The following is a 272562-nucleotide window of genomic DNA, read 5'->3' on the forward strand; positions in this document are numbered from 1 at the left end:
CCACTGTGACATATTTTGGGGTGAAATCAAAAATTATTCAGAGGACATGTGACTCAGGTAATTGAACAACTTCAGGATTAAAAGGGAATCTAAATATAAAGTGATTCCTTCTCTGCTTCTGTGGCACAGATTGCTGAATACAACAGCAGCAGAGAAGTTGGCAGCTACTAAAAAATGACCGACCAATATCGGCTGATATCTGCCGATATCTATCACATGTAAATCGGTATCCTTACTCACTGACCTGATGTATGCCGATATGAAATTATAAATAATTATTTTTTGGGAAATGAAGTCTTCTGTCAGTGCACCTGTGTCATTTTAGACGATGAGGTTACTGTTAAACATTAAAATATCCTGCGTCCATCACATATTGTTGTCACAAGGGTTTGATTATCTCATTTGGGGGATCAGTGGAAAGAACTGGCTGATATATCAATATTGAAATGTTTTACTTTCTATCATCGGTATTAGCATCAGCCCCAAAAATTAAGTCTCTAGTCAGGCTCTATTAACAGGGCTCTGTGGAACTTCTGTGTTGCACTTGATGCCGGCCGTTAGCAGACTCCGATGCTCTCTGTTAGCAGAGTGGAAGGAGCTCAATGATGAGGCACTCGAGAACCTGCATGAAGTCACATCCTCTGGACTGTCGCGGAAAATCCAATCCTCCCTCTCATGAAGAGCCCTTCACAGGAGGTGCAGAGTCCAGCAGCATTAAACATCCTAAACAAATGGTCCACAGGCTTCTATAGGCGACCATGGGAGACGGGGAAGATGTCATTTTTCACATCACGTTACAATCCGCTCACATATGGCCGATAAAAAAGTGATTGATAGATGTAAGAGCATGGCAAGGAGGCGGAGTGGAGTGACGGTTGACCTCAGTGTGCTACAAATGGTTCTTCTGGGATTTCCTTGTCACTAGTAAACTATTTCCTACTTTTTCCACTCTCGTGCTCCAAAGCTCCACTGCACTGTGCTCCTGCACCCTGCTGAAACTTTACAAGTCAGTTCTTCCAGTGAAACACAAGTTTCTCCTGACCAGCTCTTCTCTGTGCGAGCGCTCTGCAGGCTGCATTGGCCTAAAGGTGGCAGTCAGCAGTGAAGTGTACATGCTGCTGTGTCTTGACTTAGGATGTATCTTGTGCGTGTAGCACAGGTCCGATGAAATAAGTCCACATTTTTACATCATATAGCCCAGGTGATGTGTTTGAGTCCACCCGGCCTCAGTCCATACTGAGGTTAAGTAGAGCACAGTTAGCTCTGTTGTCTCCGAGCTTCATGTGACACCGTTTTCTCCACTCTGCCCCAAGGTGTGCACACACACACACACACACACACACACACACACACACACACACACACACACACCTCATGGGATCGGTACACCAGAATTCAGTCTCTCCAACTCACCCACACCCCGAACACAAACACACATCAACACACGTGAGTCCTCACACACGGAGAACGATGCTACGACTGATGGATCTCCTAACACATTCTCACATTGCTCTCTAATACGCACACATCCTCTGACACATACACAGATTCAGACACTCCATCTCCGTCACGTACACGCACGCACGCACACACACACACACACACACACACACACACACACAGGCAAGCAAACACACACACGTGCGCGTGGTGCAGGGCCGTGGAGCAGTGGGGCGGCTGTCAGGTGATGTGCGTCAGTCCTTGGATCCTCCGGCTCCCTGGTGAGGGGAAGGAAACTAGGACAGGCCTCCGCAGAGCGCACACACACACACTCTCTCTCTCTCCCTCTCTCACATGCACACACACACACATAAGCCCTTGTCCCTCAGGCCATGGCATTGCTAGATATCACACACAGCTACAGACAGACACACAAAAACAGCCTCTGAAAGCATGTATGTAATGGACAGACATATGTTCGCATGTTTTCTCACTGAACACAAACCTCTCCTCCTACACACACACCTCAGCTGCCTCCACTTGGCATACGAACCCCCAAAATTAAAGACTATCACTTAGACAGCATCAACACAAACACACCAGGGCACACACACACACACACACCCCGACACACACTCTTAGGGCCAGAGCAGCACACTCATTAATATCGTTCTGACAACAACTGGCTCCCTGGCAACCTCGCTTCCATCGCTCACCCAGCAGCAACCCCCGCCTGTGAGCGTGCACGCGGGTGTGCACGGGGATTTAACCTGGGCGGAGCCGGGGGAGGGGAACGAGGGGTGCTAATAGGCTGAAATTAATCAACGCCGGCTGATTCGCTGTCTGGGGAATGAGTGGCGGGCAGCAAGCAGGCAGGCAACACATCCTGAATACTAATGGACTAATGGAGAGGGGAGGCAGAGAGAAGACCCCTCTACCTCTCTGCTGTTTGTCAGGTAATGAGGAAATAGTGGGAGGGACTGAAGCATGTTGAAATCCACACAGTGTCACTACATACAAACAGATTTTGGCTGCACTAGCAAGCAAACAAAAGATTCAAATCCAGATTCAAACGCAAGCAAATGCACAAGAAAATGGGCAAAAATCATCCCAGGGCCAAATCGTTAGACATTCATTTACCACATATCAGCACTGTGGTCTATTCTGAGAAGATCCACGGCCACGTTTTGACACATTAATCAACCACTGTGAGACAGCGCCGGTGACACCTCTCATCACAAACACCACTCTTTAACAGTCCACGCCGCTGTGGACAGAACCTGCAGCGGTACAATAACACAGAGAAGAAAGAGTCGCCCTGTGATGACAGGGTCAGGACTTCAGCACGCTAAGCCGGCTAAATTTGAGACCACATCTGTTCCCTCCTCTCTGTTCTCGGCCTTTCATCCGCAAAAAAAAAACTGGAGCAAGAACAGATTTAAGTGTTTTCTTACATTTTAGGGTGCTTCAAGTGGATCTGGATCTATGGAGGATGTTGTCAACAGATCGGAGCTCATTAAGTTCACGGGGAAAGCAGAAGAGGCAACACAGGCTCTGATGCTTTGTGTAAGCCGCACAACAGATGGCCAATCAGGAGCGCGTTTGACAAAGAGCCATTGATTTGCTGTTTTTCTGATTGGTCCACGATCAGAGAGGGTGTGCGGTGGTGAGTGGAACAAAAGTTGAGAACAGATCAACAGATTTCTTTTTGTGGATAGTTTAAATTAGTGTTGAGTGTTTTGAGTTTCAGTACCGTCTAACTTAGTTTCACTGTATCAGAAAGTTACTGGCCATCATCGTCAGTGATTACAGGCCACAAGAAGATGACAGTTATTAAAAGTAGACCCTATCACATCTAAAATGTAGGATTAGGCATGGCACATAAGATGCTCATGTATCTGTAATCTATCCACATTAACTAGGTGGCGGCTATGTTCATGACTCAGGTAGTTCTAGCTTTTACATGTGTGTGTGTGTTTTGTTTTTGTTTTTTTTGTATTGTTAAGTGTTTTGTCTTCATTTTAGTGTTTTCACGCTTCACAGTGGTAGGCAGTTTGATTGCAGACAAACTGATTCCTAAATCAAAGATACGCCCACCCCCAACTCTACTCTCATCTAAGTCATGATGGATTTATTATAGACTATAATTACCTGCAGACCTGCCTTTCAGTATTCATTTGGAAAATGTTGATTGTTTCCATCAAAGTAATTGCTGCCGTGAGTGCCTGTGCTTTATCTTGTTTGTCTCGAGCGCTGCACCTCTGAGCACATACATCTTAATACAGCACACCTGGAGCACAGCATCTGTTGATAACAGTCCGCTGAAATGAGTCTGCATTAATATGAACTGTAATGTTTTGGTAACAGTCATTATAGCTGTCTATTATATTTGCTTAAACTATAAAAGTCATATCACTTATACTCAAATTGCAACGAATTAAAAGCAAATTAAAGAAAATTCATTATCTAAAACTTGCAACTGTCAATTTTCTGTTCTGTTCTTTATTAAATAATGAAGTTTGGCTTAATGAGTTTTCATGTATTACTGCTGGGATCTCTGTTTCTGAGCTGTAAGATGTCATTAGAGCATTCTTTATATTGACGCTGCATCTTAATGTGCTGACAACAGGCTCAACTTCAGCTCTTGTGAACATGCACGCCTGACTGGCAGAGTATCATTAGGATTCACACAAACCACCTCATGACAACCTGTATAGACACTCTGACTTGTGGGAGAAATGGAAATGATGCAGAATAAAATGTGAAACTCAGTACTGTCAGTAACAATGCAGGAAAACTTGTAGAATTAGGAGACAGTGCTGCTATACAGTGTACGCTTCACAGTTAATGGTACTTTTCACCTGCACAGTTGAACAACTGAAGTCAACAGAAGTCTACTTATTTTTATTCGACCGTATACTACTTGTTTCATTTATAAGCGCTAATCAGATAACAACAGAGACTAAAATGAATTGTCATGGCCAGTCTTGTCCACCTTGCTCTCAAACTTGCGCTACACTGCACACTTCAGGGTAACTGACATGTTTGCCTGTAGTGCAGCTCATTGACATCTTACCCACCTCCATTTCTCAGAAGAGTCTGAGGATTGGCACTGTGCATGTGGAATTCTCAGCTAAGCACTGGATGAAATTAGGATTTTATGTTACGATTGTCCTGACCAAAGTCGTGGCAATGCACGATACTATCCTGATTATCGTCGTATAATGCTTGAAAGGCTCAAAATGGCTGGAATCACTTCACATCTTTTTAGAAACACATATTTGTATTGCATCACAGAAATGATATGCAGCATTCAGATATGGAGAAGCTGAGCCTTCAGCCACTGGGATTCAATGAGTGTTTTAAAATGGCAGGAAAGATGCAGGCACACCTTTGTGACAATTCAACATCAATCAGGACTGTATATCAGCGAGATCTACAGCTTGTTTTGAGACACTGATTATTCCGATAAAAGACTAAACAGACTAACTCATCCTCAGTGTTTTTAATGTGATCTACTATAAAATCTTCCATTGTCCCACCCCTACTCTCCACTGACATGAGAAGGAAGCGAGATGTCTCACTCCTCAGCTACTTCCATCATCCACGTCTAGAAGAAAAGATGATGTGTTTCATCCTTTTTTACCACCTGCCCAATCAGGCAAGTTAGCTGTGTGACGATCTATCTTGGCACCCGCAGGTGATCGGGCAGTCCTTATTGTTGAACCCTGCTATATGAATGCATGATTTGCATTATTGTCTGTGTGTACATATGTCCTTAATAAAGCAAACCCTGATGCATGCAGAACCATGGATAATGGGGTAAACTGACTGTAGGACATGACCTGTGGCCCTGTCCTATGCTGTGTCACCACGCACACTGTAACCACCGTCCTCTACCAAGGACATATCCAACCGTCAGAGTGTGGGAAAACATTCTTTTTTATTCTGTTACGGCCAGGGAGGGACAACACTAAAGGCGAGAGCACAAAGACACGAAACACCAAGTGAGCGGGCCGCGCTCGCGCGCTGAAACACCACCTACAGAGCCTCGCGCACTCCGAGCAGCAAAGCCTGACAGCTGCTCAAAGGCCGAGGCAGAGCTGCGAACACACCTCCGGCCTCCACAGCTTTTGGTGTCTCCGAAATAAACTGCATTTACAAACACTTATTCGCACTGATGTACGTACTGCGAACACATTAGGCACTAAATCACAGAGGGTGTTACTGTATGTACGAGCAGAGCGACTCTTTTTATTCTCCCTCTCTCTCTCTCTCTCTCTCTCTCTCTCTCTCTCTGTCCCCTGGTTTACTCTCAGTAGACTGTCTTCAGATGGGACTTGGGGAGACTGAGAGGGAGAGAGATGTGGGTGGTAAAAGTGGGTCACATGCTCAGAGAGAAAGAGAATGAAAGAGGGGGGGACAGGGAGAGAGACGAGGGAGAGTGAGGCGCTCAGAGAGAATTACAGTAACAGGGTGGGATGGGGTGAGGGAGAGGGGGAGAGAGACACAAAGAGGGTGAGGGAGAGAGACGAGGGGGAGGAGGAGGAGGGGAGGTCGAATTCCCTTGTAGAGAAGGAGTGGATCAGTCACAGGCCTCGTTCCTTTCATCTGATCTCAGCGGACCACAGAACCTGGGACACACACACACACACACACACACAATAATGGGACACAACACAGGGATGCAGGCGAACATACACACACTCACCCACACACTCGCTGGCACACACATACACACAAAACCAACATCGACACAAAGCACACATACCACAGATGAAGAAACGACACACACACATACATACACAAGCACAAACACAATATGTATGTCTTTATGTGATGTGCAGACTCACACACACACACACACACACACACACGCCTGCCAGACAAACTTAATAAATCCATTACCCTGTAGATTCAACAGCAACAAAGAGAGGAATGTGGCAAATGAGATTCAATAACTGCATACCGACACAATGGCACAAACAGACACACACACACAAACAGATGCATATATCTAGGCACAATAACGCGCGCGCACACACACACACACACACACACACACATTTGAACCCACATGAGAGCCAGTGTAAGTAGGCCCTGCTCCAGCCTCGCTCCCCTGTGGAGACAAAAAAAGGATGGACAGATCCCATCATGTGTGTGTTCCTTTGTGCGCGAGTGTGTGTGTGCTGTATGCCATCCTCGCATCTCCTGGGCTTTCTGCAACCACCATATTCATCTGCGGCCCTCATAAGGATAATTACACACACACACACACACACACACACACACACAGAGCTCATCTCTGAAAATGCACAGTGTTCCCAGCTCCCCTCTCGCGTTGGTCAAGGTCAATAGTAAAATCCTGCCTAGAAGGCTCGCCTGGAGCCATAGACACACTGTGTAGGTGTGCAGTGTGTATACCACGTGTGTGTGTGTGTGTGTGTGTGTGTGTGTGTGTGTGTGTGTGTGTGTGTGTGTGTGTGTGTGTGTGTCTGTGTCTGAATATGTGCGCACATCATTCATGTATGTGTGTGCTGTGCCTTATGTTTGGACACTAATCCATGAGGTCCAACAACTATAAAAATTGTTGTACTACAAACCTACATTATACATGTCTTCATCTGTTTATCTTCCAGTGTTAAATGTGGTCCTCGCTAGTTACTTATTATTGTAGAAAGTTCATGTTCTATAATGATAAAGCACAACCAAACTAATCAATCTGCAACAGCTCCATTTCAATAAATATTTGATAGCGACGAGGTGACCCATTAATGAGATTAGCTTTAAGTAACCGGATAATATAAAAGGAGGAAGATGACGCAGGTGTTCGAAGGCTGTTCTAAATCAATCTGTCAGTGTTTGACTGTGGGTGAAGACAGGAGGAGGAAGGAGACGACATCAGAGTAACTTTAGCCGAAATAAGGCATCAGCCTGCGGGTCTGAGGGACAGCTGCAGGGGAGAAGACAGACAGGGATAATGAAGACATGTGGACAGGCTGCAAGTGAGAGAGCGTGAGGGGAAGTGAGACGACGGCGGAGAGCTTACATGTCTTGGGTGTGTGTGTGTATGTGTGTGTGTGTGTGTGTGACAGCTAGCCAAATGGGAGAACAGCAAAGTAACCCGTGTGTGTGTGTGTGTGAGGGAACGGTAATTCGAAACTGAAAACAGAAAAGCGAGGTTGAAGTCAACCACATAAGCAAATGAACAAATGGTGTTTTCATGTTGTTGACACGAGGCATCTTGTATGCAAGAGGCCGTGGTTTAAGCAGGACAATATCCACCATGTTGTACGTCTCCTGACTGCAGGGTTGTAGAATTGCCAGCGTGGTTTGACACAACTCAAATGAGAGCCGTTACAGAAACGGCCTCCAGGATAAGCTGCATCAGCACCAGAGACTTTTAGGACCTTTGCTGGAAGGGAGACGTTTTCTTTGCAATCACACAAATCACCACGCAATTTTAAAGAAAAGCTGATTCAATCCTCTGCGGATGGGTCACACTTTTTCTATACTCAATAATCGTTAAATAGGAATATCTTAATAGTTCGTGTGACTACACTTTTATCTGCTTATCTTTATGGGTGCCTGGAAACCACACTACCACACATCGTGTTATTACAGGCCTGGGTAGAATCACGTTATCATCACCAGGCTTCAGCAAAACATGAGTAGCGGGGCCTTTTCCATTAGAGGTCAGTGTAAAGCTGTGCTGCTGTATAAAAACGAATAGCAGATCTTTGAATAATCCAATAATCATCGAATAGCATCTTGAACAGAAACAATCGTCTTGGTTCTTCTTCAGGAACATAAATCCAGCAAGAAGTCAAGCGAGGAAACTTTTTCTAAGGCAGATAATTGGACAAACTGATTGAGGGTATGTGGCCTGAACAATCATCTCTCAGACACCTGACAAGTGTTCCCACTTGTTATTTAAACATTTGTACATAGTGAGGTTCCATTAAATGACGACAGAATGCTAAATGAAAGTGCTAAACCTACATATTCTTCCTAAAGCTGAGACACGTGCTACTTTTGTTCTTTTTGGTTAATTCCAATTATTTCACACTGGAAAATGGAAACACACACACACACACACACACACACACACACAGTATACAGTAACAGATCCTGCTGACTCTGCAGTGGTACTCTCAGGTCCACACTGGTCTTACACACACACTGAGGTCACAGGAACACACACAGAGGTCAAACCCAAGCACAGCCCATGTGACTCTGAGGGCCTAACACACATCCTCTCATGGATTCTGACCTTTGACCTTCATCACCCCGGGGTCAAAAGTTCAAGTTGATGCCACTGGGGTGTGTGTGTGTGTGTGTACGTGTGTCAACTGTCACATGCGAGGAGTGCGTGTTGTCACAGCAGCATGACTTCAACAGACAAATTCAGGTCAGTGAGATTTGAGGGTTGAATGGTGTCACAGCGGCACACAGACGTCTCTGTGAGGGGAGACATTCATCTCTGCACATCCACTCGCTGCTGTGGTCTGATGCATACCATGTAACAATACAGTTCAGGAGCAATTTGACTGAAAAGGCTTTGACTTTAGGACATGAGATGAGATGAGACAGCACAGTGCATGATGCTACCTTTATCCACATGTTTAAATTCAACCTACCTCAATGACCTCTCGCCTGTATTGTTATAAACAGTCACCGCTCTAGTAGAGGAAAAATCGAAACATTTCAGCCAAATTCAGCTGGAACTGCCTGACAGTATGAATTTTGTGAAAGTACTTAAGTGACATCATCCTGTCGATCTAGCTCACTCTGATACAAACTGATCACCTTGCATTGCCCAGGTAGAATCAGCTGATATCTGAGTCTGTCAGCGCTCTTGTCTCGGATAAAAATGCCTTCTTGTTCAGTCCAGCAATCAAAGTAAGAAAATGACTCAACAAAAAAAGGTTTACCACCTTGCCAAAGACAGAGGCAGCTGCAGGTGTACTTTTGGACCTCACTGCTTCCCAGAGATCCAGTGTCGCCTGGGTGACGTCAGTCTGTTGTCAGTTGGCAGCTCTGCCGTGCCTCCATAACAACACAACATGAAAGTGATCTGCACCTTTTCTTTCAAGCATCATCATCCGCAGTTCTCGTTTTTTTTGTTGTTGTTTTTTTTCATTTGTTCGGCCACGACCGTTAATAGTAACATCAACATCAACACAAACAGATGTCACATAGGAACTACCTGCTCTCTCTGGCTGATCGACCACTGCAGGGTGACAGGTCACTAACTGTTTTCCAGGAAAGTGCCAATTGCAAGGGCTTTCATCAGTGGGCCAGTCATCACTGTGTTACCTCATTCTGCATTAGATTGTGACTTAACAGGTATACATGCTTTAATACATGAAAATCTTTGAGATCATCACTTTAAGCTCCCGTGACTGGGTAACCACAAAATAGGAACGTACATTGTTGCCATGGGTGTGCCACATCTGGTCGACTTCAGTGAAAGACGTTATATTATTATGCGAACGCCCAACAGAGAGCTTCCAGAGACGCTCCTGTGCTGCAGACGTCTTTATGTGTGTTTAATGGGAGCAGGTCGACATGCGAGCAGTCAGACCGAGACGAGCTGAACTAAGACGAAGATCAGTATCGCTCTTTAGATCACTTACAGCCGCTGACGACAGATCCTCCAGGGTAACTGCAGATCACACAGGCAGACACACCCCACAGCCTTCAAACAGACACACGTACGTAAAGAGATAAATGTACATTCTAATAGGCCGACACAAACATACATGCTGATCTTGTGACTAGACTCAGACGTCCTGCAAAACGCGGGAAGCGGAGAGGAGAGGAGAGGAGAGGAGAGGAGAGGAGAGGAGAGGAGAGGAGAGGAGAGGAGAGGAGAGGAGAGGAAGTCAGCAGACCGTGACACTTCAGACATATGGGAGGACCGAAGAGAGACGAGGGGATGAATAGAGAGCTGGTGAGAGAAACGGAGAGACGCAGAAACAGAGGGAGAGGGAGAAGCATCCAGCTGTTTGTCCGTCCTAGCTTTGCCGTAATGAGCCCATGTTTGGCTCTATGGAGCATCGCCAACGCCTCATCTAACTTCTCCAAAGTCTAACAAGCCAAACTGCTATTTAGATTTACCACCTACCAGTGCTGAACCGGACCCAAACAACTAAGCACATCGCAGCGTGGCGCTGCCTTAAATGGACACTTTGACATTTTGAATTTGGGCTGTTTATTTTTCTTTAACAGACACTTGTCAGCATGTGGGAAACATTTTTGCTTTTAAGTTATCATAAAATGGCTCGGCTGCATTGTTAGCGTCACTGAGCATTTCTTCCACTTGCAGCCCGCTGTGCCCATCGGCCGGAATGGGGGAAAACTTATAAGTCATTGTGAGTTTCACCTGGTAAAAGTACAAAAATGTACACACGCTTCTTCATGTTCTCCTCTATGATTACAGCCGGCAAACCTCCCGGGGGTGATCTCAGGCACAAAGCAGCGTGTCCCCCTGCCGGGACGCACGGCTGTTACGGTGCACTGGAGAAAGCTGATCACATGTGACTTTTGACTGTATTGTAGTTGGCAGCTGCCACCGTCCTTCATACACAGAACAAAACAAAGACAGACCGAAAATAAGCTCTTATTGACGATTCACCAGTGCAGTACCACCACCAACACACCGTCAGTGGTTTCTCTGTTGACACTATTTCAAATGATTGGAAAACTGAATAAAGATTAAATATTAAATGTTGACATTTTATCCTATCAAGCAAAAAAAAAATCTTTTGACTGTCTATACAGTAGCGATAAACCAATAGCCAGAATTTGTTTGTCTTTAGAAATGCGCCATGTTGCAGCATTGCAGAATTTCCATCATTACATTAAAAAAAAATTGAATTCTTTATTAAATTCATTAAACATATTTATAAGTCCAGCGACACAGATTGACAGAGACCTGACTCAAAATCAGTCAATCATCATACGACATCTGCGTGTCCTTACATCAAGAGAGTGAATGCCATGGAACTGTCTTCTCTAGTCTGACAGTCAAACAGTCAAAACTGAGGAAGAACACAAACATCATCAATCACATATCACCATTTATGTATATGGTCTACTTGTGCAGTAAAAACAAAAATTCTAAGTGTCACACAGGTGCACGGGACGCTGTTAGGAGGCGGCTGGGTTCTATTACCAATGCTTCTTTTTATTGGAATTTGTTGTCACTGAAGTCATAATTCTCTTCATGAAAGCCCAAATGTGAAACGTAAACACTTGTACCACCCTCAATAATTGATTAAAAGCCGGGGACACACTGCCTACTTCTACCTCTGGGTGATGACGAGGGTGTCCACTGTTTCCGGGGTCTTTGGACTTTGTCTTTAATAAGGACAACGACAATAAACCTTATTTTATTCAAAGAGAGTGGTCGAGAGGTCAACGGAAAAACCCTGCCCGTCACATGATGTTAAAGCTGTTCATGCCTGTGACATACTCGCAGACGCTGAAATGCTGAAACAACCAACCGATCATGTCTATTTTTGAGAAGCGGTGCGTAAAAAAAAAAAAAAAAAATGTAAAAAAGCCTGCGAAAAAAGCATGCTGAACCTCCAGACGACACGCCGCTGCAGCCGTGTGTGTGTGAGACATGTGTGAGACATGTGTTAGCCGCGCTGCTCACACACACACAGCTGTGCAGCTGCTGTAACCTGCTGACACAGGAACGGAAATGAAAAAGCAAACGGTTCTGCGACACACGCTCTGCTCACGCCTGTGTCCCAGTGCTCACACTTAGCATATTCTTTGCTGAGAATTAATTCCACCACATCTTTTCACAGTGAAGTCTGCACATTGTTAGAATAACTAGGAAACTGTTACTGTTTGGCCCAATCTTTAAGTTTCTGCTGTTCATTTTCAATGCACTGTGTTACTTTGCCAGCATCTAATCCATCCAGAAGCAACACACCGACACTGGCCGGGCTAACTGCTCCTGCTAGCTTAAACTCAAGCTGTCATTTTCTTCTGTGGCCCGACAGGCAAACAAGATCTCCAAGCTAACCTGAGTGAAGGTGTTCGAATTTGAACATATCAAACATGCAGCTGAGGTGAAGGAAAGGGAATGCACTTTGAAACTATATTAAGAAAAAGATTTAAATTGTCAGTACGCTGCGTGAGGTGGAGGTTTGCTACCAGGACTGTGCTATTTTTTTTCCAGGTTTGACGACTGTGTACAAACTCCAAACAGCTGTTCTGAGCGGAGCAGTCAGGGAGTGAGCGCTGCGTCAGAAATGCTCCCCGCAGCCTCGTCTGGGTTATTTTTACCCAGAGTCGGCACCGCTAACTAAGCTCTGCGGCCTGCTAAGTGAGAGAGGATAAAGTGTCGGGACCCCAAATGCATGTGTGATCCTCTTAACCATCAATCAGCACTACACTCGACAACAGGCTGGCAGGGCAAACATGACCCAGGCTGTCGTCAGCATCCCTCTCTTATAGCTCGTTCACCATGAGTGTGGACCAGCAAGGCCTCCCTACAAAATACAACACAACAACAACAACAATAATAATAATAATAATAACAATAATAATAATAATAATAATAATAATAATAATAATAATAATAAAAATAATAATAATAATTTGTTTTAAAAAGTGATTATTTGCATATAAATGTGTTGTTAGGTCACCAAAGTGTACCACTGAATGTCTTAATTCAAGACAACTCAGCTGGTTGATGCTCCACCCTCACCACTCTCATCAGCCTTTCATCCAGCAGGCAGCTGTTTACAGCAAATCAAGTCCTAACAGTCCTACAAGCCAGGCACCCGATGACAAACACACACAGCCTGGAACATATTGAAGAATTAAGCAGCTGAGAGGGACCGTAGGTAAAAGCTTCAAGGTGTCATTCATCATGTCGACAATCGAAAGGGATTCTTTTCTATTCATTCAGTTTAAAGACACAGAATGCCTCAGCCTAACCAAATAACTTCATCCCAACCGAGAAGATTCGGTTATGTTTAGAAGTTGTATTCACGTTAACTTTATGTCACGTTATGCTCAGCCGTGTTTGCCGACTTCCCTCCCCTGCCTCTCACTGTTTCCCAGAAGTTACAGCATCAGGCGACCAAATGAAACGCCTCACTGCCTTGGATAGAATAAGGACATCTCTGGGTTTGAACAATGTTGGAAGTATTTGTGCTGAAGTAAGAAAGACAACCCGACAATACACAGCGAAGGTCTAGTATTTTCAGACATTAAAATGCAGAAACAACACGTATACTGTCTCTAAACCCTGTATGTTGTGCACCAGCGCCTCAACGTGATCTCTGGCTGTGAGCCGTCCTCCTTCACAGCAGCAGGTGTCTGCTCTTAATGTGTTACAGCATAGTGCTAATACTGCCACCAAACTAAAGAGCAGCACGACACATTTTAACTTACAGCAGACTTTGTTGTCTCTCTGGTGGAAATGTTCTCGCGCTGAGCGTCATTAGTGCGCCTCGCTCCAACCTCAGGTGCGCCTGTACGAACATTCCCGGCTGTTAGGTGGCGTCGCCTGTTGACATCCCTCGCTTTAGTAGTATTACAGAGCAACACTTAATCCGTCCCAGAAAATATCACATGTGTCTGCATTCACTCGGCGCTCCATTTGAGCTGACGGACCCAAAATGGAGCTCAACAGAGAGTGAATATTTGACTTACAATCTTAAATCGGTCAGAAGTGCCAATAATTCCCAACGTCTGCTGAATGTGTAAATCACCATGTCGGCGCTATAAAGACAGCAGCCAACAAATCAACCAGTGGCACTTTAAAGCTCTGTTCACACATCGTTCATCCAGTTTTTCAATTTCTCGTCGCAGTTGGATTAGGTAGATGCGTTGCGAATTTCCAACGTTGTAAATTGCTTCCAAATCAATGAGCCGGTTGTTAAAATGTTTACGTCTCTGATACAGTTATTAATAATGCTGATTAGTTGCTGCTGTTATCGCTGCTGTGATCCATGAATAAAAGAAAGCGCTCAACAAAACAAACAGAAACCTGTTGTTCCCGGTCCAACATGTCTCCCGCTCCCCGTCACCAGCCCGTATCCAACTTTAATTAAACTAATTAATCGATGGCGTGGATGCGTGTTGTTGCACGTACGCAGGCACGCCTCGTCTCCGCTCACATGAATATGTAATGTTTGCGTTGCTCGGCAGTAGAACGAACCAAATGCCAGAGCGGAGATGCTTATCTCGCTCTAATGTGATGGCACTGAATCAACCAATTCCATTAAGGCGAAGGTGACTCCTTTAGTCACAGCGTCCTAAAAAACAAAAAACAGGACGACAGGTCTCACCAGCTTCCGCCGAGGTGAACGGTTTGTTGTGTGGCGGCTTGCACGCAGGCCGAGGTTAAACGAGAATAAAGTTTTTTCCGGAGTCTGAAGTCACCAGTCGGGTCAGGAGTTCCTTTCCAGCTCAGTGAGTCGAGGCAGGCAGCGCTTGGGTCACTGCTCGGTGAGCATGAACACACTCACAGTGCTGTGAGGGCTTTGGATCAAGTGCCAACCTAGTGACACACGTGCCCTCGTACCAACTCCACGATAATGTGGTTGTAGTGGCGCAAACATTTTCTCTTCCCTGATCATCAGTCCTATTTTGGGGAGTGTTAACAAGTGTCTAACGTGGTCCGACCACAGGCAATTAAAATGCTCAGTGAAGTGAGAAGCGGGGCAGATGGTCGGGCAAAGCATGGCACGGTCCAGCTTGATGCACAACTGGTAAGACAGGTTTTCTTCGCTAAGGTCTGAGGCGCAGTGTGCCTTCCATCACCGCGCTGAAATCAATGTGCACTGTGAGGAAAAACAAAAAAAAAAAATCTGCTCAATTCATCCAGTTGGTTACGTTTTCCTCTCCCCCTCACCACTCTGGGCCCCACATTTGATTGTGGAGCAGGTAAAGGAGCCCGGTGACTGAGAAAAGCCCAGAGTAAATTTGGACAAAAAGATAGCAAACACACACACACACACACAGAGCAGGGAGTGGTGTGGCTGATGTTAAACAAACGTAGCTTCCAGAGAGTATTTTCCCTAAAACCACGGTGCTCGCAATTACACCAGGCCTCGGGGTCGTGACACAGACGCAACACTTTGTTGTGATGGAGGCGTGCGGGCAATCCTGCAGACAATAACAGCCACTGTCGTTTTATCTAAGCATCTGTAGCCTGCGCACCAGTGGCCACAAAATTTCGCCTCCTGGGTCCAGACTGCTGCTTATTTTTTATTCTACCAGGCAGTTTTCATTCTAGACGCCTAATCAGAGACTTATTTGGACTGAGACGCCAGGTGAATTTAAACTAGCAGGGAAAAAAGGAAAGGACTCTGGACCCCGAGGACCGGATTTGAGCATTACTGCTGTAGACTGTGTCATAGACATTGATTTTGTCCGAGGACTAAACATCTGTCCGAGCTGAAGGCAACAACTTCACTTACATCTGAGAGTTTCTCGTTAATCCTGTGGGAGTGAGGGACTGTACCTGAGCTATCTGACTGTAAATACTCAGGACATTTGAAACATATGGACAAATGACAGGTGCTGACCTTTAAGTCCCAATCTGTTTTCACAGGAATTCATAGTTCACTTCAGCTCTTCTGCACTTACTTCCGTAAGGTCAAGAAACTTGCCAGAAACATAGTCAAAAAAGATTCATCAAAATCGGTGTGTCGAAGGCTGAGATATCCTGACGATGCAACTCAATAGCATGTTATGTCAAAATGTCCCTGCCTAGAAAATGCTCACTTAGCAAGCCTCTGCAGACCTAAATTTAACACAGGCCTCCTGTCAAAAACATTCTGTCTCCAAGCCCTTAAAACTAAACGTTCACCCCCCCAGCAAAACTGAAGTCCAGGATCCAAACCTGCTTTCACCCACATGCCTCACTAATACAAATATATACTGTAACATGCACTTCTATTGTGCAGTAGCTACTTTCAAAGGGGCAATATGTAAGAAATTTGATAGAAATTTTTCGAATTTTGACTATTAAAATTTTCAAATATTGACTCAAGTTACCAACAGAGTGTGAATAAATACCAGTTTTGACATCATGATATTTATGCATTGTGAAGTTAGCATGCTAAGTAGCTAGCCCCGGCCCATCCCGGTCCAAAGCCCTTGTGATAGTTCCTGTAAACAGGAACACTCTGCTCATCTCAGAGCTTCAAGTCCGAACCGCTAGCTGCACTGCTAACTGTGCTAAACTAGCTGCTGCAGCTACTGTTAGCAACGGTTACTCTGGTGATAGGCAGCCCTCTATTTGTTTTACGTATTGCACCTTTAGGTTAATATTTTCTGCTGGTGTTAATTATTTGTAATTTTACATTAAGGTCTGCATCTGCTTTGGGTGTTTGCGTCACCATGGGGCTGCAGTAGCTAATGTTGAACTGACACATTTGGACAAAACAGACACAAAGAAAAGTAAAAGTGCTCGATTACAGATAAAAGCATCCTTAAAATGTCCATTTTGAGCATTAATTAGATAGAGACGACAGGAAACTGGGTGAGAAATGGAGATGACATGCAGCTAAAGATTGTGATAGTCAGCATCCTGATACGTACATCACAAGGGGGAGTCATAAACATGGATACAAACTAGGTTTTGACCAATACGGCTTTTTCAGGGCTGATACCGATTATTGGAAATCAAGGAGACTGGAAACCCATAGCTGGGATCAATACTCATTTGCAGTAACAATGACACTCTGACAAACTATTTTCCCATTCTTAACTTTGTATTATATGTGGGCTGTTAATTGTGACATGTTACCAATCATTGAGTGAGTGGATGCTGCATCAGAGCCAAAATGGCCCATTTCAAAATAAGTTTATATTATCTGCAATCTGACAGAAGAATCACAGATATGAGTCTGCCCCAATACAAACACTCAGTCAGTGTGAAGTCCCACACGGATCATGAACATCGCACTAATGTACAGTGGTGTTTCTGGGTAGGTCAATGGGTGCAGGCCTCAGGATGAACCCCAACACACAGTGTAACCCCACCAGGTTCAGAGTGGAGCCCACCTATCAGACACACCTACACTGACACGTCCTGTGCTCCTCCCTCAGCAGACAGCAGGCCTGCACACTGTGCAGAGCAGCAACTCACAGCACATCACACACTGTCTCCACAACAAGGACAGCACATGCGTTGACACACTGATTCGTCATAAATGACATATCACTGCTAAGTGAGCCTATAGCCAGCAGCAGTGTAAACAGGGGTGTCTCCATCATCATCATCATCATCCTTCTGATCATCCTCTCTGCGTCCATCACCACTGATGTTACACTGTGGCTGCAGGCCTCCACTGTTGCCATCCAGCCTCCTGCTCAGCTCCGTGCTCGACACAGCGAGTGACAACACCGACACAGACAGCGACAACACACACGCCCTCACCGGGAGAGTAGAGCCGCGCCAGCTGCCGGGCCCCGGCGTGCTGCGGTCCCCAGCGAGGCGCCGCGCTGCGTGCGGCCGCCCCGTGCTCATTCCCGTTCGGATCCTCCTCCGCCATGGACCGGTGCCTGATGTCGGTCTCGGAGAGAAGCGACGCCGCCATAGCTCCTGCCCGCTGCCCCCCTCCCGCGTTGGCTTTCAGCTATGAGACATAAATTATAGATGTGTCTCGGTCGGTAAACGTGCCGGTTCGGTTCGTGGCTGGACGGAGGAGGGAGGCTGAGCAGACTGATGCTAGCTGGGTGTACCGGAGGAGACTCGTGCCACCCGGAAATGCACGGAGCTGCGCTGACACACAGACCTACTTCACACGCTCCGTCCGCTGCGGCTCGTGACCAGGAGCCGCCGTCAGTTCACGGCACACCGAGACGTCTCGTCTGACAGGCCGCGGCTGATCTCCGAGCGGCTGATCTCTCACCGCTTCACTTAAACTAACTTTAGTTCCGCATCCAGTTCAGCCGTCGCGTCAGCGTCAGGGAGCGTCTGCATGTTACAGCTCCGATCTGAAGTGGAAGCGGTACCCCGACTTCAGTCTCTGATGAGTTCAACGGCAGAGACACATGTGCTCAAAGTCACACCATGAAATGTCTTGATGTGAAAAAGTCAAATTCTGTTATGAAGTGGAAAGTGACACGTGTACATTAAAGGAGCACTATGTAGTTTTAGTTCTTTATTGGCTGAGATTTTTTCTATCTTCAGACAAACTTAATAAACAAACTCTCTTTGTTTTTTAGTAAAGAAAAGTATGTACAGTGGATTTCCACCCGCCCCCCATCACCCTTTGTGTCTGTATAGTTGACATTGTGGAGTCCTTCAGCTTCCTGGTCCTCATCATCACACAAGAGCATGACCGGGAGCTGAACATCAACTCAGTCACCACCGAAGCTCCACGGAGGATGCACCTCCTGCAGCAGCCAAATATAATGATGGACCAAAACCTCACACCAGGAGAACGGGCATGAACCAGAAGCCTTCACACCCAATGTGATATATTAACACACGACTTTTGACTGTTACATCAGTACATTGCAAATGTTCTTTATACTTCAGACTATCAGCGCTTTTATTATACATGATACTGATGATGATCACATTTATGTTTCTTGACTCATTCTGTATGTATTACTTTCTTATTTTCTCTGTTTATTGTTTCTTTAAAATATTTTCTTTGGCCTTTGTATGGCTTTATTGGTAGAACAGCTTCAGAGATGACATGAGACAGGGTGAGGTGGGGTGGGGGGTGGAATCGAACCCCGGGCCGCTGAAATGAGGGCAAAGCCTCTGTACATGGGACACCCACTCTACCAGCTGAACTAATGGACGCCCCATTCTCTGTTTAATGTTGAGCACAAATAAGCCACTCCAAATTCCTCCTACGCGATGACTGAAGCTCTGTGCAGCTGTTATCCTCCACAACACTGTGACTGTGCTGCTGTGTGTTGTTGCTCAGTCACACCAGTTCTGAACATCTGTCTGATCCACCAAACCTTTGCATTCATCAAGTGGCACATCTTACACGGGATGTTTGTGATAGTCTGCGTGTGTGTTTGATGTGCAGTTAGCCAGTTGTTAGCTGGGGCGCACCAATTTGCAGAACTGATGGCAGATCGAGGCTGTGTTGAGGAGAATTCTGGACATCTTACTTCACCCACACATAAACTGACAGAGACCGACCTCAAGCTTTGAGTGGAATTTTCCAATTTTGTAATTTGGTTTTATCTACATTATAATTCTATTTGTTTATTACATTTTCCATACAACTGTTTCCATATTTTTATATGCACATATGCATGTTATTTGTAAATATTATTATTTATGGGAATCTTTCTTCATATTTAATCTTGTTTTTGTTTTTTTAGTATCTAAATGCAATTATCAATATATATTATAGAATTTAGATATCATTTAAATCATAGTTATTTGCAGGATTGGCTGTCAGCTTTTTTGGACATCGGGAGTGAAAGTGGAGATGCAAACACACTGTACACAAAAGATTACAACACACACCGTGTGTCTTTTTCTCCGGCAGACGCATTCTGAGATGATTGTTGCAAAATGTGATCAACCCCACAGTTACCTTGTGAAATAAGTCCCTGGGTATAATGACAGGCTGCGGGCTGACAGAACAGTGACACAGCCTGTCCTCTGTGTTGTGGCAGTGCAGACGGAAGAATTGCAGACAATTGTTAGAATCAGTATTTCTGTGTAACATTGCCATCTTCCTCAGATTAACCTTGAACCGGTTACTAAATCCTGTGTTTTAAAGTGTCACCTCAACAGTAATTGTTTCCACAAAAATGACCCATTGCATGTTATTTCATTTTACCAGACAATCTATGATTTCTCTTGCGCACCAGTTTTCTTGACTCCAGCACAGCTTGGAGTGAGCTACCTCACATTACAGGATGGAGCATGTGTGTTAGTCTTACTTGCAGAGGTAGTATTACAGATCCTTAATCATGTAGATGTACAGAAGGCTTTACACTCAAGTGAAATCAACACTGATGAGGGAGATTCAAAGAGGACCTCCGTTGCCCTTTGTCAGCTGGGCTAAAGTTCAAAGAAGGTCAACGCCAATATGATGGCATACCTGCCATGATATACTGAACAATTTAATGAGGTTTCTTTTTTCTCTTGGCTGATTATTCAATTTGAATATGTTTCCAGAAGTCTGAAGAAATGCAAATATATAAATAAATGTAGCAGAAGTGTGTTTTCTCCTCTCCCATTTGCCTCTCACCCCCACAGAAGAGTCTTAACACCCAAGTTGAGCACATAGCTAGAATATATTTGAATGTTTTTACACATTATGTGATGCTCTCTGAACTGACTTTATAAATAAAGTGTGCAATGTATTAAAACCCTGCTCTTCCCTTTAAAATGTGAACTGAACTTGTGAATGTTCAGTCTTGATTTTGACCATCACTTGGAGCTCTGAATGAGCCTCAAGAGGATTTTGAGGATTATTGCTGTTGAATATAACAGATGTGTAATAATGCAGATGTTATGGCACTTCATTATATACAAGCTCACAGATTCACATCTTTTGAACAAATTCACATCACACAGAAATTCTTTATTTGTCATTTATTTATTTGTTTTATCTTTTTTTGTCTGTACTAGATTATTGCAATCTGGTTAATTCACATTTAAAAAGCAGTCATTGACCAGACGCACTGAAATCGATGATATTCATTTTTACAATAACCATTATAGGCCCCATAGAGACTGGAAAACCCAATCCAAAAAAAGAAACATCTGTATGTTTTTCTGCACTTTATTTTGTTTGATGTCTTTTTTCATAGTAATTACAAAAAGGAAAAAATATATAACAATAATCATAAAAAGGAGAGTTGGGGGGAGAAAAAAAACTCAGGAATATTACGACTCGCAAACAAACAATCACAACACAGCACAAGTACCTACTTACGGCGAGAAATGAAAGGTACAAAAATGAAAATCAAGAAAATAAGCGCATATGGCAGAAAAAGAAAAATCAAAGAAATTGGCACCTATGAAGTTAAATACAATAAGCAACTGAGGGGACGAGAAAGTGAAGCTTTTTTACTACAGTCTATTTAAAAAATCCCAAAACAAAGGGTGTTTTCTTGCTTTTTTTTCTTTTCTATTTGTTAAAAAAAATAAAATGCCTGACCTGGGGGAGTGATGGGTGGGAGGAGAGGGAAGGAGGAGGGAAGGGGGGAGAAGCTGGCGGGGACGTTGGCAGGGACAATAAAAAATACTGCACGTACAATACCTTTTTTCACTCCTCTCTTTCCTTCATCTAGCTCTTACCGTTTCTCTCACCCACTTTTTCCTTTCTTTATTTAATAGCATATCCCATTAATATTCCTTTCCCCCGCTGCTCCTAATAGCCGCGCCCAGTGGCGCGATCGTTAGAGTTTTACATGTGAGTAGCAAATGACACTTTGATTGGCTGTGATGTGGAGATGGGAGTCCCCTGCCGGCTCCGGGTCGGGGGCCCCGGCTGAGCCGAGAGATCCTGCCGGGCCTCGGTCTCACTGCGCGTGCTGACTCAGTGTGTGGTTCTGCAGGGAGAGAGGGAGAGGGAAAGATAGAGAGAAAAAGTGAGAACACATGATGAGAGAAATAATGGGCTACGTGAGCATAGTGCTTTCCACTTGCACCCCCACCCAATAAAAGAACAGAAGAGTACAGAAACACAACTGCCTCCCACAGTACAGACAGCAAGGCCTCCTCGCTTTATACATAGTCTGATGAAAGGAGAGGAAGAACAAGAGAAGAGAATAGAAAGATGGGAGACAAAACACGAGGAGCAGACAAGACAACCACAATGTTAACTACTAGGTGCAGTACTGCACACACTAAACACTTTGAGGGTAAGGAAAACATATTTGGCCTTTTGCGTGTTGTTATTTATGACATGAATCATACATACATGTACACATGTTGGAGCAAATTTGAACATTTTACATCTAACAATGCATTTTAGCACAGAGATGAAATGCCTATGTTATACGTGTGAGATTCATGCACATATTTCTGGCAACATTTTGGCACACACTGGTCATCCAGTAAAAGCACAACCTGGTTTTAGTCGGAGCCAAATATGACGGATCATAAAGTATTTGTTCTGTTATTGTTGTATTCCTTAGCTGTGGGAATCCAGAGCCTCGATTTGTTTATTCAGATCTGTGAAACCCTTGTGTCTTTTGATATTGTGATTAATATTTTACAGAGACCGTCTCCATACCTCGGAGACGCCTACACTCACATCTCTCCAAAGGCATGAGTGCACTACACATCAATACATAATCACAATGTATAAAAAAAACACCTTTTTTTCAGAATTAAAATTCACAGCAGCAGTGAGAGCACAAAGGGAGACGGATGCAGCGATCTCTAGGTAAAAACTAGAGAGGAGGAAGTGAGATCCAGAGACGGATTTGTATGCGTAAATGGCGGAGGTGGGCACACAGGAAAAGCATACAGTACACTGGGCATGCACACTGTGTTGCGCACACACACACACACACACACACACACACACACACAGGCCATTAATAACATGTTGAACTTTTGGAGTGGGAAATGTTTTCTTCAGCACACATGATCTTGCACACACACACACACACACACACACACACACACACACACACACACACACACACACACACACACACACACACACACACACACACACACACACAAACAGGCACACACACTTGTACAATCAGTCCTTGCTGGCTGTTCCATATCAGCTGCAAAGGGGAACTGAACTCATGATAATCTGTACTTGCTGGTTTGGAACTCAGCAGGCATCACATCCAAAGCTGTGGGGATACAGTGTCTATGTGTGCGTGTGCGTGTGGAAGATGGAGAGATGATTGGAAAGATTTCTCTGGGAATTTGTGTGTGTGTGTATGAGAGAAATTTCCACTCGGATGTTTTCCTCTCTCCTCATTTTCCCCAGACTGTACAGCTCTCTCTCTCTCTCTCTCTCTCTCTCTCTCTCTCTCTCTCTCTCACACACAGACACACACACACATTCCCCCTGAAACCTCTCCCTATCATCCTTGCTACTTCTTCGCACACACACACTCACTTATAGACACACAACACACACACAATTCCCAGTGAGATCTTCCCAATCAACGCCCCCCCAACCCTTCCCCTTCACTAAAAGCAGCTTTCTCAGATTAATCTCTCTCTCTCGCTCTCTCTTGCTCTCTCATAGATAGACCCCACTACAGAAAGAAGAAGAAAAAAAAGGACAAAAAAGAACAGCGGATGGGAGAATGAAAAAAAACAACAACAACCAAAAAAAAAAAAAGAAAAAGACGAGGAGGGGATTGGGGGAAGAACAGAAGAGATGGAATGGTGGATGGGGACAGAAATGTGAAGGATTATATGTGGTTTGGGGTTGATAAACACTTATTTGTCATTCTATGGGCCTTATCTTGCTGTGCATGTTTTGTTGAGCCCCTTGGTGTGCAAGTATGTGTGTGTTTGTGTGTGTGAGAGAGAGAGCGCATGTATGCTGTAGGACTGTGTATGAGAGTGTCTGTCACTCGGCTTTAGAGGCCAAGCTAGCCTGTCCGGGGGAAAGCAAAGGGTTTTAATGTCTCTCTCACACACACCCACACACAAACACACTGGCTCAGACAAATGGGTGAGCAAATAACGAACGGGACAGTGAAAAATAAGTCTGTCTGTTTCTGTATGTTGGTGTGTGTTTGTGTGGAGGCCTCTCCAGTGAGGAAGCAGATCTCTTTGGGAGCCACTGACCCCATTATGATAGAAAAACCCTAGTCTCCCTCTGTTTTTCTCTCTTTCTTTCTGTCTGCTGCCCCTCACTCCATCGCTTCCTCTTATCCTCTCCACTCAATCGGCAAGCTAACTGGTTGCATTTCCTCTCGTCGCCAGAAGAGGTCAGGCTCATTCCTCTTTATGTGAGGAGAGGAGAGGAGAGGAATTTGCCTCCTACATGACCTCATATATGACCTCTAAGAGGGAGGTCATTAGAAATGTGAATGGAGAGAAAAGCAGAAGAAAAGCACAAAAGCTAAGTTGTAAACAGACTGCAGGAAGGAAAAAGGGAAGTAGGGAAGAAGAAGGGAAGAGAGAGAGTGTGTGTCTGTGTGTGTTTTCCCTCAGGTTCTTTGGGTCCTGCTGCTGCTGTATTGATTTGTAGACAGAGTGAGGGATAGAGAAGGAAGGACAGAGGAAGAGGAGGGAGGGTTAGAGGGAGGGAGGCTGCGGTCACTCCCTGGAGAAGCTTGTGGCGCTGCAGCGGACTGCTGGAAATAGCCCAAAGGAGAAGAGAGGGGAGAGAGGGAGAGAGATGAGAGAAGGATGTAATGGACGGGTGGATGACAGCCTGCCATGCTACACAAATCATATGACACACTGAGACACAAACACACACTTCCCAGTTACTTCTCTTCATTTACGTTGTTGTTGGGAGCTTGTTATTGATTATGCAGCAGTGCAATCGATCAGAGGCCTGTGTGTGTGGGTGTGTGTGTATGTGTGTGTGTCACAGTGTGACATCTGCTCTACAGAAGACTAATTGATATATTCTACAGGAAAAAAAATGTATGACAGAGGCAGGAGAAGGAGACTGTTCAGTGTTTACTGTGGTCCTCAGCCGGAGATGAGTGTGGGCAGTTCTCAGACAAAGTTGCCTTTTATCAATCTCTGCTGATGTCTCACAATAAAAGCCTTCCAGTAAAAGACAGGAATATTTTGTTAAAACTTCTGGAAATCTTTAAATGTGGAACAGACAAGGCAAATGTGCAGCATAAATAGAAACAGGAAGGCTTCTTATGAGTGAAAATGAAAATTGTGACGCAAAAAAACAAACATTCCCAGTTCTCATTAATCACTTTGCAATTGTAATATCTGTTTAAAAAATAATCACAAAACAATTTTATTTTTTACATTTAATATTGTTAAATATTATATATAATATTGTATAATTTTACATTTAACCCTGTGTATGCAGACAGTGTTACAGCATAGATGACACAGGTTAGTTTGAATATGAGGCAGCTGCCTTTTGATTGTCGTTATTATGCCATTCTTATTTATTAGTTCTTTACTGTCAGACAGGAACAGCCTCAGTCAGCTCCATACGGATTTTGTTCGGTAAAGCCCACTTCCTGGATGACTTGAACTGGAATGAAAATGAACAACAACCCTTGTCCGACTTTATTTTACTATGTTTCCACTGTTCTTTTCACAACAGAGGGTGTGTGTGCAGTAGTGAGAACAGCCCATCTTCCAGGCCAGGCCAGACCAGTCAATACAGAGGCCTGTCATTGTTTTTCCTAAACTGCTTAGAGAGAGCGAGGCTAAAGCCTGCAGAGCCCTGGGCCCAGGGGAAATATGGCCCTGTCGCATTACCCACGCACAAACTGCCAGACACACACACACGCACACATTCACTGACGTGCACTTGCAACTAAGAGCACATGCATGCACAGACAATCACACAATGGCAAGAAAAGATGCAATGAAAACACAATAGCACACACACACACACACACAGTCTCATGGCCTAGGGGAGAGGGGTAGGACAGAGGAAACCAAGAGATAGAGATAGGAGAAAATCTAATCTGCCTTGTCCTGCTCCACTCTGCTATCTACTGCATTACACACAACATATGAGTGTGTGTGTGTGTGTGTGTGTGTTTGTGTGTGTGTGTGTGTGTGTGTGTGTGTGATGAGTGGACAAGCATTGCTGTCACCTTTAATATGCATGCAAATGTTATGCCTGGTGAGTTTCCACTATATAGCAGAAACATGTACAGTAGCTGTGTGGTTGCATTTGCCACCTGGCCTGAACTTAAAATGTCAGATTGAAAACTTTCTCACAGTTACTTGAACACACAAACACACACACACACAAACACACACACACACACACACTGATCTGTGATGATAACAACTACACCTTGAGAACTAGGTGCCAAGTCTCTAATAGACACAGGAAGAGGAAGCACTGCTTGGAACAATGCCGTGTGTGTGTGTGTGTGTGTGTGTGTGTGTGTGTGTGTGCTACCTACATGTATCAGCGAGCGTCTGTCAGTACATGAATTTGTGTCAAATGTGTGTGTGTGTGGGGGTAATTGGAGGCAGTCCAAATGCTGTGTGTGTATGTGTGTGTGTGTGTGCCCCATCTCCACTGCTGTTTTTAACACCAAATGAAAAATCACCTTAGTCGCCTTGTGGTCTTCTTTGGGTTCAGTGTATTTATAGCTCAGAGTTGACACTCTTCCAACAGAGTGAGCGTGTGTATGTCTGTGTCTATGTCCGTGTGTGCGTTTGTGTGTGTGTGTATGTGTGTCTGGGACTAGCAGATGGGCTGTCTTAGCCCTCTTCCTCTGCTCCCTGGCTTGTCTTTAGCCCCACCCGTCCAGGACAGGATGCTGCCTCGGGAGCAGATCGAAAATAAACGCACCCCCTGCCCTTAACATCCCGCCGACACGTATTCCCTGCTCCCCTCCTACGCCTCCATTTCTCTCTGTCTGTCTCTGTCCCTGTATCTCCTCATCACCCCTCGGTCTCTCTTCCGCCTTTTGTAAACCCATCTCTATACATGACATTTAAATCATCTGTCCAAAACGTCCTTTATCCCCTTTGTTTTCCAGCTGACCCCCACTTCTCTCCTCTGCCATCCCACCCAGGGTGACCTCTCTGACCATGTCCTGTTTCGAGTACTCCCTCCCTTTCTTTCTCCTAGGGGACTTCCCCTCGCCTGTTGCTTCTCGCCCATACAGCCAGGTTTGGACCAGTAAACACAACCCAAAATACACTCACAGCATGAAGGGTGCGCACACACACACACGCAATCACACAGAATGGCAAAAGGCAAACACGCATGGATCTAAACCAGATTCACAGCAAAGGTGAGGGCTCCCTGCTGGAAGCTGTTACACAAAATAGGAAGTGACTTCACCTCCGACACAAACAACCGATCACTCCTGAGTACAACAACACTCGTTTGAGTCATGGCATTGGAAAGAAAAATCTGGGCATGTTAAAAAATACAAAATAATTCTCTTTCTCTCACACACACACAAACACACACACAGACTACTCTCAGGGCCGAGGGTCCTTGTAGACTGTGAAGCTGAGTGCCAGATGAGGACTGGAGCCTGCAGACATGGGTGACAAGACAGACAAACACAAGCATCCAAAAGCACACTTGTACATTCAGTGTCCTGCCAGTATGCGTGCAGGGAAGAAGGAAAACAAACACACACACACACACACAGAATGGCAGGCAGACATAAATGAAAAATGTGTTTAAAGGTTACAGATATATAAATAAATGCACAGACATGATCCGTCCAACACATGAGCTCACGATTCAGCCGAGCGTGTTGGCTTTCCGTGTCACTATCATATTACTGCACACGCCCAAACCCCATGACTCCCTAGGGGGCCCGCTTTTGTTTTATTATCATGCACCCTAAACTGGCAGGAATGCAGAACGAAAATCAGAGAGAGCACGGACATAAAGATAGATGAGTGAAAGAGACAAAGTGAGTTGTGTTGATACATGAAGGGAGGGAGGAAGGGTAAGTGTGAGGACACATTACAGTATGTGTACACAGGAGAATATTTATATTTGTCATTCAGTTTATTAGAATCTTCAGTGTAGTACAACAAATAAGACACATTTTTCTTAGATGGTCCTCTAATCTCTGATTTAAAAGGCCTCTGAAATAAGTGAAGAACGACTTTTTTTTAAATTTAACTTTGTCAAAATCCCATTCATGTTAATAAAGCTCAGACAACTAGTTAAGTCATCACTTAGCTGATGGAAAACTAATCGGCAAGTACTTTGATTATCAAATGATTCTTTATATTGTCTTTGTAAATATTAAGTTGTTTCCTTCCTATTGTATGATAGTCAACTTTTTCATTTACGTGCATGTTTACATCCACCTGGACTAGAAGTATATTCTAACATTTCACAAACAAATGATAAAACGTTGAGCAAATGTATTTGCAATAAAATATTTACAGTTCTATACATATGCACTTTTTGAAGATGGATTTGCATGTTGACATTTTGTTCATTTTGAGGGATCACACGCCTCAAAACCTATTAAGTCACTGGGAGATAACCCTCAGTAACCCACCAGTTTCTATCTATTTGTTTGCTCCTGTCACATTTTAACTCAGTATAACACAGTTATAATTCCATATAAAATAATCTAAAAAAGAAAATCACATTTTCTATATAATGTATTGTGTGATATTGTTCAAATATCCCTATTTTCAGCTGCAAATTAGTTATTTTCCTGACTGAAGTGTTTGTCCTACATGGTTTGTACAAGGACTGTCAGAAATCCGATATGTCTCTTTGTGTCTATTATAAATTATGTCAATTTGTTGATATCTGCATGCCTTTCAAACCTGCCACCAGTTTTGGTGTTCTGAGGGTTAACAAGTATAACATACAATAAGCCCATTCTTACAATTTGCTCTATTTCTAATGAGATGCTTCAAATGAAACAAAGCCCCAGAGCAAGAATGCTAAAAATCTGACTGATTAAACTAAAAAAACTGAGACAAGGATAGGATAGAAGTATTATTTTACATAGCCAAACAAAAAAGTGATATGCATTTGATGTGAGATGTGGTGTGTTTGTGTGTGCTGCGCTCATATCGGTATGAGTGTATTTTGGCAGGGCTGATAGAACACTACGCCATGCAGCGTCTGTCCTGTTCTGTGACACATCTCCTCTGTTCACCTGTCACACACGCACACACACACACAGACCAAATGACAGGAACATGGTCCAAGCTGTTAGGAACCCTCCAGGTGCTGGCTCACATAGTGCAATTCCTTTATATCTGTCCCCAATTCTGTTTCTCTCTGTCTGTCTCTTTATCTCACTCTGTCTGTCTTTGTCTCTCTGCATCAGCCTATTTGTTCCTCCGCTTTACATCAAAGCAACAAGTTTCTTCTTTGGACTCATTTGTTTCTCTGCCTCCCCCCTCACAGAGACCCACTGAGTATTGTTTTTTATCATTTTCAGGTGGTAAGTTCCTAAAGGCATGAATGCAAACACGCACGTGGACACATGCATATAAATATTGTATTTTCTTTCTTCTTACCAAGTCCAGCATGAGGAGACTACGCGTTGCATTCACAGTGTGGGCCAATGAACACTGAAAAATTTCTAACAGTGTTAAGAGCCACAGAAACCATTTGTATGCAATTTTTCCTCAGGTGGTCAGAGGGGTAAAAAAAAGTCTGCAATGACTAAAGACAGTTAGGTCCAACAGCAGAATTACCTTTTGCATCTCACGAAACACGTTGATTTGTTTCTTTTGCTCTGCAGAATCTTTTAACCTTTGCTTCCAAAATTCAGTTTTTCTCTGCTGTGTAAGCATTACTTTCACAAATACTTGAAATCTTAGTAATTGTTGTATCAGTTAAAGCTGACTGGCTTACAGTCTCTGTCTCACTATCCTCTCTTTTGTTTTGAATCTCTTTTTGTTGCTGTCTCTCCTTCCCCTGCTGCAAATAACTTCAAGTCCGGGGATTCAGGGAGGCAAGAGTATGTGTATGTGTAAGTGTGTGTGTGTGTATGTGTCCCAGGTCCCCATTCTAATAACAGAGAGTCTCCCAGTGAGTGGTGGGGCAGCTGAGTGTGCTCCCCTGGAACGCCACAGGGATCTACGGATCAAATTTATACGCACACGCACATACACACACAGCGCCATGGGAGACATGGATCATAGAGTACACACTATGACTTGACACAACACTCACAACTAACTGAAACACCCAGACAATAGTGAACACACACACACACACACACACACACACACACACACACACACACACAAATAAATCCTATTGCCAGTTCAACCACATCCACACCTTTCCATAATTCAGTTAGAGGGAGACAGTGAGGCTCTTAGATTCAGACAAAGACAAAGACAACATTATTCACAGACAGACTACTAAATACAGCTAGTTTCTCACACATGCGCGCGCACGCACACACGTTATTCATTACTTTAGCTGTGGGGGGAACATTTTAAATATTTCTTTCAGTTTCCAGGTGTGGACAACATTCAGTAACTGCTTCATACTGACTGCACAGAAATGAATAACATGTTACTGATATAATTGCTTGTTGCCGGGGACCAGTCTCACAATGTTTAAAAGTTTAAGGGAGTACTATGTAGTTTTAGGCAAGACATTCTAACTAGCATAGAAAGATCTTTACTGATTGAACTTTACTGATAATATTAGGAATCTGATGTTGAACGGCTTCTCCAAACCTTTCAGTGTAAATTGTAAATCTAAGTTAGACTTAGTTTGTACATGATACTGTATATGTCTGACTTTCTGTCTGGCTAGATTTCTCCACTCTTCTCTATATGTCTGTTGCTTTATTTACTGGTTTTCCATCTCTCTGTCTACCCCTCCATCCATCCATCCATCCATCCATCCATGTGTGTAAACTATGTTCTTTTAATTGTGTCTATGAGGGAACAGATCCTTATTGTGTGCAAGCACAACTCTCAAATATTCAACACCGCCGGGGCAAGAGGAAAGGAGGAAGATGCAAACAAATGAAAGGAACCCCCGCATCCATCCATCCACACATGCATCCATTTATTCATCTGACCAGCAATCCACCCATCTAGTAGTGTTTAAATATTTAGTAGTGCTAAAGGAAATTGTGTAGCACAAGACGCAAAGGTAGAAAAAAGGGAGTGATTGGGGAGGAGTGTAAGAGTGATGGATCCAACAAGGGATATGAGGAAGCATTGAGGGCAGATGCAGCAGTATAGCACCCACTAGAGGCTTGAAGAGAATGTGAGAATCAAGATGCCTGTCAGGGAATGTTTGACGGGAGAGAGTTGGAGCTGCCATAGAGCTCCAGGACGGTTTCAAACTAGATACGCTTTTAGAGGAGGGAAACACAGTCTCCAAAGACAACAAAACAGTACATGTTGTAATTTTGTATGAATGTCAATGTTGCTGAAAAACTGACATTATAAAAACAATAAGTAAACTGTTGTGCTAAATGCTACAGAAAAGAAAGAAACTAAAACAGAGAGACTGAGGAAAGTCTTATGTGAAGTCTGGGAGTAAAGGCAGAGAGAGATCCAGAAGGACCTCACTGATCAGGGCCACAGCATTTCTTATTTACACACACACACATACACACACATATACACACACAACTTGCAGACACACACCAAAACATCTCTTATTTACCAGCTTACGTCTGCACTATTTATGGGGCACTGGGGAGAGGCACAGAAGAGAGGAAGAGAGGAGAGGGGCTAAAATATGCATAGGGGCTGGTTCTTCTGGGACAGAGGGGGGGAGTCGGAGAAAGGGAGGAAGACAGTGTAAGAGGTGGGAGAGAGACGGGAAGAGAGAGAGTGAAATTTGTGGTCTGCATGTGTAAGGGATGGATAGAGAGATGAAAGCCAGTGATTGAAAAAAGTAAAAGTCTTTGTATTTAGAGAGAAGGAAAGCATGCAGTCAGGAGGGAGAGAGGATGATGCAGAGACGTGTCTATGCGGCAGTGACCCTTGGGTCTGTGTGAGGGAGAGGAAGAGGGAGTGAGCCGGACATCATATGGCCCCTCCGAGGGGTTGAAAGAGGCCAAAGCCTTTTCTAGCTGGCCAACCAGCCTTCTTCATCCATCCGTACCTCATTAAAACACACACAAATTACCCTATTCCACTTCTCTGGCAGACGCACGCATGCCCAAAGACACAAAGACACACACACACACACACACACACACACACACACACACACACACACGATAACAGCTAGCAGTGACATTAACCTCCACGGTTGTAGCTCTCCATCTCCCCCGGTCAGCCTTTCTGTCTAGCCCACTTAGAGAGCCCTCCCATGGGGCGATGGAGCTGTGGCAGGTCGGGCTCGGGCTGCAAGTTTTTACACACACACACGCACACCCACGCACACCCACACACACACACACACACACACACACACACACACACCCACACCCACACACACACACACACACACACCCACACCCACACACACACACATACACAGACACACTTGGGCCAGGACCAAAGAGTAACAAGATGGATATAGCCACAGCACAGCAGCCAAAGAGAAAGAAGTGCAAGGAGCTGAGGGAGGGGAAAAAAGTTGCACTGAGCTCAACTTGAGAGTGAAACTCATCTGAACTCAGCTCAGTTTACTGTATACTGTCAAGACAAGCTTTGTGTTTTGAGTCAAGTCAAGCTATCTAAACTTCTTCCCTGCAGATATCCCACTCAGATTTTATAATCAGCTTGATATGAGATAGAATGAGACTTAGCCAGTAGTATGAAGAAAACCAAGCAAGATCTTTGAGATCCAAACACTGATCTATCCATTAATTTTTATAGTTCCACAATTCATCAGTCTATAAAAGTGTTGGGACGTGGTCAGACAACAGCAGAGGTGTCATCTAGGATGGAGTAGAAGATGAAATAGGGGTGAGGGTGTTTTTGTGTGAGCATGCAGCGGTGTGTGGAGGTGAGTGGGAGTGTGTGAGGTGTGAGTGGTGCCTGTGTGTGGACATTAACCGACAGGGTCCAGCAGTCACCCTGCTGTTAAATGGACTGGCCGGCCATATGCCCACCACCTCCGGCCCTTCATCACTGCCACTTTGTGTGTATATGTGCACGTGCGTGTGTGTGGTGGCTGCTGCAGACCTTAGTAAATGTACATAATCTCTGGTAGAATTGAAACTTAAATAGGATTAGAACTATGCAATAATCGAATACAGCTCTTGTTATGGAGTAAACACCTTTTGCCAATAACAACCAGTGATGGAATGTAACTAAGTACATTTACTTAAGTATTATACAATTTTTAGGTATTTATACTTTAATTGTGTATTTTCATTTTGGGATATGTTATACTTCCACTCAACTATGATTTTTGAGGCTAACATTGGCCTATTTACTCCACTAGATTTGTTTGATATCTTTAGTTACTTTTCGGATTACATACAGCATCAGAGCCAAAGCAGCACATTTTTATATCCATTTCATTGGCAATCTGATAAAAAAAACACTGATTCTAATAGTGAACATGGACAATCAGTGAACCACTAGTATACAGTATATCTATATGTAAAAATGTATCATGTACATATACTTTTGATACTTAAGTTTCACTTTTACCAAACTAATATTTTTACACAATATCTTTACTTTTACCCAAGAGTGCCTTTGGGTACAACACTCATTAAAAGGCATTAATATCACTAGCTGCAAACTTAACTGTATCCTTTTCTAAGGTGGACCTTGTAGTGTTGAAGAATGCAAGGCCATGGCCAAAGAAAATCTACTGGACAAAACATAGGGTTGAAATTAGGATAGTTCAACTTCTAGAGAACTTATATGAAACACAAATCGGGAATATTCCAGCATGCTAACCTTGGTTCATCTGGTGAAAGTAATGCATGAAAAAACATAGGATGTACTGTGAGCACGGTGATGGGCTGTGGTGCTTTTGCAGACTCCACTTAAAGATAGACTGCAGATTGTATTTGTCCAGATTGTATTCTTTTTTGTTCTTCTAGTAAAATATTATTCACATTTTCATCTGTGTAGTTGAACTGTAAAATACACAACCCAGAGAATGTATTTCAGATGAAGATATTCTCTCACTACTTCATTAATGAGGCATGTCGATCAGCTCGCTATGGCTTGCAGGAGGGCACCTGTCCTGGTTGACTGTGTCAATAAGTCACCCTCAAAACAAAGACACATATTGGAAGCAATACATTAAACCCATGTTTGTATTTCTAAGCATCAAAATTAATCCTAAACCCAGATGTATCATTCCTCAAGAGCTGCTGAATTTTTCTATTGAAGTTTTGTTGTAAATTCAAATAAGCTGCAGGCATACAATCTTCCACAACAATTATGCCATCTTTAACATACATCTCTGGCAGCAGCAGAGCAAAGCTACAGATTTCACCTTTAACAGGTGATATTTGACCTGCAGATTTTGCAGGGCGCTAGTCTGGTTCCAAAGAGCTACAAGAGACAAGGAATGGAGGAGGACATGAGGGTTTACTGTACATCATCAGAGATCTGGCCACAGCTGGCCAAGGACCTGCTCTTGGGTGACTTATATCCTCTCTTTCATATGCACATCCATGCACACACACATACACACAAATGTGTCTGGAACCTAATGACATGATGCTTGCCAGAACCCTGCTCCGGCCTCATGAGGAGAGATGGAAAGAGAGGGACAGAGGCAAGGAAAGAGGGAGACATACAACCATGAATAGAGGAATTGTGTGGAATGATGTACAGTAGCTGGGAGGGACTTTGGAAGCAGGTAGTGGGAAGGTTACTGTATACTGACGGATGGGTGAAAACCGAGGATGAAGGGAGGGTGCAATGACTGAGAGAGTGAGGGTGTAGAGGAAATCAGGAGCTCTGCTAAGGAAGTTGCCAGAAACTGTTTGTCCTATGTGGGTTTAGAGTTAACTTTCTCCTCTGCTGCACACAGTGATTTACCAATTAAATGCAGACAAAAGACTGTACACAGACACACAGTCAGGTGAAGGTCAGTACAGAGATAGAGTCAAAGAGACCGACCTGTAGCTCTGTCTGAAAGAAGAACTTCTGCGGACACTGGGAACAGTCGTAGATCTTGTCTTCTTGACCGTGGACGGCAAAAATGTGCTGCTGGAGCTTGTTGGCCTGCACAAACACTGGAGAAAAAAAAGATACAGCAAAAGTTAAACAGTGTTTCAGTCAGCAATGCTCATCAAGACATTTAAGATATTTCCACCAACCAACAACTTAGCAATCAGCTCAAGTGGACCTTCTAGATTTTCCTATTAGGCAAAAAGCTCAATTATCTTTAAACAAAAATCTAAAATTCTATACCCTCAATGTGTCATTTTCTTCTCATAGTATTGATCACGGTTTCAACCATTCTCTGATTTATGTTGAATTGCCACAGGGTGAGCCTCAGGGGTGCTGAATCATTCCAAAATCCTAAATCTGTGACCATGGCTGAATAGTCACTTGTTGCCCCTAGAAAAAACGTTAAATTGAATGTGTGTAGAAACTATGGATTCCAAATTAATGAGCGACAGGGAGATGAGTTGCCCACTTATCCTTTTCCAAGAGGATCTGTGATGCAACACAAATATTTGTTTCTTAATAAAAATGTAAGGGAAAGTGATTTCAGTATGTTTCAGAGCCATTTTAAGAGTTCAATGCAGATAGTGATGATTATCAGGATAATATTGTGAGTATCAGTATAAGTTCGGATAGGATAATAGTACACCATATGTAGCTTTGTTTATGGAACTGCAGATTCAGAATTCATTGGAGCATTGCCTTATTTACTGTTAGCAACCACACAGTTACAGTGAAAACATCAATATATGTAATAAACTATATAGTGTATACTGTACTGTTTGAACCAACCAATCAACCACATGGCAACTCAGTTTTCATTACAAGTAACCCAGCAAACACGCACACACACACACACACAAAGCAAATTAAGGGTTGACGTTAAATGAGGGAGCATATGGGTGAGAAAGAAAAGACAAAAGGGAGCGAGAGAGACAATGAGAGACAACAGGAAGAGCTGTCCTCAGGAGACCTTGTGATATTTATCAATAAATTATCGCTTCTTTTTTTAACTTCCGTTCCAGGGTTGTCTCATACACTTTTTCTCCTTCTTTCACTCCCCTTTGTTTCAGTAAACTTTTGGTTTTCGCTGTGTATGTGTATGTGTTGAATTATTAAGCCTCCCCATAGGAGTGGTGCCCATCTTACTAATTCATAAGCCACCAAGGAATAGAGTTAAAGTTTAAAGCGTTGCTGTGTACCTGGGGGGAAGGGGGAGGGCTACACAACACAACACAAACTCAACAACTGAGCGAGGGAAAGAGAGCGATGAAGTGACAGCAAGGGAGAGAAGGAGGGCAGAGAGAGAGAGAGAGAGAGAGAAAGAGAGAGAGAGTATGGGGAGGGAGAAAGCCAAGGTGCAGGCTTAGTTTCTTATAAACTCTGAACACCACAGGTCTAATTTGGTCATTCACCATTCTGTTTGGGGCCTCCAGTGGATTTCACAGATATGAAATACTTCATGAACTTCTGCACACACAGAATTTTGTCAGTGCTTCTTTAGCAGCAGCACCCTGCTGGAGTGTAACTCCCGTGGTTAGACATGTTAAAAAAATGAATATTCTGAATGCGATCTTAGTGTTTAGCCAAAAACAAAAATGGCACAGCCATTAGAGCATATTGACTCTATGTATCAAGGTGCAGGTAACCCAGAGAGAGCCATTTCTGCACCCTAAAATGTACTGGAGCCGGAGCTGCAGGGAAGATTTAAGAGCTGGAGCATGGCATTTTTACCGAGATACGACAGTGTTTCCCACATGTAGACTTTACCTGTACAGACTGTCCAGGTATATGTGGCAAACTATTTCAGTATTTATTTTTTTTACTTGTATTTTTTTCTATACGTTTTTGAGATGGTATTCCGAAATCTATTAAGTAGCTGACAATCTCCGCCTACTATACACCTCCTGTTTACTAACAATCACACATGTTCTGCAGAAAAAGAGAGAGAGAGATATCCTTTGGTATTTTGTCCTTCCTGTAAACACATTGGTTGTGAAATTTAATGTAATTTGGTACCACACTGGTTTCAATAGTTATGACAGTCTACGTCACTGACAACAAGCCTCCAAACGTGGCTCAACTGCTGTTGTCCAATCCATCAGGGATGGAAAAACCCAAAACACAAGGTGTGTTCTTGGCCAACATCATAGAGCATAGACAACAGACTTACTGAGCAGTTAAAGCACAAAGCAAACAGTCCTTGGTCAGATTATTAGTGATACTGCACGTAGTGATGCAAAATACACACAGAATAGTTTAGTTTAAAGTGAGTCCATCAGATCGTTCAGGCTAATTTGACATCCCTATTGTTTAGCAATAGTATGTTTATGTTCTTATGCTTTGGTGTAAAGTATGTATCATCATGTCCCTTTGTCCATTTAAAATGCAAAGCAGATTAGACATCAGTGAGTGGGAGTTATCTGTGCTCCTGTCCTTGAAGGTGAATGTGTGTTTTTGTGTTTGTGCGGGAATGTGTGTGTCTGTCTCTCACCTGTGAAGCAGACGGGACACTTGAAGGTACCTCCCATGCCTTCAAAGCTGTGCTCTATCAGGTGGCAGAGCAGCTTGGCAGGTGAATCAAACATCTGGTTACACAGCTTGCACTCGTGATTGATGCCCTCCTCTGCAAATAGGAGACAGACACGCATGTGTAGGCCGGGTTAAGCAACACGAAAAACAGGAACATATGACATCATTTTAGAACATTAATACAGCACTCATGGCAGATGTCTTGCACACTATACACACACACAGACACACACATACATTATACTGATATGTCAAAAAACTATTTATAGATAAAACAGAGGAGTAGCAGACAAAGGTAATAGGAAATGTGCTTATGATCATGCAGCAATGACAGGAGAATCAATAGAGGCGACGTGTAGTCAGTATCCAGTATCAACTCTGTCAAATGACAGTAATTCCCAAACTTTTTCTATGATGCCTCTCTTTGGAAACTGAAAATCCTTTAACCCAAAAGTTTATTGGAATATATTTTCATTTAATTTGACCAACATTGATTTTAAGGCTCTGCTACAAATCAGCTCCCCTTCCCCTGCTGCATGCTCTCCTTTCATTTTTCCTTCTCTGTTGAACTCTCCCCCAAACACTTACACACACCAATCCCAGTGCCACGTCTGCCCCAACTGGTAATTGCCTGTCCTCCCCACCGGGGCTGTGGATGATCTTCCCTTCCTATAGCCATCCTTCTTTCCCTCCCTCTGTCCTCGTTATCCCCCCCCCCCAACTGCAGTCACTCATCCATCCCTCACGTTGCCCCTTCCTCCCTCCATGTCCCCTTATCATCCCTCTTGGGTCATCACTGATTAATTTGTGTGGGCTCGGATTCAGGTCCCGCACCCCTTGTTACCTCTCTCCATATACTTCCTGCTCTTCTTTAGTCTGTGAATGTCTCTTTACCACCACAAGTGTCTATTCTCTATAAGACATTGTCAAACTTAGAGAGCATTTTTGAAATTCCAAGTGGAAACTCCTATAATCAATTTCTCTGATCATTTTTTTGATTTCAGTAGCTAAATGATTTTACACACCACATTTTGTCATCATATCATAAGTCACACTATTATACAAGCACTGCTTCAACATAAGAGACCAATGGGAGGCTAAGAGGGCTGAAACACACAAGAGACTGTCTGCAAAGCCATCCGTCCTCCTCATTCTCACTTGGGATAATACCAATGTTTATGTGTGTTTGTGTGTGTATATGTGTCTATTTTCAGAAGGTGTGAGTGACATCACAGCGCCCACGGTGGAAGGCCAGATGAAAGGTGGGCGTCATAAACACACACATGTACAAACACACACACGCACCCCTTGGCGATCAGGTCTCCCGCCTGTTGTCCTTATCACCATTGTACCATACAGGACCAATGCCCCAGTCGCCCACACACACACACACACACACACACGCACACCATAGGAGTGTACAGCCCGGAGAGATCAGATGGTGTCTTCTGCGGGCCAATCTGTAACCCCTTGTGGAGTTGCGCACACACACGCACACACATTAACACACACAAGCATGCATACACATACTGACTCAGAGATAGACACAGTCTGTGTCTTCTTCCCTTTTTGTCACTTATCTCATGCCCTGTAAGTGCGTATGTACACACACACACATTTAAACAGTCTGCACAACTTCAGCTGCAGGGCTGCGGGGGACCGTGGGGTTAATAACGTCTTCAATCATACATCCATGACACCCATACTGACTAACACACACACACAAACACACATACACAAAGATTCCTATCTCTCTTTGCCTCAAAGGCCGACACAAGGGTGCCCTAATCCCGTCTCAATAGCTGTGAGGGAGTGTGTGTGTGGTGGGTGCCACATGGGCTTATATGGATGAGATGGTATGCCCCATGGTCCTGGTCCCCAAAAATCCCTTGTTCACACACACAGACACACACACAAACCTCAAAGGCTGCTAGGTTGTGTGGGGCGCCAGTGTGTCCGAGACACACTGAGACAGATAGAGGTTCATTATCATTTACTAGGAGATTGAAACAGCAGGAGAGAGTCACATGGAGCGAGACACACTGAGAGAAAGAGGGAGACAGAGACGAGGGGGTGTACAGCACTACCAGCTTAATCAATCATATTTCATATTTCAATTATCACAAAAGCATTCCTTGTTTTGTTTCCTTGTTAACTGTTTCCCCTGGAAAAAAAATCGTACAGGAAAGAGAGAAATACTGAAATAGAGACAGAGAGTGAAGTGAATAAGTAATGCCTGAGTTTCAGTGTTCTCAGTGTTTGTATGAATGTTTGTGTGCATGTGTGTGTTTGGGGTCTCTGTAGAAAGTACCTTAATAGCTCATGCCCTCAATAAGGGCAACACTGTCTTTAGAAGTTGGCTTGCACTCTCCCACGCAGCCAGGATCAGAGAATGTGGTCAAACATTGGCTACCTTTATATGTACACAATGATGTGCCTATTAACCATAGCCCATGATCTTAGACATCCACACTGCCATGGAATATGATGTATGTGACAGAGTTACTGCAGGGTTGTTGCTGTAATTAGGAACAGAAAAATCACCAAGTGTATACATACTAGTTTATGGCATTTATATACTGTAAATGGTTTGAGTGGCTTCTATTGAAGTAAGTGAAACTAAAGCCCATAATGTCACTGTCATAATCATTGATTGATGTCTTTCTCATACTTGACTCATAAGGGAACTATCAACAGTCTACTCTTCTATTGTACTCCTCTATTGTTGTCAATTATAAATCCATATTGTGCTCTGTTTTTTTTCATAGACAAGCCATGTCAAAGAGGGCTGCAACTAATGATTAGTGTCATTATTTCATCAAATGTTTGGTCATTAAAATGTCAGAGATGCCACCCCAAATTCTTGAGCACAACAACTGATTTTGTTGAAGAGCCAACAGTTTAAAACTCGAATTATTAAAATATTATATAACAATTATCATTATCATAATATTTTTATGAATATAAAACTTAAAAGTCATAAAAAAAAACTCACATTTGACACTCTGGGATTTTTACTGAGAAAGTACTTTTATCAATAATCAGAACTGTTCTTGATTAATCAAGTGTTCATGACTTTTAATCAGCACCAACAAAATGTGGCTTTCTTTGTGTGCATCTGTATATAATCAGTCAGTGCAAGCATTTGTCATACAAACAGATGATGTCAGTGAACGCATCGGCCTTACAAAATGAATTTAGAAGCTAATTAACAGTCAATCAAATAGTGAAAGAGTAAAATAGAGTGAGAAAAATGAGAAAAGACAAAACTATAGTGTGAGAGTGAAAGAGAAAGAAAGACAGAGAGTGAATAAAAGGGAAAACAGTGAGGTGCAGAGAGATAATTGGGCTGTCCGGAACAAGGGCATGGAGAGAGGCCTCCAACGCCTGTGTGTGTGTGTGTGTGTGTGTGTGTGTGTCCCATGAAAGAGTTCTCTTTTCTGACAAATACATTGTTTTGATCAGTGTGTGTGGGGACCACAGTCTCTGTATGCTGTCCCTCTGAGACCCGGGCCGTGTGTGACCATGTGTGTGTGTGTGCATGTGACCCATAGTGAGATGACAGAGTCATAGAGCATCCTGCCGTTACGCTTTGTCTCACAGAGTGCATTTGATCCACCAGCGCACGCATGCACAAGCGTGCGCACACACGCATGCACACATACGCACGCACACACACACATACACACACCAGGAAGGCCTATGCTGGGACAGAGAACACAGGGGAGAGAGAGAGATGAGAAGAGGGAGAGAGGTAGGGTGAAGGTTAGGACTCAGAGTTTATTACCACACAACAGAAAATGAACTTTTTTTGTTTTTTTTAAGCACGTATAAGCACTTTTAGAGATTATAATGCATCTCTGTGGAAAATTGCTTAAAATTGTGTTTTATGGAGAAATCGTGGTCATTCACTGTAAAGGAGCATGCACACTTTGCGAACCCTTGCCCTCTCTTTTTCACACTGCAATCTTTACAAAATAAAAACAAGTTGAATCGATATTTCCTTATGACAAAGTTAGCATGAGACTATGAGCATTTTAAGCTGACCTTTCTTGACTGGTTGCTTTGCCAAAACTTGTGCTAACCAGTGCCCTAGTTGAGACATTTTGCTGATTCTCCACAGGGAATATAACAGCCTTGCATGGCATTTCTGCATAGAGCTCATGTACCCACTTTAAAGTGTTCACCATTGTCGGGGGCCTGTCTGTAATTGTCAACATGACATTTCATGTAGTGTTATTATTTTCACAGTGGGCAGCAGACAAAAAAGTAACACCATTCAACAGCACATCAGAGAGGGAGGCAGACGGAGACAGAGAGCAAGATGGAGAAAAGCAGCCTTTAAATATGACTGAGAGGGAGAGAAAGCTTGGCCCAACTCCAAAGCTATGTTCCCTCTTAACTGAGCAGCGGACGAAGCCACACATACAGGTAATTGGTGGGTGGCTGCTGCGCATCTGTAGAATTACTGATGAGGTTTTACCTCAGAGGGAACAGAGAAAATACAGGAGGAAAAGAGGAAACAAACAATGTGAGGACAGAATGCAATGTAATGTGTGTGGACGGACAGGGAGCGAGGGAGGACACAGACAGAGGAGTCCATACTGCAGTTAGACTTACCATTACAATTCTACTATCAACACTGTTACACTGACACACACCCTTCATTGCACATGCTCTCAGTCTCATTCTCTCTCGTTACCCTCCTCTCTCTCTCTCTGCTAATTGACCAGCGGAGAGGGACCAGGTGGCATCATCCCCATCTCACACACACACACACACACACACACGCACACACCTCTTAACCCTTTCTTAGTCTTGGCTAGGACTCTCCTTTGGGTGCCTAGCCTCCACAAGCCTCAACCTCTCACCCTCCCTTCCCCTTTCTGTCTCTGTACAGGATGCTGGAGGTCCCTCGGGTGTCTACCCCCTATTACGGCCCGTCCCTGCTCCTGTCAACCCCCTCCATCCCCAAACTCTGTGAGGCTGCTTGCGTGTTAATGTGAATGAGCAGTAGAAAGTGTGTGTGTGTGTGTGTGTGTGTGTGTGCGTGTGTGTGTGTGTGTGTGTGTGTGTGTGTGTGTGTGTGTGTGTGTGTGTGTGTGTGTGTGTGTGTGTGAGGTCCCATGCGGCATTGAGGCCGTAAACCAAGCCAGGCGATTGATGGCGAGGACAGCAAGGGAGAGAGAGAGAGAGAGAGAGAGAGGACTGAGGGCTGATGGGATGGATGGAGGCAGAGTAACAGAGGCGTTGGGTGAAGGAACGAGTGCAGCAAAGAAGAGAGCAGTGGACGGAAGGAGGAGGAGTAAGCACCTCTCTGGGGGGCTCGCTCAAGGTGTGTTTCCATGGCAACCAGGGGTGGGGGGGTGGGGGGGCTCTGATGCGGGGGGAGTGAGCTTGACCCATTGGTAGTGTGGGGGCTGGAGAATACACACACACACACATACAACCTGCTGCAGTGCTGGAGGGGTCCCAAGAGTGCCCCCACCTTTACTCACCCTCTCCCTCTCCCTCTCTCTCTCTCTCTCTCTCTCTCTCTCACACACACACACACACACACACACACACACAGAAAGAATGCTGCAGTGCTGAGGTCCCGCGAGTCCCCAACACCCACACACACTCTCCCTCCCTCCTCTTATCTTCCATTTTCCCTCTCTGTTTCCATCACACTCTGTGTGAGGTAATTGTTAATATTTTCATCATTTGTTTACTCCTTATCTACTGTGTGGATTTTTACATTCAGCTGAATCAAGATGGGAGGTAAAGCTACCCCCCTTTCAAAACAGAACAATCTCATATGATGCACTCTACTGAAACAGCCTGCTTTTGAGTCAGTCGTTTTGGTCTACAGTCAGAGGTTCGTCTGTGGTCATCACCTTGGACGAAAATTCCAATCTATAACTTTAACTCCATCTTTGCTTTACGACAGAATTAAAGACAAATGACAAATTGCAAGATTGTGACAGGTCAGACAACACACATATAACCCATTTATGTTGACTCTATATTGCACTGCTCTGAAAGCTAAGGAAAAAATGGACGACAGACAATCAAGTTGACAACTATTGGTCAAAAAATATTACTGACTACCTACGCTCCTTTAACCCCTCAAGAGGGTTAGTGATAAAAATATCCAGCTAATCTACAAGATGACATCACTCCTATCATCTGATCCTTCAACCCTGGCCACATTCCTCATTAACACATCTGACATTATCCTATAATAAATATTTCCGGTCGAAACACAAACGCGCACGCATGCACATACACACACTTACAGTGTTGGCAGACACAGGCAGCATATGGTGATAACCAGTTTGTGTTTGTGTGTATAATGAAAGGAAGCACAAATTGAGCATATTTGTGTGGCACACAAGTGCATGTGTATCTTGGAAAGAGATTGTGTGTGTGTGTGTGTGTGTGTGTGTGTGTGTGTGTGTGTGTGTGTGTGTGTGTGTGTGTGTGTGTGTAGCAGCTTGGATTTTCCCTATCAGATTACATAACAGTAGGAAGCTGGAGCGCTCTGTCCTGTAGTAGCCAAATGCCTTCTCACTTACACACATGCACATGTGCACACACAAAAACGACACACACATATACACATCTTACAATATCATCATGTCTCTATGTCTCTGGTTATTGGTTATCTATGGCATATATTTACATTATAAATAAAATGTTCACAAATCAAAACATTACTTTCAAGCCTTTGGTGAGGTGTAATAATAGATTCGGAGTAACACACACATACAATGTCTTATTTATTTTTGGGTTTAAATGACTTCCTGTTTACAACATACTGTATGTCAATGAATGAATAAAAAAAACAGACAAAGAAGAGGTGTGCAGATAGATGGATGGTGTGGTGGAAATTTCTGTCAATAAAAGAGTAAAGTCAGATCTGTCTTTTCAGTAAGTTTAATCCAACCATCTGCAGATGGACTCACCACACAGTCAAATTCATGAGCTGAGTGAATGAGCCCCGAGTAAAGGAGTGTTCACAATTTATACACAGATATCAACAAGGTCAGGGGAAGTGACAAGCACTCTCAGTGCCAGCAGTGATTAAGCTACACACATACGTGCATACGGCTATCCCAATCAGACAGGCTTCTCATCGACACAAGACATAAAGTTAAAACTTCATGACGCATGACCTGGGACTCTGTGCGAAGCATAAAATTATCAGACATAAAACATAAGACAAGAGGGCGACTTTCTATCTGAGTTTTGGCTGGTTCGTGACTCTATTACAATCATATAGGGCAGAGGTTAGGTGTTCATACATTTGATTCAACAAAATAGTTCAAAATTCATCAACCCATAATGAAAAGGAATTTTTCCATCACAATGGGAAGCTGCATGTACTTTTTTTTAATCATCTTTTGTTTTTAAAGGTGCACTGTATAGTTTTGGGATGAAATTTGAACCAGTGGAGAAAATTCGTTATTGATTGATTTTTTTTCTTTATAACTAAATAAACTAAATAAACAAAGTCCCTTCATTTAATGACTTGAAAAAACTGAATAAACAAGCTGACCTTAAAAGGCAACACAGTTTCATACTGTTTGACTTTGTTTAATTATGTGGCAGACCCTTCCAACTTTCTAGCTTTAAACAGTGTTCTGGGTACATTATTTCCTCTGAGAACAGCTTGTTTATTCAGTTTTGGAAAAAAGTAATATTTCTGAGATTGTATTATTACCTTGTCCATATTGTAAATATTAAAGTTCTGAGTTGTGTTCTCCAAAATTACACAGGGTCTCTGTGTTCAAAGCTGTGATTTTGTGAAGTCTGAATCTAACTTTACAGCAGATCAGATAGAATATACAGGAAACCTATAACCAATATAGCCGTACATACTGTCATTGGTCAGTGGTACTTAGGGATGGATGGACACTTTCAGCTATTAACTTTTGATATTCTATTAACAAATAAATGGCTAATTATCATGGTTCAACTTGAGGTTTGTTAAAAACCTTTGTCATCATCTGAGAGCTTGTGTTGCTGTCTGATTTGAGTTTGGGATGACTACTTGTGAAACTGTGCCTAGTGGCATCTCCGAACCCCCAAATCAGAGCAATTACATTTGCCAATAAAATTTTATTACAACTGAAATGATTGATATTGAAAACTACAAAGAGCAAGACCTTGATGGGAGGGTAACTGAGAACGCAAAGAAACCACTAGAATAACTACAGCATATGAAACATTTCAAAATGTCACCCTAACCCTAACACCCCCTCCACTGTTTTTATGACAGGATCATTAAGCCACTGAACCTTTGTCATCAATAAGACTATTGTGCTCTGAACTGCAAGAAAACAAAGAATGGGTCTCCAACTGCAGGGAGCAAGTAGATGCTGAAACATCACATGAAAGTGCATTTAGACACACACACACATCCTTTTGTTCATAAAAATGAAAAAACACACCAGCACAATAACTTCAGTGTCACCTAGAGAGCACTTGAACCTAACAATGAGCAGCTGACATGTACGTCTTGTATTATCGTACGTAATGAGACTTTAATTAATATTCAAACAGGAGAGGTGCACACATCATCGCTCTGGCCTTGGAATCATCGCTCAGGACTTTCACAGGAAAACAGGGAATTACTGTTTCCACCAATAAGTGTGTGGAAAGCCGTTAACACGCACGCGTGTACTCAAACACACACCTCTTTTTAGCTCGTTAGCAGGGATGAGAGTAATAAATGCAGAGTATATTTGTGTTTAGAATCTTAATTGAAAGCTTGAAAGTGGCCAGGAGGGAATAAGCCTAATCACTGTGTGTGAATAAACCATCAACACACAAACCCACGTGAGAGGACAGACAGACAGCCTCGCACACACACATGCTTGCCACTCCCTAGGATAACATTTAAAACTGAAGTACCTCTCTTTCTCTACTCATCTGTTCCGTCCTTCTCTCTCTCCGTTGTCTGTTTCAACTCCTCCTTCCTCCACACTCACTCCATCCTCCCATCTGTTTACATATGTAAAACACAACTACAGCCCCCTGGATGCACATCAGCAGTATGTGTATGCGTATAAATCAGTTTGTGTGTTTGTGCTGGTTAAAGCTATAGTAGATATCCATGAGGAGTTATAAAGGTGTTTATGGTGGGTCAGGGTATGCCCTAATTAATTGCAAGTATTTTTCTTTTTACTAGAGGTGTTTTTCATTCAGTAACTGGTGTTGCTGGGAATTTATCTTGTGCGTTGCACAGGATAGCAGATATCAACAATTTCAAGATTTCAGTTTTAACCAAAGGTTTGTTTGTAAGCCTGCAATAGCCAACCTCTAGAGAAAAATCTACATGGAAATAATGAGACACACACCCCACTTGAATCACTTGTGCAACTTTTTTTCAGTAGACTGGATAATCTAGTTGCAACTTGCATTTAAAGGTTACTCTATACTGAAGAGACACAGACAAAGACACATACACAAAAACACACACTTGAAGAAGAATGAGGGAGATAGAGGGAGATTTGAATGCCAGATTTAGGTGTAAGGTGGATCAGCCCACCGTGGTGCAATAGATTACAACACAAACAGACACACACGCGCACACAATCAGCCGCTCAGCCAGGTTAGCAAGCATGTCTGTATCCAGGGCTAATCACCACGGCAACCATAATCAAGGCTCTGATCTAGTTGTCAAGGTGATGCAGAGAGGGTCACCCCTGACTTTCTTTCCTTTTCTCTGAATGATTAAATCATTTTGTTTTGGAAACAAGTTCAATTTTTTCAAACACTAAAGTTTGTAATACTGTGTGTGTGTGTGTGTGTGTGTGTGTGTGTGTGTGTGTGTGTGTGTGTGTGTGTGTGTGTGTGTGTGTGTGTGTGTGCATGTGTGCATGTGAGTGATGTGCAGAGAGAGTAAGGAAAAGGTTGGGAGCAAGAGAGAGCAGAGATGTGATGTGTTGATTAACGATTCAATACTCGTTCCTTTTTTGGTGCTAAATCTAACCACTGTGTTCATTCGTGAGTGTATTTACCTACCTCTATCTAATCCTATCCTGCTGTTTACTACTGGTGTGTGTGTGTGTGTGTGTGTGTGTGTGTGTGTGTGTGTGTGTGTGTGTGTGTGTGTGTGTGTTTCTTTAATCTGCTCTCCCAGGGGGACTCAGAGGGAGCTAGCAGGCTTATCCCCGCTGCATCTCCCAAATACCACTAAAAAGCCAATCTCCATTCCACAACAACAACATCAACACACACACACACACACACACACACACACACACACACACACACACACACACACACACACACACACACACACACAGAAAACACACAAAAACAGGAGAGAAAGGCTGGAGAGACATGATTAATTTTACTCTAAAACTCATGCACAAACGTGTCATATTGCAATCACATATAATAAAGCAGCTAGGTTTCAATGCTCTCTGAGTGATATTTAGGCATGTTGCAAAATAAACCACTCTGTTATTCACTTTACAGTTCATGCTTTACAATTTAAAAAGAATAAAATCAAACACAGACTGTAGCAACACGATTTAAAGTAATTAACTGATGATAATTTGCCCCAAATTTAAATTCAAGTGAAATAAATCAATCAATTAAATGTAAAATTCTAGACAGTGTTGTTTTACACTGCAACACTGGAATAGAAGCTGCACTAAAAATATTCAAACTTCAAAACTGGAATACTGGATTAGCAAAGGATTACTTTACATATACATAAAAGCCGCACTTTGTAATATATTGGGGCTTTCGTGCTTGTCCACATCTCATTCTGCGAGACGATAAAACACAACTTGTAAACCTGACAGAGGAAGAAGAGGGAAGAAGGGAGCAAGAAAGAGGAGAAGAGCAGAGCCAATAAGAGCTCACAGCAGGATGCTAATAATGCAGCTCCAGCTGTACCAGTTAACCTGCAAACTGCCCATCTGGACCCAGAGAGGGACAGACAGGGAGATATATATGGAGAGACAGACAGAGATAGAGGGGAGGAGAGAGTGATACAGAAAAGGGAGAGAGTAGAGAAAGGTCTCAACCTTCAGTTTATTAAATATTTAAAAATATTAATAGGTTGTTGAACAGACCAATACCCCAAAATATTCTATATATTCATGATGAAACACAGAAAAGAAGCAAATCTGCACATGTAAAAAGCTGAAAACTGTAGTTTGGAGTGGCTTTTTGGTTGCACATTTCACAAGAGATTGATGAAATAAACAAAATTGTATTGATCGATTAACTGTTTCACTACAAATACAGGAGTTACACTGGGTGCCTGTCTTTATTTCATCTTCCTCTTGTTTGTCTCTAGTTGAATGTGATGAATTACAATAAATTCATTCATTATCTTGTCGAATTAAAACAAATATTCAAGTAAAGGAACACAAAAAGAGCTAAACAGAAAGAGAAAGACAGAGTGAGAGGAAGCGCACCACATCCTCAGCTGTACTGGGGTGGACAAGTGGACTTGTACATACTCACATACACACACACAGTAGGAGTGACCTTGGTCCAGCCTGTCTGTCCTCGCCCCCTGCCCTGGCCAGCTACATCCCCCACCGAGCCACCCTGCCTGTCTCTCTCTCTCACATGCGCACACAAACACACACCACAGTGCCATACCAGGCCGTGCCAAACCGAACCACGCTGTGGTCATAGAAACAATACAACAAACAGACTAGGAGAGACCAGAATAGCAGGGTACAGAGCAGAAAAGAATAGAAAAGTAAGGGGAGGGTAAAACTAGAGGGGTTTTTTTTTCCATTCCAAAAAACGCACACTTCCAAAACACACTCAACTTCAACACAAAAGAGACACACAGCTAGCCAACTCTAACCCTCCCTAAAGCACAAATGCATCGCCTACACACACACACACACACAGAAACACACAAAGCGGTAGCATGCTAATGAAGACAGTAAATCACTACTAGGTCATGTGTGGAAAAGCCTGCCAGATACCTGCAACCATGGCTAGAGACCTCCCTCAGCCACACACTGTGTATGTGTGAGTGTGTGTGTGGGTGTGTGGGTGGGTGAGCAAGAGAGATGGAGGATGCCTGTTGGCTGTAAACATGACTGCTACGAGAAAACAGAGCAAGCACTGAAGAGGCACAAAACGGTAAAACACACAGTATCTATCAACAGTGAACGATTGTACATAGTTCACTGTGAAAATTCTGTCTTCATGGTGCCAAAGACGAGCTGCAAAAACACCAGGAAGAACAAATGTAGAGGAAGTCAACAAAGTCAGCAGGACGTTGTAAGAAACGGCTCTTTTTAAACAGTTTGAAGATGGGAAAAGATGCTTAATATGCCACATGTGTTCCTCTTTTCCTCTCAGCATTTGTCTTACTTTGTGGCAAAATGAACAAACCCCAGTAACTGATCTCAGCAGGTTAGTTATTTTTACATCGCTGATTCACAGAACTGAAGACAATTCATTCCAAAACAAGGGGCAGACACACCTCAAACTCTTAAGAATTATATGGGGGCACTGAGTCAAAGCCCTTATCCTGCAAGACTTACACAAGGGATTATTTCTTCCAATGTAGGTATCTGTGTGTATGTGTGTGTGCATCCAATCTGTCCTAAGAACAGCTAATCAAGCTTATAGTGAAAAGACATCTCCAGCTGCGTGGACCAGGTAATGATCAAGCTCACAAGGAGCACAATCACCCCTGAATCACCCAGGCCGACATGGTGACTCTTGTAAAGAACCACACCGCTGAGATGACCTGGTCTGAACAGAGATCAGTGGCACAGTTTCAAAGGTTGAGCATCCTATAAACTGATTATATTACCCATGAATTACTAAACATTGATAATTTGGTGTGTAAAGTGGTGTGTGGTGGCTTATTTCCTGTCACAGACTTCACGACAGGCAAATGGCAGAGAGCACAGTAAACTTTGACCAACTGTAGCATAAGCTTCATATTTACAGTGATGGATTACCTAGAGAAAAAGTGCTGGTGTGTTTCATCTTATTCAAACTGGATGAAACACAGACAATGAGATATGGCGTTGAGACATTTCCAGCACAGCTACAATTGAGTTTACCTGGAGAAAAATTACACCTGTCAACAACACTAACTGTAAATGTCAGGGTGTAATGGCAACCCCTAAAAATCTAAGAGCAAGGGGTTTCTTTCTACACTCACCACTTTGCACCTTCAACAGTCACAGTGAGACATGAGAGAGAAAAGAGACGCCGTAGACACACTAAAACTGCTTTTGCTTACTGTTCCTACTGCCACCATCAGTGATCTCTCGATCTGTAAGGAATGTCTTTATTCAGCTTTAACATATAATGGAATAAACTCATCCATTTTGAGATATGTATTACAATGCATATGACGTGCATATATAATCTACAATTGACTTTTAGCTTTCAAACATGGCATGCATGAACATCATCAAGTGGCAAGTTTAATTAACAAACATTCAAATGTTTACTGTATGCTAAAGAGACAGAATGTACAGTCACTGCAAAAATAATATTTTTCAACGCACTGCATTTGAGTAATAATATAATAGCACCTTTGTGCTCTCACACACACCCATCTCACACAAAAACACAAGTACACACACTTCTCACTTCTGTCAGCCTCAAATACAAACAAATAAATAAATGAACACAAAGTTATTAATTATTCTGAGGCAGGAATCAAATATACATGTGTCTAGAGATTTGTTTGTGTGTGTGTGTGTGTGTGTGTGTGTGTGTGTGTGTGTGTGTGTGTGTGTGTGTGTGTGTGTAAGTGCATGTGTGGGAGTGTGTAGACTTATAAAAAAGAATCCCCAAAGATAGATGGAGAGGCAGACCAGCACAGCAACTGACGGATAAGACAGACAGACAAAAACAATGCAGAAAAAGATCTCAAGGCGGACCAACCGTCACATTCAGGTACATATAATCACTTATGTTGATTACATGTTTGACATGTAAGGGAATTCAATATAAAAGTTACTATGATCAGTATTTTTAGATGTGTAATGTGAAAGCAACAGAAAACTATTACCCACCTCTAGAGTTCCCCTCAGCTCTGTGGTGCATTTTACAGTCTTTTAGCTCACCGTTTTGGACTTACAGCCCAAGATGTTACTGATTTGATTCTCTGTCACCGCTCACATTGACACCCGTGTGTCACTGGAAAAAGCTATAACAACTTCAATGTTCAGTAGCTGTGACACATTTAGTAAGTAGAAGGTAGACAAAGTGAAACACTAAGCACTTTAGGGGGCTCCTCAATGGAGCTGAAAAGAGAGCGAAAGGCAATGTTGTTGTAAAAATGTTCACCATATACAGTGGTAATATGTCAACGTTGGGATTTGCTATGTCCAAGTGACTTCAGATAATACCATAAACAAATTATTGCAATTTTAAGAAAAAGAAGGGAAATATAGTATACAATAATTTGAAATGTTTAAAAGTTTTATATTCATCTTAACTGTGTCTCCTTTTTATTCCAGAAAAGACAGACTTTGTAGAAATTCTCTGAGAGAATTGCTGAAGAATTTGTTCACCTGTTCCCTTTCTCACATGCTACAAAAACGGAAACTGCACAACTGGCTAACAAAGGAATTCTTAACCTTGCATTATAACCACGACTGCTATTTAAAATCCATCTCTTTAAGAATTTGTGTCAGCATGACCACCTGTTTGAGGTTATCCTGTGTTGTTGTAAATGTTTATATGATACTGATGCTGTTCTGGCTGAAGGAATTTGTAACAAAAAAACGATATATTTGCCATAAAACCAGTGAATCATGACATCAATGGCAGACCTCCTGTTAACTGGAAGCTCAAACCTCCTTGTTGCTAATAAGCATGAAAAAGCAGATAAAGGCTACATGACAGCAGCGTATGGATTAAATATTCAGCTTGACATGCACACTAAAATGCACATCCACGCACATGCATAGACAAGTGCTCAGTTAAACAGTCCTCCAGAGTTCACATGCAGAGCAGAGCCACTACTGGGAATCACAGTTTATCCCTCTTCTTTCACTCACCGGCTCAGTCTCACAAACAGACAGACATGCACGAATATGTGTTTATATTCACCAAACCCTCCGACAGTCACACATATTTCATACGTGGCCAATCTGTCACCCTGTCAAGGCTTCAGGTTGTATCATTAATTACATCTGACACCGCTTCTTGTGAGTTTATGTGTGTGTATCTACGGTATGTCCCGAGGGGCTTGAGTAGGGAAAGTGAGGTTCAAAGACCCCCCGCCAGAATGCTAAATCAATATTAATACATGCTCAAACACACACGCGCTTACACAGACACACACACTTCCAACAAAGAGATGTCAGTGCAGTGGTTAGAGGGCATTCTTTCATTGTCTCTGTGGTCCTCTCCTTCCTCTCCATCACCGTCTCTCTTCTTTCTCCACAGATACTCTGCCTGTCTCGCTATCTCTCGCCGCTTTTCGGTTACAGTTACACCCAAATCACACAATAGATACCCCTTAAAGCTCACTCAGGCAGTCACATCAGCTGTGTGGGGTTGTCATCTCTTGTTGACAAGACAAGTATAAAAAATAAGACATTTAGACACAGTAATTTTATGTTTGAATAAGAAATCCATTGTGACTTTTTTTTCAGGCGTGAAATACTTGGCAGGAACTTGTTGCCTAGGATGATTTTACAGAATCTATTGGACACTGTGGATGTGTGGAGTAATGCACAGTGTTTCCTCTGTGATTCTCTGTCTGTTTGTTCCCTGATATTAGCCATGATTTCTTATTTTGCTATATAGTTACAATCTAGACGTCTCTGACATTCTTATTAATGAGGATTACATCTGATCATTGGGGTGGGTCAAAGACGCTTTAACTGTTTTCAACAAGATCTTTATCATTACCTGTTGCTTGTTTCTCTATAGTCACTGTTACATGTCCACCTTCAGAGCCATGTAATAGTCTGTCTGTTGTTAGTGTGACAGTCTCAAATCTGTAGACTAGCGTTGAGCAGGTTTGAAATTGAATTAAATGTTAATTAAATTATGTCTGTGAAACTTTTTTTAATTACAACTATTTAACATTTAAAGGGAGAACCTAAACATTCGTCCTTTTACAAAAAGAAACATTGAACTGATAATGCACCGTTGCTAAACTCATTAGACTGATTACATATAAATATGGTCGGCCAGGGAAAGTGTTTGGGAATCCTCTTAGATTGTGTATTTATATATGAGCTATGAGTTTTAACTGTAAGCTAATTACATTTTTTTCTTTAGATAATACACCCCAGCTTTGTGGTTTAAGTCATCAGTTACTGAGTAGACCTTCCATCTGTATCCCATAATAATCCAACAGTTTCAGATGCAGCCCACAATCAGGTCTTTTGTTTAATGCATTGGTGTTAACAATCACGGGTTGACGTGAACCCTAACACTTGTTTGCATTAACTGGAGTGCATGCAGACAGACACATATGCAAGTGAAAATAATTGACTAATTTGTAGGTACACAACAGCTGGAGTTGGAGGCACACCGTCTATCCCAGCCGTGTTCACGTACAGAGCTTTTACTAATTGCCTCTCCACCCAACCATGCTTGACCAAACATTGTCTCATGGCTGACTTCATTGCAGTGTGTGTGTGTGTGTGTGTATGTGTGTGTGTCTGTGTCTGTGTGTCTGTGTGCACTTTATTGTCATTTCATTGTTGTCTATTCTCTTAGTCCTCTGTCACTCTCAACATTCATTAACATCAAAATAACATCTGTCAACTTCTGTACAAATACACCTGACAGACACAGCTGATGTCTGGACACACAGACACACACACGAAAAAAACACTCTGCCCCTCTTATCAGAAACAGAGGAAAAGCCCATGATTTCACCAAATGGTTTGTGTGTGTGTGTTGTGTGTCTCTCACTTCAGCACATCTGGGTACAGAATGCGCTCTCTGCTCCAGATGTGTGTTTTTAACTACCGCAGGCCATATCACACCTGGACACCGCAGGGACACACACACGCAGAAAAACAAAAACAAATCTATGTCACCAATAAACAACCAAAATTAGACTATTTCACAGAATTCAGGCAATAGACTGTTTTTTGATACAAGCATATGTTTGATGTCTGTGAGCGTGTGTGTGTGTGTGTGTGCGCACACATGCGGTGTGTGTGTGTGTGTGTGTGTGTGTGTGTGTAGGGGGTGTTCGGATGCCTGGATATTACATAGAAAGATAAAATTTAAAAAAAAAACTATTTCCTGTCAAATATATACACTGCTTAGGAAATGACTTGATTTCTAAATCTAACTAGCCTCCCCTTCGCTCTTTCTCTTTCCTTTTCTTTCTGTACTCACATTTGAGTGCACAAGGGGAGGGCGCACTACCTGTGTGGCTCCAGGAAACGGGGCTGAGGACCCTCCTAATGACTTAATTGAGCTAATTAACAATGATAAGACATCCAATCAGCGTGCTGGCTTCCTGAAGGCTCTTGTTAGGTGCTAATTAAGGAACCAATCACAGCAGGAGCGGTGATGGCACTGCGTCACAGTCACAGGGCAAAGGATTAAACACAATGCGATAGTTCTCTGCGACACCTCCACTGAAGCTTGGATCAAAAGGCATTTTTGCAGGGACACAAGCAGTTATATGGTACAATGATGTACAACAGGTAACATGATCATAAAAAGCTATTTAACACTTTTAAAATATAAATGTGATACCAAAGGTCTTCAGTAACAATCTATGTCTTTTACTGTGAAGAGGTACGATTGTCCATATATTTTTAGCGCTGTTGTTATGATTGGTACAAATGCACCTACTTTATTTACGCTAGTATTTCTGCAGTTATATTTTTATAGTATCTGCTGTAACAACTACGACATGTACTCGTACATTTTCCCTGAGTTTTCTCCATCATTACCCCCATCATCACACCACTTTACCTCTGTCCTCTCTCTACACCCCCCCCTCCCCACACACACTTCCTTCATCTCTCCCTCCTCATCTCTGTCTTCCAGGGGTAGTGTTCATGCGGCGTAGAGTCCTCTCTCCCTCTCTCTGTCTCTCTCTCAATCTGGGCTCCATGCTGTGCCGGTTTAATTGCAACAGCACCCTCGTGAGCCAGTCGGGCACTGTGTGTGTGTGTGTGTGTGTGTGTGTGTGTGTGTGTGTGTGTGTGTGTGTGTGTGTGTGTGTGTGTGTGTGTGTGTGTGTGTGTGTGTGTGTGTGTGTGTGTGAAGCAGAAAATGAAAGAGGGAAGAGATGGAAAGAGAGACCTCCTCAGAGTGTTCAAGGATAAGCAGCAGGGTGCCGGGCCACCTTCCTCTCTCCTCTTCCACTTTGTTTTCCATTTCCTCTCCTCATCCTCATCTTCCATTGCTCCATCTTCACTCTTCTAGTAATCCTCACTGCTCCCTCTTGCTTACGCTCTCCTTCCTGTAGGAAAGGCCCCTCTCATCATTCTGCACCTACTCCTCCCGATCCATCTCAATCACCTTTTGCACTCACCCACGCACCACCGCTGTATCTTCTCCTACAGGCCCCCTTGTCTGTCTCACCCTTCACTCTTCCACCCGTTGCCTATTGCCCCCTTGCAGCCCCCACCCCTCTCCTGGTCGTACCTCCCATGATGCCCGTGGAGACTTCCTGTCAGAGCCCCCTGCTCCTCACTCCTCTCCTTAATCAGCTGTCAAATATCAAACACTCACTACACTCCTCTTCCCCTCTATTTCCCCCCCATGGGTCCCCAAAGAGGCACGAGCGCACACACGCGCATGCACACACACACACACACATCTGAGTGCATGTGCCAATGACCACACACATAACAGACGCAGTAACTGGAGGTAGATACGTGTGTGTCTTAGTCCGTCTGTTGGTGTTTAACTGCATGCTAACAAGTTGATCAAAGGTAGCCTGTTCATATCACTCACTATCACACACACACACACATCAAGGTGTTACAGGATCATTTTGGGGAGACATTTGGTAAACATCGGAGGCACCTGCACACACACACACACACACACACACACACACACACACACACACACACACACACACACACACACACACACACACACACACACACACACACACAGCCAACAGCTACAGATATCTCTCCATAGCTCACACACAGTTCATGATGATGGAGAGCTGGTGTTCCCCACTTAATGACAGCAAAATACTCGCCCACTCTGTCTATCTGTCAGCACTGCCATGTGTGTGTGCGGTCATGTCGGTGTGTGTACATGCAGTTTATTAATTCATTCATCTCCTAATGTCGTGCAGCTGGGGAGAGGGAGAGAAAGAGGGATGAGGGGGGTAGAGAGTGTTTGGATGAGAGGAAGAAAAGGGAGGAGAGATATAATGAGCGAAAAAGGGAGTCGAGGAAAAAAAATGGAGACAAAGGAGAAGACGGAGAGATGAACGGGTGGTCCGAAGTGGATGAAAGGTTGAGGGAACATTGTTTAATCACCTCGGCTTCTGCTGCTGTTTCCAGACACACAACACACACTTGTCTAAATGATTAGTCATTAGCCAATGAACCCACTGGCAGACAGACAGGCAGCAATAAATCTAACAAAGCTGTCATCAGTGTCTTGCAGGAACCTGTGAAAACAAACAGTATTGACCAAACGCTTGATTTATAATTTCAGTCAACAGCAGGAGGATTCAACAGCAGCTACTCTACAGTGAAGCTGGTGTAAGACTCCATAGACAATGCTCTCAAGACAATCTCTGTAACTTTTTCTCCATCATCCTATTAGGAGGCACAGGTTGTTAGACATACTTGATGTGAGAATGTTTGAGAACACACCATGCTGCACAATACACTGGCTGTCCAGCACCACTTTCTAACTTGGTTGGAAAAAGACTTCTGCCTCTGATAAAATGGGCTCCTCACTAAGGGATTATTACAATGTAAACTTCCCATTTGTTTTAGCACCGAAACAGGAATTCAAATTAATATCTCACAAGGCTACAAAATACTCTATCCCAAAAATATGATTTTGAAAATGATTATAAACCAGATGAAGCAAAATCAATGTTTTACTCTGGCTGTGGTTTGTTAAAACACTTCCTCTATCACTCTACTCTGAAATCTAGACAAAAGAATCAATATTGTTAAAATACTCTCCACTCAATGTTAACCATGTTAACCACTCAGTGAAACTATGAATGTGCTTCTTTGAGCATACGGCCAGCCTCCAAAAACACATCCATGGGCCCTAGTTTGACACCACTGCTTGAGGCTGTTTAGACATCTCGCTCACTCTATTGTCCTGTCTGACTAGACAGGGTTTCCAAGCCAGCAAAGCAGGGGCATGGTCCCTATGGCCCAGCCCCACAGAGCTGCTGTGAAGCCAACACACTTACACATAATGTATAATGTAGAGGATGAACCCAGGAGCTCAGTATCCTGCAGTGAAACAGGGGAAATGGCAACCAGACGGCAAACACACACACATGCACACACATACAGGCGCACACACACACACATACACGTGTGCCAGCACAGAGTGCCCACGCCACCTGTAACCTGATCTCTGTCCACAGCTGTCCAAACATGTGAAAAAAATATACAGTCAGAAGAGGAAAAGTGACACATAAAGGATGTATGGATACACTGAGTGGGAGTGAATAAAACATGAAAGCAGACAGAGAGACAAGAGCAAAACAAGAAATTAAATGGGATACAGAGAGAAACAGTGGAAGGGGGAGAGAGACAGAGGGGTGGAGGAGCAATGAAGGGGCCCCTTGGGACTGGTGGTGTGGGCTGGTCCATTCAAAACATAGTAGGGGGTGCATTCTTCCTTCTCTCTGTGTCTGGCATTTGCCTCTAACTCTTCACTCACACACCTTCCCCACCAGGAGATCAGGACCAATAAATTGGGGAATGTGATGTGTGTGTGTGTGTGTGTGTGTGTGTGTGTGTGTGTGTGTGTGTGTGTGTGTGTGTGTGTGTGCACGTGCATGTGCATGTGTGTGTGTGCACGCGCTGTATATGAGCATGAGAGCACATTCATGTTATACTGTGGGTGTGTGTCTTTCTGTTTTTTGGCTGCAGGTGAGCTGTGCTTCACATTGTGTATGTGTTTGCTAGGCCCCATGTGAGCTAGCTTATTTCTTATATGGGTTTTCCACTGGGCATGTGCCCTTTTGTATGTACAGTACGGCTGTGTGGGTGTGTTTCCGAGGCAGGAGACAGAAAAGTCTGTTTAATCCACAGCAGCCCTGGACACACCAGCACAGCATGCTAACACAACGGTAACATTAACACACACGCACACACACCAGTGGTGTGTTTGTGCGTGTGTGTAGCTTAGGGAGCTGCCTCGATACCACACATGGGTAATCCATCCACAACCTCACACAGAGCAGGATCTAGCAAAAGAGAAAAGGTAGGAAAGATGGATAAATGTTAGGCAAGAGGGATGGATGCTCAAAAAGATGGTAGAAAAAGGAAGAGGAAGTCACTATCCACCCACAAACCTTAAGTCAGTGACAAGTCACTGACACACCGTTACACCACTTCTATGTTCCGGAGAGAGCAGACCTGCCTCCGACACATGATGTGAGGTGGGAATGAAAACCAGTCTGTCAGAATTCACATAGTCATTACTTTACACTTTCCCCTTCCCTGCCTCCTCCTCACCATGTTGCTGCAGCACACACTGTTCAACACAAACTATATCATTGTAACATCTACCCGTTAAAGACCACTCATTTGTAATGTTTATCTCCTTTCTCCTACAGCAAACACTGCTCCTTAAACATCTCGTCGGTAGTCCCACCGTTAATTCTTTGACTTTGTGACATCACACTACATCACTGTCATATATTTGCATAGTTTATGCAAGTTTATTATGCAATAATTTATTCTAAACAGCTGCTCTGTGGTTGTTGGCTCAGTCATGTTTGAGCTGGCCAATAAGAGGGCACTAGGTATTCAGGAGGCGGTGCCTTAATGAGACAGGGGCTAAAAGAGTGTTTCACACAGAGGGGGAATTCAGTGCTACAGTAGTGAAAAGTATGAGAAAACTGATGTGTTTTTGAGCACTATATCATGTAAACTTTTTCTATTAGTAAACCATGAAAAAAAATGTTGGAAATTGAAAATGAGCATAACTTGTTCTTGACAAACATTTAAACCTCTATGATATGACATTCAAAAGTATTGTGTGAGGATGGGGTATATGGGTTAATGTAATTGCTTGTCTCTACATTTGCCGCTATCAGACATGTGAAGGTCATATTTTAACAACATGCTTGCATCACACCATTACACTGTTGTTATTATTTAATTATTGCCCAGCCTTCAGGGATGTCGACTGAATTTTAAGTGAAGGCTCGTTTGAAAAGCATTTTAACACATCTCTGCGCTGACATCTCACTACAGAGTTACACAAAACAGTGTGAAAAGAGACAGTACGAAGCAAAAGGTTGGGAGCCAGATTCTAACTTATAATGGTGTGAGTACACAGTATGCCCCACAACTCCCCGAGGACCCCCTCTGCATGCTTTCTCTCCTGATCTCTTCCTCTCTCCCCACATCCGCCCCCCTCCATCTCTGCTCTTTCCCTTTCATTTGAACACTCTTTCCTCAAACAAGGCCTTCATCTGGGAAGGGACATCCCTTTAACAGTGGCAGGTAAAAGCGCCAGAGAGACGGCCCGCGAATGGAGGAATGAAAAGCATGACTGAAAGAACAGAGGAAAGACATCCTAATGACTGGCCGACCCCCTGCTCCCTGAAAACAAAAAAGTGCAGAAATGGAAGGATGTGGGCAGAGGTACGGCACTGAGTCTGCCGAGGGAGAGCAGAGAGCAGAGGAGGACGGGTGAGGAGGTGGAGGGGCTGGAGGTACAGACATGATGGTTGATCTGTGTAACAATAACTGGGGAGGAGAAAGCAGAGAGAGGAAAAGAGGAGCTGACACAGAGAGGGGAGGGACTGAACAGGGTTGTAAATGAGGGAGATGGAAAAGGAGAAAGAGACACTGTCTTTCAGTGGCAACAAGGCAAATGAAAAGCAAGAGCAAGACACTAAATGGGAGTGATGCTAAGACTCAGTAAAGAGGAAAAAGTGAGGGAGAATAAGCCTGGCACTTCTCTCTTGATATGTTACTTAGTATAATGATAACGATTTTTCAGTTCTATATATCAGTTGCTTGTGTGACAGGTGATGCAGGATTTAAAGATTATTTGAGTGAGTCATCTTGGATAAGCACATCTGCTCAATGCAAAAATATAAATGTAAATGTGAACGTAATAAGAAAAGAGCGCGCAAAGGAGAAGAAGAAGCAGAAAACCATAATTTAACAAGAGAATAGATAGAGGTGGGATAGAGGGATGGAGCGAGGGAGGGAGGGAGGACCAGAGGGGGGCCTGATGAAGGGACCATGCGGGGGGCCGAGATCTAAGCCGCACCACTCCTCCCTACACTCCTACCTAGGAAAAGAGGGATTTGCTCACCCTGGGAGGGATGGAGAGATGGAGGGAGGCTGGGGAGGGGAGATGAGGAGAACAGGAGGACCACTGAGAGGGAGGAGGGAGGGGGGTGAGTTATGGAGGGAGGACTGGGAATAAAGACAAAACAGATCAAGAGGGAAAACGAGGAAGATTTATCATAAAAATCGTTGGGTGAAAAAAAAATGCTCACCCAGTAACTGATGCTCAGGAGACTTTTAATGTAGAGACGAAGTGAAACAACATTTTCAACATACACAATGCAACATTTTGTCTCTCAGAATAATGATAACCTCCTATAATATGTTCCTGTGCTCCACTTGCTAAAAAAATATTGAAGAAAAATATTATAATCAATGAACATGCAGGGAAAGTGCGGATAAATCCTTTAAACAGCTATACTAAAATATTTATCCACCTGCCTTTGTTGTCATTCCTATCGCCATATTTGTGTCAATTTACAAAAAAATACTACAGCACACAAGCAGAACTAAGTGAATCTGACAGCACAAAACAATGTACTGTTTATGATGCATCACGTTGCTTGCCTCTATGTTGTCTGATGTCTTTACTGCCATGTGTGTCAATGTGTGCGTTTGTGCTGAATGGTTTCCAAAGATCTCCAAAACAAACACCAGCAAGCTGTAGCTCACTGCACTCTGCATGCAAATATGGGAAATGCAGACAATTCGATCCTTTCTGTAAAATGAAATGTCTTTTTATGAAGTCCAGCCTTTCAAATATTGAAGATATTGAGCCTTTGCCCTTCCCCTAGCAAACTTCTCCCCATCTCTCTGTTTCCTTCTCCCCTTCCACGTCCATTTCCATTAACTTCTGCTATCCCTTTTCTGCTCCTGATAACACTGATGCTTCTTTTTCCTCTCTGTCCACACATTTTTCTGTACTTTCAACAGTTTCAGTACTTTTGGTCATTAGAGTAATGCTTGTTCTATGTTTTCTGTGCATTGAAAAAACATTAGATGAGTTAGAGTCTAGGCTTCTTTGATCTTTACAGATCATTTGCTGTAGGTCACTTTGTGTCTGTTGGTTGTCTTTCTAGATAGAAAGGTAAATAAAAAAAACAACCCTAAAAAGTGTCAATGTTAACCAGCTGCAGCATGTAGTTGCACCTTTAAAACTGCACAATAAAAAGCCTGTTATTCTTTATTCTTTTCTCCTCCATGCCTGCTCTGACTGCTCACCCCCTCCACCTTCTTTACAGGGAACTGCGGTTGAAGTGCATTCTGGGAGATGCCAGGCTCCTTTATAATCTACCAGCAGGCTTTCACAGCTGCCTGTCAGCTACCCAACAGACATGTACACACATACATACAGTGGATGCCAAGTGACTTTCTGTGTGTGTTTGAGGGAGAGAGAAAGAGCAGAGCAGAGCCACACCACACCGACACATAACTCATAAAACTTCAAAAACAAAATCTATCTCTCTCCATCCATCGTCCTCCCTCGACTTTTCTCCAGAAACATAGAATAGTTCTTCAGGAGCCCTCAGCGTATCTCTCCATCCCTCTCTCCCTCTTGTCTCTCCCTCTCTTTCGCTGTCTTTTCTTCCCAACTCAAAACTCAATTAGTAAATTAGTTCCAGCTCGCTAAGCGTTAAACAGCGGCCTGGGAGCACGTAAACACACACTCCACACTCCATTAGGGCTCCGCAAGCACCATACAACTGAAAAACTCTCGGTACACAGGTACACACACTCCCAGAGTAATTAATTTATCCATTCACAAAGGAGTGTGCACATAAACACAAACCTGCACACAAATACACCCACAGAAGTATGGTACCTGATCATTGTCCTGCTCCCATACATGACAGACATGCACACACATATGTTTTCTTTTGCCTTCAAGAGAGGCAATAATGACACAGTACAGGAGGAGAATTTTAAATGATGGACTAAAAAACAAAACACCCGAAACTGAGCATCAAGTGCCGAAAAAACAAAAAACAAAACTCCCACAGACAAGTGAAGTGTTTACAAATGTGTGAGCACATGCACACATGCACACACACACAGCACAGAACTGAGCACAGACTGAGCTGGTTAAAGGCAAGCCTTCATGGTCTTTAAGAATTAAAACACACACACGCTCAAGCGCTCAGTGGTGTATTTTGACAGTGTGTGATGACCGTGGGTAAAGCACTTAAGCTGCTGTAATTAGCCTGATCGCCGTGGCGACAGAAGATGCTTTCTTTCATCCCCTCACTTCAGAAACCGGCATGACACGCTAAGACACACTGACACAAGGAAAATATACACACACGACTGATATGTCTGTAATGTCTGAGCATAGACCCTGAGGGACAGATACATTACACACTAACATACAAGCGTACGAGACAAGATAACTGCAAAACACACACACACACAAAGCATGTGGGAGAGTCACAACAGTGACAAGTAGACAAAAAGCAGCTTGCTCTCTGTAATGTACCACACTTTGATGATATAAAACACATACACATACCACTGTCTGTCTTTATATTTCACCTGTCTCTTTTTTCTCTTTTTTGGACATTCATGTATAAACACTGAAAGAAGAAAATGAAAGAAGGCAGACATTTTGGTACACGCAATATTCCTCACAACAATTTCTTTAATGGATTGGATATCTTAAAAAGGTATTTTATTTGTCTATTAGGGCTTTTATTATGAGCAGTCATTGCACTGTGCGGTTTTGCAATGTAGACACCAGACACCGCATTTCAATCCAACAGAGATGTTTGAGTGTCTGTAGGTGGCGCTCTTTTCTTCAGAGTTTCAACTTTCATAACTCACATTAACTTCCCAGTTCTTCTTCTCACCTGGCACTGGGTGTTAACCAAAAAAAGCTTTCATGAAGCAAGACAGAATGCTGAATCAGCACCAAAAAGCATAATATAGGAAATTATAACTACATTTCCATATCGTCTAAAATTGTAAACACTTTTTGCCGACACCCTGAGATGGACACATAAAACTTGGGAAGACAAACAATAATAGAGCCAAAAATGGTGAAGGACAAAAAAGATTAAGAGTCAAAGACTTATAGAAATACGACTGGAGAGAAAAATGAAAGAATAACAGAGGGAGAAAGAGGGAGAGAGAGGCACAGTGGAGCTGAGCCAGGGTTAAACAAAGAACTACAGTAACAGTCCACTGGCCTTACAGCTGCTCTCTGCACATACACTCCCTGGGCTCTGGCTCTGGGTATGATGGTGTGTGTGTGTGTGTGTGTGTGTGTGTGTGTGTGTGTGTGTGTGTGTGTGTGTGTGTGTGTGTGTGTGTGTGTGTGTGTGTGTGTGTATCTGTCTATGTGTCAGTGTGCTGCTGTGAGGGTCCCCATAGGTGTCCACCCTTTCAGCAGTTGGACTGCCAACTCATAAACCCCCCAACCTCCAGCTCCTCCTGCAGAGAGGAGAAGGGGAGGGTAGGGGAGGGTCTGAAAGGATGAGCTCAGAGGAGGAGGGAGGTGGAGGCAAATAAAAGGAGCGGGTTAAGGATAGACTGACAGAGTGAGTGGAAACATTTAGTCTAACAATAGTTAACAAAAAAAATGGATTAACTTGTTCAAGGTGTGTACTTGTAAGGTGTCGATTATGATGTAGGAACTTGTGATTCACAGCAGAGTTTGTACAACAGCTGGAGCATTCAGCTGGAATGGTTTTATCATTTGCAACACAACAGGAATCAGTACAACAGTTTTCTAATTAGGCCTAAAGTAGCAGACAGTCCACTTCAAGTCTCTGCTGTTTGGTTCTTTCTCCATTTTCTGCTCTGCTGCCATATTTCTCCTGTTTAATCTCTGCCACTTTGTGCCCATGTGTGTTCAACTACCTTATGGTGTGAGGAAATACTTAATCTTTCAGTTTCAGCTCAGTTTAACATTCCACCACCACTGACAACAACAACAACAACATATTGTTGTCTGGTAAATGCTTTTGACATTGATTATTAACATCTTGAAATGCTGCTCTGCCACTTTCTCTAGTGTACTAGCTGGGTGAAATATTACAGTGAGGCCAAATACACTATTTTTTTTTCTCCACAGTCAGAAACAGTCTATACTTTTCACTTTGTTGGTAGTCAATTTGACAAGAAGATAAAAGGAACCTCTGCCATGGGCGTCTTAAAAGACCAGACAAAACAAAAAGTTATGAGCAATGAGTGTGTTGTTGTTATAACCTCCTGTAAGTAAGGAAATGTGGGATTAAAGATCCTCCACGCCTTCTTTACATGTGTGTTCTTTACATAAATTCCTGCCTTTACACTTGACAAGAAAAAAACCTTACTGATGCTTTGATTTGTCTATGGCAGAAAGCACCAACACTAAAACTGGGAGTTCTTTCAACATTTTTTTTTTTAATCAAATTAGTTCATAGTGAACCTGAGCTCCTAACTGAAAATTACAGTACAACACTTGTACCGTTGCAAAAGGCTGATCGTCTTATCAACAAATGCCTTTCATTAGCAGCAGCTACCGTCACACACACACATGCACACATACAGAGGACCCCCTGCTGTTGTAATTAAAGGTGTCCTTGACAATGAGATAGACCGCTTTCACACTCTTGGACCCTTGAACATCAGTAGTCGTATTTAAACATACACATGCGCACGACACACACACAGACACACACACACACACACACACACACACACACACACACACACACACACACACACACACACACACACACACACACACACACACACAAACTCTTTCTTGTTCCAACATTACTTTTCCACATCAACAGTTTCATGGTCCATCTGGTAGATCGACACACACACACACACAGACACACACACACACACAATTTTACACTAAAACATCTCAGTTTTAAACTTTCTCACTGTTTCTCTCCAACTGTTTCTCCACGATTTGAGATGAATCTCTTTTTCATATTTTCCACAGTGAAAACCCCTGGAAGCATTGTTTTCCGCAGTGAGTGTGTTCGTGTTACAGGCCATGTCTGTACATTGAGTTTAGTGCTACTGCAGCGAACTGGGACTGCTGTGTGTGCGCAATCTGTATGCATGGTGTGTGTGTCAGGCAGAAAGTGTGTGACTGTTTACGTCTTGAATGTCCATCTGCATCTTTGTGAGTGTGTGTGTGTGTGTGTGTGTGTGTGTGCGTGTGTACACATGTATGTTTGGTCCAGGTGCTGGGACCTGTGTGTGTCCCTGGGCAGGGAATGCAGGGATCCCTGGACTCTCCTCTGCTTCCTGCTAACGAGGCAAGCACACACCTCCACACACACGCACACTCACATACATACCAAATCGATCAGGGTAAGGATGAGGGTCGCTCTGCGCCAAGCTAGCCAACCGCTAAGGACTAAGCGCCTAAGGGCACATTGCCCCCTGCTTATGCACACACACACACACACACACACACACACAAATACATACATGCAAACACACAACTATTGCATCTAAATTCAGCCCCAGAGTAGGACTGCGACACTGCCACACATACTAAAATGCCAAAACTTGCAAAGCTGAATGATGAACTGTTGACCATAGCAACAACAGATGATGAACTGTTGACCATAGCAACAACAGATGATGAACAGTTTACCATAGCAACAACAGATGATGAACAGTTTACCATAGCAACAACAGATGGCGAACAGTTTACCATACCAATGACAGATGAAGAACAGTTTCCCATAGCAACAACAGATGATGAACAGTTTACCGTAGCAACAACAGATGACGAACAGTTTACCATAGCAACAACAGATGATGAACAGTTTACCATAGCAACAACAGATGACGAACAGTTTACCATACCAATGACAGATGAAGAACAGTTTATCATAGCAACAACAGATGAAGAACAGTTTATCATAGCAACAACCGATGAGGAACAGTTAACCAGGGTTCTCCCCAGACAGTGGAATAACGGCGCTGCCTCGCTATACTGCTAGCTCAGCACCACTATACTCATTTTCAATGTTAGCTGCTTCATAGCGGGTGTTTGTGGGCTGCCGTGGTCTTCTCGTAGTGAACAAGTGTCCGACGAGGTCCGACGCCACAAAACCAAGCTACTCACGAGACAGTGCCGTTTTAGGAACGAACTCTTGGCTCGCTGCATGTTGTTGTGTTTGTTTCTCTGTGGAAAGTCAATGCAGGGGCGGAGCCCACTATGAACTACAGGAGCCCATGAGGAGCGCCGGAGGAGCAAGTTAAAGGAACAAAAGGGAGACTGCATTGTCAAGATATTGGAAATATGCATTTTTTATTTCTGTTGTTTTTCTGAGCTGCATATATTAAGATATATGGTTAAAAAAAATGGTCTGACCCGTCTGACTTGGCTGTGCTCATTTCATGCACTCTGTTGCTTTTCTTTAGTCTTTTCTCAAGGCATTTTCACACTTGGTGCTTCATCACAAAAAAAGGAAATTAAACCGCATACAAGCTACTGCTGATGCAGTGTTTTTCAAAACTGGAAGTTATTGGAAACAAACAAATTGGATATGAACACGAAATGTATCATTTTTAATTCCCTTCAATATATCCTTTCTCATCGTAGTACACTGAATATTCAGCTGAATTCTGGGATATAAAATTCAGACACACAAAACACACATAAATGTGTGGGATAGTGATATGCTTTATTACAGCTGGAACACTCTTAACATGTGATTCTGAAATCAACCATGTGTAGGGTTGTACAGTGTGCCGCCAATGTGACTCTTTTTTTTTTTAACCCACCAATGAAGTAAAATCAAAATACATATGTTCAGAAATGTTGTGTGTTCAGGATATTGATTCCAACTAGAAAATAATTGAAATGCTACCACTAGCATGGCAACCCATCCTTCTGTCCTCCTCTGTGTGCGCGTGTGTTAACAGGTGCAGTGAAAGGTCTGGGCCGAGTCTGAGTTACACCAGTTTTTATGTATTCTGTAATTAACACTGATCCCACATTTATTTATTGTTGCACAGCAACAGACGTGATTGGACTACAGGGACCGTACATACACACATACATACACACACACACACAGAAGTGGTGTCATTAGAAACCATTAGCAGACAACATTAAGTGGCTAACAGCTACAACAACACCAGGCTGTTAAACTTTATGATCATTATTATGGAGACGACGATTACTGCTGCTATGATAGCACTGTTAGGCACAGACAAGGTGGAGAACAGGTCATTTCTGTTTGATTACAGCAAAGGAAGGATAAATGACGGACAGGAAGGGAGGAGAGATGGACGGAGAAGTAAATATTGATCTGTCATGAATACTCCTCCTGTCTACTCAGAGAGTACCCAGAATTACCCAGAATGTATGTGGATCTCTGACTGTACACCATACACAGGGCCAGCTATTGGCATAAGCCAAATAGGTGCAGGCGCCCTTCCGTCATGTTCTGCCTTGAAAATAAGAAAGAAAGGAAAAAAAGAAAGAAAAGAAAGAAACAAAGAAAGAAACAAAGAAACAAAGTAGAATGACACACTTTGCATCCCTGTTGCTCCTCATCATTTGACCTGGCCATGACCCTGGCCTATATTTGGGGTGCCGTAAGTACTGACTGTAGAGAGAGAGAGAGCGAAGCAGACCTTACTGACAGATGTCAAGAGGCAGGTTATAAGATACTCTACTTTCACATTTAAAGGCCTTCAGGTTCACAATTGTGAAAATGAATGAGGAGGAAAAAAAATCCCTATAAAGATGTATGCCATCTTTTATATCATTATAAACAATACCGTGTTGTATAAAGGTTAAACATTTCATTTGTACTAGCTAGTTTAAATTAAAATAGAGCAAAACTAGCCACTACTAACTATTGCTGTTCAGTGGTTCTCCTACTACCTACTGTACCTACTTTGACATTGTGTTCAAATTCTCTGACCACTATGGACAAATAATTACCCATATTGTTGAGCATGTGTAGCTACTTAATTGTAGTGCAACCTCTTTTATTTTACTAATGCATAATCAAAAGTTGTTAACAATGTGTTATGTTGAACCACTGGTTCCAGTAGCAGTGTGCAGGCTGTACAGACAAAAACATGTAGATGAAACAGACAGAAAAGGACAAACAACTGCTACAGCTGCATGTGTTTGCTTGTACATTAATAATCAGGCTCATCAACTCTATAACTGTGCAGACGCACTCAGGACATTTTTTTAGTTGATAGTGGTTCCAAATCCTAATCTCACCTCATGCACCAGAATAGCTAGAGACCATCAGACTGTAAAAAATGCAATTTAGCTTGTAATAAATCATGAATGTAATGTTTCATTCATTCTCCCAGTGTACAATGGTGTGATGACCAAACAACCCAATCAAAAGTGCAGTGAAAAACTGCTACCCCCTTTTTTTGTTGGGGACAAAAAAGTTATACAAAGAAGCATTTTAATACATCACTTTTAAAAAATAATGCTGTGGCCTAAGTGTTATTATTAGAAACTGTGATAAAAAAAAAAAAAAAGACAGCACCCAGGCAGGAGGATGTGCTGAGCGAGGCAAGTATCCATGAGTAAGCATCTGGGTGAAAGAGAGGTTAAAAAATGAGATGAGAGAGAGAGAGACACACAGGGAGGGAGAGAGAGGGAGGTGGTGCTGGTCTACTCCTCTTCTGCCCTGAGCTGAAGTGAACCAAAGAAAGACAGAAGAGAAGAAATGAAACAGAGAGAGGGAGGAAGGAAGGAAGGGTTGGAGGCAGAGAGAGAAAGCAAAAGGCCAGCTTCTCCTCTGATGCAGTATTCTGTGTGTATATGTGTGTGTGCGCAGCTGAATATTTGTGCCTGTTTGTGTGTATGAATAATTCAGGTCCATGGAGAGGGCAGCCTGCTGCGGTAATGAGGAGGACATGCATTGATAGCAAATATTGCTGGTGGGAAGCTATCGATCCGTCAGCCATTTGTCCAAACTTTAGTCAGGAAGCGAGCGCTGTCTGCAGCCTTTACAGTGGCTGATGGACAGACAGACAGACAGACAGACAGACAGACAGACAGACAGACAGACAGACAGACAGACAGACAGACGGCTGCAACAGTGCTCAAGCTGATTAGCTGAAGTTAAGCACACAAAGTTAAGTTCATGTAGTGTCTGTCATTTTCTATAGGAAGTCAGAATCACCATAGTGAGATGACTAATTCTGACATTCAAACATAGCTCTTGCTTGGGATTCAATTTCCCTTGTGGAGAACTTTCTTCAATAAGTACTAAAAGATTTAAAAGTCCACTGACTTTTACTTACTTTACTGACAGTCCCAGTCTTCTCTCCATGACTGAAAATGAAACTCTTTTAGGCCAATTTCAAATCAAACCCTCTGGTCCAAAGACAACAGAGACCCTCGAGAATGCATCATAACACCATACCAATGCCTCAGTTTTTTTTCTCTAAACCTGCACTGCTTCAGTTATCACCACAATAATTTAAAGGGTAACTCCAACAACTTTAGGCATTAAAGTGTGTTTACAGGTCTTTGGGAACACTGCTGCAAATGTATAAAGTATTTTGTGGCTCCACATAAAGCTGCATATGATCTGATAAATAATCCTCACTGATGTCACTTAGTGGCTAAGTTCCATTGTGGGTAATGTAGGCATCAGGTTGTGAAAAGTAGTCAAGTATTATAATCACTATTAACAGTATTGGACTTATTATTGACAGTTTAAAAACAAAGGATTAAAATCAATACAGTAAACCCAATATAATATATATGGTATATACCAATATAAACTGTATATAATACATTTTTATTCCACATATTTTTCCTTATTTCCAAAACCTAGCACCTACATTACCCACAATGCAACTGAGGCACTGAGGGAAATGAGCGCAATTTATCAGCTTACTTGCATTTTATCTGAAACCACATAAGGCTTTATTTGACTTTTTTCCTTATTTAGTTGTAGTGCCTTATACAAGTGGAAACTGCATATGGATATTCAGCATTTTTCCAATTGTCACTAACTCTGTTTATTGTGCAGTTGCTTATAAAATAAATGTATTTAACTAATAATTGGTATCAGCCATGAAAAACAAATAACAGTTGACCCCTACTGCCCAAGACTTTTAAAAACCCTTTCATGTGTAAAATTGGTAAAGTTGCCCTTGAATCCATACATGCATGTTTTCACTCATTACATGTGCACTGGAATGGAAGGTAGGCTAAAGCTAGTCCTGTTCGACCTTGTAGTGAACCCTATTATTTGTGATTTACCCCTAAGCCTATGTTAGTCCTGTCAGACCCCGTTGTGGAAACAGGGCAGTTCCTGGTAGAGCTCAAAGAGAAAAGAAATAACAGACATCCCCCCCACTCCCCCTCTCGCAAAATTTCACATCTCCCCATCCACACATGCACACATAGAGAAACTCCCTTTCTTCTCTGGTGTCACCGTGTCAGATATTCCAGGTTAGGGAGAACACTGGGGAAATTACACTTCTACCCAGGCCCCTAGCACTGTGTGTCTCTGTGTGTGTATGTGTGTGTGAGAGAGTCCAGTGAATCTCACGGGTAAACCTGTTACCGTAGGGGAAGTGGACAGACAATGAAAAGCAGGAGAAACTGGTGGTGGTGAGGATGTGGTAGGGATAGGATGATGGAGTGCAGGAGAGAGCAGCAGGGATTAAAGGAGGAGAGGACAGAGGGGCTGAAGCCAACTAGACCAGGCCATTTACCCAGTCCCATAGCTTCTCATTATGTGAGTAGGGAATTCACATAACTGTGTCCAAGATAATAACATTTGAATAATTCACAAATAGGAGAACATACAATTGGATTGCTTTATTTAATGGTAATGAGACAGAAGAGAACTGAGGCAAATAGAGGGGAGAGGAACTTTCTCTACTGACTGACTCAGATTTCTTAGAGAAAGTTTAACTATAAATAATGAACATTTCTTGCTTAAACAATTGTAAAAACCTTGTCACTCAAGCACAAAAAAATTACAAACTTGAAACTTGGTGATGAAATTAATTGACTCCAATGGAACTGAAGTGATAATCGGATCTGCTCACAGAGACAATTTAAATGGTGTAGATTGTGTTGAGTACATTTTTGGCAAATTCTGATATGAATTTGCACTGCTACCTTTTACAGAGTATACTTTAACAGAATGGAAAGCAGGATAGTCCAAAATGGAGCAAGCTATCACAGGTCTATTTTGTGAAGAAATGCAAATACATTTTTTGTGAGACCTAGACATTTGGAATTTCTTTCCAGGATATTCAACTAATTTTATTTAAGGAGAACATTCTCAGTAACAATAGACAGACGTACTGTATGAGTGTTCCATATAATGACATAAAACCACAAATGCTGTTTCATTTCTGAACAAGTAAAAAAGAACAGGTAGCTTAGGTAGCTTGTCCAGAAAAAACTAAAAACAACAGGCTCAAGTGGCTTGTTGCATCAGTGACGTACAGACAGTCAAAGCTTGTCACCTGATTGGTCTTTAACACTCACCCATGTGATTGATGCAGGTGCTATATTCCATGCTTCCTGTGGCACTATGGATGGATTTAAAATAGAACCACATTGTCACACTCTTTTCACAAAGCTCAATTGCTTTTGGCTCTGTGGTAAGTCTGACACAAGTGGAGCTGGGAATCAAACCTGAGCTGCCACAGCGGGCACTATCCCGCACACTTTTACACCGAATGTCAGTCATATTATGACGACATACACATACACAATTACAGCACACACAATTACTGCCAATCACACCGCACTCAATCATTCACATTCTGCTTTTTCCTGTCACACACACACACACACACACACACACACACACACTGACAAACCCACCTACCCCAGGCAGCAGCACTCCGACCTCAGCCTCTCCTTCACCTGTACAAGCCAGTAATTACAATGTGACACAAGACAGACTAAAAACACCCGTGCAATTACTACTGCAGACAGAGAAAATGTGAGTGGGGAATGTGTCCATTTCTTATTTTAAGATGTATCTATATTAAAATGAGGCAAGCCTTTTATCCTCTCTATTTATAGTGTCTTCATTTCTGGAAACTCATACCGATAAACAACTATAATAAATAAATTATTCTCATATTCAAAGTAGGGATACATTATATTGGATATTAGCCATTATATAATAAGCCGATACTTTCCACCACTTGCCGATGGAGATACCAATATATAAACATGTTTGTTTTTTTCTTTTCATTGTAGAGAATATCAAGTCTCTCATGAGGTGTAATCAAGGAGATGGTTAACTGTTATTATGATTTTCAGAAAAAAACAAAACTCTCTGTGTCAAAGTTCAGTACTTAAGTACAAATATGAAGTGCTTGAGCATTTCCATTTTCTTCTATCTTTTACTCTCACTACACTAAATTTAACTGATCACTTTAGTTACTTTAGTTACAGAAATGAGTGATAAGGTGTAAGGCTAGCATCCTGTCCAGCCAGGTCCTAGTTCCATCCCAGACTGACATGCAATTGTACTCTCTGCTGCCCACTTGCTGTCTTCTACATGATGGCTAAATTAGACTGGACACTGATGTGAACAATGGGAGAAGGGGAGAAAGAAACTAGATTATATGTGAGTCAGCCACAATCCAAACTCAAAACACTGAGCATACAAGAGCAGGGCAGTTGCATCTAGGACACACCCGACTCCTCAACTATAAAGAAAAAACATCTGGATAGCATCCAAAAGCACCATGCATCAACACACGTACACGCACACACTCTAATGAAGCCCCGGTAGTGACGAAGAGCAGCAGGGAGCGGCGCGGATCGCCGAAGACAAGTGTGTGTGAGCTTTTCGTCGCACAGTGTGTGTATGCGTACGCAAGTGTGTGCGTCTCCGGCGGGATAATTATGGCGCTCCTCGGCAGCTGAGCGTGCCAGATGTACTGGGAGAAGGAGAAGGAGGTGGTGGGGGTGGAGGACGAAGAGGAGGAGGAGGAGGAGGAGGAGGCACGGTGCAGAGCAGAGAGAGAGCCCAGCACCAGGAGCAATGCAGCAGGGAGCAGACAGAGTGTTATGTGAATACATCAGTGTGAATGTGTTGTGTATCTATGCGATGGTGTGCGTCCGTGTGTGTGCCTATACCTGAGACTGTTAGCTGTATGTGTGTGCATGGCTGCATGACAGAATGTTTCAGTATGACTATTTCCAGACGGATGTCCATGTCAGTACGCATGTGCATGTGTGCGTGTGTGCGTGCGTGCGTGCGTGCGTGTGTGTGTGTCTGGCATGGCCAATTTTGTTTCTTGCCATCCACCATTAGCAGGTTGGCTCATTTACAAATGAGTGTCTCTCATCCAGGAGAGACTCAAGGATGAAGAGGGACAGAGAACATGAGATGAGGATGTGGGGGTGTGTTGGTTCCGAAGGAGAGAGCAGGTAGAGGAGGAGAGACTGAGGGGTCACAGGAAGTGGAAGGAGTAATGTAACAAAGAGAAAAAGGTGGACAAACTTCTGAAAATGACTAATCCTACCTAAACTAAACAGCACATCACGAGACAATACAAAATTAGCATAATGATTGTAATTATCATTATGCTGTGGGTGGGTGGGGGGCTCACATGGTGTTTCCGGCCACACTCGGTTTTTAATTCTACAAACCTGCAGTGTACCACCAGATTACAGAGCCTTTAAACAGAACATATCCCCACATGGTGGAGTGCTGCAGGTGAGTCATTTTATGTTTATTAGGACTTTTGAGCAAGCACAGTCTGTCAGTGAATGAAGCCCCAGATTATTACTCCTATTGCCAAGACTGCTAATGCACAAAAACAGTGCTTTCAGAGGTTATTTATTGCATCATGTAAAATGCCTCGGATGGCAGTTTTAGTGTTTCAAAAAATATCCTGGTGTCTGATCTTTTTGCTTCCCATGACTGAGAATATTTTTCAGCTTTTAAAACACTATAGCAGTGACACTTATAATAATTTACAACTGTTTCCCGGGCTGCAGAATCAACAAAATCAATCCTCACAGCTCTACAGGTTTTTGTAAGTCGACTTTCAGAGATAACTACTCTTAAATGGGCACGTTTATTCAACATTAGAAACATTAGAAGAGATATTGCATGCTCTTGTGTTTTTTTTTTTTCCTTCAGTGTTTTATATAGGTTCTTGTGAATGTAAAAGGCCTTTCAAGTTAAAAAGTTTGCACCAGCAGAAGCTCCTCTATCTCACAGAATACTACATACTGCTCCTAAAACTTTTTGACGTGAGACTGCATCACCATGTGAAACATATACAGAATTTATGTCTAGCGGCTAGTTTGGCATATAGAGTTGATCAGGCACAGTGGCTCTGTTGTTAGCGGTGCTGGCTCAGGCATGTGCAAACTGACCAATCCGAGATGACTTGGTATTCAGGAGGGAGGTTTTAAAGAGACAGGAGGTAAAACAGAGCATTTCAGACAGAGGGGGGAATACAGTGCTGCAACACTGTACACAATGAGAAAACTATTTTTGAGCATTAAACATGAACATATTCCAGTAGTAACCCATAATAAAATCATGAACCTGGAAAAAATTATAATATCTCTCTTTTAAGAACCTTCCCGGTACCTGTCCATCGATGGGATGGATATATCCATACAAACATAACATGACCTCCCAAACATGAACACAGTGTTGGACTAAATAATAATGATAATGAAAGGTGTAATTCAGTCAGATGATACAACTACAAAAAGAATATCTATCAGCCATAAATTCAGTCTGACATGGAATAAGCTTGGGATAAAACTGTACCAGAACTACATTTCAAACAAAAACAATCTATGGCCAAAAAGCATAATGATCTCCAAAATTATTACTAGCTGTAGGTCTGAGTGAAAATGTAAAAAGAAAGGTCTGGATAAATTGCAAAATCTCAGCTGCAATTAGTTAATTACTTTTATTATATTTTGTTCTGTAAATGTTGATTAAAGTAGAGTTGATGCATTACTCTGACAAAAGCAATATCTCCTGCAATATATGTAAATCTATAAGTCAGCAGAAAATTACACATTGTGTGATGGTCCACACAGTCTAGAGACAAGCAAATATGCTGAAAGCAATAAAGGGAGGATAGAAAAGAAAGAAAGCAAACAAGTGCCATAAAAAGGAGGGCAGAAAGTAAGAGATTCTCTCCTCCGTGGCTGGCTTTGTCACCTTGCTCACCCAAGGGGGCCACAGCAAAGCACCTTGGGAAATTACAGAAACCAGAATGCATTGATTTGCCCGGGATGATGTGTGTGCATGCCTGTGTGTGTGTGTTTCTGTCAGAAGGCCTTTGTACTGCAATAAAGAGAACAGCCTGGTCGACATCTGTTTAGAGACGAAAGATAAGAGCGACAGTGTATACCGTTGTTTCAACCTTTCTCTCTGTCTCGCTCTCACTCCTGCCTTCTCCTGTCTTCTGCCGTGTAATTAAGAGCCAAAGAAAACCCTTCAACCTCTCCCAGCTTGGCTTTGCATCCCACCTCATGCTGTGCTGTTGCCTGTCTTTAAACCATCTTCCCTAGCTCTCCAGGAACTGTATTTTACAGAGTGATTGAAAGATGATTTTAGAGTCCGTTGCTGAATCAAGTGGTGGTTAGTGGTGGTGTTACTCAACATGATAAATCAGGATTTGTTATTCAGGACTTACCAAGGCTGCCAAACTAAAACACACATGGGCTTTTTTTTTTGTTTCCTGGCCAAAATTAATAATTATTTGCTTATATTTTTTAAGTCTAGCGTTCTCCCCCTCTTTCACCCCAGCTGCTCTATTAATTAACTCACATTTGTAAAACCTTGTCTGACAAAATTCACTTGATCGGTAATGAACCACCACTGGCAGCAGGCCCAAATATACAGCATGTATGCCAAGCACATGGTATGTGTATTCAAAGCCAGATTACAGTGGAGCAGAACCCAGAAAATGATCATCACTATGCGGTTTAGAGAAACTCTTGGTCAATGAAAGAATTTTTTTTCAGCATACAGAGCTGCAACTTACATGATGGTTTTTGAATTTGTACATATTTGAAACTTTGCAACAATACAGTCACATTTGGAGGCTGCCCAGTACCTCTAAAAGTCAACATTAAAACAGTGTAATATGCAAGAATTGGCCACCTGTCGAATTCATAATCAGCATATCACCAGAGTAATTGCTGCTATGCAGACATTAGGTAATTGTTGTTGGGGCTAGTTTGTTGCATGCTCAGTTCAGCAGATACCTCTGCAAGACCATACAAAAGACGTCATAACATTTTGTAACATTTCTGCATTTCTTCAGAATTTTTTAATGTTATGTTTTCAACTAAGCTCTTATAGACTAGAAAGATTTTAATAGCAGAAACTCTCACTCGCATATGGTACTTCTGAGTGGTCCCATCTCAGGAATACAACCTTTGGTTTAAAACTCTTCTTTGTTACCCTAAGAATCCTACCAGCCCTTGATCTATAGATTGAGTCTGCACTTTCCACATTGTCCTGTAACCCTAACAAGCCATTGATGAATCCAACCTGGTTAAAGAAGACAGTAATCATCAATGATAGATTACCAGCCAATCCCAAGTGAGAAGACATGAGAAGTATTCAAAATCAATAGTCAATCTGTGGCTCAGCATCCAAACAAGTCTCTCTATCCAGAGTCCATTCTAAATGTTTGCTGTGGCTCAAACTCTGCTTCTCTGTGATGAAGTCATTACAGGGCTTTGTGTAAAGATGTTGTTATTAAGAGGGAAGTGACTCATTTCATTGACCATTTAAAATCTGTATCAGTACACCCACATGAATTTATAGATTCCCTCTCTTATGAGAAGAATGTGGATCCTTTCAAAGCTGCATATCACAATCTGAAACCCAAAGTTGAGTTTGTTCTGTGCATGTTAACTTCTAAGGATGATATGGCCTTTACATTTTGCATGGTTTAAGATCATTATGCTGCTTATGGCATACCTCTACTCTACACTGTGAAAAGTTTTTTTTGCAAATTCATTTCTCAAAACATCACCTTGATAATGTGTCTACTTAGCTGCAAAAACACAACGAGTTAGCTCCTGTCTTTATGGTGTAATGATCTCAGGAAAACTATGAATTTACTCATATTACATACATCGCATCAACACTGACCACCACCTGTCATTAAATAAAGAATTTACATGTTTTTTTTAAAAAAAAGAAAGAAAGAAAAGCATTGTAGCTTTTAGAATTCAAAGCATAAATGAGTAATGAGTTCACTGGAGCTGCCTCATGAATGTTGCAGGTGAGAAGGTGTTAACTATTCGCTGCCACAAAGTAATGGTTCTATTTTACGTCAGACCTTACGTCAGGTTTTGCTGTTTGCTGCAAAATCTTTAAAAACTAATAATTATCAACAAATTATTATAATAATGAATAAGAAAAATCCAAAAGCAACCACGTCTGTCTTCTCCACAATCCGCTCTCTGTCGCGATCTCTTCTTTATTCATTGGCAATTATGCTCTCCAGACCGTATACACAAGTTCAATCATTGACCGAGTGAACAGTATCACTTGTCCCTCTACCAGCTGCTACTAATACCATTAATAACATAGAAAACTCCCACAGTGGACTGACACTTGTGTGCGAGCTCTCTACATTTCTGTTTTTCTGTCTGTCTGGCACCATCTCCCCCGCTCTCTGCTGGTTCAAACAAGGCTCGCAAGGTGACCCTGAATCACAGGCTGTGTGAGTGTGTGTGTGTCCATGAGTGTGTGTTCATGTGCCTGTGTGCACGCACTGATCTGCATGTGTGTGTGTACAGTCCCAGTAATTAACACCAGCCACTAATGAAGTCCAGCTGCTCGGCAAGAGGACTGAGCACGAGCCAAAATCTGCCAGAAATCGCTCTCATCCTCTCTGTCTCACCCTCCTCTGACACACTCTCCTTCCGTCTCTCGCTTTATTCATGTTGATCCACCAAGCCGCACACCTACTCTCTCTTCATTTCACCCTATTGATCTGCATTCAGTTGTCTCCTTCTCCCTCGCCTGTTCCCTCCATGTCCTCTGCAGATTCTGTCTCTGCGTTAGTCTGTTTCCTCTCCTGCTGTCATCAGTATGAATTTACTCAACTGATCTGTAATCGCCTATTTTTCTGTCGACATTTTGTTTTCTTGATGTCTCAATTCCTCACTTGCTTTAACGTCATTGTGGCCATTTACAATATCACTTTTTTTATCACTTGTTTTTCACTCTCAGAGACCAGTGTCTTCTTCAGTTTCCAATAATACTTTTATTCCATATGGCTAAAACGTCCATCATGACAGTTAAGTTTCATATTGGCCATTTTTATTGACCTGTCCTATTTTTATCATTTCAAACACCAGGCAAAAAAAGTCGAATTTAACTTTGTACTACTGATTTCTACTAAACAAGGCACACAGATTATAATTATGTTAACACAACAGGGAAAAACCCACAAATAAAACCACATAAATAAATAAAAATGCTGCATTACATGCAAACTGACCCACTCTTTTTCATTTGCAATTTCCTCTCATTTCTACTGACTTGTAGTTGACCCAGTGGTCACAATGACCATTTTGGCTGTAACAGCTGCAGTGTCTCTGGGCTCGTAGGTAGAGTGAATAGGCCGGTGGTGGAGGGCAGAGTGAGTCTGCTGCTCCAACACACTCCAACAGCGAAGGCACCAAGAGCAACAGCAGAGGACTGATAAAGACTGACGGGGCTGGCGTGTTTGCCGGCAAGGCTACAACTCTTAATCCATTGTAAAAGAATGCAAAAAAGCATTAATTACTTCTGTGTGAGTTAACAGTTTTACAGGCAGGGCAGGGCTGAACTTGTGAGAACTGGTCCATAGTCACACCTCTGACATGCTTTTCTGTTGTCATCACATGGCAATGGTGCAACCAAACTATATACCTGTCATATGATTTGCTGTTCCCGTGTCACTTGTAGCACACTCCATCATCTAGAGGTACGATAGGCTGTTGTATTTACTATGTGCTTTCCAGTTGGTTTGCATTTAATGCATACACTTGAAACTACCCCACTACAGATTCTATTTTCTTATTGCTATTGACAACGTGTCTGTCTATGTTTTTGGATGAACCAATGGGGTTGGTGCATCATAATGAAAAAGTAAGGAGCACCAGTTCAACCAGTGTAAAAAGTGAGTCTTTATGAGTTTAAACACAAAAGATGCAAGGTCAAGTGTTACTGCAGTCAATCACACTTCTTTTTAGGTATTCTCATATATTTTTTTATTCTGATGGATGAAGACCTGCCTCTACTTCTCATCTCTGACAAAGAGGAAACGGTCTGACAATCTGTAGTTTAGTCTCTTTCACATTTGTACATATGAGTATGAATTATTTCAATAGTCTGAACAACTACTTATGCTGAAGTTGTCCTACATTGCTTATGCTATCTTCATTTGACGCTCTCTATGAAATAAAATGCAGATAAACCTACCCTGCTGTGTTACATCATGATGCTTTGAAAGGTGCTGCTGCCTTGTCCCACACATAACTGGAAAAGCAAACACATCTGCCTACCATACGAAAGGACACACACAGAAATCAAACACACAAACCTATGTTCCACATTCTATTTGTTCACGTACTTGAAACAATGTCTCACACATATCATCAAGGTGTCACCTTTGGCATTTTATCATCCAAACATCACAGAACTAATCAGACTCAATGTATTCCGTTTAAAGCCACAGCTTAATTGCATTACTATACAGGCCCAAACTCTGTCTCCCACACACAAACACACATACACTCACTTGCTACCAGCTGTGACAGATGTGCCTGTCACAGGAGAAAATGAATTCAGAATAGTTAGTGAATTAAGCAGGGAGTTAATTGTTGCTTGGCCCCTGTTTATGAAGCGCATAAAGGCAAAGCGCCTTGTTTGTCTTGTGACAATTAGCCAGCAGAGATAGAGCGGAAGGCTGTGTGTATGTTAGTGAGTGTGTGTGTGTGTGTGTGTGTGTGTGTGTGTGTGTGTGTGTGTGTGTGTGTGTGTGTGTGTGTGTGTGTGTGTGTGTGTGTGTGTGTAATTGTCCCGTTCTCTTTAGCAGCTGTTGCAGCCACACCTGGACGGGTTGAGAGAGAAAAACAGAGAGAGAAGAGAGGAATGCAAAGGGAAGGGGGGGTTGCATGAACAGTATGGTATATAGCCCTCCATCATTGGCCATACTCGTAAACACATATACGCACACCTTCCTACATTGAGAAGGCTAACAAAGACATCACTCAGACAAGGCAGGCAACTTCTATACATGAGTTAAGACAGCTGATGTTGCATGTACGAATATTCTCACCGGCAAACATGAAACATAACAAATAATCTCTCTCTCTCTCTCTCCCCCTCCCCCTCCCTCCCTCCCTCCCTCCCTCCCTCTCTCTCTCCCTCTCTCCTTCTCTGCCTCCCACACACACAAACACTGAGTTATTTTGTGTCCTGATGCCTATCCTTGTTGGGTCTCTCCCAGTCTATTTGTCAGTGTGTCCTATTAGGTTTCCAAACAGCTTGTAATGACTAGTAATAAACAGCAGAAGAAGACGAAGGTAAATCAAGCGAGAAGACGACAAAATGAGCTCTCCAGGGGACCCCCATGCTTCTAGCCTTCAAAACACACACACAAAGACAAATTCACGCACAGTCGATAAAACAGACAATGGTAGGTTATGAGGACTAACAGATTGCAAACCGTTTCTTTTAACAGTGCCAGAGGAGGTTAGAGAGATATATGAAACAGGATGATGAAGAAGGAATGAAAATGTACACAAACAAGCTATATGGGGAGACTAAATATGCTGCTGATGGATGTTATTGTTTTGTAGGAATGTTACACCGGATCACAGGAGACATGGAGGTTTCTGGAGGTCAGAAATGTATGTACTAGTTTTTCAACACTGATTTACACTTGGGCTTGTGGCCAAGAAGAAGGCAGACACAGAGGACTAGGGTTATACTGGACAGGCTTCAGTCGAGATTGTATGTAAATGTAAAACAGAGCAAAGGTGAAAAAGAGCAAATGTATTCAAATTCCCTGGATGTATGAAGGTTAAATATTTGTGAATAATTACAATAATCTCCACAACAATCTTTTTTTCTTTTTATTTGGTATGCACTAGGACCAACAGCGGAGCACACTACACTGAAGAAGCTCTAATGGGGCTATGGACTGTGTTATGTTTGGCTGGTAACAATATGTTACATATAGTGTATTACAATTAATTTGTAGGCACAGAGACACAAATGTAGAGCACCATTTTCTGCACTTCTTTAATATTTGTAGATTTAAGGCCTGCTCTCTGCACACTTAGGAAAATTTCCCTTCATCAATTTTATACTATTAATGTAAAAATTAAACTTGAAGTAAAAATGTATGAAACTGTGTGGTTCTTTAAAGTCAGTTTGTCTATTCAGTCATGAAAAGGAAGAATTTTTTTTTTTTTTTTTTAAACAGTCAATTAAGCCTAAAATCCTTCTGATTGATATTTCTTCTCTGAAACTACATAGTGCACCTTTAATGTAAATCTATGATCAAATTAATTTTATTATAACATCTTTTTCAATTCATATATACCTGCATAATGCTCCATCTCATCCTTCATTCTCCCATCCTCCTCTTCCTTCTCCTCTCCTTCATCTAGCCCTCTGTGGCCCTCTCTCTCTTTCTCCTCCAGTCCCTTGTCCCTTCATCATCGCTCCCTCCCTCCCTCTGGTGTCACGGCTCGCTGGCTCCAGGTGGCGAGGGAGGGAGGGAGGAAGGGATGTAGGGAAGGATGGATGGAGGGAGGGATGGAAGACAGGAGGGGGTTGTGTGTGTGCTGTCATCTGTTCCTATGTTCATACCATCACAGTGCAGACCAAGATCTTGCTCAGTCCTTCACACAGTCAAACTGTCCTTTTTGCCCATTCCCTTCACTTAACTGTTACATTAAACCAATTGATGGTTTCTGAGGTTAACACGACTGAATGAGTTACTCTTGGGGGTGTGTTGCCTTGGAAATTACATTAGGAGATAACATGTAAACTTCAAAGTAACACTATCAAAGTCAGGTATGGCATCCTTTATTCTAAGCAATTGGCTATTCAAATTAATGCATTTTATAGCTCAAACTCTGATATTCAACATGAAAAAAAATAAATGTAGTTATACAAGTTGATTTCAATTCTCAATATGCTCATTATGACTATAATATGCAGTATACGTATCTCTTAAACCTCAACATTGCCATAAACATTTAATCAAACTAGAAGATGAATTCTAAAAAAATAATATTACTCATAATACAAATAAACGTGGTGGCAACAATATAACGAAATAATTAATCTATTTCTTGTAGCAGTAGCATATATAGTTTATTATGCCATTGTTTTCTTGTTGTCATACATGCACTGGTCACATGTATTTCAGTGTTAGCAGCAGTAATAGTTGAGGTGATAATCATAACAGGCCAGTAATAGTACATTAAAATTAAAACATGTAACACAACATAGAAATTAGTGTCAGTTTTAGTAATATTATAAGGACCTTGGCACGTAAAAGTATTAGTAGTGACATTACCTGTGAGTGAAGCGTTTTAGGAGAAGTGCAAGGTGAGTGAAGAATGTGTAAACAGCTTTTGGTACTTTTTTTCTGTTTCTTATTTTTCTTAAGAAACACAAGCCGATCATTGTGTTGAGAGTTAAGCACACTCCTCTGAGAAGACATGGCATCGCCTGTGGCGCTAAAAACTCTCTCAGACAGGACACTTGTGCCTGTGACAGGATTAGCAGTACTTCATGGCAGTTTTCAACGTTTTTTTCAGACTGTTTGACAAGCTGTCCACCTACTTCAGCATACTTTCAGTTCAGGGGAACATAGAAACTCTCCTGCTCACTCTCTGTGAAATGCTGCCCTATGACATCAGTTTCCTGTATGACAAGTGACCCCCAGAAAAATTGCCTGCATTGAGTGAAGTGCTTTTCTCAGTGAGAATCATTGCGACAGGCACACACCAACAACACAGAGGGCAGAGTAGTCTGTAGCTTATTAGTTCAGATGCAGCAGGGCAGAAGAGAACAGCAATGTTGCTAGCCGGTGGCAAGGACTCACACACACACACACACACACACACACACACACACACACACACACAAACACACACATACATGAGTGAACCCTACACCACATTATCCACCTCCATTGACTCTAAAAGCTTCTTATTCGCCTCATTAAGTCTTCAGTGACACAAAGTAACCACACCAGACCCTGCCTACTACCACACATACATACAGATAGGTGTGTGTGTGTGCATGCATGTGTAAAAGGAAATAAGGGGGAAGAAAGAGAGGGGGTGGGGGGGACACTAGGAAGCGCAGAAAGATGTGTGCACAGACACAGTGGCTCAGCCACAGCCCTCGGGACGGCTGCTTAGACAGCAGACCGACATTACTAGTCAAGCGCATCACAGATTTGACTGCAGGCTAACAGACGGGCTTAATGCAGGTTGAATGTTCTGAACTGGCAGATAAATGCAACCTCAAGGAAGATAATAAAAGCGAGCCAAGATTATATATTGACTTACCTCCACACAGAGGATTTTAGAAACAGTTTTTGGTCTGTTTGGTGAAATTAAAAAGTCAAAGTGCTACTGGAGTGATTCCAGTGAAAGATACCCAACCTCATTCAGGGGTTGTTAGAAAAAAAAAAAAGTTCAGCTCCAGCTTTTTGAAAGGGGGTGAACTGATGCGAGCTCTGACCAGTTGATGTGTCTACAAGAGCCCATTTTAAAAGTATGTCCCTGAACAACTGATCATCAAACCTTTGAAGAATGTGATAGGGATGGCTACCTAACACTATTAGAGTGCATTGATGTAAATAAGTAAGTAAAGCTCATGCTGAGGACACATCATTAGCCACCACACTCCACAGGGAGCACTTAGATCCAGGTGAGTGGCCACTCAATACCTCCAAGGCATCTGTGTGTGCACGTGTGCGTGTGTGTTTGTGAGTGAATGTGTGGTGTATGAGGTGGGAAGGACAATGAAGCATGCAACTAGCAGCAGGGATTGAGGTGAATGAGGAGCTGAGGTGAGGGTTAATTGTGCAAGGATTTGGCTGTAATGTGTCACACTTTCAAATACAGCTGAAACTGATTTTTATTTCGCGTATTGAATTCTGCTACTGAGGATATAGTGAACAATTTTTAGCCTAAGTTAAGCTCAATTTCTGCTTCCTAGTTCCTCCACATCATGCAATGTGGCTTTTACGCATGGTTTCTAACAACATGTCATTTGAGATCTTGTGTTCAAGCTAAACATACTGAACACTAATCTGTATATATCAAAAAGCAAGGGGATGAAATGCTGATGGGCAGGCAGTGAGACAGCACAATGCTGCCTTGCTCATAGTGCGAGCTAAGGAGACAGAAAGGGGACAAACCTTGCCGACAGGTGGGCTCTTCTACAGGCCATCCAATAGGCAGGTGGGGATGGGGGAGAACGAAGGAGAGAATGGGCACGGTTAGTAATAGGAAGTGTGAAGGTGGTGTGTATGTAGGGGAGGCAAAAAGTTGATTTATACCTTGATAGTGAACACAACAAGAGGCAGCCATTTCTCCTCAATTGTATAGGGGAGAAATCAGCCTGAGAGGCTTGTGAACAACCTCTATTTGCAACCTTTATTAGCGCCTCACAAAAAACAACAACTTCAGTATATCACTAGAGTGACAGCTATTACACAGACATATGATTAATGATTATAGCTGATGGAATAAAGTGTCAAGAAAGTGCTGCTGTGTCTCTACAGCAGTATTGCCACTTTTTCTGTCCTGACAGGGGTGTGACGTTTTTATGACGTTTTATGTGTTTGACTCATCACAAGGAGATTTCAAGAGTAGCTAGCAGCAACCACCTGAAGAAAGAGGGTCAGCAAATGTCTTAAAATTGGAGAGACAACAACAGCCAGGAGATGCTTACCCTCTGAGTAGAGGGTGAAATCAACCGCCAAATATAAACAAGGACAACAAATGTACACACTGCCCAACACATTTTTTTATAAGTGACTAGACGTTGACGCAGTTGTGTTATGCATTATGCCATTTTTTTACTTGGGGAATGCCAGAATGCTTTCTTAAAGTCACACACTGGGGCAAGAGAGAGAGAAAGAGGACATTGTGTTATTGGCAGATCAAAGTAATGGCTGGAGTCAATATGTTAATTGGAGATTGGGCCCTGATTAGGACCAATGGGAAGGGGAGAGAACATGCTGTGTGTGGCTCTTTGTGCGCACACACAGTGCATGTTTGATGCAGACACACATTTTATGGTAAGTATGTTGTGTGTGTGTGAGAGTGAAAGTGAGAGAGAGAGGGTGTGTGTCTACGAGTGAGAAGTGAGGTCTCATGCTGTGAAATCTAGACTGAGGTGATTAGTAAAGCATTAGTGGCTGCATGCAACACTCAGAACATGCTGTCAAGGATATTTGTGTCTGTGTGTGTGTCGGCCTGGGGGGGGGGGTTTCCCTAAACCATTGGTTTTGGTAGTTTGCTTTAAAATCAGTGGCTGGAGGTCACAGTTTACCTGCTTTTTATTTATTGTTTTAGAGATGGGTGGAAATATCTGTGGAGGAAAACAAACTGCAAGACGCACTGTATTAACACACAAACACACTCTCATGTTTAGTTGCACACAGGGCCACATCTTCGCTTCGCACTACCACACAGGGAGCAAAGTTCTTCATGACGTGCAGCTGCACAGCAGAAAACAATAAAGCCTGCCAAAAATCAGTGCGATGTAATCCAAGGAGACACACGCATACACAAACAAACAAATGCACATGTACATACAATAAAAGGAGTGGGGTGAAGGGATACAATGACAAAACAAATCGAGTCATGGAAAAACACACAAGCCATGCATTACAAAATAGGGAACTATTGCATTCCTTCAGGAACATGCCACTTCACCTCAGAGACAATGAAACTGAGCATCTAAAAGCAAAGAAAATTCTGAATCTGGATGGTACATGTGATGTAAACTCACCCAAACGGAAAGATGACATATTTAGTGTGGCTGCAGCGACACAGACATGAGCGTGCTGCTGTTTTCTGTCAGATTTAGCTGATCTGACTGGGCAGCTCTACATGCAGAGATAAAAACCCTGAAGTTTACTGTCATCCCTCTTTTTCAGTGCCGCCCTCCACCACCCTCTGCTCTGCCTCTTTCTCTTCGTTTTTCTGTCGTCTCTCATCCCTCCGCTAACCCCCCACACATCTTCTCCCCCTGTGAAGTCTCCCCTCCCAGTGTGCCCAGCCGACAACACAAACACTTTCTACATTCTCTTCTCATCTCCACTTCTCCGAGCCCTCCCCTCCTCTTCCCACCTGCTCAGCAGAGTTGGGGGCAAGAAAAACCGAACACACACAGCTCTGTGATTACACTCACACACACACACACACACACACACCTACACAGGTGGGATATGCCCCCCACCCACGCACATACATCAGAAATGATACAAAAACCTGGATAGAGGGAACTGGTCTTTGTATAATAGAAACTAATTCATTTTTAAGTACACAACAACACACACTCACCACAGAGTAGAGAGACAATTCACTGAATTGAAGAAAAGCATGTATAGCTATTCATCTAGTCTCTTTCATGTAATATAAAAGTCAAGATATAAATGAATCTGAATGTAAATGCAGGATGTGTACGGTTTGTGTACTTGCACTTAGCCTTTTGTCTCAAACTCAAGGAAAGAAATCCTCAAATGGCAAGCTGGTACCTGAGGCAAAAATGGATAACTTCATTTCTCTCTGCCTTCCTCTCCTCAGTGTGTGGGAGATGGACTGAAGCTGTGAGTGGATGAGTGCATGTTTGCATGTGTGTTCTCACAATGTGAAGTGTTGGCACTATTGCATTCAGAGCCAGTTTAAGCATTACAAATGTTTGGGTGGTTCTGACTTATCACTTAGTGAGAGTTTGGCTTTCTAAAAGATTTTGTTGTCGTGCATTCAGGGTATTTCAGGGTTAATCCTGACATAACCTTAACTGACCTAAATGCTACGGGTGCCATTTGTGGGTAATTTTGTGGCTAGTGCTATGAGATAAAAAATAAATAAATTCAATCACTTTTGACAGTCACATTAAAATAAGACATGTGTACTGGTTGAAGCTGCAACCACAAAACTCAACACTGGATATTAATCAACACAAGCCAGCTCAGCCAAGTCACATGACTGTAAACTAACCACAAATACAACGCTGTTTGACAGATAAGTGCTGCCTGACATGACAGCATCTTGTAAAGCTCTATAATAGATTCAGAGCCAGTTTGTGCAAAATCTGCCAAAACTGAGTGCAAACCAAGAGGGAAAGAAATTCAACTGTTCATTTCCTTGTGCCCAAGCCTTCAATCTTTCTGCATGATGTCCCTTTCCCTCCGATCTTGCCTTTCTCTTCTCGATCTCTTCCTCTGTCCTCCTGTCTGTGCCTCTAGAGCAGGGCATTGACCACATGGTGTTTTAATTAACTTGTGTGCTGTGTTGGAGCCAAGGCTAGCAGGAACACACACAGGATGTGACTATACCATCACAGGAAAGCACAAACTGGGGATGGGAACACGTAGCATTTAACGGGTTAAGTCATTAATGTGCCAGTGTATGCGTCACTGATCTTATTTCTACATCAATAGAAGGGATTACCATGTTATATTTTCAATTTTCAGGCAATGTGCAAACAACAGTATTTGTTATGTATTTACTGTCACCTTATGGACAAGTACTGACTTTCTCTCAACAACCATAATAAAATATTCCTTATTCAGTCCATATTTGCAATGACAGTTGACATCCACTGTTACCATTATTAGTTGTCTCAAAAAAAAAAGTTAATATTTCTCTCTCAATCTTGTCTCAACAAAATGCATGCTGGTTGAACCTTGAATACAGTTATGGTTCAGTCATACTTGTGATGATTCCACCACAGCGCTACAAGTATTCCTCTCCAGACTTCTCACTCTGACCCTCTCTTCCTCTATCTGCCAGAATCTAGTCTCTCTTTCTCTTTCTGACAGCGTAATTAACAGGACCGTGGGGTGCACCATGTATTACCCATGGAGCAATGTGACAATACCATTAATGGACTTGATGAGTAAATGTGAAACACCCTCCCCTCTGCTCCCTCGACCAGTCAAAACTGTGGACATGATGGTAGCATGTTTGTGTGACTAACGTCATAGTCACTGACTGGATGGCAGGCAGTAACATAATATTTATTTTAGATTCTCTTCCTCATGCACATTTCAGTGACACACAGACAGGCTGAGAGGTAGTCTAATGCCTTAGGGTGTTTCACTGATCCATGTGAGAGTATCAAAAGTGACACAAGCACTCCTACCAGTGGCAGAGTCATTGAATGGGAGGACTGAGGCTGGTAGACAGGCATGGACAATTTCCTGAAGATGATCATAGGGGATGTTGCAATTGATGAAAACGGTAATTAAGGAGAAGAAGAGAACAGAATAAGAAGAAAGAAAGGATGGTAAGAGCGGAAACACCTTCACATATTGTATCTGCTGGTGTCAGGGTGTATGCACGCGTGTGTGTGTGTGTGTGTGTGTGTGTGTGTGTGTGTGTGTGTGTGTGTGTGTGTGCGCGTGTGTGTGTGTGTGTGTGTGTGCGCAGACACAGCATAGGTGCCTGTAACAAAAATTATTGGGTTTTGTGATGAATGCATGGCACCAAAATCTCACTCTGATTCGACAGTGAAATTGTTGGAGCCCACAATGAATTATAAATCACCCTACCACCTACACCATAGCCGTCATAAAACCCTAACACAGTATAATTAAGGCTTCAGAATTTTAACTGACTGGGCATAGGGAGATAACAGGGTTTCTAATGTGGGGGTGGAATAATTTTGTTAATTTGCAGCTCAATTAAAATATGAAACCAGCACAATCGGCTGAGTTGAAATGAGCTGAGATTCAGAGAGAGAAAATGAAAAGACACCAAGAGAGGCTAGGTGACAGAGAGAAAAGCTCTGTCAGGAGCTTGTGTTGTAACATATACACTGCCTCGACATTTGGTCTACCGGTTGAAACTAATTGTACTATAGTTTGCATCTGACTTAATCAATGTGCAAACTGAACACTGCTGTAACACATTACAAAATTGCTGCTGTTATGAGGGACCTCACCTTACAGGTAAATCATTGGCCATATTCAGACAGATTCAGGCGTTGCAACAATTGGCTGCAGAGTGATGTGACAGTGTGTGAATGTCATTTAATGTGATGAAACATTAATTTTAATCTCCCCCATCCAGAACTGGTGGTAATGCACCTAAAAGCAGTTTGCCAATCATCATACATGAAAGGACAAGATAAAAGGTAATTTTGCTACGCTACCAGAATGCTGATACAAGTGATTGTTTGTCCACATATAGACAGATTAAAAAAAAAACAAGTTTACTTTCAATAAATAACCAGGATGATCATTATTGTGGATTTAAACTGGTGCACACTTCACATGAAACATTCACCCCTTTGTTTTTTGGTCATTAACACTGCCTGCTAGCAATTGCTTGCTTATGTGATTGGCCACTACAATGTGACACTGGCTTGCAAACTCAACAACATTAGCCCTCAATGAAGCCAGATATGATTTTGTTCTGGGTCCAATCAAACCTTTTATTCATGACTGTGCACTTGATGTGATAACACACTACACATGTTAAGGCAGAAGATAAAAGAGAGCTCAAGAAAGATAAAGGGAAAAAAGAGGGAAGTGAAAAGGGAGAATATGACAGAGAAATTACTATGTTTTTTATTTCGTAATATTCTCACCACAAATGTTTTTAGACCAAATAATCTTTCAATTTAGTATTTGCTTGGGGTGAGGATGAACTGTGTTGTAGGAAATGTAATAATAGGAACTGGGCAGGCTCTTAAAAATAATCTGCCTCAATTTCATAATTAATCGGCACTGGGTTTTCACACAATTAGCACGTTAATTAACCCAAAACTGCCACCACTGTGTGGGGATGCGCGTGTGCGTGTGTGCGTGTGTGCGTGTGTGCGTGTGTGCGTGTGCGTGCATGGAGAGGGGGAGGGTCATCCAGGAAAAGAGCGAGAGATAGACAGAAGCAGAGAAGAATGAGTTTCATCAGACAATGAAGAGAAACATGGTGAAACTGGGAGCAATGGCAAAATGACAGGCAGGATTCTCAGGGTGGAGGGGAGATGACGGCTGATGGGTGGGCATCAAAGACGGTGAGAAGCAGGGAGGGGAGAAGGTCTGAGGAAGACAAGAGGAAGAGGAGGACAGAAACAGAGAGATTCAGTAATGCAGTGAAAAGTTAAAAAGAAGGCCAGAAAAACAGTTGGTTAAAGATGGTGGAAACTATAATAAATAGTGTGCGTTCTTTCATGTGTGCATGATGCGGAGAGATTCTATGACTGTGTGAGAGAAAGAGTGTGTATGTATGCGGGGTTCATGGGGGAATGAAGTATAAGTTACTCCAGCTGTACTTCTGTTTCAACTCTCTCCTCTTATGTCTCCAGACATTACTAGACAACTCAAAGCGATGTCAGCATTCACACATGCAAGCACTCACACACAGCCACACACACACACACACACACACACCTCAGAGTACATCAGCGACTGTGGGATTGCCTGTCAGGTCTGGCAAGGGGCTGAGGGTGGGGGATGCAGAGCATTTGTTCCCCAGAACAACTCGCAGGTCCACCTCGTTAATCTCCATGACGACAGAGATGCTAAGGCAGCAAATTAGTAGCGAGCGGAAAAAACTGTCACAGGGGAAGCTCATAAAAGAATATAGAAGCCAAACTACAGAGGTAGTTTGGAGAGAACTCAAGTTTTTAGGAAAGCACACACACTTAGAAGAGATGCTCTTACAAACAATTTTATATAATCTGTTCTCAGCACTTAAAAGGCGATAATGGGACCAAAATGATGAAGCTTATCTTCCTACAGGGGCTCTGGATGTCTCTTGCTGATTTTACTTTATGCAAAAGCATCTTGCCAGACAAATTTAAGTGTCTTGGTCTTAGTTACACACATTACAAAATACATTACAATGCATTAGTTTTTGATCATGCATTACATTGTTCCAGGAGAGTGACAGTATAATAGGGGTGTCAATGTTTTTGTTGTCCTTTTCAACCTCACAAAAAAGTCTATTTAAACTAAGATTGTTGGCTTGGGAACGAACTTTAAAAACTTTTAAAAAACTCTTCAGTACCTAGTGCTTTGGTTCTGTTGCTTTCTCTCCCTATATGGGCAATTCCAGCACAAAGTATTATATACATATACCTGTAATTCATTAGCAACAGAGATCACATTCTTTATGCTGACAGAACCAATATAAATACTGAATTAAACTTTCAGTACATGCAGTCTTCAATCTAATTCTTGCCAAGCTATAAACATTCACATTATGTGATGACTAGCCAGATGTTTCATGCTAGAGTGATTATATGTCACTGCAACTCCTGAAAGATGTCTCTTTACACTCAGTGGATGCATTTATGTATCCTTTCAGCTGTTTTACAAGTCATGTTTTCCAACCCTCAAAACTGCAGACAAGTGGTACATTGCACGACAGACAAGTCAGAAAGACCTCTCTTCACTTCACCTGTCTGTCTCACACTTCTCTGCCTTTGTGTTTGTGTGTCTTCACATGTGTGTGATGCTCTGGTTATCTGCTGTGTGTGCTAGTGCTATTGAATGTGTGCAGGAGGAACACAACTGTCATAGCTTTGCTGTTAAATCAGGAGACACAACCACACACTCACTCAAAGAAACACAAACAAAATGAAAGAGCTGCGTTTCACTCACCGATCATGTGATTGGCGACATGAATCTGGATCTCCCTTTCTGTCTCAAACGTCATTTGGCATTTAATACACTGGTAGGTCTTTTTCTGTAAGATAAAAGACACAAAAATATCTGTCACAGAGCTGTTCATTCTGCTGAGTAAAACTTAAAAACACAAACATTCTCTTGTGAAATCAAAAACACAAATATCTTCCTGTATTTCCATATTCCACTGTTGATCAGAAAAACACATGCACTCATACTGTAAACACAAAAAACAGACCCTTACACTTATTGATAACTGTATTAGAGCATTTAAACAAAATAAAAATGATTTATTTTGTGTTTTGCTCTCATTTCTCAATGTAAGAGACATGTGAACACTACGTCGTCTCACCCCAATCAAATAAGACTGAAAGTCAAAGTCTTTGGAGATTTGGTGGAGGGAAGTAGAGGTAAGCGCGCGCACACACACACACACACACATTCACACACAGACACACAGACACAGGGTGCAAGACCTCTGCAGAGAATCAGAGAAAGACACAGAGAAATTAATATGGAGGGCATGACGAGGAAAAAAGATTAAGGGAAGAAGCAATGAAACAGAAACAGGAGGAATGAGTGTAGAAGAAAGGAGGACAAGAGAGAAAGAAAGAGACACAGAAAGAGCCAGAGAAACAAGGGTGAGAGACACTGAAACAATGAGAGAGAGAAGCAGAGGCTCTGCTTATCCATTCACAGCACACAGCGATCACTCATGCACAAACACATACAAAATACACAAAGGCCCCACTTCCACTATCTCTCTGCTGCTTCAGCCTGCAAGACTGAGTACACACACACACACACACACACACACACACGCGCACACACACACACACACACACACACACACACACACACACACGGAATCCTACTTTGTCTGCTTTGTGCTGTTAGACTAAGCAGAAACAAAGGTGCAGGTAAGACAGAACGTCCCTGGGAACTGTCTCTAACACACACACACACACACACACACACACACACACACACACACACACGCACACACACCGCTTCCTTGCAAGTACACACTCTCTCGCACATAGACACGCGGCAAGTCCCGGGGAGCCTGACTGTCAATATCAAGTAGAGCGAACAGCTCCCACAATGCCTCAGCACGCCCCAGCCGCAGGACCCAGTGGGGCTCAGCTGACACACACCGACATACACACAAGCACACGTATGCGAGCTACAGACACAAAGGCACTAGAACGCACCAACACTTCAAACACACACTACTCATGCAAACATACAGTTCAGCATGATTTGTGAGATTCCTGCACTCCGGAAAATGTCTCCATCCGTTAAACGCTGTTTTCTTATCAACGTGAAATTTAGGACAGACCATAATTATACTGTGAAATGTTTCAACTACCTCACTGCACTCTTACTGCTGTTCACTTTATGTCATGGTTTTGTTAAGAAGCACAACAGATACCTTTACATTTAAGATACAATCCTGATTCAGTGACTCTCAGCAGAACCAGACCAACTTCAATAACAGGGTTTATCTCCCAGTTTGTGCTACCTCACCTTAGGCGCAGGTGAAGCTTCAGACTTCTTTCCTGCTGCACTGGTTTCAGGGCTGACCTCAGGGTGATCTGTCTGGACGTGACTCTCCAAGTCCTCCAGGCTTTCAAACTTCACCCCGCACTCTGGACACCTCAGCCCTGCCATGGCCTTCTCTCCCTGCATGTCACCAGGCGTGGCGACGCCTCCGTGGCTGGGACTCTGACCGTTTGTGCCCCTGATTTGATTGAATTTTTACATCAAAATTTTACAACAAAAACTCGAGTCAATTTCATGTTGCTATACTGTGTGTTTAAGAAAGAGGGTTTCCTTTCTCACATGCACTTTTGAAATACTAGAACATTTTTGTTGGAAAAGGTAAAAAAAAAAAAAAAAAAAAAAAAAAAATCTTTCAACTTACAGGGTATATCAAGAGACCATAATAGTTATCAACTGTTAGTATGTCTATGTTAGCCCACACAATTATCCACAGGCTCTATAAGATGGCTACCTACCGGCTCATGCAGCCAGCACAGAGGCCATAAGGCAGGCCATTGACATCCAGTTTCACCATCTCCCCCTTGTTTTTGAACTCCTTTAGGCAGAAGGCGCATTTATACAGCTTATGCTGCTGCAGCTGCCCGTTTGGGGATGAAGAGGCTGAGCCGTTCCCTCCTCCTCCTCCCACTCCATTTCCACCTCCCGCCACAGCTCCTCCAAGCCCAGAGCCAGTGGAGAGCTTCTGCATGTGGAAAGTGCCATGGATCTTCAGCTCCAGGGTGGAGGTGACAGTCTGCATGCAGACGACACAGCGGAAGCCGGTGAGGGAGTTGCGGAGGTCAGGGTGCATCTGGCAATGCTCTATAAACTCCTCCTCACTCTGCAGGGGCATCTTGCAGATTCTACAGGTCCCTGTGTCCAGGCTCTTACTGTGGGTCACCTGCAGACAGGTAAAATATAGAAAGTAATAAGTAATACTACCACAGTCTTTTATCAAAACTAAAACAATGCACAAAATTAACAGCATTTTTATGAAATAGCAAGACTGCACCCTGAAGCATCAAGAATCATAGTCTATTATAGGAACACATAAAAACATTTTTGTTCTAACAACTGCAGTGTAACAGCTATGGTGGCATTTCACAATACATCTTTGAATATGCAAAGGTTTTTTGTATGGCGTGGCACAGCACAAATTGCCTCTCAGAGGACAATTTAACATGTTTTTAAGTCTAAATTCAAAGCAAGAAGTTTCAGGATCAAAAGACACAAGCTACAAAAACAGTCACACAAGATAAAAACACACAGATGGCTGTTTTGATATACATGTGAGGAAATCCACTGACTAAATTTGTTCTCTGCCTATAAACCTCTGAATGACATGCTGAAACAGATACCACTAAAGTACACTACCTTGTGTTCAGTGAGGGTTAGCAGAGAGGGGAAGCGCTCTCCACATATTGGACACATGTAGTGTTTGGCGGGGCCACGATGGGTCTGAGCGTGCTCACGAAGACCATTCTCAGAGAAGAATGTTCTGGAGCAAACATTGCACTTGTGGTTCCCCTTGATGAAGTCTGCCTTCTTCTTTCGAGTACCTGGTGTACAAAATCACTCGCATCATTATAGATATATTATCTATATTTATACTTAGATTTATAGGACTTAAAATTCATGATTAACCACTGATGTAAAAATGTACTTTAAAAAAAGACTATTTCTACATATCGTATTAAGAAATAAATCAACAGAAATCCTACCAGCATCATCTTCTCCCGGTCGGATGTTGTGGTCACGCAGCCGGTGGTTCTGCAGAAGTGACTCCATGGTATAGGCCGCCCCGCAGATATCGCAGGCATACATGGGCTCTGCATTGTCCAGCTCCTCCTCACCCCCGCTCGCCTCATGACTGTTGGCCGTATCTCCTCCCTGACCTGCTCCTCCTCCGCTCTTCAGCAACATGTTCTGCAGGTCGGCTTGTTCAGCAGCCGCCACTGTTGCTCTTTCAACGCCTCCTGCACCTCCATTGCCACCACTTCCTCCTCCTCCTCGCTTGGAGGTTTGCGCCAGCCCATTGGGCGTCCCGTTCTGACTCCCACTACTCCCTGTGCCGCCTCCATTGCCAGTGATGTTACCGCCATCGAAGACACAGTGCTTCTCCCTCAGGTGTCTCTCAAGCAGGGATATGGCGTGGAAAGCTTTGCCGCAGAAGCGACATGTGAACTTCTTGCTGTGTGTGGTGATGTGGCACTGCAGTTCCACCTCTGTTCCAAACGTCTCTCCACAGAAGATGCACTTCCGGGGCTTCAGTGCTGTGAGACATGCAAATATAACATTAATTTACCCTAAAAGACCACTGTCAAGTCTCCACATTTTCTTTCAGTAGTCTGTACTTTCTTTCTTTGGTCAATGTTTATTTTCACACGTCTGTATTATATTCTCTTCTATTTTGTTTTCAACAACATGATCAATCATAGCCCATGACCCAAGGAATGGTGTGCTGTACCTCCTCCAAGTCCCCCTGGAAGGCCTGACCTCTGGCCCAGGTGGTTATGTTTAACATGGACCTGAAGATCTGTCTCCTTCCTGAAGTCCCAGGCACAGGCTGTGCAGCGAAAGAGCTTCTTCTCATTGCTGTGCTTCACTGCCAAATGCACCTGAATGGCAGAGGTGGAATAAAGAAACAATCCAAGGTGGTTTATTTCACCATTTCTTTTTTTATTTTACAGCCCAAATTTTCTTGTGCATGCACTGATGTTAGTATCTTTTGTAAAAAGAAAAAAGAAAACTATATTACCCAAATGAAGATGACGTCTCACTCACCTGTATGGAGACTTTAGAGTCAAACACCTCCTGACAGAGTGTGCAGTGGTAAAGGACAAAAGTGTGCATATCCAGCAAGTGCTTCTGCAGGTCATCTACTGAGGAGAACTGCTTATCACAGCTCTCACACACGTACTGCGTCGACGTGGTGGTGTAGTGCACTGTCAGGTGTTGAAGCAATGCCTCCTGCGATTCAAAGTCCTCCTTGTTGCACTGCGGGCAGGACTGGCGCCTCAGCAGCATCTCGAGGTGTGACTTGAGGTGGGCCTGGAAACCCTCGAAGCTGGCGAACCGCAGGTCGCACTGGTTGCACGGGTAGTCACCATTGCTCCCCATGGAGGGGGTGGAATCACCTCCCAGTCTGTGGCGTTTTGGGGAAGAGATCTCTACATCAGAGGAGGCGGGGCTTAGGTCGGCAACCTTCGCCTGGCGTTTGTTGTTAGCCAGTGGGATGTTCTTGTGGTTCTCCTTTATGTGCTTGGTGAGCTTGAGGAGCGAGCCGAAGATAGGAGAGTTGGTGCAGTAAGGGCAGGAGTAAACCTGGACATGGACAATAATTCTTTACTTATCTAAGATAGTTATTCATTGACAAACACCTCTTATTTCATATCATTTGGTTTTTGGAAGAACAGAGAAGATGAGATGGGAGATGAGTCATAAACTTTAAAGTTATCACTGAAGATAAACCAATGGATTAACTCATCAATTATTAGGAAACAGAAACATAAAAAAGCCAAGTCTCTTTTAAAGTTTTAATACAATAAATAAGAACATATAAGAATCAAGGAATCTGTCCACATCAAATGTTGGTTGTGAACTAGAAAGCTGTTGGCCAGAATCTGTGACCAAGAAACCAGAAATTAAAAATCTTTAATGCAGCCTCCATGAATTAATGTAGCCAGCAGTAACCTGCAGTAACTGCAGATTGATCAATTTAATACAGTAAAATTATCAAGGATCTTTAATCTGAATTTACCTTAGCAATAAGCTTAATTTAACACTTCACTGGGCTTATGACAAAGTACAGCAAACCACCTAATGAACTAGCAACCAGCTTACTGCTCATTAGCTCAACTGCTGATTAGTATTACCTTTGACACATGCACGACAGGCAAGCTACAGCTAATTCTTATCAACTCTGATAAGAGGTTTTTTTCTTGACTAATCCTTGGATCTCACCTCCATGAAGGACTGCGATCCAGCCTGTAGTACAGGAGACTCCAGTTTGGCCACGGCTCCCCCGGATGCACCTCCACCCCCTCCAGCAGAGGCGCAGTGCGTCTGCTGGATGTGCTCTGTCAACGAAGACTCCGTCAAGAATCCCATGGAGCACTGGTTGCAGAAGAAGGCATGATTCCCTTCTAGAATTGGGAAATTAAATTACATTGTTAGTGTTCCTTAAATTACATAACTAAATACTAATCAAAAGACAACCATGTTTTACTACTTCAACATCGCACCTAATGTGGTGGACCCTGCCACAATGCCACCGGGCAAGCAATGCGATACTCTGATGTGTTCCTGCAGAGAGTTGATGTCTCCAAACATGTCTGGGCAGTAGTTACAGTGGAAAGCTGTAACATTAGTGAACTGCAAGAGGGGGAAAGCTGCTGATGCAGCACCCACGGTTCCTCCACTGCCACGGTGAGCTTTGCGCACATGTTCATTAAGGTTGTAGAGCGTTGGCAGGGTGTCCAAGCAGATATGACATGTATGGCTCTGCTGCGGCTTATCTGCATGGATGGTCTTCAAATGGATCTCCAACACCGCAAGGCTATGGAAGTCTCTCTTAGAGCAGTAAGGGCAGGAATATGTCACTTTAGCCCAGTTCCCTACACCTATAGGAAAAGACAAACTGCTAAATTAGAAACACACAGAGGTAATCTAAGCTTTCAAACTAAGTGTTGGCTATCATTACTGTACCATACCTCCACCTTGATGACCCAGGCTTATCCCAATCTCCTCCACACTGTCAGTGCCTCTTCTGCGGCCTCGTTCAATGCCCTGGCTTGGCTTTAGGGTAGAGTCTGGCGTGGAGCCTCTCTCCAGGCTAGCACTAGAGTCTGGTGTGGCTGAGCTCATTGAAGCAATACTACCCAGTGCAGGGTCAGGACTGGCAGCGCTGTGATTGGAGGAGTCAGGCTGACGATGGCTGTCTAGGTGGCAGTAGACATCCTCCACGGATGGGAACTGTTCTGAGCAGACAGGACATCTGGGGATACAGCAAAAGAACAGTTTAAATGCCAAGTTCCATCGCTGTGGTCCAAATTGAGTAAAATCAGTGGTTTGAAAACTTTAAAGAAGCAAAGCTCTGCAGTACTTGTGTTTGCGGTTGGCATGCTGTGTTTCAATATGCGTGAGGAGTGAGGGCTCGTCTAGAAAGATCTCAGGACAGTGGATGCATTGCAAGTCGGCTCTGTCGGACAGCTGGGGGTGTCTGGTCAGGACGTGTTTCTCAAGCTCATCCGTCTGGCTGAACGTCTCCTCGCAGTAATCACACATATACAGGTCCTGCTCCAGGTCACCATCTCCTCCTGCTCCTTTCTTCCCACCATCCCTCTCACTCCTCAGTGCAAGGTGCTCTCGGTTCTTGCGGTGAGCCTGTCGGAGTCAGAGAGAAGCCAGGATTTAAGGATGCAAAAAAGGTTTCATATGATCACAACAAAGTAGGGCTTCCTCCTTTTATGAAAATATATCAACTGTTTACCTGCATGTGGCTCTGCAGAGATGAGGTGGAAGAGAAGCCCCGCTTACACACACTGCATTTAAACGGTTTGCTGGAGCTGGAAGTGAATACAATGAGACAGTCATGAGGCACAAAAAAATCGCTTACAGATCAAAATTACATTGAAAGATCAAGTCATCAAGTACAGATTTCATGATAATAGTATCAGAAGCAGTTACCTGTGTGTCTTCAGATGGATCTTGAGGTGATCAGAGCGGGAGAATGCAGCTTCACACTCCTGACAACTATACTTCTTATCCCCTATAACCAATAATAGATTTAAGAAAAAATATACACAAATTATATTGTGGCACTGACAGTAAATCTCAAACTCCAGTCTGATGCTGGTGAACTTATTCTTGAATTTCTTTCTCCAAAAAAAAAAAAAAAAAGAAGTTCTGAATTACTGTGAATCTCCTACCCATCAGGTCTTAATATATCTATGCATACTAGTGATGTCAAAAGTATTGAAATATCAATACACATGGTTTCTGTACTCATTTTTGGCAGTATAGACACTCTAGTAGTGCCCTGCTTTTTCACTCTCCTCTCCAACAGCAAGTTGATACATGTTGCTGTAGTGCTTATACAGACCCACCTCTAGAAGTTAATTAACATGTTGTTTGCTAAACACACAGCACAAGAGCCTAATTATATACATTTTTCAATAAAAATCTGATATTTTGTGCCCCAAAATTGTGTCTATTTTCCCCTATGGTTTCAAATAAAGTCAATTTTGAAACTTCTTTAAGGTATTCTATCCAAGTCAGAAATTCCAGTATTGTGACAACCCTAACATATATTTAACAGGCCTGACAGAAATTAGGATCCATTTATCATGTACCTGTGTGGAGTTTGACATGGCGGTCTCTGCTCCTCTTGTGTTTAAACAGACGGCTGCAGAAGGTACATTTGAAAGGCAGCTTGTCGCTGTGGATCTGCTCATGGCGCTTCAGGTAGCTCAGACGGCTGAGGAGGACCATGAGGAGGAAGATGATGAACAGTCATTCACACAGTCACATAACAAAAATGATGAACCTTTTATTTCAGCTTGACAAAATAGAACATCATTGCCAAAATATGCAGACAGTAACCTGGTGACCTTTAGTTTCAAAGGAGAGTTCAACAGTGACTTTGCTTTATCGTTTAATGCATTTTTCAGCCAAAAGCAATGAACAGAAGAATAGAGAGGACAGCGAAGCAACATGAGTAATATAGAGGACTATGATGATGACTTTATGGTGTGTGTGACAGCTGTTCTTAAAGTGGGTCTTGAGATATTCCCTGGAGATGTAAGTGAGAAATGTATTCACCTCGCTCCTTTCTCTGTTTGCCTTAGTGGTCCGTGTTACCATGGTAATATTGAGAATACTGTTTATTCATGTACACACTGATATTCATGAGTGGAATATAGGGATGCAGCAAAATATGACATTAGTCTCATTGTCTACAATACACCAGTTGTGTCAGTGCACCGAGATGTCACCACAGGAAACCACACGTGTGATATTTATACCTGAAGGATTTGTCGCAGAACTGGCAGGGGTACGGCAGACCAGCACCTCCTTCCTCCTCACCGCCGGTTGCCATGCCGAGGTCGCAGCAGCCATCGGGCATCTGTGAAGGCGATGCCACGTCTTTACTGGAGGGCGAGGAAGGCACCCAGGACAGCCCTGCGGGGTCATCATCACCATCTGACAGAGCGGGAAACAGACACAGGAAATTAAAAAAAGGAAAAGAATCATCTGCAGCAAGAAAACACAAATACATTTTTTGTACACAGCTGCAGGATTTACAAAAAATAGAGACAGGCGAGCAGACAGAAAAAAGTGGGGGTGAAACAGGGAGCATTAGAATGATTAAGAAGAAGTAACATCTTTCTTGGAAGGCAGAAGGCAGGAGAGGCAGCCTGTGGGAGTTCAAATGAGAAAAAGAGGATATAAACAAAAAAAATAAACACATTTATCCTGGTTACACACACACACACATACAGAGGGAAATGAGGATGGCAGAGATAAAGAGAGAGAGAGAGAGAATGAAAAAGAAGAGAGAGACACACTCCGGCAGCAGCAACATCTAAATAGAAAGCTCCAAGAACTATGTATCCCCGACGGAGCCCAGAAATAAGGACAGAGTGTATTTTCTCTCCCTTCATCCTCCCTCTGCAGCCATCCCTCGTTCCATCCCTCCCCTCACCTCCCCTCCCCTCCCATCCCTCCATCCGTCCCCAAGGACCATAGATCCGCCTCATCATATTTTCATTAGGGCCTTGGCAGATTGAAACGTCGGAAAAGCGATTAGGAGATGTGGAGAGCAGAGCGGAAAGATGGCGATATTCACTCCCTTTATCTGTCATACATAGGAGATTATGCATTGCTATTTTCCCTTTTTTCCTCCCCCTTTCTCTCTCCCTCTCTCTCTTTTCACCCTCCTGTGTAGTCTGGCACAGAGGCGACAAAAAGGCCACGACTCCTTTAATAGACACTTCAGAATGAATTCCAGGCGACAAAAGAGGGGGCTGAATAATGCTTGATATTGTTCTGTTCCTCTTTGTGCGCTCTGTGAAGCAGCACAGTACGACTATTTAGCATTTGCCTGAAAAATGTAAAGAAGAGAGCAGATGAAGCGAGAGGGAAGGCTGTTTTCTTTGCTTTTATCTGATAGCTACATCAACTAGGCCAGCAACAAATCAAAGAGGGAAAATAAGGAAACTAGAGTGATAGGACTGAGAGAAGGTCTGAAGTGATTTGAGCCAATATTTCTGCAATGCAAACAGACACATGTGAAGAGGAGAAGCTTCTCCTGATAATTTTAGAAACCTCTCCAAAGCACACACCTCAACCAACTCCTACCCCAATCTTGTGTGTCTTCTGTGTGTCTAGTCTACTGTGTATTGCGCCTTGCAGAGAGGGGGTGGAAAACAGATTCTTGTGATGAATCGATCGGCGAGAAAATGTAGGCACTGCGATGAGCAAATAGAACTCTGCAGGGGGGTCCAGGTTAAAAAAATTGTAAAAAGCATGACTTATAAATTTGACTGGAAGCAAGAATGAAAATAAAAAAAAGGCTTTAGAAAATTTAAGGAATAGAGTTATCAACATGAAGCCTAACAGCAAGGGTGAGATAGAGACTAGAGAGGAAGATGCTAAAAAAAAATGGAAGAAAAAATAATTATTTTTGGTCAACTCTGAAAAATATTTGTTTTATGAATACAATACTGTAATTTCTTTATTCTTACCATTTCTCTTAGAAAACTTCACAATCACATGAGGCATTACACTGGACAGACAGAGACAATATTCATTGACTTATTGAGCTGTAATCTTCACATCAAAACACAGGCGATAATACCAGCAGACACAGAGCTGTAAATAAAACAGACTACCATGCAATTATAGATGCTCTGATGACTTGGAGATCTAAATAACAGCACTGAAACTATTTGGAAGTTAATCCCTAATCAATCTAGGATAGATCAACAAAAGTAATTGTCAACAATTTTGATAATTAACATTCAGGAGGGAGGCGTTGCAAATTTTTTTGTTTAACATAATTGTAAATTGAATATTTATGAATAGATATAATTAAATTAAAAGTAAATCTAGAATCTATCTATCTAGAAACATAAAAGAAAACTGAAAACTTGAGCAGAAAAGGGATTTATCCAAATTCCTCCTGAATACAGAACAATTCAGTCAAATGTAATCTCAGCTGACATTTGGCCTTGTTATCGTATACAATAGCAGTGTATATGTAGTAGGAAGTAGTATCATACCAGGACCCTGAAACTGATGGAAACTAAATGGAATTCAGCCATCAATTATTTTACTATTTTCACCGTGTCGCATGAGATGTGACAATAGGTGACCAACTGATTGATAATACAATTAATAATTAGTTGCAATCCTACTTTATTTGTCCTGTAAGTTTTTTTGTTTTTTCATATGTTAATCAGTGTACATGTGGCATCATACATTATCACTGCTGCATTGACCTTGCTACAGTTGTTCACATGTAGTTTCTCATGCTATTGAGCCATCCATCCTCACAAAACCTGTTTTAAATTCACAGGTGGCTACGAGGCAGAACAGACAATTCTGTTCCTCTTTCTGAATAAATAAATGTACTATCTACATGGTGAAAGGCTGGTGTCTATGAAATGCCAAACCAGACAGCCCCTGCTGCCTGCTCAACAGTAGTCTGAGAAAGATTAGTGATACTGTCTCAAATACATGTATTGTACACTCTCACCTTCTATCTCTCTCTCAGCTGTGCTAAACAGGACTTAACAACAGCCAGAGAGAGAGACACCAGATACAAAGAAATACTCAAACCCAAAATGGTAAACTGTTGAAAATTTGGAACAAAAAACTGAATCTCAAAGACATCTTAGAAAAAGCCATGTAGAGAAGATGAGGGAGTAAATAAACCTCTGAAAAAACAGCGCAAGTGTCTCCTCACAGTGCTGGTCTGGACTCATGTGGACCAATAAATGCACACCAGTATGAGTCATTTAGACGGTGAAGTTTGTGGGGTGGGAAAGTAGGAGGACGACAGACAAGAGAGAACAGGAGAGATCGAACAAGAGAGAGATTCAGACCGAGCAAGAGGGAGAAATCTCTTTTTGAGGGGGGGGATGGAGGGGTGTTGAGAAAGAAGGGGAGGAGAGATTAGCGTCATTAAAGAGCCCTAATCCTCTGACTAGCGTGGCTGGCGCTAAAATGGAGGATCACACGGCTTTTTAACGGCGCCTTTGTCAGCCGGCCGCGAGGGGACCTGGCAAGACAAGGCCGAACGGCAACTGGGAGAAACTGGAGGATGGGGAGGGGGGAGCGGAGAAAATTTCAATGAAAAGTTAAATTAGAGAAGAATCCTCAAGAGGAGATGAAGAGGATGGATGGTTGAGGGAGGGGGATTGGAGAGAAAAAAAGAGGGGAGAAAAAGTAGTTTGAAAAAAAAAGAGAAAACAGGCAGGAGCAGGCGGACGCCGACACACGCTGTTCCTACCCCCGTCTCCTCCTCCTCCTTTCTGTTCTTCTCTGGCGAATGAAAACGAACGAGAGGAGCGGAGTGGAGGACCACAGGGCCCCAACAGCTCCGCTCCCGCTTTATCTCTCACTCTGCAGTCCTCTCCTTTTCCATCCATTCCCTCTATCCTTCATCCCTCCCTCTGTCCCCAGCAGTCCCTCTACTCTTCTGTCTTCATCTCTCTTCCACTACCTCCTTCCATCGCTCCCTCCCTCCGTCAGCTTTCATGTTGTTACTCATTATAGCGCTGACATCTCTCCCTCCGTCCCTCCATTTCTCCAACAGTCTCTCCCCTACTGGTGTTGGCCTTCACCCCTGTGTCTCAGCCTGGACGGGGCCGAGGGAGAGAGGGGGGAGACGTTCCAGATGGACAGACTCTGAACTCCAGAGGAGCAGGAAGAGATGGCGCTATGAAAGGGGAGACGAGAAAAAAGAGGAGGAAAGGAGAGAGGAGAACCTAGGGGTCTGTAATAAACAATGGAAAAGAGCCGAAAAGAACTAAACGGACCGCCTGAGTCTACCTGAAACGACAGACGCACACAAACACATGCATGCAAACAACACACACACTCCCCGCGTGTGTCTCTAATAGGCCAGACAGTGTGGCAACGTGTGGAGGACACAGCCTTGGTGAAACACTCTAATGAAGAGACACACACGCTGATCAATCTCTCTTTATGTTTCTGCCTCCCCCGTCTATTTCCCCCATATCTAAACTCAGTAACTTTGTCATGACTGTTACACAGAGGGAAAATACATCAAAGCCTCAGAGTTTAGAAGATGGAACTCTTATTAAAAGAAACTTTAGAGACTAATGTAATCTTCAAATGTAATGATTATTAAATCAATCAACCATTCTAAAAAGTTTATCGGGATAATTTGAAATATTGCACAGTGTTTCCAGATTTTTGCTGGCTTTAGCCATGAGGCTGTAAACTGACAAACTGATGAAATAAGCAACTGGATGGGCTGACATGAAACCAGCACTCAAGAACATTAGTTCAATTAGTTCGCTCTGGATAACAGCGTCTGCTAAATGCCTGAAATGGAAATATAATCCATGTATGTCGCGCTTTCTGTCTTTGCTATTGCTTTGATGTGCGAATCAAAGGAGCTCAGCTGGTAGCAACAACAATGTTTCAGCTCCCAGTGCTGCTACTCCAAGTGCTCAGACTGCCTACTACCTGCAGTTGCATTCAGAGAGATTCAGAATAAACATTTTACTTGAACAATACGCGGTGATCTGCAAAGTGAAGCTTGCCATTTCGGACGGAATAATGATTAAATAAAATGAAATTCATTAATTAAATACGCTTGAAGCAATAACGTTTTCTTGAGATTCAAAAGAAAATGTATTCCAACAAAAACCAGTTCATGGCTTGAATGTTTAAACATTCTCATTATCAAAGGAATTGAATGTTTAACCAATACTTTCATCCAACACCTCAATTCAGATTAAGCAAGGAATGTCCTTCTGATAGATTGAAAATAATGATGCTTACTGGGCTGTTACTCCAAGTATCATTCTATCTGACATTGTCCCAAGTTAAATGAACGTAATGTTCACCTTGGGTTCAGCTGTCTACCTGCTCATATTTTGATCCTCCTATCAGCCTGTCTTCCCCTCCCTTCCTTCATCCTCCCTCCACTCCATCTGACCATCTAACTCTCCTTTCCACCTTTCTGTTTGGCCACCAGCCCAGACCTGCACCTTTCCCAGGGAGACTCCCACTGACCTCCTCTCCCTCCATCCCTCTCTCCCTCCATCCCTCCTTCCATGGCTCCCCAGGCCCCCTCCGATGGCCCCAGGCTGCCCCAGGCGTGCACGCACACACACACAGCCCCAGACTCACCATAGGGGGCAGAAAAACAACTTCCACCCTTGGCTCACTCTGGGCAGCCCAGCACACACTCGCTCTTATTTTTGCTCTCGCACACACACAAACACAATTAGAGTTGAATTCACTATCTAATACTTTGTCTAGTTTTACGCAAAAAAGGGTTATTTCTATAAATCTCTAAATCTATAAAGAACATCACGCAAATCAAAAATAATAGTGGCTGCTTTCTTTTTGTGCATCACTGCAAATCATTTAGATGACTGGATAAAACTTTAATTTTACCAAACACATTTTATGATGTGTGTTTCTGCTTGTTAAGAGGTCAGGCTGCAGAAATGACCCACTCCCTGGCTTTAGAAGTGTGCTCCAAGTTTTATCAAAATGCTATACATGGAACATTTTGACATGAAAATACAGGAATAAGATCCCTTTATAGCTCTCTGATTATCATATGAGTTTACCGGTTGCCATGTATTAGGGGAACTGCACAGCAGGAAGTTTTTTTTTGACCAGTCAAAACAGTTTGCCTATGTGCAGTCTGTCTGGTGTACCTGTGGAAAAATGTAGGAGCAGAAACCTACACTAATAACATCTTGATTCCACCAGGCGCATGTCCATGACTATATGTTTTTTCTGTGGAATTGGTGGGTTACAGAGAATACACACATTTCTTTTAACTCAGCTCCACAGAAAGTCATCACAATTGACTAAAATATTTTCTGTTCCTGTAGGGATAATTTGATTTCAAAAGATGGTAAAAATGGTTCGATGGTTCGGTGTTAACTGGGTGCAGCAGTTCATACTTAAGCGCGCGGCTGCAACCCTGGCCTGTGCTCAGAGGACCCACAGTCCTCTGCTGCTGTCCTTGTAGCTCACAGGGGACGCAGTCTGTCGGGACAAACACACACACAACCACACATGCCGCAGCGAGGACAGATAGAAAGGACGATATGGCAGTCTGTCCGGGGCTTGAGCCCTTGAGGACACGATGGATGGACACACACACACACACACACAACACATGCATTCACACACACACCAAGCAGGCTGTGGGGACCCTCACCTTCTGCCCTGGGAATGGGTCCGGCTGCTTTGGTCGCTTTTGGGCGCCAACTGCTCCATATGGGCAGTGTGTGTTTGTGTGTGTGTGCAAGTGTGTTTGAGGGCAGAAGGTTAGGGGCAGGGGGCTAAGGATGGGGGTGGGTGGACAGTGAGCTGGCAGATGACAAGTTTGTTGCTACCACACAGGAAACAGTAATACACTGTCTGCAAACATCAAACAGTGGCTAACACATCAACATACAGAGAGCAGCTCAGCATGTAAAGACAAGGTCAGTATGGGGTAGAAAAAGAAAAAAGTTAACCTGGGCTCCAAAATAACTTTTTAGTAGCTGAGGCATGCAGCTATCAAACATAGTCAAGTAGGAGGAGTACAATACTGAGATGTTGTTGAAGAGGCTTTCAACTAAGATATAGAACTCTTTTTCCAGTGTTATTGGGGGGTGGATCCATTTTTCAGAAGAAAACAGATATCTAAGGCAGTACTGCACTCTGCTGTGGTATCAAGGTTTAGTTAATGATGGCAAAGGAGACGAAAGTATGAGGCAGCGATGAGTCACTGCTATAAAGACAGATGACAGGAGATGACAGTAAGTGAGGGGAGAGAGAGATTTGAGCAACATACAATCAATCCCTCGCTGAATACGATACAAGGGCGTTCCAGATGGGGATCCATTGGCCAAGGTATACACCTTATTCTTGCCCCTATAATGCCTTGGGCAAATTAAGGGTGAATATTCCAGAGCACCCAGTCACCTAACTTCAGATGGCATTTTACCTGATAACAGGACACTGACACTTCAAAGTGCTGCCAATGCATCACCAATTAGCGAAGTATTAGTCATAATTGTTTCCACAAGTGTCCTCCACAGAAAACTGGTGGAGAGACAAATATTGCCGGTAAAAAATATGAATTAATATCTAATATCTACAGTAATAATCACAACATTCTCGATCCACTTCTGGTGAACATCTTGGTCTGCCATGTACTCACTGTCTCTATATAAAGTTGAAATATCAGCCAGGGGCACGCTTTATCAAGTAAATGCTTGTCAATTCTAAGTGCACCTGCTTTTCCTGATTTTTAGATGCCCTTTTCAAATGTAAAAAAAAGGGCTTATTAGGAAGCTGTTTCATTATTAGGGCAGTATAATTCAAATGTGTCACTGAAGCAATGGGGACTTGTCCACTTCCAGACTTGATATATTAGTGTCATAGTATTTACCAATAAGGTGTATGACAACATGCTTCCACAGAAACAGAAAGGGCCAGAAGACATGAACAGACACATAGATGCAACAACAAACACATTCTGTCTCCCTCACACACATACACCATGTGGCAGAGGAGGGCTGGCATCTGCTTCCTCTTACCACATTCCCCTTTTTCTCCCATTTTGAACTCTTTCTCAACAAGCCTTTTATCTCCATGTGCCCTGATTTCCTCTGATTCTATTCACTCTGTTCCTTCATAAACTCTAGTCAACACATACTATAGAGCAAGGCACTAAGCATGAGGGTTACTGGTTCCATTGCCTATGTAAGAAATTCCTCATCTCTCTCTCCTCCATCCTGTTCTCTGTCCATCTTGTCTGCTGTTTGTTCACTCAGAAATGAGAACCAGCTGTCAGGCAGAACGTTAGATAAACAACAACACCATGCCAACGCACACATACAGTACACCTCATATGCACACATGCTGGCATGAGGGCTCACACACAAACACACACACACGTACACACACACACACACACAGTGGTGTGGTCCCATTGTGTGCATGCCAGCGGCGATACCATCTATTTATAAGAATGAGGTTTGGTGGACTGACAGACCGCTAACTAACCTAGAAACACATTCACCTGAGTCACACACACACACACACACACACACACACACACACACACACAAACTTGACTGACTTTTTACACCTTCACACACTTTCTCATAAAAGTACACACTCACGCACATAAGGAGACCCTTGGAAATTAACGGAAATACCCTCAGAACTGTAATAATACACGTACAGCTATGAATAACAGCCGCTGAGCTATATTTTAAAAGCATTATTGGTGGTACCTTGTGAATGATGATGGATAATTAGTGTATAGCGAGAGCTTCATATGGCTATATGTGTGCAGTCATCACTTCAAACAAATGGCTTCAACTAAAAATGAATGTTATTGATCCGAGGATGTATCAACAATATTACTCACACAGAAGCAAGTCCTCCTACGTTCAACTAGGCGTATGTGGGACCTATAAATAAGTGATGTAGGCAGCTGGAGCTCGCTGTTCAAAACACAAACACACTGATACACACATACACACCGGTAAACAAACAAACAAACAGACAGCAGAAACACACACAGTTTTTAACCATCTAGAGCAAAGTAACTGAAGCGGTGCAGGTAAATAAGCTGCCAAGAGATGGATTTGAGAGGAGAGGAAGTGAGAGAGAGAGGAAGTGTGACAGAGAGAGAGAGAGAGAGAGAGAGAGAGAGAGAGAGAGAGAGAGAGAGAGAGAGGCTCCTGAAGTCCCAGGAGAGGATGGTAGAGGGGGGTCCTGTGCCCAAGGGAAGCCCAAGAGCAAGCTGCGAGAGGCGGGTACCTCCTACCCCACCGCTCCCCTTCCCTCCCTTCCCTTCTGGAGGATAGGATCCTGGACAGCCCCCTTCTCACAGATCCTAAACCCCCCATGAGAGGAGTATGTGCACATGCACATACACACATGCGCACATGCGAGCGCACACACTGAAGAGGGGTCCCCAGGGGAGGAGCAGAGCAGAGCAGAACACCTGGACCTGCCATTAGTGACACACTCAGGGATTAGAGGCACAGACGGCAAGAGAGATGGAGAGAGAGAATGCACACTGGGATCGACGCACACACACTATCTCCATCCAGGAAGTAATATGCATAAACATACACAAACACATGCAAGCGCTTACAAATGGCAACTCCAAAAAACCATGGAGGTACATTCAGACTGACTGCTAGATAATATTTAATCTCACTTTTATCACTTCAACACTCTACTTCTGTGTTTCTAAGTACTACCCACAAATACTTTATTGCCTAGCAAAATGCACATTAAGCTGTCAAATACTGTGAATCAATTTGGAAAACAGTGTGACAACAAGGAGTGCTGCATTAAAGCTTTTTGTGATTCCATCTGGCACCAAGATCAAGTGAGTACAGACTCTCCGGGCCACTTCATCTGAAGGTATTTAATCACATGCATGTTGACTGGCTATGATCTTTATAAGAGGCCTGACAGCATTCAAAAAGAACATGAATTATATATGATGTTGTCAATGTACGGGTTTTAATTATGTTGTTATGTCTGAGATTCTCCTCAGCACCGTATGTGTGCTGGGTTTAAGACATGCCTTGGATATATACAGGTATATAAAGTCATTCCTCACTTTCATGCCACCTGGTGTGTGTGTGTGTGTGTGTGTGTGTGTTGTATAATAATTACTCATGTGTTAAACCTTCAGCTCCCCCGAGGAAGACAATGTTACCAGCTGAGGGTCAGGGACAGAGAGAGAGACAGAGGGTAGAAAAAGGAGGTGAATGGAAGAAAGGTGAAGGAGCTACAATGTGACAAGAAAGGAGATATGCACAAAAAAAGATAGAAAATGAAGTAAAGGAGGAAAAAAGCCAAAGATGGTGGCAAAGGCTTTAAAGGAAGCAGCTGAATTCTTCTGTTTGTCACTATCACAAACTTCATAAACAGTTTTTCTCCTTTTCTTACAGGCAAGTAGCTGCCTGCTTGTATTTATCCTACACATAGAGAAGGAGAAATACGTATGCCAACACGAGGTCGGTGAGAAAGGGAATAATCCTCAAGTATCAAGTTCAATGTGATGAGGAGAAGGGACGGTTTCAAAACAAACCGTCCAGAAAAGAGGCTCCTGTGTGAATTAGAGACCACACACTGGCTGCAACAAAGAGCAGCGCTCAGACACACACAGGGAGGGATGCAGAGACAGAAAAAAGGTGGATTTGCTCCAGAAAAAAAGAGAAGTGTGTGTGTGCGTGTGTGCGTGTGTGCGTGTGTGTGTGCGTGCGTGTGTGCGTGCACGCATTTATGTGTGTGAGCTGGTGACATGAAACAGATCAAAGGGGGGAGATGCCGGCAGGGCAGAGAAGGAGAAAGACAGAGAGAGAGAGGCCAGGGGGTCCCGTAATTACAACCTACATCCGCCAAGCTGAGCCATGTGTGACTCTGTGTGTGTGTGTGTGTGTGTGTGTGTGTGTGTGTGTGTGTGTGTGTGTGTGTGCGTGCGTGCGTGCATGCGTGCACTAAAAAATTTCTTCTTCCCACTGTGACTGCCCAACAGGAAAAAAACAAAAAATAAGACACACGCACACATAAATACACACAGTTAGAGCTCCAGACAAAGACACACAAAACTGGGATATGCAAACACCTTGAAACATGCACACGAATGGTTTCAGAACATGCAGAGGGTAAAACAGAACAATGTCTCATAATGCAAAGGTAAAGGACCTGAAAGAAGGAGTCATAAAAACAGACGGTACGGAACACGAGCATGTGTGTGTATGCAGAAAATGTGACACACAGACAGCGACACACACACAGTGGGGTTGGGAATATCTGTGATGGAGGGGTGCAGATCAATGGAGACCACTGGCTGGTTGGTCTCTGCAGCAGAAAAGCGGATTGCTCTGGGACCCAAACTATTGTACAGCACCACACTGACTTCAAACACACACACACACACACACACACACACACACACACACACAAAGTCAGAACATATGAGCAACACAAGCAAACTCACTCCTGTCTCTGCGGCTCACACACACACATCAGTGTTAGAGGACACAAACAGTCTAATAGAGCGGTGAGAGCAGAGAAATGGAAATGCCTCTTTGACTGACTGGGGTCCATTGTGCTTTCATGCCTTTAGAGGAGACCCCCTAGCATCAGCATGGCTAATCTCTTTCTCTTTCTCCCCGTCCGTTTGTCCCTCTCCCCATGTATCCCTCCATCCTTCTACAATCTCTCGCTCTGCACTTACTAAATCCCTCAGCCAAACCTCCCGTTTTCAAAAACTTTATGTGGTTGCATGTGTGAGATTCAATGACCCAGACAAGAACATCACTTTTTCTGTTTATCCTGATCACCTCAGCATACTTACAAGCATCCTTGGACTCAGTTGTTATTGTGTATGATAATGACAGTAGACAGTAGATGTTGTCTTATTAGAGGAGTATACTGGATTACATTTCTTCGCTACAAACACCTGTATGGCTGTTCTTCCGCCTGCATCTCCCTTAGCAAGCCCTCATTCCTCCATCTCTCCCTCCTTTCCTTCCAACTCTCCTCTATCTCTTTCCCTACCCCCTCCCCTCAGCAGAAGAGCAAGCTAAAAGCACAAGCATGCCCCAAAATTAATTTAAACGGAGGAATTAAATTAAAAGCGAAGCCTCAGGAGTTTTATTATGTACTAATGTTTGAACCGTTAACTTGGATTGTATTACTAAAATATGAATAATTAAGGGCTGGTGGGGGCTTTTTATTACATCAGGAAAGAGGAAGGAAAACACATGATGGTACTGGAATGGATTTAGTGGTAATTTAGGCTGTTAGAAGAGATGGGTCTGTGGGATGTTGGTAAATCATTGTGTATTTTCAGATGGTGATTACACTGGGAAGCTACCTATCCATGCTCTGACCTGATTTTTTAAGTAGGTTTGACTGTATCCAACACAGAAACAACTATAAAAGTCTTTTTCTTGATAGATACTGATACAGGCCACTCTCAAGGCAAACTTGACAAACAAATTTAACAGGTACTTAGCAACAGTGATATCAGCTGCATTATATTTAATTGTGGTTCCCCCTTCTGGTTCCCCTGCGTCTGCATGCTGGCTTTGAGGAACACAGTTGATGTTACGATGGCATACCACAGTATTAAATCTTTATACCTAGCCCTAATCTCTGCATATGAATGTCATGATATCTCAGCTAATCGCAAGAAGAGACTGAAGTTTTAATCATAGTCTGTCATATGTGCACAAAAAAGAACATCAAACCACTACTTATACTGAGTTATGAGTTCAGACCCCTTTCATTTTTCTCAATGTTTTAGGCCTGGGTGATGTCATTTTGGTGAAGTAAGCAGAAAAATGTTGAATTTAACCACTTTATCAAGGCATAGAGTTAATACTTTCTATGTTAACACATAAATTATGCAAATACATTTTTAAAAAATACTACAATACCAGTGAGATGACCTGTCCTTTTTTATTCATCATTTTCTCTCCATGAGCACTCATTATCTCAGTTTGGTGTTAATTTGTTGTGTTTGTGTTTTTCTCACAGTAGGTTTGTGAAACATCAACCAGCGGCAGAGCTCATACAGCAGATTGTGACTCGTGGTTGCCCTGGTAATCACACAAACCACTTTGTCTGACGCACCTGCAGTGTTTCTGGGCTCCACGGTAGAGCAAACAGGCCAGGTTGCAGAGCAGTAACAGGGAAGGTTGATGGCAGGGGGTTTAAAGCAAAGGCTGAACAAAAGCCTATTTTACAAAGTGAGCCCAATGCTACATAACACAACACACATGACTCACTGCCTCGCACATGACACACAATGGGCATGCAACGGCGCAGCACATGAACATGACCACAGAACATGAAACATAATATAAAGAGAAACTCAAGTTCTCTCCTGAACAGTCTTTTGTGTGTAATGTCACTTTCTTCACTTTCCTCACCTGAAGAGCCAATCCTTTCAACAATGGCTCAGCAGGAAATGTCTTTTGGAGCACTAAAGCCTGCCTGTGGGTTGTATAGGTCACATTTAAAAACTCTGCTTGAGTGGAAAATGGGACAGCAGTGGACAGTAGACAGAGCACAGGTACAATAGCACTTCACAAGTGTGCAGGTTTACATTGTTTATTTTTAATTTTAAGGATGCTTTGGACTTAAAGATGAATCTCCGAGGCTGCCTTTCTATGATTATGTGTCAGCCGAGTCACATACATTACAAATGCACTTATTCTCTCTCCACTCTCTCAACACTGTGAATCCATTTCCATCAACACACACACTCATAATCTAAATCTCCTGTCCCATAGCCCTATCTAGCTTTCCTTAACTTTTTCCTCACACTGCCTCTCTTCTATGAGCTTCTCTGTGTTTGTGTGTATATGTGTGTCTAAGTGTGCGTGTTGCACTGCTGAATTATTAGTCTTCTCGTCATGTCTCTAATGTGAAGCCCCCCTTATCAGCCAGCAAACAGTCAGCCCCCCCGGCCCCCCCTCTGCAGCTGTCACTGCACCCCCCACCACACACATTATTCTCTGAGGACAAACTCCCCAACACACACACCAAATACCCACATACACTCAAAACGCAGGCACATACAAATCTCTGTACACAGGCCTTAGCAGTTTTGACTCACACGCACACAATTTTATCTGCTCATTCGCAGGCCGCATGGCTTGGCAGCCAACAAGGGGGAGAAATATCCACTCACCCCAACACCCAAAACCCCCAAACACCCTCTACCCGCCACCCATTCCCCCACCAAAAATCAGCCCCAGCCCCGACTCTATCTGGGAACAGAGAGAGAGGAGCACAGGATGGAGGCAGGCCACGCAGCAAGGCCTCTTCCTGGGGGAGTTCATTACTCAAGCAGGGCGCTCCCTCCGGCTACGAGCTTGCAGCACTGTTGAGGTAAAGTCAGTCAGCCACGGATAGCCCCCAACCTTTACTTTAAATCCCACAACACACACACACACACAAACCCAAACACACACAGTGTAGTCTAATAGAGCTGCTCTCATTAGAGTGGAGAAAAGGTGGAAAGAAAAACATTGAGAGGAAAAAGACAAAAGATAAGAAAATAGAAATATGAAGAGAAGACATGAAATTGAGTGAAAGAGAGCATGACATCAGACCTGGATGGAGGTTAGACAGCTGTAGCACTGCAGTGACCCAAGCTGGCTAATACAAGACGTTCTCCTCCTCCCCCTGCTCTAACCATCTCCATCTTTTTCTTTCTTCATTGTTGTTTGTTTGCGTTGTTTTGTTGTTTATTTGAGTGCCCCCTTCTTGCTGCGCTCCCCAGCAGGCCTCGTTCTTGACTTATTTAGTAGTGTGTTTTCGATCATATTTGAAAAATGAAGAGCAGATTGGTTAATATTTCAAGACATCCCACTTGTACGGGTGAGAGGGAGAGCGAGAGACATGAAGACAGGAGAGAGTGAGAGACGAGAGGAGAGGAAAGGAGGGAATACGAGGGAAGAATTCTCTTGTTCCTTAACCCCAATTCTAGGATGCATGCTGAGAGCAGAAGCACGCATGAACACACACACATACACATAAAAGGCACATGCATTCCCCCACCACCCAGAAAACACACTGAAGAAAAGCCTACATACAAAATGTTCACTTAGAAATACTGTACACACACACACACACACACACACACACACACAAGCCACCATGCACACTGAAAAAAATCATCAAAGAATAATCATGGGCTGAGGGTGGACAAACTTTATTGGCCTCTCTAGCTGAAGAATACTGTTAAAGTCAGGGCACTGGGATATGGGACTCTGGCATATTACAGGTTAAAGAAAGGAATTAATGCAAAAACTGCATGTTATCAATCCATTATGAAAATAATAGTTTCTACTGTAATTATAACTGCATGACATTGCCACAAGCAGACTGCTACTGACTTAGTTCATTAATACAACCTAAGAAACTGAGGCCTAAAATGTTCTCTCCTTTTGGAAATAAATGATAAAGACGGGGTCATCATCACTGTGGTCCTGCATTTAGCCTTGTATCATCAAGCAATCACATTTGAAGGGACAAAACAATCAATACTTTGTGTAGTAAATTAAACATTTTCTCTAAAAACATGGCACACACTTTATTTGCTTCTCGACGTACAGTAGTGCCACCACATGTCTTATTGCTACGCACCCGAAGACATGCTAAAACAACACTCTCACAAGAATTATGCATACAATTATGACCAGTGAACAAAAAAAACACAAATACATGTGCACACACAAACACACACTTGACAATAGACCTCCCCTGTGACTTCCCATAGTGCAGTGAATTCCAATCAGGCAGTAAGAAGGACAGCTATTTCTAGGGACAAAGGACAGGGAGAGGAGTGAGGAGGGGTGGAAGGAGAGATGGAGAGATGGAGAGGAGGGAGGCAGGAATGGAACGGGCGGGGGGGGGAAACAAAGGGTTCTGGTAGCACCCAGGGGAGAAGGCCCAGAGCAGCTGACGTCAGTGTGTGTGTGTGTGTGTGTGTGTGTGTGTGTGTGTGTGTGTGTGTGTGTGTGTGTGTGTGTGTGTGTGTGTGTGTGTGTGTGTGTGTACAGCATTGAGTTGGGGGTAAATGGGAGTGTGAGAGAGGCTGGCAGAGTTGGTTCTACTGCCCCCCTAGGGAGCTCTTGAGGCGGGGAGAGAACAGAACAGATCAGGGCTCCCAGCCCCCACATAACCAGGGGCCCAGACAGACAGGCTGGCGAAAATGGCTGCTCATTCGCTGGACGTAACAATCAGTCGGTCAGCTGGCTAGCAAAAAACTCTGGAATTTATTTAGATATGAAGTAAGCGAGTGTATATTTTTGAGAAAAGTCAGACTGGCAGTTGTCTATCTGTATGATTGGCTGAAGAGTCAACCGGATCAGTCAGCCAGGTCTATTGAGTGGAGTGTCTTGGTCTACATTGGTCGACACAAACCCCTCCTGCCTCCCTCTCATTGCATTTCCATCGTTCACCCCCATATATGTACAGTACATGAGTCCCTCTTTGTCTACTGTGCATCTCACTCCCCATTTTTGCATTTCCACTCTCTCTGACTCACTGTCCCTTGATCTTCCTCTCCACTCTGCTTCGTCCTTCCCTCCACCCTCCCTCTTCCCTCCCTTTCTCCCTGGAGTTGTGCTTTTCTCTGACATTTGGCTGGACAAAGGCGAGTCACACCTGAGCGCTGGGTTAAAACTATTATAGGCCCTCTCCCTGTGGTACACTGCCCTTTGCCACGACTGTCTGTGACTGAAACCTTGTGTGTGTGTGTGTGTGTGTGTGCGTCTGTGTGTGTGTGTGTGTGTGTGTGTGTGTGTGTGTGTGTGTGTGTGTGTGTGTGTGTGTGTGTGTGTGTGCCTGTACACCTGGGTGCATTTTTGTATTAAACTTAGTATGTTGCTGGACAGGTGTTAAAAGTAACAAAATACGTGACGGTCATTGCAGTAATTCTGATGCAGCGAAGCATGCTTATTCGTGCCATTTCCCTGTGTGAATTGCATATTGTTGATCTTGAGCCTTAAATTGACACAAGCAAAATGAAAAGGGAATACATATGCACTCTGAGCAAAGGAGTGACATATACAACATTTAAAATCAATAACCAAATGTCACATAAACAAAAAAAACAGAAATTCAGTCCAGAGAAAAGTGGATTAAAAACATTACATCTTTTGCCATATTCTCACAATCTAGTGGGAAGTTTTTTTTGCCCCAGTTCAGCTGCTCAGATTTACCGCACATGGTCTGTTGATGATGGCTGGACAGATGCAACACAAATAAACAATTGCTCCAGCAGTAGCATAAATAATTATCATGAAAAAATACCCATATGTACTTTGCAGGGCACATTCAGTTAACATGCAAGAAGTCATGGCGCACAAGGAAAAGGAACTACTCATCCATGCAGATACAGTGCAGAAATGCACAATGCAACAAATTGCTCCATTGAAGATACTGGCTGGAGGAAAAACAGCTTAAGTGAAGTGCAAAACAAATCTAAAGCATCAAACAGGGTGTGGGAGACAGAGGTGGAGAAAGAGAAAAAGAAAGAGTGGAAAAACAGAGGGAGGGAGACAAACAGGGGCTGCTTTGGGGCCAGTCGCCACAGGGTGTGTGTGTGTGTATGTGTGTCTTGGGAGGGCACAGTGGGGGAGTTTGGGGGCATGGAGGAAGGGATCAGAGCTTTGGGGCCAGCTCCACAGGGAACACAGAAGATGGGGAGAGAATGGAGGGAGGGTATGGGGGAAGGGAGACGAAGGGTGAAAGGAAGGGATGTGGTCAGTTCTGAGTTTGAGAACTCAGCAGGGAGGGACAACGAGGAGGGAGGGAGGAAAAGGAGGCAGAGGAGAGGAGAGGAGAGGAGAGGAGAGGAGGAAGTGACAAAGAATAGAAAAGAGAGGTAGAATGGAAAAGATGAAGAGACGGGGGGTGTATCGAATGAAGGGAGGTTGTACGTTCCACTTGGGAAGAGAGAAGGAAGACAGAGAGAGTGAGAAACAGGGAGGGAAAAAGGAAAAAAGTCCCAGGTGTCAGCAGGAGGACAGGGGAGAAAAAAGAAAAGGGGGGTAGAGGTTCTGGGGGTCCTGGTTGTTGGCAGGGGTGCAGGAATCCAAGGGAATGGCCTGTTCCTCATTATCCAGACCCCCCCCGCCATACACACACACACACACACACACACACACGGAAGAGGCCCCCACATGGCCCCATGACAACTCTATCCTGGCCCATCCACATGTACACACACTGATAGAGACATAAAACACACACATACACACATAGACAAGGGAAAACAAACTGTACATGTATGTTAAAGCACAGACAAACAAAGCTACACTCCCCAAACAAAAACATAAGTATAGACAAACATATGTAAATACACACAGACAGACATCTACTTGGGATTAAGCAAAATTCAGGAGATTTTGGAGCAAAAAATGATTACATATAATTAGATGCTAACTGAGTTTACAAAAACTTATGTATGTCAGACAGAGAAATTATCTTCCTGATAAGAAAATATAGCCGATAAAAGAGCTATGGTATATTTAATCATTCATCTTTGCTTAGTCTTTCTTACATTCAGGTGTGCATGATCTATAGATAAGGAACACCTTTGTAAAATGGAAAAATGGAAAAATGGAAAATTATAGGTTATTTTATAGGTATCAGCCATGAGAAGTAGGTTAATATCAATTATCTGTAACAGCTGAAAAAAATCCATATAGTGCATACCCACAGTATAGATCTAATCAGCACCCCTCAGCATTAACACACATGCAATGGAATCTTTGAGCAAAAAAAAATCAAAAACTGTAAACTGGCTTTAGCAGTGGCTAAACTTAATGCTGTCCTCTAAATGTGTTAGCTGAGCATGATATCACTAACTGGGCTGGCTAACTAAGCTGTTAAACTTACTGCTCATTCTCGCTACTGTTTCTATCTGTACAGGTCACACCGGAAGCACAGCATTTACCTACAGCCGTTCCCCAAGGAGTTTACACCTAGTCTTTATCTGTTCTCATTCAGCTGCCTTTGAGCTTTGTGATACCGAAACCTGTTTTTTGTCTGTTTGTTGAAAAAATCTCATATTCGAGACTCTAGCTATGTAGCTAACAGAATCAGTTAAATCATTCAATTATTTGTTATATGATTGCCAATTAAGCGAGGTTAGCTAAATGAGATTCTCACAATTACAAGGTTCTCAATATCATGTGTCAACATATCAAGCAGCTTGATGCTCTGGAGGGAGTTCATTAATCACAGTCCTTCAACTTGTGTGTTTGTTTATCCAATAGATAACCAGTAGGATGCCCTGACAGTGCTGCTGACAAGATGTTGAAATGAACACCCAGAAGAGAAAATGCCTCTGAACTCCATGAGGTAGATCATTTGACAAGTTGATCAGAGGGAGAAATACGAGGCATTCAAAAGGTGGGGAGGAACAGTGTTGGGTCTGAGGAGGAAAATAATTAGACCCTGCCAGATTTCAGGAGTGTATTCAGGGTATGTCTTCTTGAATTGTGAACAGCCAGTGCTTCCTTAGACACATTCCAATTCCACATTAGAAATGGGATTAAAAGAGTCGGATTATCTTAAAGTCTGCCATGATATAATTTCTATTTGATTCAATTCAGGGGCCCAAAATCGATATGAAGCGGTATCGTATGCCAATGTAACACAATCAGTTACATAAAAACCTGCCACCCTTTTCTGCCTTTTGCCATTAAAGAAAAAGCAAAACAACAAATTAATAACTGTAGCTGGTTAAGTACAGCAAAACTGACTCTACTAACACACAAATCATGGCTAAAGAATTTTGCCAAGAGTATAACAATTCAGCTCAATATTAAGTTCGAATTTTCTTTTTTGCTATTCTCCATTATTAGTTTAAGTGTATGGCATTTTAGATGGCAAAAGAGGCAATGTGCAACATTGCAAGTGATATATTGCAGTATTTTTTTTGGCCTTTTGGCCTTTTGGCTTTATTGATAGCCTCTGCACATGGGACAGCTGCTCTACCCACTGAGCTAAACAGCACCCCAATATCTTGCAGTATTTACAGATTCCAAATAACAAGCATGCTGAGATCTTAAGCCTTAAAAGGACTCCATTTATAAATGCACTGTGGCTTCCTATTTACTCAAAAGTGGTCATGTTTTACAAGTCCATTGAAGAGATCAGGCTGCAGCTGACACTTATTTTCATTAGCCATAATCTAGACAACGCTATCCATTACAATTCAGTAGAGCACAACGTTATGTATAACAATTCCTTAATTTGTCAAACAGTAGAAAGAACACATATTCGAGTGGCACTTATATACAAAAAGAAAATGTTTTACATTAAGATTTCTAATACTCTGCATTACTTTAGTGTTTTATTGATATTCTGCTTTCAGTAGGTGAGTTTATATGCAACTGGTAGGCATTATTTACAAGTGTTCCAGATGTCACAGTTAAATAATCTAAAGTAAAACAAAGCAGTGTAAAAAAGGTTCTGTAAAAACATCTTTACACCAATCATTATAATAAGTGTGACTTGTTTTACGAGTGCCTGTAAAGTTTAATTGGCCACAGTCACAGGATCTTTTGTCATGGATGAAATACAATGACCAGTCATGACTGAAGCTGACTTACAGTCAGAGTGCAACATCTGAATCTGAAATCCAAATAGTCTGACTGGGGAGATCAGACGAGTTTTTATTTATTCAAAGATATGTAAATGTATATTTCTTTAATCCAACTCTGTAAATATTTGATCAATAAACACAAACACTGACATGCAGAAAGAAGCTGCAAACCCTTTGGCTGAAGAATTCTAATGAATGTAATGAGATAGAGGCAGTTGTCTCTGTCTGTTCCTTACACAGCTACCGAAATTAAAAACTGGACTGGACCATAGATGCAGCTTTTTTTCTACATGCACACACACACGTATGAATACACGCAAACGGAGACACAGACAAATATTTACTCTCTGCAAGATCTACACACAGGCACACAAGGACAGAGAGAGGGAGATATGAGAGAGAAAGAAAAGGGGAAGAGGGAAGTTACATTTTTAATCGAGTGTTTCTTTTCCTCTGAGCAAAGTAGGGCTGAATACAAGAGGGTTAGCTGGTGCCAACACACACACACACACACACACACACACACACACACACACACACACACACACACACACACACACACACACACACACACACACACACACACAAAACACACTTTCTTGTGTCCTTTGGCAAATTCTTCTTTTTCACTCTTGCATTAAGTAAGAAAAAAGGGAAGAGAGTCAAAGTAGGAGGAGAGGGAGAAGGGGGGGGGGATGAGGAGGAGGGGGAAAGAGGGGGGAAAAAGAAGGGAAGAGAAGAGAGAGGAGAAGAGAGAATACGTCCCTGCAGAGTCTTTCTCCCTTCCTGGAGCGAGTGCGGGCCCCTGCAGCGCCGCCTGTGTAATTTCCAGTGGCAGTGAATACAGGTATTAATAAAAGCCCCATGGGGAAGAGCACACAATATAACCCTACATTTTCAGGCATTATGAAAGGACGCCCCCAGGGGTCCTCGGGCTCAAATTTCTGAGATGCAGGCATTGTAAAAAGATGCCCCCGGGGGAGGACCCCGCAATAGAAATCTGCTGAATTCAAAGCATTTCCAGAGCCCTGGTGGGAGCCATTACTCCCACTGGAGGAGGAGAGAGTTTTTTTCTCCCTCTCCTCTCTCCTTCCAACCGCTCTCTCTCTTTTTTTTTACCAAACATGTGTTGCTGACATGTTGACAGATTGCTCAGTGAGGTGTTTAGGTGCATGCACAAGGCACGTCTGCTGAGACACGAGCTCCCTCCCTCTTCTCCCCTCTCTCTTTCTCTCTCTCCCTCTCTGTCTCTCCCCCTCCTTCCCTTGCCAGTTCCCAAGTTCCATCCCTCCCTCCCTCTAACTGCAAACCTCTCAGCGCGCCCAAAACTGCTCCCATCCATATTTCATAAAGGAGAAACTAGGCTGAAAGAGAGAGAGACAGAGACAGAGACAGAGAGAGGGTGGAAAGGGTGTAGGCAAGAGGGAGAGTAAGAGAGAGTAAGAGAGAGAAAGAGAGAGGTGGGGGGGGGCAGAAAGGACGACAGGAAAAAAAGAGGAAAAAGGCAAGATAAAGAGAGACAAAGCGGGATCAAGGGAGGGGAACAGGAGGAGGAGAGGACAGATAAAGAGAAATAGAGCGATGTACAGAGTGGGAGAACTCTGCAGTGAAAAATGAACCCTGTGATGAAAAATGACTTCACAACAACCCTTCTCCGTCTCACCCCCTCCATCCCTGCATGTTGTACCCCCCCCCCCCCCGCTCTCCTCTCTCCATCCCCCTCTCCTCTGGTGCCGGGCTCCTGCTCTCTCCCTGGAAAACCTGAGCGGCAGCCAGCTGTGTCTGTGTGTGCGCTGTGCACTTGTATGTATGCCAAGGGCTTAGCACAGGAATCTTCGGGCCACCCCCGGGTACAGAGACACAGAGGGAAGGAAAGGGAGGGAGGGGGAGTGGAGGGAGGCAAAAGGAGGGAAGCGGGGCACATGGTGATGAAGAGGGCAAAGGGGGCGGGGGGGGCTCAGACAGGAGCTAAGAGGATGGGATCTAATGGAGGAAAAAAAACAAAAAAAGGAGGGAACATAAAGGAAAAAACTGAAGCATGATATTTATTTTGTCAATCAACAATAGCTACCGGACTAGAAACACACACACACACACACACACACACACACACACACACAGAGTCATTGGCAGGCCAGAGTGTAGTAGGCTGTCTGTAATTTTGTTTCAGATTACACCCCTCCTACCTCTCCTTCTCTCCCTCTCATGTAGAAAGTGATCTGTGGTTTTAATAAGAGTCTTGGCCTCACAGGACTCAGCTGCTATCCTGACGACAGACGCAGTGAGGTGTGTGTGTTTCTCTGTGCACAAGAGGAGGGTGTTTCACTGCATGTGTGTTCTTGTATGTGTGTGTGACAGCGGGTTGCGACAGACGGTAAGAGCTTAGCAGTGGGGAGATGTCCCGCGGGAGGCAAACCAGTCACCCAAGGGACCCTGCACTAACAGACGCTCTCTCCTGCCCCATGTTTTTCCTCTTCCCTCACCCCCCGTATCTCACTTCCTCTTGGCACATTTTAAGTCTTACCTCCCCTTTCCCGCCTTCCTCCTCCTCACCTGTCTTCATCCTGCCCTCCCTTCATCCCTTTCCAGTCCTCTTCTTTTAGCCCCTCATTTCCCTCTCTGTCTCACCCTCCCTCCCAGGTAGACAGGCTCCCTGGTAATCTCTGCTCTCCCCCGCTGAGATAGGAAAGAGAATAGACGAGAGTGCAGCTGTATGTGCTCAATTAACAGAGACCTCACAAATACCTTCGGAAAGACTACGCACAGTATCTGGCTTTCTCCCTGCATACACACACCACAGACACACACATACACACACACACTCGCACACACACCATTTTCCACCCACACCATCTCACCATCTGAGAAGCAACTAGCTGGGTTAATGACTTGCTATTTGTCACTGGCAGCGCCAGTTTCCGCCCCCCCGCCTTGACTGACGTCTCCCTCGTTTACTTGGTGTCTACCTTCTCTTCACTTCCTCTTCCCCCTTGAGTGGTTTTCACTGACATCTGTAACAACCTCTCACCTTTTGTCTCCTTCTCACTCACACCTAGCCTAAGCATGTGCACACTGTTGACATGGGTGAGCACCTATAGATGCATGTGCGTACGTGCGTGCGTGCATGCGTGCGTGTGTGTTTGTATGTATGTGCTCGCGCGCATGTCAGGAAGCATTCATATATAAATTAACCAAAGTGACAGAGGCTGCACAAAGACAGGGTCTCCACAGCAGTTTGAAAACCTGTTTGAGTGTGTTTAACACTCAACACACATCACATTGACCCAACCTTGGAATGTTGTGGCCGGTAAGATAGCTTTTGGGATTCCCTTATGAGATGGTGTGTACGTGTGTGTGTGTGTGTGTGTGTGTGTGTGTGTGTGTGTGTGTGTGTGTGTGTGTGTGTGTGTGTGTGTGTGTGTGTGTGAGCATGTGTGTTCATGTGTCAGAGCAGGGCCAGAGAATGTTCTCCATTTGATCTGTAGGAGGTTTTTTTTTCCGCTCCTCCTCTCCTCAGGGAGCCTCTGCTCCACATTCTGACTCCTACTGAGACCCATCGACACTCCCCCGGCTCTCTCTTTCGCACTGTCTCTCTCACACACACTGTACACACACAGAATTTAGACCTGCATGTACTGAAGGTAGGAGACACACATCACACACTGATATTACACACTATATCCACCTCAGCAAGTATTTGCCTAGAATCTGTAAACCAAGTGGGATGGTTCAGAACATCAGGAAATCCTACAACAAATACACATAATCAGGTTCTTGTACAAGTCATGTTGCAGTTTACAGTTCTCTTGAAGTATACTATGGTACACCCAATGTGTTTAAGACATGAAGGCATTGCAACCTACATGACCACCTATGACACTAAAAGTACCTTTTGAGTGCTAGCTAAAACAACACATGATTATCAGGTACACAGGGAGGAGCTACTGGGCTTGTTAAATCAGTTTACACACACACCAAACCCACACACTGAGCATCTTATCCACAATTCAAAAACAGAGCCGTCACACTGGCTTAAAGCTACAGCAGAACAGAATAACAATGGTATTGTAATAGAGGCACACAATCTCTATCACACACACATGCACACACACAACCAGCTGAGCAGTCAGGCTCATGCACATTAATGTGGCATTACTTTAACCAGATGTGTGGGCTCTGTGGGTATGTACGTGTTGGAGTGGGTATACACACATTTATGTGTCATTGATCTGTGCCACTGTGTGTGTATGAGTGTGTGTTTGTCCAATTTCCACTCAAATTAATGGTGCCTCTTTATAGGCCTTCTGCTAGAGTGGCACTGAATTACTTGGTGCTTCACTCTCACACCTGGGACCCATTCAATGTTATAGCCACAGCTAGCTGCTAACGTGGGAGCCATTTGCTACAACAGTATAGTTAGCATTACAGATACCAGAGGTTTTTCTGCAGAGAATTCAGTGCTAACTAACATGGTACTCAGGCCACACCTGGGACCCATGTAAGTACTTCAGATATCATTCAACAACTCATCACTGAGAATGGACATGTGTACAGGAAACTTTAAGAGATTAGCACCAATGACTAAAATGTTACAATTTGTGACTTAATGTTGCAACAGTAAGTATTAGTACGACAGGCTGTATTGCATGAACATTTATTTGTGTCATGCACAGGCTTCCTTAAAGTGCATATATAGTATTTTTTAAAAGTATAGTAAATACCAATGCGCTGACAAATCATGAGGGTTTTAAATAACTATGATAGCTGGCTGATGTGTGTTAACACATTTTAATGTGTAAAATTGGTGGAGTTTGGCTTTAAGCTGCCCAGTTCCCCTGGCTTGATTTGCTGCCACAAATCTGTGTTCATTTTACTATTACAACAGCAATGCTTGGTGGAAATGTGAGTCTGTGACTTCTTTTGACTTCGGTTTTGGTTTTGACCACTATATACAGGATATACTGATAATAGTACATCATACATCATAGCTAGCTACTTCTGGCAAGATGGCCCCCATCTGTCACCCCCAACCAAAATGGCTGATGTCTGAGTTGTTTGGTTCCTGCTCAGGGACAAACACACACCATCAAACTACAAAATGCATGAACACATTAAATCTCTCATGCAGATCCAGAGTGGCGTGTGTTTATCCCCAGTAGGCTGTGTGTTTTTTTGTGTTTTGTGTGTGTGTGTGCGTCCCATGCCCTTCTACCAAATCCCAGGGGTCTCAACCAGAGAACTTAAAAGGATTCTTTAGTCCATGTGTTTTAATTTAGCCCTCTCCTCAATAATAACCAGAAAGCTGTGGTCCCACCACTAACTTCATGCACACACACATCAGTGAAATACACATGTACAACCATGTACACAACTACACACACCAACACATAGATGAACATACACAAACCCCTGCATGCAAGTGCACACACATCCCACTGAGCTGGGGGATTACTCTGCAATCTCAACCACTCTTTCTCCAGGGAAAAACACGTTTTATCATTTCATTTCATTTCTTTCTTCTGTGCTCCCTCTCACCCTCCCCCCTCTGCTTTCTCGTTCAGCAACATGTAGCCCTCCCCAGACTCCTGTGCTGAAATCACAGGCCACATCCCGCGCTCTGACAGCAGCCCTGTGCTTTTGGCGGTGTGATTCTATGTGTGTGGGTATGTGTGTGTGCTCATGAGAGTGTGTGTGTTTACCCGTGTCAGGGAGAGAAGGAATGAAAAAGGCATAAACAGCTTTGAGTTAGTGTAGGATTAGACTGATTGTGCAGTAAAGTGGACCCTGGCTAACAAGAGTGAAGCAGGTCTAAAGCTTCCCAACTGAAAGTACAATAAAACACTCATATTGAGCCTCAGAGTCTTCTTTCAAAGGCTGTTCTGTAGAATCCCCATTGTTTGTGTTAATATGACTTATATCAGTTCCTGGTAACTCCTGTAAATATCCGTTGTAATAAAGCAAAATGCCCAAGATCCTCTTATGTTTACTGTATGACCTTAAATGCCAAGGGCCTGTGTTTTACCTGTGACCTCTCTCTCAGCTCTCTACATATCTTCCATTACTCTTTACTGCAGAATATCTACTGAAGGCAAACACAACACCAAACCTCTATTATTACATCTCCTTTCATCTCTAAGGATGTGAGACCTTAGACCAATGACTCTGGTGGGATTGAAAGTCAAGCCATCAGGTGAATAGCAGGCTACTGAGGCTGGGGGTTTTACCATCTATGTTACACAGCCTCTGGAAACACTATCTTTACCAGTTTAAACAAAGCCCTCCACCCCACTTCTTCATCCTCTATCAAAAGTAAACACACACTCTCACACCTAAAAGGCAGACAGCCTTACAGCAGCACAAAACTGTCATGGGTTGTGTGTGTGTGTGTGTGTATGTGTATGTGTATGTGTATGTGTGTGTGTGTGTGTGTGTGTGTGTGTGTGTGTGTGTGTGTGTGTGTGTGTGTGTGTGTGTGTGTGTGTGTGTGCAAGCATTGGCTTGTAAGCGAGCATTTGGATTAATCTGTAGGAAACCAGATGCCCCCGCCGTGTTCCTTTCAGCCCCTCCATTAATTACACCGGTACTAATAACAGCTTTTGTGTGCGTGCCTCTGGTGTGTGTGTGTGTGTGTGTATGTGTGTGTGTGTTTTTGTGTGTGTGTCCCTGTGGACACAACTGAATCCAATAGCTATAGGTATTCAGAAACAGGAGGGGAGGGTCTGAGTCACCCAAGAATCAGATGGGTAACTGCCTGATGCAACTAAACTGTTTGATCTGTACTTTAGTCATCCATCCCCATGAAAAACATGCAGCACAATTATATACCAGATATAAAATCACTTATGTGCCACGTCCTCACCATCCATCAACATAAAATCTATGTTCTATTTTTTATCCAATATCTGTGTGTACAACAGTGCCTCTTCACAGTCATCTACACTGTAAATGGGTGTAAATCAGCGTAAAGAGGCAAACCATAACCACGGTAACAACTGTGTGACAGGGTAACACAAATTCTGCACTTCAGCTTACTTTATTTGCTTCAGGCTCAAGAAGGGTTCAGATGGTAACCTGTTAAGTTCAGGTCAGGCTAGGTTACTATCCTCTCAGACTCAGTCATGTTCGGAAAGAAAAATGACCCTTTCTTATTCAAAAAAGGAAATATCATCATTTGTGGTGGCAACCTACTGAAGTGTCGTCGTATGTGGAAACAATAAATGTAACTCGCTTCCCTTTGTCTTGTTTCCTTGTCATATTTTTTACTCTATTTATTATCTTTTAATTAGTAAAGGTATTATGTTATCCACCCATTACCAGTGAGCTGTCACACTGTGTCTGAGTTCGACTTTGTAACCAAAACATATCATAATTACAGAAATATAGCTGTTTTGTACCTGTGGTTTGGTGATGAAGGTCAGAAACATGCAGTGAAACTTAGTCTCATGAAATTGGAATATACAACCACAAAACAGTCACAATCTAATGAACAATCTTACCAGCTGGGCAGTGGTTGGTTCTGTGTTCAGTGAGCTCAGCCAGACAATCAAAGTCCTGCTGACAGTTGTCACAGGTGAAGATGGACTCGTCATCTAGGTCATCGTCATGATCCCTGTCTTCGCGCTCATCGTGCTCCTCCTGTTCTCCATCCTCACCACCCACCCCCTGACTGTCTTTGGGATCTCGGTCAGATGGCACCTCTGAGGAGACACAGAACAGAACCACGAGTTAAACAGCTAACATGTTTGTTTTTTAGGGAAATACATCAAGAAGAATTCCCTAAACAATTAAGTCATGACTGGATTAATAGTTAAACAACATGTGATGTACCGCAAGATTTGTTTTAAAGCCCTGTTCAGTACTGAATATTTTTATCCAATTATAAGTGCAACTTAATTCTAATTCTAGTGCGTGTTGAACATCTTTCCAGCATGTGACCAAGTGTGTGTGAACGTGTGTGTCCTGGTAGCAGACAGGCAGAGTGTGAGAAGGGACCAGTGGAAGGCTGTGTCGGCCCAATCCTCACTGCTCCATTGTGTCTCCATTTTCACACCTTATTATCACATTATAAACGCTGAGGATCCAATAGGACTGACACTGATGACACTGGCGAGGCGAGGAGAGGAGAGGAGAGGAGAGGAGAGGAGAGGTTAGGAGAAAAGAGGAAAGGAAGAACGATATGGAGAGGAAACATAAAAGGCTACAGATGCAGAGGTTGTAACCAGCCAACCACCAAAACAAAACCCATTCAGTCCAACATTTGTATCCTGAATAGTGAGGACCATTGAGAACAAGATGCCAGTAAAAAGGAGAACAAGTGTGATAATCAACAGCCATAAAGCAATTTGATACTTAAGAACATTAATTAAAGCCCCCAGAATGTCCATAGAGCATAATCAGCTACTCAGCTGATTGAAAAGAGAACAACAGTCAAAAAAACACTGAAAAAGAAAAAGGTTAATTGCAGTGAAGTAAAATCTCAATCACTAAATTTAAACTGCTGGCCATTGCAGAGAGTCAAGAATCTCCATTTACTTTTAATGAAACATTGACTTTCTTTATGCCTTGGGCATACTACATGACTTTCAAAGTCATCAGATGGCTGTACAACACACCTTTCTGTCTCGTAATCTAGAGTCTTGTAGTCATGATTTGCACACCACATGAATGACAAGTGACATGGGGTCAAACACAAGATCACACATTCAGGATGTTTGTGCACCAACTTGCAGTCAAAGGGCAAGGAAGAAAAAAAAGTGGGGATGGATCAGGAGCAGCCATGATTATTTCTGTTACATGTTACATGTTACTGTGTGCTTGTATTGTGATTCAGCAAGGACAGTACAAATACTGAGCTTGTAAGTATGTATTCTGATACAAATTAGAGGGCTATTATTCAGTCCAAATCAAATAGATGGATGACAAGTCTGGGCTCAGAGACCTATTGTCATCCACAGGAGCAAGCACCAATTTGACTCTGACTCTGGGGCTTTTGTCTGCGATCTCCAAAAACCATCAACGTCTGGAAAATCAAAAGATCCTGTAGCGTGAGCTTTACCTAGTGAAGTTGAAGGTCAAAAATGATAAAGCGCCATTAGCAGCTTACAAATAATTTCACTGTATGTGTGTAAGTGGCGGAAAATAATTTCTCTTTTATCATATGCTATTCTTTACTTCATTTACAACATTTTCGTATAACCTCTCAGCATCAGCTCATCATCATCTGAACAGGTGCAATAACAAACCGTTCCAATGGTTTTCATCTGATCGATTCCGTTCCAGTCAAAAAAAAAGTCAAGAGTAACGCCAGCTCAGTCAGTAAGTTTAAAAGAGAGTGAGAGTTCATTAGTATAAGCCAGCCAAATTAGAGCGATGTGCACAGGCTCCGTCCCTCTCTGATTTATTATGGGCGAGGTGTGATGGGAGAGAGGGATGCTGGGAGGTGGGAACGAGGGATTGAGGTGATTGGGTGTTTGGGAGGCTGCAGGAGAGGAAGACAGTGATAGAGAGATCGTAGGAGGAAGAGATGAAGGGATGGTGAAGAAGAGAGGGAGGGTGTTGGCCATCTGTCCAGTGGTGAGTGCACCGTCTGGCCAGGGAGAGAAAGTGGCCCCTTGGCTGACACAACACGTGCACACATACGTGTACACTCACATCCGTGTACGCTCACATACGTGTACGCTCACATAAAAACACCACACACACACTGGTCATTGTGCACACTCGCACAAACACAGGTACGCATACATATAGGAAGACACAGATGTGCACACACCAGAGGCACACTAACTGGATAATTAAAGAAGTACACAAACACACATACATGTGTGCAACAATTCAAGTAGATATTACATAGATGTGAGTACTTTCATTAATTAAGCCAAATATTAATATTTTGATTATCTTTTTACCAAAAAGAAATTAAGTGTTGTGATGTGACGAGAGAAAGATCTTCCTTGACCAATTTTTTTTATGCCTAAACCAATTATATAAACAAACTCTTACTTTTCATGACAGATTAAACGTAATAAACAAACTCACCTTAAAAGGACTACAAAATTTCATACTGCTTTCCTTAGTTTGAAGCTAGAAAGGTGGCAGGCACTGCCAAATGTAACAGAGTTCTGTGGACCTTATTTTCCTCTGAAAACAGCTTGTTTATTCAATTATGGAAAAAAATATAATATTTCTGAGTTTGTATTACTGCCTCGTTAATTTTGTAAAAATTAAAATGCTGAGTTTGAATTTCCTCTTGAAAACTACATAGTGCCCCTTTAATTAAAGTACTGAACTTTTTTTTCACTCTGAACACATTCATTCAAGTGCACTGCCTTTTCATTTTCTTGTTAGTACTTGAAAGTTTAGTTGCAAACCTTGTATAAATGATTCAGAGGTGGCATTCTCCTCAAATCCACACATTAAAAATATTTAACCTTTTTTCTTTTCATATTTAGCTAACAATATAGTTTTTTTTTCATTTAAATGTAAAAACTCAACAACAAAATAAATGCTAAATATTTTCTTCTGTACAGGATTTAAGTGTCTTTCAAAAGTGCACGCGCGTGCACACACACAAACACTCCCCTGGGTGCCCTGATGCCAGAGGTGAGGGTAGTGCCAACTTTAGTGAATGCCAACACAACCTGCTGTCATAGCAACAGAGGGAGGAGCCAGATGAAACCTCTCCATCTTGCACCCCTCTGTCCTCATCTCTCCCTTCATTCCTCTTTGAATACTTGTTTTTGTTCTTCTCTACTCATCCTTTTACTCGGTCTTCAACCCTCAATCACTGAGATAAACTAGGATAAAGAGAGAGATACATGGGTGTCACAACAGAATAATATTAAAGAGGCAAACTCAGTTGGTGGTTTTTCCACCATTACCAGCCACCCACACGACCATCTCATACATGGACAGGATAATTGTGTGTTGTCCTTTGAATCTCAGGGAGAAGTAGATGGGGGGCCTTAGTGAAAGTACGGTGCCTGTGAGCTCTTACTACATACTGTCATGAATCATTACCAGTGTCAAACTGCAACAGACCTCCTGGCTGGACCACAGTGTATGTGTATGTATGTGTGTCTGGCAATCTGTGTGTGCTTCCTGCTTGCTGTATTGTCAGCATCCTGTTGATTCCAACCATTTTTTTTCCCGTACAGAGGCAGGTCTAGAACGGTACACTCCAAACGAGTCACGTGCAAACGTGCAGATGCACAAATGTGTGGCTAACACTGACACCTATATTTGTCCCTCCATCCACACTAAGCCAACTAGGGCTGTGTGATTAGGCAAATATGTCAGTATTTAGCTAAGTCCATTGTTGGTGAGTTATTTAGTGCAATTTCTGGTATTCTATTTTGCTAATTTAATGGTTTGCCTCTGAAGAACAAGTGAGAGCCACTGCTCAGCAATAGACTCAACCAGCAAACCCGGTAGCAAAAAGAGGCCTGCACAACAGAGAGGTAGCAGGGCAACTCTGGATTAAGGACTTACTAAGTTTTATAAAGCTTTTATTGAATTTGAAACAAGTGTGTTTTGCCCATTTGTGTTAGGTTTGTCTTAGTTTACATTAATTCAGAAGTTTTACTGTTACTTTTTAAGGAAAATAGGTGTAAGAATATTTCCTTACTTGACATGAGTATATTTTGTTTCTTGGATGGAATGGATGCAATGGACTAAAAAAACACACACACATTTTCCAGCTGTAGGCTTGCTATATGCAGATGAACGAAGCAAACCAAGTTATTTCAAAGAACCAGTCTTCTCATCTTCAATGTATGGAGTACACACACACCAGCACAAATATAACTGCTATCGCCAGTTTTTGAGCTGATGGCGCCCAGCTGGAAAATTTTAATATATCACTGAGCCCTGAGCCAGTGTTTTTTGCCTTCAACAGAGTTTTGTGGAAACCCTTGCCGGATGAGTTAGATTGAAAAAAAATTGTCTCATGATCACACAGACATTGACAAGCACTTTCTGGCAGTAATGTTAAGAGGCAAATTCACTGTTGTCTGTCTCTGTGTTCACACATCTGTGTTCACAAGCAAAGCACAATACTGCTGTTGTCATTAAGCTGTATTTATGGTTATGAGATTTTTACAAGCATAGAATAGCTTTCATTGACATCTCAGCGCAGCAGAGCAGGAATTACAGTTCATCTTGGGTTACAAGTAGTGTTTATGATCTACCACGAAATCTCAGATGTAAACACTATCTGCATTCAACTAGCTGGACTAAGCTTTACAAATCTTCATCTTCAACTTCCTTGGCCATGTTCTTCTTATTTTCACTGAACTCCTAAACATCTCCTTTTTCATTCCAACCCACCCCACCAGAAAAAAGCAGCAGGCTCACTTAATGAAACCAGGCAACTCCCATGGGTGCTCAGGGTGCAGAGGGGCGTGTGTGTGTGTGTGCGTGCCTGCGTGCGTGCGTGCGTGCGTGTGTGTGTGTGTGTGTGTGTGTGTGTGTGTGTGTGTGTGTGTGCGTGTGTGTGCGTGTGTGTGTGTGTGTGTGTGTGTTGGGATACTGATTGAATAGTACGACAGTGGTCCCTTGCAAATATCAATTGTACACCATCCGCTTGCAGTCTCTCTTTTTTGCACGTACAAAAACACTCACACAGACACACACATCAGCAGGATATAGCTATAGTCACTCACAGACATATGAACACATGCACACATGCGCTCTACAGAGGACCATTATCTCTGAGTCACAGACTGTCCCTGTGCCAGGAATAACTGCACATTTGCTCACAGATACAAACACACACACACACAAACACATGCTCACACATGCACACAAACTCTCCAATCCCAAACACAGACACCCTGTTATATTCTTACGTCATCCGCTGAGACACACAAAAATCACATCCTGCAGTTAAACTACAGAAAGCATAACAAATACAAATTTCACAATCAAATGAGACAGCAACATGTACAATAATATCTATAATTTTCACTAAAAAGCCTACGTGTCAGAGGATATTTTTTTTTAACTAGTCCTTGAGTCACAGAGTCCTGCTGATTTTTATTCTAGCCATGTAATGAGGGACTGAATCACACCTGGGATGCACAGTAAATGCAATTACAGGAAATCAACTAGCTGGTGGGACAGAAAACCAGCAGTATTCTGGATCATTGTTTGTGTCTGCAGGAAATACGGTGTTTATGCAGAAAAAGAAAAGTCTGCATTTAAATGTTAATGTGACAGTACAACCAGGATGTCAGTGTTTGGTTAAAGGGATTAGTCTACATGTTAAGACAGCAAGAGCAGCCATTAGCGCATTAATATCATTCACTGTAATGCATCTACAGCTATTAAAGGTTTAATTGTAAAATATGGCAAGAATTCAGCAGTAGCTCCAAAAACATACATGGCAGCATATCTCCAGAATAAGCAACAACAGCTGCTCTTCTCAAACTGTCCTTGACTATAGCTAGCTACCATTAGCTACTTAGCTAAGTTTCTGTAAGCTGTGGAGTCAGTTGCACAAAAGTTTGCCACTTCACTGGGGAGTCATCACTGGTAATGATGCTCGCCTCAATCTGGATTAGTAGCCTGAGAGTGACACGGCTAGACAACGAGACTGGGGCTGAACAAAGCCTCTGAGGATGTTGTAGACAAATGACTCAGGGCAAGACCAGAGCCGAAATATTTTTCACCTTAATTTGAGAATTGATGATTTATTTCAACCAAGCCAGAGACAAAGACAAACCAAGATTGTTTCGTTGAGTTTTATTTCTTTTCTGTCGGGTTTCAACGAAGTGCATTTCACGATGAGTTAATGAGGAAATCAAGCTTGTCTTAATCTGTTACAAGTGAGGAACTTGAAATCAGAAGGTGTACAGTTGTATTTTTGTTTTGGTAAGGAAAGTTATTTTGTTCATTTATTACACTACATGCCAAGAGAACTTGTGAATGTAGCAACTGCCGCTGGCATGCATCTCCCAGTTGAAACTCACTTCTTGTGGTACAAAGGGGTATTATGAGACAGGATGGGCCATTGTTAGCATGCTGACTTCTTTAAATATCTCTGCGACACATCACAAAGACATCTTTTACATAATATCAGCACTGTTGTTTCTACCAACGTGATACTGTCAGTTCATCTTTTGAAAAATATTCTGGCCGTACCTTTTCAAATTGCTCCTTAAAAAACAGTTTAAATGCAAAACAGAAAAATGTTTCATTTCATCCATGGATTAAAAACTATATCACAGCAGTAGCTATATGAAACTTATAATTGTATAATAGTCCTTACTTTGAATGTCTGCGACAATTATGCATTCATGGACAAGGAATTGGCCCCCATGACATTCCAGAGAAAGTCATTATATATATTACAGACTATTTTCAAGACAATTTCCATATGCAGGTGTCTGTGTCAGACAGCAGGCAACATCAGGCGAGGATGTGGAGAGAAGATGTTTTTTACACCGTGCGTCTCTAGAGAAAAAGAAATAAGCAATATTTATGGATGTACCGACCAGCCTCAGTAACCTGAGGACAATGGGCTGTTTATTAACAGATAAAAATATAAATATATAAATGGATACCTCTGGAATAATGAGGTCACTTTGCATATCTGGAGGAAAGATATATGCAGGTGGTGTGTGTGTGTGTGTGTGTGTGTGTGTGTGTGTGTGTGTGTGTGTGTGTGTGTGTGTGTGTGTGTGTGTGTGTGTGTGTGTGTGTGTGTGCACCCTGGGTAATTAGATAAAGAGAAGTGAATTAGCAGAGTCCACAGTGCAGAATGATGTTACACAGCCTAACCACGCCTAGCTGAGACCCACTAATCACCGCTCGTTAGGCTTAAAGAGGAAGAGTATGTGTGGATGTTTGTGTGTGTTCATTGCATGGGTGTGTTTGATAGTTGTGTGCTTTCTCTCATTACCCATGTTAGAATGAGTTCATTGAGGTAATTAGTGAGCTAAATGATAATAAGCCCTCAACATACTGGATGAGAAAAGAGAGACAGAGCGACAAAGACAGAGGTTTTGTGTCCTGCTGTGCTCAAGAAAAGTCTGATATAAATTGATCAGACAACCTTCAACACTGTACCCAAGATGGATACACTCCATCCCAAAGTCTGACTTTAGATTTAATGGTACCGTCGTGAACTGTTGCCAAGATAAGCTGGTGGCAACACAAGCTGGAACCAAGAATCAAACACACACAGTCAGCATGACCACTATACATCTCTATATATCCTGCAGGAAGAAAACTAGGGAACTAATGAACTCTGGGAAATGTTCCTGAACTAACCCAGGGTGATAGAAGTGCACTAAAAAGAGTGAGAGGGAGAGTTAAAGGGGAATAAAACATACTGTAATACTGCAAAGGTAAGGTAGTTATTCAAGTGTTAGATTTGGCAGCCAGGAGCTGGTACTGTGGCCTGTCTGAGACACACTCTGTGGCTCAGAGAGATGTATATCTGCAGGCCAGGCTGACATAAAACACACACACACACACACACACACACACACACACACACACACACACACACACACACACACACACACACACTGTGTAAGCCTAAAACAGGCATCAAAAAGTGGTAAAAAGTGTGTGTGCAGCTTCCAGCAGAATGTTTAGAAACCAAACAGGCCTGACACAAGGCTTTCATTCTGCTCCACATTGCACTTCATACTGGACCAGGATTCACAGGCACCTGGCTGGGCACCACCACCTTCAGCAGGGCTACGAACCAGCCATGATGTTAATGTCAGTTCTGCATCACATGGCTTGCTTTCGGTGCCCAGTGGACTACTGTTTAAAGAAAAACACTACACTTCCAATAATTTGCTATAATTGTCATAAAATATGGAAATAAACCTGTGGAAAAAAAATCTCTACTACTCTGCATCACTTTATTTTGATTAAACAAACTTCCACTCTGACATTGTATACACTATATGGTTGCCACGATGAAGTGGTTTCAGGGTATATGGTGGCAGGAAAAACTAAATTACAGCCCTAGATGTAGAGCAGGGTGATTAGATTTATTCAAAATTCTGTGAATGCACAAAATGTAAACGCAGATGGTGTCAGTATTCTATATCCATTACACTGTGCAATCAACATTACTCATAATGATACACTGAGGAATGAAATTGTCTATTGCCAGTTTAAGCTATGACAGTATGTCCACAAAATTACTTTAATCAATAGATTAAAACAGACAGTGGCTGGCTAGGTTTTTTGTTTTTAGCCGCGACAGTTTCATAAACTGTAACATTAATATTTAAACTGCATACAATGGGATCATGTAGGTTGCTAACTGGCTCTTTAACGGTCTCATCCATGAGGACAGAGTGACAGAATGACTCCACACACTGATCTGTACTCTTGGTTTATATTTGTTGACATACTGTCTATTAGTACCATCTGGTTGCAAGAGGTAAGGCAATGGGAGTTTATGGAACAGTTCAGATTCTACCTCCCTATCAAATGCAGCTGAAAACATCCCTAAATTCCATATTAAAGTTAGATGCTGCTGGTTCACTATTGGTACAATGACTCACCTACCTGAGCTGAAATGTTGAGGAGTGGGCAGATAGGAAGAATGGTCACATTTGGCACATAGTGCACACTCAGATGCTCACTGATACACACAGGCTGAACAGGTGCAGCTGGACACAACAACACAGGCCTGCTCGGCACCTCTCAGGAGAATGACTCCCCCACCCCTCTCTCACCCTCTGCCTCGCTTTGTTTGTGAGTGTGTATGTGTGTGTTATGTGGCTATATAAAGAAGCCATCTCTCCTCACCTCCCACCTCCTCCTCTCTGCCTCCCACCTCATGTTCTTTCCCCACCATATCCTCTGAATGTGTGTGTGTGTGTGTGTGTGTGTGTGTGTGTGTGTGTGTGTGTGTGTGTGTGTGTGTGTGTGTGTGATTTCCAAATACAAGGCCTCCCTAACCCCTCGAGACAAGATCTGCTGAGCCACAGAGTACCAGTCGCACACAGATACACACTCACACGCATATGTGCACGCACCTACACACACACACAGACCCCTGGGACGCACTGCAGCAAGGGAGAGCAGCACCCAACACCAATGTCTGGAAACAGGATGATGAAAGAGTCACTCACGTCATGGAAGGTAACAGAAAAGACACACACACACAAACACAAACATGCATGCTGTATAGTGTATACACAGACAAACAAAATCAGCCGGACATGCAATGCATAGACACACAGACACAGATCTGCAGAAAAGCACACTCGCAAACAAGTTGACAGCTGCTAACTTATTTGAATTTTTGGAGCGCGCGCACACACACACACACACACACACACACAAACACACACACACACAAACGAAAAATGCACACAAACAAAGGGCTTAAATGCTTCAATACAGACAAAAACACAGATGCACTGTGCGCTGTCACAAGCAGGCAATAATAGTTTGCACACACACACACAAACACACATGCATACACACAGGAACTGTTTTCCTGTGGTAGCCTTGGGGAAATTAAAACTACATTATGGACCTCCAGAGGGTAGTGGTAAAAGAGGGATAGAGGAAGAGGTAAAGAGAGAAGCGAAAAAGGAGAGAGAAGGGAGAGAGGGAGAGAGAGAGAGAGAGAGAGAGAGAGAGAGAGAGAGAGAGAGAGAGAGAGAGAAAGAAAGGCCAGTGTCCTGTTTTTCTCAGCTCTGGCCATCATAACGATATTACAGTGAAGCAGGAGAACGGCCTCTAATCTCCCTTCACTCTCTCACCTCTTCATTTGAAAAACATTCTTTTTACTTTTCCTCTTTAACATTTACACACTCTATGCTGTATATTAGAGAGAGAGAGAGAAATTTTGTTATATTCTACCAATGAACCAGACACTTAAGGCTACGGAGAAGATGCTGGGCAAAGCCAGGGTTTAAGGACCAGCTGACCTTTAACCTCTGACTCCTGTAATGGCCTACATTAAAGTATACAGATGTGGCGCATCATTTCAACTTAACAACAACACAGTACATTCAGGGTATTTTCAGTAGTGACATTCGTCTCCAACAATACACTGGATGACAAGAGCGTGTACACACACACACACACACACAGAACCTACATTATTGTCAGTTAAGAGTCATGCTCTAACACACACATACACATTTCTGTGATACTTTATATTATTGGATAGGCTGAGGCAACTTTCTGGCTGGTCAGTCATGTCCCCACACACCCATGAACTCTCTCACACACACACACACGCACACACACGCACGCGCGCACACACACACACACACACACACACACACACACACACTCATTCATACAGTACTTGAGCTGTGAATAACAATAATGCAGTAAGGTCTCAGTTTCTCAGTCTCAGCTTGGGGACCTGACAACCCTTTTCCATGATGACTCACTGGCTCTGTGTGACTCTGTGTGAATGTTGTCCAAAAGAAACAGCAAGTGTGTGTGTGTGTGAGTGTAGTCTTTAAAAGATTGTCAGACAAGACTTGAGGAAAACAACAAAAAGAGACAGAGAGGAGGATTTTATCACAGACACACATATCTCTGGTGTACTACTTCTGCCTAGTTGGGCATGTGTCTCACTCCTGTCTGGTTTGTACTCCAACAGTGAGGTCTGAGTGGACGATTCTCCAAAGCAGGCTCACCATGCTGCTACCTGCCCTTCCCAACAATCTTCATTTCCTTTTTCTATCCTTGGCAACATCTCTTTTTTTTCTCCTCTCTCAACACACTGGGAGAGCAAGTGAACAAGAGATGAAACAAGGGAGGATGGGGACAAGTTGTTTTTCTGTCCCACTGTGGGGTGGCAGGGGCAGAGGGAGAGGGAGAGAGAGAAACAGGGTGTTGGGGCACTTTCGGCCTCTGGAGGCTCCACTCTGGGGCACAAAGGCCAGGGAGCAGGAGGACGAGGAGGAAAGCAAAGGAGGAGATGTTGAAAGTGGGAAGAATAGATCGGCTGGATGCTATTCCCTCCGAGTCACCCTCCCACCACCCTCCGCCTTCCCTCCCGTGGGTCTTTCCAAACTCAACACACATTTTCCAGAAAAGTGAGAGAGACTCAGAGAGACACAGAGAAAGGGAGTAGACAAAGGATAGAGGAGGGGTGGAAGTTTGTTAATAGCAGGATAGGAAGGTATGTCTCTCCTTTTCTTTCTCTTTTTCCCTTTCTGTCTCTTCTCATCCCGTCCTTGTTGACACCATCTCCGAGGGAGTAAAAGAAACAAGGTCTTTTGTCTTTGTAATCTGCTTGAATAAGGAATACGCAGCAAGTCTCACTCCTTTCCCACGCACTATTCTAATATGAGCACAGTAAAAAAGTAAAAAAAATAAAGAAGAAAGTAAGGAATGGAAGAGGATAGACAGACAGAGGGACAGTAAGTGAGAAAGAGAGATACTTAGAAAGGGAGAAAGAGAAAAGCATGCAGAGTAAGAGAGAAAAAGTGATGTTGAGGATGCCGGGATAGGGAATTGACGGTAAAACCAAAATTGAAAGAGCGGCTGAGTAAGGGAATATGGGACAGTGTGCTTTTATGGGAGGAAGAGTGTGAGATAGGTGTGTGTGCATGTGTGTGTCATGGGACTCTCAGTTTCCTGCAGGAACTGACACACACAGCAGTTCTAGCAAGCCACCCAGGACCTCAGTCAGCACCCCCCTTAACATGCACACTCAGACACTCAGACACTCAGACACACACACACACACACACACACACACACACACACACAGCGCCCCCGGAGAAGAGTTAGCACAGGTCTGAGAAGGGAGGGGGTAAGGATGGGAGGGTTTAATACGTCATAGACACCCCAAGGGTCATACTTTCCGATGCTTGTATCCCTATAGAGCTGAACAGGAGACAGGGCAGGAGAGGGAGAGAGAGAGATAACTGCGTATTTACCACATTCAGCAGTATCTTATTTCTCTGTGGGGATCTAGTCAGGGGAAGTGTTTAACTGTTCTCTGATAGGCTGCAAACCAGAGCATAAAAACTAGCTGCAGCTGACAAACATCTCCAGTAGTCAAACTGTTTTTGCCATGGTTTAGAAAATGTGGAATTTGATCTTAAACACTATGACAACAGGAAGAAAAATGTTGATAGTCCAGTTGCACCAGGGTTAGCATATGGAGCCATCAGGTGTACCATATTTTACCCTGAAATCTTTAGGTGGGCAAGTTTGAATCAAGATTAGCCTATCAGGCTCTGCAATCTACTTTACATGAAACTCACAGATGATGGTATTTAACGTCTTTATACTTCTGTTTCCAATTGTCCCAACACCTCACTGATTAGAAGGTCCACGTCATGTAATCAAACTAGTAGAGTGACTTAACCAGCTAGATGCTGACTGAGTGAATTACTTCAAATGGCTGTTCCTTGGTTTACAAATTATATATAATGCATCAAGGGCAGGCACTCAACAGAATATATTTAACAGGATTATGTAAATAGGACACAACAAAAAAAGGTCTCTGTACTGTATTCCGGTAGAGTAACCGAGGAGATATAATTAGATGACAAAAATATTCTGTGAAAAGGGGGACTGTCTGTGACCACACACGTGCCCATATGATAATACTTTATGAGTCACACACACACACAACATCACTCTAGTCATTCTGTGAGTGTGAATTCTTACAGAACACACACATTCTTAGGATTAAACAAAAGTCATATTATTATTGTTGTTATTTTTTTTCTATTTGCATACGTTTAGTGTTGATTTAATAAAAAGTTAACAGAACATTTTCAAGTTACAATATACACATACTTTATTATTATTATACTAATATTGTGATACTAATCGACTTGCAGGGACTTCCCCACAACAGGAAGCTGCAGCAGGAGAGTGGTGAGTTGTGTTCACTTTACAATAGAAATCCGGCCAAGCTAGCAGAGGTTTGATGCCTCGATCTATGTGCTGAGACCCAATTTGTACTGTTGCTGAAGTTTGGTGCTGTTCTGAGCATTATTTGTGGCTGTTTGATGGTGGTTTCTTGTTGGAAGCATATACTGCAGAGTACTGTTATTGTGCTGTCATTTCTGAGGTTGCTTAAACTATGTAAACTAGTGGTCTGCAAACTTGATCTCTCAAGGGGGGGGTCTTACACGGTCTTGTCACGGTGTGTTAGACCATGGATTAAATTTACCCCAGAATATCCCTTTAAGCTGTCCTATCACTACAGCCTTGACAAGACCTAATAAAAAATATTGAAGATAGTTACATCTAGTGGCATTGTCAATAAATAATAAAAAAGAACATTATTTAACAATACTGGGTTTTAATGGTGCAAAAAGACAACAACCCCGAGTTACCAGCAGAAAAGCAATTTCCCAAATATGAAGTCATAGCTGTGTATGATGGTAGACTGACTATCTTAACATTTTGAACAATTGGATAGAAAAAAAGATATCTAAAGATGCTACAATGGACCAAGCTAAATTGTGTAGGCTACTGTTTACTATTTGCTGATATTTTATCAAAAAAAGTAGTTAAGTAGGTAAGTTCATCATACTACTTTACAAAATTCTACTTTATGTACATTTTTAGTGTCCCCGTCAATAAATAAATCATTATATAATGTGGAAAACAGTTCAATAATCCTTCATAAATGCCTGGTCTAAAGTCCTGAGTGGGAGGTGTCTTTTACATTATTATTTTTATGACAATATTTGCTTTAATGAACGTATTTTACATATATCATTATATGCCTACTCTCACATAGGCCTGAATTTGCACTTTTTTGTTTGCAAAAATCTCAGTGAATAAATAACAATCACAGAATCTATGTAACTGCTTTCCTTCTTTAGAGACACATAATACACATTATTTCTCATTTCATACATGAACTTCAGAGCGCAGTCGGTTCCGTTGTTTCTTTTCCATCAAGGCAAAAAGGGCGAGTGAGGATAATCTCAAATTTCCATCTCAGGGCAGAAACAAGCGAGAGATAGAAAGAGAAGAGATAGAAGATGGGAGGGAGAGGCAGACAGGGAGAAATGGAGCAGTTGGTTTGGAGAAACCACAAGGAAAAACAAAATCCAAGAAAAGAACAAAAAGAAAAGAAAAGCCCTACCATCTCTCTGACTTCCTCCCAGGATATCACCAGACCACAGAGAGTAGTGAAAAAGCACACAAATCTCTCTCCTGCCCCCCTCCACCCATCTCTCTCTTTCTCCATATCCCCTTTGTCATCTTTCTTTCCATTCAGTCCGACTCCTGAGACCAGTGAGAGCTCGCTCTCATTCCATATCACCCTCTCGTTCCTTCTTTCTCCCCTCAAATCTCCTCTTTTCTCTCTTCATGGGATTTCCCTCTCCTAATTCTGTCACCAATCCCTCCATCCTAATTCTTTTTTATGTTCACTTCATCTCTCCATCTTTCCCTCCATTTTCTCCTTGATATCCCCTCAGAGCAGGCCATTATAAACCATGTGGAACTGGTATTATAAATTGCGTGTGTATGTGTGTTTGTGTCTGAGAAATGTATAGACCTGAGTGTGTGTGTGTGTGTGTGTGTGTGTGTGTGTGTGTGTGTGTGTGTGTGTGTGTGTACAGTATAGACTAACCTGTCTGGACAGTTGATTCATCCCAGGTCCCTCCACACTCTGAGGACTCCCCTTCTTCTACCGCTGAGGAGGAAGAAAGAGGGAGAGAAAGACAAATTTTACAGAACAGAATTTTTGAAATGTACTTTTAGCAAGAAACATAGGGTGACATCTTGAGTCAGACTAAGACCATGACCAAAAGACCAATATCATACATACAACTGTTTTCTTCTAGTAAAAGCATGAATTTGCCTGAATGTTTTGCTTTTCTTTGTGATAGTGAACTGATCATGTTTAAGTTTTAGACTGTTATGTGGACAAAACAAGCTACTTGATAGTGGTACAGTAATTCTTTTAGGTATTTTCAGTATTTTATTACACAGTGCACCAAACAATCAATTAATCAAGAAAACAATCATCATATCACTAATGAATATAATCATTAGTTGCAGCACCAATCTCATTTTAAAACAAATACATAATTGCAAAATTTAGACATCTGACACCTGATTCTTCATGGAAAGCAGCTTCTCTTCATAGTTTTTATGATTCCACTCATCTCCTCAACTTGAGATTCAAAGTTCAAGCAGTATCTGCAAACCGTGACCATTACATTGCAGCTTTATTGGAAACTTATGTAGTCTGCATGTACTGACCTCTGCAAAGGACACCTAACAATAGACCAGGGGAACAACAAACATGCAGGTATTGACAAAGACAAGGTCCTGAGATCCCTCTAATACACGCACACAGAGCTGATCAGAGCTGGAATGTGACACTGACTTCCTGGGTACAACAGGAAAGAGGGAAGTACAACTGGCACACAAACAGGAAATGGCTGGAGCCACCACACAATGGGGTTTCCTGTACATCCCCTCCCCACCACACAATTCCCCACTTTTCACTTACTCACCTCTGTCTCTGATCTCTCAAAATCCTAGTTCTCATCCTGCCCCCCCCCCTCTTTAAAACTCTCCTCATATTCCTCTCTCAACATCCTCATCAGCTCCCTCTTGACTCCCCACCCCATCCTGACAATTAAAAAAAGCCAAAAGCTCAAATGAAAACAAGAAGTTATACATCAGTGAAGTGTTCCCTCTAAAAGAAAAACAAACTGTTGAGCTATTCCTTGTTCAATCTTAACCACATATCTGGTATTAAGCTGTGCACACAGTCAACTATAGGAATAAATAGCATATATAAGCATATATATCTCCCTCACATGAAACTTATTGGAAAACATAACACTACGGACCACATGAGTCACATACTTCCTTACAAACAGACCCCAGACATTTGAGATTGGAAGTCACACCTCCTGTACTCTAGTGCACACCGGAGCGCCCCGGGGCTGCTTGCTCAGCCCTCTCCTGTTGACAATGTACATCCATGACTGTACTCCCATGACTGCACACCCAGACACTGAGAATTTAAATTAAAAGTATGCAGATGACATTATCATCATCAGTCATATTGCAAACAACAATAAGAGTTAATACTGAAAGGGTTAGACACCAACTACCAATAAAGTGGAGTGACACACACAGTTGAGCTAATCTGCACTACAAAACTAACAGCCAGAAATGTGATGCTGATGCACTGTATTAAAACAACCTAAAAGATATTTCATCTTCAATCCTTAGGTGCTCATGCAGCGTCATCAAATATGCATCTATGCCAGTATTGCCATAGATGCACATTGCACTGACCCACAATTAACAAGGACTGACTCCCCCTCCGCAATAACTAAAGAAGCAAACCTAGGTCAGGACTCAAGCATTTGGATTGAGTTTGGAATCTCCCTTCAAGTATCTGGGGCTGGAGCTGGTTCTAAGGGCCAGATGTGGACCACAGTGTGCTAATAACAGCCTAATGGATCCCTGGATAAACACATACACACACACACTACAGCACACAGACATATGCACTCGAGACAGACCCACACAGGATTTTGACTTGAAGGCTGTGCATCTGCCTGAACAGAACCCAGCATGGATAGAGACCTCCCACTCTGACTAACATGTCTGCCAAACACAGCAGACAGAAACAGATGAGAGCATATATGGGAAGAGAAAAACGGAAGAAAAACACAGTACTTCCTCTAACCTATTATTCTCTAGAACACCTATAGCATATTATCCCACGCTGAAGCCATGTTGTGGGTTGCATTATCAATACAATGAGTAATACCTTCGGTACCTTCAAAGAAACGTAGCTGGAACTTGTGTATCGATACTGCAAGCTGAGTACTGAAACCAACTCAAATGTACAGAAATGACGTGCATCAATATATCAATTCAATATCAATATCAATAATATTTCAACAACGTGACATTCTACTAGGGCTTTTCCATTGCTACCTTAGGCTGAGCTGAGCCAAACCATGCTGCATTGGTTTCCATTACCACTTTAAACACAATGAGTTGTGCCATCTCCGGAGATCTCCACGCTCAACAGCCTCCAAGCAGGTTGCAGTGACGTCAAGTGGGCTTTGTAATCATTCAGGGACAAATGTAACATTTCTCTTCTACATCCATTTGATCTAGTTTTTGAAGTTATAAGTGGTAGATGACAAGCAAAATCATTACAACCACCTGAAAAAACACAATGAAAAGTGGCTGGATATAGCAACGACTATTGCTCAGTGCAATAGTAAACAATACTAAAGATGAGCGCATCATCAGTTCAAGACACGCCACCAAGCGGGTAGCCCTCTTGTAAAAGAGATACAAATACCTGCCGTGCTGGGCTAGCATGTAAAGTCAAACCCAGTCAAGTTGAGCCACCATATGTAAATAGAAAGCAGGCTTGCGAGAACATGATTCCCTTGTCTTGCTGTGAGAGGGATTTTCTGTGTTTCTCCTTGATAAAACCATGTTCTTTTGGTAGTTATGAAGAGTTTTGGGGTGTATAGAAAGACCTAGATGTACTGCCTCTGAAAAAAGACCATTTTGCCTGATAAGACTGTGGGGAATACAGTGTGTTTCATTAGCCAAGCACACATAGCTTTATTTAGATTCCCCTATCCTCCCTCTGTCCCCCCTCAGAGACACGCACACACTGTTACTGTGAACCCTGCACACACCAGGGGGTCGGTGGAGGGTGTGTGTGTGTGTGGTTGTGTGGGAAGGGCTGAGCATGCTCACACATACTGTATGAGTAAAGGGAGGGAGAATTTAAGTGGATGTTTGTGTGTCTGTCTGTGTGTGTGTGTGTGTGTGTGTGTGTGTGTGTGTGTGTGTATGTGTGTGTGTGTGTGCGTGTGTGTGTGTGTGTGTGTGAGTGAGTGTTTGTGTGTGTGCATGTGTGTGCACGTGTGTGTACACCATTAGGAAAACATGTACTTAAGGAGAAACCTAAAATATGTCTGTATGGAAAAATACAGCATTTAAGGCATCCAATGAAAATGTTTCTCTACAAGTGTGTGTTGCTCAATCTATTTCTCCCTTCAGGTCCATCACTTCCCTTGACTCTCAGACCCATTGTTGAAATATGGAAATTGGCACCATAAGCCAATTAACTAAACTAAACTAAAACTAACTAAAACTGAATAAAAAAGCTGTTCTCAGGGAAACTCTGTTTAAGTTCCGATTTTCTTCCTCAATACTACATAGTGCACCATTGAGATCCACCATTAGAACTTGACAATATACAAAATATTTCACTAAAACAATCATTATCAACCTTTGACTAACCTAATTTTGTGATGTTAGAATGTTAAGTTAATTAACAACCCTTCACTACACCAAAAACTACAGAGAATTAACTCGGGTTCATAGGTGTATACAAACAAATAATTGATTTCAGTTGATATTACCCAGGGCAACATAACATGTTTGCATGCATATAAACGCAAAGACATACACGTAGAAGTAGCATTACTGTAGGCAAGCCAATAATTTTTGAGACAGCAGAGGCCTACAGATCAAACAATCTGCCTCAACAACATCGCATACACTGCACAAATGCTGCACAAACAAAAACCCCGGAGCACGATATATGTGAGTGCGTGTGACACAAAGCAAACAAGACACTACGGGGAATCCTCGGAGCATCTATACACATTTGTGAGTGCACATTACAATCAAGCCTTGCCTCTGCTGTTGTTTTTAGTTAAGCCCTGAGAAACCGTAGAGTCTATCAATTGAGTGCTTCTAGATGTGTGTTTCAGAAAATACACCAAATGTATTTACTGTTAATGAGAACAGTAAAGAAGTGTTTTAGCTGAGAGTGGGGTATGCTTTGTAGTTGGGCATACTTTGAGCCTGTAATCCTCACCAAGGTATTGTAGTACCTCTCATCAATGCAGCATGAATATAAACACTGACTGTCTGTATTTATTTTTCAGCCTGGATCTGAAGATGACATGAGTGTCAAAGACAACGGCCGAGGTGATGTTTGGTTGTCACACTATTTTTGGATGATGCTACTGACGTGATACATGTCATCATACAGAGTTTTGGACATATGTCTAAACATCAGTCCATTGAGGAGGGCTTGTCAAACTGGGGACAAAAACTGTGTGCCCAGTTAAGAAAAAGCTTATTTCTGAGTCAGTGGTTAAGTTTAGATTTAGGGTTAAGGGTTAAGGTAAGGCTAAGTCTCCAGGAAATAAATGTGATTCTATGTTAAGTCCTCAAAAGTGACACAAATCATCATGAGCTACTGAAGCTATGAGCATATAAACAGCAGCACACGTCTCCACATAATCCATTCTGTGCAAACACCAATAACAATCAGATGCAAATACTCACTCACGCACGCACGCACACACACACACACACACACACACACGAACAGTAACCCGTATAACAAACACACATAACATACACACTTAACACTCTTTTCTGTATTGCATCCACAGCAACAAAACAAACTATTGGATTGGAAGTTACATGTTTTTTGAGGATATTTTCATGATGATAAGAACGGACCGAAATCAGTGCATTTGATGCAAAACTGCATCGTCTGGGTCAACATTTGAAAGCCCACATAAGTAATAATATGTAGCAAATAATAGTGGCAGAGTGCAATTGTAGCACTTGCTTTATTGAAGTACACTGTTCCTGACACTTCTTGCATTAAATTATTACATTTATATGTGATTAAGGCAGAGTCTGGCTTAGATTAATGGTTGAGTCATCCACAACTGCTTGCAGAATACAAGAGGATCCTTCTCTTTCAGGTGATTGAACACCTGTAAGCATATTACAGTCCAGGAATGATATGTGAGTCCCACCTGTAGTCTCTAATTTTAGCACTGCACTGCAAACATTTACACTTGGGTTTAAGACTGAGGGCAATTAATTACATTTTCTGACACCTGAAGCACCTGAATCTAGAAAAGAAGGCCTATTGTTCTACTAACTACTAAGCTGTTCCACGCTATTCTTACAACATTCTCATTTGAAGTTTAAGTTGGATCCTCAAAAAAAAAAAAAACACTTCAAAATTTGACTAGAGCTTTTGACAGCAATGTGAAGTGGGTGGGCACTGTGGGTGATAGATCTACACATTATATGTTCTATCCACTCCCAATCCCCTACAACAGTGGCCACCAACCTTTTTTGCACCACAGACCGGCTTCATCTAAAACATAATTTTATGGACCGGTGGGTGCGCGTTTGATTACACGGAAATAAAATTATACAACAAAGTGCATAAACACTTGAAGTGTACTCCAGTCTACTCTAACTTACTGAGGTTAAAATACTTTACAGCCACCGTCATTTGCAGTCTCCAACAGTTGTCCACTCACCGTCCCCGCAGCTGCAGTTCAGCCACTTTATCAGCCAACTTGAATACAGTTGTCCATCTCCCTCGTCTTCTGTCTCATCACTGGGTCTTTTCCTTTTTTCTTTGCAAAGTAGTTCTCCGAACATGTTTCTTTTCCACTAATTTCAGCTAGCTTGAGGGCTTATTTTTTAGGGTATACCATGACTGAAACAGGTACGTGTCAAGAACGCCAAGAGTAACAGACGGATGTTGTTAAAAGAGAATCCATTTTTCAAAATAAAACAACTTTCCGAGTATGATCATCAATATAACGTAAATAAAATAACGTATTTATTCTTTCTCTGCGTCCTGAGACCCAACGACCCATGGATGGGTACCGGTCCGCAGCCCAGTGGTTGGGGACCACTGCCCTACAACACATCTTTATTCTGTGTGGAAAAGAGGTTTTTGACCTGCTTCTATGACTTGACAATGAATGATTTAAACCCCTGAAGAAGTTTGTTGTACCAGAATAAAGTACTCCTAATGGAAAAGCAGGTTAACTATACTAAAGCTGGCAGATAATGCCTCACGCACAACAGTGAGCTACGACTGTTTTGGCATGCTCCAATTAAAGTTTGAGACTACATCAGAGAGGCGAGGCGAGGAGAGGAGAGAAGAGGAGAGGAGATTAAAAGGTCTTCCTCTGCATCATGATGTTGTTATCATAAACACATATTTACACAGTTGTTGTCAGTAATTATACACATGCACACACTCATAAACACTACTCCAAAGCAGCACACTGCACCTCTCTCTCCATGATATCCTTTCTCTGCTTCCATCTTTCCCTCCTGTAGTTACAGCCTCATCTATTTTCTTTCCCTCCCTCACTTACTTTTCTGTCTTCCCTTGTTCATAACCCAAATCCCATAATCTTTCTTCATTATTTTCTCCCTCCCTCCTTCTCTTAACTGTTTCTCCACTGACCAATGCTCAGTCTACATGATTTGCTCTACCATCCATCTTTCTCCTCACCCATTTTTGTTTTGTCCCGCTGTCTTTCCCTTTCTCTGTCTCTCTTTTATCACATTCTCTCTCACTCTCCTTCTATCTTTGTCTCACCCTCTTATCTCTCCCATGAAAGCACTTTTAGCCTCAATAAGAAAACCCTTTGTCTCTTTTCCTCCTAAACAACACATGCATGCAAGCTTGGTATCAGGGCCATTTATTCCCAAGGCAGCCTAAGGCTCTGGTGTTCCCAGTTCTCGTTGACGAACTGGTCACTCTGGCCAATCATGCATTGGCCATGCGGCGCAGAGAGGCGGGATGTGGGTCAATGTAGCCAATGATATGCTGGTTTTTTTTCCCAGAGGGGCAGGCTGATTGACAACTGGAGCTGGACAGAAGTCAAAAGGGTAATTGTCATCCGACTCTCTATCTCTCTTTATCTGTCTGTCTCTCCTTCGCATCCAAGGCACTCAATTTCTCTTCCTTCCTCCTCCCTTTCTGTCTACCCCACTCACCCCTTCTTATTTCCTCTCTCCAACCCACTTCATAGCCCCCACCACCCCTCCCCAACCCGCCGTCTCCCTATAGCTCCAAGGGGACTCTCTCATTGGCTGCCCTCCCTGTCCCTCAGGAACGACTTTGTGACGCTACTGGCCGAGAGCTGATGCCAATCTCCATCCGCAGCCCGCCCCCCGGGAGCCCCAGTAACTTCAATGGCCTGTGTCAAGCACATACACACACATAAGCGAGCACTTCTAGCCAGGGGACAGGGACAGAAGCTGATTAACCAAATACTTTTATCAGCAGTAAAACCGCTCTCTCTCTGCCTGCCTGCATTCTGAACAAAACAGCCTTAAAACACATAAACACACAAGCAGACACACATCCCAAGCACTGAGCCATTGGCCAGAAACACCAGGCTAGTCTGGGGTTTGGGACAGTGTCAGTGTGTGTGCATGCATGCTTTTGTTTGTGGGAGTGTGTGTAAAGGGACAGGGGTAGCAGAGGGCTTAGATGGATGGCAGAGAGAAAGAACAACAACCACACAAAGCCTGGCGGACAAGCTTCATCGCCCTCTCTATCTTTCTCATTCTGCTGGCTCCCTTTTCTACTCTTCCTTCTCTTTTCTCTTTTTCCTCCTCTCTTTCGATCCAGAATGTTTCTACTGTACTATCTGATTTGGTTTACATACTTTATTGTTATTCTTTTCCCTTAAGTCTTGACAACATTTTCTTCCCATCACTTTTTAGTCTCAACTTCCAACACAGCTATCCTCACCTCTTCACCCACTGTGCTCTGCACACCTTCTCTTTTGTTTCCTGGACTATATGAGGTCACTGTGGTTTTAAACCATGCTGTGCTGTCCTACTGCATTGCTATGCAACCTCCCCAACATCCCCAAATTTACCCCTAACACAGTATAACATAAGCACACATACTCTCTCGCTTTCTCTTACACAAGAAGGTAGCTACACATCCCAAAAGATTTGTTAAAAAATCTGGATGCAAGACTGAGAGATGAAGTGTAAAAAGTTTAAGGATTTCATATTTTTTTACTCCAGTGTGCTAATCCTACTTGCATGGTAGATCTAAGCAGCACATATACACAAACATTTGCATGTAATGTACATAAAGTCAGCTGTAAAAAAAACACACTAAAACACACACATCACAGCAGCTTATTACACACAACAAATTCACCTCTCTTAATACAGAGAACAGAACGCTCACTCAAACAAGCGCAGAGTTTATGTTCGGGGCCAAACAACACAGCTTGAGATTAAAGAGCCTCTCTGATCTGACATTTGTTTTTCTGTCTGTCAGAGAGAGTGTGGCAGGAAAAGGAATCAATAGCAGGGGCGTGGGGAGGAAAGGAAAGGAAGGAGAGTGAGGAGTAAAGGGGGAAGTGTGAAGTAAGATGTAGGAAGGAAATGGAAGTCAGAGGAGGAAAGCAAACGAGGGGATGAAAGCACCAGTGAGGAGAAAGATTAGAGGTGAAGGAGGGCAGCAAAGACAGACATAAGGAGTAGGACAGAGAGAGAAGAGAGGGCAGGAGGAGAGGGAAAGCATTCCTCTGGAGTACCTCGACTCTGGGGAGGGCTCCAGAAATAACTGAACTAGAAGTTTCCCCCAGCAGCATACCACTCACCATAACAGACTGGGACACACACACAAGTCAAATAAAAGGCACCAAGTTCACCATCAGAAGACAGAGCTCCAGTGTGAACACACACTCAAATGTTGTCAAGAACAGCTGAGACAAATTATGGGGTATAGCAGTTATCTTGCATGCATATACACAGAGTACATGAACAGCAAGAGCAGTGAGGGCTGGAGGGTGGAGGGGAGGGGTACATAATTGCCTTCTCTTGTAGTACAGGCTTGGGAGTGCTTTTTGACTGAAGACACCGATTTCACGCTAAGGCATTATTTAGCTTGATACAAACTTGATTAGGCTTTACAGGAGGAGGGAGAAAGAGAGCAAGACAGTGAGACAGAGAGGAAAAGGGAAATAAACAGCTTTGTGTCATGCCGCATCGCTGGCGGAGAGATTAACTTGCTCGTCACGCTCCTTCTGGGAGTAACAAGAAAAATATACACAGAGCGCGTGTGTGTGCTCGGAGCGTGGCTGCTTGTTTGTTTGTTTGAGCAGACATATAACCACAGGTCCAACAAAACGCAGTTTTCATTTTTCAAATTAACTTTTTTCAAGGAAATATGTAATATTTGTTGCAACTTATGTTAAACTGAAGTTAAAGTAGGCTTTGGTTCAAGTGTATTACCTAAGAGTTCAAATTTGAGGTTCCATTTTTACACCTTTTGCTTGTAGTGCCTAGCAACAGATTTCAGTCCCAAGGAGACAAGAATATCGATCAACTAAGGCTTGAAAAATAGGTATGTCTTAATTACTATTTTCATATTAGCTCACATACTCCAAAGTTCATTATAAAAAGATAATTTTTTTTCAGAAAAAGTTCTGTTGGTTAGAGGAAAGGAGAGGAGAGGAGAGGAGAGGAGAGGTTGTGCTTGTCCCTAGACTGCTTATCAACTTGGAGTCTATGGCTGACAGTACTTCTGCATTTTTAAAATTGGCCTGTACTGACCAACACACACACACACATACACACACACACACACACACACACACACACACACACACACACACACACACACACACACACACACACACACACACACACACACACACACACACACACCTTAAAACGAACCTCAACATGCAATCTCTTATTCTCTTTCTAATATTCCTCCAACACTGTCTCTCCATTTCATTTTCTTGATACGGGCATAAAGCTTTTATTAGGGACCAGAGTTACAAGAGAAGACACACACACACACACACACACCAAGACCACATCTTCTCGCGCTGTTGTTTCAGCACAATACAAGTAAAGTCACTCTGGCTTTCCTCCACCTGCTTGTGCAGTCATAGAAGAGCATGTTTGCTCTTCCAACTTCTGAAAGTCTGTTCTAAAATTGATTGATCTTGAGATCGTGTGAAGAAAAAAACATGATGTACACAAAATTATTTAACCTTGGACACTAAAAAGAAGCAGCAGAACTTGTATAAATGTTGGGAGTGAAATTTCCACGACTCTCTGATTTCAAGCATTCTGCTATAATGACTGGAATACTAAACTTAGCTTACTGCCTGATTCTTATTATAATACCATACTCTTAGCTCAGTGCATACTATATAATATAGTGTAAAACAATGAATGTTGACTTCTTTGTTAGTTTAGTTTAATCAATTTTTGCTCTTTCAAGTGTTTCAAAATACTTATAAATATTAGATGAACAATCAACCAGGGGGCTCATTCATGTCCTCTGCTACTATTTACATAGAAAATATAGACTAGTTTAGCGAAAACAGACTGAATCTGCTGAAGAGTGCCACAAAGAGAATATGGATTAAGTAATAAAATGGGTCATAATTAAATTGATCATTTGGAAAGAAATATGATTAAATATTGAAGATTATATGATAGGATATCAAATAGACGATTTCTTATTATTTTTCACACTATGTGTTCTCTCTCATTCAGCATGGACTCTCTCTCTGCCTCGCTCTGCCTCACTCTTGCACTCTCTCATTTTCTCCTGGTCTTTCTCGCTCCATTGTGTGTTTCACAGCGGGGCACCCTTGCCTTTTGACTGGGAAGTGAATGAAAAGGAGTTAGAAAAACCAACTGAAGACTCGAGCCCTAAAAAGAAGCATTGGTAGGTCTATAGTGGGGCACACTACAAAGACACGGCAGAGTGTCCAATAAAAAAGGAACACAACACAAGCAGCTTGTTCTGTTGAAGACTCCACGCTCTGAGGACAATGCACATTAATCTGGGTCCATAGTGTGTGTGTGTGTGTGTGTGTGTGTGTGTGTGTGTGTGTGTGTGTGTGTGTGTGTGTGTGTGTGTGCGCATGTAAGCACTGGGAGAAAAAAGCAAGCAGACTGATTGACATTGTGGTATTCGTGGTATTCAGACTGAGCAGTATGTGCTTAAAAGTTGTACATATTAATATTGGTAGAAATACCAGCCAATGTTTACTTTTCACTTTTTAAATTTAATTCCTCTGCCAAATAATGATATTTGGAGAAAAAACAACTGGTTTCAGAAAGAAAAAACAAGAACAAGTTTTGTCTGAAAACTGAGACTCAACCAATAACTTCTGACCTGACCTGCCGCAAACTCAGGAGGTTATGCAGGGTCAGATCAGAGGGCATAAAGATCTATAAAGGGTGCACACACACACACACAGATTTCCCATTTCCCAAAAGTCACCCTTTCATCAACAGCAGTGTGTATGTGTGTGTGTGTGTGTGTGTGTGTGTGTGTGTGTGTGTGTGTGTGTGTGTGTGTGTGTGTGTGTGTCAGAGAGTGGAAGGGAGGGTAGTCTAAATATATTATGCATCAGCCAGGTGTGCAGAGGGACATTGCTAATTGCCCCCACCACTAATGTTTAATGTACAGAATAGGAAGGAGAAGGAAAGGGGGAGGGATTGCTGGAGGGAGGAAGGAGTGATGGGACGAAATTCATGAGGCTGCAGGAGAGGGGCCGAGGGAAGAGTTATGTTCAAAATAGTAAGCTACTGTTCCTGTTCCCACATCAGTTCCACATCATTTATCACAGATATGGATGCCTGCTGGCCAGATCCACGTCATGATCTTGCAAGCGAAATTCTTGCTGCAAAGTGTTGAAAATACCTCCAAAAGCTACAAAAAATCAAAAACAGAAAGTAATGATAATTAATTAAAAACAATAATAATAATAATAATAATAATAATAATAATAATAATAATAATAATAATAATAAGCATAAATAATTATTATGAAGTGATTGTTCTCAGATAACAGGACCTCCCTGTTAACTGAGAACAATCACTTCATAATTCTTTATCATGCAATGCATTTTTACGCAAAAATTCCAGTAATTGCCAGCAAGCATATGCTTACTCTCCACTGTTGCATATCATTGTAGTTTGCATCCTTTTTTGGATGATTAAAAACATTTTTGGAATAAGTCAGCTTTTTTATGACATCATTCTGTGCTATGGTAACATGTACATTATCGTATTTGACATAAAACATTAAATGAATCAATCAAAACAATATCAATATCAAAATGAATCTTTAGCTGCTACACTAGCTAAGTATCCAACAAAACAACAGCCACCACAGGACAAACAATCCAAACCGGGGATACAGACAGTAAACTCACACTGGTATCCCCAGTGATGCTTAACCGTTTCCTTTAGGTGCACTAGCACGTAACTAAAGTACACCCAATAAGACATTTTTATTCAGTTTCTTTACACATTATGTAAATAACTGTAAATCGGAATGGTTAAATGTTTTTTCTATATTTAATCACAGCAACACAGCAACAACATTGCTATAACCTCAATTGTTTAAAAAAAGTTACAAAGTGCTGATGTTTCACATGATCACATGATCATACTCAACCATTACTGATATTTTGGGATATTATAATATAGACACTATATATACACACTACACACTGCGGGCAGTGTTGAACAAAGAAACAAACGTAATCTCTTCTTAAGATATGCTCATACACAAACCCACACATGAGTAAGTAGCCTTGCAGGGAAACTTAGAAGGGCCCATGTCCTCTGAGACTATCTTATGGTGGGGGGATACGGACTTGGCAAGCTAGGTCTGGATTGACCAAGTGTGTGTGCGTGTGTATAGTCACACCAGCATCGTCTTTCTCTTCTTAAAAGCTGAGGGCATGGCCATGCAAAGAGCTCAGCTACACTGTGCGTGTGTGTCTCCAGAGGGGTGGGTGTGTGTTAAGGTCCAGTGAGTTTGCAGCTGATAAACGAGGCTAGCTAAGCCGCTACAATGGCACAGTCCTGGCCCATGATGCCCTGTTCACACACTCTGAAACACACATGTATACACACAACCACACCATGCTGGCTGCTGATAAGGAGTTGTCGCTGGCATCCACACACCTCACTGTGGGACTTTCACCCTTTCTGGACACACACATGATTTCACAGACACATACACACATACCAGACGATATGACCTTCTCCCATCTATTATTCCAGACAAAACCTCACTTTCACCACGCAACCTGATGAAGGAATGGTGCTCAGTGTTTCCCAAAAAATGGCTGTGTACTTGTGACACGTTTTATAAAGCTGCCCAAAAAAACACATCTAGTGTTTTGAATTTTTGCACAATTCTGCTGCCATAAAAACAGGTGAGCTGCGTGAGACAGTAGCTTGTTTATTATGTAGTCAATCAAAACCAACGCGCATTGAATTAAATTGCATCAACCAGGTGCTTGTACGAGTGGGTACAAAACGACAGTATTAGTAGGCCTACACTATATAGCTGTGTTAGTGCGTTTACAGTAGGGATGTAAAACCAGAGAGTGTGACAACAGATGGGAGGGGAAGAGCGAGGGCAAACTGTCCACTAGTTAATCGATCACTGGTGGCGCCTTTCTCTCAGACGGATTAAAATAGTAAAAGTAGCCTATAAAATGCTAAGATGGGTCCATAGGGCAGACGTTAATGTACCTGGATGGCCTGCCTAAGTAGAATATATGTGTGGGAAACACTGAATACTCATCAAATCATTAACTGATCCAGTATTTAAGCTCAACTACACAACTGTACTTGTTTCTGCAGAGTTTTTAGATGATTTCTTACAGGCTTCCCAAGATGAAAAAAGATAATTTGATTGTAATAAATGTAGGAATGGCCCTGATGTTTGTTTTTTTTTTAATCAGTTACATTTTTCAGAAAGTTTTTTTTGGCTGGTGAGGCAAAACAAATCATGATCCAGCTGAGAATCTTGTCTGAGACCTCAGGGGTTTTGACCTAGTGTTTTCAGTAGGCCTTTTATACAGGAGATGTTCTGGCTTGCCACAGTAGAACTAGTTCTGGTGTAACTAAAAACATTAATGATGGCCTCATTTTCTTCAAGAGTCCCATGACTATGACAGCGAGCAAACATTCACAAAACCAGGACCCTGAAACTCGAGCAGCTAAATGAAATTCAGCTATCATTAATTGTATTATTACACCTGTTCTACTGTGACATGTCAAATGACCAACTCTACTCAGTTCTGTTCTACATTGATTGTATAGTCATTTGGTTCTAATTGAGTAGAGATCAACATGACTCCAATTACATTCAATGCATGTCACCGCTGGGCTCCACCAATCACATTAGCTTGTTCTGTTCCATTAAAAAAACAACTACAAAAAAACTTGAATCCACCCCCTGCTGAGAAGTCAATGGAATTTCTAACAAAGCTCTGAGAAAGCCATTTAATGGTTCAGCAGGCTTTAATGCAAAGCCAATACAAGCTTTTATACAGGAGTTACTTAATGTGGCTGTATGCACACTGATTGCACATTGCACCAACACTATGTGCAGCTGCAAGTGGAACTGACATAAGTTGTCAATAACAGCAAAAAAGGGGCCTTCCAACATTTTAGTACTTCGATACAACTGCAAAAAAAAACATTGTTGTCTTCGAGTAATCCAAGCCACATGTGTAGGGTCTCTGAGTTTTATAAGAGCCTGTTGTCCTATGAAAGTCTCTGTGCTCTGCCAAAGGGTGACATTAAACTACGCTAATGGTAACGCCAGATGTAGAGAGAGAGGCAAAGAAAGAAAGAAAGAAGAAACAGACAGGAGAGTGAAGAAGGACAAGAAAAACAGGAGATTAACTGTACTGTACTAAACACACCACAAATACAAATATTAGGATGAAATGGCATCCTCACACATTCTGTTTTGCCTATGTATAAGTATCATAATTAGATTCAGCAACCTCCAAACTGGCTTGTGACGTGACTTCCCACCACAATTAATTTTTACCCACATTCGGCGGGTTGGCGGTTGTTAATTTCAAGTCTTTAGCAGTTAATTGACAATAACTTTAACTCCAGGCAATGAATAATTACTATCCCACAGTTTCTTATTACATTTAACTCACATACTTACATGAATTACAGTGCAGCCCTAACCGGCGTTTAAAAGGAGGATGATGTAGACTAAAGCTGAAATGATTCGTCCATTATTTCCATCACGATTTTGAGTAAAAAAAAAATGCTATATATATATAATATATAATATTTGTTGGCTTTTGCTTCTCCAGTGTGAGGATCTGCTGCTCTACCTCAGTTTACATTATAGGAAAGCGAGTCAGCTGTGTACAAGCAAAAGTTCTTAATAATTCAATTGAATCTGTTTACATAAGAAAAACTGTACACAAATTGGTGCAAGTTTGTGGAACCAAGAAAACTGTGGAGGGATGTGCAAACGAAAGAAAAGATAGCAAGAGCTGGAGAAGGAGACTGAGTGGAAATGATGCCATTAGCATGGAAGAGCTTGGCTCAACACACACCAACAGCACACCAAACCTCCCCCATCTCTTCTCCTTGGTCAAAGGGCTCATTTGGCTCCACTGACTATAAACAACACTCTAAACAAACCAAATAAACGCTAAAAACTAAGTGCTCCCTCTCACCCCCCCTCCAATCTTCCCTGCACTCCTCCATCTCCCTGTCATATGCGCTCAACTCCCATTTAATGTCCTGCAAATGAAGCGGATTTATTAATGTGTAATTAAGTAATAATCATCACTACATAATGCATGAGAGACTCAAGGGGCTGAGAGCTGAGAGAGAGAGGGAGAGATAGGATAGTGAGGCTGCCAGAGCAGACAGAGAGAGGGAGATTTTCGCTGCCTCGCCTCGCTAAAGACACACATTAAAAACGGATTAATCCACTGAAATAATATTTTGATAAGAGAGAAGCTGTGCTCTCTCATTTCTTCTTCCCGCTCACCCCTCCTTTTCTCTCACCCCATCAGCTAGTTTCATGGCCCATCATCGCGCCATTAGTCCGTGTTCAATTAACAAACTGCAATTAGTCAAGTCCCCCCACTGTTAACAAGGTCTAATCACTGTAAAGGCTAGACTGGTCAAGTAAATCTATCAGAGGAATTCAGTTGCAGTGGTGAAACACAGAGGGGCAGTAATATGAGGACTGATGTTTGTTTTCACTGCTTTGATTGGACCTTTCTTTGGCTATTCAGTTACATCGGTCTATCAAATAACATAACTTCACAACGATACTGTAAATTGTATCATATTGTAAATAAAGTGATAACGTCACAGTCCTAAAAAGCACTGAAATGTTTTCATGATTTAAATGTTTTAAAATTCAAGCTGCCTGTCAAAAAAAAAACTACAGTCAGGAAAAAATTCCAAAAACGTTTGTAGTTAAATGAAATAAAAAGACAATAAAAAGATTGATTTTGAAAACAGTGGAAATCAGGCGATGGTCTACACCAGGGCTGCACAATATACTATTTCAGCTTCAACATCATGGTGTGCACATGTGCAAAAGTCACATCTCAGGATGTCTAATGTCATGTAAGGAATATTAAGTCAGTAACAAGTTGACCTACACCTTTTTTGCTGCTTGGTAGAAAAGCAAAACTCATACAGTTGTCATTCTCCATGACTATTCTACAAGAGATGTCAGACTTATATTACATAATTCAGTCCAATTGAGGGTTTCTTAGTTTGTACCGTGGTTGATAAAATGCACTCCCCTAAAATCACCGCCATCATTCTGGAATGATTCATCTTTCCAAATAGAGCTAATTACGATGAAATTCCTATTCATTTGATATCAACGACAAGAGAAAAAAGAAACAGACGAGATATATCAAAAATTACCAAACATCAATTTTAAATATCAATACCACTTTCAGCCATTTGTTGCTTCAGTCCTGTCCATGCCTGAATGTCACACTCGGCAAATAGGAACACTGACAAAAACTAACTTTCCCTGTGATATAGCACTTGGTGGATATTAATAGCAATTGGAGTTGAACAATATGGTAAAAGAAAATTTCATACCATGATGTCACAATTATTTTTACAGATATTTCAATTGGGATATGATTCACAATTGGTGGGAATTATCTTATTAGAATCTCATTTTTTACAAGATTTGTAAGTACAGTACTCGACTATGTTGTTGTTTTGTCACACATTTTACCTTTAGCTGCTGCATATATTGTGATTTTGATGATATTTCAACATATTAACAGCCCCAATAGCAATACATTTCAAATTATTTGGGTTCAAAATCAGTTGAAAGCAGTAAAAGCAAAGAGCAGAAATTATTAATATAGGGGTCCTACAAAGTGTATCTACTGTCATCTCCTTCCCTGACCAAGTTAAGTGGCAATAAAATATCCCTGTATCACCCATCAGCAATGAATTTTTCATTTCCAGAAAAAAAAACAATCCTTTCCGGACCAGGGCCCCTATGAGTCAGTGCAAATCTAAAGCAGGAGATGGCTAAGGTGGGACTTTGTTATTGTTTTGGCATGCCTGGCTGGCCAGTAAGTCCGTAAGCCGGCCAGCCAGTCAGAGTTGGGTGAGCAGGTGAAAGACAGAAGAACATGAAAACACAGATAATCCCCCGGCGATGCTCACCTCGTCCTGGCCTCCACTACTCCCTCCCCCTGCCCACTCACCTGCTGTGTGCCACTGCGCTGCCCCCAAACACCCCTCCTCTCTCTCCCCTTTACCCTTCAACCCCTCTTTCTCCTCCATCTCTATCTCCCTCTCCGCCATCCCTCACTCCATCTTCCCCCAATGCCAGGTCTTGCCAAGCTGTCAGTGGGGCAAGGTGTGGAGGGGAGATAGCAACACGCATGCACTCACAAATGCATGAGTACACATACACAAAACACATGGTGCTTACGCAAGCTAGACTACAAGGGCTGTGTTACCTTTGCTGCACACACATACATACGCACGCACACACACAGAGTGGTGGTCGTCCGCCTCAGCTTTGCTTCGCTCTGCTTCGCTTGGCTGCCTGACTAAAGCTAAGCTCTGGTTATCCAGGCTGCTGAGACTGGGCTGCCTTTAGTGACACTCACACACACTGAGAGACACACACACAAGGCACCCATGACCATCATGCATGCAAACACAAAGACAAGAATGTAGATCTTGCAAGCATAAGTAGAAACACACACACACACACACACACACAAACACACTGACAGAGCAGCAGCGGACAGATTCACTGGTCCACAGCAGCTGATTTGTTCACTGACAAACTGCACTGAGCATCAACAACACTACAGCAGGGGACAATCACAACCATGTTCAACTTCATCTTACACATACTGATTAGGTAAAAAGAAAGAAAGAAAAAATATTTTCAGACAGTTTTTATAGTGTATCAAGTGCAAGTTAATTTATTATATCTACAACACTGTGTTTTCATCTGCGTGGCTCTTTTAATTCCCATTTTTTTATAATGTCTGAGAGTGTGGAAAAACGTTGGAAACAGTGGCGAAAACAAGATCATTGTTCAGATTCAAACCCAAGGGCCTAAATAAGAGGTATTAATCCTAGTCCGTTCTCTGAATTACAGGGAAACTAGTAACACGCATGCAAAACTAAGACACTTCCTTTAAGTATTCTCCTAATTTCCACTTTCAAAAATAACACATGCATTTTAAGTATTAAGTATTGTTATCAGGCAATTCAAATTCAATTATAAATTTAAATATGTTCTGTGCCTGTCTAATAAAAGTGAAACCAGCTTCACAGTAGATTCCTGAGGAGGCTGTGACATGACTCACAATCACATCCTCTTCCCGAAAACATCCCTGTTAGCCTGAAAAACAACTGTTTCTTCTACTTGACAATGTCTCGGCCCATATAGCCCACAGTTATAGATGTTATACACATCCCAAAGCAAACACTGACACACTCTTCTGGTGCTACATGTGTGGCATGTAAGAAGCCTCAGCACTACTGACAAATGAATCCCACCAGGTCTCAGATGAAACAGGTTTAACTTCAAGATCTGCAGGAGAGGCTGCAAGCCTCCAATGAAAATCACGTAGCTAATCAAACTGCCCACCCACCCAGTTTGAACCACTGTCAGAAATCAGCTTGCTTCCCAGACAGTCACAGAAAGGGAAAGCCTATATGGTGGTGGAGGAAATGGGGGAGGGGGTGGCAACCACATGGTCAGCCTGTCCCGTTGCCCATCTGGGTCCCATAAAGGAAACATGGAGGCCAAGGCCACCACATGCCCTCATGCATGATGCCCATTCACCCATGCACTGCAATGAATACTAGTTAATGGTAATGGAGGAAAGTGAGGCTTCATAAGGATTTTTATTATATACGTTTTGGACTTTTCTTCAGGTAATTTTAGAATTATTCATCTGTAAATTCCAGAATTGGTCCTCACATGTGCCCAACCTTGAGGGGCATATTTTCAACATAAGAAGGGTGGCCTGAAAACCTGAGAAAGGGTCAAATGTACCCATAATTCTCTCAAATCAAAAGATTAAATACATGCACATCTCTTTAAGAGTGAAAATCCCTGTTAAGAGAGAAAATCAGGTTTCTAAATGCAGTTTCGATCATTATTTTGGTGTGAAAAGGACCAGAGGTGGCAATAAAAACATATAATGTCGGGGTTGAGTTACTTGATCCGGGGTCAAACAGTCACGTTTAGGACAACAAAGCAGCAGTGGTCTGCAATACATCACAACATTATGAATAATCCAGATTACATGGGCCCTTTAACCAAGTGGATTACAACAACATCGATCCAAAAGCACAGCACACGCTGTCAGAAAAACGACACACCAGTGACTCATCTTTCAAGTTGTGACAGTGTGGCAGCTAATTGAAAACAATTACGAGCGGATGGAGAAATAAAGCTGCGGCTATTTGAAAGCTTCATTCTGACAGTGGTAGACAGTTAACTAAACAATAGGCTTCCTTTTTTTTCAAATTTCAGCTATTTTAACAGCAACGTGACCAAACAGTTAGTTAAGTGTTTTGACAATAAAAGTGAGGCAACACACTAATTTGAACGGAAAGAGACAGGCTCCCATCTCAAACCGATACACAGGGTGCCTGCAGTTGAAATTAAATTAGCTAGTAGACACAAGAGTTGGGCATGAATTGTTGGTCATGGTTTTGGTCGCGCTTGGCTTCTTCACCCACTCCTGAGTTAAGCGTCCAGCTTCAAAACAGTTTCTTACCTTTGACGGAGCGCGGCTTGGCCTGTTTTCGTCTCGACATGTCTGGACTCGAGCTGCCTCTTTAATTTTTATTCTCTAATTGTTTTGTTCCGTTCCGTGTTTTCAGCTGACCATGCAGGCGGACACAGTCGGGTTGTCTTTTCCTCCTCCTCCTCCTCCTCCTCCACTTCGCTGCTGCTTCTTCGCCTGTTGCAATGCGGCAGCTTCAGCCTCTGAGTGGGGAAACGGCCGTTAGTCCAACGACAACAAACCAACACGCGGGGAGTGAGGCGGCTCGGGGGGGGGAGCGACACTCAGCTCCTCCGCTGCGTCTTCCTCCTCGGCGGTCGCTCGGGTTCGCACAACCTGTAGAATAACCGGGAACAACTTCCCGTCTCCTTCCTCCTGGTTACTGAGCTCCGCGGCGACCACAGCCTCGCGCGTCTTTTTTTTCTTATCTCTTCCTCCGCACGCGCGGTGCTTTCTCCGGCGCTGCCCGGGCGCTCGTGCCGCTTCCTACTTCTTCCAGCACAGGCGGACGAGCTGCCAGCCACGCGCGCGGCGAACACCTGAGCAGGTCCCGCGCGGTACTGAGGGAGAGTGACAGCGGCTCAGTCCGAGCGCGAGCGGGCGGCCGTGCCACCGCGGTACGTACGGTCCAGGTGAGGAGAGGCGATCAAGAATGTTCTTGGGGAAATTGCTTCTTCTTCTTCTTCTTTTTTATCGAACGTGGCTTCTTCCCCCGCGCTCCTCGCGTCTTCGTCTGAGCTTATTTTAGTTTATCGAAACTGTTTCAGTCTGTTTTGTTTTTTTCTTTTCCCTCCAGGAAAGCGGCACCGACCCGAACCGACCAGCTCACCGTGTTCCGTCCCGCTATTCTACTCTGAACAGTGGTGGTGGTGGTCTGGTGGCATGGACATTGCGCTCTTCCCCTGCATTTCCACCCCGAGGGGAATACTGCTTTTTACTGCCCACGCTTTCTTTTTGTTAATATTTCTCAATGCCCTACCGGCGGTATTAATAGCAGCCTAATATTCTCCCAGTCTAACCCTTCGCTAGCCTCTGTCTCCCTGCTTTTTCTTTGTCCTGACTCTGGCTACCAGTCTCCCTCCTCCTCCTCTGCCTGCCTCTGCTGGCGGGGCTGCGGCGCAGACACACATAATAAAGCCAAGGCAGGCAGTGCTTGGCTGGAAATGTAGCCGCGTCCCAGCAGGGGGATGTGAGAGAAGGGTCCCGGCGGGGGAGCGCTCTGATCCCGCAGGGAGCAGCTCGGCACAGCCCGGGTTGGCTGAGGCAGAGAGGCAGGATAGAGGCAGGCTGGGCTGACTGGAGAGAGAGGGGAGGCGGAGGGCAGAGTTAGGCAACAGCGCCTAGCTGTGGCCGACCGGCCCAACTGCAGCAGGGACTCGGAGAATACAGAGGAAGGAGACAGAGGGAAAATATGGACTTGGATTTAAGTTGGATATGGAGGTGGCTCTGGAGTCAAGAGGTTCAATAAGTAAATCTGACGCAGATAATGAGGGTTGCTAAACAGCAGAAGCTGTCGGATGATTATTTGAACACTATCAACCGGCAACCAGTGTCACAACAAGTCACTCTTAGGCCCCAATAGAAATCACACAGTTTTTTTATGTTTGTATCCCTGCATTAAACATGCCTGCTGAATTTAACACCATGCTCCACTCTTGTGTGGCTTTACTAGTTAGGCACATTTCAAGCTTTAACAGGAAGTGTGTCTTTTTTTTATAGAGAGAGGACGGAAACAATGAATTCAATAAATTGACACAGCGTAGCTACAGTAACATTTAAGTTCAAGGCATTTTTTGGCTCACTTCACAATATTTTCACACCAGTGGTTGACGGAGACACATTCCCTGGAATTTTGTTTTGCCAGCTGCCTCGTGGAAATTCACCTAAAATTCATGCAGCTGTTGGACAGACGCACACTTACAGCAGAGGCGTGTCTGTCATGATTCTGTGTCAGAAAAAACTCAATTGCCCTTTAATGCGTGGAGGTGTGCGTTGTGACACCTTCATATAATAGAGCCCAACTCTGATCTTGGCAGATATCTGTTGGAATTTATTTTCGTGTGACTTGTAATTTATCCTTTAAGAAAATAGTATTTCACCATTAGTCATGTCAGCAAAAATGAATAATAAAAAATAATGAGTGTGTCTGATGGCACTGTGTAGGGAAAATAAAAACATGCACTGAAAGAAATGCTTAAAAAGTAAGTGAAAAACAATGAATACAAGGTGTCTCTGACTGTAAGAAGTATTTTTAAAAAATCACCTAGAACAAGTTAAAAAAAAAAAAAAAAGTCCCGACATCTCAATTTCAGGTTCAAATTTTATGTTTTGCAACACATTTTATATCCAGGAAACAAAGGCATGGAATCACCCTGTGGTGGTCTATTCCCTCCGTAACATTTCCTCACAGGATTTCTGCCCGCTTTTGGAATGTCAGACATTCACCATCTCGAAATGCTCCCCGTTTCTTGAGCGTTTATCATTTCACTCGTCTGTGGTGGATTAATTTCTTTAGGACAGTGTCTCGCAGGATTAGTTTAAGCCTATTCATTTAGGCTGGGCAGAACCTATCCGTGCGAAATGAACATTTTCCGCACTTTAGAGGAAGACCACATGAATTGTCTGTTTCTATCCAGTCATACAAGAACATAAATCTCTGTGTTGCAGTGATGTACCATCAAATGCTTTAATTCTGCTGAGCCGTTACCTAAAAAGAAAATAGTTCTATGTCCTCCGGAGTCCCTTGCTATTGAGCTTTGGTCATGCCCTTCCAGGAAGAAACAATTTTCTCCACATCTTTTTTTTTCTAAGAAGTGTTTTCACTTTCTGTCACAGTGAAAATAAACCGTTTGACTTACTGTATAAACATAATTCAATTAGCCACACCAGTGTGTACATGCATGTGTGTGTCTGTCCGTGTGTGTCTCTGCACTTGTGTCTCCCCTTCAAAGCTCCTTTATTTCCAGTAAAGAAAAGAGGGACACGTCTGTGGACAATATAAAGCAGACAAAGAGGGAAAAAATGAAAATCACTGGGTGCTTTGTTCTTCACTCTCTGCTCCAACTGAGCGCTCTCTGACCGCAGCTGAGCTTTTCCATGTTCTCTCTCTCTCCATCTCTCTGACTTTCCCTCTCCCCTCTCTCTCCCTCTCTCTCTGGTTGTCATGGATAACTGGGTAACGTGGAGCTCCCTGTGCTGACCAGCAGGACCACTGCCCTCCGCAGATTGAGCCTCCCTGCCCCCGTCCACCCCACCCCGTCCTCCCATGGAGAGACAGAGCAGCCTTTAAGATTGACCTCCCGCTGGGTTTGTGGTGGTGGGGGGCTCTTGTCTCCGTGCCCTCCCCTTGTCCCCCCCCCAACCCTTCTGTCTCCCTCCGTCTCACCCCCCCAACCTTCACCTCTCCCTCCCTATGAAATGAGTGCACGCCAGGAGACCCGCGTGTGTATTTCAGTGTGTGTGTGTGTGTGTGTGTGTGTGTGTGCACGTGCATGGCTCCCCCAGTGTGACTGCCGCTGGCATGGAGGGGCAAAAGCCCTCACTCAGTGGTTGGTCCCCCCCTCCACCCCTGTCCCCCCACCCTGTTTCTGCCGGTAGATACAAAGAGTGGGAAAAAAGCCCACATTACAAGCTCCTTAAGGGTCAAGGACAGGCCCCAGTCTGAATAGCTTCTAAGAGTCGTATTGTTGAATCACATAGCTTGCGATTACACCCTCTGTCATCTCTGCGCGGATTTGGCTTTTTTATACACACAACAAGAGAACATCAAGTATCGGCTCCTGAATAAGTCTGCCAACAGACATGCAGGGGGAATTGATACAGACAGAACATCAATGGAATAAACCGGGGGCAGATGTAGAATTACAGCCCCAAAAATGGGGATTTGGCTTAAAGATTTCATACCTTAACAGTGGTCTGTTTTACAGTGATGTGGAATGTGAGAGCACCGAGATTATGACGCAGGAAAAAGGTGCCAGAAGTTTTATATTTTCATAAATATAGTCAGTCAGACACCCACATGCTATCTTTGAGTTACTTGTCTGTACATCACCATGTCTGATAAAGTTGCTTAAAATGCGAAGCAGTGTCCATATCCATATAAAGGTGAATCTTTGAATGTTTGCAACAAACTGGAAGCAGATAAACGGCAAAGACAGTGGCTTTGGCTTTTCCCTCCATTTCTCTTTATATAAAATTTGGGATACTTCTGCTGTGAAAACATTTCATCAGCATGCCAGCATAAATTCAAGCTGAGCTGCTCATCTTTCTCACAACAAAACCGCAGTGTTTCTACAGCTTCAAAAGGTAGCTTCAGGTTGGATTATCATTTTTAGAGGACCAACCCAAAAAAATGTGAGGTCTGAAGCATGCGTTATATTGCATGTGCACCTCGAAGAGCTATTTTTATACACTTTAATGTAATATACATTAGACCTGAGGCATAATTGAACTGAGTTGCAGTTTTTCTGAAATATTAAGGTGTCACTGCTACAGCATCTGCACAACTGGTTTGGAAGTCAAATAACTTTATGACCATTTTCAAAAAAGGCTCTGTGATACTGCTATCTCTACAAGGATGTTGCTCCCTTGTTTTCAACATCAGTAAGTTGCTGTCTGTGGGATAACGTCGCAAAAGAAGATTCACAAGATACATGAGACACGTAACAACAATCTAGGTCTTCACTGATGCATGCTGGAAGATCTGCAACCTGTACGGAACCCAAAGTTATCACTGTTTGGAAGGAATATGTCAGAGAATGATGACGTTCCTTTTCACTTCGAATTAGTAAAAACAGAATCTCAAACTTAGATCAAAAGATGAAAAAAAAGTAATTGATCTAAGATTTACCAAATGTTCCTCAATTTTGATATTTCTTACTGGGCGGCATGTTACTCCCAATAATTGAACATTTTGCGTGAACTGTTAAAGCCACTATACAAGGAAACAGAGATACTAGACACAGAGAGAAGTTAAGACTAACCAAGACAAAGAGTCTTAACCTGGCTCTTATTTACAACTGCGAATGCACCAGGCAGGATTTGAACTTCGCTAGCAAACTCTCTGTTTTTATTTTCCATACAAAATCCCTACTTTCCGTATTTCCATCACTCCTTAAATCTGACTAACTGGATGTATTGTTGGGTGCCTATTGCAGGGCGGCAGTCCCCTGTTCCTTCCACCATCTGCATATTACTGTCGCTACCTGAAACAACAACAACCTCGGCGCTAGCGATTTACACATTGTTACCTCGTCTTTTGCAGCGACTGAGCCATCAAGCCACCAGTGCTACGGAAGCACTTTCGCCTTCACACAGACAGGGCCAGACGACACGCTATACAGAACTTATTCTTTTCAAGCATAGCCCAACCCTCAACCTCCCCATGTGTTAAGCTCTCATTGCTGACAGGTGAAATGAAGAAGCTGGCAACACCATCTGTCACAGAGGTAGCACACAATTTCAGCAGCCAACCACAGGCCGTCAGCACAGTTAGCAGTGATGAGAAAAGCTGTGCAACTGGAATCGGGCATTTCAAATGGGGAGGAACAGGAGAAAACACTTATGAGGAAATGGTTATTACAAAAGGCTGGTGTTGTTAGCAAAGGTTTGACCGGTCAGCACCTTAATCGGTGGGCAGCAATGAGTCATCTCCCTCAATGTTTAAAGTCATTTCCAGTTTATTTCATAATGATTTGTAAATTTGGAATGGATCGCCGACTTTTCCCAAATAGGCGTAAATCAGTTTTTTGAAGTGCATGAACATACACATAGGATAAATGTGCAAAAGTGTGAACCAGGGTTTGAGAATATAGAGTGATGCACACATTTTTTTTTCATTTGAGGGCCAAAACTGAAACTTAATGGTGAACCATGGACCCATTGAGTTGTTTTGGTAAAATGCAAAATAGAGCTAGTATCCTTTGACTGACCATCCTCATATATTATGAGAATATATGTTTAACCCTACAAAAAGCATAAACAGAAACATTTGTCCTACATTTTTATCCTTTTTTCACAAAAAACATCTGGTAGCCTAACCTTAGTATGCTGGTCTACCATTGGCTGGCAGCCCCCTCTTTGAGCAGCCCCACATTAAACCAGCTGTAATATCGGTGCACTGCAATGCTACCAATGGCGACACGGTGCAGGATCTGAGCGTCCTTAGCGGACCCATTCCAAGCAGAGTCTGCTGAATGCAGAGTCAGGGTCGCACACTGCCGAGGGCTGACTGCAGGGTCTGCACATCAGTGTGAGCCTGCAGAACAACTGCATGTGTTTAGTACATTCTCTCTGATTCCGTCTTTCGTTCAGACACACACGCGCACATGCACGCACACATGATCTCCCTCACACCACTCTATGTGTCTCTCAGGTACCAAAGCCTGATATTCCTGAGGTGAGGAGGTAGCACAGTCTATTCTCCACGCCCTCACAAAGCACATCTGAACATCGGCCCATTGTGCCTCTTGCTTGCCTGCCACTAGTGGATAGAGTTCATGTTATATTTATGTAGCCTAAAGCGCACTCTCTCCCTATCTTCCTTTATCATTCTCTCCCTCCCTGCCTCCCCATCTCTCTCTCTCTCTCTCTCTCACTCTCTCTCCCTGTCTTCTGCTGTGTTGAACTCTCGCCAGCTCCACTAGGTCTCCCCTCTGCAGACAACAATGTTCCATCTCGTTGCTTTTGCCCTAGATATCAGCTATTTTTATATGGAATAATTAGACACATAACTGATTTAAATACTGCAAAGCCTTATTCTTTTGTCTCCACTTAATGTGGGCTGGGTGCACAATGCCAAAGGTGCACAGTGCATGTGTGTGCACATTTACATATCCATGCATGTGGAAAATAATTGCTATTTTTTTTTTGTATTCAGGCAGGGTCCATTAGTTGTATGGTTAAAAGGTGCGTTGATCTTCTGCATTATTCCAAACGTAGGTGTGTGTGTGTGTGTGTGTGCGTGCGTGCGTGTGTGTGTGTGTGTGTGTGTGTGAGTGTGCGTGTGTGCGCACGTGCAAGCACGTAGGCTGCATTCATTATGTGATCCGAAGGTGAGAACAAGGGAGAACATTTAGCCTGAGGTTACTTACACAGGAAAAAGATCAACATTATTTCTAATATTTGTTTGGAGCATTCGTTAAGCCTGTTATTCTATACCCAGTCTCACTTGCCAACCGCAAGGTTTTCTGCGGAGGTATCAGAGTGTGTGAGTGTGTATGGAGCCCAGCTGCCACAGGATCCCAGCTGTCTGAAGTCTCTAAAGAAAAGAAAGCATGGTAGTAATGATGATGATGATGCTTGCGGTGATTATGATTTTGCAGATGAGGACATTGATTTGACTTTGAGGATCATTACTATTTTAATCATCGCGGTTATTGTTGGTATCATTATGTGATGATGATTGTGGCGATGATGATGAATGTCATGTGGATGAAAGCAATTTAGGAAATATTGTGAATTTTATGCTGAAATGGTGGCTGGCCCCTTTGCAATGGGGGCATCTAAAAGATCAGACTTACAATAAGTGAATGACAGCGGAGATCAATTCAAATTCTGTTTCAAGTACAATCTGTAACTTGCCCAATTCGGTGTATGAGCTGTACATGATATAGTTACAAACTGTGATTTTTTTCCCAGTTATATTAAACATAAGTCGATGACAAGTAAGCTGCCTTGTCCGAGTCAGTTTTTGATTCACTTCTTAGCTTTTGCATAACATTATGCTCATTTTCGTCATTTTGTTTACAGCTTCTGATGAACTTCATTTCTATTGTGAATATAGACATAAATGATGCAAATGTGTGACACAATGATCTAAGTATGATGCAGTAGTCAAGAAGTAACAGAATTAAAGGCAGGACTACTGAAGAGGTGTTTCAGGAGCAGTGTTGAGAGGAGCTTGCTCTGCAGACTTTGGGCTTCTTCACTTTCAAGACCTCTTACAGGCACAAGAATTTACATAACGCACTGAAGAAAAGACACAGAAAAAGCATTAAAGTTTCCTTTAAACCCACACTGTGTATTTTTGGCCACTAAGGTTCTCTCAGTCAAAACAACAAAGGCATAAAGTAGTGCGGCATCATGGGAGCTGTCATCTATATTGTCAAACAGCCACCATCGCCACTGAAAGTCTATCTGACGTGACGTAGGCAAAAACCAGGGTTACAGACAAGGTGAAGTGTTAACAATTAATGTGGAGCTTAATAACATTCACCAACTTCCTTCCTCACTCTCTGATGTCTCATTTGCCGTTTACCTGGAGGTTATAGCAACAGGCATCCAAATAAAGCACATCATTACCGTTAAAAATCTTTTTTTAGGGTGAGGCTGCCAGGAAACCAGCAGAAACTTCAGTGTCATTCTCACAATTTGGGGTTATTGTGCCTCATAGCAATAAGCTTTGTCATAGTCTGTATTGCCCTGGGTTTCACCTCACAGGTTACATACGGCCTGCCTCAGCCCTCTGCTAGAGCTTGCTGGGGCTTATGATTTATGTGTATTTAGAAAAGGGGAACATTGGAATAAGAAATGAAAATATGAGAGATGAAGAACAGACAGTTAGAATCCGAACACAGTGCTGTCTGTCTCTAACAATCAGGTCTCCGTCAGTTAAGCCAAATGTAATGCGTTGTTTCATTTTTCATTTTTTTTTAGTACAACTTGGGAAGCATGATAACCGAGTTCATCGCGTCGTCAATAAGTTTTATTTGTATGATCGAACAAGCAATGACTTCATTGTGCCCCCAAAAGCCTCCACCAATCCCCACCACTGCTCACACCCTTCTTCACTTCAACACGACTGCGTCTGGACAAAAACTAATCATCAAACACGTCTCCTGAATTTCTCGGTCCAGCCAAAGGAATTGCAGAACCACTGCTTTGTGTTTGTTTTTGACAAAAAAAAAAAAAAAAATGAGAAATTGTGTGTGTGCGACTCGTATGCACACATACAATGACACGTTCACGGTCCTGTGTGAGGGCCTCCATCTCTCAGGGTCCTGCCTGCCTCAGTCATAAGGGGTTGTTTAAAAAGAAACAGTGGCAACGTGACAGCACTGCAGCGCAAACCAAATCGACTTTCTTTCCCCCTCTTTCTTTCTTCGTATTCTTCGTTCTCATTGAGTGCGCGGCTCCAAACAATGCCACGTTTCCCTCGACGATCTCTCTCTGTAGGGAACCCGCCCCCTTCTTCCTAATTTCCCTCCACCTCAACAGAAAAGAGCCCCGTTAAAGAGCGTCATTAGTGCCAGGCCGTTTTTTTGTTTCCTTACTCTCGGAAGAAAGAGGAAGTGTTATCTGTGGCGGACAAACTTAACCCAATTAAGATCTGGTGGGGCGTAGGGGCTTGGCTCAGGACACAGCTGGGGCTGCCAGCTTGCCAACCAGGCACGCAGCCAGCCAGCCAGTCAGCCAGACAACCAGCCAGGCAGGCAAGCAGGCAAGTCGCCAGCCGCCCACTCAGTCAGCCAGCAGCTAGTCAAACAGTCAGCAAACCAAGCAGCTGCCCACTCAGTACACCCACCAGCCTGGCAGTTAGACAGATAACCAGCCAGCAAAGCAGCCCGTCAAAGAGTTAGCCAGGAGTTCTGTCAGGTAGCCAACCTATCAGCCAGCCAGCTTCTTCATCTTATGAAGGGATTTTGAGCTCTGTGTAAGAACTGGTCTTCTAATGTCCTTGTTGGCATTGTGAGGCTGATCTCAAGTCTGTATACAGTGTATGCAAGTATGTAAAAGCACCAACCCTTTGCAGGAACAGGAATGGTTCTTATAAAGAAATATATGAGGTAGCAAAGTAACATCTATTAATCATTTTACTGCTTCTTAGAGAACATTGTAATATACTATAACTATAACTAAATCCTTTAACTATAAGTACACAACTTTCATATATTTTTTGTCTTTTGTGTGTATCTTTTCATTTATTTCATAATACTTTACATTTGCTATCATTAATAAATGGCAAATTTGCACTTAACTAAACTTTATCATTTCACAATGAAATGGGGTTTGTAAATCAGCCATGAATCAGTTTCAACTTCATAATGGCCGTCCAACTGATGTTTATAGATTAGCTCAGCATTTATAAACCATTGGCAAAGGATTATAAACATTAGTTGCAACTTCACAATAAACAGTTGCTGTATCAGCGGCGGCCTGTCCACTCTTCCTATCCCGGAAAAACAGTTACAACAGCCGAAGAGGTCGGTCTGTTTACCAGGAAACTACAGCCCACAGTCCACTGTGTCAGCACAGACACTGGATGTTCACTGTTCAAACTGGAAGAAAATGGAAGGAACTGAAGTAAAAATAAACTAAACAGGGTTCCATTTAAAGTGGGTTAGCATGAGAATATCATGCATGGTAGGCCAATCAGAGGCTGAGTAGGACAAACTGAATACATTTTTGCATTCTAGGCAACCACAGAAGGGGAGGGGTTAGACGAGGGGCGCTCAGTTTGTTGCACTACAAGCACAAGCTAGATGCCACTAGAGATGTGTGATATGGATTTAGTCAGCTAATTGCGTTAACCGATAATTACCTGCTTCTCCTGGTCATTTCAGTGTTAAAAGTAGTCCCTATCCAGTAGTTTATGAGAACGTGAGGGTAAGAAAGGCTATGATGTAGTGAGCCAAGATGGATGATTTATTATAGTACTAATTCAACTCTGAGGAGTTGTTATGTTAAAACATTTTCCCTCTCCTCTGAACCCCTGCGGAACATGTCTTGCAGACTGAACTTGCATTTTCTTCCTCTGAACCAGTAAAAGCTATCCACGCCGGCTCTTCTTTTCTTCTTCTTCCTCTTCTTCTATGACAGTAGGCTACATACCGCTGCCTACTGTATCATATGGTGAAGACGCTGCAGCTGTTCCTTCTTCTTCTTCTTCTTCTTCTTCTTCTTCTCCTCATCTCCTCCTGCTAGTCTTCTTCTTGTGTGGACAACAAGCCAACATTAAAGGGGCATACCACCGCATGCTGTATCATCGGGTGAAGAGGCTTCAGCTGTTAAATCAGTGAAAGCAAATTAACCTGAAATTATCGGCTCTTAACCGGTAACATAAATTTCTCAATGTCAGATCAATATTGTGCATCCCTAGATGCCACTAAATCCTACGCACTGGACCTTTAAGTCCCCTAACCCACTTCATAAAGGTCTGAGAAATGTGCACTCTGGAGCTCTTTATTTATCTTGCTGGGAATTTTGTGGCTTTAACTGCTAACACACTCGGTTAGAATGCAGGACTTTGGGGCAGGAGTGAATTTTATGTGCTGTTTGTTAAACACACGAGAATCATCTGGTCATTTCTGTGTCTGCCTGTAATGCAGTGGTGTCCTTTTTCAAACGTAGCATTTGCAATTAACCAAAGGACAAAGGACCCCTTGTCATATGCAAATGCGTACTGAGACTGAGACATCATCACCCCATACACGAGAGCGCACCCCCCCCCCCCCCCCCAATACACACACACACACACACACACACAGCAGCATATTTCAAAATCATCAAACCTTCTTCCCCTGGTGCCACACCTCACACTGGCACACACACAAACATGCTCACCCCATGATCCGTACGCAAGTGCCAGATACACACTCCAACAGCCAAACATGTTGATAATTAGAGCCTTGTTATTGGAAGGTGTTATCACAACAATTAACACCCTAATGTGTGTATTCATGTGTGCGTGCGTGTGTGTGTGTGTTTGTGTGTGCGATGGTGGAGATGGGGGGGGGTGCAGGTTGTCAAGTGTGCGCGTGTGTGCAAGCCTTCATGTGACGCTGGTTGGTGAGGAACTGTGCGCGCATTCTATTAATTCTACCACGTGGGCCCATCACACACACACACACACACACACACACACACACACACACACACACACACACACACACACACACAGGACACAGCGAGGGTTCGATGTAACAATGAAACAGTTTCCCAGTTTGATGAAGTTCCTGTGAATTCTGACACAACGGCAGCAGGAATAGTTGGAGTGATAGGTTCTGATTGATATCCAGTGGGGAGCAGAGGGTGTGGGGGGTGGAAAGTAAGAGGAGACACAGCGACAGGGGAGACGAGGGAAGTCGGGGGGGTGGAGCCGGACCGTGCAGACAATGTCGGAGGAGGAGAGAGAATTTGTTTGTGTGTTTTCAGTCACGTAATTGCCCTCTGTTCTTCTTTTTACCCAGTTTCTGCTCAAAAAGCCTGGTGACAAGAACAATGCGCATGGCGAGGAATAGTGTTGTTGTGACAGGATAAGAAGGAGTGTGTGTGAAAGGTGTGTATCCAACACTTTAGTTTTGAAGCTTTGAATTTTAGTTTTAGTGCCTGTTTTGGGTTTTCTCATATCAAACCAGATAGACTTTCTTTGTGGCTTTTATTCGTTTACACACCTGTATGGGTTTCATGTCAACGTCCATGGTCTCCATTTCACTCTCCATGAGAAGAAATCAATTAACCCAAGGTATAGGTTAGCATGGGTAGATAATTTGTTGGACTGTTTCAAAGACTTTCATTGTGAAGATTATTAACCCTAACCCTAACCCACTAACCAGAAATAATTAATCTGACTCCCTGGTGGGGGGCTGAACCAGCCAAACACAAAAAATAAATTAAGAAATAAAGAGACGACTCAATAAATAAATCAATCTACCATTTTACTGCACAAAATGCTTTAATGATTTAATCTGCCTCAGTATGTATTGATCCTTGCATTAATTTATTTATTCACTTTCCCATTTTTTGTATTGTTTCCCTTTGCTTTTCCCCATATTCATTTCCACAAACGTATTTTTTCCTGTAAATCTGTTAATCATTTTTCTACCTGCTCCTGTCTAGAAGTCTAAATAAATAAAGGTGACCAAAAGTTAGGAAAGTATACAAGTTCTTTACCATGTGAATATGCCAGTCGGTGTGTCCACATTAACATGTTAGCTGATAAAAATAAATTGCGTATGTATTCAGCCTGCTATTCCACCATCTTTTGGTCTTTCCGGGGCTGCCCGACTGTTACCGAAGAATCGTCGAATGATCCAGATTGGGATTAAAACATATTTGGTGGCTGCTATCTGACCACAAGGTCGTCCCAAGTTTTAAAAATCCACTCAGTGGATGAAGCTTGTCATCACATCATATTGTTCCGTACTAAAGGACGGGGAATTTGAAGATTTTCAGCGAAAAATATGGTTTAAAAAGACACGCTGTCTCAGATTCTTGAGACTGCAGCTGTATTACGTAAAGGCACTGAAGAAACCACTGATGTTGTTCAGATGTTTGTCAAAGCAACCTTATTGCAACCCACCAGCTGGCTCATCATCACCACTGCTTGGTGAATTAAACAATTCTAATACGATCCTCTTTGGAAAACATTCCTGTAACAGCGAGAACAATACTTCATAGAAACACTTAGGATATGAGTTTACTTGAACACCGACATTATGCTGCTGTTGTTCTACCCACAAACAACGCTCTCACACGAGCACAGTGTCCAATCAGAGAGTGTGTGTATGTGTAGGCTGGTGTAATGAGGTGGAGACAGTTGTCCATTACTTCCTGAGCTGATGGGCTCCTCGCAGCGGTGCACCCACAGCTGGAAGAGAGGCGGAGGAGGAGGCACCGACAAGGACAGAATACAGACACATGCAGACATATCCACCCTATGTGTGTGTTTATGTCTTTGGCTCCCACTCTAACTTAATAATGTCAATAACAAGAAAAAACTTTGTTTATGCAGCAGTTTCTAAGAAGTTATTAATTACTTCTATACAGAAAAGTGCACTTAAGTGGTAATAAGTACATGTAAACTTTATGGGACCACGCCAGAGACTGAGGCAAAGCTTTCTGTGATAGACTTTTAAAGGAGTTTCACACTGTTTAGAAATGTATTTTGCTAACTTGGGTTGTTCGGGAAGCTCGTTACAGGAACCCCAGTGGAGGAAGTGTGAAACTACCAGAGAGATTAGACCCTGGAAAAAGCAAGTTTAAACTGTAGGCTGCAGAATTCAAGCTGCATTCAAACTTACCAAGAGTCAGTCTCACTTTGAAAATCATTTAATGAGGCCATATTATGCCTTCTGGGCTTTTCCTACAGCTATTTGGTGCATGTAACATCTCTGAGTCAACTCAAGTCACAGTTGAGAGAAAATGAACCAGACTTGAGACATGATGATCAGAACAACTTGTCTGTTCAACTGATGTTTTAACATTTATTTTTTTTGTCTGGCAGCCAGTAATTCGCTGTTTAAATGTGAGGGGGAGAGAATATTACATATTCATACATGCATATATATTTTTACCAAAGAAATTAAGAAATTAATGATAAATGACAATTTAAAAAAACAGGTATTTTGTTTGATTACATTTATTTCACTGATTATCAGTTTTAATACAGTGTGTGTGTGTGTGTGTGTGTGTGTGTGTGTGCGTGTGTGTGTGTGTGTGCGTGTGTGTGTGTGTGTGTGTGTGTGTGTGTGTGTGTGTGTGTGTGTGTATGTGTGTGCGTGCTGGGATATTGATTGAATTGTACGACAGTGGTCCCTTGCAAAATATCATTTGTGCACCATCCACTTGCAGTCTCTCTTTTTTGCACGCACAAAAACACTCACACACACGCATCAGCAGGATATAGCTTCAGTCACTCAGACAAGCACATGCACATGCAGCACTATGGATGTGTATAGGTAACAATATAGATATAAAAAAAATTGCAGGAATTAATTTTAGTCAGGGATGAAAAGGTTGAGCCAACAAACTTCAACGGATTTAAATGAATCATATTCTCATTTATTTACTTGATTTTACACATTCCAACCCAGATTGCTGTCTTGTAAAGGTATCTGACAAATACTTAGATTAGAACGGATAGATTCACAATTGATTTGGGGTGGGTTTTGTATGAAAAGGAAGCCATTCAGTAATACTTACATTAAAAAAAAGACAAGATTATTTTCTAGAAAATAAAAGTAAAGATGTCTTTATGTGTAAACTGACAAATAACCTCTCTATGCACTGTTAAGCCCAGAGATATTCCTAATACAGTACTGAAGTCGAAACACATCTCATCCATGGTACATTTTGGCATTTTCAGTTATTGCTATTTTCAATCATAACATTGTATTCTAAGTAGGCTTTGTAAAGTATAGGAGTGTGTTTTGCAGCAGGCTGTGGGTCATCCTGCTCACTCCAGTCATCCCTCTGGACGTCAGGTCTGTGTAAATATTAACTGAGAGAAGACGCCGACAGGTAGACTTCAAAACAAACAGGAGAGACTTGGACATACAATCTCTACATGTTTGCCATTGAAGTTCTGTCCTGGTGGTGTATGAAGCAATAGAACAGGTGTACGTCGCCATCTAGAGCTAAAAAGATGTAACTCGAAGAGAGAGAGAGAGAGAGAACGAGAGCTTCTTTTTACACTCAGTCGGCAATATACTGTATCTTACTTCATAAGGTATATATTATGGGTACAATCAGTTGAATGTTTGTTTAATTTACAGTATAAATTAAAACAAATTAAAAGAGACATTCAGGTCTGCATTGGATGGATGTTGAATAACTGGTCCTACTTTTGTATTATCTGATTCTCTCTTGTTGAACCTGTTATGGTCAGCAGAACTTATAACTTGATCATTTCCAGTGGATCATGAAGTTTTGAAGTTTTTTCAGAATAGCTCCAGGCAACCTCAACCGGAGCAGAGTTCTACTTGGCCAGGATGAATAACACCTTTATGCTGGGTGGCTGTTTTATGCAATAATCATGCAGGGATAAGAGTCAAATGGCAAAAAGGAATTATCCTCAAGCCAAAAATGCATCAGGTTTGTACAACACACACACACACACACACACACACACACACACACACACACACACACACACACACACACACACACACACACACACACACAAGCCACATACATGAAACACTTTATTGGACCAGTTCATACAAATCTTCAAATTAGATTTTGTTGAATAAGAAAGTTCAACTATCTATCTATCTATCTATCTATCTATCTATCTATCTATCTATCTATCTATCTATCTATCTATCTAAACAGTACTCATAGTTTACTTAATGGTTTTTAATTCCCTATATGAGATAAGCAATCATTTGTTATGTTTTGTCCTGTGGTAAAGCATATGCATTTAAATACACTGAGTCACAAAATCAGGTGAAAATTTCAGCACTCTGTGCTTTGCACAACAGTGATTCATTCATTACATCATCTTATCCAACACCTTTTACATGTCTTTTATAATTTCCTTGACTTCAGAATCTAGTAAACGCAGACATTGTTTTCACCATCAACCACCCAGAATCACTGAGAACATGAGTATAACCAGCAGAGGGTGCTGTCCCAGCGGAGGTGTCTAGTGTGCTTCAAACCAGGCTCGTTGGTCTAGGGGTATGATTCTCGCTTTGGGTGCGAGAGGTCCCGGGTTCAAATCCCGGACGAGCCCTGCTTTTGATTTAAGACATTTGGTTAGGTCACCTGCATATGATTACATCATGTTTTCCTTATTACATTCATAATGTTCTTCAAAGATAATGGTGTATGTTTGTAAATAAGTACCCAAATGTATAAAACAATTCTGGGGCCCCAAGGGTGAAAAAAAACACTGAAGACCCAGACTGTCACTTAATATGTCGCTAAATGTTCACACAACAGTAAAACCTTGGCAGCTGCAGGTTGACATAGTATGTGGAGAAGTGGCCCACTCCTTCTGACCACCTCAACTGACATCATAAAAAACATGCTTTCATGAAATGAAAACCTACAGATATTTGTATAATAATGACAAGCTGCTTTCTGTCAGAAGCAAATATAGTATGTTTTGTATGTGCAGGTATTGTTTCTAGGGGTGATGGCTGACTTTTTAAAACTATTAATCCTCATGCAAACACATGGCAAAGTATTTAAAACTCTTTCACGGTATTTCCTGCTACAGTAGGTTTCCACCAGCCGTGCTGTCTGAGCTGCTAAATATGTCACAATTTTGCATTAAAGTTTCTAAAATTGAGATGACCTTTGTTATATATCATATCGAGCTATGTACCTACATTATCCCAATTATTTTCAAAACCCAGAAAAATCCATTATTTCAGTCAAGGTAATTGGATTTCGGTTGTAGGCCCATTACTAACATTTCAAAGGGACACGTCAGATGAAGACTTGTGCACAGTTCTTGTACGCTTCAACTGCGCTCAAGTAATTTTGCAGACAATGTGGAAAAACTGGCGTTCATATGTGCAAACCTGAGAAGAGACTCACTGTATTCACTCAGACTCAAGTCTCCCTAAGCTAGTATTATGATACCTTCAGTTACACTTTATAACAACCATTATGAATAAATGATGAATTTGGTTAAATAACCCTTAGTCTAATAGTTAAATCACTGTTAAAGAACCAAGTGATTAAAAGAACATTAAGTAACTGTACAGGTTCATAAACCTCAGCTGCCACTTTATGCAGATCCAAATAATGTTCATAGATGAACCATATAATGTCTATCAATAATTAATAAAGTATTATAATCAAATGTCATGTCATTGTCCGTAACCGCTTATCCCTTTCCATGGGGTTGCGGGGTGTTGCTGCTGGAGCCAATCCCAGCCTTGTCTCAGGGCGAGGGCAGGGTACCCCCTGACAAGTTGCCAGCTCATCGCACTGATGAGCAATGTGGGGTTCAATATCTCGCTCAAGGACACTTCGACATGCAGCTCAGCCCTGCCTGGAGCCGGGATTTGAACCAGCAACCTTCCGATCACTAGTCGACCTGCTCTACCTGCTGAGCTACAGCCACCCCCTATTATAATCAAATGGTAGGAGGGAACCTACTTAGAATACATTGTACATGTGGACAAAGCTTGAGGCAAACCAAACACAATGTACATAATACCTACATAAACATAATATGTCTGGGGATTAATAAGTTGCTTGTATACATCAGTCATTCTTTTACTAACCACAGTGTGATAATGTTAATGGAAAAAAATGCAATGAATACTAATTACAAAAAGATGTTTTTAATTGACAGTTTTAGAAAACAGACACTCTTCTGTGAAGAAAATCCAATATTTGTTTACTTGGATTTTGCATAAAATATTGACAAAAAATACATAATAATGTTCAGATTCCTATAGGTCATGATGGAAAACATTATAAAGCTTACTTTTGTGCTTTAATGAAACACACAATGGGCCGTTTCTATTCTTGATGACCAAACAAAGCTTGCAGTTTTCTGGGGAGACAATACTTTTAATGCTAGGGTAGAGGTTTGTATTTTTAGTTCAGTTTAGGCAAGTATAAATACTCTCACTTATACAAACAAAGCATGGTTATAAAGATAACACATGGATGTCCTAAACTCAAAAAAAGGTGCCAAATATAGTACATGCGACTTGAAAATACAAACCAATAGACAAAACTCCTTCAGAATGATCACATCTACTTGTGACAAAAATAAAATTATATATAAATAAAAATAAAACTTGAGCCAAGAATACAGCTTGTATAAACAAACTTTCAATTGGTTGTTGATTCTTTGAATCCTTGTGAAATCTCAAGCACCATCTTGAAACACATACACGGCAGGTAGATTACTTGATATATTCACTATATACAGAAAAATATTACCACTGTATGACCACCAATACTTTGCCTGTTGCTGCTGTAAATATGAACCTGATGTCCACTGGTGATCAGATTTATTTCTGCATTCCACTGGGTAGTAAACAATTAATCCAGTTAGTCACTGTAACCTACATAAACACTGTGGAGTCTAGAAACCCAAAGTGTAAGTACAGAACATATTTTTTTACCGGGATGACTCTGGGTGAGAGATTCAGTAAGTTATAAAGAGAAACAAGGAAACGACGATTGCGGGACATTGGGGGGGAAAAAAGGTCAGTCAATAGAATAGTCCATGCTGTCCTCTATAAGTCCTTTCACAAAATGATGATACTTTCATACATCAACTACCATTTTTTTCATCTACCTGAATGTGGTGTACTAGTGTATTTTTAAAAAAGCTCAGGAGTCTTTTGTAATGTGAAAACTTCAAAAAAAAAAAAAACTTCCTGAACTTGTAGCCTGCATGTGTTACAGTGTGTTTGTGTGTCTTTTCTCAGTGTCGGGGCCCGCCTGGTCGTTGAAGAGGGGCACCTAATCAGAGGGAGAAGGGGGAAAAAAAACAGACATCACAACAAGGCTCAGTCTAAGTGTATTGTCTGTTTATAATCAGTAATTTTTTATTAGTTCACAGTAATTTTGTATAAATGCTGCATTGCAATCCTAAAATCACCCTGAACCTATATACATCTCATAAACAGGACTAAGAAATATCTAGTGAGGGGGGTAAGATGTATAAGCAACCCACCTGGAGCAGAGAGAAGTGGAGGACGGGAACTCTTCAGAGATGGCAGGACTGCTCCTCTACCCCCGAGAAGGCCCCTGGACCCTGGGTGGTATGGAGGACCGTGGTGAAGTAGCGGCCCGCGCTGCAAAGTGGGGACACCATAGGGCATGTGTGAGGACAAGAGGCCTCGTGGAGCTGGAGCCCCCAATGACGGACCGGGTGGTCGATGCAAGGACAGCAGAGGAGGAGGTTTAGTTTTGGGATAAGAGCCTAAAAGGAGAGACAGAAAACTTGTAATCACAGGACTAGGCAGAATTAATTTAGAGGCCACTGACACAGGTGCATTAACAAACAATTCAAATATGGTTGTCAGGTAAACAGTTCCCACACATTTTAACTTTTTGAAAAAGATGTTTTCAGTAAGTGGTCAAACCGTAGTCTAACCTGGTGAGGGCAAGAGAGGAGGGCGTGTAGGTTGGGGGAGGTCCATCATTGGTCCATCTTCTCTGTCTCCAGACTGGGACTGAGGGGGCCCAGGTGGAGTAGGGAGCAGAGGGGGCGGTTTCCCCAGACCTGGAGGTAGCATGTTACCCCTCTCCCCCTCAGTGTTGGAGGCTGCAGGGATAGAAAGATCAAAGAAGAAAGAACCACAGTAGTCAAGAAAGGTATGGCCCAAAGAGGAAGAAAAAACTAATAAGACAGAATGAGTCAGATTTCTTTCTAAAAACCACAGTATCTAATCATACAAAAATAATCTCTCTCAATGATCACTGACAAGGGAGGGACAGGGAACTATGCTCTGGTTTGCTCTGGTTTGAATTTTCCAGCCAATAACAGAATGGAGTGCTTGAGGGTGGGAAGGTGTCATCATAAGCACACATACAAGAGTGAGCTACTGTGCAGGAGCAAATGATTTTGAACACCGTATTTACAAATTGCTACCGACAGATCCCTTCTCATCCTGCCTTAAAGGTGAAATCAGTAATATAAGTAGCAGCGGTCCCAGCACTAGGTAAAGCAGTTAAACCAGTTTCCCACCTTGCACGTGCTGCTGCCGAGAATGGACATACTGCGCGATTGTTTCCAGCTCCTCTGGGTAGAGGTGCACACCCTCAGCTAACAGCATGAGGAGCGGACGGGTTTCAGAGGGAACAGCGTGGCGCTCGATCTTTTCCCGATCCAGGAAGTCATCCAGCAGCTGCGATGCCTGTGCTGCGATGTCTGCGGGGTCCCTTGGCGGACGCTCTTTGGCGAGGCTGTGACCGTACTCGGCTACAACAAAATCCATGGCCTGGTCTTTGGGCATGTTGCGATGGACTGGTAGGGAAATGGGAATGTTAATGGTGACGTGTCAGGGGACTGAAGGGGAAGTAAGAAATGAAACAAGAAAAGACAAAAAAAAAAAACAACCTGGAAATTGCACTAAAAATCAACAGGGTTCTTACACGTCATTCAGGTCATACTGATATAAGTGGGTTTTTTTGTGATGCCTTCGCTCAGCATATTGAGCTGATAAATTGCTATTTTTTGACAGAAATGCTTTTGAAAGGGGGTTGTGGTTTGTTGGAAGACAAAGGGACACACAGTTTGTGTAAAGATGTGCATTTAATCAGTAATTTTATTTTGTTGCATAACGTCACTGCGCATACAGTAACCGCTTATTTAGCTCAGAATTTTGTTATGTGCATTCAAACACAATGAAAACAGTTTAAATGAATTGTGTATTTAAGTCATTCCTGTTTTATATTTACTTGGAGGACATACATAACATTGATTTTTTTTTAACTGATTTTATTGTGGTTTTGTAGCTCTTACTAGAAAATGGTTTGTTTTTTTGTGAGCAATGAAAAGTTTAATATTCTGAGAACAATCACATTACTTTGAAGAGTAGTGATGCTCTTGTTTTATCTAATGCATTTTAGTAATTTGTATTATGCAAATTTATTGTGCATTGTATGTTATTTAAAAAATATCAGTTTTTGTGGGGAAAAATCTCAGTTTGTTCATTCATTGTTAATGAATTAAGCACACCCAGTGCTGTGTATTTTCCACATGATGAATTATATGAGTATAAATATAGAAAGAACTGTGTGGAAAATTTAACCAAGGTTATGGTTAAGGATTATTTTCCCTTTAAGGAATACTTCACATTTCGGGAAATACACCTATCGGTCACAGTCAAGATCAATATCACTCTTGTGTCTGTCAGGCAATATGAAGCTACAGGAAGCTGTCTGTTAACTTATCTTTGCACTAACACTGGAAACAGATAGTCTGGCTTTGTCCAAAGATAGAAGTATTGCTGGGGTGAAGTAAGTACCTGGGGTCTTTGCTGGTTGTCCAGCAACCTGACAGCAAGGACAAAAATAGTCCCACGGAAACGTTTTTACATTGCATTCTGGCTTTTATGGTGCTGGTCGTTTCATATTTATCAGACAGATATGAGAGTGGTATCGATCTTCTCCACTAACTCTTGGCAAGAAACCCAAACCAAAATGTAGAACTATCTCTTTTACATAAATACTTTCATACTTATGGCTTCATTCAGTTTTTAATGTTGGTGTTTTGTGATGTTATGTGCGTGTACCAGTGGCTCTCAATGCCACAGAGTTCCATTAGCATATACACTGAAAGAATATATGTGCAGATTGAATTGTGTAGATTTTATGGATTTTTAGGGAGATTTTTATAGATATATATAAACTTATGGGGTGCAACAATGGGGTGAGGAACTGTAGCTTAAGGACTCTGTATGTTGGTGTTTGTTTAAATCTGAGTTCTTTTCTGAGGGTTGTAACTGAGGCTGTTTGGCTTTAAGGAATGATGGGTAGGGACTTACTTTTGAGGGATTCTGAGAATATGATAACAGTGCAGGAGGACAGAGCTATGTTTGTCTGCTCCACCAGAATACATAACGGGGAGCCGTCTGCTCGGACATCCTGCAGGGCCCGGGTCAGGCCCGATTCCGCGTGAAGGTAGAGCATTTCCACTGAGAGGCCACGCTCCTGCAAGCACTGGCTTAGCGATTTGGGGTAATCCCTTTGAGAGGAAGAGAAACACTTTGTTAACTTGACATATCTATATTAAGTGACTCCACTCGTATATAGAGAAACCTAAATTATATCTCACAATTTATAATGTGAGCTTACCAACAAAGCTTTACTGAGCCATCATTGTGTTTGTGTAGTGAATTCTATATGTGTGGATCTTTAAAGGAGACATGTCATGCCTTTTCATTTTGTTTTCCATTCCTTCATTGTGTTCTGTGGGTTCATGTGCATGTAAGGGGTCTTGAGAGTTGTGAGAGCTTGTGAGTAAAGCCTTGTTTAATTGCGTGACTTTATAACATTACACTATGTGTCACACATTTATGCTTAGCAGTTTGCTTGAGAATGAATTAATCACAGCTACTCTTTGTTGTTTGGACAGATGAGCATGTTTTTAACAAAGAGCCACAGCATTACAACATTTTTAAGTGTGAAAGGATATTTGTAACAAGACGAGCTAAGCTAAGCACTAAACACAGGAGCTGCTCTGTTGTTGGCTGCAAGAATCAACACAAACATTCTCATACTGGTCAAAGAGTGACTGAAATGTCACCACAATGACTGGAAAACTGTTGAACTGTGTGTGTTTCCAACCGGTCTGGTAACTTCAGATAAACAACTCATAGATGTGTGGATTTTACTCTGGACTATGGACTTATCAACCGATGGGGGCCAGTAATTGTACAAGCTCAAGAATCAATCAGTCAATACTGGGTCTGTCTGACCCAACTTAAAACTTGGAAGCTGTAAGTTTTGCCATTTTTATGTTGCTTTATTGTTAATTTTACAGCTCAGCAGGTTGTTTGGGTACTGTGGCTACTACAGTCAAGAGAAACTGTGAACGCTAAGCCAACTAAATAATGAGTAGAGCGTTTGATGTCAGTAACAGTTTTTTATTTTGTGCTCCCTTTTGTGTTTGTAAAGCTACTGTGGCACTAGCTGAACAAGCATTAACTGTGTTATTATGTGAAGCCTACACAGGCTGCAGCACTGGACGGTATGAGAAAGCAAATGTGTTTTTTGGGCATTAAGCATGTAACCCAAAATGAAATTATAAACCTGAAAATGAGCATAATATGTCTCTTTCACTAGACAGGACCAAGTGGTTTGGGATTTCTTGTTGATGTATTTAGTGTTGCAATTGTATGTGTTCAGGTAAAAAAAATCTGGTAAATCAGAGGGCCGTATTCAAATGGATGTTTTGAATCTACAACGAACTGCAGTCCTTCAGTCAAAGGTAAAAAAACAAAAAGTGTAGTGCGTTTGGTGACCACTCTGTTGAGTCTTGGGGTTTGGATGGATGTCATCCACAGACACAGAAGTAGAAAAAAACAGTTTGAGAAAAATTCAGGGAATAAAAAAAAGGTAAATATGGCGACAATCTGCTAGAATCTGTTTGTCACTAGCACAGTTAGCAGTTTGTATGCAGAAAGTTAACAAGCATAGTTGAAAGTAATATCCATATTGTAGCAAAAATATGAGCGATCGGAATGAACAAACCATGGGAATGTCAGAGGAAAAGAGGTCTATGTTGCAGGAGTGGTTTCACAAATTACCATGAAGACTGATACCTTGTTTACCCAAAGGGAAACTTAGCCAACAATGCATCTTGGCTGCACAGCCACATCAGATTGGATGTTTACCATTCAAAAGCAAAGTAATATTAATTAATATCAAACCTGCAATACATGTTTGATATTGCAGTTGTAACGATACTACAGTTGTAAATAACATGTTTAAATTGCATGCAACGCTGACTATTAGTCATTAGTGAATTTGTCCAAAGAATTCATTTGACTTACAATATTAACGACTGTCCAAATTTCGAACTTTGATCAAAACCAAAAGCTTGAAACTAATTAGTAACAATAAGGACATGTTTCTGTTAAAAAAGAATGAGTACATATTATTTACTTACATGTGATTTATGACTTTTGCGGTCAACAGTTGTTAAGTGTGCTATGGTACTGACCAACTGAATCCATTTTGTGGGTTAGGGAATAAATGCTGGATAGCCTGCTGATAACAGCACTGTCACATTGTAGACATAGTAAGACGTGTATCAGTTTCAGCCCTGTAAGCACTTTAAAGGTAGTCTGCTAGCCTGTTGGCTACTAGTACTATAATTACATCTGTCATAATAACAGAAATGCTGCCATATTTTGAACAACTTCATAGTTGCCTTTTGTGCATGTGTATCTTATGCATTAATTTATTTTTTGATGTTGTATTGTGTAGTTAGTGTACATGGTTTGTGCACTGCTTCTGTTATTTTGTACATAGGCTACTAAGAGTTGTATAACCATATTAGCATATCTGCTAAAATGTAACATTTGGGCAGTTCACTTTAATGGTATTTATTTATTAGCTTCGTACAGAATCCACTCAAAACTATTAGCAAAAAATGAAAAGAAGATTTGTATATGTGTAGCAGGTCTCTGGTATGTAGCAATAGAAGGTTTTCATGAAATAAAGTTGTTGTACATGGAAAAGAAACGTTACCAATTAAATTTGGATTAATGTAACACACTGCATTTTTCTTTAATGAGAGAGGGCTGCAAAGTCAAGGTGCTCTTACTTTCTTCATATGCGAGCATGAAATGTGCCTTTCCACACAAATCCAGTGCAGTAATAAATAGCCTATCAAATAAAGTGGATGAAATTTGGATTTTGTCTTTGTGAAACAGCTATTTATCAGTCACCAGGCAAAATCATTCAACACAACAGTTTCAAACACACTGGGCTGTGAAAGGATAACCTGAGCCTTAATTTCTCGGAGTATTAAGATGCATGATGATGGTTCACCACCTCACTGCAACACAATGCACTCCTAAGAGCCACTGGGAGTGCTGCTGACAAGTACGCATACACACAGAGTCAATTCATTCGATCATTCAAAAGTTCAATCTAGGGCTGTACAATTAATCAAAACATTTTCAAAACCTCAATATGGCTGAGAGCAATATTCAAATCAGAAAAGCTGCAATGTTTTGACAACGGTGAAATGTGTGATGAAGTAGTGGTGCAGAGACGTCCAGGCCCACAAAACTTGTTGCCACAAATACACATATACTTTTTAAATTAACATTGTGATGCAAAAATTATCATGTACACTAATCATTAAACATATGGCAGTCCTTGTATGTGTCAAAGTAATCGCAATATGGCCTAATCTAACAATTCCAAAATGATCCAGCTGCCAGTCAGCAATTACTTGTAGTTGGCGTGCTAGTTTAACAGCTACGCTGACTTATCATAGATGAAAAACATTCCTTTATAAACTGTCTACAAATCTAGTGACCAAGCTTCTTGCCCATTTCTATGTTAAAGAGTGTTTAGTTCTTAAAAGATGGAAAGTTACATCGCTGTCAGTGAAGTGACTTGTCATGTTCTAAGAAGAAGAAATACGAACTACAAATGACCGTTTTGTTGTGTTCTGTAGTCTGTATCATTACTATTGTGTTGTTAAATGATGTGATGTGATCTCCCAGACAACAAGCACTTGCATATAGCAGAAACTACAGCATAAAGATCAGCGTCATTCCAGCCAAGTCAAAATGAGGATGTGCTGCTGATAAAAACATGGACAATTAAATGAGCTCCATCAGCGTTGTTCCAGTGACTGGCAGCCAAGTATAAACAATAAAGCCCTGCATGTTTAAGCTGCCCAGTAGTCTGCTTAAACTGCTTTTGGTCTGGACTTGTTGTAAGTACTCACAGGCACTGGCTGGCCACAGAGACGACCACACAGTCGGGCGGCTTCCTCTCTTCTTGCACCTGTCTGTAGAACTTTTGATATAGGCCTTTACGTCTGTCTGCTGGGGTGCTGCCCTCTGGCTTGACAGGCTTGGGTGGTTTGACTGATGATTTTGAGTACGGTGAAGGTGTTGGGAGAGGAAGAAGATGATGTAAAGGGAGACGGAGTGGAAACAGAGGAGTATAAGCAAGATACATGAATTTGCAGGCAAAGAAATAAGAGCAGATTACATAGATATTTTGCAACTTTTGCAATATTTAGCAGCTTTTTAGGCTGAATGCACACCGTGGGTATCATACCATTACTTAACATGCAGTGACACAAAAACCAACTTCATAACAAAAAGCAAACAAAACATTTAGTAGTCCAAACAAATTATTGTGCTTTTAGTGATTACAGTAAAAAAAAAAAAAAAAAGTCTCACCATTTGGCTGATGTTTGTACCCCTCATACTTCACACTTCCTCCATAGTTTTTCATTTGCTCTAGTTCTTCATAACTGAAAGAAAAGCAGTGAAAAGGAATATTATTTTAATGTTACACTTTAATGACAGCAGTATATTAAGCCTACTGTTCTCCAGGTAATTATACCATGTGTGATGACTTGTAATGATTGAAGATATAAAGACTGAAAGAGAGTTTCTGATATTCATCTGCAAACATTTGGCAATTCCTTTACAACTTCCACAGTCAAGTACACTGCAAAGAACCTGGGTCTTGAACATGAATGTGCTACAGTGCTTGTTATTTGGTCAAACAATCACTCACCATCTGTGGTGCTAAAACATTCAGCAGTGAATTGCTGAAATATTTGGGGAAAACGGCGGAAATGGGGTTGGTCATCCATTCAACAAGCACTGTGACACACACCGAAATATGTATTGTGGTTATAAGAGTGTTTTTAAGAAATACAGATATATAATGGGACCGAGCATAAGTTATAAAAGGTCTATCAAGTTTCTTAAGGGGGGACAACAAATCACTTCAAATACACAACAGATAAGCTTGAACAGTATCATACCACCATACCATCACTTATAACCACTTTAACACATTGTTTTATTTCAACCTCGATTTCAAAGCAGATAGAAGCCTGTGTTCCTTCACCTGAATTAAGTTCGATGGCAATACAAAACTCAACTACAACTTCAGAGTTACAGATAGGGCTACGTAAATAAGAACCCATTCACATCCAGAGTGGGATCGCAACAGTTCCAGACACTGCATTGCTTATCATCAGTTGAAGGGACTGTCGACATGCAGTGGTGTCATATGACAGGCTGCACGACTCTTTCAACTTGATGTCAACATGAAGCTGGTACCTATCCAGGGCATCCTTCAGCTCCTCGGTCCTGTCCTCTCTGCTGGGGTAGGGCGCTGCTCTCCGAAACATACGTAGTTGTTGAGTACTGCCCAACACAAATAGTAGTGTTTAGTGTATATTAACAAATAAACAAACGTTCCTGACGTTAACAGCTGGAAGGGGTGTAGTATTTAGTTGGTGGAGCCCACACTGCTTTGTAATATGCTAAGGCTGCTAGCTTATTAGCTGCTAATGCTAAACTTGCTACATGAAACCATACGGCTCACCTTCCGTTTGGGTTCGCAGCTGGTCGCCGGACTGCTGCAGATGATTTCGCCCAGGACGACATTTTATCTGAACGTAACTTCCCCCTAAGTAAACTTCGTCTTTCGATCCCAGGGACAGAAGAAATTGTTTCCTGTTGTGAATCCAACAGTGGTCCACTGCCACAACTCTCCGTGCAGTGGAGGAGGCAGGCAGCAGCAGAAGGCGGGGGGAGTTCTTCTTCTGGCTGTCGACCAGCCAGCTCACAGCTGTGATACCGCCACCTACCGGACCACAGCGGTGGGAGCGAGATAAAACAGAGTAAAACTGACCATGCCTTCAAAAATTTCTGGCAATATATCAAATTTTTATCTTTCATGATGCTGCTCGTTTCTCCATGCCCATTAATATATACAGTGAATGTTACCCATATGGCCCTTAAAGGGTTATTCCACTCAAAGCAAATTCTCATTTACCTCCACGGGAATCAGCAGTGTCATCTAGTTTTAAGATTTTATCAACTGATGTGTTGGTGAGATTTTTGGGGCCACTTCACAGCAGTTTGGAAGAGTGATATATCGTTTGTGGTAGAAACGAGAAGCTCTTCGGCACCACTATACTGAAGACGGAACCCTCATGTGCTGATCAATCCGAAGTTTGCTCAGACCTGACTTTCAAACTTTTGCTTTAATTCTCTTGTTGTAGATCCTGTCGCTTATTTTGTTTGGCTAAGGTTTGGGTAAGGTTTTGACCATGGTTTATGATTAGTTTGAGGACCACTGGGCACTGGGGAGCGGAGGGCTGAAGGCACAGACAACAACTACAACACTGTGCATTTGATTCCAGCTGTGGACTTTTGTTATCAGTCATGCCTGTTACTTTCCTTCTATGTCTTTCTTTCCTTTCCTCCAAAAGAATGTACTCAAAGCACATCTGAAGAAAGTGCCTGCTTGCCAATAAGCACATGCAGTTCTCATGTGAGTCCTGCTACATTTGTTTAAAGGAATATTAAGTTGTGCAGGGGTCACCAACACGGTGCCCGCGAGCACCAGGTAGCCCCCAAGGACCACATGAGTAGCCCTCAGGCCTGTTCTAAAAATGAAAACTGAATATTGATATTATTTGTCTCCCAGGTTGTTAAGCCATTGTTGATAATTATTGTGAGAAATCATTAGCGTGATCTGTGTCTTCACATAGATGAGTATCATTAATCATTAATAATCATATGTAACTAAAGGCGAACTGAGCAAATTTGTTATTTCAGAAGAGTGTATCAAACTGGTAGCCCTTCGTATGACTCGGTAGCCATGAAGTAGCTCTCAGTTTCAAAAAGGTTGGTGATCCCTGTTGTAGAGGATGAGCTCAGGGGTCTCACAGTCCGGGTAAAGAAGCTGCTCCATAGTCTGATGGTATGGCAGCAGTTACTTCTGTATCTTTTGCCAGTTGGCAGCAGGCTGACCAGACTGTGACTGGGGTGGCTCTGTGCAAACATCCCACTTCACTGATGTAAGTGGGTATCAGTGATGTTCTGGCAGTTTTCATCACCCACTGTAGATCCTTCCTGTCCTGGGCAGTGCATAAATGAAAAAAAAAAAAGCCAATTTGTGATGTTCCAATCTGGATGCTTTCTATTGCCCCTGACTTACACTTTACACTCAGTGGATAAAAAAAATAATGTTATATGAATGACCTTAGGCTCTTCTTTGTCGTCTTGTTGTTGTTCAAGATCCATCTGTAAGTCTAAATGGACACAGCAACCGGAATGCCCTTTGGGTTGCTATCAAGTCAGCAGTGGAGGTCTTTGCTCTTTAGGAGAGGACCATCCTGGCACGTGACAAAGAGAAAGCTGGAAGTAATTAATGAGGAAGCCATGTGATTTGTAAAAAAAAAAAAAAAAAAAAAAAAGGAAGTTTTATATTCCAGATTGTCCAAGGGTTGTAGGAGTGTTTAACACTGTGTACAGTGGGAAAGGGATTTTCTGCCAGCCAAAGCAAGCCACCAATTTAATGCATTTCGCGCAGAGTTTAGAGACTTGTTAAAGACAGATTTTTAGTCCTAGTCCCCATTAGATCAAATTTAAAATACACTGGATCCAAGACTTCCCATAATGTAACTCAGCAGTGTTTGCCTTTTTCCCCAAGGCGTAAGTCTTTCAAATTCCATACCTGCAGTTTATGATGACATCATGAGGGTGATTTTTTCATGTGCTGCACTCCGCTATTCCCTACGATGAGTACACTGATCTTTATGTATACAAGTGGAATTGAGTGGAGTGGAATTATGTTTTAAAAGTTAGACTAGTCCCTTTGTAATAAATTCATAAAAACTAAATGGGAAAAAAGATTTTTTTTTTTCCTCTGGTAGGCTAATGCATATGAACTTCAACACTGCAAATAACATAGTGTGCCAAAGCAGCTCAGTCAGAGCGTGGGCCCCATGTACAGAGGCTGAGTCCCAGCCACAGAGGCCCAGGGTTTGAGTCTAACCCTTGCCCATTTGCTGCATGTCATCCCCCTCACTTTCATCTCAATTCCTGTCATCTCTCAGCTGTTCTATCATTTAAAACCATGAAGGCTAGTTGCAGTAAGCAAACAAGAGCTTCAGCTTTTTTTCTGGGGTCAGGAGGATTTCATGGAGGCCACAGTCAGTTAGAGACCTGAGGACCAAGAGGCAGGACTTTTTCAAGGCTGATCTCAGCAGAGGAATAGAACTACTGACAGACATGGATCAGCAGACCACAAGGACTTGATGAGTGGGGGTGAGGAGAGTGTGGAAAAGTTTTTTCTAGGGTTTGTGCACAAATCTCTCTCAAAAGCTACTGACCCCGACTGAAGATATAATCACGAGGTGAAAGAACTTTTCAAGAGCTGGAGCTCTCGTTGGTGATCTTTGTGCCAGAGGTCATTAATGTTGTCCACAGCCAATCAGGAGTGACTTGACAGCATGGCAGTGGACCATGGAGCAATAGGGAGGGATTATACACTCAATCCGTAGTGGACAGGGTGTTTATTGAGGCTCAGGGAGCCATTTCCAAGGCGAGGTCAGTGGGAAGGCAGGATCTTACACGTTATAAGTTAACTATACTTGAACCTTTATCATGTGTGATATGACTGTATTTGGTCTAGTGTGAACAACTGGGAACATATCAACAGCAGTGCAGCTTGAAGTAGAATCTGACGGTGCCTGACCCGATCTGTGCACAGTCAATACTTATGGGACTCAGGATTCGTCCCACATGACTCATTTACTTTCTTCGGGTCAAATATGCATCAGAAACAGGTTTGTGTTCCTTCATGCTGACACACAGCTGATCATGTATTTCCTTATAGGACCATACATGTGTCCACGTTAAACATTCCATTAGGTTCAGTGTCTTTCTGAGGGACACTTCACCTTTGCCACCTGAGCAGCAGTGGCCCCTTAACACTGACAAACTGTATGTTGTGCTCAGGCCAGGACTGGTGAAGAGGAAAAGAGAACTCTGCTCCTGTTCCACTTTTTTCTGCTTCTCTTACTCCTCTGGATTTCTTTCTCCTGCCTTTTGACCCTTTTGACTGTTTTCTTGCCACAGAGCGAAGGGGGCTCACCCATGTGTCCAGGCTCATCCACGGTGATAAATGGGTTGGTGCCTTCACAGAACAAACATCTCTCACTTCCTTGTCTGAGCTTCTCCCAGATCACTGAAGGCATTATGTTTCCACAAAACGAATGTTACTCACCCCTTCATTTGCACTCCTTCCAGATCATGGGAGGGTCAAGATCTCCAGGAGACGGCGGCCTCCCACCATTTCACCTTTGTTCATCTCCTGAAGACCAAAGACTTTCAAAGGACTTCACACCAGAAATAGAAGTTATCATGCTCTCAATGAAGTGCTTTATTAACTGACGCCATTGAACTGCAGACACAAACACACATCAGTCGTTTCACTGGTAATCATATTATTTCTTAAATCAGCACACTGTGCAAGTTCTTTCTTACACGATCGACTCTCTAGCCTAGCACTAGACTCTTTGACGTGTGACTCATATTAGGTGGAATACCCATTAAAGGTGCACTATGCAACTTTTCCACAGGCCTTTAAAAGAACAGGTACAGAGATCTTGACATGTGGAATGGTAGTCTGCAAAAGCTGACATAAGCTTCAGGTGTGCTTTAAGTTCATGTATCTAGTATATTACATATATTACTTTTATGTATATACTTGGAAAATTGCAAACCATTTCATTTAAGCAGACTAAGTTGTTAATTTATTTACATAAACTCAACATGAGATACTCTGATCATCACTGATCAAGTTAAATACTTCACATAGAACTTATTCAATTAAATTTCATGGCAATTTTACATGTTTCCAAAACATGTTTTAGAGGATGGGCTGAAAAAGTTTCATTGTGCACCTTGAAATAATTTTTGGTAATAATAATTTTTCATTGCAACTGTATTAAAACTGCAGAAGGTCACACATAACGACTGCAAACTTTTCATTCAGTGGCCTAACTTAAAGGTCTGGTATGAAAAAAAAAATCAATGTATCTTCATCTATCTTCATCAAATCGATCTGTTTTTATCTCACTAAAGACTGTGTTGTCTGTTTTCCAGTAAAGGGTGATGACAGAAAACACAATGAAACACACTTTTGGACACTTTTGGTGGGTGTGAAAGTACTTGACAGTTTCTTACTGTAAAGCTGCATCAGCTCTTTTTAGTGGAGAAAATGTGTTAAAGTCCCCTCTAGGTTGCTCTGCATGCTGGAAAACACCATCTGATTACATTAAAATAGGTAAACTGTTGATAGTTTCCTTTGTGGGTTTTATGACAAAGATTTTGTATCCGTGTCACATAATTTTAAACCAAGTTTTGGAACACAGCATGAATGAATCCACAGTGATCCAGTGTCAAGTTAGTTTCTCTAACAGAGACTAACAGGTAACAAAAACACAGGAACAACCAGCAGCTCCAACACAACATATGCTCAATATCTGTGAAATAAATGCTGCTGTGCAATCATAAAGATTAAAGTCAGAGATCAAGATGAAGGCGGCCGCTGCTACAACCTTTAAAATTCAAAATCTACCATTCAAAAGTCTTATCGGAGCTTTGCAGTCCACATTTTTAGCACGAATTATTGGAAGTCAGAGTTCTGACATGTGGAATGTGATGAAGTTGTTTAATTGATCACCAGTGATAATTACTAATCCATATGTGTGTATATTAATTGTAAAAAGCAATCATCGAGAGAAACATCCAAACATTTGCTCGAATTTGAGGATTTACTGTTTATATTTGGCATTTTTTACAATCTTCTGATATTACATTGACTACAAAAATAAACAGATTAACTGATAGATGATACAGATAATAGGATAATACAGATAAAACAAAATCTATAGTTGCAGCAATAATCCATACAAATTTAAAAACAATATGTGATGGACCTGTGTTCTGTTTTCTTGCAACTTTCTGCAGGATTTTCTACAGTCAAAAAAAAAAGCACAATGAAGGAATGTAAAATGTAAATAATATATATGTAACATGTCACATTAATCTGGTTTGATGACAGTAAACAAATAAGAGGTGAATTATTACATCAACAGTCACTCTTTGGTTCATTCTGCACATTTAATGTGGTGTTTTATTAGATAAATAATCAGAATGTATCAAATACTTTAAAGAATGTAATAATATTATATATTCACATCCTAAACTACAATTGAAATATGTAATATGAAGTATGCAAACCTAAGTTTGCTTCCAAACCACTGAAATGTGGTTTGGAAGATCCCACCTCTTGTTGCAACACAATTTTGGAAAGAAAGCATCACACATAAATCCTACATGTAATACTTTAGTTTACAGTAAAACAACCAAGGAATGTGTTCCATCACATCATGTGATGAAAGAGCCTGGATCTCTACATTTTCTTTATGTGCTCTCAGACTACATGGTCCTCACCTGCGTAACTGACAACAGACCACCACCATTAAATAAATCACTTGTCTGAACTCCCTTTATTTTCTCATGTGCAGTAAATAAACAATCCAAACCTTTTATCACTAATAACACTGATGGCTTGGCAGATTCCTCACAGTTACATCCCACTGTTGATGACTACATTAGGTAGGAAACAATAGAAAAAAAACGGACATTAAATGCCACATTGTTGCTGCTGGCGCTTCATTTATGACAACACTTTTTTGAATTAAGAAACCAATATTTGACACCCCCCCCCCCCCCCCCCCCCCCCCACACACCCACACACACACATCTCTAGACCTCTGACACTGTAGTGTTTAGTGTGCAACTGTCCGCACTTGGTAGTTTTGACAAAACAAATTCCATTGAATCATCACTGCTCAGCGAGGCTTTCAACACAACCTGACACATAATATCTCTTTTTACTTCCAGATAACGCCTTGCTAGAAATGTGTTTAATCTTCATCCTGGTATTAAATGTCATTAAATTAAGTAAGTGAACGAGTAGATGGCAGCCAGGGCGGCCCAGGTGTCTCCTGGCGAGCACCTTGCGTTTGTGTCGCGCGGACAGCCGCACGCACTCATGTAGCGTGAGCGCGCGGCGGCGGTGACAGTCGCCATTTTATTTTGAAAATCAAACTGAACTGGAGCCACAGCGACCCTTCCATTTCGTCAAGTTTGTTGTGACAAACAAGAAGGGATGAACATCTGAATTACTTTCTTGGGAGCACGGTGAGATTTACTACTTACTTGGGAAGCCGCCGTCGACAGGTTTATGTGTGAGACGTAAACAACGACAATAATACGGGGAATGATCCGTTAGCCACCACCGCGGGGAAGGACTATTTGCTGAAAAGCAGCTGTCATATTGCTCACACCAAGAAAGTACAATTCCTTAATTTAGCAACGCTGCTGGGATACTATAGTTTGCTCTCTCTGACTACACTGGTGAAATTGCTACTGTTAGCGATATCGACACTAGTTGGGAGTAAATGAGCGTTTACGCGTCATCCCAAGATAGTTAGCATTTACAACTAGCTACAGCGTTTTCATGGATTAGACATAGCCCGTACAAATAAGCTAGCGTTAACAAGGTTAATGCTAACGTTAGCTAGCACGATCGCGCAAAAGCCATCCGCAATACTCGCGGCCTTCAGTCTCACGGCCAAGGCATAAGTAACGGTTACGAAGGTTTAGTAATCGGAAGACAATTCAAACGGCCATTAAAATCTCTACATACATTAAGCGCAGTGTTAGTTGTTTTGCCGATTCATACACACGAGCTTGAAACGGGCTCACGTTGCTAATGTTAGCTTCACGTAAATGCTAGTTTCATAGCATTAGCTCATGGCTAACGGGGAGTTGGTATTATATTAAAGGTTAACGTAGACACTGACCACAGGCAGATTAGCCTCACTATAAATGAAATAAATATGAAATAGAGTTAAATACGGCATTGAGTAACGATAAGATGTAACCGGTTAAATGGTTAATTTCACGCCAAATCAATTATTCAGTAAACATGTTGGCTAACGATAACTAAACTTCTCTGTAGTAAGTCTACCAGCGTCATGGTGATGTTAGCTTATGTAGCTAGGTTGTCCACTTGCCACAAAGGTACGGTCCTGAAGTTGTTTAAAAGCTTTTAACCAACTCAGCCACATATCATCACGATGTCTTGGGAAATTGTGACACCGCTAAATGGTCAGTAACATGTAAATAGCTGGCGTGTAGCTGTCAGGATTTGCTAACTTGAATTAGCTTGCCCTTTGTTTCGGTGATTGATTTTAACAGTAGTCGTTGGAAATTTCCGGCTAGCCAATTTTAATGTTTGGTAACGTACTTTTATATTGCCCGATTAAGCCACAGTAATTATTTTGTCTTATCTTAAACGCAGAAGTTGGTTACTCCGGTAAGCAAGTGGACTACCGCTAGCTCTGAATCTGTGTGCCCGAAATCAGGTTACAGTCGAGGCCTTGTTCGAGCCGCTGGCACGGGAAGTTTACACAACTACAGTATTTACATGATGGAAGCGTACTAAAGTATGTAGCTTTAACTATTATTGTCCGTAGTTTGGTAATATATTAGGCAAATGAATGCCCAGGCAACAGACGCTGAAATCTGTTTCACTGTACCTCTGGGAGCGTTGTTCATCTAGGCCTCAAAGCCTGTCACAATATTTTGTGTTGTCAATAGATTGAAAATGTTGTCCCGCATGAGGATACAGCTTCTGCACTCCAAGTTTAGTGGAATTGCTTATCATTTTGTGTATTAATTACTCACTGAATGTTTTCTTTCTGTCATTGCAGATGCAGAACTTGATTTTAAACTGACGGACTCTACCTAGATCTGGGAGCCACTGATCGGGAAAGTCATTTGGAAGCCTACATTTTTCACACCTTTTGGGGGGGGGGAGCAGAAGTAACCTATCACTGAAGTGACTAAAGGGGAATAATGGTGATTTTGCGCCGTGCTCGGCCGCCTGCTTCCGCCCCAACCAGCAATGAATCTTGACTCGCTCTCGCTGGCTTTGTCTCAAATCAGCTATCTGGTGGACAATTTAACAAAGAAAAATTACCGAGCCAGCCAGCAAGAAATACAGCATGTAAGTAGTTGCAAAGACATCAAGGGATGGTATTTATCTGTCAACGGAGGTCTTATATCTGCATGTCTAAAAATGTCTTTGTGTGTCCATATATTGTACTCATGTTTTGCTTGTGATCTCCTAGATTGTAAATCGTCACGGTCCTGAGGCAGACAGGCATCTACTACGCTGTCTCTTCTCCCATGTGGATTTCAGTGGCGATGGTAAAAGCAGTGGCAAGGACTTTCACCAGGTAATTTTTGGTTAGAAACACATTGATACGTTTTTATTTTTTGGATGGTTTTCACATTTTCTAGGATATATGCACAACCAGGTGGCAGAAAAAAGTAAAATGTTCAAGCTTTTAAATAGTGTTATTAGTTCTGTTCAGTTGTGTTCTCCCCCATGAGTAAACCATCCCTCCAAACAAATCAATAAAATATCTTGATAAAAGAAGAAGGCAATAAAAGCCCCTCCAAGTCTGTCAGTTTATCATCTTTGTGCATACAGGAAGCTTGAAGTGTAGTTGAAGGCTTCCAGTAAGCTAGATTTGTCTTCTTTGAAGTGTTTTCTTTTTCTTTGGATGCACGCAAGTTGGTTGGGATGGATGGGGGGAAAAAAACTACTGGAAGAATCCCTGATCTTGCTTTTAATTTGCATCATCTAAATTGAAGGCTCATTTTGAATGATAAAGAATGAAGTTAGAATAAACTATTGCAATAACAAGATTTCTTTGTTTTGTATTTATCATTTGATATTTAATTTCTTTCCAAAACTGTCCCAGGCCATGAACGGTCAAGCAAGGATTAAAAACAATGAGCCCACCACCCTAACCCTAACCCTAACCCTGAGTAGATGACGTGGTATTCTTGCCATTTGCTAGCAAACTATGCTGGAAACTACAGTTGTGCCTGGGAGTTATTGCACCAGTTTCTGCAGTACAGGGAAAGTGTGTGTGGTTCTGTTTTTTCCCTTAATGTGACTCATGTTCCTTCCAATGAATTGTGTAGCTGTCTCCGAGTGCACTGGACCTCTGTACAGTTTGAATTTCTCTTGTCAAGCGGCTAAGCACAGACCATAGACAGATGTCTACATGTCTCATTAATCCAGCTATGGTCATGTGGTAAATCGTTATAATAAATAACAGGTCTCAGACCAGATCAGATTAATTGGGCATGTACTAAGACACACTATTTTGGTTGGTTGTTCACCTCTATCAACTTGGCAATCAAGTGCTTAGTTTGCACAATAACACTTTTTAGTTAGTCAGAGTTACAGAGACAATATACACCTCTAAAATCTGAAACATTTAATGAATGACAGCTGTTGGTATCAGTGAGCTATTTTACAAAAAACATCACTTGTACAGGCCAGCTGATTCAGTGTCTGGATGCTGTCTGTGTATTCAGCAGCATTTGAAAACTTTACAGCTGGCCCCAACAGCCAGGCTTTTCTATCTGACAGAGAAGCTTAGTGTGTATAATAAAGAGAGACTGTGTGCTTGTAATTCACAGGATAGTATCAGGGGTGGGCATTCTGGCAAAAGCATACTATTATCATATATTTAATCACATGCTCTAGATTGTATTTTCTTTGTTCTGAATATTAAAATTCCCTGTAGACTATAGATAGACATGAAATAGCCTTTTAAATTTTGTTTGTATCATCAAACACAATATTACATGAAATATTTATTTCTTTTTTGGCACAAGCTCCTCATCCACCATGCACAACCTGAATTGCATTATTTACAACACGTCACCCAAGAAAGAGCCATGTGAACTCATCAGATCAGCTTTGCCATGTAGTTGGTGACATCATTGTATTGATTTGTTTACTTTGTTTGTATATGTGTGTGTATATATATATATATATATATATATATATATATATATATATATATATATATATATATATATATATATATATATATATATATATATATATATATATATATATATATATATATATATATATATATATATATATATATATATATATATATATAATATAAAAAAATCTGCTAGTCAAAAAGGTTATAAAGTTTTGAATCAAAGATAAGAGGATATTTAGTACCACAATCTCTTAATTGTGTGAACACCTTCAATATCAATAATGTAAACTAATCTAAAGTTGTCAAATCGCCCACCCATATGTTGTAGTGTTGGTTGTTTTGTGCCCATTACTATAAATTTGGCACTTTATACCTGACACCAACTTCTAAAGTCCTAATTTTTGCTGAAATGCTGTGTGTTTTCTGACCCAGTTTGTGCATTTATCTCAAAATGGTATCATTGGGAATCCTGTCCTTTTTATAGGTAATTGATCTTTATATAAACTGTAAGATTCTTTGTGTGTGACCTTAATGGTGTGTTTTCTCATCGTTGTTATTATAGAATCTTGATCATTGAGCCAATATCGGAGTTAAAAATACCTGTTGTTCCATAGATATTCTTGTGAGAGACTTACTGTATTACCTTATTCTTCACCTGCCTCTTTTCTCTTTACTCTCTCCTTCTTTTCGGCATGTTTTGCTTTTCAACTTGCACAAGACACAGTTTCTGATCCAGGAGTGCGTGTCGCTGATATCAAAGCCAAACTTTATCTCTACTCTGTGTTACGCCATTGACAATCCCCTGCACTACCAGAAGGTAAGGAGCTTTTGGCAGACTTTTGGTACTATTGCTGTAGTAGCCTGAATGTATAATAGCCTGTATCGATAGAAAGACATCTGCATTGCAAGAAATTATAATCAATTGTTACAGTTGGTCAAATCGTAAGTCTACGTAAATAATTTCTACCCTGCTCTACAAAAAATGCCCTGCCTTTTACTTGACACATCCGACTGTAACTGATGAAAACATCATTCCAGATATGTACAAGTATACAGATGTTTCTCAGATGAATAGAAAAATGACATTTGATCTTAATTGAGGTGTTTAACTGTCTTTCAGAGTTTGAAGCCATCGGCCCACTTATTCACTCAACTGAGTAAAGTTCTCAAACTCAGCAAGGTTCAAGAGGTAAGATAGCTTTGTAATGAGCAGGGATGGGAAAAATTTCAGAATCTTCGGTGCATCGCGATTCTCTCTAGAATGATTATGTCTTGATGCAGATAGGTTAATAATCTCAATTTTAAAACTGAAATTAGTTTGCCCACTGCAACATTCAGTTTGACTCCTGCAGAGTGCTACAAAATGCGCCTGCTGATTCTCTGCTGTACATGCACGCCAAACACATGTGTGAGTTGTTTATGTTTGAGCGGCGACAACATGGCTGTGATGGCTAGCACCAAGCCTAGCACCTACTTCTTTGAAAGCTACTGTATGGCAGTAGTTTGAGCTCCGTGAAGTCGAGGGGAGAAAATACATTTAAAGACTTAGCAACACAACCTGTTTTAGAAACCACCTTGCGCGATGCCACCCAGAGTTGGGAGAGAAGCAGCTACCTGTTGCAGATGCCAGCCAGAGAACGATTGAGCAGGCGGTGGCACAGCTACAACCGAACTCAGAGTGCGAAGAGGATTACCAAATCCATCGCAAGTTTTATTGCATTGGATTTAAGACCATATTCAGTTGTGGAGAACATGGGTTTTCGGACAATGGTGTTTACTCTATAGCCAAGATTCAAAATACTATCATGGCGTTACACAGCCATGCCAACGCTCTACTGTGAAACCAAAACAAAAGGTTTGGACACTTTGATGAAAGCGGGTAGGTAAGAAGCCATGTTTTAGTATGAGAGCTGATACATAGGTCCATAATGTGCTGAAATGCAAGCTACATTGTTTACTACATTGAAATTTTTTTTTTATTTTTATATAGGCTGCTGCAGTATACTGTTTTTCTCACAGGGATTTGCTCATTGCCAGTAAAAGGAGGATGTGTTCATAGAAAGTCATATCTGTGATAAAGAAAAGCCTTTTCTTTAATAAAATATTGGCGAAGGTAATTAATCTTTTTTGTTAATCATCATCACTAAAGTAGGAAGTGATTAGCAAGCTCTGAGTAGCAAATTCGGATTTTTTTTTTTTTTTTTAAATCATGCATTGAAATGTAGACAAAATTGTTGCATTGAGATGCATCGATAATCGCTTTAGAATCGAATCGTGAGGTGCCAAGAGATTCCCACCCCTAATAATGAGCTTCATTAATTACCCATCTGAACCATGTGCACAGAGTACATGATTTGTGTTTGGCAGTCAAGAAATATTTACTTACTATCTCACAAGTTTCAGAGTTTTTATGTTTTGATTTATTCATGTTTTTACCAGGTGATATTTGGCCTTGCTTTGCTCAACTCCAGCAACACAGACCTTCGTGGTTTTGGTAAGTAATTCAGATCTTGACACATTTAAATCAGTTGCACACCTGATCTGAAACCCAAGTTGGTTTTCTTTTTTGTCTTGTTAAAAACTATGTTAAACAGTTAACATAGAAGACATCACCCGTGGATTAGTGGTGAATTCTGTGATAAATCCATGTGGGATGCTGCTGTGGCTGGAGTGAAGATGAGAAAATGATTGTATTTGTTTGTAGACTGTGTATTTTAATAATTGCATTTCATAACAATAATGGTCATCCTCTTAATGAAGTAAATGGCGCTTTTCAAGTTGTTAAAAAAATAACAAAAAAACGAATGACTTGATGCTCTCTAATGGATGACCACACCACTTAAAACCAATTTTGTTTTTAATGTTGGCTCATCAATACACTCATCAGTTATAGAAAAACACTACGCTTTCTTAACTGCTTGATCTTGACTGTTTCTTAGCTGCGCAGTTTATCAAGCAGAAACTTCCAGACCTCCTGCGGTCCTACGTTGACGCAGATCTTGGTGGAAACCAGGAAGGTGGCTTCCAAGACATTGCCATAGAGGTCTTGCACCTACTGCTCTCCCATCTACTGTTTGGCCAGAAGGGAGCCAGTGGGGTAGGGCAAGAACAGATTGACGCCTTCCTCAAGACACTTTGCCGAGGTATGGGAGACGAACACAAACCTCACATATGGTTGAACATACATGACTTGTAAGACAGAGGAGAAATGTTCTCAAAAAATTGTTTGTCAGCTGTGCCATTCCATAATAGCTTATGTAATTCTGTGTTGTGTTTCAGATTTCCCCCAGGAGCGCTGCCCTGTGGTGCTCGCACCACTGCTGTACCCTGAAAAACGGGACATTCTCATGGACAGGATCCTGCCAGACTCGGGGGAGTTAGCTAAGACCATGATGGAGAGTTCTCTTGCAGAATTCATGCAAGAAGTTGGCTATGGCTTCTGTGCTAGGTAAATTTATGTTTAGATTATTTCAAATTACATACACAGGTAAACATACTGCCTCATGTGTATACATATCCTTTTTAATGTAATTCCAGTGTATTAACTGTAATTATTGGAAAAATTACTTAATGTGAATGCAAGCCTTTTAAAACTGAATACCAAGGTGCTAATGCCTGCGAGTATATAACTGAGACACTAAATATGATTATTTTGGGGGTTTTTTTACATAATTTTACAGGACACAGGATAGTAACTTGTTTTACAGACATATTAAAGCTAAAACGATGGATTATAGTCAGCTCTGACATGTTTGTGCTATGTTCTTCCAGTCTGGACGAGTGCAGAAACATAATCCTCCAGTATGGGGTGAGAGAGGTGACGGCCAGCCAGGTAGCCAGGGTCCTAGGCATGATGGCACGTACCCACTCTGGACTAACTGATGGCATTCCACTACAGGTGAGTTGCTCATTTCTTGCAGAGGACATGGACAGCAAGAAATCTGAAGTCACTTTGCCTTCTTCAATTTGGTTTATTTGAGATAGACCAAAGGAAAAACATACCCTTCAGTTATAGTTGGTAACCATATATGTTCGTGTAGACTAAAAAGAAACCACGTGTTGTAATTGTGAAGTGGTTAACAGGGGTGTGATTCTTTCAGATAAATCAGGAAATCTGGCTTTTCCGACCTGAAAATGAGGCTCTCATAAATCATATAGATCCGTTTTTTTGTTGTTGTTTTTTTTTTGCGCAAGGCACGGTTGGGATTGGTAAACATAATAACCGGCCACCGCTGTCAACATTTTTTGTGCCTCTGATTCATGTCTACATGTCACTCCGCAAGTAGTCCATTTATTTGTCCCAACAGAAATTCTTTCAAAGCAGAGCTCCACCAAAGAGCTGGCAATTGTTGCTGAAAGTTCTCAGATGTGTCCCCTATATGCATTCTGCTGCTGGATTTTCAGCACCACTGCAAAAAAAAAGAGATGGGATTTGTCAGTTTAATATCACATGCGAATGGTGAATTGAAGTTGCACACAGTGAAAGCACTACACCCTAAGTTATCTTGAAATTGATTATTATTGTCATTATTGCTATTTAGTATAATTTCTACAAGTCACTAAGTTGAGTGACTGAAAACCTCTTCATCTTATTCAAAGGCTGCAACAGGTGACTCATCGAACCGGGGCGGGTTAGGGTTAGGAAGTTAGTTTCAGGTTGGATATTTGGCTGATATTCACTTGAGTCCAGCCAAGACATTACTGAGGAGAGTTAGCAGCAGGAGGACGGTTAGCTCACCTCCAGAGCCTCATGCTGAATCGCTGGAGACTGATTTAGGGACCATCATTAAATTACTTGTCACAAATATACACGATAATTGCAGCTTGTTTCAATATCTTCCATGTCATGTGGCCCAGTGACTTCAGACTAGCAGCAGATTGTATTAGTAAACTGGACGGATGAGACACAGCTCTTTATTGTATTTTAGTGCTTCCTTTATTTTATATGAATATTCATATGCAGAAACTATGATTTTTTTTTTTTTCTCTAGCTTCCATGTCAAGTGGCCTACTGACATCTGCAACAGATGCTGTTTCCATAAAAAATATATAATAAAGAAAATAATGGTCAAAAAGTTCTCTAATGCTCAAGAGGTTAACATATGTTCAAGCAGCAACTTTTACACTATTTTGTCTCAGGTCTTATATTCTGAAATTCTGAAAATGATTATCAGTTGTTGGAGCTGCCCTGTGTCACATTAGGCACCGGTTATTAAGATATTAAGAGTTACCCCTGGTGTCAATCATGTCAGTCATTTGATTGAATAATTTTGATACTTAGATAATGGATGATGTTGGCTTGAGAATATTATAGTACATCAGAGCTTGAATTCTCTTTTCCATTTTTTTTTTTTTTCTAGTCCATCTCTGCTCCAGGAAGTGGAATCTGGAGTGATGGTAAGGATAAGAACGATGGCTCGCAGGCACACACGTGGAATGTTGAGGTTCTCATCGATGTTGTGAAAGAAGTGGTAAGTGAACTATAAGTTTATTTCTAATAGTAAGCTAGAACTTTCCCCAGATAATATCTGTTAAACATGTATGGTTTTCCACCGATGCCACCGTCAATACTGAAGAAATAAAAACAGTTTTGATTGACAATAACAGATGCATTAGAATGCCTTATGCAGCTGCAATCAAATTTGCACCAACATATTACATTAAACATGGCCATTACCATGTGATCGTAAGTGTGATTTTCTTTTTTTTGTTTGTGTCATAGAATCCCAACTTAAACTTCAAAGAGGTGACATACGAGCTGGACCACCCAGGCTTCATAATCCGGGACAGTAAAGGCTTGCATATAGTGGTGTATGGCATCCAGAGGGGTTTGGGCATGGAGGTCTTCCCAGTTGATCTCATTTATCGGCCATGGAAACATGCTGAGGGACAGGTAACTCATCTGGATGATGTGATTTGAAGTGGGAAACTTGATTGAATGGAATTGTTGCTGTCAAAGAGTAAAATGTAAGATTGATATAGTACCAAATGGAAATTGATTTCTCTGTCTAGACGCAGTGTGGGTTGAGCTGTTAAGGTAGAGCCTTGTGTTGCCTCTTTAAAAATCTTACCCTGTTTCTGTTTTCAGTTGTCATTCATTCAGCACTCCCTGATGAGCCCAGAAGTGTTTTGCTTTGCTGACTTCCCTTGCCACACCGTGGCCATTGACATCCTTAAGGCCCCACCAGAAGATGACAACAGGGAGATTGCCACCTGGTATGTATTTTGTAGCTTGCCAAGGTGATGAAGGATTTAGAAGTTCTTTATTTCTTCTTTGTGGGCTAAGTTCTAAAGTCAGAAGGTTTTGTTTTAAAGCTGTCAACATTTATTTGCTACTCTCCCGCATGTTTTTTTAAGTAATGTTTTTCCAAGTGCATGCTTCAAATATAACATAATAAAAATTGTAGGTACCTGTGTCCGACAGCATATTATGTGAAAGGCATAGTTTGACCCACTGTGTAATGTAGATTGTCGCGTGTAGATTTGGTTGGGCTGATTTATGGGCTTACACTATGATGACATTGCACTGTGCTTGATTGTCTCTAATTCTCACAGGAAAAGTCTGGACCTGGTGGAAAGCTTGCTCAGGCTGTCTGAGGTGGGTCAGTATGAGCAGGTGAAGCAGCTGTTTGGTTTCCCAATCAAACACTGCCCAGACATGTTGGTGCTGGCATTGCTGCAGATCTCCACCTCCTGGCACACACTGCGCCACGAGCTCATCTCTACCCTGATGCCCATCTTTCTGGGCAACCACCCTAACTCAGCCATCATCCTGCACTACGCCTGGCATGGACAGGTTGGTGGTAGAAACTGTCTTGCTGTTGATAGTGTTTTGTCCCCTGTGTCCTTTGAGAATGTCATTGTTTGTTGTCTTCTTTTAAGTTTCCTATTAAGTTTGATGTTATTGTCTTGATTATATTCTTTAAAAATGTGTGTATTTATAAAACCTGGTGCTTCTTTTTCCAGGGACAGTCTCCCTCGATCCGTCAGTTGATAATGCATTCAATGGCTGAGTGGTACATGAGAGGGGAGCAGTATGACCAGGCCAAGCTGTCTCGCATCCTGGATGTGGCCCAGGACTTGAAGGTTTGTCAAAATTCACTATTCACTGACATGATGACTGATCTTAAATCTCTCAGACCAAAGCACAAAAATTAGCAAATAGTGGTGTAATGCACAAGACTGTTGCATTGTATAATAATCCTTCATATGTTTTACGTTGGATTCACTAGTTTTAGTTAACATTACAATTGAATAAGGCAGATCAGGTGATGAACTGCCATATATCCTGTGGTGTATATATCGTCATCCAAAATCACCACATGATGGCCAATAAGCTGGTGTTTCTGTTCTGTCTTTTTCCCTCCAGTCTCTATCGATGTTGCTGAATGGTACTCCATTTGCCTTTGTTATTGACCTTGCTGCTCTTGCCTCTCGCCGTGAATACCTCAAACTTGATAAATGGTTGACTGACAAAATCAGAGAGCATGGGGTAAGTCTTTAAATTGATAGACATGCAGTTATTCACAATAAATCATTGTGACATCATTGTATTATAAGTGTACTACCTAAATAATACTACATTTTACAAGAATTTTGTGTTTTGTCAGGAACCTTTTATCCAGGCGTGTGTGACGTTCCTGAAGAGGCGCTGTCCATCCATTATGGGGGGCCTGGCTCCAGACAAGGACCAGCCCAAAAGTGCACAGCTTCCCCCAGAGACCTTGGCCACCATGCTGGCCTGCCTGCAGTCCTGTGCTGGGTGAGAGGCGATTTTTTTTAGATACTTAACTTAAACCTTGCAAGGTTTTTGAATCAATCTTGCTTAAAGTGTATCCCCACCCTTAGTTGCATTTGATGATCTTGTCATCATTCAAGATTTTTGATTGTTGATTATCCCAGTATAGTTATTTATAGACACTGACCACTGTCACTCTTTTAGAGTGTCATCTTCAACTTAAGATTTGTTTCATTATTTTCCTCAGGAGTGTGTCACAGGAGCTGTCAGAGACCATCCTAACCATGGTTGCCAACTGCAGCAGTGTAATGAATAAAGCCCGGCAGCCACCACCAGGGGTAATGCCAAAGGGACGTGCCCCCAGCACCAGCAGCCTGGATGCCATCTCTCCTGTACAGGTGTGTTCATGTGAAAGCCACGTCATGCCACTGCAAGCATTTAAATACATCTAATCGTTGGAGATTTGTGTCAGCAGAACTGACTGCATTCCTAATCTTTTCTTGGTCTTTTCTAGATGGACCCTCTATCAGGCATGGGATCTTTGAACCTGGGGGGCACAGCCACTTCCCACACTCAAAGCATGCAGGGTTTCCCAACCTCACTGAGCTCAGCTTTCAGTAATCCCCAATCTCCAGCAAAAGCTTTCCCACCACTCTCAACCCCTAACCCTAGCACACCATTTGGGGGCATTGGTAGCCTGTCCTCGCAGCTCCCTGGCATGGACTCTGGTACTAAACTTTTTTTATTATTTCATTTTGACACACACAAACAAGCAAGGCATAGGTTTATACTTAGCATATTAAGATGAACAATGCTTAGAAGGTGAATTATAGTAGCTCAGAGGGTGAGGTGACATGCATTGAAGTGATTGTGTTTTATTAGTTGCAGGTCCCTTGGGCTCTGGCATCGGCTCAGGTATTGGCTCTGGTCTTGGAATGCAAACAGTCAACACAGACCCTTTTGGCACCAGGAAGATGAGCACACCAGGCCTGAACCCACCTACCTTTCAGCAGAGTAAGATGAAGGCCTGTAAGTGGTGGTTGTAGTGGTGTGACTGAGAGCCCCGCCCTGCGCTGCTCAGCCCTGTATTTCCTCTGCAGTTAATAATTATCATCTTAATTTGCAAACTTACCTTTTGCACTGTATTTGTGAGGTACACCGAGGTGCATTAGAAATAAGTCTCACTAGGCTTCGTGTAGAGCGTTTCAACGAGTCAGGCTCGTTTTTAACCTCTCGTTAACACCTAGGTGTATGACTTAATTTCCTTTTTTGTTTAATGTCATACAAATTATAAAAAATTGTTATCATAGAGGAAATACAGATCAGTCTTCCATTCCTTGTCTGCTTTTGCTGACAGCCCCACTTTAGTTTTTTGTCTACATTATAAGCTTCAAAAAGGGCTCTAACCTGACAGTTAGAATGCTTTTTGATTCCTGTTCTATCACTTAATTGCAGTGATTTTCACACGAGTTAATTACTCTGCACATGCTCCACCAATGTTAGATTACAACATTCACAAAAATCAATGTTATGATTTAAAATGTCTTTTCTACCCTTTTTTTTTCTTCCAGCTGATCTTTCTCAGGTGTGGCCCGAGGCAAACCAGAACTTTAGCAAGGAGATAGATGATGAGGCAAACAGTTATTTCCAGCGCATCTACAACCACCCACCTCACCCAACGATGTCTGTTGATGAAGTATGTAGTGACAATATACATTTTTCTACCAAAAACACAAATTAAGCTAAATGAAACTCATTGGAATTTTTAGTTGATTTTGACTGGATCTACTCTCATGTCATGACATGTTAACTCATGTCCCTCTACATTATTGTCTCCCCTCTAGGTACTGGAGATGCTGCAGAGGTTTAAGGATTCAACCATCAAGCGGGAGCGAGAGGTGTTCAATTGTATGCTCCGGAACTTGTTTGAGGAGTACCGCTTCTTCCCCCAGTACCCAGACAAGGAGCTGCACATCACTGCCTGCCTTTTTGGCGGCATTATCGAGAAGGGTCTCGTCACATACATGGCCCTTGGCTTGGCCCTCCGATATGTTCTTGAAGCCTTAAGAAAACCCTACGGATCCAAAATGTATTACTTTGGAATTGCTGCTCTAGATAGGTTTAAAAACAGGTACTGAAATGCTTTTTTTAAATGAGTATTTGTATAATAACCGTTGTCTTGTGTCAGGCTAAAACATCTTGTATCTTTCTAGACTAAAGGACTACCCTCAATATTGTCAACATCTGGCTTCAATTGCCCACTTCTTGCAATTTCCCCACCATTTACAAGAGGTAATCAGGTTTCCTTAATTTATCCTTTATCTTTTTTTTTTTTAATCTATTTTTTCCTGGCTTTGAATATAGGGAAGGTTTCCTCCATTCAGATAAATTAAATCCCTCGCTCTGTACGTTTGAATATCCTGTGCGTGCAGTATATCGAGTATGGCCAACAGTCACGGGACCCTCCGGTGAAGATGCAGGGTTCCATCACCACTCCTGGCAGTTTGGCACTGGCACATGTCCAAGCCCAGGCCCAGTCGCAGCAGCCGGGTGGTCCCAAAGCTCCACAACCAGGACAGCCCAGCACTCTAGTCACCACCACAACAACTACAACAACAGCAGCCAAGACCACCACCATCACAAGACCTACAACCAGCTTCAAGAAGGATGTTCCTGTGAGTTTGACACTGAAATGTGCCTTATTGACGCTTCCCCCTGATTTTAGTTTTTTGCATGTTAAAATCATATACAGTTACTAGACTCATGATTGTTTGGATGCTTATTAATGTTGTTCCTGCCTGCAGCCCTCCATAAACACAACCAACATTGACACCCTGCTGGTGGCCACTGACCAAACAGAAAGGATTGTCGAGCCTCCAGAGAATGTGCAGGAGAAGATCGCTTTTATCTTCAACAACCTTTCTCAGTCCAACATGACACAGAAGGTAAAATGGACAATACATGACTGTATATCAAAGGTGGTATAAGAAGCCTCTTTAAACCCCCCTTTTCCTTTTTCAGGTTGAGGAGTTGAAAGAGACTGTGAAGGAGGAGTTTATGCCCTGGGTGTCTCAGTACCTGGTGATGAAGCGTGTCAGCATTGAGCCCAACTTCCACAGTCTCTATTCCAACTTTCTGGATACTCTCAAGAACCCTGAGTTTGTCAAGATGGTCCTCACTGAAACTTACAGAAATATCAAGGTAAAAATGGTGGGGGATAAGATGACTGTGATTTTTCTTATTTCCTGCCTACTTTAGACATCACATTCTTGTGTTTTTCCAGCCAGTTATAGTGGAACACAGTTGCAGCACAGCTGAAAAACTGTCACAGTTTGCATAATACTGACAATCACTCTCATGTCACCCTTTCTTTCAGGTTCTGTTGACCTCTGACAAGGCAGCTGCCAATTTCTCTGATCGCTCTCTGCTGAAGAATCTGGGACACTGGTTGGGCATGATTACACTGGCCAAAAACAAGCCTATCCTTTATACAGTAAGATTTTGTATATTGGTTCTGTTATTTCATTACTTGGTTGCACTCCTGTCATCTTTTGAGTTGGCTCAACATATTTTTCTCCATTTCTCAGGATCTGGAAGTCAAATCTCTGCTTCTGGAGGCCTATGTGAAAGGCCAACAGGAGCTTCTGTATGTGGTTCCATTTGTGGCCAAGGTGTTGGAGTCCAGTCTACGAAGCATGGTGACTAACATGGATGTAGACAGAGAGCTGTCTCATGCAAATTACATTACATCAATATTTCCAGTTAATGTAATTGGTTTAAACTTGCCTGATACCACTGTCTGAGGTTTGTCTGGATTCTTCATAGTCATTATAACTGTGTGCTTGGGATGTTGTAGGTCTTCAGGCCCCAGAACCCCTGGACAATGGCCATTATGAATGTTCTTGCTGAGTTGCATCAGGAACATGACCTCAAGGTAATTACTCTACTTTGTAGCGGCTTAACTCCATATAGGGCTTCTACCTAAATCATAGTTTCATAGGGAACATGTAAATGTTTTGGTTTGGTGACCTTTGTGAGCTACTCATGTTACAAAACAGTAATGCATAGTTTACTCGTTGACCATAACCAAGCTATATCCAACACTGTCAGATATACATTCTGTATCGCATGGCATCAAAATATTGTCTTTAACTCTGTTAACACTCGTCAGTTTAGAAATTGCAGTTCATAGGCCAAACCCAGTTTGACACTTTCAGCGACTTGCACTGAAAAATTGTGAAAATATTGATCATTGTTCTTTTGTTTACTGCAGCTTAACTTAAAGTTTGAGATTGAAGTTCTGTGTAAGAACCTGTCTCTGGACATCAATGACCTCAAGCCAGGAAACTTGCTAAAGGACAAGGAGAAGTTAAAGAGCCTGGAGGAGCAGCTCTCAGCACCAAAGAAAGAGGCAAAGCCTCCAGAAGAGATGTTGCCAGTCTCTACTGCAGGTGGATACTACATATTTTTTTAGCTGCTCTGTGCTGCTTTTTTAAGCAGAACTGTGACCCCAGTAATGTCTCAACCTTATAAATTATTGGGGAAAAAAAACATAGTATGGCCCATAATTTTGTCAGTTGGACAAAGTTTGAGAAAGCCACTTGAAAGCACTTGACCAAATGGAATTAATTTGAGTAATTATTTTTAACTTTCAATATTAATTAATGGATGTCAGCATATCTATTAAAAAATGTTGTGGTGATTACTGCAATACTAATTCTATATCATACTGCCTATGCTTTTTAACATCAGTTCTAATGCTGTCAAAATTAATCCAAAATGACATTCAAATATTCACTCTAAAAAAAAAAATACATAGGTTTGAACCATTCGAATATCTGTATTTGCGCATTATGTCAATAACAGGAGGACAAACTAATACAGTGAGACATAACTACTTGTATAGGTATTTTCAGGATACGGTGCCTCGGTTCCAATTCTTGACAAAACTCTCTGAAGCCTGTGCCTTCAGCGATACTGATCGGCCTCATGTCCTTGCATAAGAACGAAGCAAGTTTCTTCGTGCATGCCTCTTGTCATGCTGCAGACAAAGAGCTTGTGGTGGGCAGTGAAAAGTATGTGTCAAAATGTGGCTGAGTTGGAGTTCCAGACATCTTGGCATGCTCATTTAGATGCACATTTTCGAGATGTGCCCTCACGTTGCTAGTGGTGGAATAGTAAGCTAACTGTAGCTTACACAGTTTGCATACAACTTTATCTTTAGGCTCAGCATTTTTGCTGTCTACTGACCAAAATCCAAAATATTTCCAAACGGGGCTTTTTAGTTGAGCTCTGAAATTTCTGCCATTTCGTTTTCCTCTAAGCCACCTGCATCTGCCACAGTTTTTGTCGTGTCTTACTTTCAGCAGTGACGCTTGCTAGTGCGACTCCTGTGACCTGTCCCTGACCTGTCATGCCGTACGCCCACTCGCAGAGCAGCCGCTGATGTGTTTTTTCCACAGTTGAATATTAATTTTCAAAATCTAATCTCCGTTTTTTTTGTTTGTTTTTTTTTAATATTCAAATACATATTTGAATTTAGAATATTTGTTGATGGCCCTAATCAGTTCTGTCTTTTCCTTTGTGAAGGTTTTTTTAATTTATTTATTTGTTTTTAATGCTACTCTTCAAAGCTTCATATTACCTCATTTTTGTTGCCATTATGCTTGCTTTGTGTTTATGTTGTCTGGATAATCTGCTTTTTCTTGTGATTTTAATCAAACTAGCGTTTTGTGACCAACAGGAGACTTTGTTCCATTTGCAGCTCCTCCCTCAACCCCAGCTGCCACCACCACCACCTGCACAACCACTGGGCCCCCCACGCCACAGTTCAGTTACCACGACATCAATGTGTATGCCTTGGCAGGCCTGGCTCCACACATCAATATAAATGTCAACGTAAGTGCTGGGCACCTGCAAACCATTGATGGAGATGGCAGTGTTCACGTTAACAGACACAGCCACACCCACCCTCTTTTTTGCATTGGTTAAAATATTTTTTATTGTTATCCTTTTGAATTGTCTCTCCTTTATTAACTCTTCTCTCATTCCTCATTGTTTGTCTTTAGATCCCTCTGCTGCAGGCCCATCCTCAGTTGAAGCAGTGTGTTCGGCAATCAGTAGAGCGAGCTGTCCAGGAGCTGGTGCACCCTGTGGTTGACCGCTCTATCAAAATAGCCATGACAACCTGTGAGCAGATCATCAGGAAGGACTTTGCCCTGGATTCAGAGGAGTCCCGTATGCGTGTGGCTGCCCACCATATGATGAGAAACCTGACTGCCGGCATGGCCATGATCACCTGCCGCGAGCCCCTGCTCATGAGCATTGCCACCAACCTTAAGAACAGCTTTGCTGCTGCACTTAGGGTAAGCTGAATGACTAAATGGGGGCTCATGTCCTATAAGATTAAAAATAAGCATAGAGAGAACTTTCTTTCTGTACATATGTCCTCTGATACCTGTCAACATCCCTGCTTCTCTAACTTGGGTGTTTTTTCCTCCAGGCACCAACCCCCCAACAGCGGGAAATGATGGAAGAGGCTGCAGCCAGGATTGCTCAAGACAACTGTGAATTGGCTTGCTGTTTCATTCAGAAAACTGCTGTGGAGAAGGCTGGCCCTGAAATGGACAAGAGACTAGCCACGGTGAGACTTTTTTAGAAGACTCCCTCAACAGCAGTAACTGTAAATGTGCATTAACTATGGCTTGTGTAACCACTACTATTTGAAATTGAGTACAACTACTTCAGAATTGTGAACACTTGGGGTCTTGGGATTTCATTGCAACAGTGACTGAAGATGATAGTTGTATACCTATACTTTAGAGGTAGGCTGCTGTGCTAGTATACATTTGGCTTTCACACAATGTATGAATTGTATGATTTTCATTGTATAACTTTTTTGTTTTGTAAATGTTTAATGCACACCAACTGAGAATCCAAAGTTTGCAATTTCTAAATTTGGTTTTTACTCTAGGAGTTCGAGCTGAGGAAGCATGCACGTCAAGAGGGACGTCGTTATTGTGATCCAGTTGTCCTGACGTACCAGGCTGAGCGTATGCCAGAGCAGATCAGACTCAAGGTAAGATCATTGTGACATCCAGTAGCTGATGAAGTACATTAGGAAAAAAGCCATTAAATTATACCACTGCTACTTGCAGCTAAAATCATAATTTACTCTTACACTAGGTAATGGATCTGCCCTGATAATGTGTCAGGGCTATATATGATAGCATTGCTGTTGAGTGTAACAATTCATGCATGTGTTGTAGGTGGGAGGAGTGGACCCCAAGCAGCTTGCTGTATATGAGGAGTTTGCTAGAAACGTTCCAGGTTTCCTACCCAGCAATGATCTCTCCCAACCCACTGGCTTTTTGGCTCAACCCATGAAGGTGAGTGAAACTTAAACAGCCGACACATAACTAATGTGTTTTTTTTTTTTTTTTTGTGAAATTGTGTTGCAGATTTGTTTTGCTGTTTTAAACCCACAGAACCTTATTCTTAAAAATACATTGAATTAATCCAATGTCCTTTTTGTCTTTGTGTTAATAGCAACAGGCATGGGCCACCGATGATGTGGCTCAGATCTACGATAAGTGCATGGCAGACCTGGAGCAGCATCTCCATGCCATCCCTCCTGCCCTTGCCATGAACCCCCTGACCCAGGCTTTGCGTAGCCTGCTGGAAGCTGTGGCCTTGGCTAGAAACTCTAGGGACGGCATCGCTGCACTTGGCCTGCTACAGAAGGTAGAGAAGTGACTTCTACGGTTGCCATTAAGTCTGTTGGGAAAGATGAGATATGCAAGGTTTAGGATCAATCTATACTACCCTGTGTTTTACTAAATTGGTTTCTATTCTTCCCAGGCTGTGGAGGGTCTTCTGGATGCTACTAGTGGGGCTGATGCAGACTTGCTGCTCCGGTATAGGGAGTGCCATCTGCTGGTGCTTAAAGCCCTACAGGATGGACGTGCCTATGGACCACAATGGTGCAATAAGCAGATCACCAGGTGAGCTCCTGTTAGCGTCACAAATTTAATCATATAATCACTGTTGTTTAGCCTTGGCATAGATTACATTTGAGGGATGAAGAAGAAAGATGTCCCCCTTGCATGACGTTATTTGCTGCGTTTGTTTACAGGTGTCTGATTGAATGTCGTGATGAGTACAAATACAACGTAGAGGCAGTGGAGCTTCTGATCAGGAACCATTTGGTGAACATGCAGCAGTATGACCTGCACCTGGCACAGGTATATATTACACTTTCACCTAGTCATTCACTATTTTATTTATTACCGTTTTTATATTTTGTTTTTTTGAGTTTGGTGTGAATAGTTGTGCAGTTAATTTAATATATTTCTGGATGCAAAGTGCATTTTTAGGAATTTGGTTTGACTTTGGTGTGTAGTTTGACCTGTATAAGTGCTATTTATAACCAGTGCTGATTTTTGTTTACTTCCAGTCAATGGAGAACGGACTGCACTACATGGCGGTTGCATTTGCCATGCAGCTGGTGAAGCTGCTGCTTGTGGATGAACGCAGTGTCAGCCATGTCACAGAGGCTGACCTCTTCCACACGATTGAGACTTTAATGAGGACCTGTGCACATTCCAGAGCCAACGCACCTGAGGGGTAAACTACATTCAAAACTTTCCTTTCTGTTTATTATAAGTTGATTTATTTCTATTAACTTTGCCAGATTGTAATGCTTTTATAAATAATTGAAATGTTGGTCCAGTTTTTTACTGGTTTTCCTGTGTTGAACTGGGTTTTGTCCACAAGGTTCTTACTGTTTGATGAAATTCATGACTTTGAGTGCAAGTTAAAGCTAACTTCTCTCTCATCTCGCTTTCCCTCTTTTCCAGTCTTCCCCAGCTGATGGATGTTGTTCGGTCCAACTATGAGGCCATGATTGACCGGGCCCATGGCGGACCCAACTTTATGATGCACTCTGGGATTTCACAGGCGTCAGAATATGATGATCCTCCAGGCCTTAGGGAGAAGGCAGAGTACCTCCTGAGGGAATGGGTGAACCTGTATCACTCAGCAGCTGCTGGCAGGGATAGCACCAAGGCTTTCTCTGCCTTTGTTGGCCAGGTAAACACTCATTTATCAGTTATGATAATCACAAACCAGAATGAGCGTTCACTGTTATGTTTATTTCGAGTCTGCCTTTCCTTTTTACTGCAGATGCACCAGCAGGGCATCCTGAAGACCGATGACCTGATCACAAGGTTCTTCCGACTGTGCACTGAAATGTGTGTGGAGATAAGCTATCGGGCTCAGGCTGAGCAGCAGCACAACCCAGCAGCCAGTGCAGCTATTATCAGAGCCAAGTGTTACCACAACCTGGATGCCTTTGTGAGGCTCATAGCACTGTTGGTCAAACACTCTGGAGAGGCCACCAACACAGTGACAAAGATCAACCTCCTCAACAAGGTACATTGGCATGATAACAACAACATACCACTTCCCAGATGTGTGAAGACTTCTCAAAATAATAACATTTTCATTTAGATATTTGTCAAAGCATTTTAGAATCTTCCATTGTTGACCATAAAGCCTGATCATGATTTTCATGTGATGATTGAATCTCAACAGCTGCAGAGAGCATAAATGCTCATCTCCTCTGCAGAAACTGGTGACCGTCTTTGACTAACTGGTTTACCTGATTCTGACGGTGCTCTGTATTGTTCTTGTAGGTGCTGGGTATTGTAGTTGGGGTATTGATCCAGGACCACGACGTCCGTCAGACGGAATTCCAACAACTGCCGTACCACCGCATTTTCATCATGCTGCTGTTGGAGCTCAATGCCCCCGAACATGTCTTGGAGACCATCAACTTCCAGACACTCACTGCCTTCTGGTAAGGCATTGACCTGAATCAATGAACTGAGTTTAGTGCATAAAATTGTCCTGAAATTACAGTATTACCAGTTCACCTTGGTTCTGATTTATTTTCCTTTATCTGCAGCAATACCTTCCACATCCTGAGACCCACCAAAGCACCCGGCTTTGTCTATGCTTGGCTGGAACTCATCTCCCATCGCATCTTCATCGCCAGGATGTTAGCACACACACCACAGCAGAAGGTATGCAAGGATAAGAAAATACTATTTCGTTCACACATTCGACTCATGAACACACAAATGTTGCTGCTTTATGCATGTTTGCAGTTATTGAATAGACTGACTTTGTCTTGAAGGGTTGGCCCATGTATGCGCAGCTGCTGATTGATCTCTTCAAGTACCTGGCCCCATTCCTGAGGAATGTAGAGCTCAACAAACCTATGCAAATCCTCTACAAGGTATGCTGTCATTTTTCCTTAACAACACAAGTGAATCCCATGTGTCTGTCACTTTTCTTTAATTAAACACACTGAAACTAGTGCTTTTAACTGGCTCATGAAACCTGGTCTTCAGTTTGGTTGTAATTGTCTTGGTAACGATTATTTCAACCTTGTGGTGCCGTTTGGATAGCTATGGAATTTATTTATTTTGTTATTGCATAACGAATTTCATCATTCACAGCAAATGTTTCCTGTGAAATGTTGGATTACACAACCTTCAACTAACTGTTAACATTAATGTCTGTTTCAGGGCACACTGCGAGTGCTCCTGGTCCTGCTGCATGACTTCCCTGAGTTCTTGTGTGACTACCATTACGGCTTCTGTGATGTGATCCCACCCAACTGCATCCAGCTCCGCAACCTCATCCTCAGTGCCTTTCCACGCAACATGAGGCTCCCTGACCCATTCACACCCAACCTGAAGGTAAGCGCATACACACACACAGCTCTTGCTATTTTGGTTTGACACAGTCTACAAAAGCAGCATTTCATCAGCCTTGTGAGAACACTTTTAAAAAGACAAATGATCTCATGAATCTGTGTTTTATTAACACCCCGGCTACAGGTGGACATGCTGAGTGAGATCAACATCGCTCCCCGTATCCTCACCAACTTCACAGGCGTCATGCCTTCCCAGTTCAAGAAGGATCTGGACTCGTATCTGAAGACTCGTTCACCAGTCACTTTCTTGTCTGAGCTGCGCAGCAACCTGCAGGTAGGACAAGCGTCCATCATTTTTAAATAAGTGTTACCATTATTATAATTCAGCAAATGATGATGTTATCTCCTTTTGTCTCCCAGGTGTCTAATGAGCCAGGAAACCGCTACAACATCCAGCTGATCAATGCTCTGGTGTTGTACGTAGGCACACAGGCAATCGCTCACATCCACAACAAGGGCAGCACCCCCTCCATGAGCACCATCACTCACTCTGCGCACATGGACATCTTCCAGAACCTGGCCGTAGACCTGGACACTGAGGGTAAGATGGCAGCAAAGAAACCACATCAGTTTTCTGTCAAGTAGTCCATAGGTGCTGAAAAATTCAGCGCTTTTTACAGTGGCTTTAATACAAAAAACTCAAACTCAGCTCACGTCACATTAACCATGTTGTTAACATCTTGTGCGGTCATGTGTTTTCAGGGCGTTACCTGTTCTTGAATGCGATCGCCAATCAGCTGCGCTACCCCAACAGCCACACTCATTACTTCAGCTGCACCATGCTCTATCTGTTTGCTGAGGCCAACACCGAGGCCATCCAGGAGCAGATCACCAGGTGAGACAGTCTGATCGGAGTCATTTTATTATTTCAGCACAAGAAGTGCATTAAAATCGCTATGTTAAAGTGAACTACAAGTGCTGTTAGTCAAAGCTTGGTCCACCTCTTGCAGGGTTCTGTTGGAGAGGCTGATAGTGAACAGGCCTCACCCATGGGGTCTCCTCATCACTTTCATTGAGCTGATCAAGAATCCTGCCTTCAAGTTCTGGAGCCACGACTTTGTGCACTGTGCCCCTGAGATTGAAAAGTAGGTTTTGTCTTTGAATTGTCAGCTCGTTCGTCATCATTACCAGTTCCGCTGTTCTTTAACAGATGTTAATGTCTCTCGGTCCCCTCTCCCACAGGCTGTTCCAGTCAGTAGCCCAGTGCTGCATGGGACAGAAGCAGGCCCAGCAGGTCATGGAGGGCACCGGTGCCAGCTAGCCTGTGTACCAGCCAGCTCATAGCCCTCGGGAGAGATGCCGCGGCCTTGACCCACTCCCCCCTCGCACACCTCCCTCTTTACTGTTGGCACTGGATAAACTGGCAACCCACAGTCAGTTGAAGTGTGGATTAAAGGACTACTGCTCACGGATCTAAGGATTTAGATTTTTGTTTATCCCTTTGGGGCAGAATTGAGATGGAGGGAATTGATTGAGACATGCTGTTTAATATACTTTTTTGATGCTTTGATGTAAATATTGGAATAAAGGGAGCACGGGAGCTTAGATAAGTGGAGAGCAAATGCACATGTCAAATAAAATGTATCCCGACATGTAAAGACATGTAAACATATTTTCACTCACTACCAAAGTTCTTGGTTTGCTTCCCTCCCACACAAATCCTTTTTTCTGACCTTTTTTTTGCGTTCAGAGGCTGAATGGTAGATGATTGAAGAAAAAAAGCTGCCTGATACTTTCATTTGATTCCTTTTTATCCCTGAGTGGGACAGGAAGATGGAGTGAAATCTCCCAGGTGGGGTTGGGGGTCTACTCCTGGTGCGTCGGCGTGTTGGTGGAGACAGTTTGCCGATGGTTTCTCCATTTGAAGCTGGCTCTGAAAGTCTCTCCCAGGCACTTGTAAATTGTGCAAAGTGATGGTGACAATTTGTACAAAGATCCAAATTGAAGAACAACAATAGAAGGACCAATACAGCCCATTTTGTAACATTTTCAATGTTTTGTAAATGTATTGGTCCATGTGTTGTATTTTGTAGTCCTTTCTAGTTTGCCTTTAGTTCTTGCTACTTAACTGCAGTATGCATACATACAGGAAATAAAGCATTCAAACTGCAACGTATCTGTGTTCATTCAGGATTACAAGTGAGTAGGATGATGGTAATATACTGGGTGTTTCAAAAGGAGGTATCGATTTTTATAAACACTGACTCCAGGTACAGTTATTTTTAAACTAATGAACGTTTGAATGCAGTTCTAAGATTTTGCATCATGTTTTTAATCGGCGCAATCATCACATTCTTATTTCTGACCACTGTAATGTGTTTATCAGAAGATGTTAAGTGTATTTAATTACTTAGATTCAGAAGACTGGTAGTCTGTCCTGATTCCCCGAGATTACACAATGTTACAGGTCACTTATTAGCTTTTTATCATTTTTGGTTGTGAAGTCATGTGGGGTTGTCCTGGGGCAAATGTCAAAATTGTAGGGATGACTATTGGTACTTAAACAATATTAACATGATGACATTTTTGATAATTGGCAGTAATGTTGGACATCATGACAAAGTAAAGGCAAGTACTAGATCAATTAGAAAAGTCTGGTTGTTTTGAAATTGGCATCACTTGAGGCAACAAGGGGTAATGAAGCCTTCAAAACCAGGGAAGACAACATCTGTCATGATATTCAAAATCTAAGACGATGTATTACTGTAATATGTCAATATAGTGCCCAGCCCAAGGTTATCACATGTGACAACCAATATCTGCACTAGTTAAAGTTCACAAGAAGAAACTCAAATGTGAATCAAAAAATATGAAAAATTCGAAGATTTTCAGCTGTTTGCTTAATTTCCACCACATGTTCATGTGTGCATCTTTGGAAAAACTGTTAAGGCCGTAGATTCCCCTCCCCAGCTACATTAAGATACTTGTTTCACATGCCAGGGGATCCGACAATGGAGGCTGTTGATGTCAGTAAGCATTGAACATCTTATGCTGCGTCTGCGACTAGTGTGGAACTCTGACCTCATGAGGAAAGACACCCATGGGGAGGCCACAGTATTTCTTCTGAGGCTGGGGAAGTGTATATATTTAGACATGTTGCCAGATATACAAGTGGCATACAGTAACATTTATAGTCTGTTACCTTGTGTTGTTTCCCTGCTCTAATCGTTAATATATTCAAGGAGACTGCAACTGTGTGAACACTTGCCAGACTTTCAGTGTTGTGCACATTGTGTGTACACACTGCTTGGAGGTCTGAAGTTGGAAATTTTAACCTGGAAATTCTGACCTCCTGTAACGTACTGAAAATCAGAGATCCATCATTCGAGAAAAAACATTTATTGACATTTAAAAAACAAACCCCTGCAGCTGGACTCATGACTTGGTGAGCTCCATCAGTCTGTACAGGATGCACTTCTGTCCAAAGCGCACCTGCAGTGCATTCTGGTTTCTGCTGCTCAGTCCTGCAAGTGCTGCCTTGTCCTCTATCAGCGCTCGGTCGGTGTCTACAGCCTCTCCCTCCATCTTCATCTCCTTGTCTCCGTAGGAACTCACAGTCAGACGAGCTGCTCCGTGAATTAGCTTCTTCCATGAAGCCTTCAACTCAGGGAGTCCCTCATTAGAGAAAGCAAGGGAAATCATCTCGTCATCCTCTTCATCTTCCTCCCATCCTTCGTTATCTTTGAAGTCTGAGAACTCTTCCTTTGACATGCACAGCACCTGAAGAGACAGAGCAGGAATTGTAAGAGCCACTGCTCGCATATTCACTAAAGCAAAATGGTCTCTTTTGTGCGTACAGATAGTTTTTCTGCAGTGTACAAGCCAACAGCACTGCTGTAGGTACTCCCTCACCTTGAGCGCAGTGTGGAGCTCTGTGTCTGTAAGGCAGCCCTGTTTGCCAAACACAAAGGCTGCTTTGTCCTGCATGATCTCACACAGCATCTCCCACTTCTCCTCCACCAACTGCCGCTCCAAATCAGACTGAACACCTGGAGCAAGAAGAAGATGGAAGGATGAGGAAGGAGCCCACATCCAAAGCACTGTCTGAATGTTATCTTCCACTGAATTAAGAAGAAATTCCTAAGAAAATGCTTTAACTGAAGGGGAAAATGACTGATTAACATTTTTCTTTTTTATTCACATATTCTCCTCATTCCTTTTTTTTAGGGGCCCTGACACAACATGTTGTCCGTGCCTGGGCTGTGTCGAGAGACTGCAGCCCCTGTTGCCAGCTGCTAGTTGGCCATCATTTACAGTCTTTGCAGTGTGTTCAAGTGCAACCTTTTGGCAGTGACACCAGTGATAGGATGTAACACACTGCCTTTGTGGCCACTACTTCTTTGATGCCAGTTTGGTGTGTCTGGTGTTTTACACTTTTCTCTTAAGGCACTTCAATGTATCAACAATCACCTTGTGTGGCCACTTTGTAGAAGTTGTCGATGGGGATGTCGGCTGTGTCGTTGCTGTTGCTCTGATACGGCTCAGTGAAGCCGTACATGTGTAGCAGCTGCCAGTTGGCCATCTGCCCGTAGGTGTTGAACACCTCCTCGCCTTTACGAATGGGGCGCACGCAGACCATCTTCAAACTGTCCTGGAAAAAGATGGAGCATGGATGGAATGAAAGACGAGTTGAAACAATAAAAGAAGTGAAATGTTATCAAATCTAAACATTCGAAACAAGAGAGGTGTTCGCTCACGGGCGTGAACTCCAGGTTGGCATTATTATTGGACACATGGTTAAGCATGTCCGCCATTGGAACCATCATCGGCGGGCTGGGGGCCTTGTCCTCATCCTCTTCCTCCTCCTCTTCCTCCTCCTCATCTTCCTGTGGCTCCTGGAAACTGCAGAGAAGGAGGAGGAACAGGGAGGGAACGTTGAAAGGACAACAGGGATCCCACAGGTCGATTTAGGAGGACAACAAGGAAGTGAAGATCCAGATACTTTATGTACATGAGCATTTTCTGTCATGTGTTCTCTTACCTGTAGGCCATGACAAAGGCCACGAGCTGTATGTACAGCTCCAGTGTGTGTGTGTCGGGGTTCCAGAGGTCAGGATGCTTGGTGATGAAGGGAAGGACCACGCTGGTGTATTCCTTCTGGATGTTAAGCAAGTCTCTGTCCACAGCCTCTGGGATCCCTGTTCCCTTCAACAGTCTGTCTCTCTCCTCTTTAGACCTGAACAGGTGAACTGGAAATTAGTGTATAGAAAGCTTGAAAGTGACACTTCATCAACAAAAAAGGGGGGAAAGGCAGAAAAAAGCTGCTACAGTACCAGTGGTCTCCGGGATGAGATCTGGACACTGAAACTGTTTCTCACCAGAACATTGGGTGGTCCAGTGTCTTAAAGCTGGTCCACAGAGAGAGGTAGGGTTTCCAGTGGGACTGTGAGGATGTGTACTCATACAGAAGAGTCAGCAGCAGGGGAACCCAGCCAGACGAGCTCTCCAGAGACGACCCCTCTGTGACGGATAAAAGGAGGAACCCGAGAGGTTACAAACGGAGAGGAGCGACACAGGCGGGGGGAAAAACATGTTCACAATTCCAACGGTCACCTTTGTCCAGCAGGGCAGAGAGCTTGGATGTCCCCTGGTGGAGAAGAGCTGATCTGGGGATGGTGAATAAAACCTCCCCCTCCTCTATGTTGTCCTTTGCCAGCATCCCATACTCTGCCACTGTTCCCTCCTTACTCACATACACCTACACGAACACACACAGAGAGAGGGGGGGAGACAGGGTTCAGTTCAGCCAAAAGAAAAAGAATTTCACATACTTTTAAAAGTCGTGCTGAATACTAAGGAAATAAACGGACATACCTTACTGCTGAGCACTAAGTGGACTCTGTCGCACCACTGCAGGAAGTTCTGCAGAGGGCTGGGCTCTGAATCATCAGCTACCTGTCAGCACACGGAGGAGGACTGTTCAAAACTTGGTTTTGCTGTGAAAATGTGACTACACTTACAGCAGGGCTGCTATAAATCACAGCTGAAATACACGCAGCATTCCATAATCTACAGTGTAATAATCACATTGGCATTAACAGTCAAAGAAAATAACTATTCAGTTCGTACTGAAAGAAAAGGTGCACACAAGAAAGGCAAACCGGGAGCCCCAATGACAGCAACGACCATGAACTATAGTTACAATATGAGCTGTGGGCTTTTCACACGAAATGCAAAACAATGTTGATTGTTTCTTAAGACAAGCAGTGACTAACTAAACGTGAACGCCTAGCTAATATCAAGGCATAAAAACAAACAGCCGGAATGCAGAATAAGTGCGTCATAATGTTGACTGATAGCTAAAGTAAAGTGCCGTCACTTTACTACAGCAGGGAGCACACACTGTCACATGCAGCACACTGTAACCTCACAGTGTAGCTTGTGTTTAAACACACACACTCACACACGTAAATTACACACGCAGCTCGAGCACTAACAACCCTGTTTTCGACTGTAATACTGGTTTCTTGGTTACCTTGGCTCGTTTCGCCTCTGTTGCCATCTTCCGAGCGAGATTCAGTCCCAGGTCCTGACAGGCGCTGATACCGGCTAACTAGCCCAGAGCTAACTGTAGCATGCGGGCTGTGAATGAAGCGCGGGGTTAAGTTTGTCCCACACGGCGACTTGTAGGCAGCGGATGACTTCACATCACATGTAATCCACACAGATGAGTTTTACAACACCGCCAAAATACTGGGGGGGCTTGTAGATGGTTTCTACTGTATATGAGAACCTACAGTACAGATGAATGTGACTATCAAGTGCAAAATGTTGTTTACACTCTGTTCTGTCTCATACTTAAGCTGGCAGGACGAAGACTGAGCGTACTACTCCACCAGAGGGTGCTATTTGATCCATCGGCTCGTTGGTCTAGGGGTATGATTCTCGCTTAGGGTGCGAGAGGTCCCGGGTTCAAATCCCGGACGAGCCCTGTTTATTGTCTGTTTGGCAAACCTGTAACTGGGTGAGTGTGAAAACCTGCATTATGTTGGGATGTAACCAACCAGTGACAATTACTGTATTAAAGTACTAAACCTCTGCTGTACATGTGCTGTGCCAGTTTCAATAATCAACATAGCAGGTTGACATTATTAATACAAAATATAATCGATCAATAAATTACAATGTTATGGGTATTGTCACCCCTCTACTGCATTAGAAACAACTTGATCAGAGACAATCTATCTATGTGCCTGCAAATCATAATTTATTTACCGCTGATCACAGTAGCCAGATTCCATTTAAGTCCACTTTTATTTATATTGCACAAAAACTACAATCAAAATTTGCCTCAGGTAGCTTAAAATCTGTACAGAATTTACTCTGTGTCCTTAGACCCTGAATTCAGCTATGGAACAAATCAGGGAATAGTGAAAAAAATGGAAAAACAATATCAGGAAGAGTCATGAGGGTGTACCCTGTCATGTAGATTACATGTAGAATTGGAATCTTCATTTAAGTGTCTGAATTAATGCATTAATTCATGCATTTTAAAATGTTTTGCTTTTTTTCCTTTTCCTTAAGTTCAAAATTTAGTTAAAACTGATATTGTTTGCATCAATCTACTGTGTTCATGTAGCCATCAGTGTCAGTGCTTTTGGGGTTCAGTGTTAACGTCAGTGTCAGAACAATATATAAATGTGACCACCAGAGGGTAATGTTGGACCAGTTGAGAGGCCTCAACTTGCCACATCACCAGATTTTGAAGTGCAACCAAAGGGCTTCAAAAGCTGGAATTACAGATGTAGACAGCTGTGCATATGGCTCGTTGGTCTAGGGGTATGATTCTCGCTTAGGGTGCGAGAGGTCCCGGGTTCAAATCCCGGACGAGCCCACCTTTTGACCTCTGAAACTGAATGAGCCACTGTAGAATTTGTTTCTGGAACAAAATGTGTGTTACATGACTTTAGATGAATGACAGACACTGTAGTGCAAGTACAACTCTCCTGACAAATGAAATGTTCGCTGTTGTTGATATAACCCATGTTACCTGAAACCTAATGTGCACAAGCAGGACCTCCAGAAGAAATGTGCCTACACTCAATATCAAATATGTTTAACACTGACAAACTGCAAAAAAGACTGTGGTTTCAATAACATTTCAATTAATTATGCAGCCCAAGAAATCAGCCAGTGTTTCCAGCTAAATTCACTAATCATGTGTCATTTCACTTCTTGTCAAAGCCGACAGGTGATGAGCAGCTGAAAGATACATGTGTGAAAAAGGACACAAGCCAAACACTGTCCCCTGCAAAGCATTGTCATCATGCCTAACCTGAGAGTTCATTCAGCAAAATGTCCTGTTAGTTACTAGCAAATGATCCACTCCTGGCATGGCAGAGGAAAGCCAGGAGTGGAGCCAGGGTTATAGACTGATTTTGCCACTGTAACTACATTACAGTGAAGCATGTGTAGGGCAGAGGGAGTTGTCCGACTGCATGCAGTACACCAAAATACCACATCACTAGTTTAAAGCAGTTGCTCACAGGCTTTGACACGAATCTAAAAAACTGGGCATGGCTCAACATCTGGCTCGTTGGTCTAGGGGTATGATTCTCGCTTTGGGTGCGAGAGGTCCCGGGTTCAAATCCCGGACGAGCCCTTGTTTTCCCTTCGGGGGTCACACAAACTTAAACAGCAACTGTAGAGTTCATTTCTAAATCAAATGCAAAAACAAAAGTTTGCAGGCCAAGAGGCTAAACATCTGTATACAGTATAATGTTAACACTGATATGAAGGTGAGGAGGAAAACTAGAAAGGAGTGGAGAAATCCACTTGACACCATCACCCACCTCTTGCAGGCCAAAGTATACCCCCTCATGACATAACACTCCCCAATGACAGAAGATTCCCCAGCAGGACAACACACACCACAAACACGGCTCAGGAATGACCCCTGGCACCTGGCAAAAAGCTCAAGGTGTCAATCAGCGAGGTCAGGACAATACATTGAGGTCATTGAGGTACTTGGTCTGCTGTTTCTGTGTGTGTGTGTGTGTGTGTGTGTGTGTGTGTGTGTGTGTGTGTGTGTGTGTGTGTGTAATGCTTTAACTTAAAAATATGTCTTTGCTTTAGTGTACGAATAAAAGCCACAGAAAAATACACAACCAAATAAGAAGAACACGTTAGCAGCATTGACGAAATACATTGACTGCAAATACACACAACACACATACAACAGCCCAAAACAGTCCCAACAAGGAAAATGTGACAGTAGGAAAAAAAACGCAAAGTAAACACATGAAACAGAAAAACGGTACATGTGCAGTTGCCACAACAGAGTGTTGCAGGCCTCTAGGGGGAGGCAAGAAAAAGGACTTTATTCTGTTAACAGAACACATGTTGCTGTTTAACACTCTAGGTTCCTTAGAACAGAAATACTCGGTCCATGAGCTTGTCAGCTCTGCTGTTAACTCCCTCAGCATCTGGCTGTTCACAAGACATCAGCTCTCCTGCTGCTGATTTCATTTAGATTTCCCATTCTCTCCAAGTGCAACATTTTCTCGAGTTCTGCCAGTGGGCCGGTATTGCAGATTATAACTAGCACTGACACGACAGACACACTGTCAATCAACTTGTCAAGGTTGTGAAATATTGCCCCGGTACCAGTCCATCGATCCCTTCAGCCACAAACGTCTTGCTGGCAGGACTCAAAAGATAACCAAGAGGGCACTGAAGATCTATCGTGAAATGATTTTGCACTGTTTCTGTATTTTCACGTTTTCTCTGATGGCTGTGTTTGAGGCCATTGTGGCACATTTGTGTATCTGGTTGCGTTGTGTGTATTTGCAGGGCGTTTCCAAAAATGCCGCAAGGGTGTTGTCAAATTGATGAACATGTTTCCTTGTGTTCTGTCTATCTGCATGTGTTTTTCTGAAGGAGGACCACCTTACTTTTTCAGAGTGACTGCTCCCACTGGGCCACCCTGTATCATGCTGTAATTAGAAGAAGTTCTGTCAGGTTTAATCTGGACTCGACAATGACATCTTGCATGTTTGTCATCCTTCAGTTTGTGTGACATACTTACCTAACAGATTCTCACAACGTCTGTGTTCAAGTATCCTACCACAAAAATATTGAATCTAAAACAACGTCCTGTCTATCCATTCAATTTGCTCTTTTTCTTTCTTTGCAATGTGATATTTGATATGGTATGATATTTGAAATGAGGCCCTTCTTTGGAGCCTATTCATTTCTGCTCACCTCCTCTTGTTCCTGTGTTTCTCTCTCCCCCTCCTCCTCCACATCTTCCTCACTTCCCGGTCTTCCTTGTTTCCTCCGCAGCTTATAACAACTCCGGCTGTAGTATAGTCAGATTATTTGCACCACTGTAAACTGAAAGTAACAGTATATGAAAGGTTAGCCGGCAGTAAAGTTGTACGCCTCTACCCCTCCATGCAGGCAGTCAATGGCATTTGATCCTGTAGTGCAGGTGGTTGCAGAAGGAAACAGATTACTTCAGTCACAGTGATGTGAATCAATTTATTGGTGCAAAACACTTCAGATACACTGTCTTCTTAATTATAGGTGACTCTGGAAGTACAGGAGTCAAAGGAGACTTCACTAATATGTGTTGTGTACATGAACTGTCTTATGATCACGCAGAAGGGCCAAAATCTTCCCTTCTCCTCATCTGCACTCCTCCTTACAGTTTGATCGCCCTCCTCCTCACTTTCATCACTTGTCTCTCTCCTCCTCCCCCCCCCGCCTCCTTTCCTGCCTTACTCTGCCCTCCATCACTCTCTTGTCTGTCTTTCTCTTCCAGTCCGTCTTGCTTCCTCAACAGCTTCCTGTTGCCTCCATGTTCTGATCTCCTTCCTTTCAGCTATAACCCCATAGGCGAGGACTACAGTTTTACATTTGCAGGGTGACAAGAGTCACAAGTCCCAACCTGACTGCAGGTTGTTACAGGATGCAGTTTTATGATAACTGCCTGTTTTGGTCACATTACCCTGAAAACACGTGCCAATTAAACATATGTGACACCTTAATAAAACAATTAAGGCGAGTATGTTAGTACAAAAGGCAAAGGATACCTCAATAAAATGTATTGGTGTGTCAGCTCATTTTCTTACCATAAAGTATAATGGCATTCATCCTCTGGTATGTCTTGGTCTTAGCCTTGACGACTTCCTCCGTCTTTATTTCTCCTTCGTTGTTAATCAATGCTTCGGACATATTCCAACGTTTGTCTGTGCAGAAAGGAGGAAGGAGGGAAACAGGACGCTTTATTTTGAAATCTGTATACCGGAAGTGGTCGTTGTCAAGGGCTGGACTGCCAACTGTCGCTTCGTTGTCGTGCAATCCAGCTAGCTCATTAGCTGGCTAGCTTGTTTTTTACTCCATATCCAACATTTGCTGCTGAGGAGGGGGCGAGGTGAGATTTTTTTTTTTTGCTCAACTGTTTTCGAAAAAAGCTGCCTCTTTCTTTTTAGTGTCGTCAGTATTTCGAAGTTGTTTCCTGCAGCATTGGAGCCAGCGACGTTAGCGTTAGCCACTTATGCCTGGCTCGTAAGGCAATGTAGGCAAATATAGATCATATATTTATTCGGAGTATGAGTATTGTACTTGTTATTAAAACAGTGCTTGTGATGTGTTGTAGGTCCAAGTGTTATTGTTGTTTTTTTGTTGAATTATTGGCATTCTTGTACAGCAAACGAGTGAGAGATTAGCCAGATGAGAAGCTTTAGCTTGCCACTCGTTGTTGCTAGGCAACCGGACTCTACTGAGTGTCTGAGGTAAAGCCTGTAATTACATTAGTGTGGCAAAATCACGCTTTGTTACTTGGTTTGTATGCATGGCAGCATACTGTGCTGTCATGAAATGACTATCTGAAATCTGCATGGACCTGCAATAATACATTTCCTCTCCATCTCTGATTAGGGATAAACATTAGGCACCATGTTGGTCCCCATATTCACTCTGAAGCTGAACCACAAGATTAACCCTCGCATGGTGACTGTTGGGAAATTTGATGGAGTCCACCCATGCCTTACTGCAGCCACACAGGCTGGAAAGGTGACGCGAATGAACATTTTCACTTTTACAATATAACTTAACTTCTATAACTTGGTTAATTCTAACGGAATTCTGAACAGAAATTAGGTAACACTGCATGGTTGCTGGAAGGAGAGAGACCATTTTCACTTAACCGCCCATTACAACACTCAATTAACAGTTTTTCCCTGTTACAGTTTTTAAAAAATATATATTTCATGCTGTTTTTTTTTTTTTACTCTGTTCTCTTTCAAAGGTTTTTATCCATAACCCTCATGCTCGTGGTCAGAGACCTGTGACCCACCGACTGAGCCAGAGCACCCAGGACTCCGACATCTCTCTGCTCAACATCAACCAGGCCGTCACCTGTCTGACGGCAGGAACACTAGGACCAAACACCACTGGAGACACACTGTTGGTTGGATCCCAGACCAACCTGCTTGCCTATGATGTCCATGACAATGCTGATATATTCTACAGAGAGGTGAGTGGAGCTAATGAGAATACAGCAGGGCTACAAATGTATTTTTGCAGTATATTGATTATTGCTTTTTAATGATGTATGCTTAATCCTTGAAGATGTACCTTAGGTGTTTAGCCTGGAACCGCATTACACTCTATGTAATTCAGTGGTCAATATTGCGTCTGTGTGTGTGGGTGTGTGTGTAGGTGACAGATGGGGCAAATGCTATTGTGTTGGGTAAACTTGGGGACATCCCGAATCCTCTCGCCATCATTGGAGGGAACTGTGCTTTACAAGGCTTTGACTATGAGGGAAACGACCACTTCTGGACAGTAAGAACTAAGACGATTTAACATTATAATATATTATGGCCTGTTTTATGTTCAAGAAGTTTGTAATATTGAATAGCGATATAAGACAAACAGTGAAGTCATGAAGTGTCTTGTTTTTAGGTAACTGGAGATAATGTCAGATCTCTGGTGCTCTGTGACTTCACTGGGGATGGAAAAAATGAGGTATGTCCAGACTGACTGAAGAAGACACATGCTCACTGAATCTGCAGTTTCGTTCCAGCTGAGGAGCTCTGTTGCTTATCTGTCTCACATCTCTCCCCTGTTTTATATATCTCTCTACTCTAATGATGTTCATAACTGTATCTTAACTGTAAACATGAGTTATGTGAACAATTTCTTCATATTAGAATGTTGATTTATTGACTAAACGCATGCTGTGTGCTATTGTATATTGTGTTTACAGCTCCTGGTTGGATCTGAGGACTTTGACATCAGGGTATTCAAAGAGGATGAGCTTCTGTCTGAGATGACTGAAAATGAGGTAAAAGGATGCAATGTGTTTTACTGTTTTTAAGATTGTTTTCAAAAAGGATCCATCATTATTGACAACAGCATGTTTTTAATTGCTTTAAATTTGTGTTTTGTACTGAAAACAGACCCACAGTAATAGCTGTCATGGTCATTGCACTGTTTCTAGTTATAACTCACAAATTATCTTATCTTTTCGTGCATTATTGGAGCAGAGTAATATTTTTCACAATAAAAGTTTCCCTCTGTCCTTTTCCATACAGACAGTTACATCACTGTGCCATATGCATGGCAGCAGGTTTGGCTATGCCCTGGCCAATGGCACTGTGGGAGTTTATGATCGTACTGCCCGTTACTGGAGGATTAAGGTACCACAATCATATCATCATAACTTTATCAGATACTGTATTAACGATAAGAATACACATTATTAATTACAATTAAACATTTCCACATCATCCGCCTTCCCCTCTGACAGATTTGGTTTTATTTGTTCTATGTCTATGTCCCTCCCTTCCAACATCTTTTATCTTGCAAACTGTCAGATGTCGTTACATGGCCTTAGATATTTAAGTACACATCTGCATTGTATTTTAACTGATTTACTTCACTCTTGAAGACTTTTTACAAATGCCTATACTGTAGATGTATGTCTCCATTTCCCTCTAAATGTTAAATATTTTCTTTCACTTTCAGTCTAAGAATCATGCGATGAGCATCCATGCCTTTGACCTGAATGCTGATGGGGTTGTGGAGCTTATCACCGGCTGGTCCAATGGAAAGGTCAGTGTGCAACCTCTCACATTCCAGTGAGACACAACAAGTTATTCATGTCTGTAGTGTTTCTCACTGACCATCTGTCTTTGATCACATTCCCCTTTTTATTTCAGATTGATGCTCGTAGCGACCGCACAGGCGAGGTCATTTTCAAAGATAACTTCTCCTCTTCTGTAGCCGGAGTGGTGGAGGGAGACTACAGGTTGGATGGACAGCAACAACTTATCTGCTGCTCTGTAGAGGGAGAGGGTATGTTGGTGTCTATGTACATGTAAATGAGAAAACATTTATTTAAGTTGATATAGTGCCACCAGCAGATCAAAATTTGCACTTCCTGAATACGTCAGCTCATGACCAGATACCTCACAAACATAACATAACTTTTGTCAGCCATAGTTTAGCCAAATTCAGATATAGCATGCAGATTGAGAATCCAGACTTGGATTAGAATGTCGTCGATGTTGTAATTGTGTGTGTCTTGTAGTCCGTGGTTACCTGCCAGCCAGTAAGGACCTCAAAGGGAATCTCATGGACACCAGTTCTGAACAGGACCTCATTAGAGAGCTCAGTCAGCGCAGACAGAACCTGCTGCTGGAGCTACGCAACTATGAAGAGAATGCCAAGGTACACGCACGTATTCAGTCACTTATTTTTTGTCCTTTTCATTTGTTTCAGCATTTCCACGCGATTCACAAATACAGATATATGTAGATATTGTGAAAAATTTGGCAAGCTAAACTTTGTAGATAGTCACAGGATTGTTAATTGAAGTTGGGCTGTTTATTATTACATATGCTAACACCCGCACAAACTGCACTATTGTTTCAGGGTGTGTCAGAGACAAACAGTGGGGTAGGTGTCATACCAGCTAACACTCAACTCCAGACGGCATTGTCAGTGAGGCCTGCTACAGAGGCCCAGAAGGCTCATGTAGAGCTCAGCATTTCAACACCAAATGGTACAGTTTTTAACCACCTTAACTAAGAATTTTAAACATGTCAGGTTCTGAGTAATTACTCAGCAGTCCCTGAAACTCTCCTCTGTCCTTTTCAGAAACCATTATCCGTGCAGTGCTCATCTTCGCAGAGGGGATATTTGAGGGGGAGAGCCACGTTGTCCACCCCAGTGCCCAGAACTTGTCTGGCTGTGTCCGAGTCCCCATTGTCCCCCCAAAAGATATACCAGTAGATCTGCACATCAAAGCCTTTGTTGGAGGGAAAATTAGGTAGGATGTGTGTTAGTTAGAAAAGCATGTATGCTGCCATATAACTCTGTTTTCTAAACAACTATTTTCCCACCTTCTCTGTATTTTACTCTTTTTGTCCACTCCAGCACCCAGTTTCATGTGTTTGAAATCACTCGCCAGCTGCCTCGTTTCTCCATGTATGACGTTGCAGTTGACTCCTCAGTTGCTCCACCCTCTGGAAGGGTCACCTTTAGCATCAACGACCGACCACAGCGGGTAGGCTGTCACAGTGTCTCTCAGGAAAACAGAGAGCAATAGGAAATGTGATTCTGCTCAGTCCCACAGCATGTTTAAAGCAATACCATGCTGACATATGTGTGTTGTTTAAATCTACTCTTACCTCTCTGGATCTAGGCATGTAATTTTTTACATGCATGTGTGTTTAGGTGGTGATGTGGCTGAATCAGAACTTCCTGATTCCAGAGGGAGTCGACAGTCCTGATGTTACTTTTACTTCACTAAGAGGAGGGGGACTGTTGTCCATCAGCATGGCCAGCAATGGACAGGTACACACACATCAGTTATATCTTAAGTTAAAGTTTAATTCAGAATGATTGTTTTTTTTTATTTTACTCTTCCTTATGCTTCAAAAATTAAGTGCTTATATATCAGTGCTTAAAATGAACCTTTAAACATGTAGTGACTGTGAAATCTCAAATACCAATCAATAGGACTTGTTGTTTAGTTAGCAGTATCACAGACAAAAGTATTCTCTCTGTCATCCACCAGTCTAACTCACTTTTGTACTAACAAACTTTTTTGCTCATGATGGGAAAAAGTGACTGTGAAAAAGATTTTGACCTTACACAGAGTAAGCAAAGAAATATTTAAACTTGCACTCTGATCCCTAATTTGGCCACTCAGATCACTCTGAGAACTGATGACATTGACCTGGCAGGAGATTTGGTCCAGTCACTGGCCTCCTTCCTGGCAATAGAGGACTTGTCAGCAGAAGCAGACTTCCCCGGATACTTTGAGGAGCTACGTACTACACTCACTGAGGTCTGGCACTAATCAGATTGAAACACAGAGTTGACATAACTAAAATAACAGCCTTGGTGTGTTTCTACACCACCACAGGAACATGCTGTTGGTGCTGTGTTTTAATATTGTCTCTTAAATATCTCAATGCTAGGTGGATGAGTTCCACTCTGTCCATCAGAAGTTAACTGCAGCTATGGCTGACCACTCCAACTACATTAGGAACATGCTGGTGCAAGCAGAGGACGCCCGCCTAATGGGTGACATGTGAGTTACCACAGTATGCATACAGTAACACTTTAGTCAGGCAGAACATATTTACCAGGTCTTACCTTGCATGAGACAGAGAACTGGGCAGTATGTAGAGAACATGTCATTACTGTGATATAAGAAATACATTGCCTTTTGGAATATGGAAGGTTTTGGATGTTGTTATATGGTGACATGACTTAAGCATTACAGTAAACTGATGTAATCTTCTGAACTTTCCAGACTGTTCTACTTTTTTTTAAAACTATATCCACATTACTGATGATTATTTATCAAGAATCTCATTGTGTCAATATTTTGTAAAAGTAGCAATAGCCATCCCTACAGTATTACTGTAATATTGATGCCAGTACAAACCACACACCCTGGTTTGGTCAAAAATATTGTAATATTTGATTTTGTCATCCAGTCCTTGCATTTATGAAGCGCTTTTAAATTGATATTAAAGTAGTGAGATACATTTTGTTTATCGTGATACAGCCTGAAAATATCACAATATTATTTTGATATTATTTTTATGTCTCCCAGCCCTAATGTGAAATGTAGACAGCACACGGACAAGACATTTGACTCTATATGTTTGTTTAAAAGGCCTCAAAAACAATATGTTACCGATTCCACTTGGGCCTTTCCTACTATGACCAGATGTATGTCAAACCATGGACATTTTGGACGATGTTGTTTGTCTTGCCGTTGAATTGCTTTTACACTTCAAGGTGTTTTTTAATATTTAGTTTACCCTGCCTCCTGAAGGAACACACAATTTAATCAACACTTCTCTAAAACATTCTTTAAACATTAAAACAAAACTGGCAGCTGAGTGTATAATCTACCATAAAATGTTTTCTCCTGGTTTTTCCTACTACTCCTTTTTACCTCTGGACCACATCAACCTCTCCCTCTCTCCTTCTTCTTCCCATATCTTTCTTGACCTTTTTCCCTCTGTAGGATCACCATGAAGAAGCGTTACAGAGAGCTGTATGATCTGAACAGGGATCTGATCAATGAGTATAAAATCCGCTCTAACAACCACAATGCACTTCTTGCCTGCCTCAAGTCTGTCAACCAGGCCATACAGCGGGCTGGTAGACTCCGAGGTAAGCCACGTGTGAACTCGTGTGTATGCTTAAGACACACTGTAACAACCACAATTCCTTAATGACAGCACATGTTAATGGTTTAGGGCTCCAAAGCTTTGCTGTGGGAAGGCTTCTATAATGGCATTATAAGAATGCTTGTATGTCATGGGATAAAAGTCTCATTTTATCATTTTAACATTTGTTGTGATATGTGTTCAAGTCAGATTAATGAGTTACAGTGTCAGCTATGGCTGGACACACACCACAGCTACAGTACCTGACTGGAGAGCCTCTTTTTCATTTTGTCCTATACCTATTTGTGGTAGTCAACAACATGTAGTGTAATAGGGTTGAAGAGACACTTGGGAACACACTTATATACTTAAATTTTATTTGTCATCTTCTCCCAACATCTTGCCTCCTCATATTAATCTCTGTGTCGCTGTTCCTCCCTCTCCTCAGTGGGTAAGCCCAAGAACCAAGTGATCTCTGCCTGTCGAGACGCCATCAAGAGCAACAACATCAACGCGCTCTTCAGGGTCATGAGAGCGGGCACTGCATCCTCCTGAGGGTGGAAAGAAAGGGAATGGACGAATAGAGTGAAAGAAGAGGGGTTGCCACCAGCACAACTGATCAGTGCTGTAATGTTGGACTGAATAAATAGCCTGGGATGAGACTATACATGGACATGAAAATCACTAGAGGACCGGGGACACCCAGACTGTGGAATCAGGATGCTGTTTTAGCCTTAATCTTTTTTTTTTCCCATGATTCTGGAACGAGCAACATTTGGCACCAGCTCCATATACTTTGACTGTACTTGAAACTTGAAATCCTGCTAGCTCACAGAAATATAAAGCTGACCACAGGCTTAGTATGCTGGTAGACTTGTCATGCATCTCTGTGTAGCTCTGTGGCTGTTGGAAGAGTTTGATTTAGTTCAGTTTCAGCTTTGCTACACAATTGTCATACTTTGTGTCAGCAAGCGGGAATGACACAGTTGTTCAGAGAGTTCAGCTGGACCAAAACAGGGACGGAAGGCTTTCCCCATACTGATTAAAGTGATGCTTCGGAGGATTTTGTCATTAACGCAATGATCGGAAAGGTCCAACATGTTACTGATGTCTTCAAGTCATGAAAAACTAAAATTAGTTTATCTTCAGCTATGCGCTCACATATTCCCTCTGTTAGCATCAGTAGTTGAGCCTAATGTCCATCCTAGTGATGTTGCACAATTGTCTGAGTAATGTTTAAACTTCAGAAAAGTCCCCCAAACTGTCTTTTTCCACAAAAACATGAGGGTTTGTACAAAGGGGCCATTTGTTTGATGAGGGCCCTGACTGTTTATTTCAGCTGATACAGCGATGTTTAGAGAGAGCGCAGCTGGTGCGAGACAGAGAGCAGCCTCCTCTCAGATAGAGAGTCGTGCCATTCAGATCACCCTGATGGCTCTGTGTGACAGCTCGCTCAGACTCAGGTCTCTGCCCGCGGCCGTTTGTGTGTTTGTGTGGTGTTTGTAGCCAAAGAAAACTATTTTAAAATAATGAATGTCAGCGAGGACCAGCGCTGTGTGTTGAACCTGTTTACCTTTTGTAGCTTGTACATAGAGAATGAAAATGTAATTTTGTGTTTGTGACAGATAAACTCCTATTAAATTATCTTTTGAAAGTCTACAGTCGAATTTGTTGCAGTATCTTAAGTCTGGTGTCCCTCTCAGACAATCTGGCTTTTGCAACTGTTTATTCTGAGTGCACCTCTGGCTGGATCTGAATTTGGAAGCTACAATTAGTGTGTGTATAAAGACGGGGAGGTCAATCCTCTTCTAAAAAGAGCAGCATTTTAGTCTCATTTTCTCATGCTGAATATCTTTTGTCGAATGGTCTTAAATTCTCTTTTAAATTGCAGAGCAGATGTTAAGCACTTAAAGCCAACAAGTCGTGTGGGCTAATATTTATTTACCATAATATGGTTTTATTAGGGTGACGTTGCTCCCTTCTCACAGCTGCCTTTATACTGGCAGCCACTGAGCACCTGAACTGCAGCAACAGGGCCTGAGTGCTTTTCTCAAGAATTGTAATCTTTTCTTGTTTTCTTGGCTGGCATTGTAAGAATAGGTAGTCTCTTCTTGAGGACAGCAGCAGGACAGGATAAAAAAAAAAATCAAGTTTTTCATTGTGCATCTTTTTTTATAAATATTCCCCTTGACTGAGCTTGCAATAACAACCCCCTCCCATCAACCAGTAAAAAGGGACAGATAAACTTAGTTTTCGACACATTTTCAAGTGCTACATCTGCCATGAAGGCTACGCTGCGTTTCATTTCTGACGGGCTGTACTGTACCCTGCAGCACGTTGCAAGGAACAGAAACCCCCCAATTCTTTTTTTTTTTTTTTTATAGTTCTCATTGGAAATGCACATGTTGGCTCACAGGCTGCATTCTATAGGAGCTCCATATGGTTCAGTCTGCAGTCATAAATTACTGTTACTGTTGCTCATGTCGCACACATCTCTGCGTGTGTGTTCTCTCTCGTGTTGCTTCAGCTACTCAGAAGCTTTACAGAAATATAGGAAATTGAAAGTATTTCTTAGACTGTGATCTCCAAGGACATCTCAGCAGTGAGCAACTATAAAAGCAGGATAAGCCTTTAAATGTTACACTGTCCTTGCAGTATATTCTCTCCATCTCTGTCTTCCTTTTTGTATTCATCTCATCCACAGCCTTTGGTTTCTCAGCTTCCTCATCTGATCATCACTTTTCCGATCCCTCCCCTCTCCTTGCCTCCTCTCCCTAAAAAGCCAGGTCCCAGATATCAAAAAGACTCTAGCTAAAGTGGACAGCTGAGCAGAGCTCCTCTGTTAGATAGCACTGACTCTGCTGAAGTCTCTCTGAGAGTCATCCGGTCTGTGAGAGGGACCCAGACCCTGTGACACCTCTAGTTACTGTCCACTTGGCCCTGTAGGTACAAGCTAAGAGCAGACATGACTCATTCACATGACTTCAGCTCCACAGTTTCCCCTCTCAGTTGGTCCTCTCCTCTCCTGCACTTCTCCCCCCTCTGTCCTCCTCAGTTGCCGTGTTGGCATCTGGCTTGAAGTTTCTCCGCTCCAGTTTAAGTCACGTGGACAGATGCTGCGTTCAGGTGCTCCTGGTTAAATCCCGGGTCAGACTCCTGGCTTAAAGGTTGTCATGCATTCAAGTAACCAAATGAACGGCAGATGCGTGACACGCTTTATTGGGCCAAAATACTTGCTGAATACTACACATCACTTTTATATTCACTTATACATTTACATTGTTACATGTTGGTCTCTGTACATTTGCGTTTAATTTCCACTATTTTATGCTGCATTCAGGCAATGTGATGAGCGGAGCTAGGCCATTATATGCACACACTCATATACTCACTGTTGGTTGACACTTTTCTCACCTATATTGCAACACTTACTAAGATAATCATTAACAAAGGGTAACTTTATAGTTAATATAATAATAATCAAACTTTTGTCAGTAGTTATTTCAACTGTAAAAAAAACGAAAAAACAAACAAATAAAAAACAAACAAAAAAAAAACCCCACAATGTTTTATAACTCTTAATTTAACGATTGTAAAATGATTATGGGCAGTTTCCGTGTTTCCCGCTGCGCTTGAAGGCAGCCGTGTGCGCCGCAGCTCCTACGGCCAGGCTGAGCTCCAGGTATCACATACGGAGGAGTGTGTGATGCGTTGTATCTCGTGTTTGACACACACACACACACACACACACACACACACACACACACACACACACACACACACACACACACACACACACACACTCTCGCGAACACAGCATCTGGAGCGGTGTCTCCTCCCTTCTCAGGCGGGTTTTCTTCTCTGGAAACTCAGTAAGTGTGTGTAGTTTTGCGGGGCTGAGTGCGGGATGCACTCTCGGACCTCCGCGGCACAGATGTTTCCAGTTTGACCTCCTCTCCCGTCTCGCCTGGTAAGTTTGAATGGCTCGCATTAACGCGGCAACATTGCGCACGTATATAAAACAAGACTTGTTGATGCTGTTAAACATGCATGGATACACAGCAGAGCCCGTTAGGTCAGGAAAAAAAACCCCCCAAAACTCGTGGCTACTTTCTTTGGAAACTGCGGAGGAAGTTTGCGGCGGTTTGCGTCACGCTCGTCTGGAATGTGCGCTCTCTGAGGCAGCCGAATAGTCGCTTCTACTGCAGGGAGCTGACTGCACAGCGTTATTTAGGACTGCATGCTAATGACATGGATGTTGGGACACAGTGTTCTTTGAAATAGTTGGTATCCTCACGTCCACTTACATAAGACAGACCCTCCCCCTTATGCAGGCTCTTATGAACCGATGAGAGACTTGGGATAAAAGAATGAGACACATTATTATTATTATTATTATTATTATTATTATTATTATTATTATTTAACTGTTGACAATTTTATCAGCAAGCGACATCCTGACTCACTTTAAAGTCGTTGTGATGTGATGCAGAGAAAAGAATAATAATAATAATAATAATAAATCAGCCAGCCTTTGAGAATGATGCCAGGACATTTTGTGTCCTCCAACTGACCAAATCCAGCTGCTGAACTGATTTATGCCACACTTGACGATTTCTTACGCCACCACTCGACATGAGAGAGGGTTTCACAGTCAGAGCTCGGTCCTCCAGCACAGTTTATCCTCTCCTTTTGCAACATCAGACTTTATGGGCATTCTGTTCCCATCCAGCTGCCACTAACTTTCAGATCCCTTCCTCTGCTGTTCCCCGCCTGTTGTCTCGTCTCTGTTTACTCCCTGATCATTGGTTTTTGTCCAGGATGCCCCTGCCTGACGGTGCCTGAGGAGAAAAGGGGGAGGATGGAAACGGGCGAGATGGACATCCCTCCGGTGACATGAGTGATATACAAAAGACCAAATCACTCCAACTTTAACTGCTTTAACTTTTCAGCAAGTAAACAGGGGGGCAGTCAGTACTGATGACTATACATGAAAGACTATCTGGGATGAATTTCTACAGGCAAACTGTGAAGCAGCATAGAGGAGGAGGGAAATTCACCACGTCCCTGTAGCCTGCGAAGCCAAATCTGGTGAACGTCTTTCCCACTCCCAATGCATTTCTTGCCGGTACTTAACTGACGTCAGTGTCTCCGGAAGATGCTGAAGAAGATGATGACCATGAGGAGGATCCTACATGTGAAGGGAGATGTGATGTGCACTGTGCTGCTACTGCTGCTGTTCTGTCTGCTGCTCTATGCCCGCCAGGTAAGCCTCGAACTGGTCACGGTCTAAACTATGCTGTACAACCCTGACCGTAAAAAAAAAAAAAAAAAAGTACTTTAAACTCACCTGTCTTTTTCCACCATCCCATAAAACGTCCCCAACGTTTCCAGGTGGTGCTCTCCTCTGGGTGGGACAGACCTTCGTGGAAGTTTGAAATCCACGACTCCCCCAGCTCCAGCAGGGCCCTGCTTGGCGCCAGCGGGGCTAAATCAGACCAGGAGTCTGCAGGGGTATGACCTGATCTGATCCAAGTTATGACTCTGTGTGCATGTTTGCATGTAGTAGGTATCAGTGTACAGGTAAATATGTGTACTGAGAAACTACAGCTACACAGTATTTTACACTGACAATGGATCAAAAGACATTGGAAGACAATATAGCTGATGCATGGCCTGTATCGCGTGTTTTCTCATGCTACATAAGGTAACTAACCTGATTTTAAGAGGGTGACATCAGTTAGAAAGTAGATGATGATGATGTGACAGAGGTTTCTCTGACAAATCACTGAAACTGGACCAGGACCGGTTGTGATCTGCTCAGATGACGCTGCTGCAGGAAGATCACTTTTTAAGTCCGGTGTTTGTTCATGTGATCAGTCAAGTTCTCGTTAAACATAAGGATGTGATGCCGCACAGTCCGCGCTCTGTGGATATTGACAGCGCATATGTAAAGTGCACCAGTGTATGCACACACAGTGTGCTTGTGTTTATTTTTGTGTGAATATGCATCTGTGCTGACTCGCACGAGGTCCAACACATTTCATAATGAACCAAGAAGAGATAAACATGAAGCAGTGTGAACAGAAAATATGATGCCACTCATCAGTGTCATTTTAGCTTTATTTATCTTTGAGGTTCTGTGAAGCATATTTGCACATAAATCTGATACATTTATCAGATGTCCATTAAGATGACTTGTTACGATTAATATCCTACTGTATTTCTTCATCATTTCTCTCTATTAGCAGGCCCCATCCAGCCCATCAGAGCCACAGCTGCCTGCCTGCAAACCCCAGTCCAAGTCCAAACCTCCTCAGTCTAAGTCCAAATCTCAGGTCAAATCTAAAGGCAAATCCAAGACGCGAAGGAAAAGTGCTGTGCCGACCAAGGCCGCTGGCAAGCCCGTGCCCACGATGCCACCATTTGACTTCGAGGCCTACCTGAGAGAAAAGGACAAGAGAGACTTTAACCTGCTCATAGACCAGCCAGAGAAATGTCACATCAGAGGAGCCGAGGAGGGAGGAGGAGGAAGTACAGAGTCTTCTACTGCCCCCTACATGCTCATTGCAGTGAAATCGGTCGCAGCAGACTTTGATAAACGTCAGGTAACATATGCCATGTCACATGTACGCCTTAACCAAAACTATTCTGTACCACGTTTGCAAAATCAGCTGTGAATCATTACAGAAATGATGCTGTATTTTGCCCATAAGAAATGCATTTAGTTTAAGGCTGCTGAATTTCATTGCGGATCAATTCCACATTTTAACATGTTTTTTTTTTTTTATTATAAGGGGTTTATTCATGTTATTATGACATATAAACTTATCACATTAGTACAACAGACTTTTCTTATTAGAACAGTACATGATTTATCTTCATGTGATAACTTACACTGTTATATAATCAAATGTTTAACAGTATAACATGACAATAGAACATGAATATATCATGTTATAACACATTTTTTATTCACATATAATAACAAGATAAAAGTTTCTCGTCATACATTTGTTTTTGTAATGTGAAAATGTCTTGTTATAACATGAAACCATATTATTATTACAATAAACTTTTCGAATTATAATGTGATGCTGATCACAGCGTCTAGCAGCATGGAGCCACTTTCCTTTCATCGAGAGCTGGTGGAGACCAAAACCAGAGCTAAAAGTAGAGTCAGCACTGACCTCGCATTGTCAAGTAGACACAAACACATCTCCAAATGAATGCTAATGTTGATCTGTGTCTGCTTAATGCGTGAAGAAGTAATTACTAATGTGCCAGTGGCATGAAATCAAATACTCCTGGCTCTAACATTTTAGTCACTGAGTCAGTTTATGGTTGAGCAAAGTATGGTGTTTCGTAGGTGGTGCGTCGGACCTGGGGTAAAGAGGGCCTTTTCCAGAATGGTGTGTCCATCCGTACCGTTTTCCTGCTGGGGGTTCCCAGGAATCGGACCGCTCTGCCTCTGTGGGATCGGCTGCTGACCTACGAGAGTGAAACCTTCAGGGACATCCTGCTCTGGGATTTTGAGGACACCTTCTTCAACCTGACACTGAAGGAAACACATTTTCTGAGATGGGTTAACGGCAGCTGTCCCGATGTCAAGTCAGTGTTTTAAAAAAAAAAATAAAGACTTATAAATAAAGACCCTGTGTGATTCATATGTGACACTGTTCCTGTTATCCTCTCTCACACAGGTTCATCTTCAAGGGTGATGCTGATGTGTATGTCAACGTGGAGAATATTCTAGAGATGCTGCAAGGGCGCAAGCCAGACGAGGATCTGTTTGTTGGTGATATTATTATCAACGCTAAGCCCATTCGCCGGCGCAGCTCCAAGTATTATGTGCCAGAGTTTGTCTACGGGGTGGGTCTGTACCCCAATTATGCTGGAGGAGGAGGGTTTGTCATGTCAGGACACACAGCTCGGAGGCTTAGCTCGGCCTGTCAGCAGGTAATTCAAAGTTCAGTTCTAACATTTTAGTCTGTCTTTTGAAATTGTTTGATCTACATTTTTGTTAACTACCAGGTGGAGTTGTTCCCCATCGATGACGTCTTCCTGGGAATGTGCCTCCAGCTGATCGGCATCAAACCGACACGCCACCAGGGCTTCCGCACCTTCGGGATCCCCCGACCATCGGCAGCGCCCCACCTCCAGACGTTTGACCCCTGTTTTTACAGGGAACTCATGGTTGTCCACAGCCTCAGTGTTCCTCAGATCTGGCTCATGTGGAACCTCCTGCACGACCCCAAACTGAGCTGCCACAACAGGACCAGCCCGACAACCTGGCCCTTCAAGTGGAAGGGGAGGATGGGAGAGACCAGGGAAGAGGTGACGGACTACGGTGAGAAGCAGGTGTTCTTGACACATTAGTGACTCTCTGCAGGGCTGAGCAGGAACTGCAAGACCTTGAGATGACAAAACGGTTATAAAGCAGGATCTGTGGCCAGCTTGAAAGACTCGTGATGTGTTCAAAAGCACTGTTGAGTCATGTGAGACCATATCCAAGCTGGCAGATCATCTTTGGGGAAATGAACTGGCAAGGGCCAAATGCTTGAGATTTTTCAGGAAGGAAGCCCAACAAGAATTTTCGGCTGCTGCCATGCGAGCCCATCTATGTGATCATGCAGTGTTTGTGAACGATGACAAGACCTTGGTTTGCAAAGATGGGTGTGTGATGAGCCCAGTCTCTTTAGACTTTTGAATCTCCAGAATGTATTGTGTTATTGTTTACGCAGAGACGTGATAAGATCCACAAGGACGACACAACGAAATGTGGTTAGCTGGTTTAACCACATTAAGCACATCTGAGACCATGACATAGTTAGTATTCTGACTTTCACTGAGCTGGGTGGACAGCCGGGACCAATAATGGCAGAGAGGGAGGACGGCAGAGACTTTCTGTGTTCCCATCGTGAATCACTCGCAGAGATGTACCTCACTTCCTTACCCTGGATAGAAGCACAAATGGATGGCTGCATTATCTGTTCCCTGGAGGATCAACAAATGGGAGCTAAATGGAAACCAGCTGCACAGTGGGAACCAGCTGGGACCATAACATGCACACCCACACACACACCCACACACACACACGCATGCACACACACACACACAGCTGAATGTTTGAGGAAAAGCCACACACGTGTACACTTGTAAACACTAGTTATTACTATGATTATCATGATTTGATGTCTTTTTGTAGATCTGTGTTTCTCTTTATAATGTTTTCGTTTTGTCATCTGTTTTCAAAATGTTCGGTGTTAAGCATGATGGTTCAACAAGCTCGCATGCTCTGGACTTCAGCTGGTGTCCTTTTTTTTTATATATGACACCAGCATAGCTCTAGGTGTGGCGGCAGAGGCTCAGGAGGCGGAGCAGGTCACGTCGTGCTCAGGGAGGTGGACGTTCGATCCCTACCTCCTCCTGTCCACATGTCATGGAGTTGAGTGTCTGGGGAAAGACACGGCGTGCACAACACCCTGGATAAATAGGGAGGGTTGTGTCGAGGGCATACAGTGTAAAACGCCTCTATGCAACGTTGGTCTGTCCACCATTTTGGTCCAGACTGAAATATCTCAACAGCTGTCGGATGGATGGCCACATGTTCATGAGCCACATCAGGATCATAACAACCATGGTGATGCCCTGACTTTTTTTTTTTTTTTAACCATCACCAGGTAAACATTAAACGTGTCCTATATATGGATCATTTCATATTTTAAATACCTGCAGTACTAATGACATTCCCACCTGCCTCAGATGAGATGGTGATCAAAGTAGGTGATCTGAGGGGAGATGAGGGGTTTCGCCATCTTCCATGTTAGTAAAATGATGAACATGCATCCCACTTGTTAATCTGCCATCCCTCTTTCTTTTCCTGAGTATCAGAGAACAGAGGGCTGCTGAGTAGTAATGATCTGAGGTTTGTGCAAGATATAAACTACAGCCGCCACCAGGGCAGCAGAGCCAGAACAGTCAGTTCTTCTCTAGTCGTGGATGAATGAAACGAATTGGGTCCATCCCGCCTTGTTAAAACGAACAAATCACCTAATGGCTGAACATGGTAAACATTGTACAAACGTGAGAGAAGGATCACAATAGATCCATTTGGAAAAGTTTCCACTCCATTTCAAAACAATTTGAGGGAGATAGTTTCCTGAACCACACACCCCTGTGTACTGACTGTGCTGTTTGATGAGAGGATGACTCCTTCCTACACGTCAGCGTGGGTAATGATAGTTTCAGCTCTCGGGCACTGGACTGTTTAGTAATTGAAACACTCATAAATCTGCATATTCTGTCTCGTGAAGGGCTCCTGGGTAAATTATAGTTGTAACATAAAATATAAAACACAAGTCTCCTTGAAAACAATCAAAGCACAATGTACACAGTAGGATTTGTATGTCAAATTTAAATTTCAGTTGGCTGTATGGTGTTATTGTCCTTTCAGAAACAACAGAAAAATTCTCATAAGCGAGACCTACGTTAGAGGAAAATTCTCTACCGCATCAGCACTGAACTGCTTCTTTCCTTGTGACTAATAATATAATTGTCAGGCGTAAATACGAAGCAGATGTTGAGTTTTAGCTCAGCTCTGAAAGAAATAAAAACATTCCCAATCTTTTTCACATCCACATTTTTTATTGTTTTTTTTTTCATATCCTGGTTGCACACACAGAAAATGAATTTTGATGTCAATGAACAGTGAGCGTTTGATTTCATAAAAGTCCAAATGTTGCACTGGAGTTGTTAGAGATCTCACATCAGCAGCTCATCTCAACAACCGTCATCAAAAGCAGTCAAAAGTAATTAGCTGGAGCGAAGCTTTCAGCCGGCCTCGTCCTTCTCCTCGCACTGCAGGGTTTTGTTATTGCCTTTTGTCAGTGGACATGCTAAATAAATCTACATATTTCTTCATACACAAAGTTATAGTATTCAAAATATAAAACGCCACATTCCAATGAATTTCACAAGTTTTAATTAAGCATAACCGCCCCGCTTCCAGAAACGGGTTCAAAATGTCCACAAAAAGGATTGGGAGGAGAGAAAGCCGAGATGGACAACAGAACATATGATACCGAGAACAGACGATACAAAGCGTTAACATGAGATTATCATTACACTGAACTGAAGCAGTCAGGTATAAATTACAACCACCTGGTTATGACAGTCATCCATTCCTGCATTCAATGGAATAAAAAAATAAAACAGGTGGATTCCAAAAGCCACGCAGACCTCCGCAGTGAAGTTCTCGCTTGTTTTTCTGGCTTCCAAATGAGAGAAAAACAAGGATGTGATATGTCCACCTGAGTTTGGGTGAGATTAACTACCCAGCACCCTACAGCCCCTCTGTCTGTCTCACAGCAGCAACGCATCATCCGCAGTACTGACGGTCTGTGAGGCTGGGTTGGCTTTACCAAATCTGGGTTAATGAGCAGAATCTTTTATACCAACATCTAGTGTGTGTGTGTGTGTTGTGCTGAGCTCCACCTGAATAACTGAGCTTTTATGAAGCATCCTGGCTTGCTGCTTCATTCACTTCCGCCTCTACAGTTTTCTGTCTGTTCATATTGTCTCTGGCCCATCTGCTTCCAATGGAGCAAAAGCTCCTGATTATCTCTGAGATCTTGGTGGTGACCGATTTATTCAAATTCAGCAGAGGGTGGACACAGACAAAGGACGGTTTCCTTCTGGCCTCAATAAAAATCTGATACCATCTTCTAGAATTTTGCTGTTGTTGGCAGAATTACAAAGCTAATCATGTATTCCCCAGTAACTATGATGAGTTTTAAAAGGTCCAGAACACAGGATTTAGTGGCATTAAGCGGTGAGGCTACAGATTGCAACCAACTGAATAACTTTCGTCTAACCCGCCCCTATAAGCTGGTAGCTATAAATGTGTTGGTGAAACTGTGGCGGAGTCAAGTATTTTTAAGTTTTAATTTTACATGTAATTTTCCATCTTATTCTATGTCATGCAGAGATTTAGTATCACCATAAAGCTGGAGTCACATCGCCAGCCTGAACTGCTGAGGCTGACACGTGTCTGTTCAGATATGCAGGTTGATCCTCTACACTCCTTGAAAGAGAGAGACAGAGAGAGGGAGGGAGCGCACAGGAAAAACACTGCCCATCACCTGTTGTATATTCTTTTCATGTCTGTGACATATTCTACAGAGACAGCCATTGAAACGCTGGTATGATGTCGCTAAAACTGCAACTTATTGTTGTCTGGTCTATTTTCGTGGAGAATCCTGCATGTGACGTGAAAAAGTAGGTGAGACTCTGAATTATTAGTCTCTGCTGTGGCCTATTGACACGGGCACATAAACGATGAACAAGACGTTCTGCTGCGTGCCGCTCATGCAGGATTTTTGAACTGCATTCAGTTCATTTAATCAGCGCTAGTTATTCAATTTGTTCACATTGACTCCACGATAAAACAGCTATAAAGGTGCAATGTGTAAGAACAGGTAACTGCTCACAGCTAATTTGTATTGTTTTATCTGTTTTAGCTTGTTAGCTCTGTTAACCTCTTCTCTGCTGGAAGAAAGAGGTTTTGGGGCCTGAGGCTAGCTAGTTAGCATGACAACTTCAGCAGATATCTCTGCCACGCTACACATGAAAGTCTTCGGAACGTCAGAAGTGTTATTTCTTCTCATTTTATTAATAATTTTATTTCTTTGAATGTTTTAAACTAAAATTCTTACATATTGCACCTTTAAATGTGACTCTTCAGACTGAACTTTTGTAAAAATAAATAAATAAATAAATAAAATTAGATGGAAAATTTACATGAGTAAACATAATTATTATACCTTTTTAGAGCAGCCACTCTGTGGATATAAAAGGCTCATTCCAAGGTGACGAAAAAAATAACGATTCTTAGTTTGCTAAATCCTGCATACTGGTCCTTTAAGGTCTGTTTGCACATTGTTCTGGGTGTTTATTGTAGTTACAAACACATAAAACAGAGAAAACCAATCAAATATCAACATGATGTTGTTTTGGGAAACCCAACCCAACATGCCATTCTCTGAAGGTTAACAGGAGAACTAAAAGGACTGAGATGGCCATGGTATCACATTAGCTTGTTGCTAATGCTCAGTGACACGCACACATACGCACTGTACAATGATGTTCAAGTTCAGATGCATTCTCAAACTGTATGTACAAGGAGATTCCTTTTTACAGAGGAGATACGAGACAGAAGTCAAAGACAGGCTTGGTGGGAGATGAGGCACAATTTAACTGTTTTTTTTTCTTTTTTCTGTATTTTCACTTATTCACTTGCGCAAGAGCAAGCTGTAGGAAGATGTTTGAATATAGCTTTCATGTTATATTACACTTCCTTATTCAACTCAAGGTGTGGATAAACCAGAACAGGAGGAGCGAGCTTTGTGTTTCGAAGTCGATCCGCCTTCGCTCTCACACATCTTAAACCTTGGTGCCCAATCAGAATTTCAGATTTATTTGTTGGAAGTCATCTCGAGACATGACTCAAGCTTTTGGGATCCCAGTTTATGAAACCGCGCTGTGAAACACTCATTTCTCCTGTTACCAGAAACCACATCACCTCACTTAGGAGGGAGTCTGACTACAGGAAAGCTGCAGCCCGACAGAGTTTTTTTGAGTGTAAACAAGTTAACATATTCTAGCATGCCAATGCTTAGACTCCAAATCACATTCCTATCCACCTTACATAAAACATCTTGACCAGAGCTATCTTTCAGTCCACATGGGAAGAAGGATTAGTGTTATAAATGGAGCTTGGCGTTATGGTGCAGTTTGATGGGGAACAAACGTGAACGTCCTGCAGAAGCAGTTCGAGCAGAGCTGAAGCGGGGTCGACGTACTGACAACCAACATTTCTATGTACTTGCAGCCACGGCATTACATGAGAAGACGCTTCAATACTGAGTGGTCTGGAAATGGAAAGAGAGAGAGAGGGGGGGGAAGCTTCTAGTGATTGTTAATGAGTCAGCTTTGAGCAGATGCCTCCTCCTGAGCTTGAAGTTTAATCAGAGTCAAGGAGGAGATAATGAGATACTCAGCCGGTGCCTGAGTCAGCTGTGTCTGTGCCAAGCCATTAAGATCATGTGAGTAAGAGGACGGCAGAATAAGAGCACGCGACTATTTACAGCATTTAAATGTCAACTCCAAAGCATCAGGGCCTGATCCATAAGCAATATGAAAGTTATTTCTTAGAACAGCCGAGCTAAGTGGATTCACGCAGCATAGAAGCAAACTTCTTCAACCGCTCTTTAACGTGGTCTCCCCCTGCTCGTTTGTACAGCCAGAAACCACATTTTAATTGAACTTACAGTCATGCTGTACCTAAAAAAAAAAATGCTGCAAATAAAGGCTTCTATTGGTAAATTAGGATTTAAAAAGCTGTGCTTGTTAGAAATAAAGGCTGGCTGGCTGCTCCTTGTAGATGCAAATCATAAATCAATATTTATTTATGATGAGTCACTTCAGAACATGTACCGAGTACACGCCGTCTATGTGACTGTCTAATAAATGACACACATAACTACTTTTTGATCTGTAACCAATTTGCTTGCCTTCATTTTTATCGTCTCCTGAATGCTATTTTGTTTTTTTAATCATTAAACATGATAAAAGAAACTTTTAACTGGTAATGAAACAATTAACTTAATACGGATGCCTCTATATGACCTACATATGCAAACACAACCAGTAAAGAGAAAACTGGCTATTGATGCCTGTCACCAGATAAGATCCCAATGTAAGTCAGCAATTGTTAACTGAGGGGTCTGACAGCCCGAGGACAGAAGGTGCTCTGCAGTCTGGTGGTACGGCACTAAAATCAAGTTTAACAATAAACAAAAGAATTTTAAATTCCTTGTAGTTACTTTAACTATTTACTTACTTGTTTTTGATCTACTGTCTTTTAAACGCAATGCAAAATAAAATAGTAAAGTGAAGTCTTTATAAATGTTAAACTCACTTCAAACTGATAAATATACCTGAACTTTGCACCTATTATGAAAAAAAAATACTGTACAAAAAAAAAAAAAAAACAACAACAAAAAAAACCTATGAGCAGCCAACTTGGCATGTTACGTTCTTAATTTTCGAGTCAGCACTTTAAACGTGTCGTTGTGTACACGGCCCTGACTTTAACCCTGATGCCTTCACACACGTTGACACAAACAATCATAAATTCAGCGACAGTGGAAAAAAAAAAAAGGCATTTGCATCAAGGGATAATAAACGAGAACATGTGTATTAAAATTAATACACAGTTTTTATTCAAATGCTTATGATTAAAACGATTTTAAATTCATACATTGGGAGGGAGATGCAAACAAAATGTTATGATGAAGGAATGACTGAAGTCCTTTCCCCATTTCAGAAATGGGTTCAAATGTCCTGAATCCACATAGAAACAATGGTAATTCTTTAAATTACAGCCCTCTAATAACCACTCTACAAGAGACACTGACCAGTCGAATGACACTGGTTGTTATTGTTGTTACTGTGCCTTTTTGTGAGCATAATTACTGTCAGCAGTCACAGAGAGCAGGAGCTGAATTTAAAGGTTTTACCATGTTGATGGGTTTGATGTGCAGATTAGAAACAAAAGAACAAAAAGGAGCCTCTCTCCATAGGACAGGTTCAGACAGGAGATGACAATGATAATGACAGCCGATCAAATGAAATCATTCGGAAATGTCTTTGGCTACAGCATTTGGCGAGTCAACAAAGAAATAAATGCAGACATTGCTATGGGGAGGACCTGCGATACATCAATCAGATGTACAGATGAGAGAAAAAAAAAGAGAGAGAGAGAGTGTGTTACACAGAGAACATGACTACACACACCATGCACCATGACAGGACCCCTCCTCTGTCCGAAGTTATGGAGAAAAACACACACACATTCGCGTCCACACACACACACCACTGGCTCTCCAAATGTCTCCACGAATCCACCGCTGAGGACAAGGAACAATCAACCCATCAAGTAAAAAAGGTGTGTATTAGTGCAAATGTAAAAGAAAAAAAAAACTCAATAAAAATAATCATGGTGTGAATGAATGAAGCAGGGCAGAGAGAAATTTAAAAAAAAAAAATGAAAATGAAAATAAAAATAATAAACCTGTCCCCTCACAACATGCAGGATAAAATAAACCAGACAGGTTTGTGCTTGTTATAAGTCTCATCTTGTTCAAAAAACGTCTGCCAAGATCATGCAAAAATCCTTGTGTCATGCCTGCATGTCTCATGTTGTATCGCGCTTTAAAAAAGCTAAAAAGATAAAACAGCTTCCATGTATTAAAAATACATGTGAGTATAGTAGTGGAGGGACTGAAATGCCGTGTTTGGGTGTATGAATTAAAGTCTGTTGAAATGTCAGTTAAAAAATCAGCAGCCTAACACATGCAGATGCTCATTTATGCGAGTGTGTGTTGTGTAAGCGGGGAACAGACAGAGTGTTTACTGCTGTGTGCTTGAGTGTGTGTGTGTGTGTGTGTGTGTGTGTGTGTGTGTTTGTGTGTGTGTTTGTGTCTGGTGTTTCAGGGCACCACTGGAGAAAGGTGGAGGAAGCGTGAGCAGGGACTGGGAAGAAGGGAGAGGATGTTGGGTGTTTGGGTCGTTCGGCTTTGAGATGCTTCACATCTGGTCACCGGCCGCTGTGGGTGTGTTCTGGGCCACATGTCCCTCCGAACCCTGAGTGTGTTTGGTTCTTCTCTTGTACGACAAATCATGCATCCTTATTATTTTTTGTTACGGTCCACTGCAGCTTCTAATGTGTGTTTGACTATGATGGCTTTCAGCTCGGCTGGGCTGGTTTGGTTCGTTGCGGTCTGGATGGGTTCTGGGTTTGGATTGAGCCAGTCAGGTCTGGTTCTGAAGTTGTGGCAGGAAGACAAGCGGTACTGGCTGCGCTGGCAGTGTGGTTGATTGATGGGTCAAGCCAGAGTTTGTTTCAAGACTTTGGGCACAGCAGTTTTCACTGGCGGCCACATTAGGTCAACAACTCTATGTTTGATGTTGAACATTTACAGATTTGTGAGCAGGTGAGGATGTTATAATGCTGATCATCTCATCTCGCCTCCACAATGTTATGGATATTGTTATCATGTACAGGCTGCTATTACATCTTACCGGTGGAACCATCCTAACTACAGTGTGGACAAACTCTTCTTCTGTGGCCACTGGATGGAACCAGGAAACCGTTGAGCTCTACCAGAGCACAGATTGCTGCAGTACCTCCGGGAGATTCCCACACAACCAAGAAATGATTTCACGGGTTTCATTTCAAAGCATCAAGACTCCAGCACCATCACCATGTAACCAGATCTTGGTTCCTGGGGTAGTCTGGGTTTGGCTGACTGTGCTGACTGGGTGTGTCTGATTGAAAGAGTGAGACCCATGAGGAAAGGTTGTTTTGGTTATTCTGGGTTCAGGTTGTTTCTGTTCTGTCGCATCTGAGCTGGGCGAGAATAGCTTTGTTTTTCTGGGTTACGTCTGCTTGGTTAAGAATCTGGCTCCGGGTCAGAGGTTCAGTCAGTAGAGGTACTAGATTCAGGACAAACCAGAATGGGATGTTGTTCTGGTTACTTGTTCAGTGGGAACTACTACTGGACTCAGGTCGGGCTTGACTGGTGGTCCGTGGAGCACCATAGAGGGTCACTGACGCTATGTGGTTATTCTGCATCACCTGAGGAAGATGGAACCAGAGAATGTGTGTTAGATAACATGTAAAAGGTATGAGATTCAAATATTGTACAAACTACATGTCCATTATCAATGCTTTAAAAAAAATATACAGCCTCAAACAAACTAAGGCAAAGCAACCAAAACCCTCATTTAGCCCTTTTTGCACAGGACCATTATTGCCTGTGGACCTCTAGTAATACGTGAGGACGTCTATGAGCAAAACAAAGGTTGTCGTGTCATCTTTTTCTGCATGTAAATGGGCTGTAAATGTGTATTTATGCTTATAACAGAAGCAGAACGTGGGTGAAAACTATATGAACAATGTGGTTGCTGAAGAACAAACACTAAACCCTTGAAATGTTTACGTTACGTAGAGCCTTGACATCAAATCCAGGGGGATAAGGTCAGTGAATACAAGTAAACAGATGTTGTTTATCCTGTGTGAATGCGCCACACATATTGGGACATGGGAATGTAATTTCTAAATGACATGAGAAGCCACGGAAATACACTGCTCAAACTTACAGAGGGATATTAGGGATATGGATACATACATGCAAGTGCATGGATGTGCAATACAAGTCAAATGAAATGTTGCGCATTATCTTGGGGGACCAAAAAAACAAACAAAAAAAACCAAGAGACAACATACATAAAATATAAATTCAGATATGTCACAGGATAAACAATCATGTGAAACAACAAAATATCCCTAACTTATTCTGAGTAGTGTATGTCTGTGGGAATAAGGCTTACAACAGATTAGTGTTGCTGCTATCCTTCATTTTATTCCTGTCTGACTCTGACTGAAATTAAGATGTTCAAAAAAAAATCAAAAGCAAAATCATATTATCACCATTCATGGTCTTTGAGAAAGAGAGCCTTTACATTCTTCCAGCATTTATGTCAAATCCAGGTCCACCTATGACCCGTGTGTTTGCAGTGCTATTGCAATATTATTGCGAAACACGCCAATGGCAGCTGCAGAACTTCCATTTAAAGGACCAGTGTGTAGGACTTGGTTGCCTTTAGCAGCAGGTTGCAGATGCAAACTACTGAGCACCTCTCCTCATCCCACCCTCTCCTATGGTGGCTGCTAAAAACAAAAAAACACAGTGTGAGTGGACCTCTCTTGAGCCAGTGTTTGGTTTGTCCATTCTGGGCTACTGCAAACACGGAGGTGAAACATGGCAGACTCCGTAAAAAGGACCCTCTACCTCTGTGGATGTAAAAGGTTCAATCCAAGGTTATGAATATACAACGATTCTTAGTTTTAGATGATTATACCCTAATAAAAATATAATTGTGAATATTACATTCCCGTTTTTGCTCCTGGACAGCACAGTATCCAACACACTGGACCTTTAATGAATGGTTCATTTTGGCTTGCTGGGAACGGAAACACAGACACTGCCATCGCTGTGATATCAAAGAGAGGTTAGATATGAGATATGTGTTCTGACCTCAAAGATCATCCTCTGCAGTCCAAAGCAGAACGTGGAGCCGAATGGGTTGGTGTTATTAGCTGATGAGGACCTGCCAAACACAAACACGGGATAATGTCAGAGAAGATGCTAACTAGGTTAAGGTTTGCCGTAAAAGTCTTGCACCTCAGGTGTTATATTTGGAAACCACCAACAATAAAAAAAATGCTAGCAAATGATCTTAGACCTCTGTGGGACACATTCAAAAGAGCAATGTAGCAACGTGATCTATATTGTCTGTGCATATACAAGAGCGTGTGGATGTACCTGTGGAGCACTACAGGTTTTTCCATTGGGTGACCCAGCAGTTCCTGGATCTGATCCCACTGAGAGAGAAAACAAAAAGTTAGCAGAGATAAAAAGATTTGTTTATCCGCTGCCAACACTGACACTGATACATTGTGCAGTAAAGGAGACCGTGATCTTAGATATTTGCTGAAGAACAGATGCTGTGTCCTGTTGTCACCATTTCCTTAAATTAAATCAAAGTAAATTCTGGGATATTTTTAGTGGATAAAAGTCACAAGACTTCCATTATAATTCTCCTTCTGGGGAAACCATTGGAAGACATCTGCAGCTGTAGCCACAGTCAAAAACAGATTACCATCTAACCTTTAAGGCATGAAACTAAATGTTTACTCATGATGCAAAGACAGGGTTTTAGAAGTATGGACACCAGACAAAAACAACTCTGTCATCCCGAACAAAGAGGTACACAGCACCAAATTAGAAAGCTAACCCCCCTGAAAGAGACCTCATCAGGCCTACTACAGCACCACCTTGTGAACATACAACAAAGAACTGACCTCTTGCGAAACAGAACAGTTCAATTAAATCGGTCTGTAACTGACCTTGCTGTTGGTGGTTAAGATGCAGTCCTCTGTCTGAGAATCGGCTCCTTCTGGAGTGCAGAATGAGACGGAGAAACAGAAATTAGAGGCAGTTAACATCATGCCAGTTACAGGCAGACCTGCAGGGTTCATTCAAGTCTGAAAGCCGTCCCACCTTTCTTAATGACTAGCGGAATCTTAAAGTCACATCGATGATATCTGTAATTAGAGAGGAAACAAGATCAGATGCGCAGAAGATTAAATTATGGACAGAAATGCCACAGTGCGATCAGTCATAAGAGAGAAATAAGAGCTAACTCAATAACATAATCAGCTCTTTTTTTGTATTATCCTTTCAGTTTGTTATTGCCAAGTCTGGGAGCTTGTTATAAAAATCTAGATCATTACAAATAGAGGATATCATCATTGATTGATGGAAAAGGAACAGAAGGATGATGATACATTTATTCAAGGGATCATCAAAAAGGAATGATGCACAGAAACAAGCAACAAGACGGCAGGATATTTACATATTGAAGTTGTAATGTCCGGGGTAGTTGGTATGGAGGACAAACTTCTTAACCAGGTGACTTGTAGAGTCAAACAGGATGTCCTGAGTAAGAAAACACAATGTTGAAGACTGCTTTTGTGCCATATGTTTGACCAGACCAGCTCACTACAGTCCTATCTACTGCAAACAGCAGGCAGAGTAAATGCAGATAGAGGCAGGACTACACCCCACCATCCATCATTGTTAGCAGCCAGTAATACCACCAGCTGGCCACCGAGATCTAAAAAGTGGTCCAAAAAACAAACACACACATACAAACTGGGAGGGTATCTCTGTGTGATATGAGTATTAAGATAAATGTATAAACTGTAAGTTATGGAAAAAGAAAGAAAAAAAATAGAAACTCTGTTAACTAACAGGCAACCCAGCAGTCCTGTAATAAACCTTTTCATGAACCCTACTTTGGCTGAAGTGCACTTAGTGCTGTTGTTTTCATGCACTTCGCTGCCAAAAAGTCACCAGATCAGCACACTTATGCACTGCAGTCATAAAAAATAAACATCACAACTCTGTTCATATTTTGGCTAATTATAATGACCTATAAGCCCATAAGTGTATATTATCCATCAACCAAAAAATGTGACACTAACATCATGTGACTGGCATGTATCTGTCTCCTCCAATAGCCAGATCTTGTGTTCATCACTCCTCACCAGCATGAACATACTATGCTTTGACCATGAAACAGCTGGGAGTCCTGCACTGTAACTCTAATTCCAAAGTACATCAAATACGTTCAAGTGTGTCTGACGAAGTCTAACAATAAACACGGAAACTCAACTACGTAAAACACCGTCACTAAAATTTTACACACAAATATGCAGAGGGCGAGTTTACGTACCACTCCAAGGGTGAAGTAGTTGAAAAAGTAGTCGTTACATTTAGAAGGAACCTGCTTGTGAGGTGAGGGAGAGTGGATCTTCATCTGAAATAAACAACACATAGTGATACAGAGAATAAATTACAATGTGTGTATGTCTTCACTATTGATGGTACAATTACCTGTTTCCATATTCATCAAATATGGAGAAACATTTATCTGAGATCATGTTTGTGGCAACCAGAAGAATTTAAGTCCAATATTCACTCAGCTTCAATTAACATCTTAGAGAAATATCTGACATTTTATCTGTTAAATGTTGAGCTTTCTTTACCAGCCGGTTCATAAGTTTGGCAGGTTACCGTGGGTTTTTTTTCTCCCCTTGCTGCTGGAAAAAGGTTTGATGGCTCTGAAAACTTAGAATTTTGGTTGTAAAACCAGTGAGCTGTAAAAACACTAAAAAGTTTGCAGAGGTGCAGAACTAATGTTAAGGCTAGTTAGTCCTGGTCTACACTTTTCAGATTACACATAGTTACTTCATCCATGGTCAACGTGAAGAAGATTTATTATTTCATTTGTAAAAATGAAAAGAATTACACCACTGATTTAAGATGGATATATGTTTAGACGATTAAGCACACCTATATAATACTGTATATAATTAACCTCAACTCCCGAGTGCTAATGATTCAATTGTAGCTCATTTGGGTGTACTCCATTAGGATCCCAATGAGGATAATTGAGCCGTCATTGTGATAGAGGACAGGAGGTGGTTGAGGACAACATGAGCAGAGCTTAGTGAAGATAAGGTAAGAGGTATTAACAACAGCAACAACAAGGAAATGTGAAGTTAACAGAGTCTCCTACCTTGTCCTCAGACTTGTAAAAGACTTTGTGTGGTGAGCCCAGAGCACCCAGTACATCCTGACAGGAATCTCCAAAGTAGATGCTCCTCTCTATGGACCTGACTTTAGCGTCAGTCATCACACCAGGACCACAAGCTGTGCTCACACAGAACAGAGAGGAAATCACTCAATCTCCAGAGGAATGACAAGAAGACAAAGTTAAACAGCATGTCAGAGAAAAGCAGTGGAAATGACCTGTCTGCAACAAGTGTTTTTTTTCTTAATATGTGCGTTTACAACTTTGCACCTCCAGCTCAATCTGTTTGACCATAGCACAGAATTAAAAAAAAAAAAAAACAACAACAACAAATATTAAGAACAGTCTGTAGTAGAGATGGATATACTTAGTATGAACAACACAGCTAATATTTCAAGACATTTTTCTGAAGAATCGTAAAGTGTAAAACTTGGTTGGGTTGCCAACCTCCAACATTCCAGCAGTATTACAGGTTGTGCTAAAATGTCAAGGAAAGCCTATGAAGTCAATATGTACACATGAGAGGGAAACACTTAGGGAACACGTCTAGTTTGATAATTAACTCTAAGTTTGTAGTCGATACACAGACACAAAGACATATGTTACCTGCAGTGAGAAGGCGGAGTTTGAGCCCCAGAGGCCCGGCCCGGTCCCTCAGGACGTCGACACACTCTGCATAGATGTTACCAAGGAAACAAGCCAGCGGCATCACCGGCGCTCTGAAGACAGAGAACAACAGCGTTTATGTGAGTGCGTCCATTTGTTCTGACGTGTGTTCCTTTGTTGTGGTTGTCTCTAGTTACATAAGAATTGTACTTATACATCGATTCAATCAGCTAAAGCGGTCTTTACACAACACCAAATAAAGCGGCAAACTTCATCTAAAAATAACCATAAGAACTGTGAGCTAATGACCTTCACATTGTTCCAGGTCTATCACTTTAATGGCCATTAATCAATAGCCGTCTGCTGCCTTCAGAAATACCAGGGGCTAGAGTGCATCTAATGCTGCCACTTGTAGCAATATTTTCCACCACCTAAGTTGTGTTTTTGATCCCACTTGTTTTCAGGTTTCAATTCATTCTTGGTTCTCATGGGAATGCTTGCTATATTTTCACTGTGAGCAGTTTGATGTGGAACCAAATGCAGGTTAAACTCCTTCAAAGATTTCCTGTCATTAAATAATAAACCTTATGCGCTCTTCTGTGGAGCTATGTCCAAAGTGTGTATCTGCGTGTGTGCGTAAGCTACCTTGTTTCTTGCAGGTTGTTGCCAGTGTAAATGTGCATCCTCTTGACCATGGCCCCGTGTGGAATCTGCAGGGAGGCCAAACCCATGGCAAAGTTAGGCTGCCAAGGCAAAACAACTGGTAGTAGTACAGGACTGAGTTTGACACAGCACACAACATATTCATGTGTCACACAAATACATGTTTCCCACGTACAGAAAGATGTGCTGATTTATGATGAAATACTGTGGAGTATACATGTCATACACACTGGCTGACCTAGATAGCCACGTTCCACAAGGACAAAAAAAAAACTCAAAACAAAATGTTCCACTGATTGGTGACACTGCAGTTTAGTCCGACTTGGAGCCCCAGCTTCTTATCTGGGAGGGGTCCAGAATGTAATCAAAATTCACTGCGACTCAGCAGCGACTTCATTTCTGTTTGTGAGCTTTTCATGTGCATTTTCATGTTGCATTCATCAACACTAAGAAACAGATCCACAATGGCTGCAGGATGAGTCATTCAGATATTGGATTAAAGCAGAGAATTGTTTGGAGGTATATGAAAAATAGTTTTTCTTAGTTTTATCATGTGTACTGGCCCTGAGGAGGTTTTTGAAACATTTTGCATTAACATTTCCAGCATTAATTAAGTTCAATGGAAAGAGCACTGCATTCACTTACAGTTAAAAAGGTGCAATACCAAAGAATTCTAGTTTAAAAAATTCAAAATTAAATAAGGGCTCTCAACAGAGTTCAATTTCAAGTTTTGATGTCGTTTCAAAGATGTCAATGCATTGTGTTGAGGAAATACCTAAGTTAGCGTGCAAACCAGCTAGCCTTGAGCTTGAAAGCCTCTCAATTAAAAGATTGTAAGCTACAATGCCGTGTATGCAGATATGTCAGGCGTTCAGAACATGTTATCATGAGGCATTCAGTATGTTAAATGTAAAAAGGAAATTTGTAGGAAAGGCAAAGGGGTCTGACCATGTTGTGGAGATAATGCAATACAAAACCCCACAATGTTTTTTTAAAAACATTTTTTATCTAATCTCAGCGCTCTATATTGGATTTATCTAACAGACATTCAGCTTACAAATTATCTCTGACTCATCCATCTGTCATCTGACATCACGGGAAACAGGAAACAAACTGTAGCTGACTGTTGAGTTTTAGATCAAGAAATGCAAATATTATAACTCCAACTGGAAGCTGAAACTACCATTGATGTACCTGCACATCTACATCTAAAGCAGGCAAGCATGGGCTGTGCACATGCATGAGAACATGCAGCTCAGGGCAAACTGGAAGGTTTAAGAAGTAATCGGTGTAGTCAAATGGCTCACACATTGAGATGTGATGAGATGCAAAAATCTTGTCTATGGGATAATGACGTGAGCTGAGGTGAACTAAACTTCTGAAAGGGAGAAACACAATCATCACGACATGATGTGTGCTTCACAGTAGCGAGCTGCAGAATGAAGCAGCACGCAGAGCAGCCGGTTCAGATCGTGCATCACCTAAGACATCCACAGCTGTAAAGCACAGACAACACAGAGGGGCCTCTATCTAATTATTCAACAACAACAACAAACAGTTTATGTAAAAGTGTATGTAAAAACAAGCACATTGCAGATTGCCTGACTTGTAAGCAGTGGGGTCTCTGCGTTGTCTAAGAGAATTTAATCATGACCTCCTGCTGACTGAGTCAACCCAAGTCCCTAAACTCCCCACTGCAGTAAGACTTTTACTGCTTACATAACTGTGAAACGAGTCTTTTGACATCTCAGCAGCACAACACTGGTATGCGTTCTTGGTGCATTTTGAAAACTGCCAGAAACATCCAAGAGAAAAACAGGTTTCCCAAGCAGCAAGACAATTTCATTCTGAAAATGCATTTGTTGTCTTCATTCAGTCCCCCATCCTTTACTTATTATCATGACATAACACCAAGCTGAAAGGGTTTCAAGGACATGCTCATAGCAGACACAGAGCTCAACCTCAGCCTGTCCGTATGAAGGTTGATCAATTCAGTCCCAAAGCTGCCGAGAAAGCACCGCTCTGCTATTCTTTAAATCGGTGGAAGCATTCTCACCTCATATTTTGGAGCTTCGTTCCATGAGTCCAGTTGGAAGGAGAAGGACAGTCCTCGAAAGTTGAGATGGAACAACTGCTCTGCAGCATTGTAAACTGAACGGAGGGGAGCGAAAAGGAACGATGATCATGAACCAAACACATCAGATAAAAAAACACAGGTTTATTTGGGAGTGTGTGTTTGCGCTTTGTGAAGTACCTCCTGGGTGCGTGGCTCCAAATGACTGGTCTATTTGCTCTATTGTGGGGGCAATGGCCTGAGAGTTGAAATGGACTCCACTGCAACATGACACACACAGACACACACACACACACTGAGCCAACGTAACGTCTATCAACATTCATACAGGCTGCGCTGCATTAGCTATTAGCAGAGAGGTGGAAAGGATTTCACTGAAAGACAATCACACACATTACTCCATTACTGTAATGCTGTTCACTAAGTAGCTCTTTGCCAATCTGTGAGGAGCAATGACCAGTAGCTGAAAACAATCTCTACGGCAACATAAAATGCACAGTTATTATGACCATTATATAGATGTGCGCCCGTAGATAAAGGCAATATAATGGTAACAGCTGAGAGTCTGAGACGGCTTTCATCCTTTATCAGCTGTTATTCAACAGGTTTGTAAAAGCCTTTGACTTCATTTTGACATCACAAATATTTCTACTCACCAGTATTTCAACTTGACTTTGCTCAGGTCATACACTTCGATCACCTGTGACTCAGAAAGATGAACAAAGTTGGGAAACAAAGGGGACATAACTAATGGTTAGGTAAATGTCATTACCACAGCAGGGAAAGTCTAATTCCTTTCGCTTGTTATGCAGAAATGGGAGGACATTTTGCAACTGTGGTAAGCTGCAGCTGTTAAACAATACCACAGCCCTCTTGCATTAATATCTAGAGTGCTACTGCAAGATCGGTTCAAAGAATATCTGTCTTTCTCGGAGAGGCAGTCTCTCTTTAAAAACTTTTAAAAAAAACACACACTGAGGATCTCCCTCTTAGAGTCTCTTTGAAGTTAAGTCTCAGTGCCCACACCGCTGGTTCTGCTGCTTTCTGACAGGTTTCTGCGAGCACACCGCCTACCAGATATCACCCACCCTCCCGCAAATCAACAATTTTCACCTTGAGTCTCTGATTTGTGGCATCAAACAGCAGTTTAATCCCATCCTGAGTCAAGTTCAGTATGAGGTCATGGCTGAGTGGCGTCTGGAGGGGAGATAAACAAACCAGTTAATTAACAGAGAGGGGGGAGGATTCGCCCCCATGAACAGATATGCAGATAAGCAAACCAGCAGAATCAACTGTTTTTTGGACTTAAGGGAAATGATGAACACAGTACGCACCACAGCAGTACATACATTTCAACTGAGACAAAAAAATGGACTGCTTCATTTAATGTCATTCATGTTAGAATGAAAAGCTGCTTCCAGCTGCTGTTGAAGATCTAAGATTCATGGTGTGTTAAAAACAAACTCACTGACAGACTTTATTAATAGCCACTGAACCTGGGGAATGAATTTAAATATAGCCTAACTGGTATTGGATTTTTTAGGCTGATATTTGAGTTTCTAAAGCTGCTGTAAGCATCGTTGTTGTTTTAGCTAACTTCCCGTCTGTTTGGCAGTAAGCAAGCCCCTCTCTGCTCTCAACATCGCCACACTAATGATACTCCTTTCTTTTTTCTTTTTTTTTAAGAGGCAGCTCTCTTGGTTTCTTTCTTTCCTTCGAGCGTTTTTCATCATCGGCCTGTTTGGTAGATTATGCCATCACCGGGAGCTTTCCCTGTTCCCCAATTGCTGGTCAAGGCACCAAAGCAGGAGGATCCTGCTCTACATGAGCTGCCCGAGCAGACAGGACTGCCTCTCTATGGAATTACTTGTCCTGATTGGATAAAGTGGAAAGGGGTACCAGAAAATGTCTTTTCTTATTTACTGCATGAGCAGGAGGAGGAGAGACAGGGGTTACTGACCAAACGATCTAGTGAGTACTGTTGGAATATAGAGCTATTTAACACTTATCTTAATAAAAATATATCATCTACAGCAAAAATCAATACATGATTTCATGCACACATTTATAAGCATGGTTTTATTAAGATCCTTCATTCCTTTTTATAGAATTATGACCAACATAAGTGCTAAGTGGGATGTTGAAAGAATACACCTTTGAGTGTTCTCTGTTGGGCGAGCTACGTGTCAGCAACACTATTTATACCTCAAACGGAACAGTTCACCCAAAAATAAAAATTCAGTCATTATCTTATCAACTCATGCTGATAAAAAGTCAGGTGACAAAACATTGTGGAGCTTCACAACAAAACAGCTTTGCAGCATCCTTCTTAACAACAGAAGTAGACAGGGGACTTGTTTTAAAATGAAAAAAAGCAGCCCCAAGAGCCCAAACTGAAAACATGTGCCTGAAACCCCTGACCATGGACGAGTGCATGTGCACACTTCAGACAAGGTGTGTTATGTTCAGCCACCACAAAGATGATTTGGGCTTAAAAAGGGGGTATAAATCACTTTTTTTTTAAAAATCAAATTGGGATCTTGGGGTTTACGGAGACTTGGATTACAGAAACAAAAGAACTGGAATAACTGCCACCACTTACAAGTGGATTCTTGAACAAGCTGATTAACATACAAGTCTGTCTGAGAGTGAAATGGTGCACAGAATAAAGACAGGACATCTTACCTGTTCACTGTAAAGCACCTGGACATTTTTGATGATGCGGCAGTGTTTCTGCAGGATAGAGATGGCCTGGGCCAATGGCATCCCTGATGGTGAATACAGGTAAACACACAAACATGCACAGAAAGATTGTTTTTTTCCCCATATACAATCAAACAAAGAAAACTATTTTCTACATTTTGAAGTGTTTTAAACCCACCTAAGGCGAATTCCCATTGTTCATTTCCTAGTGATCTCTCAGGCACCACCTCCAGATCCAGCATTGGCAAGTAGTGGGGGGCAGCTCACCTCACCTCAAGACACAGTGGGACCCTCTGAGGGACCCTTTCTCTTCGCCCGTGTCTCCCTGATCACAACACTGTCTAACAACAGTTTCAGATGGCTCCTTTAATTCATAACGCTATCTACTCAATTCTCTAAAGCAACTAGAATCATCAGTGTGAGCATCGAACAGCTACTCGATTTATGGGTTACAGTAAAGTGTGGCCTCTTTATCACATGTCATGTGCTGTTGACATTAAAAAAGGTACAAAAGAAGTATGTTAAAATGGGTTAAATATTTCAAATGATACCCACGAGTCTACCTAAGGCTGGATAGAGAGATCATCCAAAGCTGACAGTTACATACGTTTAAATTAGCAGTTTAACAAGTGACCCAAAGGCTGACAGCCTGCTCACAAACAAATTACGCAACCTGCCAGCCAACCTAAAACGCACAAGGCCAGCTGTCAGATAACCTATTACTTGTTGGTGTGCTTTAAAATCGATACGGATAAAAAAAAAAGAAAGAAAGAAAGCCCTAAATTCGCTCGATTTAAAGTCAGAAATACACCGATCTGCCAAACAACGGCCACAATCGTCTCCAACAAGCTTCAATTTAACGAGTGAACATCCACTTGTTCGGCTACAGTGTTGTGTCCTGTGTCTCCAGCAGACTAACAGAGCACCTGGTCCAGTGAGAAATACCCCAAAAATACATAGGCACGAGAATAATGTCTCCAAACCCGAATATTCTCACTGTTAGCTATTGTTATGTGTCACTGTCGGGCGGTTACGAAAGCGTCAAAGCTTGATAACAACACTGTTTTTTTGCGCTATGGGCTAACGTTAGCTGACGAGCTAGCTGCCCTCTGCGTAATGGTAATAAAGTATAAATATAAATAATGCAAGTGCAGGTAAAAAAACAAAAAATAAAACAATTCTAAATTCAAGACAAAGAAAATTAATATCGCGGTTCAGACTGGCACGACATAAACAAAGAAAGCACGCCAAGCCGTCGGCTGTCTTTGCTGTTTTTCTTTCTTCTTCCAGCGAAGGTTCAAGCTTTGGAGCTAGCTCTTCTGCCGCTGGTGCGCAAATTCAAAGTCCTCGTTGTGAGACGCTTCTCTTATCACTCGTAAGCTCGTCGCCCGGTAAATGCCCACCGCGTCCCTTTGTCGTGTTTGACGTGTCTCCAATGTCCGGAGCCGATAAGAGCAACACAGTCTCCAAACAACAGCAACTTCAGGCATCAACAACAGCCAGCAGGATCAGCTGATAATTCAACTTCCTGTTTTAGACGCACGTTCTCGGTGGACGTGATGACATCACGGTCAGCTGACACAGGTGGCTGCAAATTTGATGTTTTCTCCGATGTAGCGTCTCTACAGATATGGAATACTTGAAACTCATTGGCTCTTCAATTTGCATTAAGGCTTTTTTACTCTATTTACAGAGCAGAAGCACATTTTGTTGTGTTCTGTTTTACTATATGTAAGCAAAATGACGCTTAGCAATGATTTACCTTTAATTATATTATTTATTTTACACTGCTGCCATATGTTTAGTGACAACTGGTTTCGCTCCCCAAGCTACATTCATGTATAGTAGCCTTTATGTTAGTGTTCTAATGTCGAACGGAATAGTTCCTCCACCCCACGAATAAATACACTGCATAGTCTATTATTTTGTCAGTAAGAGCACAACCATACTAAAGGCAGTTGAATTTGACTGTTTTACAGTTCTGTCTTGGCTCACTGTCATAGCTTACTGGGAGCCTCATTAATGTCATCACTAACTTTACATTACTTTCAGTGACAAGTCAAAAAAAAGGTCTTATTTAAGTCCCTGCACATTTAGGGAGGGCAGAGTAATGTTGGGAATAGTGTGGCATCATCAAACTCCATGAGTAATAATGCACTGATTGTGAAATTCTGGGCAGATTTTGATATTTTTAATCACAGCTTGGCCCAAAGCTGACATTGATTTTGGCCATTTTTCAACTGCAGTCTCTAGGCAGTTGTAATGACAGCTTTAACTATTGTATACAACACACATAAAACACCTTAAATGGAACAGCTCCACTGTGGATCAAGCAGTACACATATCTTACACTTAAAAACCAAATAACAACAAAGTATGGTCACAGACTTTATTGTCTTTAAACCATGACTTTGAATTATTATTTTTTAAAATCCATGTGTGAGCTGCTCTCTCTGAAAAAGCTGACTGTCCAAAGGCAGTCCTCCTTGCACAATCCTGTCTTGCCACAGACCTGTGTGTCTATCATCAGCTGCTTTCTGCTTTGTAAGGCACTGAGAGGGGGAGGAGCCAAACTGAGCAGAATCTTATAGACCCGACGAGCAACTGCAAATGATAGCATTGTCCCATCTCAGTAAATTTAATTTTTTCAGGCAGTGACAAAGGTGATGGGTGTTTAGTTTCCCATCAAGCTCCTTAAGAGCCTGCATACTGACTGTACAGGTGTGAGTGTTGTACAGGAGGCTTGTGCCCTGACAGTTACACACTGGCAGTATGATACATATGACATGACCATGGCAGTGAGGTGCTGTGCTGCTGCCTTAGTAATTGGACAATTTCTGATATGGTGGAATTTTAGCAAGCTTAATTTACTTAATTCACTGGTGCCAGTGGAATTGCCTCCAGCTCAATGGAGGGAAAACCAAAGAGCTGTTGGTAGATTTCCACAGGCACAGACAACCCTGCACACAGGTGGACATCCCAGGAACAGACATTGAGATGGTGACATCTTACACATACCTGGGAGTTCACCTGAACAATAAACTGGACTGGACTGATCACACCGCAGCAACATACAAGAAAGGTCAGAGCAGACTGTGTCGGCCGAGGAAGCTCAGGTCCTTTGGAGTGCAGGGGGCACTCCTGACTACTTTCTATGACTCTGTGGTGGCATCAGCTGTTTTCTATGGAGTAGTCTGCTGGAGCAGCAGCATCTCAACAGCAGACAGGAGGAGACTTGATAAACTTATCAAGAAGACCAGCTCCACCCTGGGATGCCCTCTTGACCCAGTGCAGGTGGTGGGAGAGAGCAGGATGATGGACAAGCTGTCATCGCTGCTGGTGCAGGAGTCCCACCCCCTGCAGGACACTCTCACAGCACATAGCTCACTCAACTGGGCAATTTTCATACCCATATTAATTATTAACAATACATTACCACACTGTGTATAATTACACTGTTATTTTGTACATTCTATGTATACATACAAGTCTATTTCTGTTGCTTACCTTTTTATTATATTGTTTCATTTGTACTATTATTATTATTATTATTATGTCCTTTAGCTGCTGTGACAAATACATTTCCCCATTTGCTGGACTAATACAGGAATTTTGATTCTGCTACTAAATCTGTTACCATCTTAATTAGAATCAATTGTCATACTAAGATAACTGAAATCAGTTCCCACTGCGAGCCTTTCCCCTGCCACACAGTGGCAGTGTGGAATTATCAGCTGACCTCTGGGGAAAGAACATGCACACTGTTTTATTTAGGTGAAGATTTTGTTTTTGTTGTTATTTATTCCCCACTTGGTGCCAGGGAAACAAAGACATCGTCATTATATGAAAAAAGGTCCAAATCTGAGCATTTAACAATTATGAAAGAAGCTTTAATAAAATCTCTCTTCTCATACAAAAGTGCTTCAAGATCCTTTCTAGCCTGCTGTACTCAAGGATATCAATTTTTAGTACGTACACAGCCTCAAATTGAAGCTGATAACTTATGAAGCCCAGCCCAGCCATGATGTGACACATTAGATAAACATGAGAAAAATGCCATTGGCGAATGTCAACAGGGAGAATATGCACCGATACTGATGTTCAGCTGACGTGTTGATGCAAGCCCAGTCATAATAAATTAGAAAAGAGTAAGTTGTTCCAACCATCAGGAGAATCAAAGCAAATAGGTCAGTTTGACAGATGTGAGTGAAGCACAGTCACTGCACAGGCCTGACAGGACATCGAATCAGGCTCAGTGAAAACACAGTCAGAACTGTGGAAGCTCCTCAGTTACAGTAGTGGTGAAGCAAGTGTAAAGAACAGAAACAAATACAAGAATTCATACAGGTTTATTATGAAAAACATCCAACATTTTGAATTGAATATCTCATATTTCAGTTTCCTCCGAGAGGAAACGCCCAACCCTGAAACAGAGGGATAGACAGACCACACACACAGGAAGGAGAAACTTTGGGAGTGTTTACAAGCCACTAAATATCACAGAGCTCTTCTTTGGATCTCTGTGTAAAACCAAAGTATCAATAACTTAAACAAAAAGAAGATAAACAGTTCAGGTAAAAAAAGAAAGAAAATGAGGGTCGTTCATTTTATTTATTTACTTATTTATTTTCTTACCTTAATGCCTGCATTAAGAAAAATGAAAGATGGAGTATTAACTAAGTTGTTTGCATGGCTGACATCTAAATAATGGTGCAATGATACACTGGGTGGGTGGAGTGAGGACAGAGTGTGACACTTCGGCTCACTTCCTGGCTCCAATCTGGAAATTTGACTTTGACTCATTTAAAATCAATCCCTTACTGATGTTTCTTTGCCTAAGAACGATGTTTAAATCCATAAAGATAGATATTAGAGGAGCTCTCACGAGACCATCCATAATACTTATAATTTATAAGGGAATCAGCTGGATTTGCCGTCATTCATACATAACCAACTAATTAATGACATACAGATTTCCAAAAACCATCTCATACTGCACTGTCTCTTGACTGTCCACCGTCAACTCACTTTTCATCGTAGCGATTCAAACCAATTCCAGCCCTCTGTCAGTTTCCACCGCTCTTACTTTGACAGTGGCGCTTAACACCACCATCTACACTGTCAGAATCCAAGCTGTGACCACCTGATCTGTACTGGTGCAGCCCTCAAACACTGTAATCTCTGGATGCGAGTAAAGAACGACTGAGCTCCATGAAGAACAGCCACTGCACATGTAACCCTCA

General features: G+C 42.2%; 8 protein-coding genes, 1 long non-coding RNA gene and 4 other non-coding genes across 27 annotated transcripts in view; 8 read left to right on the forward strand and 5 right to left on the reverse strand.

Moving 5' to 3' along the window:
* Positions 1 to 19586, reverse strand: part of si:ch211-212o1.2 (uncharacterized protein LOC492735 homolog) — a 46491-nt gene extending 26905 nt beyond the window's left edge. The window contains exon 1 of the mRNA XM_037108080.1: positions 17864 to 19586. Within this exon, the coding sequence (XP_036963975.1) occupies positions 17864 to 18023 (160 nt within the window). The 5' untranslated portion in view covers positions 18024 to 19586. The remainder of the gene's footprint in view (positions 1 to 17863) is intronic.
* Positions 19587 to 20992: 1406 nt separating this feature from the next.
* znf423 (zinc finger protein 423) lies at positions 20993 to 165502 on the reverse strand. 2 transcript variants are annotated; one of them, XM_037107494.1, is made up of 21 exons: positions 164693 to 165502; positions 144372 to 144434; positions 129310 to 129510; positions 101451 to 101628; positions 100779 to 100903; positions 100114 to 100195; positions 99917 to 99992; positions 99530 to 99810; positions 99138 to 99421; positions 98670 to 99047; positions 98389 to 98570; positions 97210 to 97749; positions 96893 to 97043; positions 96147 to 96698; positions 95800 to 95984; positions 94902 to 95326; positions 94411 to 94624; positions 92857 to 92941; positions 37593 to 37724; positions 35048 to 35163; positions 20993 to 21969 (listed from the first exon to the last, which is right to left on the reverse strand). In XM_037107494.1, the coding sequence occupies exons 1-21, from the start codon at positions 164730 to 164732 to the stop codon at positions 21940 to 21942; spliced, it is 4320 nt and encodes a 1439-aa protein (XP_036963389.1). In that variant the 5' UTR covers positions 164733 to 165502; the 3' UTR covers positions 20993 to 21939. The 2 variants fall into 2 exon arrangements, with proteins under 2 accessions (XP_036963389.1, XP_036963390.1); XM_037107495.1 differs by lacking the exons at positions 20993 to 21969; positions 35048 to 35163; positions 37593 to 37724 and adding an exon at positions 90749 to 91290.
* LOC119024573 lies at positions 165192 to 166856 on the forward strand. The gene is made up of 2 exons (XR_005076507.1): positions 165192 to 165333; positions 165498 to 166856. It is a non-coding gene; the product is annotated as an uncharacterized LOC119024573 (long non-coding RNA).
* Positions 166857 to 181085: 14229 nt separating this feature from the next.
* On the forward strand, positions 181086 to 181157 carry trnap-ugg. The gene has a single exon. It is a non-coding gene; the product is annotated as a tRNA-Pro (tRNA).
* A 1547-nt stretch (positions 181158 to 182704) lies between these two features.
* si:ch211-216l23.2 (uncharacterized protein LOC565061 homolog) lies at positions 182705 to 192654 on the reverse strand. The gene is made up of 9 exons (XM_037107995.1): positions 192449 to 192654; positions 192181 to 192267; positions 191284 to 191357; positions 190821 to 190962; positions 186895 to 187094; positions 185094 to 185372; positions 184500 to 184670; positions 184077 to 184325; positions 182705 to 183862 (listed from the first exon to the last, which is right to left on the reverse strand). The coding sequence occupies exons 1-9, from the start codon at positions 192508 to 192510 to the stop codon at positions 183825 to 183827; spliced, it is 1302 nt and encodes a 433-aa protein (XP_036963890.1). The 5' UTR covers positions 192511 to 192654; the 3' UTR covers positions 182705 to 183824.
* A 6290-nt stretch (positions 192655 to 198944) lies between these two features.
* On the forward strand, positions 198945 to 223450 carry cnot1 (CCR4-NOT transcription complex, subunit 1). 12 transcript variants are annotated; one of them, XM_037106040.1, is made up of 49 exons: positions 198981 to 199131; positions 200709 to 201004; positions 201129 to 201236; positions 203536 to 203634; positions 203938 to 204006; positions 205257 to 205311; positions 205757 to 205960; positions 206097 to 206265; positions 206589 to 206715; positions 208178 to 208288; positions 208540 to 208710; positions 208906 to 209033; positions 209373 to 209613; positions 209784 to 209903; positions 210187 to 210309; positions 210428 to 210579; positions 210803 to 210953; positions 211070 to 211283; positions 211438 to 211584; positions 212127 to 212251; positions 212400 to 212686; positions 212769 to 212847; positions 212979 to 213230; positions 213360 to 213500; positions 213577 to 213756; positions 213932 to 214048; positions 214143 to 214253; positions 214412 to 214489; positions 214829 to 215006; positions 216299 to 216453; positions 216624 to 216920; positions 217058 to 217198; positions 217529 to 217633; positions 217824 to 217943; positions 218104 to 218298; positions 218416 to 218558; positions 218690 to 218798; positions 219011 to 219180; positions 219414 to 219645; positions 219739 to 219987; positions 220251 to 220414; positions 220523 to 220640; positions 220754 to 220855; positions 221148 to 221321; positions 221463 to 221612; positions 221699 to 221879; positions 222041 to 222173; positions 222289 to 222423; positions 222521 to 223450. In XM_037106040.1, the coding sequence occupies exons 2-49, from the start codon at positions 200903 to 200905 to the stop codon at positions 222597 to 222599; spliced, it is 7191 nt and encodes a 2396-aa protein (XP_036961935.1). In that variant the 5' UTR covers positions 198981 to 199131; positions 200709 to 200902; the 3' UTR covers positions 222600 to 223450. The 12 variants fall into 12 exon arrangements, with proteins under 12 accessions (XP_036961946.1, XP_036961935.1, XP_036961940.1 ...); XM_037106045.1 differs by having other exon boundaries at positions 216320 to 216453; XM_037106042.1 differs by having other exon boundaries at positions 212988 to 213230.
* Positions 223451 to 224661: 1211 nt separating this feature from the next.
* On the reverse strand, positions 224662 to 228225 carry setd6 (SET domain containing 6, protein lysine methyltransferase). Its single transcript, XM_037106053.1, has 9 exons — positions 227814 to 228225; positions 227153 to 227233; positions 226892 to 227036; positions 226657 to 226798; positions 226320 to 226514; positions 226036 to 226180; positions 225749 to 225929; positions 225191 to 225327; positions 224662 to 225058 (listed from the first exon to the last, which is right to left on the reverse strand). The coding sequence occupies exons 1-9, from the start codon at positions 227838 to 227840 to the stop codon at positions 224714 to 224716; spliced, it is 1398 nt and encodes a 465-aa protein (XP_036961948.1). The 5' UTR covers positions 227841 to 228225; the 3' UTR covers positions 224662 to 224713.
* Positions 228198 to 228269, forward strand: trnap-agg. The gene has a single exon. It is a non-coding gene; the product is annotated as a tRNA-Pro (tRNA).
* An 831-nt stretch (positions 228270 to 229100) lies between these two features.
* Positions 229101 to 229172, forward strand: trnap-agg. Its single transcript has one exon. It is a non-coding gene; the product is annotated as a tRNA-Pro (tRNA).
* A 696-nt stretch (positions 229173 to 229868) lies between these two features.
* trnap-ugg lies at positions 229869 to 229940 on the forward strand. Its single transcript has one exon. It is a non-coding gene; the product is annotated as a tRNA-Pro (tRNA).
* A 2621-nt stretch (positions 229941 to 232561) lies between these two features.
* On the forward strand, positions 232562 to 240649 carry bbs2 (Bardet-Biedl syndrome 2). Its single transcript, XM_037106052.1, has 18 exons — positions 232562 to 232715; positions 233222 to 233356; positions 233592 to 233819; positions 234005 to 234130; positions 234251 to 234313; positions 234555 to 234632; positions 234883 to 234987; positions 235316 to 235402; positions 235510 to 235645; positions 235881 to 236020; positions 236225 to 236354; positions 236450 to 236621; positions 236729 to 236858; positions 237029 to 237148; positions 237507 to 237644; positions 237778 to 237890; positions 238842 to 238990; positions 239435 to 240649. The coding sequence occupies exons 2-18, from the start codon at positions 233240 to 233242 to the stop codon at positions 239539 to 239541; spliced, it is 2139 nt and encodes a 712-aa protein (XP_036961947.1). The 5' UTR covers positions 232562 to 232715; positions 233222 to 233239; the 3' UTR covers positions 239542 to 240649.
* Positions 240650 to 242624: 1975 nt separating this feature from the next.
* Positions 242625 to 254039, forward strand: b3gnt9 (UDP-GlcNAc:betaGal beta-1,3-N-acetylglucosaminyltransferase 9). Of its 2 annotated transcripts, none has more exons than XM_037106681.1 (7): positions 242625 to 242956; positions 243807 to 244252; positions 244381 to 244500; positions 245238 to 245594; positions 246356 to 246597; positions 246690 to 246945; positions 247021 to 254039. In XM_037106681.1, exons 2-7 carry the CDS (start codon positions 244145 to 244147, stop codon positions 247363 to 247365), a joined length of 1428 nt encoding a protein of 475 aa, XP_036962576.1. In that variant the 5' UTR covers positions 242625 to 242956; positions 243807 to 244144; the 3' UTR covers positions 247366 to 254039. The 2 variants fall into 2 exon arrangements, with proteins under 2 accessions (XP_036962576.1, XP_036962575.1); XM_037106680.1 differs by having other exon boundaries at positions 242628 to 242956; positions 245235 to 245594.
* Positions 254040 to 254226: 187 nt separating this feature from the next.
* Positions 254227 to 268848, reverse strand: c8h16orf70 (chromosome 8 C16orf70 homolog). Of its 2 annotated transcripts, none has more exons than XM_037106682.1 (16): positions 267498 to 268848; positions 267302 to 267384; positions 265730 to 265813; positions 265273 to 265316; positions 264797 to 264876; positions 264599 to 264693; positions 262525 to 262622; positions 261880 to 261992; positions 261259 to 261392; positions 260413 to 260496; positions 259531 to 259613; positions 259176 to 259219; positions 259022 to 259071; positions 258438 to 258496; positions 258150 to 258222; positions 254227 to 256687 (listed from the first exon to the last, which is right to left on the reverse strand). In XM_037106682.1, exons 1-16 carry the CDS (start codon positions 267559 to 267561, stop codon positions 256592 to 256594), a joined length of 1284 nt encoding a protein of 427 aa, XP_036962577.1. In that variant the 5' UTR covers positions 267562 to 268848; the 3' UTR covers positions 254227 to 256591. The 2 variants fall into 2 exon arrangements, with proteins under 2 accessions (XP_036962577.1, XP_036962578.1); XM_037106683.1 differs by having other exon boundaries at positions 262525 to 262589; positions 267498 to 268847.
* Between the last annotated feature and the right edge of the window lie 3714 nt (positions 268849 to 272562).

This window comes from Acanthopagrus latus, chromosome 8, assembly GCF_904848185.1.
Source record: "Acanthopagrus latus isolate v.2019 chromosome 8, fAcaLat1.1, whole genome shotgun sequence".
In the NCBI taxonomy this organism is placed as follows: Eukaryota; Metazoa; Chordata; class Actinopteri; order Spariformes; family Sparidae; genus Acanthopagrus; species Acanthopagrus latus.

Excerpts from the sequence above, each read along its gene's own strand:
- cnot1 (XM_037106040.1), top strand. The coding sequence starts at position 200,903 with ATGAATCTTGACTCGCTCTCGCTGGCTTTGTCTCAAATCAGCTATCTG. Across the intron at positions 215,007-216,298 it reads GTTGCCAGTCTCTACTGCAG|GAGACTTTGTTCCATTTGCA; the intron begins GTGGATACTACA and ends TGTGACCAACAG. Across the intron at positions 218,799-219,010 it reads ATGACCTGCACCTGGCACAG|TCAATGGAGAACGGACTGCA; the intron begins GTATATATTACA and ends GTTTACTTCCAG.
- c8h16orf70 (XM_037106682.1), bottom strand. The coding sequence starts at position 267,561 with ATGCTGGATCTGGAGGTGGTGCCTGAGAGATCACTAGGAAATGAACAA. Across the intron at positions 264,694-264,796 it reads TGGAGCCACGCACCCAGGAG|TTTACAATGCTGCAGAGCAG; the intron begins GTACTTCACAAA and ends CCCTCCGTTCAG. Across the intron at positions 261,993-262,524 it reads AACAACCTGCAAGAAACAAG|AGCGCCGGTGATGCCGCTGG; the intron begins GTAGCTTACGCA and ends CTCTGTCTTCAG.
- si:ch211-216l23.2 (XM_037107995.1), bottom strand. The coding sequence starts at position 192,510 with ATGTCGTCCTGGGCGAAATCATCTGCAGCAGTCCGGCGACCAGCTGCG. Across the intron at positions 192,268-192,448 it reads GCTGCGAACCCAAACGGAAG|TACTCAACAACTACGTATGT; the intron begins GTGAGCCGTATG and ends TGTGTTGGGCAG. Across the intron at positions 185,373-186,894 it reads ATTCTCAGAATCCCTCAAAA|TCCATCGCAACATGCCCAAA; the intron begins GTAAGTCCCTAC and ends TTTCCCTACCAG.
- b3gnt9 (XM_037106680.1), top strand. The coding sequence starts at position 244,145 with ATGCTGAAGAAGATGATGACCATGAGGAGGATCCTACATGTGAAGGGA. Across the intron at positions 246,598-246,689 it reads GGCAGCTGTCCCGATGTCAA|GTTCATCTTCAAGGGTGATG; the intron begins GTCAGTGTTTTA and ends TCTCTCACACAG. Across the intron at positions 246,946-247,020 it reads TTAGCTCGGCCTGTCAGCAG|GTGGAGTTGTTCCCCATCGA; the intron begins GTAATTCAAAGT and ends GTTAACTACCAG.
- setd6 (XM_037106053.1), bottom strand. The coding sequence starts at position 227,840 with ATGGCAACAGAGGCGAAACGAGCCAAG. Across the intron at positions 227,037-227,152 it reads ACTTAGTGCTCAGCAGTAAG|GTGTATGTGAGTAAGGAGGG; the intron begins GTATGTCCGTTT and ends GTGTTCGTGTAG. Across the intron at positions 226,799-226,891 it reads CTCTGCCCTGCTGGACAAAG|AGGGGTCGTCTCTGGAGAGC; the intron begins GTGACCGTTGGA and ends TATCCGTCACAG.
- znf423 (XM_037107494.1), bottom strand. The coding sequence starts at position 164,732 with ATGTCGAGACGAAAACAGGCCAAGCCGCGCTCCGTCAAAG. Across the intron at positions 101,629-129,309 it reads AACCAACCACTGCCCAGCTG|ATGGTGATGATGACCCCGCA; the intron begins GTAAGATTGTTC and ends CCGCTCTGTCAG. Across the intron at positions 95,985-96,146 it reads ACCGGGAGAAGATGATGCTG|GTACTCGAAAGAAGAAGGCA; the intron begins GTAGGATTTCTG and ends TTTGTACACCAG.
- bbs2 (XM_037106052.1), top strand. The coding sequence starts at position 233,240 with ATGTTGGTCCCCATATTCACTCTGAAGCTGAACCACAAGATTAACCCT. Across the intron at positions 233,820-234,004 it reads CTGATATATTCTACAGAGAG|GTGACAGATGGGGCAAATGC; the intron begins GTGAGTGGAGCT and ends GTGTGTGTGTAG. Across the intron at positions 237,149-237,506 it reads GCATGGCCAGCAATGGACAG|ATCACTCTGAGAACTGATGA; the intron begins GTACACACACAT and ends TTGGCCACTCAG.